General features: G+C 41.7%; 1 protein-coding gene across 5 annotated transcripts; it reads right to left on the bottom strand.

The window, feature by feature from the left end:
• Positions 1–5,372: 5,372 nt before the first annotated feature.
• Positions 5,373–211,459, bottom strand: MTUS1 (microtubule associated scaffold protein 1). 5 transcript variants are annotated; one of them, XM_073341911.2, is made up of 16 exons: positions 211,343–211,459; positions 153,109–155,446; positions 151,100–151,295; positions 134,471–134,638; positions 131,182–131,316; positions 125,120–125,224; positions 123,579–123,629; positions 75,530–75,747; positions 43,897–43,963; positions 20,211–20,425; positions 19,074–19,179; positions 17,797–17,870; positions 17,579–17,674; positions 10,924–11,040; positions 9,058–9,155; positions 5,373–7,657 (listed from the first exon to the last, which is right to left on the bottom strand). In XM_073341911.2, exons 2-16 carry the CDS (start codon positions 155,248–155,250, stop codon positions 7,441–7,443), a joined length of 4,005 nt encoding a protein of 1,334 aa, XP_073198012.1. In that variant the 5' UTR covers positions 155,251–155,446; positions 211,343–211,459; the 3' UTR covers positions 5,373–7,440. The 5 variants fall into 5 exon arrangements, with proteins under 5 accessions (XP_073198012.1, XP_073198013.1, XP_078708652.1 ...); XM_073341912.2 differs by lacking the exon at positions 134,471–134,638; XM_078852526.1 differs by lacking the exons at positions 134,471–134,638; positions 151,100–151,295; positions 153,109–155,446; positions 211,343–211,459 and adding an exon at positions 132,912–133,371.
• Between the last annotated feature and the right edge of the window lie 18,734 nt (positions 211,460–230,193).

Raw genomic sequence — 230,193 nt, 5'->3', positions numbered from 1 at the left:
GGGAAAGATAACCCCCTGCCCTGAGACCTTCTGTGCACCCCTCTCAGAAATGCAGTTGGAGTTCATGGCCAGGTGTGGAGGGGGAAAGAATCCTCTGTGTCTTGGTGCCATAGGCTAAGCTGTGTGGATGGAGGGAGAGTTGATTGCCTTTTGTGTGCAAGCCCTTCCTGTGTGTTTGAAGTGCTCAGGGCAGGCAGCAGCCATGCTACTGTGACTGTGGACCCATGCGTTCATCCCCACAGTGGATGTATAGGTTGAACGGTGTTCCAAAACTTCTGTGGGTCTGAGCCATTTTTAGCATCAGGAAATAATTTTTCCCTCAGCAAGATTAACAAGTTCCCGCCACTTTCCTTGAGGCCTACGTTTAGGTTAGTAAGGAGCTATGACAGGATTTAGCAGCTGTATCCATGTTTGCTTGTAATTTCATGGCAACTTGCTGCCTATGTCCAGCCTGGATGGACCCATAAGCTTGGAGGCGGGGAATGGGATAGATTCACTCTGCAAAGACATAAGGTATGTCTACACTACAAGCTTTGGCTGTGCTTTCCAGCTTATGTAGACATACTCGTGCCAGCTCTCAGCGGATGTAGAGTGTAAAAATGGTAGCATAGGAATGGTAGCATGGACTTGCTGCCCTAACTAGGTACCTACAGGGTCCCGGTGAGGTTGTCAGAGCAGCTAACCCATACTGCTGCTGACCATGTGACGGTGGCTATACTACTGTGTGTAGGGCGCTAGCTCAGATGAGAGCTAGTGTGTGTATGTACCAGCCTTCCCGTGTGCCCTCATTTCCCTTTGTGTGCAGAGGGTAAGAGAGGATTCAGAGGGGGGCTGAACCCTGAATATTGGTTATTTGGCATAGAGAACATTGGTTGCACTGCACCCCAATAAATCTGTTTCTTGTGGGTGTGGGGTGGGAGAAGGAGTTAAAGTTTCAGCTTCCGCTTTTAAAATCCACCCAAGTCTTCATTCTCCTCTGTTCTGATTGTTCTGATCAATGAAAAATCCTGTACCTTTCCCTCTGATGGACGCTAGGGGTGTCCACCTTTTTCAGCTCAAAGTAGTTTCAGTACCTCCAAAACTTGTCATTAGATAACTCATTTCCTTAAAATGTCTAGCAAGTGAGACAGCATCACCTATCCTAAACTGACTTTTGTTCAGTAACACATTGAATGGTGTGGGAGCACCACCTCCCTTAGGTGACAGTTCTCAAGGCAATAAGAAATAAGATGCAAATCCTCAAACACAGCAGCTGTATGGTTATCTAAGTAAGAGCTCTATAGCAGCTTCCAGAGGAAGAGCTTAAATTGCTGGGCCATAGGGGTGAATTAAGCCTGACACACCTTTTTTTGGAAGTAAATGCATTCTCCATTTTACCAGCTAGGAAAGGTGAGGCATGGAGGGCCTAATTTTTCTCTCTCATCCTGAGAGGTGTCCCACTGAGATGAATAGAATTAGAGTTGTGAAAAGGAGAAGAGAATCAATCACCTCTCCAGAATTAAATAAGTAATTTGTCCAAGAACAAACATCCCCAACTCTGCCAGCATGTTACTGCTTCCAGTCCTATGCCTCAACCACAAGACAATTTGTTCTTCCCACTCTTTATCAGACGTGCATTTGCTGCAAGTAAAGCGCAAATATGTTCTGAAAAAAGCAGAGAGGGGAAAAAAAGATAAAATGGTGTCACACTTAATAGTGCTTGGTGCTTTTCTAAGATGTGTATCCGTCCTAGAGAAGAGATTAAACAATAGTGCAGCAGCTGTCCAAGGCATTCTCTCTCTCTCTAAAAAGTTTGACTTTCTAGTGCTGTTCTGCTAGGTAGACCATTTTTATCCAGTGCAGGCCTAGATGATTTCCTGGCTTGCCATACAGCAACTGTAGTTTTAAATGCCAACATTTATCATCCACTGACACAGTGTGTCTGTCTGAATTATGTGATACTCAAGGCTGAAATGTCTGTGGTTGGCCAGAGAAACTCAGGCACCTGAAGTGTTTCTGAACACTAAAGTCTTCACTTAGCGTAGGTGATACTCTTCATGACAACAGTAAGCAATGTAAGGAAATGATTAATTTTCTTAGTTTGGGTTTTGTCACATCTACTAATGACAAATATTTTATTTTAACAGAGAAAAATTTTAGGGGTGATGTCACCCAACTATTGTCATGAAGATTACAAAACATTTGATGTTGAATATCATTGTAATTTCCTGTGTTGAGAATTTTCATTGTGGGGGTAGCAGGCAGACAACCTAAGCATAAAAGTTGCTAATGCTTTCAATTATAAAAGATTGAGAGGGTGCAATACTTGCAGTAGGCTTTTGAAATTCAGCAAGAGGCAAGCCCTGGTGCTAGATAAATACTTTTTGTTTTAAATCCATGCAATTCCATTTAGCTGAGGTACCATATTCCTGCTATTGCCAACTTTTTCCTGAGAAATGCAAGGCACTTGCCACAGATAATTGCATGAGCATGCTAAAGTTCTGGACCCACACCACTGCTGTTGCAGCCCACTCATTGGGCAATACCAGGGAGTTGCCAGAGCAGCAGCACAAGACCTAATACACGGCCTTAGCAGTCCATCACCCCTTCTGAGGGCATTATAAGAGGGCAGCAACCTGCCTCTCATACTCAGGGGTAGAGAGATCAAGAGTCCTTCTTCTACCCACTGGATTTAACACATGGTGCTAGTATTCCATCTGCCCCTACATAATGGGCTTCTGTACTATGGTGCTAAACCCTGCTGATGCATTTTTTGGTGGGTGGGAAGAGGAGGTGTTAGTTGTAACATAAAACATTAGCATCTTGAAAAAAAAAAAAGCCCTAAAAAAGGGAGATTTAATGCGATTAAAAGATTTTTGGGTGCAAAAAAACCTCAAAACTTGGACCATGAGCAGCCTAAACTCTGGCATTTCATTTGTGTGACTGTAGTATATTATGTGATCACAAACTATTTTTTACATAGTTTTTTTTACATATGCCTTATTCAGCATACAGGTTGGCTGCAGGATGAAGAATGGTTTATTTTTGTGGCATCACTACAACTGTAGTGTGAAGATACCATCCCTGTGTAAGTATTTCATATACTGCAGTGTGTGTGTTACATCCTAGGTTTCTCTCCGATTTGTTAATGTTGCAAAGAGTGGCTTTATATTGGAGACAAAGCCAATCTTATTTTTACTTCTGGAATTTTCTCAGATGTGAAGCTACAGTACTTAATAGTCTTAGTAAGTGGTAAAACGTGACTCTGATCACCTGAGGAAGACTTCACTTCAAGCATTAGATTGAGAGGATGGTTATTACAAAGTATGCTAAAGTTTTCATTGCTCTAGCTTTATTCAGAGTATATCAATAGGTGGCAATTATTTTAGATTGTAAGTTCAATAATGTAGCTGATTTTTAGAATGGAATTTTTGCAAGTTTTTTTCATTTTATTTTTATCCAATTGTTTTGACAAATTATGATGAGCAACAGTGCAGTGACCGCTCATCAGGAAACATTCAAGTTCCATGCATCTGACCAGATTGAAGTGTGGACTTATAGGCAACAGTGTACGTTTTTCCTCCCTTTTTTTCTACAGTAGTCTGATTCCTATTTAACACAGCACAGTCAAATTTTCACAACTGGCTTACTGACTGGAAAGATGAAGTTTCATTTTCAAAAGGGGGTTGGCATTGAGACCTACCGTAAAGGAGGAGGGAAGGAGCCTCTCAAAATTCAAGTACGTATATTTTCCCCTGTAAACTGTTCTCTGGAGCACATTGAACTCTAATGATGTAAGGAATGGTTTTGAAACTAAGCTTCACATAATGTTACTCGTTTGCCTCTCAACTTGCCAAGGCTAATTGTTTTCCAATAAAGCAAAAACTACTGTCAACTGAGAAGGAACACTGTCAAAGCTAGGGTTCTGTGCTACATTTACTTATGAAACAGGCTTCTAGTATTCATGCTTGTAATTTTTTGCCTTTAAAGTTACTGGACTGGAGACAGTACATTAAAGCTGGGTCATCCTCTTTGGGATCGCACCTGAGACCTCTAGATCTTAACACATGAGCCTCTACTGCCTACACTAAAAGATCTTTTCTCTCTTGGCCAAGGCTGTGGTAGGCTTATCAAGCTCCAATTGGCCTAGCCAGCAGTCAGTGTGTCACTCTGTCCCCCCCTCTGAACAGGCATAGTTTACAACAGATGCAGGAAGCGTTAAGTTCTTTTCTGGCTAACAGCCAGATAGGACTGACTCTAAAAAGAAAGGTTAGTCCTTTCTAGGATCTGCAGTTTGATTTTTAAAAGCCATACACACAAAACTTTCCCACCTCTTCATAACAGAGAGGAATAAGAACATGAAATTGTTTTTAAACCATTACATTTTTGAGACTGCCTCCTGCATTGTTGCCTAGAGTTTTAGGGTAAAAGTGGGGAGAAGTCAAAACAAAGGTGGTGGACCATTAACTGATGTCTGTATAGTTATGTATGGCAAGGTTTTTTCCCCTATGTGAGAACCATTAAGCTATTTCTTAAATTGAATGTAATCACACCAACCCACAAACTTTACAATTAGCTCAAGTCAAAGTTGGGGTTATCTTTCTAAATGTCAACTAAAATCTCCAGTCCGCTTCCCTCTCCCTGTCAAGAAATCCCTCACATGAACCATGGTGCATTCTGAAGCCACTTGCTAGAATGACCAGAAATAGCAAAGTCTTTGGAGGCTATTAATCTGTTATCCAAGGAGTTTGAGAAAAGTCATGAAATGAAACAGATTGCTAGACTTTAAATACCCCTGCTCTTGAGAAAGTAAAATAGATCAATTTCTGAATGAGTTATTAAAAGTAAATGCTTTGGTAAGGCTAGAAGGGCTCCTTAAACACACAATGGTTATTACTGGAAATCAACATTTGCCTATACACAGACTGCGAGACACACCACTTACCCTTTGAATATAACTACTTCCAGCTAAGCTAGAAAAATAGGGACCTAATGTGGTTCTTAGCCAATAATGCTTGAAAAAGAGTTAAGTTCTTCATGGATAAATTATGTACCCTGGCTATTTTTAGAGGTGTATCTTAGTGTACATATGTTCAACCTGAAACTGAATAATCAGGATTCTCCTGGATCCAATAATCATCTACAGACTACACAAGCAAAACTCAGTTTGATATCCTGAGTTCTGTAGGGCTGGGATAAAAAATTTAATAAGTTATCTGAACACTGATGAAAGCTCTTCTACACATGAAGGGACAAAACCATTGTAAAGTTTCAATATTTCAACTGTTAACAACTACTTAAGCCCTTGGACAACTTTCCTTCTTAGTTTCAGGTTTTTTAGACTTACACAAGCAGAAAGTCAAACGAGTAAAAAAAAATTTATTTTTAAACACTCATCTCAAATATACATGATCCAATTTCCTTAACCTTATCAAAGCAAAGAATGCTCTAAGAAATACTTTTAAGCCAAGTTTCAGCCCACAGCAGATTTTTACAGTTAAGTTATAAATCTGTGGAAAACAGTGTTTATAATTGCTGACACCACTTGAACTACAGTGGCATGTACAGTGCCTTAAAGGGGATAAAAAGAGGCAAATTAAGTAAAATGTTCCTGGAGTCAGATTTCACTTGTACATTGCGTAGATTAAATTTAATTACAAGCTTGAATATATTACAATTTCATAGTTACAGAATGAGCACTGCTATAACTTTGTACACCCATGCACTTTCTGAAGTGCCAGCGTTTTCATATCCTAGATGAAATGTTTGGTTTGAAATGCTTTTCAAGTTTCGTTTCCCTTCCCCTCCCATCCAATGGACTTCCTTTCCCAGTCTGCTGGAAAAATACAGTGAAGCACAAGATTTACCTTATTGCTAACACTGTTGACAGTAGAATATTCCTGGTTTAAAAACAACCCCCAATCAGAAGCAGAGACAACATTCTGTAACCATAACTAGAAGTTGAAACTGTACTTACAAAACAGGATACATGGGATTTTTAAAAGAAGTGCAGACCAAAACAGTAACAAGACCAGAGATGCACTGTGACTACCTTAATTCGAAACATAGTGTAAAATGTTACATCCATCTTCAGCAACACAGACATGTTTGTTTTAACTTAAGGGGAAACTTCCTCCAAGTGAAATTGGGAAACATTGGAGAGGTGAGCTGTGGAACCACATGTTGTTCTTCCCACCCCTCCATACAGTTATATTGGTAACACTGCTGAAAGTTAAAATAAGGGCACAACATTTAAAAAACAAAACTTCATCAAAAATCAGAGAAATGGTATCAGTTGCTTTTTGAAGCTTATTACAGTTCTCATTCCCCTTTCAAAGAATGTTTTGTCATCCTACTTATTTTTCCCTTTTTGGTTTGCAAATCCTGTCTTCAATTAGATCAGGACCCTCCTCTTCTCTACAGGTGGCCTTTGAAATTACCGGGCTTTTCTTAGGAAGTAATGGTTGCTTGTTTGGGTGTTTGTTTTCAGCAGACAAGGGGATTGGGTCTGGTTGCATGTCTGCAGTATGGGGGTTTAATGCTAAATCTAGTCATTTTAATGTTTTGACCTCTGATTATAGTAGAGTTGCAGAGATTGTCAATTTCAATGTTCCAGAATTATCACCTTACTTCCCCACTTCTATTTTAGCAAAAAGTGTTCTAAATGTGACTGTATCCTGAAAAAATGCAATGCTGCCATCTTAATAGACCGTGATACCGCTACAAGTGGGAAAGCTAAAAAGCTTTCAGACAGTATGGCTGCAGTTTCAACTCTGGTGATCAGACTGAATTTTTTAGAAAAAAAACTCAATTGCACTATAAAGGTAGGTAGAGACACTGACAAGTCAACAGATAAAACATTTCCTGCCATCCTCTTACTAAACAGAAGCAGAAAGATGAGGTGGAAACTAGCCTATAATACAAGTGGTAGTTTCTCCTCAACCGCAGTTAAGGGTAACCTTTTATAAAACATGCATATTGACAACATTATTAAGTACATGTCAATGTATATTCTTTACGTTTTGTCCTTTATTACATACACAGCAAAGGCGGCAGCATCTCTCTCTCACACACACACAGTGTGTTACATCCACACCACACATCCACAGTCTCAGAAAGGTGTCTGTGATAAGGAACACATTATAGAGGTTGTGGTCTTTATCTATAAGCCCCTGAGCTTTTTTCTTAGAGTTAGGTGAAAAAGGCAATGAACAAGATTTCCCTTGCTCTGTAAGTGCTTTGTGCAACAATGTCTATAGTCATTACTGAAGTCTTTTTTGGAGGAGAAATATAAAGTCTTACTCCCATATTAGAACAATTTTCCACACCAATAATTCCAGTTATAATTCAGTCATCACACTCAGCTAATATAGCTCTTGCTCCCGTGATTGGAGTTCGGATCAGTTCTGCAGATCACAAGTGAAATGCTTTTATGTAGTCTCCCCCTCATTTCAAAAGAGGTCATCTTGGTGCTACTGTAGGAGCAGAGAAGGAGCCAGAATTCCTTGGTGACTGAGAAGGCATTGGTGGAGAACTAGGTGACACTTTCTTAGGGCTGCACAGGTCCCCATTATGTAGCTTCCATAGAAGTTCTTCATTTTCCATTGATAGACGCTTATTTACCTTTGATTCTTTCTCTAGAGACTCCTGTAAAACTGCCTGCTCTGTGGAAAGTTGCCTGAAAAAATAATTGTAAGTAAGTGGACATGATTCAATTTGAAAGTTAGAGCATCTTACATAGTTTTAAAAGAATTAAAAAAGCTATAACAAATCCCTGTCCAAATATACACATTCCTTATGAGGATTTAGTGCATTTGTTCTCAAGAAGTAACAGCTGGGTTCTACAGGCTTGCCCTCACTGCATCGTGAGCTGGAGCTAGAACTTGAGTTTTGCTCCAATTCGACTCCCATCCACACACAATTCTCTAGCTTGAATTAAGCAGGTCTTGAAGCTGGAGTGCTGTTGAAGCTAGGGCTAGTAATGCAGTGGACATGCAATGGCTCCAGGTACCACAGCTGATTAGCTCCAAATACAATCACACTGCTATTCAAACCACTGTGCAGCTCAAATGTTTCATAGTGTGATCACTCACTAGAGCTAGGCTAGCTCTAGTGAAGTACCTCAAATGTACTAACTTGAGCTAACTGTTGCAGTGAAGACAAGCCCTAAACTGGCAGCTTGTGCAGAAGATAGAACAATGTCAGAAAAAAAAATCCTGCATAAAAGCAGCAGCCTATTCTTGCCAGCATTACTGCATGAATCAGTCATTTTACAAAATTCTGGGTAGTTTAAGGCTCTTAAAATTCAACTCTTATTAATGAAAGCAGCTGAAGAGTGTTTTCACATCTTCCCTGTCAGGAGTCATGTCATAGCTTTGTCTCCCTGCAGTGCAAGACCTGCAAAATTTGTCTGAACTTCCTATTTTCTTTATTGTATGCTCTACAGTGGTTTGCCCATTCATTTCTTGCAACATATGCAGAGTTAGAAGATTTGATTAACACAGTCAGACTCCATTTCTGGATTGGATGTAGTCTGTATATCTAGAACCAGGAGGCTTAGCAGACATTGCCCCTTTGATTAAACAAACTGTTGAAAAGAAATTGTCGAGTAATTTTAAACATTTTAATATATAAAACTATGAACAGTTCTTATAAAATCAGGAGCACTTCACTCCAGGGAAAAAGAGCATCTAGCAATTAATTGTAAGAGATGATGCTCCTGAGTAGCCTTTACTTCCCTGGTAACTATGTTAACGAGCATTCAAGACAGTAACATGAGCTGTAATTTCCAGGGGAACAGAGCTAGCCTTATTTGATAAGAACAGTCATGATTTTATACCCTGCCACCAGTTTCAAGGAGCCTCCACCCCCCACACAATACCCATTCCAACTCAGGTAGGATTTCAGATTTGCACATATCAGACAGGATGGAAAAAATGAGCATCATGCTTCCATCTTCCAGGCATAATATCTTACAGGGGTAAGGACCTTTTTAAATCTGCAAGATGCTGGTTATTCATTTACAGAATAAAATTTATGTTTTCACAAGTTAATAAAAATGCCTGGATTATTTTTTACCTTGAAAGTTGCATGTGTTTGTCCATCCGAGCTTTTAGTTCTTCATTTTCCTGCTGAAACTTCTTCATTTTATCCATTAAGACAGTGTTGTTTTCCACCTTTAACAAATGAACAAATTGTTGGGGGTTGTATGTGGATGTTTGTTTTTTATAAAAATACAGAATAATTGCATTGGCAAGTACCCATTATATGCATTACTAACCTGAAATTGAGTTTGTTACACTAAGTACAAGTTAGATTATTTTAAGATACATAGAATTATCTTGAGGAAATGTAAAAGTGACGTGAAAGTGATTTATTGCTCATCATCAGTAGGCAAGTCTACTTTTTGCTTCTTAGTTGGCATTTTGCCACTTTTGCTTGATTAGCTGCCCACTAAAAGCTGAATCCACTATTTGAATTTCTGGGCTGGTGGCCACAGTTCTCTTCACATATAGCATTACAGATGGCTGAGACACTAGATCACCATGCAATATATAGTCTAGGAAAGGTGAAAAATTCAAAAAAATGTTCTCCATATATAACTAGCTCTCCCTCAACCTTCACTACCACCCACAAAATCAATTCTGTATTAGCAGAAGTGATCTGATCCCCATCTAAAAAAGCCACACTCCTGCATGTCCCAATTAGTATCACGGGAAAAAAGCTTCTTTTAAAAACAAAAACAACTTTGAAATGGGTTAACATTCAGTGGATTTCCGAAAGTCAACATCTTTAGTCAGAAGAGACCCTGTGGGCAACAAGACTTTAGAGCCCATGATTACACTGAAGCGTCTAGAATTTCATAATGACTTGTAAATCATCACTGGTATATGGCAATAGTTGGCTCCCAGACAAAATGTAATAGCTGACTGAGACCCTGCTCCCTGTTATTTAAGCCTCTCTCCTCTGCATTAAATGGTAAGATTTCCATGAAGATGATGGCAGAAGTATTCAGCTAGTGCTCAAATGCCCCAGCCAGGATCAAGGCCTACATCATGCTAGATGCTGTACAAACATTATAGGATTTCCTGCCCCGAAGAGCTTCCACTGTAAAACAACAAAAATAGGAGGGGTTTCCAAAGAGTGGTAATTTAAAGAGGCCGTAGTAGTATCCAATACATCAGATCAACATAGGCTTTAGGTGGAAATGAAATACTTATTTACTCACTGTCAACATATTCAGATAATTTTATTTTTCTGTATCATGTTGAATGGGTTGCTTCCTTTCTTGTTTCAATAAGCTCCTTAACGTGACTGTTAACATTTTTTGCCTGATGGGCATTGTGACATAGTGCCAGCCTGGACTACGTAAGCTTCCCCACAAGGTTCTGCCATGCAATCAGAATCTCATATGTAGCAGACTTAAAGTCCTATTGGGTAAATGCTTTGAAATTTAACCTGATATTTGTCAAGAGTGGGGATTGTATATTGTGGACAGTAACTAACTAGTACAGATTATTTTTAACAACCCAAAACAAAATGGAACAGAAGTCTAGAGGTTAAAAAGTTAATCATGCCACCTGGGGATTCCCCTCTTGCCTCTCCCACTTCAGTCAAGAGAGAATACAAAATAGCATTTACAGGATTTACAAGTTAAATTGCATGGAAAGAAGAAATGCGGTTCAGAAAATTGGCTGAAATTTGATTTGTTCCTCTCTGTTCCACTGTTTGTTTCTCTTATTGTATCATTCAGGAAACATCTTTCCTCAGATTGCAGGCCAGCACAGGTAAAAATTGTACCTGTGACATTAACATGTACCTTGTGCTCCTTTGCAAAATTTTTGTTTGCTTTTCGTGTATACAATTAGCTTAGTGTTTAAGCTTGACCAGCATGAATTCACTGAAAATCTGACAACTTAGAAAACAGTCCCCACAGAATCTTACCAGTTTTTCCATCTTCATCAGCTTTATATCTTGCTGATGTAGTTTCTCATTCTTGATCTCCAACACTGCTTTCAAACTTTCCAGTTCCTGTTTCAGATACATAATCTGAGGGTTTTTCTGAAATGATTTCCACAAAAGTTTGCTTATTTCTCAGAACTTCAATTTTAAAAGGTATATAGTAAACACTTGTAAATCAGGTGTTTGTAATAACTTTATGAAATCAAGTGGGACATGGTTTTGAGTCAGAAGGAAAAAACAAAGATTTTCTTTTTCCACTCCTGAATATTTATTCTCCTCTCCCTTAATTTCATTTGTCCCTCAGTATAAAGATCTAAAGACTCCCTTTGAAAATGTAATTTAAGAAACCTCTATAAGAAGGTTAACCTCTGTTCAAAAGAAATAGGATAACTGGCCAAACATATACAAATTTGCTTTTGTATAAATGATAAAAACCCTTGTGGATCAAATTGATACATTATTGAAGGCATAGTAAAACTTATTCGTTTTACAGTAGTGCTGAGGCTCCCTAATAGTTAAGGCTGCTAAGAACCCCAGAACCCTCCTGTGTTCTCCTAGTCATAACTAAGCCCAAGAGAAGGTTAAAATATATATATGTACACATGCATGCACACAGAGTCACTCAGATATTTTGTAGCACTCAAACAACTTTTCTTGTATATGGGTAACTCAGAAGCTGAACTTTAAACCTTTGAATTTTACATGCATTTAATCCTCTTTCCAGTTTGAAAGCAGCACTTTATAATTCCCCTATGCAGCTTTCATACTACTATTAGCTGCATAACATACAGTTGCATATTATTCAACTATACTAACATTGTCTTGCTGCATGGTATGACTTGTACCTGCTAGCAAGCTTAATATTTACTGGTTAGTAAGTGATGTAGATCTGTAAAGGGTTATTTTTAGGGCTGTCAAGATTAAAAAAATTAATCATGATTAATCGCACTGTTAATAATAGAATACCATTTAAATATTTTTGGATGTTTTCTACATTTTCAAATATATTGATTTCAATTACAACACAGAATACAAAGTGTACAGTGCTCACTTTATTTTTGATTACAAGTATTCGCACTGTAAAAAAAATAGTATTTTTCAGTTCACCTAATACAAGTACTGTAGTGCAATCTCTTTATCATGAAAGGTGAAATTACAAATGTAGAATTATGTACTAAAAAACTGCATTCAAAAATAAAACAATGTAAAATTTGAGAGGCTGCAAGTCCATTCAGTCCTACTTCTTGTTCAGCCAATCGCTCAGACAAACCAGTTTGTTTATATTTGCAGGAGGTAATGCTGCCCGCTTCTTGTTTAGAATGTCACCTGAAAGTGAGAACAGGCATTTTCATGGCACTGTTGTAGCCAGCGTTGCAAGATATTTATGTGCCAGGTGTGCCAAAGATTCATATGTCCCTTCATGCTTCAACCACCATTCCAGAGGACATGCATCCATGCTGATGATGGGTTCTGCTTGATAAAAATCCAAAACAGTGAGGACTGATGCATGTTCATTTTCATTATTTGAGTCAGATACCACCAGCAGAAGGTTGATTTTCTTTTTTGGTGGTTCAGGTTCTGTATTTTCCATATTGGAGTGTTGCTCTTTTAAGACTTCTGACAGCATGCTCCAAACCTCATCCCTCTCAGATTTTGGAAGGCACTTCAGATTCTTAAACCTTGAGTCCAGTCCTGTAACTATCTTTAGAAATCTCACATTGGTACCTTCTTTATGTTTTGTCAAATCTGCAGTGAAAGTGTTCTTAAAATGAACATGTGCTGGGTCATCATCTGAGACTGCTGTAACATTAAATATATGGCAGAATGCAGATAAAACGGAGCAGGGCAATTCAAATACAATTGTCCCTCATGGAGTTCAGTTACAAATTTAATTAACGCATTATTTTTTTAACAAGTGTCATCAGCATGGAAGCATGTCCTCTAGAATGGAGGCCGGGGCATACGAACGTTTAGCATATCTGGCACATAAATACCTTGCAATGCCGGCTACAAAAGTGCCATGCGAATGCCTGTTCTCACTTTCTGGTGACATTTTAAATAAGAAGAGGGCAGCATTATCCTGTGTAAATGTAAACAAACTTGTTTCTCTTAGCGATTGACTGAACAAGAAGTAGGACTGAGTGGACTCGTAGGCTCTCAAGTTTTACATTGTTTTGTTTTTGAGAGCAGTTTTGTAACAAAAAACCCTACATTTGTAAATTGCACTTTCACGACAGAGTTTGCACTACAGTACTTGTATGAGGTGAACTGAAATATACACTTTGATTTCAATTACAACACAGAATACAATATATATGAAAATGTAGACAAACATCCAAAATATTTAATACATTTCAATTGGTATTTATTAACAGTGTGGTTAAAACTGTGATTAATCAGGATTAATTTTTTTGAGTTAATCTCTTTAGTTAACTGAGATTAATCCACAGCCCTAGTTATTTTGTAAAATTAACCTATACCAGGCCTCTTTTTCCATGGTAAAAGTGTTTATGTTTCACAACTGAAGTCACAGGCAATAAGAAGAAAAAGGCCTATTAAATCCAAGTCAGTATGTAGGTAAAAACTAGAACAAGGAGAGAAGCCAACACTGTTGAAACATGTCTATTACTTTAAAGATAAAATTAATTGTGCAACTGGGATGAAAGTTGTTTGTGTGTATTTGGAGCAAACAGTGGTGTATTGAATTGAGTAGTGTCTTCATTATCGCATCAGAGAGAAAAGGACTCTCCTCTCTCACCCCAACCCCCAGACAACATGCACATTTGTGGGATACAGCCCACACAGACAGAGGGGCAGGCTGAAACTTGATGCGACAGTCTTTTAGGCTAAAAATGGAGGGCTTTGGTAAATGCAAGGCCTTCAGGTGACAACCAGTACATATTGCAATTAAGGTGAGAGCCTAACTAGCCATCATATATTTGAGTGATTGGTGCAGCTGTGTTTAATGTCTGCTTAATTTGTGATTCTTTCTATTTGGACCCTTGGACAAAAAGTAAGCAAGAGAATTTGGATTCTGATCTCAGAGAAGGCCAAGAATGAAATAATATGTACACAAAGGACAAAAGGCATAGTCATCCTTTCCCTAAATACTGTTGTGAGGAAGCTGGGAGATAGGGAGACACAAATGACACAAAAGGTGTCAGTCTAGGTTTTACTGGTGGTTTTTTTGTTTTTTGGGGTTTTTTTTTGGGGGGGGGGGCGAGGAAACCAGAAGTCTTGGTATAAAACTTAAGTTATTCAAAATTCACATTCAGAACCACGTGTGTCAGCAAGCAAGTTTTCTCCTCTTCCCCACTCCGAAAGCAGATTTATAAAGTTAAATTAAAATAAGAGTTACAAATATGCCACTGAAGAAAACTGTTTTGGCCAATTAATCCTTCCCACTGAAAAATCTGAAGCAGGGAAGACTCAAGCCCATGGTTCACCTCAAATTACTGTCACTCTCTCCTATTCAGGCTATCAGGCTGGGAGAAGCATTTCCAGCTGCATAAAAGACACTGAGCCTTCTGCCCCTTCAACCTACTCTGTGCCTGAACATTCATGGAAAAATATGGTCCCAACCCCAGAGTCCATCCATGTTGCCCTCATCTCTCCCTCCCCAGTCACACAACTCAAGAAGTGTGCTACGATTGGTTCCTCCCACTGCACTGGTAGGAGGCAGAGCAAGAGGGAGGGAAGGAAGGAAATAAATTCTGCTGTGAGTGACACTGGTTTCCACTAGATAAAACCAGCAGTATTTCTGCACTTTGCAAGAGAAAAATTCATAGAAAATCCTCCTCCCACTTACTGGCTCAGCAGGCCTCTAAAACCTGTATGTGTCCATGATTTATGGGTCTTGCCAGGATGCTGCTGCTTGAATTCTGCTTCCCTCAAACTGATTTCAGGTCTTCTCTTACCATCCTTTTCTAGTCCTGTGGTCTCCTGAACAGTGTGTAAAGGGAGGGCAGCATCTGGCCCTTTAACCTTATTTTATAGCTTTCAAAGTAAATCTTAACAAGGACAGACAAAACTTTTCAAAAAGAAACATTGGAGATAGGAGACCACCCATCGACTAGAAGCCTCTACCCTGTGTCCATAAGTGAATTAATGGGTGCACATACATCAGTAGCTGCCACAACATAGCATATTCGCAAGCATACAATTGTGTAAAACCTTCAGAAGCAGGTTACAAATAGCAAGAAGCAGACAAACTGATAGTTTGCTACAGCTAAAATGACAACCAGGGGAACCATCCCCACAGAAAAGACTGAAGTGTCTGATGTCTACCAGCATTAGAGTAGCCTGAAAAACTTGAAATCTGACTTGGTCTTCTAAGAAATGACTATAGGCCAAGTTGAAAATATTGATAAACATGCCTATCCCACCAGAATGCAGGAAAAATCTCATTCAGAGCACACTTCTTAAAGCAGGAACACCACAGATTTTTTTGTATACATTTTTGTATTTAGAATTCAATCATAAGTGCAAGATCCCTTTAAGTATGCTTGATGTTTTCATATCCTGATATTAAAATTTAACTTGTTCCTCCAACAGTAATATTTTCTCTAGTTTAGAAACATTTCAACCTTTAACATTCAAGTTAACTGTTTGATAAAACCCGCTTCACCATGCTCTGGTTGCTGTCCTTCAGACCAAAAACTTAACTCTGTTGCTTCTAGGACATACATTGCAATACTATGGTTAACAAAAAAACGCCCCCAAAACAACTCACGCAATGAAGAAGTTACAAGAATGTTAGAACAAGTCATTGCTTTCAGTCAATCTCATGACCACTTCAGGGAATACCAGTATGACAGTGTGGCTGATGTGATTAGGCCCTATGATGGCATCCCCTGAATAGATATGTGGGCACAGTTGGCAACAGGCTTTGTTGATACTAGTCTCTCTCCTTCCTGAGAGGCATCCTGGGATGTAGCTGTGACACTACCAGGTCAGGTGATAAGATCACCAGATACAAAATATCATCTTGGACACTGCTGGTACTTTTCCTCTGTAGGGGGATGGGGATCAAACAAAGGTTTCCTGCCTTAGGTAAATCCTTTTTAAGGCTGGGGAGGGGGTTGATCTAGACTCTCCTCCATTGCCTACCCAAGAAGAAAGACTGCTGAAAGTACCTGAAGGGACAAAGGAACTAACCTGAGAGAAAGACAAGGGTGAGTCCAGACTGAGGGCTTGTCTACACTATACAGCTTTTAGCAACATGGTTGTGTTGCTACAGCCGTGCCACTAAAAGTCAGGCAGTGTAGCCACTGCTTGTTGGCTCTCCTGCCAACAATGCTCTGTTCACATTGGCACTTGTTCCGGCAAAACTTGTCTCTTTTGCAGGTGGGGGTGGGTTTAACACCTCTGAAAGACAAAAGGTTTAGGCTCTCCAGCCTCTTGCAGCACACACACACAGGTAGGGCCAAAAGTTTTGTCGTTCAAGTGCCAGTGTAGACATCAGACGGAGGTCCAGTCTGTAAGAAGAAATAACGAACTCTAAACTACAGAAACTCTGCCACTTGCCTAAAATTAGATTTAGGGTGAGAAATTACTTCTTGAAACCTGTCTCTAAGATCTTAAGCATAGTATACGTGTTTTGTTTTATTTGTTCAGTAATCTGCTTTGTTCTGTTTGCGATCTCTTATAATCGCTTAAAATCTGCCTTTTGTAGTTAAATTTGTTTTGTTTATTATTAAACCTAGTTTGTGCAATTTCTAATGGGGGGGGCAAGAAGTTGTGCATGTCTCTCTTCAGGGAGTGGTTGAATTTTTAGGAGTTTGTGCTGTGCAGATCTTTCTATACAGCGCAAGACAGTATTATTTTGTGTTTATTCCCCAAAGGGGGTGTGCATGTCAGTGCTGGGTGAATCCTCCCACACAGAGCTGACTTCAGTCTGTGTCTGCAGCTGGTGTGGCCCTACCTGTGTGTGTGTGCGCACGTGCACTGCAAGAGGCCAGAGAGCCTAATTCAGCAAAACAGGGAGAGGGAATACAGGCTGGTGGAGCAGGTGAAATCCCAGTACATCAAGTGGCATCCCAGAAGTGGGGGGTCTAACCCATCACAACCAGTTACTCAGTATTTTTGGGAATAGTCAAGCAGGTTGGACCCTAAGCTGGAAGATGCACACGGTGGTCCTACTTATACAAAACCGTTCATACTTCTGACAGTTAACTTTGCAGGAACTACCTACTGCTATAATTGCAGAATAACCTACTGCTAATTGTGTACCAATTGTTATTCAACAATTGTGTACTTTTAAATGTGTTATATTTTGATTAGTATCCATTTACCCATCTAATTTCAAGTATTTCTACTGGCATATGTACCTTTGCTACTAACTGAAGACTTGATAGTGTCCCTACCTGTAAGCAAACCCTAGGAATACCCAAAAAAAACCAAAACCAAAACAAAAAACCACCTTAAAAAAAATAGAAATCCCATATCTATTTTCATTAACTTTTGCAAACTAAACAAATTTAGTATGTCTGAAGATCCATCTGGAGAGATGGAACCATGTAACAAACAGCAACATACATTCCTTGAAAGGGTACGAAGTCAGTTACTGTATACAAGGAAAAATAGACTTGATCATGCTGTGCATTTGAGAATTAAAAAAATTAAGCTCAATACTTACCAGATTTGCTTTTTCTTTGTCTATTTGTTTTTGCTCTTCCAACTTTAACTTTTCATTTAAAGATTCATTTTCCCTTTTTAATTCATCAATTTTTTTCTAAAACAAAAACACAGTGTAAGAGTGAGGCCAGAAATTGGGTATGTCTCTCTCCAAAAACATCTCTCCCTCCTTGGTTTTGAAATTGTTGCTAAGTCTTGTGAATCACACCCTTAACAAACCTCTAATGATTCCTGTTTCTCTTTTAATGAATCTTCAAATGAATTCCTTTCCAATTCATTGGCATTCTTGAGCTCTGAAATAAATACCAGATTTGCAGATGGTTACAACACTGCATAACAAGTCAACCATATTTTAGAGAAGTCATAGTTAAAAGGTGATATATGCATTCATAGTCAATAGCAAGAATATTGACTAGAGCTAGTAATATTAATCATCATTACTCTGGCTTGAAAACAGATGAGATGTCCAAGTGATTTGCCTTCTAGGCATTCATAGACTGGTCCCTCACATCTCTGGTACACTATACATAAGTTTGCTCACTAAAATATCAGCTTTGAAAGTACTAAGTACTTAGCTATATGCAATGAAAAGCTATTGGAATTGCATACACTGAACACATTGTTAGCACTCAACTAAATATGCATGTCTGACAAACAAAAAAAGCAAAAGTTGTAATTAAAATATTTGTCTATGAGGAACTCCTAAAGGAATAGGCTCATTATCTTTGCACCATTTTATACGTCTGTGAAATACTGTAGATTCTTTTGGCTTGTTCCTGTTTCCTTTGCAGTCAATGGGAGTTTTGTCACCGATTCCAATGTATATAAAATTGAGCCATTATAAAATGGGTTATTAAGAGATGAAACACATTTATTCTCTTTTAAGGACTAAGTTAAGGCTCAAAACTGCTTGGTATTGCAGGTTATCTTAAAGAATTTCCAAATACTGACCAGACTTTCCACCCCCCGCAGAAAAACTGAATTCCAGACGTAGTTTCCGAGCTACTAGGGAAACTAATGCTCAGCCAAAGAGAGGCCTCTCCAGGTCAGAATGGGAATAACTGTGTCTTCACTGTATTTGGATTTTAAAGAAAGCCAATTTTATGGGGCTCCTTAGCACTTAGCAACAAAAACTACAGAATGATCAAGTTACTGAACTTGAGATTTTGAAAGCAGCCTAGAAAATGTAGACGCCACTTTCATTAAAGAATTAGAAAATGTGTCTAAATCTTTTATACTGCTTTCAAATCTCACCCTAATTTTTAACTCAATGAGATTTATTTTACATACAGGAATAACTAAGACTATTGAGTCCCAAAATGAGAACTTCAGCTGATTAACAGTTTCAAAGGTTATCATCAGGAACAGCGGATATTGAATGAATAGGTTGGCTCTCAAAAAATTAAAAATCATTTGACATTTCTTAACATGCAGAACTGTTAGAGAATTATCTGGTAGTGTATGTTCCACTTCATGAAGGAACACAAAGCACTTGCCTGAAAGAGATGATTCATATTCCTTTTTCAGCTTATCTATTTTTTCTGCATGGCTGTTTTCGAGTTCTAACTTGAAGTTTTCATGCGTAATGTTTAAGTTGTCCACCTGCAAGATGATGGTAAGATTTAAAAAAAAAATTTCCTATACAACTATGTAATTCTTAAGGCGGGGGGAGGGGGGGAGAAAGTCACCTAATACATTTCTGCCCCCTTTCACCAAGTAAACAAAAACGTGTCCTCCTAAGGGAACCTTCTTTAAACAAAGCCTAACTAAATCAATCTTGGAAGGTGCCATGAATGTGAAATAAACTGTCAGAGCAACAAAGTTCTGAAGCTAACAGGCCCCTCACTTAGAATATCTCCAACTTCAGTTCCCAAATCAAATCAAATCAGGTGACTGAACTAGAATGTCCCGGCTATTCTCAATTGTTGCAACAGCACATAAAATGGAGTATGTAGCACTAAGGGTATTTCTACAGTGCAAAAAAGTGTGTTCTTAATTTGGATTAAAAAATCAGGGAGGGCACAACTTTTTACTCAGGTTAGCAGCTCAAGTTAAACCTATAATAGAGCCTGGGGGTGAATTTGAGCTGCTAACCTGAGTTAAAAGCAGAGATAAATATAGTCTAAGATAGCAAGAAGTAAACCATGAGCAGTGCTTTGTAGGTGGGAAAGACTTGACATTTGATCAAAGCAGTGAGGTGTTTAACAGGCTTAATGCTTTCAAGGTGGCAAAGGTATCAAGTAGATCAGTTTTGCTGTATCTCAAAGCTTTAAATGACCATTAAGGCTCCAGAAGCCCAACACGGACTTTAAACACATTTCTAGTTATCCTATGTATTTTAAGTACTCCTTTAATATTTAAGCATTGGAAAACATTTTAGAGACACATTTTGTTAACAAGATCAAGTTGAGTTTAATCTTAGATGAAGGTAAATCATCTAAGTGGTAACATTATTAGAATAAAAACATGCTTGTTTTGAGACTTGTTTACCATAGAAAGGAATGAATTATTGGTAAAGCACATTTGCTGCCTGTTAAATTGTACAAGATGAAACTTGATGTAGCTGGGTTACTAATCTCTCAAAGAAAGCTTCAAAAGCCCCAGAGAACTCTTCTAATTCAAATACCACAGACCTGCTCTTGGAGTTGTGCTTTATATTTTTCAGCTTCTTCAATACAGATACTCTGTAATTTCTCACACTCTCCAGTGTAAAATTGTTTAAGTCTTTCCTCCAGCTCTGTCAGATCATTTTGATGTTGCTGATTTAGCTTCTGCACAAACCCTTCATAAGCAGCTTGTAATTCATTCCTGTCTCTCTCCAATTTCTCACAGGCTGCAGAAGTGGTTACTGAAGATTTAAAAATGAAGAGTCAGTAATTTGACTTGTTAAATCCAATCATAATTTCAGAGCTTGTCTACATTATAGGTACTAAAGATAGCAGTGGAAATTCCACACAGCAGGATTATGACACAAAATATTATTTACTTGTAAAAAGAGTGCCACCTCTAAGGCTGCCTAAAGAGGCAATCTGCTGTCTGTAAGAGTTCTTGAAAGTATTACAGTGACCATTCAGTGCCTCTCAGGCTGAGGGTTAAGTTTAGAGTTAGATGGCAGTGTAGATGTAACCTATGTTGGTAAAACTTACGTTGCTCAGGGGTATGCATATTCCACACCCCCTGTGCAACGTAAGTTACACTGATGTAAGTGCTCATGTGCCCAGTGCTATGTCAGTGGGAGAGCTTCTGCGACAGAACTTCTGCGGCTCAGGGGGTTGGTTTTTTATGCCAATGGGAGAGCTCTCTCCCATTGGCATAGAGCCTCCTCACCACACATGCTACAGCTCTATAAGTATAGATGGGGCCTTAAGATCAGAAAAAAAGGGGGGGAAAGCACTTCATGTACAGTTAAAAAATGACTGGTTCACAACAGAAAATTTATCAGTGACATGTTTCTCACTACAGAGACTGGAGTGCCCTAATGAAGATCTTAATTGGATTTACCACTTTACTTAATTGGATCTTATTTCACTACTGGATTCCTCAAACTAGTATGTCAGTTCAAACTTAGCTAATTACTTTTTCCAAGGTATAAACTGAAATCCTAGGTCCCTAAATATGAATACCTATTTAACATGTTAATTACACAGAGATAATAGACCAGAGAAAAGCGATTTCTCCACATCATCATCAAAATGCTAGTTGGACAAGCTTCTGTATACTCAAAAAGAAAAGGAGTACTTGTGGCACCTTAGAGACTAACCAATTTATTTGAGCATAAGCTTTCGTGAGCTACAGCTCACTTCATCGGATGCATACCGTGGAAACTGCAGCAGACTTTATATATACACAGAGAATATGAAACAATATCTCCTCCCACCCCACTGTCCTGCTGGTAATAGCTTATCTAAAGTGATCATCAGGTTGGGCCATTTCCAGCACAAATCCAGGTTTTCTCACCCTCCACTGCCCTTCCAGTGTACCCACTATTAGCCTTTCGTCCCCTCAGAAATCATTAGTAACATTCTATGAATCATTTAAGATATATTTTCCAGCAGCTAATATGCAGTTTCCCAGCGACCCATGCATTACCACGATACCAAGCCTAGCAATGGGTGTGTAAATTATGTTTTCCAAGAAGAAATGAAACAGGAGTAAATTGAATTTAGAACATACATTCTTGTGTACTTTCAAACAATGGAGTACTGCATTGCCAGTTATGCTCACTGTTACATGACTGCTTTAGCCAGTTAATCCAGGATTTTTGAAACTCATAGTATATTAGGCTACATTCTAAAGAATAGAGCAGAAATACAATAAGATTATTATGAGATAGTTGCAGGCAGCATGGAGAATGGAAAGCAATCTTTTAGAAATACAGAATGTTTCTTAATGTTTCCATTAATCCAGTTTAACAAAGAACTAAATTTCTTTTCTCCCCCTCCCCCCATTTAAAAGGTACTTTGAACATCTGCTTTCCATTCAAGTATCTATACTTATTAATTCTACCACAGCAAATCTGTATATAAATGTTCACAACTCAGAGCAAAAGGGCACATACACCCCCCCCCCACACACACGCGCACATTTTTCTATTGGTAGCATGACCAGCTGAACAAGCTCTGCCATATAAACCGTCATCTGCATACAAGTAGCATGATTATAAGGGAAAATAAAGTAGTACATTTGAGTCATGGCAGCAGAGTATAGTCTGGATAGCGAAGGCTGACCACTGAATACCATTGGATAAGGTTTCATTTCCATGCAGTCTCAAGGCTTATTAAAGAAAATTAAAGGCTTATCTAAGCTATTTAAACAGAGACCTAGCTAAAAGGATACTATAACCTTGGATTAGTTGGAGGCAAGAATTTTATCTCTTATTCTTTGGCTATCCCTCAATGCAAGGATGATGTCTGCCAAGGGGGTTCACTGGTGAGTTTTTAAGTGGCTTAGGAGCCCAATTTGTGCCCTGCAGATTTTCCCACAGAAGTGACAGGTGTAATCTTGGGGGAGACATAGTTGTTGGTGTTGACTGTTGTGCCCTTTCTGCGCACACACACACATACGAAGAGAAATGGAAGTGATAGTGTATAGAAAGTATACTTGATTTAAATACCTTCCTTCCCCAAAAATTTGTGCTCTTGGCAGAGTGTTTAACAGCAGCATGGGAGTTACAAGTTTTTATACATGCATTATATGAAATGCTTGTCAGTGTCACAGCTTTGCTTGAACCATGTGAAATAAGTTGCAGTATCTTAGTCAGGATCCCTAAAGTGTACAACTAGTCCAACTACTTCAGTATTCCAATCAGAATGCCTTGAAGTTCTGTAGCTGTCATATTGCTACATCTTTACAATTACCTTTCATTCATCAAGAGCAAGGGAGGTTGAGTTACTGAATGATTAACACTTGCACTCTGGTTTTAGGCACTGTATCCATTTGGAATTCTGCAAGCAGGGGCAGGGAGTTATATGGGCCTGTGGTGCCCATGCTGCTGGCGGGGAGAGGGCTGGGGGGGACTCTGGCCCCAGTCCTGGGGCAGCCTGCCTGCACCCCAAACTCCTCATATCCAGCCCCACCCCAACCAGAGCCCACACCCCACCCCTTTGCCTCTCCCTGAGCCGCCTCCTGCACCATGAATCTCTCATTGCTGCCCCCCCCCACAGCCCAACCCTCTGCCTTAGCCCTGAGCCCCCTCCCACATCCCAAAACACTCGTCCCCCAACACCCCAACCGTCTGCCCCAGCCCTGAGCCCCCTCTCACACTCCAAACCCCTCAGCCCCACCCCATTAATTTTGTTATGTGCACCAATATGCAGGTGTGTGTGTGGGGTGAGGGGGGTGGACTTGGACCTGTTCTGGGCACCACCAAAAATTAATACAAACCTGCCATCCCTGTCTGCAAGTGAACTATGAGTGAAGCCACTGAAGCTTTGTTATGTAACAAACAGTTGTGTAAAGTGAGTATTTACATAAATTAGCCCCATCTTCAAAAGACTTGAACAGTTTGCCAACTCCATTCATCTGCCTGGGATGGTTGCTGATCAGAATTCATTTTTAAACTGAGCTTTTCACCTTCAAACAGACATTGCCACACACTCAACTGAAGATGATCTCCGTGTAAGCTTGAAATCTTGTCTCTCACCAACAGAAGTTGGTCCACTAAAAGATACTACCTCATCCACCTTGTCTCTCTAATATCCTGGGACTGATATGGCTACAACACTGCATAATTTCCCCAAATGGACAAAAATTCCTGACTATTGCTTGTAACTGATCCTGATTTCATATGCTATTTTAGGAAGAAAGTTGTCATTTAACAGCATTAGGGTTCTTTTAAATCTGTCTTTATTCCTCCTAAGTTACAATAGCCCCTTCCTTTGGAAATGCAAGTTAAACATTTGAATTTTTATCAATACCATGTCAGCTGAAAGCCACTGAATATATTTGCCTGGCATAGTTCTGTATTTTGAGGGAAGGGTAAGTAGTGATGGTTACTATCACTAAAACAATACAAAGGAGCAGGCAGAGAGCCAGTGGATAACATCACTGGTACAGCTACATGCAGAACTCTGATCTCTGTTTATAGCATGGTGGTGAGAGAGATAGCTATGAAGCAGTCATTGCTAACATGGATTATTTAATTTGAGAGCATCATAGCAAAGTGTTTCAAATGATCCATTGTGTTGGTTCTTCCATTATTTTTAACACCTATCTCGTTTCATTATTTGAATGGTCCAGATTATTCATTTGTCTCTACTGTCTCTAGGTAAAGAAGCTGCCTTCACTTGCATATTAACAAAAGCATCCATACATTGCCTTGGGGACATAGCGTTTTAAACTGCCACCTCAAGTATTTTGGACGATACATACTGTTTAATAAAACAGAGGAAGTCAAAGAAAACCCCCAAACCTTTAGTGAATAGCCACATTAGTTCTTGTTCAGTCAATTTGTAATTTGGATTTAAGAGAGGATCGTAGTACTAGAATTCAGGATGTCTGACAAAAAGTAACCTTGAGATAATCCACAAATGTGCATTTGTGGAAGATGTTTGAATGAATGAGATGCATACCATAGAGATCCCACATAATGCAACTTCAATTTATTTCCAGTGTCCAAGGAAGAACTGTTCTAATTTGTATAATAGAGTAGGAGCGTGTAGGTTTGTGGGCAGGAAGAAGGGGCAAGATAGGCATTTATTAGTCAGTAACAAGAAACATGACAGAAGCTTACAAATCAATCTCTACCCCACACAGAGAGTTTCATGTGATTTGAGTTGAGGCACATGATGCATTTTCACTGCCACAGCTGGGATAACAGTCAGGAACCTATTTGCCAACACTGCAGTGATTTAGAAACAAAATACCTATTTGCTATATATGTACCTTTTGTGTTTGCTTTTTGCAAACCTTCATAGGAGTGAAGTTTTCTTTACATAGGTTTTGTGAAAAAAGTCTAGGATTTTGCTGGGTTCCTTACCAAAAATAAATTTAAGGCAGAAGCAGTGCAGCAGCCATCCTAAAATTGACATACCTGATAGAAGTGTTTGCTTCTGAGTGGGTAGAGATCTTAGCCCTGCAACCCCTCTGAAAGGTAGGTAACAATGAGGGATAGAGTGGGCACCTCAAAATACTGGGCTCTTCACAAGTATGAACTGGAGGCCTTGATAGAGGAAGCATTTACCAGGATGTAGAGCAGCCACCCCCAGAACAGCAGCAGGAGGTGGAGGGGAGTGGGTGCTCTTTCCTTGAAGAACTCTAGGATTTTTCCTCTGCTCAAAGCGTGGTGAGGGAGGTAACATGATCTTGGAAGAAGGGGACTCCCAGCGGCACAGCGTGTAGCGCTTAGTGAAAACACGGTCTTTGCCAACAGGAGAGCTTAACCCATCAGCGCAGGCTCTTCGCCACCCCGAAAAGCAGTAGCTATATTGATGGGAGAAGCCCTCCAGGTGACAAAGCACCATCTACACAGAGAGTTAGGTCAATTTGTCACACAGGGGCAGGGATTTTCCACATCTCTGAACTATGCGGTTATACTGACATAAGTTTGTAGAATAGACCAGGGCAGATGCTGCCTGTTTTACTTGGATGAGAAAGGTGAAGGCTAGCCTCTCTCAGGCTACAATGTTTTCAGTCACAGTAATCCCTGACTGTTGTCTTGAGAGAATCAACAAAATGCCTTCTCCATTTTAGAGGAACAGAAGTACCATATAATCAAGGTGATCAACCAAGGTAATAATGCATTGAACAGTGCACATGAAACAGTGTTTCAAGCAATCCACTGACTGAAATTTATCAAAAATTTAAAGCTAGTAAATTCTTAAAAATTTAAGTTGTTTGACAACAAGACAGGCAAGATTCAAATTGTTTGGGACTAGTTTGCACAGCCCTATTCCCTACCATGTTAAAACACGATTAAAAAGCATAGAGTTCTTCAGAATATTATCTGGCAAAAGTAATAAGGGCACACTGTGAAAAAGAGCCAATTATTTCCCCAGCCTGACCTAGAAAAAATTCTTTATTAATTCAGACACTCTAGGAGAAAAGTTTGTTCAACTCAAATGTTTTGCCTATTCAAATGGTGTTTAAAGTTAGCTTTGAAGAATACATTTTTCATTAACTGGAGGATGCTCTCTTTTGGTAGAATAAACTTCAGCATTAAAAATAAATAAATAAATGCCCATTTGAGCTTTTCCTACACTTCACAGCCTCTTACCAAGTACACTGCCTGAACAAGTGCATGCTTCACAATTGTCATCTCTCCTTCCCCCTCCCCCCAACATAAAGCACTTCCCACCACAGTTCCATACATCAACCATGCTAACATATTACATTCAATAAAAGATTCAACTATGCATGGTTACAAATCCACAGAGCACAGATGTAACCGTAGATAAATGCCACAAAACCCAGAGAAGAAAGAAAGTGCTTTCCACTTATCCATTAAGTTAGTTCAATTTCATTTGTAACATTAAGGCAATTTTTTTTAAGCCTTGGAGACATAGCAGTTACTATAGGGAACACTATATTTAGCAACTAGAAGGTAGTTTCAGATAGACAAATCTAATGTTTGCTGCCACTTAAGAGTGCCAATCACTCTCCACAATTTTCCACACCCCACCCATTATTATAAGGGTACCCATTATTATACCCATTATTATATTATTATAACCCCGATACTTCAGTTGCCTAGTATTTTCCCATTATAAAACAATCCTTGCAACTTTTTTTTTAAACGAACACTCATACCTCCGTTGTTCACAGCAAGCTTTTCTTGCCCCTTACTTTCACACCACCCAGATCCAGTACACATCTCCAGCATTGTATCCTATCCCTTTCTGAAGCATTATGTGGAGAAGGAGTTTCCCACCTCCTGGAGGTCAAAGAGACAGGCTGGGCCAGGCTCCCTTCAGCCACCATCTTAATCTAGCACTCACACAAGTAGCTCATCTGCTCCACCTCTAGGATAACTGAGGGTCTGACTCTTGAATTTTTAAATGTTTGGGACTGGCAATACTGTAAAGTAAACAAACAATTTGGCTTTATTCATAACATCTTGTTTCCAAGAAGGGAGCTGGGAAGGAAGCATGAAGCTCAAGAGCATGAGGAGCCTCGTATTCTGTTTACTTATGGATGTTTCTGCCAGATTTTGGCAAGAATTGGTTCTGCTACACTTCCTCATGGCTGTATCCCATGGGGTGTAATAAGCTTTGGGATATGGCTACTGTTTTTGAACAGTGTTTCTCAATTAGTGGGTCATGGCTCTCGGGAGTCACAAAAGGCAACCAGGCAGGTCACAAGGCATTGAAAATATAATCTAAAGAAAATATTAGACCCCCTTTTCCCCCCACCATTTAAGGGTAAGCACTCTCTGCCAACTCCTCTCTAAACACATCCAAATCATATAAGCTTATTACGGATACTTCCCCTCCCACCCCCCCACCCCTTTTATAGCAAACGTAAGGGAGATGTGAAAGTTTGCTTCATATAAGGTGTTGGCAACCTGAAAAGATTGAGAAATGCTATCTTGGAATATCAATCCCAAGGTTCCAACTAAGCATTACACACACTGAAGTGTTTTCAGGATGTTCGCTTTCCAAATGAATATTGCTTACTAGAGGTGAAAAGTGAATCGGATGATCTGCAGCAGCCATTATGGATTTTACATTAAGAAGGTGTTCTGAAAGCGAATGACTCTTCTTCCTTACACAGAGATTCAATTCATGTTTTCAGTGAAAATAATTCAAATAATAAATGCTTACAAAAGAATGTACTGAATCCCCACATTATAAAATCTAGTTTGCCCTCCATATATATCAGACCATAATAACTGAACTTATTCAGCTTTTGTGCCTAAGTCATAGATGTTTTCATGCAAGTATTTTTCAAGCCTCTCTTCTGGTCCCAGTAAGAGCCAATATAAGCACAGTTTTAAGTATATTAATTAATTATATATGAATTGATTGATTAAGGACTAAAAGCTAGCAAAGCTAGCAAAGCTTTTGACACGGTCTCCCACAGTATTCTTGTTTCAGAGGAACAGCCGTGTTAGTCTGTATTCGCAAAAAGAAAAGGAGTACTTGTGGCACCTTAGAGACTAACCAGTTTATTTGAGCATGAGCTTTCGTGAGCTACAGCTCACTTCATCAGATGTTTACCGTGGAAACTGCAGCAGACTTTATATACACACAGAAATCATGAAACAATACCTCCTCCCACCCCACTGTCCTGCTGGTAATAGCTTATCTAAAGTGATCAACAGGTGGGCCATTTCCAGCACAAATCCAGGTTTTCTCACCCTCCACCCCCCCACACAAATTCACTCTCCTGCTGGTGCTAGCCCATCCAAAGTGACAACTCTTTACATAATCAAGTCGGGCTATTTCCTGCATAGATCAAGGTTTTCTCACATCCCCCCCACCCCCATACACACACAAACTCACTCTCCTGCTGGTAATAGCTCATCTAAACTGACCATTCTCCAGGTTTAAATCCAAGTTAAACCAGAACATCTGGGGGGGGGGGGGGGTAGGAAAAAACAAGAGGAAACAGGCTACCTTGCATAATGACTTAGCCACTCCCAGTCTCTATTTAAGCCTAAATTAATAGTATCCAATTTGCAAATGAATTCCAATTCAGCAGTTTCTCGCTGGAGTCTGGATTTGAAGTTTTTTTGTTTTAAGATAGCGACCTTCATGTCTGTGATTGCGTGACCAGAGAGATTGAAGTGTTCTCCGACTGGTTTATGAATGTTATAATTCTTGACATCTGATTTGTGTCCATTTATTCTTTTACGTAGAGACTGTCCAGTTTGACCAATGTACATGGCAGAGGGGCATTGCTGGCACATGATGGCATAGATCACATTGGTGGATGTGCAGGTGAACGAGCCTCTGATAGTGTGGCTGATGTTATTAGGCCCTGTGATGGTGTCCCCTGAATAGATATGTGGGCACAATTGGCAACGGGCTTTGTTGCAAGGATAAGTTCCTGGGTTAGTGGTTCTGTTGTGTGGTATGTGGTTGTTGGTGAGTATTTGCTTCAGGTTGCGGGGCTGTCTGTAGGCAAGGACTGGCCTGTCTCCCAAGACTTGTGAGAGTGTTGGGTCATCCTTTAGGATAGGTTGTAGATCCTTAATAATGCGTTGGAGGGGTTTTAGTTGGGGGCTGAAGGTGACGGCTAGTGGCGTTCTGTTATTTTCTTTGTTAGGCCTGTCCTGTAGTAGGTAACTTCTGGGAACTCTTCTGGCTCTATCAATCTGTTTCTTTACTTCTGCAGGTGGGTATTGTAGTTGTAAGAAAGCTTGACAGAGATCTTGTAGGTGTTTGTCTCTGTCTGAGGGGTTGGAGCAAATGCGGTTGTATCGCAGAGCTTGGCTGTAGACGATGGATCGTGTGGTGTGGTCAGGGTGAAAGCTGGAGGCATGCAGGTAGGAATAGCGGTCAGTAGGTTTACGGTATAGGGTGGTGTTTATGTGGCCATTGTTTATTAGCACTGTAGTGTCCAGGAAGTGGATCTCTTGTGTGGACTGGACCAGGCTGAGGTTGGTGGTGGGATGGAAATTGTTGAAATCATGGTGGAATTCCTCAAGGGCTTCTTTTCCATGGGTCCAGATGATGAAGATGTCATCAATATAGCGCAAGTAGAGTAGGGGCTTTAGGGGACGAGAGCTGAGGAAGCGTTGTTCTAAATCAGCCATAAAAATGTTGGCATACTGTGGGGCCATGCGGGTACCCATAGCAGTGCCGCTGATCTGAAGGTATACATTGTCCCCAAATGTGAAATAGTTATGGGTAAGGACAAAGTCACAAAGTTCAGCCACCAGGTTAGCCGTGACATTATCGGGGATAGTGTTCTTGACGGCTTGTAGTCCATCTTTGTGTGGAATGTTGGTGTAGAGGGCTTCTACATCCATAGTAGCCAGGATGGTGTTATCAGGAAGATCACCGATGGATTGAAGTTTCCTCAGGAAGTCAGTGGTGTCTCGAAGGTAGCTGGGAGTGCTGGTAGCGTAGGGGCCTGAGGAGGGAGTCTACATAGCCAGACAATCCTGCTGTCAGGGTGCCAATGCCTGAGATGATGGTTGTAGATCCTTAATAATGCGTTGGAGGGGTTTTAGTTGGGGGCTGAAGGTGACGGCTAGTGGCGTTCTGTTATTTTCTTTGTTAGGCCTGTCCTGTAGTAGGTAACTTCTGGGAACTCTTCTGGCTCTATCAATCTGTTTCTTTACTTCTGCAGGTGGGTATTGTAGTTGTAAGAAAGCTTGACAGAGCTCTTGTAGGTGTTTGTCTCTGTCTGAGGGGTTGGAGCAAATGCGGTTGTATCGCAGAGCTTGGCTGTAGACGATGGATCGTGTGGTGTGGTCAGGGTGAAAGCTGGAGGCATGCAGGTAGGAATAGCGGTCAGTAGGTTTACGGGACAATGTATACCTTCAGATCAGCGGCACTGCTATGGGTACCCGCATGGCCCCACAGTATGCCAACATTTTTATGGCTGATTTAGAACAACGCTTCCTCAGCTCTCGTCCCCTAAAGCCCCTACTCTACTTGCGCTATATTGATGACATCTTCATCATCTGGACCCATGGAAAAGAAGCCCTTGAGGAATTCCACCATGATTTCAACAATTTCCATCCCACCACCAACCTCAGCCTGGTCCAGTCCACACAAGAGATCCACTTCCTGGACACTACAGTGCTAATAAACAATGGCCACATAAACACCACCCTATACCGTAAACCTACTGACCGCTATTCCTACCTGCATGCCTCCAGCTTTCACCCTGACCACACCACACGATCCATCGTCTACAGCCAAGCTCTGCGATACAACCGCATTTGCTCCAACCCCTCAGACAGAGACAAACACCTACAAGATCTCTGTCAAGCTTTCTTACAACTACAATACCCACCTGCAGAAGTAAAGAAACAGATTGATAGAGCCAGAAGAGTTCCCAGAAGTTACCTACTACAGGACAGGCCTAACAAAGAAAATAACAGAACGCCACTAGCCGTCACCTTCAGCCCCCAACTAAAACCCCTCCAACGCATTATTAAGGATCTACAACCTATCCTAAAGGATGACCCAACACTCTCACAAGTCTTGGGAGACAGGCCAGTCCTTGCCTACAGACAGCCCCGCAACCTGAAGCAAATACTCACCAACAACCACATACCACACAACAGAACCACTAACCCAGGAACTTATCCTTGCAACAAAGCCCGTTGCCAATTGTGCCCACATATCTATTCAGGGGACACCATCACAGGGCCTAATAACATCAGCCACACTATCAGAGGCTCGTTCACCTGCACATCCACCAATGTGATCTATGCCATCATGTGCCAGCAATGCCCCTCTGCCATGTACATTGGTCAAACTGGACAGTCTCTACGTAAAAGAATAAATGGACACAAATCAGATGTCAAGAATTATAACATTCATAAACCAGTCGGAGAACACTTCAATCTCTCTGGTCACGCAATCACAGACATGAAGGTCGCTATCTTAAAACAAAAAAACTTCAAATCCAGACTCCAGCGAGAAACTGCTGAATTGGAATTCATTTGCAAATTGGATACTATTAATTTAGGCTTAAATAGAGACTGGGAGTGGCTAAGTCATTATGCAAGGTAGCCTGTTTCCTCTTGTTTTTTCCTACCCCCCCCCCCCCCCCCCAGATGTTCTGGTTTAACTTGGATTTAAACCTGGAGAATGGTCAGTTTAGATGAGCTATTACCAGCAGGAGAGTGAGTTTGTGTGTGTATGGGGGTGGGGGGGATGTGAGAAAACCTTGATCTATGCAGGAAATAGCCCGACTTGATTATGTAAAGAGTTGTCACTTTGGATGGGCTAGCACCAGCAGGAGAGTGAATTTGTGTGGGGGGGTGGAGGGTGAGAAAACCTGGATTTGTGCTGGAAATGGCCCACCTGTTGATCACTTTAGATAAGCTATTACCAGCAGGACAGTGGGGTGGGAGGAGGTATTGTTTCATGATTTCTGTGTGTATATAAAGTCTGCTGCAGTTTCCACGGTAAACATCTGATGAAGTGAGCTGTAGCTCACGAAAGCTCATGCTCAAATAAACTGGTTAGTCTCTAAGGTGCCACAAGTACTCCTTTTCTTTTCACAGTATTCTTGTCAGCAAGTTAAAGAAGTATGGGCTGGATGAATGCACTATAAGGTGGGTAGAAAGTTGGCTAGATTGTCGGGCTCAACGGGTAGTGATCAATGACTCCATGTCTAGTTGGCAGCCGGTGTCAAGTGGAGTGCCCCAGGGGTTGGTCCTGTGGGCCGGTTTTGTTCAATATCTTCATAAATGATCTGGAGGATGGTGTGGATTGCACTCTCAGCAAATTTGCGGATGATACTAAACTGGGAGGAGTGGTAGATACGCTGGAGGGCAGGGATAGGATACAGAGGGACCTAGACAAATTGGAGGATTGGGCCAAAAGAAATCTGATGAGGTTCAATAAGGATAAGTGCAGGGTCCTGCAGTTAGGACGGAAGAACACACTGCACAGCTACAGACTAGGGACCGAATGGCTAGGCAGCAGTTCTGCGGAAAAGGACCTAGGGGTGACAGTGGACGAGAGAAGCTGGATATGAGTCAGCAGTGTGCCCTTGTTGCCAAGAAGGCCAATGGCATTTTGGGATGTATAAATAGGGGCATAGCAAGCAGATCGAGGGACGTGATCGTCCCCCTCTATTCGACATTGGTGAGGCCTCATCTGGAGTACTGTGTCCAGTTTTGGGCCCCACACTACAAGAAGGATGTGGATAAATTGGAGAGAGTCCAGTGAAGGGCAACAAAAATGATTAGGGGTCTGGAACACATGACTTATGAGGAGAGGCTGAGGGAACTGGGATTGTTTAGTCTGCAGAAGAGAAGAATGAGGGGGGATTTGATAGCTGCTTTCAACTACCTGAGAGGTGGTTCCAGAGAGGATGGTTCTAGACTATTCTCAGTGGTAGAAGAGGACAGGACAAGGAGTAATGGTCTCAAGTTGCAGTGGGGGAGGTTTAGGTTGGATATTAGGAAAAAGTTTTTCACTAGGAGGGTGGTGAAACACTGGAATGCGTTACCTAGGGAGGTGGTAGAATCTCCTTCCTTAGAAGTTTTTAAGGTCAGGCTTGACAAAGCCCTGGCTGGGATGATTTAATTGGGGATTGGTCCTGCTTTGAGCAGGGGGTTGGACTAGATGACCTCCTGAGGTCCCTTCCAACCCTGATATTCTATGATTCTATCAATTTTATGATTTTGAAACCAAAAATCATTTTCTTCAAGAAATTATGGTCATTTACTGGTTTACTTTACTTAATTCCTATGAGAATCCACTATTGTGCCAGATTTATAGGTACTCAGAGAACTCCTTAACAGGCAGTAACCAAAAGCAAGACACTAGCATAGTGAATTAGGTATATCTTAATAGGTTTGTTAATGGGAATGAGAGGAAATTACAACAGCAAGTACTTAATATGAAATTACATGTTTGTACATAATATTTAGTTGCTGTTTTGAAGTTTATTTTTACATTTAATGCTGAAATGTGTCTTACCTGAAGACTTCTACCTTCCTTTGACCCACACAAGTATGCTGGATCCAGATGTGCTCAATTTTTTTTCCATTGGGTAAAAAAATCCTATAGCATAATTAATACTTTCTATGAATTTTAATTTTTTGCTCAAGCTGAGTGTGATGCTGTATATAAGAAAGGTAACCATCTATATCACTGTTACACAATTTCCATAAATTTATACAAAGCGTATCATGTAAGATGTCAATGGAAAAGTTAGGCTGTCAAATATGATTATGCTGGCTAAATCAAAGTATCATCTTTGAATCTGAAATTATGAATATTGTCTATGTACTTGCATCTTACATGTGTTGTGTTCCTGGGTAACACTACTCCCTGCTCCCCGCCAGCCCCAACAGAATTTATATCAAGGCCAGATAGTTATTTTGATGGTCAATTCAGGACACTCGGCTCACAACAGGCCACTGAAGAAATTCATACTGCCCAGTAAGCCTTTCCTGTAGATGTCTCAGAAAGAGTATGAGCAATGGCTGCCTTTGAGAGTCAAAGCATGTAAGGGTACATGATATTCTTGTGTGACCCTGGACTCATCTTGGGCCAATAATTTTCCATGCATCTGGGTTCTGGGCTTTATTTGAGGCTGTAATATTCCATGCACATGGCCGAGGATATAAAAAGGCATTTGAGACATCTTCATTTCCTGCTTCATTTCTCTGGTCTGGATTTCTAACAAAGAAGCTCTAAACAAGGACTGATGACCCCCAATCTGTTTGGGTGATTCCAGAGAGACTTTTGCAAGCTAGCAATTTATTCCCACTGCTTCAAACCTGATTTAAGGACTTTGCAATCACTTGTATGTATATGATCTAGTAACCATTTATAACTCTTCTTTTCTTTTATTAAACCTATAGTTTTTTAGGATTGGCGTATGTGTGGGCATTGGTAAGATCAGAGTTATATATTGACCTGGCTAGGTGGCTGGTCCCTTGGGATTAGAAGGATGCTATAACTGATGAAATTGGTTTTCAGTAACCACTCATCAAAAATTCTAGTGTCTGGGTGGTGAGCCAAGGGTTGGAATGCCCAAAGAGACTGCATTTTTAAGTTCTTGCTAACCACTGTGATTATACAGATGTTCACTTCTGTTACTGGCTTGGTATAGTCTAATGACAGAACAATCACCAGTTTGGGATGAGTCTGTCCTATTGCTCAGCAGTCTATCCTGATTTTGGCATCCTCAGCTGTGACCAACTGAGGCACAGTGACGCAAGCTTTTTTTTTTTTTTTTTTAAAAACCCTACAGAACACCCTTTTAGTTTAATAAGCTAAAATTGTTTAAGCTACTTTTGTGGCTGCTGGTACACTGGCAGCAGAACATTAAAACCAATTACATGTTCTTGCTGCTCTTGGACCCGCTGAGATTAGTCATGTTGACCAAAATCATCTTGGCCCTCATACATGGGCAATTATGTTCAAAGAGCAGGTGTTGGAATCCCTCATGCAAATAGAGAGCCTCAAAGGAGGTCATATATTCTACTGTCTTCTACCCAAGGCATTACAATGGCAGTGGCAGTTGGTCAAGAGTGCATCAAGCGTAATATGGGATGAAAAGAGGGAAAACTCAGTGGTCAGCTCCTGGCAAATTACAGACCACAAAAATCTCTGTTAATTGAAACACCTAATAAAGATGTTTAAGATCCCCTGGTAATGTCCATGTGTTACATGTGAGTTAATATAAAAAGAGCACTGAAGTTAACACAGCCATCATCATTTCAGAAGTACCATTATGTACTTCGGTATCATATATAGGGCTTCGTGTGTCATGGAAGTCACGGACTCCGTGACTTTCCACGACCTCTGTGACTTCTGCTTTGGCTGGTATAGCTGACCCCAGGGCCACCCACAGCCAGCCACACTGGTGCTGCTGCAGCATCCCTGGGACCAGCTGCACCAGCCGCTGCTTGGGCGGCCCTGGGCAACTGGCCCCAGGGAGTGCCTGAGCAACAGCTGGTGCGCCTGGCCCGGGGGACTGCCTGAGCAGCGGTCCTGGGAGCAGCCAGAGCAGCGGTAGGTGGGCAGCCCCCCCCCACAACAGTTGGTGCCACTGGCCCACGCCCACCCCCCCAAAGCAGCACCCCTCCTTCGCCAAGATTTAGTCAGGAGTGTATAGTACAAGTCACGGTGAGGTCACTGGCTGCGAATTTTTGTTTATTGCCCGTGACCTGTCCATGACTTTTACTGAAAATACTGGTAACTAAATCATAGCCTTAATCATATACAATTAAAGTTGCTTAAAAGGATACATTGTTTAATTGAACATAGAGTTATTACATATACCTATATGCATTTTAACTTGATTTTATCAGAACACTCCTTGGTCTTAGTCCCTTCTTTTATTAAAAGGGGAAACAACTAAAGTTAGTTAGGGGAAATATTTTTTTAAGAAGGGGAGCTACTGATGGGGGGGGGGGGTCATTTTTCATGAACAGAATAGTTTTTAAAAATGCCCTCATCTGACCAAGAAAGAATCCCACAAGTTGAAGATTTTGTGAATTCTGAAAGATCTTTGTGTTTAATTATAACATTTGTATATGCTGTCACAAAACAGACTCAGATTCTCAAACTTCAGTAGCGTAGAACCCATCTTAGGAGATATTGTGAATGGAAAGGAGGTGGTTCATGTGACAGTGAATGGGAGGGTTCCACAAGGTAATCACGTATCATATATAAGACAAGTACAGCAATTAATTACATAGGAAAATATTAGGAAAATAATTAATGTTCTTTTCATACAACGTAGCAACCAGCAGCAAAGGGAGCCAGCACCATATGTCCAAGCAGTTCTCTATGGACTGTTAACAAGTGCTTGGTGAACCACCAATTGAGAAAATAAATGCTTTATTTATCTGCTACACTATTTTGCAGAACTTGATTAAAAGTTACTTTTGTATTTTAGGGCTTGTCTACACTGGCACTTTACAGCACTGCAACTTTCTCACTCAGGGGTGCGAAAGAACCCCCCCCCTCCCCCGAGTGCAGCAAATTGCAGCCCTGTAAAGCACCAGTGTAAACAGCGCGCCAGCACTGGGAACCACGCCCCCAGTGCTAGTAGCTACGCCCCCCATGGAGGTGGCTCTTTTAGAATGCTGGGAGAGCTCTCTGCCTCGACAACACAAGCCACGTTCAAGCACTGCCACCGCAGTGCTTTATCATTGCCAGGGTAGACTAGCCCTTAGGGTATGTCTACACTGCAATTAAAAGCCTGCATCTGGCCCACGCCAGCTACTTGGGCTCAAGGCTGCTGTTTAATTGCAGAAAATATGTCCAGGCTGGAGTCTGGGCTTTAAGACCCTGTGAGGAGGGAGGGTCCCAGAGCTTGGGCATAAGCCGAAGTCAGAACATCTACACTGCAATTCAACAGTCCTGCAGCCTGAACCCCATGAGCCTAAGTCAGCCGGTACAGGCTACTCACACATGTCTAATTGCAGTGTAGACATACCTTCAAAGGTTTGACTTTTCAGTTGATGGCCAAGTTGATCGAGTTACTATTTATAGCATTAACAAGTGCCTTTGCAAGGAGAATACCATTATTCTGAGTATCAAAACAGATTCACTAAATTCTTCACTAAAATAATGCCCTTTTTATCCCAACTTTAAAAGGTCCCTTGTTAAGACAAATCAGCAAATATGAATTCTAAGAGAACACAGTAAACTGCCATAGAGTAACTGTGAAGGACAAGATTTCTATTAAACACCTCTTACTGTACAGGAAGTATTCAAATAGTCCTCCACATCAGACACAAAGTATTCCTGAGTTGCAATTTTCAAAGGGCCAATGATAATGTTGAGTCAGGTTTATCCCATACTATTTTGGAGGAGTATTGCAGAGGAGGCGGTCTTACTCAGTTGCAGACAGAAGAGTAAGCGAAGATATATCTTTTGTATTTGCAGGTGAGCTGCATATTTCAAAGGCAAATTAACCCAAGTAAGATTGTTTATTTGTTATATCTTGTTCCAATATATGTTGTATTACAGGTGAAGAAAAGTTAGCTTGCACCTTTAGCTTGTGTACTGAAAAAAAGAAAAAGAAAAGTGACGTGATAACTAGTTTAACATGACTAATCTGGGTCCTTGGAATGAAGAGATCTATATTTTAAGTTTCAGTGTTTAGGCTTTCAGGCTGCGATTTTCAAAGGAGGCTGAGTTAGATACCCAAATTCCACTGAATGACTACTCCTTTGACACCTTAGAGACTAACCAATTTATCTGAGCATAAGCTTTCATGAGCTACAGCTCACTTCATCGGATGCAGCTGTAGCTCACGAAAGCTTATGCTCAAATAAATTGGTTAGTCTCTAAGGTGCCACAAGTACTCCTTTTCTTTTTGCAAATACAGACTAACATGGCTGTTACTCTGAAACCTACTCCTTTGAAAATCCTAGCCTAAATCTCCATGCCCACTTCTCCAGAAACACATTTAACTGCTAAAATTGTATAAAAGGGGGAAAAAAAGATATGTACAACAACCATCCCCTACATGAAAGCATGGAATAGTCCATCCACCAACAGTGTAGTTAGGAAACATTGCCTCTTAGTATTATGAGTATCACCACCTGAATACCTTAATTAAACTGAAATTACCCTGGAAAAGAGAAAAAGGACAATCTAGAATATAGCAGTTTGCTTAACAAGCTCAGCAGCCAGATTAATTTGGTATTGCAAGACAAGTAAACAGGCTAAAGATAAATTAAGTTTTAAAGAAGGAAATTTAAGGCTCAAAGTTTTGTTGAATGTATGCTGCAGGAGTTTTTAGTTGTTTGTGGAAGATGACAGCTGTCTAAGACAAGACAACACAAAGTTTACATACCACATTAAACTGCTATCCATCTGTTGGTTCCTCTTCTACACTGCCAAATTTAAGCTAGGCCCTCAAACCATGCAAATTTTAAAAGTGTATTAACGAAAAGTGAGCTTACGACTAGAACTTTGAACATGTGTCCATAATGATCATATCTGTCCAAAATTGAGAATCTATCGGACTATCTTTGGCTTTCTAGTTCTAAACTGTGCTTGTAGCATCCTGCATATCAGAACTTCGAATACTTATCTTAAAGCAGCCTGAGTCTTAGTGTAGTTCAGCTCTATCGACTGAACAAATCAGCTTTCCACTACTACCACTGTTAGTGTTAGTGGACCATAATATCTTACGAGTGTTGCTCATTCACCTCATCCACAAGTGCTGAGTCCTGACTTTCTCAAACAAAGCCTGTTAAAAGCCAGAAGACTTTGAATGTCACGCTAGTTTTCCCCTGTAGGTTTTAAATCCTTTCCCTTTCACATGATTTGGGCGGGGGGGGGGGGGGGGGATGTTTGTTTTCTTAGACCTGCGTTATGTACAGAGTCACTTTTTAATTCAGGAAGTTGCATTAAGGTATGCTTTGCTGAAAGTAAGATTTAGCCACTGTGATGTAGTATCCACCCTACACAGAAGTGGAAGGGGTTAAGGGAGGCCCCGGGGTCCTACCATATCTTGTCCCCAGGAAGGAACAGTGGAGGCGAGTCCTCCAAGTGGCACAGTGAGGCTCCATGGAGTGCAGCCAATTAGAGAAGGGCTACAGGGAGCAGCCAATCTGGGTCCAGCAGGCCCATATAACAGGAGCTGCAGGGCGGAGCAGGGATGGTCACTGCAGGGAGACCAAGGAGTGAGGACTGTGTTCCTAGTAGACTGCAGGAAGGTAGCACCTTGGACAGAAAAGCTGTTGGCAGGGACTGGGGGAGCAAGAGGGAGCTCCTGACTGGCTGCTGTGACTGGGTAGCTGAATGCCCTGAGGTAAGGGCGAAGAAGATGCTGGGGCTGTGGGAAAGCAGCTCAGGGAATTGTAGCAGCATTGAAAGAACGTAAAGAAGCACAACAGGAAGCTGCCATCTACAGGGTCCCTGGTCTGGGACTCAGAGAAATGGGTGGGCCCCACTCATCATTGAGGAAGTGGCTAGATTATTGTACAGTGATACCTCCGACACCTGGAACGGGGGGGAACAGAGACCTAGCCAGAGGGCTGAGACACGAAAAGGACGCGGTGGTTCCTGAGGCTAAGAGAGTGGCTGCAGATGGCAAGTCAGAGCGACGGTGTGCAAACTGCAGACGGTGGCATTGGCCTTGAGCTAATCCTCAAAGTGACCAGGAGGCGGCGCCAGCCCAGCAGTGAGTGGTGCACTCTATGACAGGCATCTTCCAAAGGTAAGTGAATCAAACAGAGCTTGCAGTTCTCTGATACTTCATGGAAGTTAACACTCTGGATGTCACATGAAGACCAGGAGGAGTAAGAGTAATGGAATGATGTCCCTAGTGTAGCACTCCCATAGTTGGTAGGGGGATGGAGTACTGAAGAAACAACATTTATGTGGGAAAGAATGTTTAACAATCCCGTACAACATTATACATCAAGATGACTCATATCTGAAGTTTTCCAATCACTACCCATCTGTCATAAATATAAAGGGAAGGCTAACCACCTTTAAATCCCTCCTGGCCAGAGGAAAAACCCTTTCACCTGTAAAGGGTTAAGAAGCTAAAGATAACCTCGCTGGCACCTGACCAAAATGACCAATGAGGAGACAAGATACTTTCAAAGCTGGGGGGGGGACGGGACAGGGGACAAAAGGTTTTCTCTGTTGGTGTGTTGCTTTTGCCGTGACCAGAGCAGGAATGCAGGTCAGAACTCCTGTAAAGAGTTAGCAAGCAATCTAGTAGATATGCATTAGATTCTGTTTTGTTTAAATGGCTGATAAAATAAGTTGTGCTGAATGGAATGTATATTCCTGTTTTTGTGTCTTTTTGTAACTTAAGAGAATCCCTCTAGGCAAAACCTATGTTTTGAATCTGATTACCCTGTAAGGTATTTACCATACTGATTTTACAGAGGTGATGCTTTTACTTTTTCTTCAATTAAAATTCTTCTTTTAAGAACCTGATTGCTTTTTCATTGCTCTTAAGATCCAAGGGTTTGGGTCTGTGTTCACCTATGCAAATTGGTGAGGATTTTTATCAAGCCTTCCCCAGGAATGGGGGTGTAGGGCTTGGGGGGATTTTGGGGGGAAAGAAGTTTCCAAGTGGGCTCTTTCCCGGTTATATTTTGTTAGACGCTTGGTGGTGGCAGCAATAAAGTCCAGTTTGTACCTCGGAGAAGTTTTAACCTAAGCTGGTAAAAATAAGCTTAGGGGGTTTTTCATGCAGGTCCCCTCATCTGTACCCTAGAATTCATAGTGGGGAAGGAACGTTGACACCATCTAAAAGGAGTACTTGAGAATGGGATCTGAAGTCTGTCTTCCCAGCTAGAGACCAACCAGACTACTAGTAGTCATAGGGAGGCAGCTAGAGCCTATGGGGAGAGTCATCTGAGAAGGAGACAACTACATAAGGATCCTTTTTTTAAAAATGGTGATTGGGGAAAAAAATAGTCTAGTTTTGTCCTCCCAATCCACTTTTCCAAACTAGTTTTTACCATCCCTAATAAAGAGCTATGATGATTAAAGAAATTCTCTTAACCAGGTCAGTAGGCAAATGAATGTGATGGGGAAAGGAGGCTGAAAAGGTATGTGAATGGAAGGACAGGGTGAGAGACTGTTTTTCTTTTCTGTAAGTTTATCTGATTGTCTGTCTTAACTTGTCTCTTGACATGACACCAGTTTTTGAGAGTTGTTTGTATGAAGCTAAAACTCCAGTATTAAGAGTTTCTCAAGAGCTGGTCTACGCGACAAAGTTAGGTCGGATTAACTACATCGCTCAGGACTGAAAAATTTCACACCCTGTGCAATGTAGTTAAACTGACCTAAGCTGCAGTGTAGACACAGATGAAGAATTCTTTTATCAACCCAGCTACCACCTCTTGGAGAGGTGGATTTACTACAGCAACAGATGAACCCCTTCTGTCGCTGTATTAAGCGGCTGTACCATAGCGGCACAGCTGCGTCACTGTAGTATTTCTAGTATAGACATAGCCTTATTTTGGGAATAGGGCTCTTTAGTGTTCATGAATCCTAGAAGGGTAGGACTGGAAGGGACCTCAAGAGGACCATCCCTGACAGGTAAACATTGTCTAACCAGTTCTTAAAGACCTCCAGTGATGGAGATTCCATAATCTCCCTAGGGTGGAAGAAATATATTTCCCTACTAAGCAGTAGGAAGGCTAAAGACACATGTTGACAATTCTACATTGTACGAACCCATTAAAGTTTGCCATTTTATATTGAATTTCATGCAAAAGATGAAAAAGGAAATTTGAAGTTAAAATTTCTGGCATTTATTGGCCAAGATTGCACAGACCTTACACTCAATTCAAAGGCATCTCTCTGTCTTTGACCACATCTGATCAATTTCAAAATTTCAGGGAAAATTCTAGGCTTCAATGGTTAGAGCCATGTTAATTTGGGAGGAAATCAGAACAAAAAGGGTGGGGAAATGGGGGACACAGAGCCCCTCCCATCTAATTAACACAGACACAGCATCAAGCTGCTTTGCAATTGTCTATAGGTCAAACTGGTTGATGCACCCATTAACATCTTTGAGCATAACAATATTCCTGCTCATCCTCTCAGACGACACCCCAGATGGCACTCCCAGATAGAAAGAATAATGAACAGTAAGGACAAAATGCAGAATAGGGGCACGCACACAGGCCTTGGGATCAGGAGAATAGGGCATCCTGATATGGAGGCCCCCAGAACCTCTAGCATGAGGGAAAGGGTGGGGAAGTTGCAGGAAGTCTCTGAAAGAGGGGGGCAGGAAGATGGCAAACAGGGAGCTGAAGGAATGCATGGAACCCCTGATGTGTGCAGTAAGCTCAGCAGACAAACTATGAAGAGAGCAACCCCTGTGTCTTCTATTGCACCTTTGACTCTGCAGTGCCTAGCTGATGAAGTTGTGTGAAGAGTATCCTAAGGGCAGGTGTACACTTAAAACACCATACCCAGGCAGCTGCACTGCTGAAGTGCTTTAGTGAAGATGCTTCAAGAGCACTCTCCTGTCGGCTTAGTTAAACCACTTACTGCCAACATAGCGCTGTCCACTGGCAGTTGGGTTTGTATAAAACTATGTCGCTCCCGGGTGGGGATTATTCATTATTAAGCCCTGATCTACACTACAGAATTACTTCAGTATAACTAAAAGTAAAGGGCAGCAAAGAAAGCATTTGCTCAATTGTGTACAACACAAAACACCAAAGACACACTGTTGCAGAAAGCTTAATTACATTTTTTAAAACTGTAAGTTAGATATAAGCAGTTGTGACAGATGGGGAAGCCATTTCCTGACAGTTAATGGTTGGGGAGAGTCAAAGGGCCAAGGAAAGCTAAGCTCTTAACTCAGTTAGATAGTAGCTGCCAGCAAATGCCTAGCCTATCAGTCACAACTGGAAAATAAGCCTTCAGTTAATGCTGTTGCTGCAAGTAAGGAGAGCTATACACACAGTTAACTTTGACAGACTATTTACAACTTTAAGTCCTATTTTCACGGTGTTGGAAAGTAATGATGATGAAGTATCTGAGACTAACACACAGGTGATTTCTGTTTTCAGAATGCTACGGTTATCACAATAAAAATGTGCTGATACTGTGTAAGTATTAGCTTCATTTGCCTCAACTGCAGTTACATTTTCATTTCACACACAAATATCTGAGCAAAATACCACTCTAAGATCAAGGCAAAACAAACGGACGTCACCATTAAACACAGTTAAATGCAGCTTCAAAGTTGGCAAAACTATCCCTTGCGCATTACAAGTTCATTTTCAATATTATAGTTGTCCACGAAGATAAGTTCTCAAGCATTTAATCTCATGAGATTTATGGCATTTCCTTCTATTAATTTTACACTCATTTGCCACAAACCAGTAAAGAGAAAATATAATAGATTTATATGGCACATTTTAGTTTTAATCAACTTTTGCCCGAAAGTGTCTGTAGAAACAATTTACAAATAATTTAGGTATCAAACAGGAATATGCATACTGTAAGACATCCTCCCCTCTTTGGAAAGTGAACTTTTTGGTCATCAGATACACGCTTCCTGAGGAGGCCCTACAGGCTTAGTCAGATCAGCGCCAGGAATTCAGTGAACCTGGGGTCATGCTGTCAAGACTCCAGAGTAATGCAGCGTTAAAGCATTTGAACAGAATTCAGCCAGGGAATTAATGACTTCTGTTACAATACCATGACATCTGTCTTTACAAAACAACTCTTGCTGCATTTCCTTCCCTCCCCCCCTAAAATTGGGAAAATAGCTTCTTACCCAGCTCTCCTCTAAGGTTGAGGAATTCTTGAGATAGCTCTTTATGCTGTTTTAGTGCTTCCTCCCTCTGTAAAAAAAAGAAGAAAAACACATTTGGTTACTAGTGTTTTGAATAGAACACCTTCCAATAATTAACTCACATTATCTGCAGGAAAACAAAAGGCAAGAGTGAGAAGCCAAGAAATGAATCATTTAGGGTAACAGCTTTGCTGTTACAAACACACAGATGTTCCTTAGTTGTTATGGAAGTTATTCTTTAAACAGCCTCCCTAGTTTTCCCAAGTTAACAATCCAATTAAATCTTAGTTTGCAGCAATTAAATGATTGTATTAGGATTTTTCCCGCCCTCATGGGTGTAACTGTATATTGACCCACAATGTTTCAACTAATGCATGCATAGGACACATGATGCATGCCTCTTTCAAACACAAACTTAAATATTTATGCTAAGATCTTGTCAGCATATGGACTTTGTGCTGAATGTAAACAAAGCTAAACTTTGCTAGAAGCTCAATCTTCTATGAAGGAAAGGTAAAGCCCACTTTTAAACTATCGCCATTTTTTCATTAATAGATTTTATAGGTTCAATGACAGCTAAAATACTCAGATTTAACTTCTAGCTTTACAAAAAACAGATTAGAATTGAAAGAAAATATATAAAAATATTGAAAGTGGTCTTGGCATTCAGGAAGACTAACTAGAGCTTTTTAAAGCAAGAATCAGCTTGTTATTCAACTTAAAAGCCACGAAAAAAACCCGACTACCTCCTTTGCCCCTTATATTCTGCCCACAACTGAAAGACCGCCTAAAAACCTGAAACTAGCTGCTGCATAGAACAGAGTTTAAGAAGCAGATTCAAGAAGGACAATTCACAGCATACATAGCATAACTACATTAAAGGTATTTCACAGCTCAGTGTTCACTTCATGAACAGAATCCTCCAGACGCAACCACTGCTGTGGAGAGCATAATGTTGCAGAGATCATAAGATTCAGGCTTTCCAGTCAGGAATTGCTTGCTGCTGGAGCCATGTCACCTTCCCTGCAGTCAGCCACTGCCTAAATTCCCTGACATTCTTCCAGAAAAGCACTATAAAACAAATAGTGATTACCCTTGTTGCAGCACATTGAGAATAGAGGCACATTTTGCTGCTAGAGCAGCCCATTTTCCAGCTTCTGTGTCTCCACTTCCACCCTGCACATCTAACAGGGTATACAGGTGGTACTGGCAACACCACACACCAAACTGGTCTGGCTAGATACAAGACACTACTAGGAAGGGCTCCATTGGACCTTGTCTCAGCCTTACTTCAAGCTTTGCAGGTTACCGTACTGCTTGTACTGCTCTCTCCCACCAGAGGCAGATATTGCAGCTTCTGCACTTGGCACAAGCAGTCAGTGATTACTTAAAGCCACAGCCCTTCATTTATGAAAAATGAGAAGCAGACCTTAGACTGATCGATTGCCACTTACTCAAATATCAGCTGGTTCAGTAAAGGAAAATCTGACCTTCTCCATGGATAATGGAGTATATTTTTAGCTTTCTGAGCTAGATATACCAGGCTTTCACTTAATTTGTACACACAAAAGTAACTGACCTGAGACCTGAACTGGACAGAAAAAACAAAATAATGCACCAGTGAGAATGCAATGTAAACATTAAGTTTAACATGATGATGAGTACCCAAACTTGCATTTCTAATGACCCCATCACTTGCAACAAGCTTCACTGTGAACATTGTCTCCTTTCATAGAATCATAGAATATCAGGGTTGGAAGGGACCCCAGAAGGTCATCTAGTCCAACCCCCTGCTCGAAGCAGGACCAATTCCCAGTTAAATCATCCCAGCCAGGGCTTTGTCAAGCCTGACCTTAAAAACCTCTAAGGAAGGAGATTCTACCACCTCCCTAGGTAACGCATTCCAGTGTTTCACCACCCTCATAGTGAAAAAGTTTTTCCTAATATCCAATCTAAACCTCCCCCACTGCAACTTGAGACCATTACTCCTCGTTCTGTCATCTGCTACCATTGAGAACAGTCTAGAGCCATCCTCTTTGGAACCCCCTTTCAGGTAGTTGAAAGCAGCTATCAAATCCCCCCTCATTCTTCTCTTCTGCAGACTAAACAATCCCAGTTCCCTCAGCCTCTCCTCATAAGTCATGTGTTCTAGACCCCTAATCATTTTTGTTGCCCTTCACTGGACTCTCTCCAATTTATCCACATCCTTCTTGTAGTGTGGGGCCCAAAACTGGACACAGTACTCCAGATGAGGCCTCACCAATGTTGAATAGAGGGGAACGATCACGTCCCTCAATCTGCTCGCTATGCCCCTACTTATACTTTGCTCTCACCTGTACTATATTAGAAACATAATACAGTTGTACAAAACCATTCAGATATTTTTTTTCGAGTTGCAACTACACAAACATCTATGGTAGTTAAATTCAAACATTAACACTGCCATACTTAAAGCCAAGGGATGGGAAGTGCTCACAGAAAACCCCACCTTTAGAATACATTTATTTCTCCCGTTTATTCCTACTGCAAATTAGTTTAGGACTCTTGATAAGAAACTCACTTATCAGATTACCTAATTAGAGGAGAATAAAGGAGGTGGCAAATATTCCTTCGAAATCTGAAGAGTGAGTGAAACTATGAAACATTGGTCTTAAAGACAATTAAAGCCCAAAGGAGTTAGACGTAGCCATTAGTTAGGTAGCCACTCATTTAGCATTAAGTGCAACATCTCAGCCATCTCCTAGTTTGATCACACAGCTGTAATGCCTAGTTTGTTCTTGAGTAAAGAGTGTTTTTTCCAAAAATTGTCAACTCATACGGTGTAACATTTGGACTTTTCAAGCAAGTCCTTCACTGGCTATGCGTCATATAAAGACCTACCTACACATTCTCTTCAGATGCATTTGCCTATATTATAACAATTTAATTACAATAAAAAAAGAGATTTAGCATATGAAGGTTAAAAGCTGCCTTAAAACACATCGTCTTTTGATGCAAATGGAAAAAAAAGTGAGGTTACTACATTGAGCCTAGAGGGAGAGGATAAAAGTATTGCTGATTAAGTCTGCTCCTCTTTAGTTTAAATCAATTGAAGGACACCTATACATGATCCTGAACTATAGGGCTGGCCCTAAATTTAGAGAGATTATGTACTGAGCAGACTGGCACAGCATATGTCTTGATATGTCCTGTCTTAAAGGCAAAAAAGGTGCAACTTTGTCATTTTAGCTCAATCAAGTTAGCTTAACTCAATTAATTGAAGACTCCTCTTAATGCTGGTTAAGACTCATGCTAACATATTCAAAGGCTTGTTAGAGGACCGTGTTGTAACCTCATATTAATAAGCATTAGGAGGGGTTTTCTAACTTGATTGAACAGAATTGAAAACCACATTTTCTCCCATCAAGACTAAACCATAGCCATAGGTTGCTCTTTAGGGTATTAGAATTTCATACTTGTTCAAGGGAATTTACCAGGATGCAGTTTTTCCTCTGGAGAAGAGTGTGAGGAAAGGATGAATCATAGCACTGTAACATCAGTGCCCACTACAGATATACAGAACTGAATGAAGCAGTGAATACTGCAGAGTTTTTATTATCTAATTAGATCTCACTGTAGTACTGTGTACATAGTTAAGTACTATTTACTATCATTTGTTGAACTCTACAAACTAAGACAGTCTATCTTGTGTTTTGTTTCCCCTTTTCTGTTTAATTGTCTTGACACAGTTTTCCATAGCCACCTTCAGGATCCTTGTTCTCTTCTGAATTAAATTTATACTTGCATATATTTGTTCTGTGATTTTTTTTTTCAATCTTTCAGTGTTTGTTTTTCCTCCTCCCTGCCTCCAATGTTACAAACTTCTCATTTGTAAAACTTCACTCCAATTCTTAGTTAACCTTCTTTAACCCTGCTTGGGTTACTACCCAATTCTTCTTTCCGGCTACTTTCTTCACCAATGTTCTTCCTTTTTACCTCCATAGGTCTCCTAGCTCTCTGGGTCCTTTTCTTGATGTTACTTCCCTTTCCGCTCCCTTTACTGGTGCTATTTGACTCATCTCCAACCTGGCAGTTTTTTTTTCCCCCCAGCTTCCCAAAGAGACTGAGGGCAGGTCTACACTTAAAACACTGCATTGGTGCATCGGCACTGATGCAGCTGTGCTGCTGTAGCACTTTAATGAAGATGCTCTAAGCTGAGGGGAGAGAGCTCTCCAATCAGCATATTAATCCATCTACCCAAGAGGTGGTAGTTATGTCGGTGGGAGAAGCTCCCACCAACATAGCGCTGTCTACTCTGGGGGTTAGTTCGGTATAACTGTGTTGCTCAGGGGTGTGGATTTTTCACACCCAGGCGACAGAGTTCTTTCTATCAATATAGGCCTATAGTGTAGACCAGACATGAGCCCAGCCAGCTCTGAATACTTCTAATCAATGCTTTGCACCCTTTGCCTTTACATAACCTAGGATTAAGTCTACACTGCAGAGCTGTGCTGGTATAGCCTCTTCGTGTAGATGCAGCATACACCAACAGGAATTTTTCCTGTTTGGTGTAGGAACACCACCTCTCTGAGGCCTGGTCTACACTTAGGGTTGCCAACTCTGACTGAAACTATTCCAGGAGATTTTTTTTTCTTTTCTTCCAACATGATTTAATATCTTTTTCAAAAATATCCTATTAAAATCTCCCAGATTGCTTTCAATAGTCACTGGGAAATTGATGCCAATTTCAGGGTTAGCAACCCTCTCTACACTAGGAAATTAGGTTGGTACAACTGTGTCACTCAGTGATGTGAAAAATCCACACCCGAGTGATGTAGTTAAACCAAACTAACCCTGCGAGTAGACAGTGCTAGGTCAACAGGAGAATTTCCCCATCAACCTAGCTACTGCCTCTCAGGGAGGTAGAGTGCCAAAGGGAGAACCCCGCCAGTTGGTGTAGGCAGTGTCTTCACTAAAGTGCTCCAGTGATGCAGCTGCACCACCATAGTGGTTTATGTGTAGACAGACCCTAAATTATGTTAACTATACCAACAAGAGCACTCTGTCAGCAAAGCTACTCTACACTCAACATTTTTACTGGCATAGCTATGCCAGTATAAATTTTAAGTACAGACAAGGCCTGGGAATCAGTATTGGTCACAGGGAGAAGCAACTCCTGGACGGTTAGAGGCAGGAAACTCTTGTGACCAGTGTGTCGTCTGAAAGGTGAGCAGAGCTGAAGTATGCTTCTGTCAGCAATGCCACAGGGCAAAGCAGCCAAGACTCTGCCTTCCCTCCAAGTTCCATGGGACTGATGGTGCTGAATGAAAGGGAGAGTGAGTGCTTCTAGGTCAGCCATGTGGGTAAGCAGCATCCTCCTCTGCTAACGGTGTTTCTGGGCAGGCTAGCCAAGGCCCGCGCTCCTCCTAGAATATCAGGTCCCCACAAAGGGTGTTCCGTGTACCCATACTGCACTTCCAGGGTCCTAATCTGCCCAGGGTATGTCTGCTCTGGTTAGATAAGTTAGATTTTCAAAAGCACCTAATTGAGCTAGGTACCTAATTCCCATTGATTTTGAGTGGAAGTTGGGCACATAATTTGCTTGGGTACAAAACCCACCCTGTACTGTCCACTTGCTAAAAGCCAGCACTGGGTTTATAATTCAAACAGTGCTTAGTATAATGGTAAATTTGGGCTTTACCAGTTACCAACACATCCAAATTCAAGTAGCCTGTTTAAAATTCAATGCTGCCAACATTCACTGAATTGTTGCATGTCAGTTACACTGAAAACAAATAATTAGATTTTCCCATAGACAGATTTATGGAAAATGAAAATTTTAAGAATACAAAGAGCAAAAAATTAAGTAGTACTACAGCCATGGTTGTTGAACTCTGCCAAAGCCTCTTCATGCATTTAACATCACTAGACCCACTGTAAAACACAATTTTTAAAAAAAAATCTGTACATAAACTGAACACAGACATATTGGCATTTAAAGACAATTTAAGTCAGATAATTGTCAGAGTTTTTCTGTTTCTTTAAAGAATTCCCTTGTTAGTTACAAAACCTTCAAGGACAACAAAGATACTAAACGTTTGTTTCCAGATATAAAAGAATCAGGGCTCCTCCTAGTTTCTTTCCAGGCTTTTGTAAAATCTGAATGCAATACTTAAAATGCAAGCTTATTAGGTAGATACATTAAACAATAACTAGACTTACCACCTCTGTCATATAGCTTGGTATTAAATGTAATAGGTAGGTGCTGAGGGAACTGTAGTCCTAAACATACATGGAGTTCTACGAAATAAAACCAACTTGCAAGACTTGAAACAGAAATATGATATAATACTAAAGAATATGAAGATGTGATGACGTTTGAGTGGTCCAATCAAAACTATCATAGACATTTCATTTCAAGTTTTATGCAGTATGACATTGTAGTACTTCAGGGTGGAGCACCAAAGTAGAAATAAATACATGCTTTGCAAGATTTTAATTTAAAATACGACTAGAAATTAATGCAGCAGCTTTAAAAGTCATCTTCAAAGAAAAATTAGGTATTAATGAAAGATCTATGTTTAAGCAAGGACCACCCCACTCAAACTTCATGGAACAATCAAGTAGTAGTCATTCTAAATTTGTGACATCAGTTATTTCAATGGCAACAAGTAGGTTGTAAGCACAATTATGACCTCATTGCTGGATCAGGTAGGCAGGCTGGATAACTAGTGTCTGCCCCTTTTTTTTTTTTCAAACTGATCTGTTTTAATGGCACAAAAATACATAGAAATTTTGTCCAAGTCAACTTTTTTCTTACAATTTTGAGGGTTGTGTGGGGATGGGAAGGGATTAGGGACAATACCAGAGTGGATCCTAGTCCCAACTATAGAATAAACAAACTTTATATAGTTTTATACCTAGTGTGTCTTGCAGCTCTTAAAACTAAAGTGTAAATCCTGTTTTACTTTGTGGAATTCCTTGATGTGTGTAGAACTGTAATTCCCTCAACAACTAGATATTACAGTTAACGACTGTATGACAGAGGTGGTAAATCTGGCTTTACTTTAGCACACCTGCCCAATAAGTTATCACTGCAAGTCTGGTAATAGTTATAAGTGCTATGTAGTGTAAACTCTAAACAAACTTGATTTCCTCCTCTGGAAACAAAATCCTTTGAAATTGTATTTAAACTGCTAAATGGAAAGTTTCCAAGAACCAACAATGGAAAAGTTACGTTTATATATTGAAATGTCTGGGGGGGGGGGGTTTAATACTCATTTTATGCACACGTGTGGTGCCGATATCCACGTGATAAACTGCATTTTACATGCACCTTTGACCACCTCACCCATACTCTGCTCACAAATTCATCTCCACTGGGACTGCCTGTAACATTCCAAACATCTGGGCAGCTTCAGACAGCTGCCATTAAAAAAACAATAAAAACAGCTACCCACACCAGGAAGAGAAGTTTTCAGTCCATGAAAAAGATGGAATTTTCCAAATTTCTCTCAAAATCACATTAGTCTGAGGCCCATGCTTATAATAGTCTCTAATGCCTGTGACCCAGGAACCTCTTGGTCCCAAATGGCAAACTGCACTAGGGTGTACAGGGTTTTATAGGGATCTCGTAGGTCAGATATATGCATCATAGTTCACCAAACGGTGACGAGTGAGGTCTCTACCAAGAGCAGTAGGCTGCTGGGTATCATGATCATTGCTAAACGTTTGTACAGATAATATTTAAGAAGTTATGCCTTGATGCAAAAAATGATGTTCTTAAGGCCTTAAAGGTAAGGTAGGTCACCAGGAGTGACATGCCTCAGACATGTTCCTTTCAGCCATGAAGTAACAGATGCTTATCTGCCAGTCTGGTCATATGGGGATTGTATGCCTCTCAATGTATGCCTATTTGCATACTGAGCCACAGGCAGAAAAAAAAAATGGAAAAATCTACGAGGGGGGAAATTTACAGGACAAAACAGCAGGGGGTGGCCTCTTTAGGACTAAGGATTGTTAGGGTATATCTAGGAGTACAAGGAAGCACAAAGGATCTCTCACCAAAGAGGCAAGCTAACAACATGTTTGTCTTAGGAAAGGAGGGTCAACGCCAGCCTGGCTATAAAACACTGCAAGGATTTTGAGTGAGTAATTCCACAATACGCGAGTATCTTGTTAATAAAGCCTAGGCTCTAGCATTCATGCTATGAAAGTGTACCCATTTGTTTTCAATACTTCTACTTGCTATTATTTGAATCTATGTGGTTGGTTAAATAAACACACTTAGTTTCACTATAAACATATCTAAGTCTTAGTTTCACTATAAACATATCTAAGTCTTTCGTGCTAAGTGGAGCAGTGATCTGAAGTGAAACAGATAAGCTGGGGGGTATTGTTTCTTTGGAAGCAGTGAAACTGTGAATACTGAGAGCATCCAGTGGAACAGGGAGATGCTTGGAGGGCTTGAGGGTTGTGCTGTTCCTGTTGCTAACCAGTAGAGAAACAGCAGGGCCTGCAAGGCTTAGAGGGGAATGCTTGTGTTGTCTGTGGCTGTTGGAGTTAGGGGGCTGATGTCTGGCAGACACAGACAAGACTTTCTCATGCTAAGGTTAGGTGGTAATGAGGTGTCTCAAAACACTGGGTACCTCAGGGAAGCGTGTCACTGTTACAGGTTTAATGTTTAATATTGCAACCCATCAGGTCTAGACATGGGAGCTTCAGATCTCTTGAAAGGGAAGATACCAGTATTCCAATGGAAACTCTTCTAGGTCTAGAAGATCCTTTTGAAGTCAAGATAATATTGGTAAAGAAAAGCTGGCTGGAGGTCATATTTAGAAGTTTCTAAAGTTATGAGTTTGCTCTTTGAAGCCTGCACAGATAGCCTCATGGTACTGAGGGATCCTGCCTTGAGAAGCAGACATGAAAAAACAGTACCAATAAATATATTAAAATTCTAAATATTTCTAATATACTTATATAAAATGTGACATGTAAATACACAAGTAGTATAAGGGTTTTATTGATACTTGTTTGGGATGATCTGTGTAAAACACACGGCTTCCCCACTTTGAAGCAACAAGGCCATCTCAAATAGGCACCAATATTTTATACTAATGTGGTCCATATTTATATTGTATGAAATGATATATACAATATACATATCATTTCAGTCTGTAGTTTCAAGATGCTGGTTGCATCTTGCTATAAACAGGCATCACAATATTTATATACAGCTGTATTTATCAAATTTAATACTCTTCCTAAAAAGGGTATTAACTGTATGATTAACAAATCAGGTCTTCAGACGCCCCTTGTCTTCTCTCAGGTGATTTCACATTTTTTTCTTCAGCACTCAATTCTCACAATATCCTGTCCATTAAATGTAAACAAAGTTAACTACAAAAACAGAAATGGCTGAAAGGGCATAAATATCAATATGTCAGGACCTTTCAACTGCTGTAGCTTTTATCTATCACTTCTTGCTGTATTGCACCTAATTTGGAATGTAAAATCCTTTGGGTATGGATCTACCAGTTTATTTTAAAGTATTGTATACACACCTACATTACTCCATAAATAGCATCGAGTATCAGTTCCAAAATTATGGTCCATGATCTCTGGTGGTCCACAGAGCACTTGCTGGTTACATGGTGCTAAAATATGATCTTCCCTTCTTTTCTGCTGCTAAATTGCACTTGAAGACATCGAAAAATACATTAAGTTATTTCCCAATATTTTTCAATGTAAGCAACGGCTGTAGCTGCCACAGGGATGTTTTACCAACGTGGATGGGATATGAAGTGGTCTCTGCAAACTGAAGGTAGGTAACTCAAGATACTATTATGATGTAGTCAGCCTATGATTAAATTTGATGAGTCTTGGCCTGTAGGATAATGGTAACTGTCATACACAGACAACATGGTCCAGTGGAGCGGATACAGGTCTACACTACAAGAGAAGTGGGTATTTATTGCTAATTTGTGTGAGCAAGTCCCTCCACCCTTCTCCGATTTAGCTTCCCTATTGGCACAAAAGGAAAAGGAGGCTGCTTACCAGTACAGTGATGGATGTTCTTTGAGATAAACAGTCCATATACATAGTCCACAGTTGCTAAGTGCACATCCAGCATACACCCATCAGAATGTTCTAGTCAGCAGTATTCCTCAGTGCAGCACATGAGCCCCTCCCTTCCTTATGGGAGGGTATAAAAGGCAGAGCCATGCTGCCACACCCAGTTCCTTCTCTACCACGAAAGCTCATGACGCCTAGACTCTTAAACACCAAGGATTGCAGGTGGAATGTGGCATATGTATATGGACTAAACATCTCAAAGAACATTCACTACTGTACAGATAGCCAACCTTTTTCTTCAAGTGCTAGTCAGTGTGCGTATTCCACAGCTGGTGACTCCCCAGCTGTGACCCTCACTTGTGGCAGGGGTATTAGTAGTCTCTGTGAAAACAGATTGTAGTACTAATCTCCCCAAACCTGCAGCATCCCTGGCTGCTTGCACCACTGTATAGTGCTTAGAAAATGCATACACTTGACAGTCAGGTTTCCAGTTGGCAAGCATCTTGGATAGTCAGTCTTGCTAGGGAGATCACAGAGTTGGACTGTATTCTAGTGGACTGGGCGCAAATCTTGTTGGATGGTTACCTGCCTGCTAGCTGATAGGATGTTCTGATGCACTGAGCAATCCAGTTTCATATTCTCTGTGCAGAGCGAACAGGAGTAGCAGACGGGAATTTTCTGCATGGGAGTTCTCCAGGTGAAAGAGGAGAGACTACATGACCTATGGGGTGAGTTTGTTGGATGCTTGCTTACATTCAGTTTATAGTGTGATCTGCTTTGGAGGCTGTGTATTGTGCCAAGTGACCTGAGTGGCTAGGCTGAAAGCTTACTGACAAGGCTCTTGCTTGCTACCATTTGATCCTTTATCCCTTTAGGATCGCTTGACGAGGGGGCGGGGCTAACTAAGGGAGAAAGAGGGTTTAAAGAGGCAGCTTTTAAGCAACCAGAGGAGCTAGCAAATGGGATTTTTTGTGAGTGGGTTGAGAGAGGCAGATACACCTAACATATACACACTAAACTTAGGTTAATCGCCCCTCAAAACCAATAAAACATCTTGCAAAATAAAAATAATGCCGGCAGAAGTCCAGCAAGAGAGCGGGGACTATCCAGTTTATTGTACTGAATGCAGCATGTATGATTGCCTGCCTTGAGGGCAGGCGGCATGTGTGTACATCGTAAAAGCAGTACATGGCCCTCAGAGACCAAGTCTCTCAGAGAGACAGAGGTATATAGAGGAGACTTTCAGGAACACGGTAGGTTCCACCCCCAGTCTGACAGCCTCTGTGTTGTTGAGGAGGATGAAGGTCCCTGGGAAAGATCAACAAACTGGAGCAGACGTAAATGATCCCAAAACTGGGACCTCCTTCCAGATGCTGTCATGGTATCCTCTCACACCAAGGGACCCCAGTTATTAGGAAGAGACAGACAATAGTAATGCAGGGATTCAATTATTAGAAATGTAGGTAGTTGGGTTTGTGATAACTGGGAGAACTGCATGATGAATTGCCTGCTGGGTGCAAAGATTGTGGACCTCTTGAGACACCTAGATAGAGATGTTTGTGCAGTGGTGGTGAGGAATCTATGATCATGGCACACAGAGATACCAATGACATAGGGAAAGGTAGGGAAAAAAAGTACTGGAGGCCATATTCAGGCTGCTAGGTAAGAAATTGAAGTCCAAGACTTCCCTGGTAGCATTCTGTGAAATGCCTCCAGTACCACTTAGACAGGCAGAACTGCGGGGTCTCAATGCATGGAGACGATGGCACTGGAATGAGGAATTAATGTTTATTAGGAACCGTGGAACCTTTTGGGAAAGAAGGAGCCTATACAGGAAGGATGGGCTCCCCTTAAACCAAAATGGAACCAGATTGCTAGCATGCAAAATTAAAAAAGTCAGAAGAGTTTTTAAAATAAGGGCTGGGGGAAAGCTGACAGGTGCAGACAAGCACACAGCTCAGACAGACATCCCTTAGGGATGGGCTTATTAAAAGGGTTTCTGTATATCCTAGTAAAGAGAAGAAGATAAAAGTAGATAAAGTACAGCTAGGAACTGAAGAGAAACAGTCAAATAAAAAAGAGTCCCATTCAATTAAAGCACTTCAAAGCAGGCAACAGCACATTGACAAATTTTATAAACGTTTGTATACAAATTCAAGGAATTTGTCATACTAATTCATACTAAGATGGGTGGATCTGAGTGCGTGGTATTAACGGAGGATACAGATAGAATAGGCATGATAATAAGACACAGTAATACCAGGTACAAAATGTATAGGAATGACAGAAGGAGGTCATGCTGGTGGGGAAGTGACACTATATGTGAAAGCAAGCATAGGGTCAAATACAGTAAAAATCTGAAATGAATCAAACTACTATAGAGCCTCTATGGATAGAGATTCCATGCTTGAATAATAAGAATATAGCAGTAGGGATAAACTACTGAGACAATGATTGTGAAATGATCAGGGAGATTAGAGAGACCACAAAACCCCGCAATAATGGGCAATTTCATCTACACCCAAATGTCACCGCAGGATGGGATGCCAAGATAAACACCATTATTGACTGTTTCTTGGAACAGCTAGTCGTGGAACCCACACGGGGAGAGGCAATTCTGATTTAGTCTTAAGAGAAGCAAAGGATCTGGTCCAAGAGGTGAATACAGCTGAACCATTCAGTATTGGCATCCATAATGTAATTAAATTTAATATCCTTCTAGGGGAGAAAATACCAAAGAAACCCACCACAGTAGCATTTAACTTCCTTTTTGTGTAGTTCCCCTTTTTGAAGAGGCTAATTAAATGGAAACTAAAAGGAACAGTCACAACAGTGAAATGCTGGCAAGCTGCATGGCAACTTTTTAAAAACACCATAATAGAGGCTCAAACTAATCAAATCAAAAAAAGAAACAATAAGAGTACCAAAAAATGCCACTAAGGTTAACTGAGTAAAAGAGGCAGTTAGAGACAAAAAGACATTCTTCAAAAATTGCAAGTCAAATACTGAGGAAAATAGAAAGGAGCATGAAACTCTGCCAAGTCAAGTGTAAAAGCTTAATTAAGCAGGCCAAAGAAGAATTTGAAGAGCAACTAAGAAAAACATGCAAAAATTAACAGCAAAAAAGTTTTTTAAAAAGTACATCAGAAGCAAGAAGCCTGCTCAACAATCAGTGGGGCCACTGGATGACTGAACTGATAAAGGAGCACTCAAGGAAGACAAGGCTGCTGCAGAGAAGCTAAATTAATTCTTTGCATCAGTCTTCACTGCAGAGGATGCAAGGGAGATTCTCACACCTGAACCATTCTTTTTAGGTGACAAATCTGAGGAACTGCCCCAGATTGAAGTGTCAATAGAGGAGGTTGTGGAACAAATTTATAAATTAACAGTAATACGTCAGCTTCTATACCAGAAGACTGGAGGAGACCTAATGTGACGCCAATTTTTTTTTAAAAGGCTTTGGAGACAATTCTGACAATTACAGGCCGGCAAGCCTACCTTCAATACGAGGCAAACTGGGTGAAACTACAGCAAAGAACAGAATTATTAGACACACAGATGAACATGGTATGTTGGGGAAGAGTCAACACGGTTTTTGTAAGGGAAATCACGCTTCACCAATCTATTAGAATGTTTTTGAGGATGTCAACAAGTACATCCAGTGGATAGTGTACTTGGGCTTTCAGAAAGTCTTAACAAGGTCCCTCACCAAAGACTCCTAAGCAAAATAAGCAGACATAGGCTAAGAAGGAAGCTCCTTTCGTGGATTAGTAACTGGTTAAAACATAGGAAACAAAGGATAGGACGAATAATGGTCAGTTTTCACACTGGAAAGAGGTAAACAGCAGGATCCCTCCAGGATTTGTACTGGGACCTGTGCTGTTCAATATGTTCATAATTTATTTGGAAAAGGGGTAACAAGTGAGGCGGAAAAGTTGCAGATGATACTAAATTACTTAAGAGTTAAGTCCAAACCAGACTCTGAAGGGTTACAAAGAGATCTCACAAAGTTGGGTGCCGGGGCAACCAAATGGCAGGTGAAATTCAGTGTTGATAAGTACAAAATAATGCACACTGGAAAACAATCCCAATGATATGTCCAAACTGATGGGGTCTAAGTTGACTATTACTTGTCAAGAAAGATCTTGGAGTCACCATGGATAGTTCTCTGAAAACATCTGCTCAATATGCAGTTGCAGGCAAAAAAGCTAACAATATTAGGAATCATCAGGAAAGGGATAGATAATACAGAAAATATAAGTTTCAGAGTAGCAGCCGTGTTAGTCTGTATCCGCAAAAAGAACAGGAGTACTTGTGGCACCTTAGAGACTAACAAATTTATTTGAGCATAAGCTTTCGTGAGCTACAGCTCACTTCATTGGATACATGCAATGGAAAATACAGGAGGGAGATTTTATATACATGGAGAACATGAAACAATGGGTGTTACCATGCACACTGTAACGAGAGTGATCAGGTAAGGTGAGCTATTACCAGTAGGAGAGGAAAAAAACCTTTTGAAATGATAATCAAAGTGGGCCATTTCCAGCAGTTGACAAGAACGTGTGAGGAACAGTAGGGGGAAAAAATAAACATGGGGAAATAGTTTTACTTTGTGTAATGACTCAACCACTCCCAGTCTTTATTCAATGTAATGGTGTCCAGCTTGCAAATTAATTCCAATTCAGCAGTCTCTCATTGGAGTCTGTTTTTGAAGTTTTTTATTGTAATATTGTGACTTTTAGGTCCGTAATTGAGTGACCAGAGCAACTGAAGTGTTCTCCGACTGGTTTTTGAATGTTATAATTCTTGACATCTGATTTGTGTCCATTTATTCTTTTACGTAGAGACTGTCCAGTTTGGCCAATGTACATGGCAGAGGGGCATTACTGGCACATGATGGCATATATCACACTGGTAGATGTGCAGGTGAACGAGCCTCTGATGGTGTGGCTGATGTGATTAGGCCCTATGATGGTGTCCCCTGAATAGGTATGTGGATACAGTTGGCAACAGGCTTTGTTGCAAGGATAGGTTCCTGGGTTAGTGTTTTTGTTGTGTGGTGTGCAGTTGCTGGTGAGTATTTGCTTCAGGTTGGGGGGCTGTCTGTCCTTGATGATGCGCTGGAGAGGTTTCAGTTAGGGGCTGAAGGTGACTGCTAGTGGTGTTCTGTTATTTCTTTGTTGGGCCTGTCCTGTAGTAGGTGACTTCTGGGTACTCTTCTGGCTCTGTCCGTCTGTTTCTTCACTTCCGCAGGTGGGTATTGTAGTTGTAAGAATGCTTGATAGAGATCTTGTAGGTATTTGTCTCTGTCTGAGGGGTTGGAGCAAATGAGATTGTATCGTAGAGCTTGACTGTAGACAATGGATCGTGTGACGTGGTCTGGATGAAAGCTGGAGGCATATAGGTAGGCATAGCGGTCAGTAGGTTTCCGGTATAGGGTGGTGTTTGTGTGACCATCGCTTATTAGCGCCATAGTGTCCAGGAAGTGGGTCTCGTGTGGACTGGTCCAGGCTGAGGTTGATGGTGGGATGGAAATTGTTGAAATCATGGTGGAATTCCTCAAGGGGTTCTTTTCCAAGGGTCCAGATGATGAAGATGTCATCAGCGTAGCACAAGTAGAGTAGGGGCATAAGGGGATGAGAGCTGAGGAGGCGTTGTTCTAAGTCAGACATAAAAATATTAGCATAGTGTGGGGCCACGCTGGTACCCACAGAAGTGCCACTGATTTGAAGGTATACATTGTCCCCAAATGTGAAATAGTTATTGGTGAAGACAAAGTCACAAAGTTCAGCCACCAGGTTTGCCGTGATGGTATTGGGGATGCTATTCCTGACGGCTTGTAGTCCATCTTTGTGTGGAATGTTGGTGTAGAGGGCTTCTACATCCATAGTGGCTAGGATGGTGTTTTCAGGAATATCACCGATGGATTGTAGTTTCCTCAGGAAGTCAGTGGTGTCTCGAAGATAGCCGGGAGTGCTGGTACCGTAGGGCCTGAGGAGGGAGTCTACATAGCCAGACAATCCTGCTGTTAGGGTGCCAATGCCTGAGATGATGGGGTGTCCAGAATTTCCAGGTTTATGGATCTTGGGTAGCAGATAGAATACCCCTGCTCAGGGTTCTAGGGGTGTGTCTGTGCGGATTTGCTCTTGTGCTTTTTCAGGGAGTTTCTTGAGCAGATGGTGTAGTTTCTTTTGGTAACCCTCAGTGGGAAAGACAATCCATCACTCTCAGATCTTGGGAGACAGGCCAGTCCTTGCTTACAGACAGCCCCCCAACCTGAAGCTAATACTCACCAGCAACCACACAACAAACACACTTACCCAGGAACCTATCCTTGCAACAAAGCCCATTGCCAACCTGAGCTTCTTGAGGTCCAGTATTGGTTGAACCCTGCCCCCATTTTCTGGGGGATACGAAAGTAATGCAAATAGCTTCCCTTTCCCCTCTGTTGATGGGAATAGCCTCAATAGCACCAAAAGTGAGAAAGCACTGCAGTGCTTATCCAAGCAGATTCTCATGGGAAGGGTCCCTGAATAGGGATGTGAAGAGGGGGGGTGGTTGAGAGAAGGGAGAGGTACTGAATGGTGTGAATTCTCTGGATCACCTCCAGCATCCAGTAGTCTTGGGGCGTTACTGGACCAGGCCTGTTGGAAGTGTGTCAGAGGGTTCCTGAAAGGAGGGAAGGATGGTACGCTGTCCTCAAATGTCACATCAAACTTGCTGCATGGTCAGCACTAGTGCAGAAATGGTGCTAGAGGGAGGTAGATCCTATGAGGCCAGATGGCTCTGGCTGTCTGAAATAGGAGTATGGCTGTTGGTGCCACTGATCAGGTTGGAACCTAAAGTGGCTCATTTTGGTGGTCAGGACATACATTCCTAATTATTGAGGGTGGCCCTATAGTCAGAGGGACTTCAACACCTCATCTATTCTCTTGTGAAAGTGAGCAGCCTTCAAATGGTAAGTCTTCATTTGCTGTTGCCATATCTGTGGCATTCAGGGCCAACTGTAGTGTGGTTCTAGCTACTCAACGCCCCTTCACACGGATCATCTGGAATTCATCTCTGAAGTCCTGTCTAGCTTGTCAATCAATTGTTGCAACGCACTCCACTTGAGGCAATCATATTTTGCTAGGACAACCTGACAATTGGAGATCCTCATCTGGAGAGGCTGCACTAGAGTATGCCTTTTTGGAGAGAGCCAGTTGAGGCATTTTGCCTCCTTGTCCTTGGTGGTTGACTTCTGGTGGCCCTAGTGAGTTCTCTCATTAGCTGCTGTCTCCACCAGGGACCCCAGCATTGGGTGGGAACAGAACTGTTCATATCCCATCACCAGGACCGGATACTGCCTATCTGCTCATTTTGACATGAGTGCCACAGATGCCAGAGTCTGCTCGAGGATCCTTGCAGGTTCCAGAAGTCCCACATTAATCAGGATCATAACATGCCTCAGCACTGATGAGCGTAAAATATCCAGGAGTTTGTGCAGCGCATCTTGTGCCTCCTCTGTGAGCAGGCAGAGCATGAGCAGTGCTAGACTTCCTGAGGTCCTGCTGGAACCTGGCCTGGAGCGTTTGCTGCTGTAGCTGGAGCCCACATTCCTGCCTGCATGCTGAACTCTGGAGGAGCAGCTCAGTTTTAAAGCGCCACAGCCTACAGTGCCCCAGAATGCCTCACTCATCACCCTTGCAGCCAGGAGACTAGACCAGCTGCCTGTGCACCCCCCAGCTGGTGTTGGGGTGTGCACAGGCAGATCGTCATCAAGTGGTGTGTTTCCAGTGAGGTCCTACAAGGACCTGTTCTTTGCCCTGTGCAATTTAATACTTTTATCAATGACCAAGAAGAAAACAGTCACTGAAAGTTTGCAGATAACAAAACGGTTGGGGGAGTGGTAAATAATGAAGAGGACATGTCACTGATACCAAGCGATCCAGATTGCTCTGTATATGTTTTAAGACAGCTAAATGTAAATGTTTACATCTTGGAACAAAGAATGTAAGCCATACTTACAGGATGGAGGACTATCCTGGGAAACAGTGACTCTGAAAAATACTTTGGGGTCACGGTGGATAATTAGCTGAACGTGACTTCCCAGGGAAATGCTGTGGCCAAAAGAGCTAATGTGATCCAGGGAATCTTGAGTAGGAGTAAAGAAGTTATTTTACCTCTATATTTGGCACTGGTGCTGCTGCTGGAACACTGTGCCCAGAATTTAAGGATGTTGATAAACTGAAGAGAGTTCAGAGAAGAGCCATGAGAATGATTAAAGGATTAGAAAACACGCTTGACAGTGGTAGACTCAAAGAGCTTAATGTATTTAGCTTAACAGAGAAAATTAAAGGGCGACAATTACAGTCTAAGTATCTACCTGAGGAACACACATAGCAGGCTCTTCAGCCTAGCAGAGAAAAGTAAGGCACGATCCAATGGCTGGAGTTGAAGCTAGACAAATTCAGATAGAAAATAAGGTGTATATTTTTAAATGGTGAGGGCAATTAACTATTGGAACAATTTACCAAGGGTTGTGATGGATTCTCCATCACTGAATTTTTAAATCAGTATTGGATTTTTCTACAAGATATGCTCTAGGAATTATTTTGGGGAAGTTCTGACCTCCTATATACCATAGACTATATGATTACAATGGTCCCTTCTGGCCTTGAATCTATGAATCTGAGCAAAAAGTTAATTATTTCAACTGAGTGCATCAAATAGAATCTCATTAGTATAACAGGTTTCAGAGTAACAGCCTTGTTAGTCTGTATTCGCAAAAAGAAAAGGAGTACTTGTGGCACCTTAGAGACTAACCAATTTATTTGAGCATGAGCTTTGCATGCATCCGATGAAGTGAGCTGTAGCTCACGAAAGCTCATGCTCAAATAAATTGGTTAGTCTCTAAGGTGCCACAAGTACTCCTTTTCTTATTAGTATAACAAGTACTTAAATGATTTTTACTGTTGCGTAAATGGTGATCTTAATTTTACCATTAAAAAGGAAAGCCTGACAAGTGAGTTATGCTGTCTAATTGTAGTCCCCTACTCCTAAAAATCAAAGGGAAAAAGGCATGTTCAACATTAGGAACAATAGGCAGGTATAATAAATTAACGTTTTGTTTACTTGAAAATAGTTCTTACAATGTAAGCATCCAAATCTGCCCAGCAAAAGGTCACTTTAGCAATTTGCCAGGTGTTATACTTAATTTGCAGAAGACTGGATTGCAACCATCCTATTTTTAACTGTAAGACGCAGCCTTTAATGGTAACAGTTCACAGCATGGAATGCACCATCTTGATCCAAGCAGAGGTTCATTTTATCAAGATGAAGCATCACATATTGGGACCTGTTTTTTCATGAGACCGCACCTCTGATTCAGAGGTAAAGTTGGCCACAGACCACACTGTAGAACCCAATGAATGACATTTTTCTATAATCTGCTCTTTGGTCACCCATTCTTGCACCATTAACTCTACCTTAGAAGATAACTATGGTGGTTTATGCATTGCTCCTCCAAAATCCATGTATCAATATTACATATACTTTGATCGCTGTGGCCCAGTTTCTGCTTCCTTATACACCCAAGTAGTACCTACACAAGTAGTCTTATTGCTTTCAATTGGACGAGAGAGAGAGGATGGCAGAATTTGACCCCTTATAAATTTAAGTCTCGATGTTTGGACAGACAAGATCAATTTGGGTCCTAAAGAATTTACAAATAAAAGCAGATGCTTTGATTTGAGGGAAAAAAAATACCAATTCTAAATGAAAGCGGTCCAAAAAGTTTGACTTGAAATATCAGTTCTCTCACCTTATTTAGGAGGCAAAGAGAGTTGGTGAAATCAGCTGATATTCTGCTTTTACAAAGTGCCATTCAGAAAAGTCACCATGCATTCCAAACATAATAATGAATAGCTATGAAGTGTTAACAAGGTGGAGTAGGAGGGCAACTTAGACTAAGAACACCATTGCAGTGTATCTCCAAAGAGCACAGAAGCATTGTTTTTTGATTTGTGCTTTACGAAAAGGAGTTAGTGACAGAGCCATCTTATCTACCCTGCTTCAAATACAAAATTGAGGCAGCAAAGTTCATTATGGGACCACTAAAATACTATTGGTGGTTTTGTTTCCATAACCTTTTTTGGATTCACCACATTCCTCAGGGCACTAGAAAGTTTTTATACTACAGCAAACAAACTTCTTACAAGATGCTCAATATTATTTGTCTCAGCAGTGCCTTTCCTCTGACACAACCTTTTAAGTGTTTTCTAAGGGTGCTAATCATGACCTTCAGTTTCTGTTACTGTGTTTTTATAGAACACTTCTACTAGGGAATCAATTTTCATTTGCCTTTGGCTTATTAGTAAACACAAATTCCAGACTTCAATTAAATCTCAGACTACAGTATTCATGTCTTCAGTACATATTCTCTGAAGTCTCTAATGGTTTAATGGCTTTATTTAATACAAGTTCTGAACCATCAGATGTTTATTCATTCCTTTGGTGACACTGAACTGAGTAGGTCTAGTCAGACAGGATTCTTAAGTGTAATTACAATTCAAATTAGGTCTGACTTAGCCCTGGTCTACACTACAAACTTATGTCAGTATAGCTTTGTTGCTCAGGGATGTGGAAAATCCAACTCCCAACTTAACTTTCGGTGCAGACAGTGCTATATCCAGGGGAGTGATTCCCCATTAACATAGCTCTTCCACCTCCCTGACAGGTGGAGTACCTATGCCAATGGGAGAAACTCTCCCATTGGGGTAGGCAGTGTCTGCACACTAAGCGCTACACTGGCACAGCTGCAATCCTGTAAGTTTAGACAAGCCCTTACTCTGTATGGGATATTTCTTTCTCCTACTCCCCAACTTCAGGTGTAACCTGAATATGCCAGTGTTAAATTTCAGATAAGAGATGTAGCAGATTAATCACAGATGTATTAAAGACCCTATTCATTACAATTTTTGCCTCTTGAAAGTGATGTAGAAAACTGTAGTTGGATGGTTTTTAATTTAATCCATTTCTTATATTGAGGTTTAGTAAGCTGTAGCTCACAAAAGCTTATGCTCAAATAAATTGGTTAGTCTCTAAGGTGCCACAAGTACTCCTTTTCTTTTTGTTGTACAGGTTTATTCTTCCTCCTCCCCCCATCTCATCATGAATCTGTATTTTGATTTAAGACACAAAGTTGACTGAAATTCATAGTTTCAGCAGAGATTTCTATACATTTCTTAGTATTTTCCCCCAAGATTTCTTTTCAACATGGAAGAAGTTTCATCTTGTTAGAGCACATGAAAGTCAGGCGATCTAGGTTCACAGTTACTGATTCATTGACTTTGAGCCAGTGATATTTGTGCCTCGGGTCTCCTGTGTAAACTGTGTTAGCCACATTTTTGAAGGTATCTGAAATTTAAGCATTGTAAAGTGTGAAGTATTATGGACAAAATGGTCCTATTTGATCAGTGAAATACAGACTTTATAGAATCATCTAGGCTGCCCTGCGGGGAGGCGGGGAAGAGGCCCCTTCCTTCACTATCTACTCCCTTTCACCCTGAGTTTATTAGCGAAGGATCTGTTCGTTTTCCTGTCCACTATTTCTGCATTTTCATGAAGACAATCCAGGAAATAATCAGAAATCATGCACGTTGAAAAGTTCTTTAAGGCATATCTAGAGATTCTGACTACTTTGAAGACCAACACATTCTGCAGTAGAAGCACCTCTTCTCAGTACCTTTCAGTGAACCCTGTACTAGAGACCTTTTATTAGGCAACCTTCTCTGCCTTGAGACCACTCTGAAATATCCCAGCGTACCCAGTACAACAAAAGGCCACCTCAGTTAAATAACTTGTTTATCAGTCATTTCACTGAAGTAGTGTTTCATTGTATTTAAATAATCTATTTCATACTGCATGTTCAGTATGATTGACTAAAATTTTTAAAGCATGCACAACCAAGGGTAAAGTTTTTTGGTCAATGAGCTGCAGCATTTGAATTATCGACAACCTTAAAGCAGTGGTCTCTAACCTTTTTAAGCACAAGATCACTTTTTGAATTTAAGTGCACCCCACGATCTACCTTAAAGAAAACGTAGAAAGAACAGTAATCACACAAACCCAAACACCCTTTGCCCTGCCCCCTCTCCAAGGCTATGCCCCGCTCATCCCTATCCCCCCCTCCCTCTGTTTGCTCTCCTCTCCCTTACTCACTTTCACTGGGCTGGGACAGGGGAGTTTGGAGTGTAGGAGGCAGCTCCGGGCTGAGCCTGGGGCAGGGAGTTTGGGTGCAGAAGAGGGCTCAGGACTGGGGGAGAGGAATGGGGTGCTGGCTCCAGGAGGGGGCTCAGGCAGCAGGTTGGGGTACAGGCTCTGGGAGGGGGCAGGGGGTTAGGGGGCAGGAGGGGTTCGGAGTATGGGCTCCAGCAGGGCATCGCTTACCTCAGGTGGTGGTGCAGTGGGGCTAAGGCAGGCTCCCTGCCTGCCCTGGCCCCATGCCACTCCTGGAAGTGGCCGGCATGTCCAGCAGTGGCTCTGGGGGGAGGGGCAAATGGTTCCGCACTCTGCCCCCATCCGCAGGCACCTCCCCCGCAGCTCCCATTGGCCACAGTTCCCCATTCCCGGCCAATGGGAGCTGCGGGGGTGAGCTTGCAGGCAAGGGCAGCATGCAGAGACCCTATCCCCTTCTCTCCACCAGGAGCCACTGCCGGACAAGCCAGCCACTTCTAGGAGCAGCGTGGGCCCTGCTGCACTGCCAAACTGTTGATCAACTAGTCCATCATAGAGCCTCTTATGATCTCAGTCTCAGTGACAAACTGAGACAAAATGTCAGAGGCTCCACAATCGACCAGCTGATCACAGTCTACCATTTGGTGACCACTGCCTTAGAGCAATTTCAACTGATCCGTTTCCAATGGCAGCTCATGGGACTTGAATTTCCTGAGTCTTTATCGGGGAAACAATGCCATATCGTTAATATAGCCATGCTCACTGAGACATCCCATTCACTGAAGACAGACATTGAAAATACAGCGATTTCTAAATCCTCTGACTTTTGAAATCTTTGGAAATTCCAATAATAGAAAATTAACTTGAGAATGTTCTAGTTGCACAGAGTTAAGCACTCAGTCAGGAAATGCCAGAACTATGGCTGCTTATAGATTGATGACCCACTTCCACATCTGTTTTAAATCACACTTCCTATAACTCATGCTTTTACATCACTTCTCATAATTGTCTCTCCTATTCTACAGGATGACGTAATGATATCTGCTTCTTAGTTATGCCCTCTAGAGTTTAGTTTCTCATCATCCTCTCAACCACATGGGTTCCAGCCAGCAAATTCTCCTGGGCTATGTCACCAGGATGCATCTCACTGTAAAACATTCCTGGATACTGTGAATCAAAATTCCAGTCCTCTTCTTGCCATTGTTTGAGGACTGTTAGCAGTGTCATAGAATCATAGAAGACTAGGGTTGGAAGAGACCTCAGGAGGTCATCTAGTCCAACCCCCTGCTCAAAGCAGGACCAATGCCAACTAGATCATCTCAGCCAGGGCTTTGTCAAGCCGGGCCTTAAAATCCTCTAAAGACGGAGATTCCACCACCTCCCTAGGTAATCCATTCCAGTGCTTCACCACCCTCCTAATGAAATAGCTTTTCCTAATATCCAACCTAGACCTCCCCCACTGCAACTTGAGACCATTGCTCCTTGTTCTGTCACCTGCCACCACTGAGAACAGCAGAGCTCCATCCTCTTTGGAAACCCCCTTCAAGTAGTTGAAGGCTGCTCTCAAACCCTCCCCTTGCTCTTCTCTTCTGCACACTAAACAAGCCCAGTTCCCTCAGCCTCTCCTCATAAGTCATGTGTCCCAGCCCCTTTATCATTTTCACTGCCCTCTGCTGGACTCTCTCCAATTTGTACACATCCTTTCTGTAGAGGGGGTCCCAAAACTGGACACAGTATTCCAGATGTGGCCTCACGAGTGCCAAATAGAGGAGAATAATCACTTCACTTGATCTGCTGGCAATACTTCTACTAATGTTGCCAAGAAGGCTAACAGCATATTGGGCTGCAAGGGCACACTGCTGACTCATATCCAGCTTCTCATCCACTGTAATCCCCAGGTCCTTTTTTGCAGAACTGCCGCTTCGCCAGTTGGTCCCCAGCCTGTAGCGGTGCATGGGATTCTTCCATCCCAAGTGCAGGAATCTGCACTTGTCCTTGTTGAACCTCAGATTTCTTTTGGCCCAATCCTCCAATTTGTCTTGGTCACTCTGAACCCTATCCCTACCCTCCAGCATATCTACCTCTCCCCCAGTTTAGTGTCATCCACAAACTTGCTGAGGGTGCAATCCATCCCATCATCCAGATCATTAATGAAGATGTTCAAAAAAAACAGCCCCAGGACCAACCCCTGCGGCACTCCACTTGATACCAGCTGCCAACTAGGCATCAAGCCGTTCATCACTACCCATTGATCCCAACGATCTAACCAGCTTTCAACTCACCTTATAGTCCATTCATCCAATTCATACTACTTTAACTTGCTGTCAAGAACACTGTGGGAGACCATATCAAAAGCTTTGCTAAAGTCAAGATATATACCATGTCTACTGCTTTCCCCATATCCACTGAGCCAGTTATCAGGTTGGTCAGGCATGACTTGCCCTTGGTGAATCTATGTTGACTGTTCCTGATCACCTTCCTCTCCTCCAAGTGCTTCAAAATGGATTCCATGAGGACCTGGTCCATGATTTTTCCAGGGACTGAAGTGAGGCTAACTGGTCTGTAGCTCTCCAGATTCTTCTTCTTCCCTTTTTAAAAGATGGGCACTATATTTGCCTTTTTCCAGTCATCCAAGACCTCCTCCAATTGCCATGAGTTTTCGGAGATAACAGCCAACAGCTCTGTAATCATGTCAGCCAATTCCCTCAGCACCCTCCGATGCATTGGATCCCGTGGACTTGTGCATGTCCAGCTTTTCTAAATAGTCCTTAACCTGTTCTTTCACCACTGAGGGCTGCTTACCTCCTCCCCATAGTGTGCTGCTCAGCGCAGCAGTCTGGGAGCTGACCTTGTCTGTGAAGACTGAGGCAAAAAAAAAAAAAAAAAAGTATGGAGTACTTCAGCTTTTTCCACATCATCTGTCACTAAGTTGCCTCCCCTATTCAGTAAGGGTCCCACACTTTCCCTGACCACCTTCTTGTTGCTAATGTAAGCGGGGGAACAGTCCCGCTATTGTGGGGAACTTTCCTGGCTTCTGCACTACCCCAGTGAAGTGGGCTAGCGAAAGGATCTGAGTCCTCACTCCCACTTCCTTAACCCAGAGGCCTCCCTGCCCTTGAGGACTTCCCTTCCACTCTCCTGTCTGGCAAAGTCCTCATAACCCCAACAAGGCTGGGCCCAGGATTCCTAGGGGGCTCAACCCCCAACCCTACTGTGGTCACCTTGGACAGGGGCTAGGGTGTCCCCACTCCGGGGTACTCTCTCTGCACTGAGCACTTCTCTGACCCACTGATCATTACATACAATTTAAAGCAAATGCAAGTTATTTAATCAACAATTAATTTAAAAAAGAATAAGAAAAATGGGAAAGGTTAAAGGAAACATCACCCTGCTCTGTGGCAGGGAACATCACAAACAGTGTCTCTGGAATGTCAGGGAAGTTCAGTCTGTTCCTTGTAAGTCCCAGGCCTCCTTCTCAGGCCCTGGCTGTGCTGCAGGGATGCTGTGGGGTGGAGTCGCTCTGCTCGTGGCCACACGCTCTCAGGCTCTAGGTGGCAGGGCCCTTCTTTCCAGCGTTGCCCCCACCCTGTCAGGGTTACCAATCCCCCTCCGAGTCTGGCCTGCAGAGCCTCCTGGCTGAGGGGTCTCCCTGTGCTGGGCCCGCTGCCCAGGGTCCCCGCTCGCTCTCCCCAGCTGCTCACAACACCTGGCCCAGGACTGTTCCAGCCCCAGCCCCACCCCCCCCCCAGCACGGCTGCTGCTCTGCTCCCAGCTTCATGGGCTGCTTCTCTGGCCCCTCTGGCTCTGGTTGCTGCAGCTCTCCTCCCAGGGCAAGTCTGCTCTCTCTGGGCTGTGCTTCTGACTTTGTCCTGGGAGCAGAGCTGCAGCCCCAGGGTCTGCTCTCTCCGGGCTGCTTTTCTGGTCACTCTGGATCTGGCACAGCTCTGCTCCCCAGCTCAGCTTGGACCCCTGCTTTCTCCTTAGCTTGGCCCCACTCTGACTCAGGCAATTCCAGCTCACATGGATGACGGACCTCCCCAGCCTCCTGAATCCCTGATTAGCCTGCCCACCCTGTCATTCAGGCTGACCTAGAGCATTGGCCTCTCCCCATTGCTCCTAGGGACTGGCAGTCTCAGGGTCCTGATTCCCCATCGATTCTTCCCCCTTTTAGTACTGGGAGCTAGCGACTAAAACACACCCACTGAATGTTAGTAAGGGAGCAACAGTTCCCTTACACTAACAAGAAACCATTCTTGTTACCCTTCACATCCCTTGCTAGCTGCAACTCCAATTGTGCTTTGGCCTTCCTGATTACACCCCTGCATGCTTGAGCAATATTTTTATATTCCTCCAAAGTCATCTGTCCAAATTTCCACTTCTTGTAAACTTCCTTTTTGTGTTTAAGGTGACCATAGACTTCTGTTAAGCCAAGCTGGTTCCCTGCCATATTTGCTATTCTTTCTGCGCATCGGGATGGTTTGTTCCTGCACCCTCAATAAGGCTTCTTTAAAATACAGCCAGCTCTCCTGGACTCCTTCCCCACTCATATTAGCCTCCCAGGGGATCCTCCCCATCAGTTCCCTGAGGGAGGCAAAATTTGCTTTTCTGAAGTCCTGGGTCCGTATTCTGCTGCTCTCCTTTCTTCCTTTTGTCAGGATCCTGAACTCTACCATCTCATGGTCACTGCTGCCCAGGTTGCCACCCACTTATACTTCCTCTACCAATTCTTCCCTGTTTGTGAGCAGCAGATCAAGAGGATCACAGCCCCTAGTTGGTTCCTCCAGCACTTGCACCTGGAAGTTGTCCCCAACGCTTTCCAAAAGCTTCCTGGATTGTCTGTGCACTGCTGTATTACTCTCCCAGCAGATGTCAGGGTGATTGAAGTCCCCCATGAGAATCAGGCCCTGTGATCTGGAAATTTCTGTTAGTTATCCAAATAAAGCCTCGTCTACCTCCTCCTCCTGGTCATGTGGTCTATAGCAAGACGTCCACCACGACACCATCCTTGTTGCTCTCGCCTCTAAACTTAACCCAAAGACTCTCAACGGGCTTCTTTCCAGTTTGATACTGGAACTCTGAGCAATCATACTGCTCTCTTACATACAATGCAACTCCTCCACCTTTTCTCCCTGGCCTTTCCTTCCTGAACAGTTTATACCCATCCATGACAGTGCTCCAGACATATCCTCCTCACCCAACATTTCTCTAAGCTGTTCTGTTCTCTATTTAAAGTTTCAGTAACTTATTTCTATAGCAGTTTAAGTATCTTATCCTTAAGTTAGTTTTGCATATAATGGGCATATAAACATTTTGTAATCCAAATAAAATTAATCTATTTTAAGTACAATTGTCCGGATTCTAAACAGGACACAAATGTACAATAATTACAATTCATGTATTACTTAAAAAAACATGATTTAGGCAAGATCTATGCTAATATCACTGCAGTGGTCATGCAACGTAATTCAAGCCACTACCACAATGCAATTCATTTTCACCTAAAAGATAAGCCTCAACAGAATAGCTTCAGAGTATGAAGTTTAAGAAAGAAGATTTACTCTAGCTAATACTGTGGAGAAGACTGACATGTCTAGAGTTACTCTATTTCTATTAGTGTGAGAAAATATATTTCTTATTGGCATTGAATTTCAACAGGTGAAGCCCAACTTATTGTTTTGAGTTCAGTGGTACTTCAGTGGTTGGCTTTGATTTTAAACATTTGGAATTTTAATTCAAAGTGGATGAAAAAACTGTTTCATAATATTTAACATTTGTCTGAACAAACAGCAATATCCAAGAATTTTACTTCTACACAAAGTATGGATCATTTTTTATTTTACAACAAAAAGTGGCCCAATTACAATCTTATAGAGCAACCAGGAGGTCACAGTATTGGCTGGGAAGGTTTAGGAGAGTAAAATGGACAGATTTTCAGCATGCTGTCTGCGACATGGAGCACCCCTCATTCTCATTGACAGTTTTACAAGAGATTATAACAGTACAATCTGGGGTTCAGATTTGTTTTAATGTAACCAACTCTGGTTCCTATTGAGTTTACTACAGACTCATTATGCCACATCTTTTAAACTAGGTTTGTGGTTTCTATTAATGTAAATAACTTCAAATTTACTGTATTCTTAGAAGATTAATATAGTGAATAAGTTGATAAAAGTAATATCAAAGAGTTAAAGTCAATAATCAACTGAAAACCGCACTGCCCCAATGTTTTTTTTAAACCTGCTACAGTTACAACCATCAACTACCAAGATTACTACAACAGAAGAACGAACTTTTAGATTTAGCCTGCATTTGATAACACTGAGTATTCTCAGTTTCATTGTTCCCCTTCTTGCTTGTCGGTTTTAAAAACAGGAAAGCATGATATAAAGCCACAAAAACTTGGCAAGGGACAACAGAACAGGGGTAATGACATTTTTACTTGACTGATTTCAATCTGATGTGTCCTTTTAACACTGCAAGCGCACACACATTTAACAATAGACAGTCAGTCCAGTTTCTGACATTTACATCAGATGCCTTGCTCATTTCCGATAAATACTCTTGCTGACAAGAAGATCACTATCTTGCATTAGTTTGTTGTAGCAACATTACAATAATTGAGAGAAAGTTACTTGAATTCCCGATAAGTAAAAACTGGGTTTTAGAATTTTAAGGTCAAGAATTCTCAAATCTTAAACTGGTTATCCACATTTCAAGCATATCATATTTATAAAGACTACCCTTAATGAATCTTAAGTCTAACTATAGAAATCTGGGCAAATTCTGATAGCTGAAGAGTTTAATGGTTGACTGATAATTTCCTAATACAGTATTGACAAATACAAGATAATGCCTCTACATGCATATATTAAAGGTAGATTTAGGGTTTAACACAACTTTGGGGCCAATACCTGTCTCAGATTAGGAAAAACAGTACAGTACCATTACTAGATCTAATTAAAGAAATATATAAATAGAGTGCCATCCTGTTACTTTACTCCAATGGGGCTGGGTGGATTTGGATGTATGCGCGTTTTGCTAAGAATTTTAGTTAACAGCAATTCCATAAAGTCCATTTTTAGTGGAGGAAAATGCTTGAAATAACGTACTGCTTGTGGAAGTTTACTAGGCACCAGGACTTCAGTTAAACTATGGCTATCAAGAGAATAGGAGAGACACCACAGATCTTACAAATAATGAATTTTGATAGTATAGCTTTTAATGGCAGGCATCTTCTGAAGTTGATAGTCCTGAAGATAATTTGGCTCAACTACAATGTAATTGGTTTGCAGACTTCAAAGGGAAATTTAAAATGGCTTCAGTTGCAGTTTATTTAACAGAGCTTGAGGTAAAAATTCAAATACAAGCAAGGATAAATTTGGAAACAAAGTTACAGGTAGAAGAAAAACATAACATGCAATCTGTAGCCTATACTTGTTAATAAATTACTTTCCTGTCTAATAAAGTATTTCTTACCCCAAGGTTAGCCTTTGCGGAGCTCAGCAAGTCCAAAGGATTGGGATTCACTTTTCGTGGGACCCCCCTTGCCCCACTGACTGACTTCTTATACTCTTTTCTTTTATACAATCACAGAATAATGTCCTTCAATTCAGGGGTCCCTATTCAGAGACTTTTAATGGGGTTCTTTTTGTCCTTGTAAACTCTGAACCCTGCATCTGGCCCCAACTGGGTAAACACAAACTGGCTCAGTTGACAGATGTCCATTGTTCTCATGTTAATTGGGTTAGCTCTCAGATTTCCTCTCTTCAGGTAACAGGTTTCACTCCCATCAGATTTGGGATATAATATCCTACAAGTTAGATCACTCAAATCGTTTCCCATAGAAACATATTGCAATAACCATGACAATTAGCTAGTTCTGAGCTTTCGACTCCCTTTAGTGAAATATTGAGAAGGTTATCAGATACAGGGTGATATACTAGTCTGGGCCTTTCTGTGTCACATCCACCCCTTCACCTTACTCTAAAAGCGATCAGGAAAGATGCTTATCCTTTACACAGAAGCTGAACAAGGTCACAGAATATTCCTGCTTCTATTAGCTGAAATAATAAAACCTAGATTCAAGTGATTCAATTTATGTACAAGAGCCAACCATGTTTAAAGGGTCCTTAAGCATCGACTGGATTGCTCTTCAAGTGTAACACCATCCTTACATACTGCGAAAACAAGTCTTTTTAAAGGAAGGGCTATGGGGCCAAGTCTCCAAATAGAAAATATTTACAATAAATTTTAGCAGAAAAAACCAGGGCTATGGCAGTGACCCAATGATCTACTATATATGCATGTTATTTGCAGAAAGTTTTCAAAGTGTTAGGAGATAGCAGTACAGTGTATATATTGGATGTAATAATTTGAACTAGTTGTACACAACTGATTGTCAAGTAAATTAAGTCACTAGAAGGTATCTGCACATTACGGTAAACAAAATAATGAACACCTGTTCAATGCAGGTGGTCAATAATGTTAGAATACAAGGGACAGTTTAATGGTATTGAAATATATTGAGTGTGATTAATTGGAGGCCTTCAATTAACACCAAAAAGGCATTGAAGGCAAAGAACCTCATCTTGGATACTGTTTTTAATTGTAGTCATATCTTAAAGGTCCTATTAGAAAAAAGGCCCACTATGAAGACTTCCCACATAGAAAGAGAGATACACAATGCTACTTCTATATAGTTTAGAGATGAAACAAAAGATAAGTGTACAAAAAATGAATGCTACAGAAAAAAAGAAAGCACTCCTACTGGAAGGTTCCTTTGGGTGCATCTACACCAGTGCTTAATTTGTAAATAAAGATGCTGGAGCTCAAACAATTTTTTTTTGTAATTTTTTTTTTTTCATTTTTGTAACTGACATGGCAAGCCCACTGATGCCAGAGCTCTGAACTACCAAGCCTAGAGGACTGGGGCTCAGCCCTGGCACATGTTAACACTGATCTACACAGCAAAAACAAAAAACAAAAAACCTGTGTAAGTGAGTCTCAGAGCCTGGGTCAGGTAACTCAGGCTCACTCTGTTGGGCTAAAAATAGCAGTGTAGACTTTTGGGCTTGGCCTGGAGCCTGGGCTCAGAGACCCTCCTCCCTTGCCAGGTCTCAGAGCCCAGAACACCCACACTATTATTTTTAGCCCGACAGCATAAGCCCGAGCCACTTCACCCAGGCTCTGAGACTCGCTGCCACAAGTTTTTTTGCTGCGTAGATTCACCAGATGAGTCAAATGAAGACTTGTTATGTGTACAAATTAAATATTCAGACGCCCTGCCAGATTTAGAAGATGGCACCAAATTCAAGCAAAGACTACTGTATTTGGATAGCCTTACCTCAGACTGTAGGTGCTGGATCACAACTGTTAATGCTTCAAACTTCTGGTTACTGCTTGCCAAGAATTTCTTCAAATGCAGGATAATTTCACTTTGGTTCTCACATTTTGCTTTGTATTGTGCCAACTCATGTTTTTTTGTTTCAGTTGAATGCACATCTGGAGAGGTTTGTGTATGTATGCATGAACTTTTAGGACTCCTCTGCTTGCCTCTCTCAACTGCAATTTTAAAAAGAAAGAAAAAAAAAAGACATTCTAATTAAAGTATTCACTTTTGAAGTTTTACTAGCTACCAAAGCTGGAAGTCAAAACACACAGGAAATAGAAACAAATATTTAAAGAACATTACTTGAGCCGCTTTGACTGGGTCAAAAGGGTTACTTTTTAGTAGCATTAGGGTCTTGAGGATAATGGACTGTACAACAACTTCAGCATTCTCTTACCACAAAAACCATATAAACTCAGATAGCTCTTAATGATTATGCATTTACATTTGTTCATTGAACGCATTTTAGCTAACTCTTTACACTGCAATTTTGATTACCATTTTCACACATCCAGTACACTTCAAGCTTCCCCTATCCCATTATGCACAGCCTGAGGATTACCTACTTTAATATTCTAATATTGCAAATTCAGACACTTAACAGCACTAGTGTGATGGGTTCTCCCCTCCCCCCACCTCAGGGTTCTGCCTGGAACTGGGATACCACTGAGCCCGCCTGACCCACCAACCTGGACTCCCTTTACAGTGTACTGCTGTGACAGGCCCACAAGCCCCCTCCAGCACACATACAGGTAGGGACACACCCAGGTGCAGCTCTACACACAGCTGCTAAGAACAGCTCTGCATGGGAAGGCTCAGTTAAGGAACTGCCAAGTACTCAAGTGCACACCCACCTTTGGAAGGTAAACCCCAAATCACACAGTCTTGTGCTGCACAGAGAACTGGAGGGGAGGGACAGCTCAGTGGTTTGAACATTGGCATGCTAACCCCAAGGTTGTGAGTTCAATCCTTGAGGGGGCCATTTAGGGATTTGGGGCAAAAATTGGCAATTGGTCCTGCTTTGAGCAGGGGGTTGGACTAGATGACCTCCTGAGGTCCCTTCCAAACCTGATATTCTATGGTTCTAAGCTCATGAAATTCACCCTTCCCTCCATGTGGAGAGGGATGTAAACTACTTTCAGTAATGATTTTCAGACAAAACAAGTTTATTAATGACATGAGGATACATTTTAAGTGATAAGGGAGAGCAAACAGATCAAAGCAGATTACCTAGCAAATAAAACAAAAATGCAATCTAAGCTTAATATACTAAAGAAACTGTATATGAGTAGCAAATTCTCACCCTAACTGTTGTTTTAGGCAGTTTGTAGAAATTCTTGAGGGCAAGCTGCACTTGCTTGCAGCTTAAAACCCCAGATATACCTTTCAGAGGCTAGAAATCCCTCTAGCCTGGGTTCAGCCCTTCTCCCACAGTTTAGTCCTGATTTCTCAGATGTTTCCAAGCATCTCCTTTGGGCGGGGAGTCAATGAAGAACCCAGGATGATGTCACTCCCCTGCCTTAAATAGCTTTTGCAATGGTGGTAACCCTTTTTCCCTCCAACTTTAGTTCCCATGCCTTTCAGTGGAAAAACACTAGTATTCTGTGATGGAGTCCAGTACCAGGTGACTTGGTTGCATGATCCCATAGTGTCATAGCAGCTATGGGTCAGAGGCTGTTTGTAGCATCCTCAGGAAGGCTCCCTGGTGGGAGATTAGCATCTTCTAAACCCTATTGTTCTCCCTAACGGCCCTTCCCAGCCAGCCATCTAAACTGAGTGTCTTCTGCCTAGTCTTCATGCTCAAATAAATTGGTTAGTCTCTAAGGTGCCACAAGTACTCCTTTTCTTTTTACTCTGAATTCTGCCTAGTGGGCATTCCCCGGGTGTAAATACATTTGCAATAGATACATAGACAATATTCCTAACTTCAGATACCAAAATAGTACTTGCATTCAAATAGAATAATGATATTCAGTAAATCAACCTTTTCAATATCTCACATGACCTATTTTGCATATTTTACATCATAGGTATGCCATAATCATATCACAATAATATCTCTGAAGAATATGGGGCATAGCGTCAAAACTGGATCATGTCACATCAGAAGAGACCAACGTTTCTATATTCAATATTTGATTCTTACAGGTGTACAAGGTTTCTCTATAGCCTTCAATTTGGAAAGTCAGCAGTGTGTAGCTGTTAAGCAGGGCCAGTGTCTCCCTTTAGTTCTCAGAGGCTGCGAACAAATCCTATAGCAACCACACAATCTGATGCAATATATAGATATCCCAAGGTAGTTTAATGAAAACATCAAGACAAATGAGCCATTAGTTTAACTATCAAGATTAATTGAATTTAAAGTTGAGAATCAAAGGAAACTAAATTTGTAACGATTTGAGAGAGGTGAGATTTGATGGGAAAAAATAGAAGTAAAAAAGGCCAATATTTCTTATGCATGATAATCAGAAGTTTATAAAGTCCTTCAAAAGCTCTGAAAACCAGTGAAACAACATTGATACATTCAGTACATCAATATCCTACTATATCACATCACTGAAAGTAGGTTGAGAACCAACATGTATCAATACTGTTAGTAACAACCTTGGGTGGCTTAGAGCAGCTACCCAAACATTTGAAAGCAGAGTCCTCATTCAGGAACATTAAACCAATCATGCCCCTTTTCCCTTGCCAGGTGTTAAGATCTCCTCAAGGTAATGTATAATTTTCCCCCAAACACTCTATCCCATACGAGTCCATGAGTGCTGCCGACCCCACCCTCAGGAAACAGTGGTATAGAAGTTCCTATTGATGCTTCTTTCTTGACTATTTCACTGCCCATCGAAGCATGTAACAACACTGACCACTGAAGTGTCATTGGCATTAGCACACATTTTAAATGAGTGGACTAGTTTGCAGCTTATAACTACAGTTTCAGTGTCTCAGAAAACTCAGAATTGCTCTGTTATTCTCTTAGTCACCTTTCAAAGGTTCCTCAAAACCATAATGAAGACAACAGAGATCTTCCCATGTCCCTCCCAGCCAGTCTTTCGCACCCTGCAGGGACATACCCCCGCCCCCCCCCACACACACACATTCAGAAAATGATAATGCACTGGTACAAATCATTCTCACCTTAAAAATTAATAGCCTGAATCTAACCCCTATCAATGACTAAGTTGATAATATTTAATGGCTTTTTGGGGGAGCTACATGATCTGCCATAAAACAAACTCACTCCTGTCTTGGCAGCAGCACAGAGTGGGGTTGGGTGTTATTGTTTTGGGAGAAAGAAATTATATCAGATACTGTTTCTTAGCGGAGTTTATTTCAGACCGGTACAAAGCAAAAGCAGACCATATGTGACACAGGATTCCAGCCATATCCATATTCCCACTATTTAGCCAGAATGAATTTATCACACAAATCCATTAAAGCATTGATCAAACCCTAGTGTTCAGGCTGCCAAATAATTTTCCTAGTCACTTGATCCAAATATCTGTCAAACCGAACGCTGGCGACTTGTGATAATGCTTTAACACACAAAATGTAGCCCATTTCAATGCAAAGACATTCCCCCAAGCACTTTTGTTACATAAGGGTCACTGTACAACAACAGCCTCAATGTTCAAGGCTTCTCCGCAAGCATGAACCGTTATCAATGGTGTAAGATGCCTCTTCAGATAAAGATCACCCAATCCCTCCTATGCCTGGTTATGACCTCTGGGCAGGTCACCTCTACTTGTTCCTCTTGTGAAGAGGAACGTTCCTAAGACCCCAAAGCGGTACAGGAAGAGCTGAACCTCAGAGAAAGCCAAATCACAGTTGTATTGAAACAAGAGTATACAAGAAAGCGTGAAAACATGAACGAACAATATTTTAGGATAGATTCCTGTTAAGGCCCTCAAAATTGAGGGAGTGACTTCGGTTACCAAAACGAAGATTAAGATAGGCCAAAGAGAGTAAGGTGAATTTGGTGAGACTAACTTGTAGAGCGAGTCACCATCCTGAACATAAAGTCTATTCCCCTTAATTATGACCCCCCAAATCCTTTCTACATTAAGCCTAATGTGAGTCTTTATAACAAGATGCCATCCAGTCCATTTTTAAATTCAGTGTCTACTGCCATTGCACTTAACTTCTGATTAAACACTGCAGACTGTTCCAGATCTCACAAGCAACATAACCAGATAGAGTCATCCTCATAATTATGTAGACCGCTGAGCTCATCTGTCAACATACAAGGAATTGGATATTTTATTAAACTGCACCCATCTGGTCAGTGCATATTGGCTAGGACTCCAAATACCTATATCTCTGGGAAAAGTGCATTGCACACACTTGGGACAGTCCTCAATTGAGAACTCTTCCTAGCCTCAGATCTACCCTGTGCCAATGACCAGGATATGGGCAGTTGTGCCCATGGTCAGAGCTCAAGTTGGTAGTCAGGAACCAGAGCCAAGGGTCAGAACCTGGTTACCTGGAGTGCACCAGGGTGGGGGAAGGGCTGGGGCACCAAGGCAAGGACAGGAGCTATTGTAGCCACACAGGCAAATACTTCAAGCAGCCACTGAACTGCAGCAGCTGGGCTTAAGAGCCTGTCTGCTGACTCTTCCAACCAAACAGGAGGTGTAGCCTAAGATGCAGCATACCACAGACCAGCTCCTTAGGTTGCCTGGAGACTGGCTCTGCTGAAAGCTCAGATTCCTGACACCCTGGGGCTCTACAATACAATTGTCTGGCTGAATGAATGCAGCTACCATTCAGCTGAAGCTGAGCAAAGCCCACTTCTTTGTGAAAGCCTTTTTTTTTTTTTTTTTTTTAATTTAGGAACTGGTTCCCCTGACTCCACTGGGAGTCTGACCAATCTGATATGAAGTTGCGCAGGAGGAGAAAATGAACTATTCTATCACTAGGGTGTATCCCATATACTTGTTACATTTAAGAGCCTAGATATAACAAGGAATGTAACCACTCCTGTAAAGTCTAACTTGAGCTACTTCAGAGTGGCTTGGTCCACATTGCTTTAACAAAAAACATTCAATCCTGACAACCATTTGAGCTTCTACCTTTGCGCACTTAGTTGCTGAATAGCAACTGAAATTCTGCCTCCATGAATAACTAAGCTTGGCCACATCCCAAAGCTTATCTAAAGTTTACCACTCTGAAACGTATCCCCTTGAGAATTTCTACTGCTTTCTTGAGTTTATAGAACTAAACCAGAACCTTTTGCATTATTCCAAGTGACTTTATTGGTATGTCTACACTGCAACAATACCCACAGCTGGCCCATGCTAGATTACTCAAGCTCACAGGGATCAGGCTACAGGGATGTAAAATTGCAGTGGAGACACTCTAGCTTGATCTAGGACCCACCCTTCCCTGCAAGATCCCAGCTCCCAAATGCTGGGACCCTAAGAGGGGTGAAAGTTCTAGAGCCCGGGCTTCAGCCAAGCCCAAATGTGTACACTGCAATTTTATAGCCCCGGAGCCCCAGAGTCAGCTGACACCGGCCTGCTGCAGATGTTTTATTGCAGTATAGACATACCCTATGAGTAAGGATATGATTTAGTCACAGAGATCACTGATTCCATAACTTTAACAGACCTCCGTGACTACAACCCCGTGGAGGTGGGACTCTGAGCTGTTGGCCTATCTTGTGGCATCAGGGATCCAGCTCCATGCCAGGGAGCTTGGGCTTCTGTTGCTTATTGCCCATGTCCTGCCTGTGACTTTTACTAAAAATACCTGTGACAAAATCTTAACCTTACATATGAGTACATGCTAATGCCCTTCTACTTTAAACTGAGGTTATTTTCCTTAGAAAAAGCTTTTTAAATATGAATGATAGAATTTCTAAAAAAAACAAGTGTTCCAAACAGGGCTAAATAAGAAAGAATTAGAGCAGAAACAACCAAACCTTTCACCTCCAAACTTTCTAATTCGAGGATCAGGTAAGAGTCTGAAGTTCTCTTACCCCAAGCCATCCTCTTTTCATGTTCCTTCACCAAACTGTTAGCTTCTAGAGTGGTTTGACGACTAACTTTCTCATCCAAGCATTCGTCGTCGTCCTTAAATCCTTGCTTCTGATCCTCTCTGTTAGCAAGATCCAGGCTGGTCAAAGCTTTCTGGCTTTTTTCCATTTTCTGGAAAACTTTAACAACATTGGTCAAATTGCTGCTAATTCCTTCAATCAGATATACCAGATCAGCCTGGGCATTTAACCGAACTTCCATTTCTTTCCTCACTGTCTGGATCTCCTCAACTACAGTTTTTAATTCCAATTCACTGGATTTAATTTCTGCTTTGAAGTCATCTTTCATCTGTTGCTGGCTCCTCTGTGCAACAAGAACTGTTCCGATTTCCTGTTGGGAAACTTCTATGCCATTTCTTAATTCCTTTTGGCCAGCTTTCACTGCCTCCTGGCTAGCTTTAATTTCTGCCATCATGGCAGCTTAACTCTTTATCTCTGCTCCAGCAGGAGCCATGGGGTCTTCTTGGATATATTACTCCACAGTGACAACAGCTGTCACAGGTTCCAGGCCATCAGGAAGGTTTGCACACCAGCAACTAGTTACCACTTATGTGGAGAAGTAAGCAGGTAACCCTCTGGTGAAGTATTCTACTTCAGGTTATAGTCAGTACACTTAACTGAAGACACTATTCAGAAGCAGAGCACACCTTACAGAGCTCTGTGGAATAGTTCAGTCCCAAATTTCAACAAGAGTATTAGTTAGTGTAACAACTGCCTGATTTTGCCACACCCAACCTATTAAATCCTTTGCTCATCCACGTATGTGGGATGTCACTTGGAAAGTCACTCCCAACAGTCACTTGTTCCAGGTGTCAATCAAAAGCACCAGTGGGAGTTGTTGCCAATATGTTTGGCTTCTTTGCAACACAATAGGCATCCACGAGAACTCAAAAACCCTCCCTCTTCAAGGGAAGGGCTTAAATGAATGCTTTTAACTGCACGTAAGTTTGAAATCCCTTATTTCTCAGTTAATGGCCTCAATACTATGCTGAACTGGGTGGCTCACCAGGACACGGCAGATGTTCCTAATTAGATGTTAATGAATAAATCCATGAGTGCCTTTTCCACAAACACCATCACTACAACTAGTACTGCCTCTGGACAGTCTCAAGAAGACTACATACTAACCAATAATGGAACATCAGTTATCCTCATCCCTGAGCTAAGTCCTCTAGTTCACAGTTGAGGCCCAGTGGCAAAGCAGCATGGGGAAGATTACCTATTCTATACTGTTCAATGTGTTTTTGACGTCTTCATTCAGTAGGCCTACCAACCCAGCAAACTTTGGAGTGTTAGCTTTTTAAAAGCAAAAGTTGTGTCTCATGTCTAACTATAGACCTCGTAATAATTCTAGGTAAGCATATTTGCAAGTAGTTCGATACCAGACCCCCCAGCTATTTGGAAATAGCATGAGACAATTTACTCACTGCACATTGATTCTGAAAACCACTAATACAAGGTGCACGTTGGAGTTGATAATGAAGTACCCCCCTTTTTCACTTTACACATGAATCTCCTTTCGAAGGCTATCAAGTATCAAAGCTTCAATTAGCACACAATATTTTGGGTGAGATTCTAGTGCAGCACAGAACTTGAAGTCTTGGGGCAGGGCAGGAGAAAGAGAGGAAACAAAGCTTTACACTTCTGTTCTCTCAGGATTCCAGGCTATTTTGGGGGCCAAAATAACCCTCAAATAATGTAGAGCGCCTGAGGGTGATCTGTCCAAAATGACAGTACCCCATCCTGTATACCTATAGGTGGGCAGCACTATGGAGAATCCCTAAAGCAACCTTCACAAGAATCCTACTCTTGACTTTAATAAAAGATCGCTTATGGAACAAAGGGACTAGTTTCCACAATTCAAAATAGTGAGCAAACATAAGTATAAGCACACTCAACACCACCCTATAAGAGCTGTCCACTTTCTGGTCAGCATATCCTCACATTTCAGTCTTCAAAACCCACAAGGCTACATTAGGAGAGTTGGAAGATGCAGTTTAGTCTTATTCTGGTGAATCTAGGTTTTCCTGGATGAATCTTCAGCATTCATATACATGTATGGTAACCATCTAATAACTAAAAGGTATACACAGTACATTGTATGGGAGCTATTTTGAATCCCAACATCAGACAAAAGGACACCTATCAAATCAAGTCATCTTGACAGTTATTGAAGATAACAATCCATATAAGTATAAGAACTCGGCAGTACACCACCCACCAACCTCCATCCACACAATTAGGTTAACTTAACCAGCAAGTAATTCAAGGAAACGGGAGATATTCCACCCCATTTGAACATTCAACATCCCATGCCCTCAGCCCTCCCTAAAAACCCTGATCAACAGTCCTAAGCATCAGCATCTTGGGAGCATGGAGAAGAGTTCCAGAGCCGAGAAACCTGGAAAAGAATGCCTTGATAGAATCCCCCAGCCTTTGACACGGCCTGCATTCAGAAAATGGTTTTCTGTTAAGTAGTAAGGCCATTTATTGATTTTATGGTTAAAAACCAAAAGTTTAACCTCACCTGGAGAGCAAGGATAGCCAATACAGATCCGCGACACTTAGGTCTTATGGTCACAACAGTATGCATTCACTTAAGAAAGCCACCACATTCTACACCAGTTCTATTTTCAAAATGGGTTTAAAAGGTGTAGTTCCACAGAGTGCAATGCAGTAATCTAATTATGGTGGGAAAAGCATAGATTTTGCATCCAAGAAATGAAGTTGCAACCATCTGGGAAGTCACAAGTACAAAGTCATCACTTCTATACTAGGATATGTGGATCAGTCTTTTATTGGCTGAGCTTGCAGAGGCCGTACACGCATATGGATAGCATTTTCATCTGTGTAACTTTTGAACACTGCATTGAAATCAATTTCAAAGAATGTTCTAGGTATCAGTGGCCAGAACCCTACTGATTTTGTGGAAATCAGAAAACAAAGGGGGAAAATGGAGGTCATATGAACCCCCATTTAGCACACCTACAACCTCAAGCACTTCTGCAATGGTCTATACGAGCTTAAGAATGGCCTTACTAGATCAGACCAATGACCCATCTAGCTCAGTATTCTGTCCTGGACAATGGCCAGATCACAAAACTGGTTGACGACACCCATTAATGCCTTCCTAACAACAACAATACCCCTCTCTCATCTGTCTATCCTCCCAATGACCTGAAGAACTGTGTAAAGCTTGAAAACTTCTGTGGGGGAGAGAGAAGTTGGTCCAATGAAAGATATTACCTTACGCACCTTAAACTTTATTGGGATGATAAAGAGACAACAAGTTGACATCCCATATGACTTATTTCCCAGACAAAAAATAATGGTGAGGGGGAAGGATGGTGCACACAGAATTCCTGCCATGGTACTAATGGGTCACATGGAGCCCCAAGCATGAAGGAAGGAGTAGGGGAAGATATGCAGTGAGTCCCTCAAATAGAAGGGCAATGGGAAGGTGACACATAGGAAGCATATGGGGTAGAATGGAAAAATGCAAGACCACCCCGATACATGCAATACAGTCTACAAAATGTAAGTATGGTTGCCAGGCGCCCGGTTTTTGACCAGAAAGTCTTATTGAAAGAGGACCTGTGCAGGATCTGGTCAGAAGTACTAACTGGACGCCAAGTCCGGTTATCGTCTTCAGGGCACCAGAACAGGTGGGGCACTGCCCACAAGTGCGCTCCAGCCTGCCCCCCGCCAGCATGGCACAGAGCGTGAGGACCAGGAGGGGCCAGGATAGGGAGTAGAGCAGTGCAGGGGGGCTGCCTGGTCATCAACACACAACAGACCCTTTCTGGGGCTCCCTCCTACCCGCATCTTGTGGACAGACAGGCTCAGTGTCCGCTCCCAACCCAGCTCTGCAGGTGGCAGGTGAGTCCTGGGGGAGAGGATCTGTAGTATCCGGTTTTAAGAAATTGGCAACCCTAAACAAAGGTTGCGACACTTCCCCCGTTCCCAGTTTAGTGTTTTGAATTTCTCAGTCAGAGTGCAGGAATACGATGTAGTTATTGATACACAAACAGCTTTCAGCAATACCACAAACTCCTGCAAATTGTTTGCTAGTTGTAGTAACTAGCAATGAGTTATCAGTATTGAAGAATTGTCTAGGCTTCAAGGCTTTTTTAGAAAAAATAAAAACAGAGGGCCGAGAGCACAGAAACTCAAAGTCTAATGGCTAGATTTCATCAACAGTCTGAGAAAACTCGGAGCTGCTGCAGCCTTTCACAAGAGCGTACTGCTACTGCAGCTAAGCAGACTTCCCTTTTCTCTGTCTGAATTAGTTAAAAACAAAATATCAAACATTGATATATTATATGGCCAGATACAGTAGGAAAAGAGAGGGAACTTAGTGGAATCTAATATGTTTAAATGACGTTAGATGTATAAATGACGTTAGCGATAAGTGATACAGCTTTGGGCAAAATATTGTCAACTTTAATTACAGGGTTTACCTCATGGGCAACCTTATTAGGAAAAGAAAAGGGCTGAATTCATGTTGATTTCCTTCATCTTAAGTAATGAAGTAGTAAGGCTAATATTTGTAATCAAGCATGCTTATGGTATTAAGTTAGTGAAATACACATCCACTGAAAGAGGCAGTAAATAAAAAGGAACTGAATAGCATGTTTATAAGGACACTTGACCAGAGTGGAATAATCAAAACATAACTGTTTGATTAATAATGCACAGACTCAGCTCAGCCATACATAAAAATCCCACCATTGTTAAAACAAGAAAAGAAATGGAAGAGTTACACAGCTGTTCCAGCCCACAGCAGCTATTGAAGTGATTTCGCATTGTACAATGGATTGTTAAAACAAGTTTCAAGAGCATCAAAGAACAGAGGGACTTTGCATAAATTATATCAACATAATATGAACTTCATAATGGATATTTCAGCAGAGGGCTGGAGAAACTGCATCTTGGGCAAGCATCACTTTGAAGTTGGCCAGGAGATGAACTGCACAGGGTCCTACAGAAAGTGACTGGTAGAGGTAAGTTGTTGTCTGGAGCAAGACAGCCAAAGTTGAAGGTATGTCCCAAGACAGTTGGACCAACAGCTGTGGCCTAACCTGTCTTATACAAGGTGGTTTGACAAGATGTGTTACACAAACAGACTGGAAAATTCCAGCCTCATTTGCAAGAACTCAAAGGTGATGCCTCATTCCCCAATTGGATGATGAAAAAGGACCCCCTATTTTGATTGGACCATTTGAATCTTCAGAACTACGGATCACCATTTGATTGGTCCACACCATCACCTCCAAGAACAGGAACTAAGTTGGACCACCCAGCAGAATTGGGATAAAGCAACCTGTCTGTCAGCACATCACTTTCTGAAAGCTGAAGACACCTGGAAGTGAGAAGCCTGAGGTTCTGAGCCACCTGCTGAGATCAAGTACCTAATTCAGATAAGTACTTTTAATGGTGTCTATTTTCCAGCAGTTTGGGTTGCTCAATAATGCACCAGAAAAAGGACTATAGTAGTGTCCGTGCTTTTCAAAGCTACTTTAGAGTTAGAATTAACAAGTTACTGTTAACTCAGATTGTAGGACACTGTCCATGTGTCTACCACAGTTAATGGTTTCATACTGCCTTTCAAGTTTAGGTAGATACAGACATAAAACTGATCAAGTGTACAAGCCTCTTGAACTGCACCCAGTCTATACAGTCCGTCACAAGTGTAGGAGTTGATCGTAGGTAGTTAGGAGTGTTAATCAGATCCTGGTGGTAACATTAAGTGGAAAGTAGGTAACAAGAGGTTGACTATTATAAATCCATTGGAAAAGAGGCCTTGATGAATTGGTATGTAAGAACTAACCAAATTTTCTTGTGATCTAGTTTGGGATTGCTTTTCCTCTTATGTTAGCAACACTGGAGTTCATAACCAAATGACACAAGACCCCCTATTCTGAGGGACTCCATCAAAAATCTAAACAGTGTCCTTCAAGATATGCTCAGTCATGAAGTGTTATTGTGGGTGTGTGATTTGGTTCAGAAAACGTGAATGGTTACATTGACCAATTTTCTACTTAGTCAAATCACAGCCCAATATTATTTTTGCCTTCTTATATCCGATTAGTTGCTGCTAAGGATGTTTAATAAAACTTTATAAAACTAAATTCAACTCAAGTTCTTTTAGTCAAGACATGAAAATAAAAAAACCCTAAGGAAGGTGGCATAGGTATTCAGTTATGAAATTGCTTAACTAAAGTTTGTTTTATACCTTTTCTTACATACTACTCATTTATTTATTTATGCTGCTATAAAATGATTCAGCTTCTATTCTAGTTTGAGACAGACAGACTCACTCACATCTCAGGATTTACTTTACTTGAGAATATTTCCTGTTTATGTAATAGCCATCCTGGACTAATAGTCACACCAAACTACCTAGTCTCAAAGGCTAATGAGGTATTAAGCTCAAACAGGAAGTCAATGTATGTAAACAAACAAATCATGTACAGAAAATTTGGCAAGGTTTTACTTGACCATAAAATGTACAGATAGTTGTTAGTCGTCAAGCATTTTGAACAAGTTTTCCAATATTTATGGTATTTGTATAGAAACCCTAAATATTCTCTTTATTTAACTAAAAGCAAAAACAGACTATCCATATTTCTATAAATACGAGAACAATAAATCTAGGAAGGAGAAGAGTCCAAGCAAGTGTCACTCTGGTACCATTTTGAAGTTGTTTAAACAAAAATAAACTGACTAGAGAACTGAAGAGTAAATCTATGTGGGCAAATCTTGAATAGCCATAGTTACTGCTATTTAGTACCTTGTTTAATGACACAGTGTATGAACCTTTAAAGTAATAAGCCTAATTAAATATCTTAAATAAATTAACAAATATGTACTTACTTGACCTTGGCGGGGGAGGGGGAGAACAGAATGGAAATTGAACAGGTGACCATTAGGGGTGGGGGGAAAGAGGGAAACAAAGATATTCAACCAGCCAATCTTTTCACTACTTCACCAATGTTTTGAGAGAAGACAAAAGGGTCTTATGATTATTATAGGCAGAAATAGCAGCTGGGGGAGATTGGGACTTGCATGGAAAATGGGAGCCAGGTTGTTCTGGGAGGTTTGGGGGATGGGAAGAAAGACTGGTTGGGCAAGGAGAGAGTTGGTGTAGGCAAAGACTAGAAGCCAGAAAGGGAGTAGAGAATGGGACTGGCTAGATCAGGAGACTGGGACAAGGAGCTTTATTTCATCTCTTTTACTCAAGCAAATATTTGCCTATCTGCAGACTTATTTTAGTTTTAACTTGACTGTTCACATATTAGCCTAAAAGAATTGGAAAATAGCCATTAAATACCTATGCTTGGAAGAGTATTGTAACAGTCTTTGGACAATTAATGTCAACTGTGTTTAAAGAATTACTACACCATGAAATAATTAAATCCTGTTAGTGCACTGAATGTGGAGATTTGGGTTTTACTAGCAATAGCAAAAACATTCTAGAACAAGGATGGCTGCCTGTTCTTCCAAAATAGTGAAACGTATGGATTTTACACTATTCTGCTGAAAGATTTTAAACGACAGTGATCTTTGTTTTTTGAAGAAAACTCTACACTGTCTGAATTTTCAGCACATAACTCTTTGTATGTACTCCATATATACATCACACAATGATTTTTGGGATCAGCATGTTACCAGTTTGCATATAATACTTTACATGACACCTTTTTGATACGGATTATGACAATGGTACGTTGGGGGTAAAGATGTGTCATGTGAGTTACAGTATGGTGTACCCTCTGCCAGTTGGCACTATGGGGCTCCCAGAGGCACAAGTTACATCATTCAGAATGGTAAATTCAAAATATTTTCCTTATCCACACTAATAAGCCAGTTAGCTTTACCATAGCTAAAAGAAGGTCTGAATGTTCACCTGAATAAACGTGACATGGTCTGCATGATTGGAGAACTAGCAATCTCCAATACTGATCACATTTCAGTTTCGATTAAATGACTTTTCTTCCCTTAACTGTCTATATTTGGCTGTAATGACACTTTTGTTTTTATAGTATACAGTAGAGATGAACAGTGGTAAGGGTAGTATTTACATGAATGTTTATGACAATAACCCAGGCAACCATATGAGTAACTGTGTTGTTGGAGGTTTTGTTAATTCCAGTGGAGCATTTGGGCACCCACGACATTTGTCTGTTGGTAATGCAGGTATTCTTCCAGCATGCCACTATTTTTAAATTCTATTTCCCTACAAAGAGAACAGAGTACTTGTTCAAAATGTAATTTGTTAAGCCTATTTGGGACCAGTTTGAGAGGGAAGATGGCCTTGCGAGAAAGGCACTTGTCTGCGTTCAATTTTGAATTCAGGAGATCTAGGTTCATCCCCAGCTGACCCTGGGCAGGTAATTTAATCTCTGCTCTCAGTTCAACAGCTGCCACATAAGGATTAGAATACCATTTTGCCAACTTAAATTGTAAATAAGGTTGGTCAGAAATTTTGTTCAATTGGAGAACACCGACTCAGAGTGAAATGTTTCGCTGAACCTAGAATGGATTTGACAAAACTTCCATTGAAACAGTCGTCCACAGGGATGCTTTGTCTCCCTGCCTCATCAGGAAGGAGAGGGATTCCCCCTTTTCAGACAGCTCTCATCATAAGCTCTTCAGGATAGGGACTGTCTCTCACTGTAAGTTCATACAGTGCCTACCCTAAGGGGACACTAGTCTCAGTTGGGGCCCTCTCGGCATTACTACAATATAAATAAATTCTGAATGTGACCCCTCTATCTGTTCAAGCTTTCCTGATGCTTATTGGTGCTATCTTTATTCAAGTAATCATAGGAGCCACATGGAAATTTATAAGCCTACCATCCCTCATGTCTTACAAACCTCCCAGTGCTCATGCTGTCTAAAGTCAGTGTCCTTTAAGCACTTTTTGGACCAGTGTTACAGATCCAAACACATGCTAACCTTTTTCTCATACTGTTACCTTTCTTGATTCTGCCCTCCTTGAGGTCAGAAGTCAGGCTGTGTCTGGGGATACTGTTTATCTCCATTAACTGTCACCAAATCTGAAGCAAAATTTAGAGGAAAAGGAAGCGCTTTTTGAAAGTTGAGCAATATATAACTCCCTCCAGAACTGAACACAATTAACTGTAGCTTGGTAGGCCTGGCCTAGATGCTGAACCAATCTGTTTGTTGAAGACAAAAAGCTTATGTAGCAGAAGGTTCTCTACTTCTGTTAACAGAAGCACATTGTCTTTCAACCTTTACCTTGAAGTTTGACATCATCCTACCAAGTGTGCAGTGTCAGTATCCACTGTAATTTGAGACCCTCCGTTTAGAGAGAATCTGGAGTTTGGTGCACTCGATTGTTACAGTCCATATTTGCACATTACATCATCCACTGGGTTAGGCATCAATACAATATTTACATTATTATTTCTAACTTTAATATATTCATTACCCCTTGTCTCCCTCTACAGAGCATGGATTTCCTCCTAATTTACATGCTGTTGGTGCAAGTGAGGTGAAAGTGGGAGGGAAGAGGGACTTGAATATTTAATGTGCTTCGAAGAACTAAGCCTGTCTAGTACACAAACCTTGCAATACACTCAGGAACATTTCAAATGCCTATGTTGCCTGCTGGTCTGGAGCAAGCCTCTTTCGAAGAAAAGTCCTTTAGGCTATGTCTACGCTATTGTGGTAAGTAGACCTATGCTATGCAACTGCTGGAGTCGACGTACTTTAGGTCAAGTTACCACAGGGTGTATGGAGAAACTATCCCGTCAACTTACCTAACTCTTCTTGTTGGGGGTATAGTACAGGGGTCTTCACTCGACCCACTAAATCGATCGCTGGTGGATCGATCTCAGAGCGTCGATCCCAGCTGTAGGGTAGACATAGCCATAGTATGTTACTGTCTTCACTGTCTCACTTTCCATTCTGATTGCCAGGTAGTATTTAGACATTAATTCCACTATTATTTGTATACCACCTACATTTCATATGGCGATTTTTCCAATTATTCACTGTTGCACTGTCAACTCTGGATATTCAAGTTTGTTAGTTCATCTCTTCCAGCAACAAAATAATCAACGTCTGGAAATCTTTGTGGGCCATTCAGAAGCTTCACAGCATAAAGCATTTACAAAGGCACCATAATATGTTGCCACACAACTTTTATCAGCCTTTCCATTTTGTTCACACAAATCAAGTCTACTGTTACTATGGGAAGCATCATTCCTTCGGTTGTGTTACTCTCAATCATTCTTTTTGCATCATAATGGAATTAAATAGGATGATGGCAAAAAGCATTCAAATGAAGACCCTATTATAGCAGTCATTTGTTGGTCACCTCTAGCAGCAATTTCCATTGTCCAAATTTCACTCAACTTTCAGGCTGAAAGGTTACATTACTTGACTAAGGATTAAAAGTGTTCAGAAAACTTAGTCCTCCTTCACCAGTTTCAATTCTGTAATGGATCCTCTTACCAGAACTACTGGAAATAACGGGCTGAAAAATCATCTAAAATAAATATTCATTGCTCTTTTCAGACTCTGTCATTAACAGCAATAACACTTGGTAGGCAGAGTCTCCTCTGCCCTAGGGTGTGATGGTCTTGGCTTCCTGGCGGATTGCGATAGGGGAACACCATAGGAATAGACCACCAGTCAAGGCTGGCTCAGTCACACAGAAAATAGGAAGCTACCTCAGGAAGCAAGGTATTGGGGCCAGCAGAATATTCAGTAAGTGTGTGAGTGAGTATAGATAATTTATTGACATTACAACTCCTAGAATGATGTCAGAGTGCAGTGTCTCCCAGCTTCTACTTCCTCACCTGCATGAGGGGACCAGACATCGTTCTAGGAGTTGGGTACCAGCACATTTTACTTCCTTAAATTAGTTGTTGAATAAGGCCTCAGCATTCCCCACTTGGGCCCCTACTCAAAATGATGTGTTAGTGAGTCTTTTCCAAAATTATGTTTTTTCCTTGTGGCTTTATGATGGTATTACTTCGATAGAAGTGGGCTTCTGAGCTGCTATAAGTAAGTCTCATCAGCACTTTCAAAAGTGTTCATTTTCTGAACTTTAACATTTCTCAAACTGTATCACTGGAACTCTTCTTCCATCACATGGTTTCCATGCCCCTTTTTCTCTGCTTTACTCATTGAATTTATTTCCATTCAAGTGTTAATTGAAAGTCAAAATCTCAGGGTTGCATGGTTATTGGTGGTTTGGCTCTCTGTTTCATGTTGTTCTTGTTCCTACCCAAGCTTTTAAACTCTTGCTGTAACACTTATGGTTTTAAAAAGTTACACTGTGCTTTACTTCCACCTTTACAGAGATAGATAGTTTAACTACATTTAAAATTGGGGTAACCTAAGGCCAATAGGATAAGTAATTTTCCAAACAGAAAAGTCAGTAACAGAACTGGGAATAAGATCTGCAGACTCCAACCCCATTACTCCAACTCCTGGACATTCCCTTCCTACACCATTTTGAAGAGGAACAGAGTTCATTAGAATCTGCACTCAGTCTTTAGATACACTAGACATTCTTCCTCAACATCCAGCTCTTCCTATAATTGGTATAGCTCTACCAGTCACCACGGAAGCTTGTTTTACTGTCACCACTACTCCTCCGACAAGCAGGATAGACTACACAATGGTAAGATGCCAGAGGCCACTGCTTTGTCTACAATAAGAGCTTCCATCAATGCTATCACTGCTGGTAGTATTAGTAGAATAGAAATCCAGGAAAACCTTAGAAATGGAGACTTTCCCTTGTCTCTTGAACAATTTGAAGGGACAGTCTTTATAAACCAGGCTTTACAAGCACCTAGAAAGAGTGTCCAGATTTGGATTTGAAAGGTGTAACTAATACAGCAGACAATTACTTGCCTATTTAGGTAATTAAGAGGTTTTAAAAAATACTAAAAGCAAAACCCAGCTTGGTACTTGTCTAGATTGCTGTACTATGCCCATGGCAAATAGTCTATGTGCCTACCTTAGAAAAGGAAAGGAGGCATGCAGGACAGGCTGATTTTATAGTGTTAATTATTGTACTACACCTACTTCAAAAATCCATTCTGGACCTGTAACAGCTAGAATTGAAATTGATTCTAGGTGTTAGAGGTCTAGAATGGATTTCTGAAATAAGTCTACAACAATAGGTGTGGACGAAATCTACAGAGATAATTGGCAACTAAATTAAAACAGTTTGAAAGATTTTCAATTTCTACAAAAGGATATATAAACATAGGAGGAAGCATTCTCGAGACATGGCATAAATTTGATTTTGAAGTTTTTAAATGAAAGCTGATGGTGTAAAATGCTGTAGTTTGTTCACAAGGATAAAAATCCAACATCTGCTCTTGAGCCGTAAAATAGTACACATCTCTGTTTAAAGTAGGGGAGAAGACAGGATCTATTTTACTGTTACAAGTCAAGTCAGCCTGGAATTAGAATCCATCAGTTATATTGACACAGATCTGCCTGTGTACACAAAGTTCTGTTTCCAATATAAGATGACATTTATTATGAGATTTAAAATGGTTATGCAGGAAAACAAAACAGAGCAAGTGTTGTAATTTTCTTCTATAGAAGCAAGTTTTAAACTGTGATGTGGGGACCACTTGTTGTCCACCAAGCTGCTTGTCCACAATGGAGGGGCAATCTGTCACTCTCCAACTGGATGAAGACAGTGTAAGGAGTTTTGAGACCACTGATTCAATAAGAAAACTGTTGTAGAGTTACATCTTCATGACCTAGAAAACACTGCAGAGTTCACACTGACAGTGTGGGATAGTATTTGCCATGTATTAGGAGAAGCAACACCTACCAATTTAATCAAAACTTCACTGGCTTACACCAAAGAGAAAAACAATTGTGCGAGTACTCTATAATAGATGTGTGCCTTAATGAACATGCTACACTCAATACTTGCAATGCCTGCCAAATGACAAAAGTCATATTCTGGATACATGCACGTATGCACTTGGAGGGTGTCAGGGAGAGACTGAATGATGGTGTGGTGTAAAGCACAGGGAGGTTGTGGGATCTCCATCATTGGAGATTTTTAAGAGCAGGTTAGACAAACACCTGTTGGGGATGGGTAAATAATGCTTGGTCTTACTGTAGGTGCAGCAGACTGGACGGGCTGGCCTCTCGAGGTCTCTTCTGATCCTGGATTCTCTGATGGTTGAACAGTTTTGTGGAAGAGCTAATCAGCAGCAGATGTTAAATCTCCACATGTAAATTAAACCTTTCCCCAAAAGAAAAAACCTTAGGTTTTATGAAATTTAAGACCACATTGCATAATGCATATTAATCTATTTCCACACTTTTTTCCTCCCCTTCCTGTGTTACAATCAAGTAGAAGTGAACTACTGACAGAACAGAAATATGAAGAAATAAGTACCCCAGGTCAAGACTGGATTCACTCCCAAATAAAGTGAAGGCTGGAAAAAGTTCAACAGGACAGTCTTAATAATTCTCCTTAGTGAGACATTTGAACAGAATTTAAGTAACTATGCCAAGCACTAATTTAATGGGAAGCAATTCTTCCAACATGACCAATGTTTAGTTAATGGATTAGCAAACAATATAACTCAGAAGATTTGTCCACTCAATTTAATCATACATCCACAAGTTCTGACATTTGCCTCAAGCTCATCTGAACTGCCCAAAGTTTTTGAAAGAGACCCTGTGTAAGGCCCAAGGGTTTGCAGAGGGCTGCACAAGGACCACTGTGGTCAAAAAGCTAAAATAATCCAACGTTATCACCAACACCATTTCTTAAACCGTACCCACAGCTACTTGGGATGATCAAAGACTTAACTGAGCCAAAGTATTACTATAACCAGACATTGCTGGTTATTTTCTTGAAGTCCTTTAAATCCATTAGTTATTTAAATCATGCTAGTGCAGTTGGGTAATGTTGAATTATTGGAATAATTGCCAGTGGACTTAAATTCGGCCCGTTGTATATAGAACACCCTGGAAGTCCTAAAGTAGTACATAGGTTGAGAATTTGAGGGGTCTCCAGACACTTGAACCATATTTTAAATCATTGTATTAGGTGGTGCCAAGATTATATCCCCAACTTCAGCTTCCTAGTTTACAAAACACAGTGCATTCAAAGACAACCTGCACTAGAGACTTATGGTTGCATGCATGCATGCAAGTCAGTTCTAGAGAGGTTGCTTCGAAAGCTAAGGAGCAATTTCCACATTTGTAAGTGAAAATGTTTGAAAGAGTACCAGAAGCATTACAATTAAACACATTAAGAAACCTCCCATTATGTAGATATTGTGCTTCATATCAGGACCAGAAGCTTCAATCCCACATACTCACCCTGATGCAGTTTGCTGCAATTTCAGGATGAAAAGTAGTTTGCTAAAAATAGTCTCCCTTTTGCTTACACTACACAGCCCTTATGTAATCTTTCAGGGACAAGCCAGAAGAAATTACTGGGGTATATAGTCTACAACAGACCTACTTAGGCTATAGATTAAAACTAACATTTTTGAACACGTAACAGTGAGGACGCAGGCATGATAAAGCTTTTGGGTGGGAAATAAGTCAGATACAGCCAATACAGTTTCTCCCATTAAGTTAGTGACAAGATTTGTTGCAGAACCTGACACAGAGCTCTTAAAATCTGAAGACTAGGTAACCCTGAATTGCTAGTATTATTTCAACGTTATTTGTAACGCAGTAACATCCAAAGGCATCAGTTGCTAATTAAAATCTGTTCTATATGGGTCAGACCAGCCAGATACTACTATCTGATGGCTGCTCAGTAGCCAATATAGAATGAGCTGGGTAGTCAGTTGAGTTCCCTGTGAGCAGATATTCATATCCACAGTGCCACCACACCGCAACCGACACCCCTGTTTGCAGTTACAGCAGAAATCAATGACTTCACATAGACCAGGAATGAACTCTCTCACATCCAGGTAACTGCTGCAGCACATTTGAAGGATAATATAAGGAAACCCCACCTGAAGCGCTCCCCTGCAGCAGGCCGTGGCACCTGCCTCAGTTTCCCTTCTTTAGACTCCCCAGCAATAGTCCAGAGGCTTTCTGTGGGTAAAGACCTTGTGCAGTTAATTACAAAAAGTCCCAAAACTACAGTCCAGATATCCCCCAGCATAGTCCAAACAGTAGATGCAACATACAACCCCGATATCCCTCACCATGCCCCAGCTCTCAACTGCAGCTCTCCACTGTTCCTGTACCAGAACAGCCACCCTATCCCTTCCAACTGGAAAGCAACACTGCACTTCCCAGCAGAAACCCCCACAGCCTTCTCTGTTGGGAGCATCCCTCACTCTCACTGGCCCTCTCATGGTTCCTCTGCATCCAGCTCTCTGGCCCTGGGATGTGTCAGCAGGTAAATTCCTCCACTGCTCCCCTGCCTTCAGCCCTCTGAGGCCCCTGACTTTGGCTCAGAGCCAGCAGGCAACTCTCTCCTTTGCTTCTCTTGGCCTTCAGCCCTAGCTATCTGGCTTGGGGATGCCAGCCAGCAGATTCCTCTTGCTGCTCTCGTACCTTCAGCCTTCTCTCAGGTCCTAAACATACAGTCTTCTAGTCAATTGTTCCCCTCTTCCCAGTGAAGACTTGTAGGAATCTTTCCAATTCTCTCTGCAGCTTTCCCCAAAGACCTCCTCCAGTTTCCTGATGGACTCCCACCTGGATTCTCACTCAATGGGTTTCCCCCTGACCTCTCAGTCTCCAGGTGCTGCCTTGCCAAATGAGAGTCCCTGCTCTGACTCAGGGGAGCTGGACCTGCTTCAGTTACAGGGGCCAGCCATTCTGTGACATAGTATACTTATCCTATACATAACTAGGGGATTTCAGTCTCTGTGGTTATTCATCTGGCAGCACTAAATGAAGATTAAGTTCCTTAAATTTCTTAATTATGGCGAGATTGTGCTCCACATGTGAAAAGCCATCTCAAGTCTGAAGCTCACTAAGTTTCAGTGTTGGAAAGACCATACTTTTGCCTTCAGTGCCCATCTTGTAACAAGTTCTATAAATGTCCAAACAGAAGGAAAGATATGCCACAGCTTTGATACCAACATAGAAAGACCCTCCATATGCAAATCTTAAATACTGTGGTGCCTTTTTTATTTGATCCCCATAAAGAGTGCTCTTAGTAGTATTTACATTAACACTATTTGTCTTTCAGAGGAATTCAGGCTACAGAGAAGTTGCCTAATATTTTAAGTTTGTGGGCTTCTTCCCCCCCACCCCTTTCTTTTAAGCGTATTCCCGCTCTTGCGTAGTTTCAGTGTCTGGAAGCATTTACACAGTGGAAGTTAAATTTCTCCCTCAGTAAAATGTTAAAACAACATGTGCTCCCATTTCACATTCTAAAGTGAATATTTAATTTGAAGTGCAGTCTTTCAGCTGGGGACTTAAATTTTAAGTAATCTCTCAAATTTCATTCTTCATTGACTGCTTAGGGATACAAGCACACAGTATCTTTCAGGCAGCGGTATCATTTGTTTGGAAAAAAACGATAATTGAACAAGCTTCCATAAATGTACTTTAAGAAGAAGTATTTTAGAGCATGCCTCCAGGTTATGCTAATTTCTGGTCAACAGAACAAGATTACATTTTTCTTCCACACACCCTATCTTAATAGCACCACTTCTATTGCTGCTGGCTAGAAAGTCAACTAAGTGAACTCAGTCAGTCTTCAACACTGGCCTAATGAGAGTATGTTGGGGAGAAGGAAAATGTCAGTATTTAATACAAGATTTACAAAAAATAGGGTCTCAAAAGCCAGGTGCCAGTTCTAAAAGGGGGGCAAAAGGGAAGTTCTCATTTTAAAAAAAATGAAGCACACAAAAATTACTATCCAATTACTTACCCCCACAATTTCGTAGCTACAGGAAAAAGAATTATTTCTGTATTTCCTGTTATGATACACCAGAAGTATTCTCCAGGTTACAAACTAACAAGCATTTTTCTCTGGGGATGTCTTCAGAACATTCCATGACCATTATTTTAAATTACTCTTTGCTGAATGTGGTCTAATAGTGACACAATAGAGCCCTCTGAAATGTCTTGCCAAGTTGACACAGCACTCTGTATATTATACAGCCATGGGAGACCCATCCTTTCTCCCTCCTACATGCACACACTACTTTCAACATTTGTCCTTAGTCCTGGGGGAATTCTGCGCCACTGTGCACGCACAGAATTCATGTCCCCAGCAAATTTTTCTCTCTATAGAAAATACATTCTGCTGGAGAAGTGCTGCAGTTATGCATTTTGCCCACCAGGAGATGCTAAGACACCACAATAGAGGCACCTGACTCACCAGATATAGCAATCAGCAGCTAATACGGAGGATGAGAGACTGTGTTCCTCATAACATCCTGCCCATGGGGCCAGGTGAGGAGGCATGAGGCTATTGGGGGTGGGGGGTACAGAGAACAGGGCACATGTGGTTGCTGGGGTCCAAGTGGACTGGGGTTCAGAAGAGCTAGTGGGTGGGACAGACTGTGGCAGGGGTGAATGGGAGTGGAGGTGCAGGGCCACATCAGGGCAGGGGTGCTGAGTGGGGATGCAGGGACAATGGGGGCAGGGACACATGGGATAGGGGAGTAGGAGTGGCTGAGTGGAAGTGCAGAGACACACTGAAATGGGTGGGGGGTGCAGGGACACATATGGAAAGGGCAGATGTGCCTGACTGAATGGGAGAAGCTAGGGGTCAGCCAGGGTCTGCATAGGGGAAGTTCTCCAACTCCCTAACAATCCCTCCCACTTTGGTGCTCCAGCCAGGGTCTTGCCATACTCTGCACAGCTCCCAGAAGCAGCAGCATGTCCCCCCCTACAGCTCCTACACATAGGGACAGCCAGGGGGCTCTGCACACTGCCCCCGCCCCAAGTGCCACGCCTGCAGCTCCCATGGGTCAGGAACCACAGCCAATGGGAGATTCAGGAGCGGCGCCTGTGGACAGGGTGGCGCACAGAGCTGCCTGGCCGCTCCTCCAGGTAGGAGCCGGAGGGGGACATGCCACTGTTTCTGTAAGCTGCTTGAGGTAAGCGCCGCCCGGAGCCTTCACCCCTGACCCCCTCCTGTGTGCCACCCCCCTGCCCCAGCCCAGATCCCCCTCCTGCCCTCCGAACCCCTCAGTCCCATCCCGGAGCACCCTCCTGAGCCCCCAACCCCTCATCCCCAGCCCCACCTCAGAGCCCACACCCCCAGCCAGAGCCCTTTCACCCTCCTGCAACCCAACCCCCAATTTCATGAGCATTCACGGCCCGCCATACAATTTCCATACGCATAGGTAGCCCTCGGAACAAGAAGTTTGCCCACCCCTGGACTAGACAGAGGTTTTTTAAATGGTTTTCTGATATTGGCACTAAATCAAATGGGGGTGGGAGGGAGAGAAAAAAAAGGAGGTGCACTTGAGATGCCTGCATGCTTAAAGACAAGGTGAAGGAAGATGGTTACCTAATAAGCATGACAATCACAACTGCTGTGTTTTTCTACTTAAAAGTTTTTATATAAAACTTAGCTAAGATTTTTCACCAGATTTAGATTAGAGACCTTTTACTACAGAATTTCACTAAACAGTATGTCAATTCAGATGCTCCAGTTTTCCTATTTCCTCCCTAACAGAAATGAGATCTTGCCATTTCCCCAGATTTTACTTTCATAAAAATTATTCAGTGTTCCCACAAGTACCATCTGAACACTTTACTTATGATGTTTATACCAGAAATAGCATGTGATAATGGACAACAACTGGCCATAGAAGACTGAAAAGGAGTTAAAAATTAAGGCGTCTGTTGTAAAGCAGGATGGAAGATTATTCATAAGCTTAGAGACTCCTGTACTACCAGTGTCAGATGTCACTTGACAAGATACTGCTACCAATGGAAGATTTATAAATAGCAATGGTAATTAAACACCTCGCACAGATACAAACTAGGGTTATTTAAGGTGAGTTCTCTTTTTGTGAATGTTCATATTGCTAATTTGAGCAGGAGGCTTAAGCTTTTTAGATTTAAAAATATCTTATACTCTTCTGTATTTCATTAGGGCCACATGCTGTCCATGCAGGGTTCCTGCATTCATGCTGTGCTGGGGCAGAAATTGTGGAGCTCAAGAAAGGATTGCAGACATTCCCACAAAGTGAAGTCTAGTGAAAGGAAGGTACATGCTGGGAGCCATGTTGCCAAGGCAACTGCACAGATCCACTGTCCATTTCCCTTCACAAAGCAAGGCTGCAGAACCAAAAAAACAAGTACAGTTGTAGGATCTTGGCAGGGAAATTCCTCCTAGGACACAGTAGCCTGGGTCAAGGAGAAGGAAGAAGGAGAATTTGGGCCTGTCTCTTCAGGGTCATCATCTGTACCACAAACCTAAAATGTAAAACTCTCTTTAAAAAGCATTTCCCCAGTATACTTGAGAATTTCATGTGAAACTGTGTCAAAAGCCTTACTAAAAAAAATAATAATCAAAATATATCACATCTACTGCTCCCCGCCACCACTATCCACTAGGCCAGTCTGACCCTAAAAGCATTCCAAGGCCAGAGGTCATGTGGCTTCCTAGTACCTAGCCATGAGTTTCAGCTGGTTTGAGAGTATCTCAATTCATTGGTGTCATGTAATATATCACTGGAAAAAAAACACTGGTTATTAATACCATTGTAAAACACATGTATTAATACTATATATGGAGTTATGGATGTTCTCTGATATTATGTTTTAAAGTCTGTATTTGAACCAATTAGAAACAGGTCTCTCCAGGTCTTGAACAGAAATAAAGTAGGGTTGACCAGTGACCATGGCACTGCAATTTACACGTGTGGTAAACAGAACCTTCAAAGCTTATAAGTTACTTGGGAAGTCAGCATGTTTAGATAACAAATGACTGTGTACATTTATCTGACAAACCTGGTCAACAGGCAGAGACAATGAAGACATGTTTACACGCAAGGTAAAGAAACCCATCAGGAGACCAAGCGGGGAAAGATTATCACAATCTTGATGGGGGATGGAAACTGTGTCCCCAAAAAGATTTCCTGACTCTTGAACCAAGGTCAATGAATGATGATATGCTTTTCAATGGTTTACTTGAATATAGCGAGTGCTGGTGAACCCCTAAGTTATCCATTATTTGGTGGACTAAAGAGGCCAGACCTCTTGCAACTACAGAAAGATTGGTCCTTCAACCAAGGGAACTGAAGTGTCTGGAAATCAATTATAGGTGAGAAACCTGCTAAGGGAAAGATAGTAATTGGCTGAAATTAGGTTTTAGTCTTATAAGTGTATTGTTAATTTTGTCTGTCTGTAAATCTTTCTAACCTTGATTCCTTTTATTTGGCATCACTTAAACTTGTTTTAATTTTTACTATAAACCAACCCGGTACTTTGATTAAAATAGAGTGTTTGTGAATTACAGTAAGGTGGTAAGCAGCTGATGTACTGCTTCTTCAAAGGGAACAGCAAACTTATTAACTTCTGTAAGTGTACCAGGAAAGGGTTTTGGAGTCACCCCTGCATCATGTAATGGATGAAAGACTACAGCAGGGCTCTCAGTGTTGTAGGTAGACGCTGAACCAGGGCTGCACAAAACAGAAGACCACACATTTGAGGCATTTAAGGCACCCAGGGATACATGGCAAGTGATAAACCCTTACTGGTCTGGATTGCACCCCAGAATGTCACAGCCAGTAGCCGTCTCAGAGGAAAATGAGGTTGGTTTGGCAAGATTTGTTCTTGACAAATTCATGCTGGCTATTCCTTATAACCCTCTTATCCTCCAGGCACTTACAAATTGGTTGCTTAATAATTTGTTCAAGTATTTTTCCATGTACCAAAGTTAGGCTGAGTGGTTCATAGTTCCTCAGATCCTTTTTGTTTCCTTGTGCAAAGATAGGTACTGTTGTTTGCCCTTCTCCCAGTCTTCTGGGACCTCACCTGTCATCCAGGAGTTCTCAAAGATACTTGCTAATGGTTTCAAGATTTCTTCAGCTAGTTCCCTAAGTCCCCTAGGATGAATTTCATCAGGCCCTGTCAATTTGAATACATCTAACTTATCATAAATAGTCTTTAACCCGTTACTTCCCTATTGTGACTTGCATTCTTGCCGCCTTATTAATATTAATCATGTTCAGTATCTGGTCACCTTTTTAGTGAAGACTGACGCAAATCTGGCATTAAACACCTCAGCTTTCTTGAGGCTCTCATTCATTATTTAGCTCTCCTTCCCCACCAGTAGAGGGCCTACACTTTCCTTAGTCTCTCTCTTACTCGTACTGTATTTAAAAAACATTTTATTTTTGCCTTTTATATCCCATGCTAGGTGCAACTCATTGTGTGCCTTAGCCTTTCTGATTTTGTTCCTACATTCTTGTGCTATTTTATATGCCTCCTTAACAACTTGTCCCTATTCAGTTGGGGAGGTGGAATATCTACACCAATGGGAGAACCCTGGCACCACTACAGCATTTTAAACGTTGACAAGCCCTAATTGATGCAGAGGTGTTCGGTACCCAGACTGAGGTAGATTGTTCAGATGGAGCACGGAGAGGCAATTACAGGAGGAGATATCCACGTCAGACTGCCATGTCCTTTTAGCCCATGAACTGGGCTTAAAGCCCTTACAGATGCTACATATGTCATTTACATGAGCCTCCCCCATGCACTGAAGACAGCTGGGGTGAGGGCTGCTGATAGCATTGCTTAACCACAAGAGTGGCAGGGCTCGAAACCTGGAGCATGCAGCATATCTCCTGTACTGGGTCCAGTAGCCAGTTTGGGTGCCAGAGCCACACCAACAAATTTTAAAACGACACTAACAAACCATACAGAAACTAAAAGGGCACTATTTACACACGAGACCACAAGACTTGCAGAAACAAGGAAAGGGAGCTCCAACAGTTGTCAGAGCTGGTAGGAAAAACCTGAGGAGAGGATTAGGGGCAGCTCCACCCTTTATGCCTGCATGCAATACGTGTTTGTGCCACTCCAATGGGTATCCCCTAAGCGGAAAAACCTCTGGCAAGCGTGCACACACACCTACAGTGGAATGGACATGTGGCATCACTCAAAGAATATACAGACTCACACCTCTGCTCACATGTTTTCCATACACACATCTTACAATGATTATGACCACCCTTGTGACATAGGCTTCAGAGACCATTCTTTTGGTGAACCCAGGGGATCCCTGCACCCCTATGTTCTCCTTTGCCCTCTGGCAGTTGGCACAGGGAGGTCCTGGGGTCACAATTTAAGTTAGCCTGATAGTACACGCTGAATTGAAAAGGCGTAGCACAGAACCCTGTATAACCACATATGAAAGACCAGTGCTCTCAGAACAGTTTAACGGTTGACCCAATGTGACTATTTCACAACAGAGAAATGAATGGAACCAATGAAATAAGATTGCTTCCATCTCAGCCATGGGTCACAAGTATTAACAAAACTTTTGTCAGCTATCAAAGGCAACTGGACTAAATCAGAATGGACATCTGACTTCTATGAACCACTAACTGGAAATCAGCCAGGTTGATTACTCCAGTCTCCAAAGCATAAGCCATATTGATTTTCTTTACCTCTTCCAAAAGCGTCCATCTTGCAAAATCTGTTGCCATGCCACAGTCTTCTTCGGTCACCTTACCCCATAATGACTGCTATACAGTGTGGTATTTGGTGAAGGTCCACATGAAGACATTTTGAGCTTTGGCACCTTGTCTACCCAGAGGCATTAAAAGGTAGACTATAAGACCAATACCCTCCCCTCCCCCCCACTTGATGTTCTTCAGTGATGAAGGGTGGGTGTTCTTTTGCAGGTTGCAATATAAACTTCTGTACCCAATGAATGACACTGGTCTACAACACCAGTGATTCTTGCACTTACCATGTGACATGGACCTGTAACCAAAGTAATGGGTCATATGGTCCCAATCCATTTAGTAACAGCTCCACAGTACTACAGGTAGAGAACACACTGTGCAGCAAGATTTTGACTGATTAAAGTTAAATCTACTTCAGCCAACAAGTAACTTGACAACTCTTTTGCTCTACAAATATTACGCGTTTCAAAGTGCAAGGGCTTGTGTGCCTATGAAGTTCAAATTGCAAACAGTACTACAAAACAATGAACCAATTCATCATGTAGCTTGATTTCAAGACAAAGTACCCAAACTACCATGGTCCAGCACTGAAGCTAAAGGGCATCGCTTTCCTCATAGAATGGTTTCTTTGTGCTGTAGAAAGTTAAAAATAAATCGAGCAGGTTGGTAATAGAAATCCTTTGTTTTCTTATTACCAAAAGTCATCTGCCCTTTGATACCAGGCTCACTTGTACGGATTTCACAACTGGCATGACAAAGGCTGGAATTTGAAAATTTTAAAAGCCTTTATTTAAAAGCCATTAAGATTGCTAAGTGGTGGTGTTACTGCTCTGTTACAAAACCCAAATGCTAGAAAGCAAGGAAACTTAAGAGTTATAGAATAAATCTTATACTGCTTAAACACATATATATTGTTTATATCTAGAAAACAAAATGCATTTTGGGGTACACAATAACCCTAATTAGAATCCACAGATTACTGGAGCTTTATGTATTTTTCTTTTCCTGATTTTAGCACCTAAGTTACTCTTTTAGGAAGTAGACTGCAAAATATCAGTTTTATTAATTTTTTACTTTGATTTCAAAGAATGATTCAGGAGCACTTCATAGATAATTAAAAATATAACCCAACTAAGAGCCACAGGAACAAACCAACCATGTGCCACATACGAAAAGGGGCCGCATATTTAAGTTAACCCATCTCTGCTCTCTCAAAACCCCAGTTCTTCCTCCCCACAAATAAAAGCCGCACAGCCTCACTTAAACCACCAACTATGCAGGGCTTGCATTTAAGGCTGACCAATGTGTGTCATTATCCTATACATAATTATATTCTTTACAAAACATTGTATTTTGAGATAATGGGTGAATATTTGTTTTGAGTCATAATTAAGGATCTTGTGATAAGAAAAATGAATTTTTGTACTTTTATTTACACAGTAAGTCATACTTGACTAAGAACTACTGCCTTGCTTTAGTAGCTATTTTCTTTTAAATATTTCATGTTTCCTTATGCAGGTAAATAAAACCTTTTTAAATTTGGCACATCACATATTGCCAAGTTAAAAGTCTGAGTGCTGCTGATAACTAATTGTGGCGCCTGTGGATCTTCATCTCTTTCAGTCCACAATGGAGATGCGCACATCACATCTGAAGTTAAGTTAGCCAGACGTCTGACAACTTTGCTTCATTCCAATATTGGTGAAGTACTAAAAATCACGACCCATTAAGTGACAGACTAGAACCCACTGTCGTTTGTTCCACAGCCAACATCCCAAACTAGACCACAGTGCCTTCCTGCTAAGCAACTGAACATCTCTCTGCTTTAGTTACCCCATCTAAAAATGCAGCTAGTAATGCACTTAGTGCTTTTTTCTATAGCCTTCTAATAATTTTACACAGACATGTATTATCCCCCACTTTACAGCTAGTGTAACTAAGTGCAGGAATTTGAGCAGATTTATGAGAGTGTCAATTGGTCTATATAACCCTTTGGCAGGTAACACTCTTCTTCCGTGATCTCATCTCCAACAGACCTGGGCACCTTTTTCCACTGCCAAAATGGGAGAGGCACTCAAAGTGGGCAGGAAAAGCAAGAAGAGTAATTTGGCAAATCCTGGAGTTTCCTTTGGGGGAGAAGGGAGAAACAAAAGTCAGCCTTAAAATGGGAAGGTGGCTGTAATCTTAAGTATTATGGAAAGGGGTCAGCTCCTCTCCATAATAAGCCACAGCTGTCAATGGAAATGGTCATGAACTTATAACTCCAACATCACAGGCCTCTACCACTTGAGGATAAATCTGTAGGTGACAGCTAATGGGATAGCTACCAGCCCTCCACAACACTATGCAAAGCTTTCAATTCAGTTTACAGTGATTAAACCTCAAGCTTAAATGGGGCATTCATGTCAGCTACTGAATTCTTAAATAGGAAAATGAAAGATCAGGTATTTTATATGAAATAACTGATTAAGTCACTCCATGTTTAGGCAGCTTGTTAGGAAATCAGGTTGGGTCACCTCTAGCAGTCAGGCAGGGATTCCTCCCCTCCCCCTGCCTTCTCATGTATTCTGTTTTTTTTTCTGAAGGATCAGAGATGGCCATAGCTGGAGCTGGGACATTGGACAGCATGGCCCAGTGCGCTGAGCACTCTCTCAGCTGCTTGGCTGGCTGGTTCTTGTTCACATACTCAGAGGCCAACTGACCACCCCATGTATGGGGGAGGTGAGGAAGAAGTTCGCCCCCAGATGAGATTGTTGGTAATCTTGAGGGGTCTTACCCCCCTTCCTCTGCAGCATGGAGCGCAGGTCATTTGCTGGGACTGTCTGATTTAGAGATACCCAATTCTCTGCCACTGCAGGGCATCACACATTGGTCCCCCCTATTCTCTGCCTGTAGCACATAAAAGTCTCCTGTGGGCTGTAATATTTTGGTCAAATTTTGATTTAATGTGCAGGTGCTGTTGGTGGCCTGAGATACACAGAAGGTCAGACTAGATGAGGGGGTGGTTTCTGATCACCTTAAACTGACTAAGCATAGATTTAAAGGTATGGACAGAAGTTAAAATAGGCATATAACAGATAATGTCAAGTTTTATTGTCCATTTAATTCAAGCATTTGGGATTGAAATTAAAGGACTGGTGGTTGTGTGTGGTTGCCAGAACAGATTATCAGAACTGGCAGTTATCTGTAGTGCTGAGAAGATTTCACCATAAAAGTTATCCTGATGCTTTTTTCTCATTACAGAATAGAATACATGATACTAGTTTTAAGAATAACTAGTATTTGTTTCCATAGGGTTTTTACCCAATACAGTGCAAATAAATATGGTTGAGTCACTGAAACAGATGTGTATGACAATAGTTTGGAATCTGCTATACTAGCTTTTAAGTTCAAATAAGCATGTCATGCTGATTACACTGAAGATTTTGCTCTATAGTTACTGCTAGAGTGGTATTCTGTTTTTCAATTTTTCCTTGTCTTGTGAAATGAATATTTATCATTATGTACAGGTTGCATCATTTCTGCTATATTAAACTATATCGGTCTCTGGTAGACTTTTGGATTTAGTTAATTTCTTGTAGCAGTTTCAAAGGCATTTTTGATAGCTCCCTGCTACTGTATCACACGACTTTGCAGTTATTTGACTATTCTGTGTTTTAGTTATTTCTAAAAAGAACAGTACTATAGGAAAGTTGATTTTAAGAAAATATTCAGATTAAGTGACAATTCCAAAGTATGAGCCTTCTGGAAATTGTGTGTTATTGTGCTTTGAAGGCACTGCTTTATTACCCTTAACAATTTGATAGATTCCCACCTCACATGGACCACTTGATGAGTGGTCTTAAAAACTAGGTTGTACAAACAAATGGTATCTGCCCGATTTAAAAGGTGCTAGGTCTGTATTGATTTGTCTGATTTTAGAGTTTGAGAGGGAAAGGTTTTTGGGGTTACAACGGTCTGAAATTCTTGTCATGATATGACTGTGCATTGGCTGTCTTGATATGAGAAGTCATGTTTCCAGGTCAAGTAGTCAGCCACATAGCTACCATTTATTTCTCTCTTTTTTTTTTTTTAAGCAAGCCAAAAGCAGGATACTAAGATTTTGTTTTGTGAGACTCAAAGTATATGAATAATACAAAGAACTATGTAGTTTCACCCACAATCCTTCAAAAATTATGGTACTGCAAACCACTGTAGTTTTGCTCTCAGTTACCATCATTAGGTCCTTTTGTCAAATGTACTGCTTTGTATAAAAAAGGAAAGAGAATATATGTATGGTCAAGACGGTCTTTCTCCAACATTCTTAAGGTGACAGCCATCCAGACATGCTGATCTAATCCGTCACACCAATCATGCATGAAGAGTATTAAGTACTTAAGATCGCTTCTATTCACTGTTTGTGTTAAACATGTTCTTAAACAGTCAGTAATAATAGAAAGTATGTTTGTCTCTTCATTAATGAAATATCAGAATGATGATTCACTTTTAACTCTTCACGTACACATGCTGATTAAGATTTTTTTTTTTTGCAATTATTCAATCTTAAATAAGCTAACTGACTTATTTTAATACGAATGTTTGAAGGAGGGAACTCAAGGATGATTTTTTTTTAATAAGGTCACTATGTAGACTTCAGATTTCATATAATCTTTAAGTTATCTACAGAATGTGTAGATACTGTAAAAAAAACAATGGGTTGCTTTGAGACTTTCACAAATGAGGATGAAAATAGAGCATTACAAATCTGTGAGTAACTTCTGATACCATTCCTCATGACAGAAGTTAAATCCTATTTTCCCAGAGGTTCTGAATCTGATCTGTGAGCTGCTGGTGGTCTGTGAAGATGTAGCATGTCAGCTGGTACTGTCTCCTTTATTTTCAATCTGCTAAATCATATTAAATAGATTACTTGATTACTACAGCTGTATAAGCAATTAGCATATCTGTCACAAGAAGGTTTCGCTCATGAAAGGGAAGGAAAGCCATCTATGCAATTACAACCGAGAGGGGGTCCATGATAATCTCTATTAAAACAGAGTCCACACTATAAAAATACAGTGTGATCACTTGGGCATGCTGCGAGACCCAGGGAGGATGCTACATTTTTTTTAATGCAATGAAATCACTGTGTTAAGAGACATGCTGGCTGATGCTGCAGCAGTATAAATAGGCTTATTCCTGATGATCTGAAACATCAGTGTTATGTATAGCATGATCATGTGCATGAATTTTATTATGTTGTCACCCTTATTTCAAGGTAAGAAGCCCACACACAAGCTTTATCTGCTCTCAAGTTACATAAAAACATAAAATTGTCAATATATTATGCTGAGTTAACAGGGGTAAAACGCCGATGAACGTATATACTACTACCCAGTATTGAACATAAGCTAGTTTAACATATATTCAGCACTGGTCACTCTCTTTGCTGGTGCAGTTATATGCTCTGCTGTTTGTTCAGAAGCACTGACGTGACAAGAGATGAGAAAAGTGAGAAGCATGGTCTAGCTGAACTTTGACTACCATTTCAAGGGCTGTGGGTCATACCTGAAAGCATGAAAAAGACAGCCAGCCAGAATCTCTTTATAGGGATGTTTGTATAACTAGGACTTATGGTCAGCAATATATTTCATGTACTGTATTCAATAGTTTTTTATGAATAGGAATATCTGGAGGCAGATTTTATTCAGATGTCCACTTAATGCTAACAATGCAAGTCTTTTTTTGTTTAAGATTGCAATATGATACTGGAAATTTAAACTGGATTAATACTATATACAGCTATAGATTCACTGGGTATATTCAAGGCCCTTTATTTTTGTTCAACGTTTCCTGGGAATTTATTGGTATTTATTAAAAAGAAGCTAGTGCAAATCAGTGCAAAAATAACTCAGTTATTTGGGTAAATACCAGGGTTAATACTGGGAGACAGGAAGACAGAAAAAAAAGCAACAAAAATGTGTATTTGAAGTCTACATTAACAGTATGTACACTTGCATTTGTACATGTATAAGAATATCTTACACTACATTGCCTTACTTTAAGGGACAGCCTTACATTTACACTTAGTCTAATTTATTAATATAAGTACATCTAATTAATATAATCTATTGGATTTTCTTGACCACAAGAAAGAATCCCAAAATTCAGGTTAAAAAAAAAAAACAGTAAAAAACAAATACCTTTTGTAAAGCCTAGGAATTTTTCAGGGGGGAGAAAGGTAAAAACCACTAACAAAGGGCCTTAGGTATATTTTACTATTTTAAAATATACAAATTCAGGTAACCAATAAAGAATAAGTCTAAGATTGACTGATTTCTTGCATTATTTCTAGACCTGTACTTCCTGAGACATGCTGTATGTGAAGACATCAGATTGTTAGTAACATTCAGATAAGTAGAATAGATATGGAGATTTATCCATAAAGAGTTTTGCAACATCAAGTTACATTAAAAGTTATCTTACAGGTTATATTACATAGAATCTCCAAGCAGACTTTCAGCTATGTTGCATTCAACCTCCTAACGCTTTTTAGCATTAAGTGGGAGATGAGAGACAGACATTAACAAAATGCCAGGAGAGATGAGAAAACAGTGACTAGTAGAGCTAAATGGCCTGTCAAGGAGACCTAGAGATTCCATGAGATGTTAGAAGAGATGAGTGGTGGCCAAGAGAGAAAGGAGATGCCTGGGAGGCAAAACGAGACACAGGCAGCTGCACAAACTTACGTTTGGAGGGGAAGAAGGAGAGAAGATCGGTCAGACAAAGTGGGAGTGGGAGAACATTTATTTTTGTTGTTTGTTTTTTTTTTACGTTCCCCTGGCTAATATAGACTTCCACTCACATTGCTATTACGGCTAACATTAAAAAGGATTTTCTTTAAGGATGAAATTTACTCTCCCTGCTTACAAACCATGAATTATTTTTTATATCTATAACAGGGATATTAAGATACATTGTAGTCAGGCAAAGTTGCATAACCCTCAAGAAAAAGCTATACAATATGATTTTGTACCCCATTTTCCCCCCTTCAAGGGGCAGAGAAGGGAAAATATCACAGTATGTATCTACCCACAATATAAAAATATTAAAGAGATGCTTAATGGTGATCAATTTCCAGATTCTATTTCTGGATCTGGAAAAACGTGTCAATTCCAATTCAGCACTCCACAAACAAATAGAATACCATGTTTTCCAGATGAGCAGGTCAAACACAAACACACACCCCCACATGAGAAATCCAAGATCAAACTGTCCACTTTTATAAACTAGGACTTGATTTCTATAAGAGCTTTAGGTTTCTGTGAAAAATGAAATGTTTCATGCCCAGAATATATTTTAATTAATAGGCAGCTACTGAGGTAAACAAGATGTCCCCAAGGCACACACTAAGTACAAGGTTTAAAAATACAAACCTGTATGAAATATAACTGTGCTTTTCCTATACCCAGAAGGAAGTCGAAGGTTTCGGAGCAGTCCCTTTGCAGTCAGTCGCACACGCATGTTGGATAAGGAAAATTTCGGAGACCATAACATGTCTTCAGAGCGATTGGAAGACAGACAAGCAAGAAACAGCCTCCATATACTGTCACATACTATATATTTTAATTCACCACTGATTGAAGCCAAGCTATACTTGGCAAGGAAAACAAGACTAGAAAACAAATATCCCTCATTCCTTCACGGTTATTCCATATTCACAGACAAAATAAGAACGTGAGAAAGATATCCACAATGCAAATGCTGCTGGCAGCCTCTCTCCCCACCAGATGTTGCAGAAACAAAGCTTGTCCTCAGAATAAAACCTTCTCTTAGTGATTCAGGAGACCAGCAGCCTCTGAATTACATCACACTGTTCATGCTTAATCTGTTAAGAGACTCAATGGGAATGAAGACCTAGCAGGAGGAGGAGGGGAAAGTGGGTGGTCTCCAATCTGAATATCACCCAGTAATGTCACAGATTATGTAATTGTTCTTCAGAGACTGTTAAGAAGAAAATTACTTTATATTGAGGGGGGAGAACTAAAATACGCCTTCAGGAATATCAATCAAGACTTGTTTCATTCATCTAATTCTGATTCCATTCTGACAATTTTCTAATTGACTTGAATTTATCCCAACAACTTACTTTAATTATGTTTAATGTTTTCTAACAGAAAGCTTCTTTTAACATATATTGAACATACCACTACATCCATATTTAAGTCCTTACAAGTCCACATAAAATAATGCTATTCTGTACAAAGTTTCATATTTAGAAGGCTCATAAGTACCATTCAGTTTTGTGGCCCTGCACATTTCAGTGTACTGGGATAAAATCAAGGAAGTACTAATCTTAATTTAGTATTATGACATTCTCTGGACTTCAACAAGAAACCAGTATGTCTAGATTCAGCTGTAATCTGATAACTGATTGATTCAAACACTACTGTAAACCACCGTTATGCAAATCCCTGCGCAACATGCTGGCTCAGTATATACTTAAATGACCCAAAAGGTTTATATTTTTCCCCACTCCTTTATGATGCAAGTTATTAAATCATTCTACCTTTAAGTAGAAAGAAATGCCGTCCTAGATTTCTAGGCCTGTAACACAGCCAAACAAACAAAAAAAGTTTTTTTTTTAAATCTGGAGTTGAAAGCTAGAAAGCAGAGAACAGAAGTCCAACAGGATTTACTAGGAAGCCAGGATAATAGAAACAAGAAAAGCATGTTTTATTTTTGTTTTTTGTCTAAAGTTTAACAGATTAGACAACTGGTCTCAGGCAATTTCTCACAATCAGTTTTCAGCATCCTCAGCCCACATGGCTGAAGGATACACCTTTCACAGATCCCAAGAGTAATGGCCTCTTTGTCCCTTAAGAGATGGATGCCAAAATAACTTTTTTGCTTGTATTTCCCCAAACTCACTGTTTTGTCCCCAGAGTCAGCATGACTCGTTGCTGTTCTCTTCCTGTTGATTTCCAATCCCCCTATTGACTCCTATGTAAATAGGGCTTCGATTGCTTAATTTATGTTAGAGACAGGGAGATAGGTGACATGGTAGCTGTCTGGGAGAAAACCGGTTTCTCTTGTTTGACCACCGACTTTAAAAGCATAATATCAGTAAGTATCGATAATTCCTCATATAGAGTGTTAATCCATACGTTTCACAATTATATTAATCAGCATGTCACCGGATTTTACAAAAAGACATGGCTCAATACACTTTTATAGTACAGTAACATTGTCGTTATTGTTATAATACAACAATGTTGTACAATCAGTTGATTCAACTGCTTATTCTTTAGGGGTTCAACACCCCTGTTCTCCTTTTGGGGTGTTTTGGACCCTGATAGTCAGTTTCCTTTTGCAACAGCACATTTTTATATGAACATGAATTCTAAAAATGCATGCTGCTGAATACTAGATTTACACTGGTCACCTCCCACTTGCAAGGAACACAGATGGGATTTTGTGACAAGAACATGCACAGTCTACATCCAAGGGTAGCCATGAGGATTACTGAGCAGCCCTCTGCTATCCAGTGAAGGATTAGGAGCAAAATATAGCAGGACACATGATGAGAAAAAAGTACAGGACAGCAGAGGGTAAAACCAAAGGGGATGAAACCAAAACACAGAAAAGAGGTGCAAAGAAAGTATGGAAGAAGAAAGAAGTCTTTAAAATGGAACAGGGCTGCTGACTTGAGGTGGACAGCGGAGATACCAGCAAGTCTTGCTTCTGTTTTTCCTGGGTAGAGTCATTGGAGACTAACAAGGCTAGGCCCTACCAACACCACCACAACTGTAGTAGAGCCAGGCAAATTTTTTCTCAACTGCGTTCCACTTTTAAAAAAACCAAAACAAAACCAAAACAAACCACACACACACACACAGGGGAAAGGAAAGAGCACAGGTTCACTAAAAAGCCATCACTTACACTTAACTTGCAAACAAGTTATTAGCGTTATGTAAACCTAGCTGGTGATATCTAGCTGATGTCAAAGCAAATAAGGCTTCTGTAAGCTGTGGTTTGTCATCAAGTCTTCTGAAACTGAATATTCAAGATAAAGTCTCAAGTGATAAATGGGTTTATCTTCCATCCATAGATTTCAATGTGCTTTATGAACAAAGTTACCTTCAACACCCTGTGAGGTAGGGAAGTATTAAAGACGTCATCAATAGTTTTCCACCTGAGTCCACATGTGCAATTCAAGAGTGGTGACCTCTCTCAACTGTGTTGACCCCCTGAAGTTAATTACTGGAGGGAAACAATACCTAAGGTTTTGGTGTCACCAAGGGCTGGTCTATGCTCTCTCTTGCCACTGCAGTTAAAACAACTGCAAACCCTTGTGTGGATATATTACATCAATTTAAAAATTAAATAAATTTCTCTGGACAAGTGAAATACTAAACCATGTTTAAATCTGCTTGAGAATCCATGCACAAAGTGGCACTGGTTTAACTATATTGATGCAACTTCCATTAAGAGCTGATATGGAAAGTTATGAATACTTAGATGTTATACAATGTTATAAAAAGGGTAGGTGACCAGATCAGTGAAGGCAAGTTACTGTATATTGGTTTATTAGAATTTCCTGTCCAACTATATTGATCTATACACCTATAATTCTGTGGGGTCTGTGCACAAAAGCGATACACAGGCTTCAGATAAAAACACACAAACACACACTTAAAAGGCAATACGAAACAGATAGCGTGAAGGAGCCTAACTCTAACCAGTTGCAAACATTTTTCCAGAGCTGGGTTACCAGATAAAAGGGATATAAACAATTCAAAAGTGGCTCAATTCCTGCAAAGATGAGTGCATTGCCAGAAGTTGTCCAGGGAGTTGCCAGTGAGCACTGACAGGGAGTCAAGTTTATAGGGAGCTAGTTGTACCAGAGTCCCCATGCAGAAGATGGTTACACCCCTGGAAAGCTACACTTTCATACAGTAGGTTTTAAAATTTGCTTTCACCAGTATTTAAAGCTTTCACCAAGAGGCTTCTGTTCTTAACGCTTGGCTTTAAAGAGGCTGTTCGGTTGCTGATTACCATGGTTATTACCCTGGAGAGAACAGAACTGCATGGTCTGGATACCAGTCAGACCTGCTGAAGTAAATTATGGCGGATACCCAGGGAACTCCAATCCTGGGTATGGTTTGAGTGCGAGAGTCATACTATTCCACCCCAATAGAAGCGAGAAGTCTGAGATTGGAGACAAGATGCACTTGGAGAGACCAGGAGTCCGAGGTGCAGTTAGCTTGGTAACTATAAGAAAAGGAGGACTTGTGGCACCTTAGAAACGAACAAAAAATTATTTATTTATTTGTAGCTCATGAAAGCTTATGCTCAAATAAATTTGTTCATCTCTTAGGTGCCACAAGTCCTCCTTTTCTTTTTGCGGATACAGACTAACACAGCTGCTACTCTGAAACTTGGTAACTATGACAGCCTTAATTCCCTAGCAATAACAGGAGCTCTGTCTTAATTCTTTTGAGATTTCTCTAGCTGAATTGTGCAAGCTTCATGTTTTAAAGCTCCTAATATTAGTGCTTCTGCCTGTTGCAGTATACACAGCTCCCTTTCTTCCAAAGAAATCCCACAGAAATTTAGAAAACAATGCAGTTTGAGGAAGAACCATATAACTGCACATGGAAAATAACAGCTCACTGCTATTCTAAGCACAAGAAAAATGAGGTTAAATTTTTCTTATCCATTTCACTGCTACCCACAATTCTAAATAGTATCAATTTTATACTATTACTTGAAAGCTAAGCTGTATCCGAGACACTGTAGCTATTTGCATGGTCAGAAATACATCACTGCATCACTTTACATTTGGAAAATTACATCCATAAGGCAGAAAATATATTTGTTTTAAAACACAAGCTTAAAATTCTGCAGAAATTCTTAGCTTTCCCTCTCTCAAACAAAGAATCTATTTACCATTGACAAGTAGGTCTTTCCCCAGTGGTGACTGATACCCAAAATAAGTGGAGGAGCTAAGCTGCAGGTAGCATTGTGTATTCTACCATACCCTTCCTCGCAGATTGAGCCTCTTTTTCAAACTGTTCACTGGTTGGGGCAAGATGGTCACACAAGTATTTTTGGTGGAGAAGTGGGAAGAAAAAGGGGTACTCTTTCAGAATAAAAAATTGGGACACTACACTCAAGGGCAGGATGGCATGACCACTTTACTATTGCTCTATGAGTCCCTTCTCCTCCTCCCTCTTACGCTACCATCTCCCTTCACATACACAGTTTAACCCACAACCTCATTCACAAATTGACTTAATTCCCTGCTGCATTCATACACACACACACACACACTTTACCTTTTTCTACTTAGAGCCAGTCCCCTCCCATCTGATGGTCCTAGGCACAAGCTCTTCCCCCTGCTAATCAGCACCCATCAATCCAGTTTTGAAGTAGTCTTTAATTGAAGCTGGGTCTGGAAAGGCAGGAGCAGAAGTATGAAGGAGAGTGCACAGACACATATTCGGACTCTGGGTTGGCTGAACTGAATAGCCTCATACAGCCTGTATTCTCTGCTCCTTTTGCCCACTGCTGTGTATGGTCTGCTGCAGGGTCAGATGACCCTTGCTGTTAATCAGATATACTGCAACCTCTAGGACTAAAGTAGCTGAAGTCTTTCCAGGAGTTCCTGGGTCACCAGGCTTTTCTGCATTTCACAACACAAGCTGTACCACACAGCAGATGCGTGTGAATAACTAGTTTTTCAGTTTGCTGACCCAAACCAAAATTATTCAATTTTCAGAATTGCCAGTGAATTGAAATAATCCATTATTTCCCCATCTCAATTCATAAGATAAGGCCAGAAGGGAAAATAGTGATCATCTGTATAACACAGGCCATAAAAGTTCCCTGAATCAGTTCCAGTTTGAACTAGAGCACATGTTTTAGAAAAACATCCAATCTTGATCTAAAAGTCCCAAGAATGGAGAATCTTCCACAGTTCTTGGTAAGTTGTTCCAATGATTATTTACCCTCACTTTGGTTTTAAAAAACAAAACAAAAAACAGTCTTATTCTGAGTCTGAATTTGTCTTATTTCAGCCACTGATCTTGTTATACCATTGTCTGCTAGACTGGAAGAGCCCCCTATTCTCAAATTTCTGTTCCCATGAGGGTACTTGTAGACCGATCAAGTCACCCCTTAACTGTCTTTTTTAGCACCTTGAATATCACTGGTTTCAGAGTAGCAGCTATGCCATATTTTCCAATCGTAATAATTTTCATTGGTCTTCTCTGTACTGTCACCAATTTATCAGCATTGTTGACACCAGAACTGGACACCATATCCCAGTAACAGTTACACTAGTGCCAAATACAAAGGTCATGTAATCTCTCCACTCCTACTCGAGATTCCCTTTTTATACACCCATGAATCACATTAACCTTTTTGACCATAGTATCACACTGGAAGCTCATGTTCAGCCATGACCCCCCCAATTTTTCCCCACAGTTGCTGCTTCCCAAGAGTCCCCCATCCTGCAAGTATGTTCTGTATTCTTTGTTCCTACATGCTTACATTTGGGTTTACTGAAACTCAGTTTTCTTATATCCAACTCACCAAACAATCCAGATTGCTTTGCCCCAGGGACCTGTCCCTGTTATTTACCACTCGCCCAATCTGCAAACTATTAGAAATTAATTATTTTCTTTTCTTGTAGGTCCGTGATAAGTATTACCCAGCACAGGGCCAAGAACCAATCCCTTTGGGATTCCACTTAAAACAACACTCAATGATTCAGGGATGCTGGAACAATTTTGATAGTGGCTGTGATGAGAGCCATTGAGCAAACTGTATACCCTCTATATAATGGAAACCACTTCAAGACAGCACCTATGTAATGAATCTCCATTTACAATTAAATTTTGAGATCTCTCAGCCACTATTATCCAATCAACATGTGCCATGCTGATTTGGTATTTATGATGCTGGCAGACCTTGTGCCAGTTCATGTCAAGGCCCCTAGGCCTCACTGAATACTGACAAATGCATAGCTAGAAACCAATCTGGCTCACCTGTACGCTAGTCTTGTTAAAATTGGTATTAGATTCATAGAGATGTGTTTAGTGTTTGGACTTTATGAAATGCATGCGAGTTGCTGCATGCATTAATCTCACTTATTAGATCTGTATCCCATGTTACAAGGTAATAGTTAACTGTTGCTCTAACTATGAAAGTGTTTACTATGGAACTAGAAATCCCCACAGTGAGGAGAGAAGTATTACGAAGTGTGAAATACTAGTTTACCACAAGAGGTGTCATCTTCTGCCCCATAAAAGGCCTACAGACACCAGACAAGCCAATGTGGAAAATCATCAGACAAAAGACTTTATTTTTCCCCCCCACACCCAGGAAGAGGGGACAAATACTCATCCCATCACAGCTTGAACTCTGGGGGAAAGGAATAAAAATCCCAGTCAAGAAGAAATTATTATGTTGCTTAGAATTATTGCCCTCTCCAAATTCCAAGCAAAAGGAAAGGATCCCCAAGATGCTTAGCCTGGGTTAACCCTAAAGGATTTATAGAGCTTGCACATCACAACAGCTTCTACTACTTTCTGGACCCTAAGACTAACTCATTTGAGAGTGTATATTTACCTCCTTTAACATTGTAAATCTCATTTCCTTTTCTTAATAAATCTTTAGTTAGTTAATTGTAGGATTGGCTACAAGCCTGGTCTTTGGTGTGTGATCAGATGTGCAAAAGACCTGTGAAAAGTGACTGGTTCTTTGGGACTGGGAGTAACCTCAATATTGTTGGGAATGGAGCCTGACTGACTCTATCCTGACTCTATGCTGGACTATATGACTGACTCTATGCCACCCACCACACAAGGGCTGAATCCCGACCCCGGGAAGGTGAGGAACTCACTGGCTGCCTGCTCCTCCAGCTTGTCTCTCTCCAGAGGCGGGGCAGGGCCCAACCACTACTGAAGGCTTCCCCTCCCCCCATCACAGCCCAGGCAGCTGTGGCCATAAGAAAAGCCCCTGGTGGCCACAGGAGGCCCCGGTGGCATTTGAGAAATGCTGGTTTAGGAAGTGGTGTGTAAATCTACATGCCAGCACTTTCTGTTCAGAATTTCAGCTTCAATCAATCGGCATAATAGCAGTCTACCTATCTGCAGAATTGCTACCGTGAACTAACATTAGGTTTTCAAGTTGTATCTAGGATTTCTAAAATGATTGCTCAAATCAGTAGCTACACCACATACACAAAAATAGCACTGGACTAGTGCCTTAACTGCACTTTCACAGGAGACAGTGTTTTGGCTTAAAATACTATACCTCCTTATACATATCCTTCACCAATCCAGCATTTCAATTGTGGTCTACCAGTCAGTGTGGACTGAGTGGACACCTCAAGGTCACTGCTGTTTTCACTCATGATCTTTAAAAGATCAGTTAATTCTACAAATAGATAGCTAAATGGAAAATTACGCCATACTGCAGAGAAGACCCCTGAACTCACATTTTAAAATAGAAGCAAGACCTTTTATGCTAATGGGTGAATAAGCATATCAAGGCAAAAGTTACACTTCAAAACATGTGCAACATCCTTAACCCACAGCTAAGCTCCAATGCAATAGGTTTTATAGTTTCTGTAAAATATCAGCGATTACCATATGAATCCAGTTAGTCATTGCCAAATCCCTCTGCCCTTCACAAAAGCCCCCACAAATTAATAGATTCATAATATTGTACCCATAAATCCCTGAGATTAAGTCCTTGCTGAGTCCAAGAAAAAAAACTGTTCTTAGCTAAAGGCCCAAAACCCAATTGTTCCAATTTTGAATAAAATGGAACTTGAATCCAAGCCAGCCGTGGATTTTGCCACTACTCATGTTCCACGTTAATGCACATTTCAGTTAGCTGCATCCTATTTCCATCTCGCGTTACATGAAGGGGGATTTTTTTTTTAAATCAAGTTCAGAATTTTAAAAGTATTTACGTTAGCAATAGAACACATTTGTATAATGTTCTTTCTTTAACTTGCTCAGCAGGTTGAAAGATTTGACAAGCTGTGTTCTTAGTAGAGACTGGTGTTAAACCTCAAGTTCTCAATTTCTTTTAATGAACGTAAATTTTATTTTCGGCGTAGCAATAAGACAGTGTTGTAAAACACTTGGCCTTCAGGAAAAATCCAGTCTGTTTGAAACTTATTGTGACTGATTTAGATTTCAGAGAAAACAAATCCTTATTTGAAAACAATTTTTTCGTTCTTATGATTGTAAAGAAGTCTTCCAAACATGAACAAAGTGTAAAACCAGTACAGTGATGTCTTCTCAAATCTGTAGAGTGCCTGAAACTCAAATATCAATACCCTACTGATGAATAAGACAATTAGTTTACATCTAAATAATGCCCCCAATTTGAGCAATTACTGCAACAGAGTGGAAGCTGGGTGAACTACATATGCAAATGGTCACAGGATAAAAATCTTATTCTAAAAGTGTCTTTTCCTCCAGTGATGTTAAATGCAACAGTAACTTTCCTAAGTACAAGTTTCATTACTACAGAAAGATCAAAATCAACCTATTAGCAGTAGGAGACTTTCTGTGGATTAGGCATATTACAGGGTCCTTATGCCTAGATCAGAGGTGGGCAAACTATGGCCTCTGGACTGGATCTGTCCCACCAGCCATTTTAATCCAGCCATCGAGCTCCTGCTGGGGAGTAGAGTTTGGGGCTTGCCCCACTCCGGTGCTCCAGCCAGGGAGCAGGGTCAGGGGCCCCTCTGCATGGCTCCTGGAAGCTGCGGCATGGCCCCCCTCTGGCTCCTACCTGTAGGGGCAGCCAGGGTGCTCCGCATGCTGCCTCTGCCCCAAGTGCTGCCCCCATTGGCTGAGAACTGCAGCCAATGGAAGCTGCGGGGGCGGTGCCTGCAGACAGGGTGGCGCGCAGCAGAGCCACCGGGCTGCGCCTCCGTGTAGGAGCTGGAGGGGCAACATGCCACTGCTTCTGAGAGCTGCCTGAGGTAAACACCGCCTGGAGCCTGCGTCCGAGCCACCAGCCGCCACCCCCTTAACCCCCCCCCACCAGCACTGATCCCCCTCCCACCCTCCGAACCCCTCAGTCCCATCCCGGAGCACCCTCCTGCACCCCAAACCCCCCATCCCCAACCCCACCCCAGAACCCACCTCCTAGCTGGAGCCCTCACCCCCTCCCACACCCCAACCCCAGTTTCATGAGCATTCGTGGCCCGCCATACAATTTCTATACCCAGATGTGGCCCTTGGGCTAAAAAGTTTGCCCACCCCTGCCATAGATACAGCATACAGACAATTAATAAAAACCTTACTTGGTCTTCACTGAATGAGAGTGACACCCCTCACAGTCAAGTCAAGGATGGAAGTCTAAAATGTTTTAGAACAAAAGCTTTACTCAGAGCCACAGGCTACTTCAAAACAAAACAAAAAAAAAAACAAAAAGCTGGGCCTCATTCTGCATGGCACGAGCTGGTACTGGGCATTCAGTTATTCTGAAGAAAAAGATCACTTGACTTTTCCTTGAAGCGTAAAAGCATTGTGCTACAGAACATCCAAAACAAAACCCCTCAGTATTGCTCACACCATTTTTTTCATTTTGATACAGCTCTATGTAATCAGATCATTAAGAATGAAAAACAAAAAAAGCAGCTTCTGAAAAAGCAAAAAAAAAAATCCATTAGAAAAGCTGGTCAGCATAAAATGGAAAAATTGTGCTACAGTGGTGAAAGGTCCATAATTCCAAAGAGCAGGAAATGAAGTGTTTCAAATTGAGGATGAACTTTCACTGGCATGTGATGAATTATGTATTTCAGTGTACAAAGTGTGGCTCACTTGTTGGCAAATGAATGGAGAGACTCATTTCCCAACGTTTTCCCCCAGAGATCTCTATTCCAGACCAGATGCACAGGTTTAATGGCGCCCATTGCCAATAAATGGTGACAAAACAGCTAAATCTTGGTGAGATTACCCTTTCTGCTTCTCTGAACTGATGGACAAATGAGCTCACAGAACTCCACTGAAACTAAAAAGTAGTACTAGCAAAACGTAAGTGACTGCAGAAACCAAAGTAAACCTCTATTCAAAGTCATTGTGCTAAACTGCTGCATCATGACAAGGGTCTGAACTTGTAATAGAAGATCTCAAAGAAAGGAAGCCAACAAGTAAAAAATAATTCTCTCTTCTCCTGCATACAAGATCAAATTCCAGACACTTGGAATCATTGTATTGCTTTAGTAAAAGCGAATGTATGATCCACAAATTAAGGCCAAAAGTGATTTGTAATCTAGTTTGATCTCCTGAACAAGAGAATTTCACACAGTAATTCCTGCATTAGACCCATAACTTCTGGTTAGCTAGAGCACATCTTTCAGAAAGACATCCAATCTTCATTTGGGAGGTAGCAGGGTCTTCCAGAGACATGTAGCACTTTTCCACCCTATGTTGCATCCAGCAAGCTTCTAGTTCTAGTGAAGGGACATATTAATGCTCCAGTGGCAAGTTCCTATCACAGACCTTTTCTCTCTTTCGACAAAGACCCCATTAATCTGTTCAAGTGAGTTGGAAAGATCTTTATGTACAAGGGAATGTCCACCCAAGATTTATTCTGCCATTTTTCAACTGGCTGGGTAAGAACTAGCTCCAGGTTTGTGGACTGGTATGAAATACAGGAGAGAGAAGAACTAGTATACAAGACAGAAGCCTCAGAACAGAATTATTTAGAATATCAGCCACATTTTTAACCTCTTCACTCTTCCCAGGGTCACAAAAGTTGATATCAACATTTCTAGTTAATTGCAACCTACCATTCAAGCACAGCATGCAGTAACATATGCTGAGGCTGCTGCTTTAAAAAAAAAAAAAGAAGATGTCAAGAATTCGTCAGCACAAGGCATTAAAAAAAAGAAAAGCTTTTGTTCAACATGAATCTTCTGTTTTTCCTAAACCACATCAAGTTTGTTTTGACAAATTACTGCCACATGACTAAACTGCAAAGTCACTATATCCAAATTTGTTACCCATATGTTCTTGTATGGCAGTTTTTTCAAAGCAACATTTTGTCTACAAAGCATAAGACGACAAATATTAATATCGACTCTACAGTTTGGCAGCTGGATGGTCTAATAGCACAGAACTAAAGCACAGAGAAAAAAGGTAAAATTGTATGTTTGAACCTTCAGTCTTCATGGTTGGTTACATCATACAAACTTCTTGTGAGGCTACTTAATTTAAGAATGAAACACTAGGATACTATACCAAAAGCCTCTTAAAGAATAGCATATAAGGATATATAATTTTGGGGACCTCCCCTTGTTATCCATTAACAACGATTTGGGTAGAAAAGAGATTTGAGAACTCACCAGAATTGAAAACTGACGACAGTCTTCGGGGTCCATTTAGTACAGGAGTACCTATAATGTTCAGAGAAGATATGGATGTAACTAAACTGTATTAAGATTTATGAATAAGTTCCGGTAGATGGGTAAAAGAGCATCTTCCCAGACTCCTTTCATGTACCCTCTTTGTTTGGTGGCATACATAATTCAGTAAGTTATTAATATTAATGCCAAAATTTGCTATGACATTAATATGTTGGTAAGATATGCGAGAATGAAACATGACAAGATTCCTGTTTTACTGTAATCAATCACTTTTAATTGATATCACTAGTTAAGAGCTTGACCTTTAACTATCCCATTTGTTAGCACTGGGTAGTGCTGTGCTTCATGTAAGCCAGATAGTACTATTTTATTCTGTCCACAGTATTGCCACTTCTGAGGCCTTTAAGAATGAAGTTGCCTGTAATAATTGTCAGCTATTTCATCTGTGGGCAAATATTTACAGATCCTTTTCAAAAAGGAGAAAAATGTTAACCAATGGTTACACACTAGAGAATGTGACCTTCCAAATTAACAGGGAAAAAAAAGCTAATTTGCCTTTTATTAGTATGACCTAAGGACCATATAATTGACAGTAACCTTTAGTGTAAAGATCAATTAAGTGGAACTATTACTGATAACTCTTGCATGGTAGAGACTTAAAAATAAAGAATTTTAGAGTAGGTTTATTGGTTTTCAAGAACACTGTTACTTGGTCCAATTTGCAAAGACAAAAATTAAGAATTAAAAGGCTCAACTCATCTCTCTGTGCATAGGAAGTATCAAAGTCTCCATGTGAGACCCTACAAGCATATGCTTCAGTAAATAGGGGGCAACACAATTTGCATTGTATCTTAACTACTGTACATTAGCCAGTGTCTGATGCAGTTCAGTTTTAACTCTAACCACATGCTAGGAACTTTGTGAGTAGTCAGTGAACACCTATGACAAGGTATCAGATTCTAGAACCTTTGATGAAGATTCAGATCCGTACTTTTAAATGTGTAGACAACCAACTACGTATGTCCTTTTAAACTCTAATTCAGCATTAAAAAGGTTTTGAGTATCTGAGGCAGGGAGGTAAAGGGGCAGAAGTGTTATCCTAGAAATAGCCAAGCTTAGGAGCAAGCTCTGACAGAGACTCTAAGTTAAACAAAAACTCCAAGAAGGTGCTAAATTTGTGCCTTATCTTGTATGTATACTCTAAGTAAGCATTATTCCAATCCTGCTTATAAAACGTTTGTTTTTATACATACAAATTTAAATATAGATAAACAAGTGATATTACAGGCCCTTTAATCTTTTTTCCAGAAAATGAAAGGTTAGTATTTCACTCTGACAAAAAAAGGAAATTAGGGATTTTTGTATTGGGAACAGATTTGTGAAATCCATCTCCACTTTCAAAGTTTCAGCTACGGCTGAAGCTCTGCTAGAACTGGCAATCTTGAGCATTTAAAAATTGAACAGCAAAGCTCTCACTGAAGAAAGGGAAGACTGCAAAGTGTAAATGAGAAAGACTTTACCCAATGGCTGGTTGCCTCTTGGCTCACTGGTTTTCCTTGCTGGAAGAAATGGTCCAGCTGATTTTGGTATACATTGGTTCGGTGAACCAGACTTGTTCTTTGTTCCTAAAAAAACGAAGACTTAGATTAGGTTTTTAAATTTAAAAAACTAGATCAGTGATAAGAACTTGTACAATTTAAGAAAATAACTTAAGGTTACTGATCATTTAAAACCCTGAATTTTTTTTTTTTAATAATTAACATGCAGTTAAAGAGGAAATTGATTCTGAACTATAGTCTCCTTTAGAAAGATTTTTAAAATGGCAGAACAATGACTTAGATGAATAAAAACTACTTTAAGTCAATTTTCTTTATTGAAAATTGAGAATAGAAAAAATAAGATACTTTTAATAGTTTTAAGTTAATAAGGAGGGTTAGTAAACGCATTTTCAGATGTATTCCAAAATTCAATTTACCTTTTATTACATCTAAAATATAGAAGTTGCAAAAAAAAAAAAAAAAAAAAGCAGCAAAGTACAACCTCAGGGCCCCTGCCTTTCATAGTTACAAGTTACTTTATAGCTTGTCATCCTGTCAAAGCGTTAAATCGCTTCTGTTATTCAGTGTTTTAAATCCAATTTTTTCTGTTGTGGTTTTCATGAAATTCTCTTCTTACTTCCCCATCCCTATCTCCAATTCCTACTTTTCACTGAAATACAAAAATGTGCAACACCACCACTCCTGACTTAGACATGTCTGAGTTCAGTCACCTCTTAGCCCAAAATGTGCCTGACAGAAACATTTTAGCAGTAAGTATTTCGGAGAAAGCTTTTCTGCCATCTCCACTTCATTTTGGCCAGTGAATGAAGCTGCTACTCCATTCAGACCATGTATGGCAGCAGTTCAGCTGCTATACTGTACAAAGGAAGATTTAAGAAAAACTGGCACCTGGACAGATGCATTCTATGGTTGTAAACAGCACTATTAAGCTTATCAGCTGATGGAGAAGTCCTACATACAGTCACTTAAGGGTATGTCTATGCTGCAGCTAGAAGGTGTGATTCCTAGATCTGGTAGACACACGCTCTAGGTCCGCTTGAGCTAGCGCACTAAAATAGAAGTGTAGCTGCAGCACCACAGGCTGTTACCCCAAATACATACTTACAATCTCTGATGGGGCTGTATTCTCGTGGCTAGCCCGCTGCGGCCACACTGCTATTTTTAGCACCCTAGCTCAAAGAGCGCTAGAATGTAGGTCTCTAAGGGAGCTGGGAATTAGATCTCCCAGCTGCAGTGCAGACACTGCATACATGGAGAGGAACCAGAATGAAACGTTTAACAAGAACTGGGAGATGGTGTTTAAAATAAACTACTCGCAGCAGCAGAGGTTATAGCACAAGTACCCAGTCTCTGCCAAAAGCAAAACTCTGATTTCTCCTTAGCCGGTAAGAGGCATTAGAAATGAGGGCAGCAGAAGGAGCTAGTGTCTGGTAGAGGAGTTTCTGGACTCCCGCTGGAAGGTGGGGCAGTAACATCTGAGGAGGGCAGGCTATGTATCTCAGACACTCGTACCCTAACTCAATGATTGCGCATTCTCTCCATGGTCCCCTCACCCTTGGAAGGGTTAGACGATGACTACCTTTCCTCAAGCTCCCTCTCCTCTGTGGGTTGAGCAGGGTGGGGTCAAACTGAAGCTGCATAATATGTGACAATAGATTTTGCACTGAAAACTCTCTTCTAATGTTATCATGTAAACAGAGTCCGAATGAGCTCTCCCCTGACATCTAGTGGTGAGCTGTGGAAAAGGACTTCAGAAGCTGATCTCGTTTGCATGGCCACACCCACCCTGCCTACATGCTCAGCATTATGGGATTGCTCGCCCAAATGGTCATTTTTGGCTGGTGGGGGATCCCCAGTCTCCTTGTTGTTGGGGCAGGAGTAATAAAGGATTGTTAGCCTTGCTGTGTGAATCAAGGACAGCAGAACTGTACTTGGCATTGCCCAGTTGAGGGACCCACCCGCAACTGAATGGAAGTTGTTAGTCAGGGGACATGGATTCCAAAGCCCAGTGAGTTGAGAGAGGGCAGGCACAGGTACTTGTACCTGGTGGTATGAGCCCTGCCTAAGAGCCCCAGACATCATTTGACTGTTCCTCACTCTACTGTTTAATAACAGAGCTAGTTTAGACTCAATTGAGAATTGTTACAGGCTGCAGAGCTGAAGTCAGATACCTAGGTCTAAGTATTAGACTTGCTTTTGGACAGAGTTTCTGATGCAAGAGACTGCCCAATGTGCACCAGCAGTGAGGATCTCCCACTAACAGTTGAAATCACTGAGAGCTGTGTTAAGGGGGAAGGCCCCGAAGACATCTTGGTGCAGGCAGCAGGCAGAGAGTGCCAGAGCAGAGCCCCACCAAGAGGAGCGGCGAGTGAGTGCCCGAGCAGTGGGACAAGTAAGGTGCCTTCTCTTCCCCTATCCCTCACCCCACATCCAGGGTGGGAGCTGAACTCTGCAAATACACCTTTGAACTCTGTGTCTGCACTGTCGAAGGACAGCAACTGTGAGTGGGGTACAGAGAAGGGACAGGCATGTTAAAGGGACTTTTGGGTTGCTGGACTTAAGAACCTGAGGGGAAAAGGACACTGCCCAGCTTACTGGGTGGTGGGTCTTTTGCTCATGGTTTGTTTATAAACCCTGTTTGCAGTTTCCCCAAATTAATGCCGCATTATTTCCCTCCTTTTGTTAAAAAGTTTTTTGCTACACTCAGACTCTGTGCTTGCGAGAGGGGAAGTATTGCCTCTTAGAGGTGCCCAGGGGGTGGTGTGCAATTGTCCCAGGTCACTGGGTGGGGGCTTAAGCTGGTTTTGTGCTGTATTGGTGAAAAGGAATCCCTAGATACCGAACCCGGCCCTTGTTACTGCCAACTCTGACTGGCAGAAGGGTTACAATCACCTAAAATTAATTTTGGGAGGAGCATTTTAAAAAAAAGCTCTAAAATGGAAAGTCAAGGTTTCCTTCCCTATTTTACATTCATACTTATTCTTCATCCTGGTCAAGTGTTAAATGCAGCATTTTTATGAGTAGGGATGGGAATGCATAGATTCCATAGCCAGAAGTGATCATTGTGATTATCTAGTCTGACCTGTATAACGTAGGCCAGAGAACTTCCCCAAAAAAATTCCTAAAGATTGGATGTTTTATAGATCTGCATTTAAAAATGGTCAGTGATGGAGAATCCACCATGACCCTTGGTAAATTGTTCCAAGGACTTATTTTCACTGTTAAACATTTACGCCTATTTCCAATCTGAATTTGTCTAGCTTGGGAAGCAGTTGGGATATACCCCTACCCTGTATCATCAAGTGTTCATGTGAACAGTGCATTGACTGGCTATGGTCTCTTGAGGCCATACTTGGAGTATGTCCACACAGCAAAGAAAATCCCACATCTGGACTGTACCCATTGACTCAGGGTTGCACTGCGGGGCTGTTTCATTGCAGTGTAGACTTCCAGGCTCAGGCACCCCACCCCCCCCCGCAGCGATATCATCCCAGAGCCTAGATGTCTGCACAACAATGCAAACAGCCCCGTGAGCCCGATCCAGACACAGGTCTCTCTTTGCTTTGTAGACATACTCTTGTTCTCTTTGCCCACTTGAGGACGGGAACTCCTTTTATACACATTTCTTGCCTTACCCCTGCTCTTTCATATTGTGCTCTGTTACCAGGTAACAAGTCGGGTGAAGACAGCCACCCAGATAGACCATCTCCTCCCTTCTATTTTGATTTACTTAACCATTGGCAAGTGCCCTTTTCCACCTCCATCTCCAACAGATACCAAACAGTAATACTTCAAACTTAGGCTTAATGCAAAAAAAAACAAAAAAAAAACCCAACCAACAACCCACACTTTAATGGCAAACTTTCAGCAACTTTAGGCAGAATAATATTGAATGTATGGGTTTTGTTACAGTCATATGTGGCAACTGTTTGGTATAATTGAGTATGAGGTCAGATCACATTTTCTGTTAGAGTCTGATGAAGGTGCTGAGAGTTACTACTTTTCAATATCTGTTGGAAATGGAAGTAGTCTTAAGGTAATTCTAGAGCACAAGCAACTACAGCAGAAGTAATATATTTTTGGCCATCTTAATGCAACGTGAACAGCCGGAAATAACACACCATCATGTCATCATGCCCCTTACTGAATGAGGGAGGCAACCTAGTGACAGAGGATGTGGAAAAAGCTAATGTACTCAATGCTTTTTTTGCCTCTGTCTTCACTAACAAGGTCAGCTCCCAGACTGCTGCGCAGGGCATCACAAAATGGGGAAGAGATGGCCAGCCCTCTGTGGAGATAGAGGTGGTTAGGGACTATTTAGAAAAGCTGGACGTGCACAAGTCCATGGGGCCGGACGAGTTGCATCTGAGAGTGCTGAAGGAATTGGCGGCTGTGATTGCAGAGCCATTGGCCATTATCTTTGAAAACTCGTGGCGAACCGAGGAAGTCCTGGATGACTGGAAAAAGGCTAATGTAGTGCCAATCTTTAAAAAAGGGAAGAAGGAGGATCCTGGGAACTACAGGCCAGTCAGCCTCACCTCAGTCCCTGGAAAAATCATGGAGCAGGTCCTCAAAGAATCAATCCTGAAGCACTTGCATGAGAGGAAAGTGATCAGGAACAGCCAGCATGGATTCACCAAGGGAAGGTCATGCCTGACTAATCTAATCGCCTTTTATGATGAGATTACTGGTTCTGTGGATGAAGGGAAAGCAGTGGATGTATTGTTTCTTGACTTTAGCAAAGCTTTTGACACGGTCTCCCACAGTATTCTTGTCAGCAAGTTAAGGAAGTATGGGCTGGATGAATGCACTATAAGGTGGGTAGAAAGCTGGCTAGATTGTCGGGCTCAACGGGTAGTGATCAATGGCTCCATGTCTAGTTGGCAGCCAGTATCAAGTGGAGTGCCCCAAGGGTCGGTCCTGGGGCCGGTTTTGTTCAATATCTTCATAAATGATCTGGAGGATGGTGTGGATTGCACTCTCAGCAAATTTGCGGATGATACTAAACCGGGAGGAGTGGTAGATACGCTGGAGGGGAGGGATAGGATACAGAGGGACCTAGACAAATTGGAGGATTGGGCCAAAAGAAATCTGATGAGGTTCAATAAGGATAAGTGCAGGGTCCTGCACTTAGGACGGAAGAACCCAATGCACAGCTACAGACTAGGGACCGAATGGCTAGGCAGCAGTTCTGCGGAAAAGGACCAAGGGGTGACAGTGGACGAGAAGCTGGATATGAGTCAGCAGTGTGCCATTGTTGCCAAGAAGGCCAATGGCATTTTGGGATGTACAAGTAGGAGCATAGCGAGCAAATGGAGGGACGTGATCGTTCCCCTCTATTCGACATTGGTGAGGCCTCATCTGGAGTACTGTGTCCAGTTTTGGGCCCCACACTACAGGAAGGATGTGGATAGATTGGAAAGAGTCCAGCGAAGGGCAACAAAAATTATTAGGGGTCTGGAACACATGACTTATGAGGAGAGGCTGAGGGAGCTGGGATTGTTTAGCCTGCAGAAGAGAAGAATGAGGGGGGATTTGATAGCTGCTTTCAACTACCTGAAAGGGGGTTCCAAAGAGGATGGCTCTAGACTGTTCTCAATGGTAGCAGATGACAGAACGAGGAGTAATGGTCTCAAGTTGCAGTGGGAGAGGTTTAGATTGGATATTAGGAAAAACTTTTTCACTAAGAGGGTGGTGAAACACTGGAATGCGTTACCTAGGGAGGTGGTAGAATCTCCTTCCTTAGAGGTTTTTAAGGTCAGGCTTGACAAAGCCCTGGCTGGGATGATTTAACTGGGAATTGGTCCTGCTTCAAGCAGGGGGTTGGACTAGATGACCTTCTGGGGTCCCTTCCAACCCTGATATTCTATGATTCTATGATCAGCCAGTTTTCCACAAAACTACCAACAAGTGTTTCTTGGACTACTACTGGCAAGTCGCTGCTTTGGGAAACAGTAATGTAAAACAATGTAAGCTAGTAAAGAATTACTTTAGCTTCATTATGTATAAAAAGATTCTGATACCTTTTGGAGTGGATTTTAAGGAGTACACTCTAGGTCTGGGCACTGGCTTCAAAGAGATGGATCCAGAAATGCCATTTTGACAGGTAGCTTTTGAAGGCCATTCTCCATTCTTGATGATGATTGTGGCACTTGTAGCTATTGCAAAAAATCATATGGAGAGAGAGAGAGAGTTGGAGAATTAGCTTATCACATTTAGCTAGATGTTTTATAAAAACTAAGTCTCACGTGTAAGTTACTGATGGTCCTATTTCCTATACCTTTAATTAGCAACATTTTATAACAATCACAAATAGCTGAGTACAAGCTTCTGTATTTCCATATTGTCTACACGGATAAATTGGCATAAAGCTTTGTCTGATATTCACCAAGACTAATCTCATTGTATGCATTTCAAAGCCCAAGTTTTGCAGCTTTGGTTTGTTCACAGAGTACAAGTCAGGCATGTACAAAAATGCATATACACTTTAGACATTTGAGCCCATTGTTCAGACTAACGAGTTATAGTAGTCTGATTACACTCCTGAGAATTTCAGAGTTATCCAAGTATTACTCAAAAATAATTTTGCTGTTATATCAAACTTCCATCAGTGAGACACCCCCAAATTGTTCTATATACAGTAATAGGAGATGTAAAATAGCCCCACCAAGTTACTGAACAGCATCGTTCAAGTCAAGCCAAAGTGAAAGCAGACTGGTTTTTATTCCTATGGCTCAAGGTGAATTGCTGAGATCAGCATCTTACTGCTGAAATTCTACATCTTCATTTCCTTTGCATGCAATTACTCCTATACGAGGAAAAAATAGCACTTGGAATTCATACTTGCAAGCCTTATGATTTACACACTTGTGTTCTCAATCTTTATTTACATCATAATACAATTTACCATGTGCACACTACACAATTGCTAAATAAAGGTCAGGGTGCTGCAATTCTCATTTTTCAATCCTCAACCACATTTAATAGTGCAAATAATTAACTCACATGCAAATTATGCTTTTCTTTTTTATTATACACAATTACGTTATGCCAAAATTTCACAAACACAGACTTTCCTTAGAAGAGAGTCATAAAACCAAAGTGCTCATTAGACTCAAAGGCAGCATGTTACTATCATAGGAAATTTAACCCATTAGGAGAAATCACAACAAAGGACTGAGCAGGCAGCAACAGGAAGGTTATATTTCATGAAGTTATTTTTACAGAAAAAAAATCAACTAATCATCTTAAATATCAAGCTAAATCATTTGTCAGTTTAATGTTAAACAGAACATTATCATCCTAGGTTTTACATTACACTATGTTTACTGAAGTATCCCATCTTGACACTCGAATGTCCCAGTAATCTGATAGTCAAGAATTTTAGATTTTACCAATTACGATTTTATTCTGATGTCATTGTCTAATGAACTATCACAAAGGACAAGAAATACTCTGTATGCCTCTAGAAAAAAAGTAAAATTGTACTGATTCTCTCTACAAGATGGTTCAAAAAGTCAGCAAAAAATTGCACTGCACAGAAAATATTAATCACATGTAATCCAGACATGATTACAATCACAAAAACATTGAAATCAAGATTTAGTTTGAAAATTTTCTGTAAAGTTATTAATTTAAATTAAGAAAAGCATTGTCCTTGGAAACTAGCAAATTAAATCATTTAATTTGATACATTTACCAACTTTAACAAAAAAACAAACATGCTTTTATTTAAAGAAGGCTAATGACCTACTTCTTTTCCCAGTAAACGTGGCTAACAAAGGAATAATAAAAAAGCTGTAAGATCCCACTACCAGCAAAGTCAATAAGGTAATATCATAGTGGCTTCCTGAATCAGTCCGTGGTGCTAGTGTAGAATTGATGAAAATATGAGGAGAAAAATCAGTTTCTGTACAACTGCGGAGTCCTCCTGGTATAGTCATTTAAAAAGAATCAAAGCAAGCTTAAAGCCAGAAAGACTGCAGCCATGTTCACCCTCTCATATTCCTCATGCTTGCTCTTAGTGAATTAGAGTGGAAAGAATTGTAAGCTTCAAGGCAGAGGACAAACACAGATTAAACCAGCTAGCAAATCACACTAAGAAAGAGTCATCGGTTTGGATGCTTAATCTGAAAGGAATACATCTCTTTGTTATGAAGCGATGAACCTTTCTTTGTTAGGAGAGAGAGCACAAAGCGTTTACAACCTCCTTCGGAATTTCAGTCATGGTACTAAAAATTGAACACCAAAAGTCAACATGGCTGTCAGGGCAACAGAACCATTCTGATTATAGAAGAAATGTGTTGCAAATTTTAATACAAAAAAAATACGTATTCCTTTCAGCTCATGGTAGGTTTTTATTTTCAGGGGAAAAGAAAAAAAGCAGGAACAATCAGGACAACTCAGTGATAAAGAAATATGTACTATGAATCATCTTCAATTCAGGTTTGTTTTTTTTTAGTAGTTTAGCATAAAAGGAACTTCCTTCCCCAAAGACAGAATAGGACAATAGAATAGTAAGATGAGATTTGAATTTAAATTTAAATTTTAAATTAACCCATAGATAGGGAAAGTGATTCTATGTTGCTTTTTGCTGGTTTTTCATTCTGTAATATTCCTGCAACCGATATACAAGAGTTTTCATTAGTTTATCCACTATTTAAGACCATAAACAATATGTAATTTAGACTGATCATTTTATCAAGAATTCATTCTTTTTACATTTAAATTGTACACCCAAAATGTACTGATTATATTTACTTTAGTAATTTGAAACTGTATATTTCAGAACTTTCAAGCAAGAAAGCAATTAAATGTTAAAGTCTCATCTATATAGTACATTTCATTAAGAACACACCAGGATAACATATGAATTATAGTTCATCAAAAAATGGGTAAAAAGGGGCTGTGTTGCACTGTTCTCAGTGTTACAACAGGCATCCAATTCACAATGCTCAAACTTTCTGAACTTATTACACCATGTACAAAAAGCCCTTTCAAGGAAAGCATCGTGCTCAGTAATGCCAGGAAGTTTTGGAATGCACCAAGAGAGCGTAGAAAGTTGTTGTGTTTTTTTTTTTTTTTTTTAAGAAGTTCATTTTTGCTAAGTCAGGCACCAAGTCTCAAGACCCTTCAACTGAGAAGACTACAGAATGAAAGACACATAAAAAGGCAAAATTCTTAAGGGCCAAAACTAGTAATCCTTAGCTAGGCAATAATCCCATTCAAATAAATTTTTGCCAGCTAAGGATTGAAGGATTTGGTCGTGGAGAACAACTGTTAACAGCAGAGAACTCTGACAAAGATACTTACAATTATTACTGCAAGTACTTTGCTCACTCTGGGTACTACTGATTGAAGAGATGCTAGGAGTTCTCCGAATGGGTACTTTTGATTTAGTTAGTGATTTGCCAGAACTGGTCCAAGATGCTAGAGATGTTTTCATGGAGGCAGGCTTCCCTCTGGAAGAAGTTTCCACTCCTGGTAATTTAAGGGAGAAAGAGATAGAACTTTAAAGGGACGCTTACTGCTGCTACAGATATAAGGATAAAGTCTGGCCCAAATAAGAAAGGCATATTTTATTATATATAAATAAAAATAATTTTATGCCACATATATCATTTAAAGAAGTGTAGTAAAAACAACACCTTAAAGGTTTAAGTCCAAGATTTGACTTACCATAAGACTGTTTTAATACAATGTCAAAAGTATCCAGTTTCATCTGTGCACTTTGGATAGAATGATCAAAATAGGATCTGCCCAGATTCCACAAATCAGTGCTTCTGTGCAAGTGCCTGACTTGGGAAAGTCAAAATGCATCTTGGAAGGACAAAACATGTTACAGTTCTCTATACTGGCAATTCTAAATACTACCTCTAGCTCAAAAGGCACTCAGATTCTTTCCTGTTTTTGAAACCATAAATGATCAGAAAATATTTCCATGCCGATGGCTGAAGCTTAACGTATGCTGATTTTCATATGAGGGACAAATAGCACCAGTATGCAATTTCTTTTGCAAAGTAAATTGAGCCATATGCGAGTAGAACAAGCACAAGCAATGAACAAGAACAGCAAGTTCTACTATATTTCAAATGATAGCTTAAAAGACTTCTGGGTCTGCAAGATTGGATAAATAGGATTCTCAGAACTTTGTTGCCATTCAGGTATACTGGCACAATGATGTTTTTGCATAATTTACCATGTCCTATCAATTGAAGCTTGTAAACAGAAGTGAGAAGTGAAAAGTATTAACTATACCTCCATTCTATCTCAAATAGGTTATTATGGTCACTTTCAGATGACATTTACTGGAGTAGTAATCAACAGGACAACTTTACTATTTAAGCCAGAGAATCTGCAATTGAATATGTTTAGCCAAATGGATTTACAGCTCCATTCCAGGAAAACTGTACTAACATGCATTAGGATTAAAATAAAGGATTATGACCGCAGGAGAAATTATGTATATCAGAATTTTCTTCTTCCCATAATTTTAATTGAAAAATGGTATATTAAACTATCACTGGATTGTCATTTGCCAGCTCTGATTAATGCCACTTTACATCTGATTTCAGGTGCTGAGCTTTCCAAATCACCTTGTAACAGGACAAGTAAGGTAAGCTTTTTATACGTAAACAAAACAAGAGTGAGAAGATTCAATACTATTTTAGAAGTGCAGAGATACAGGCCTCTGGATATTATGATCACTAAAGTTTTACCTGAATTCCTTTCCTCTGGATGTAATCTCTTCTTAGGCATGTTTTGTTTTAGACAGAACATGCAATGTTAAAATACAGCACATCAATTTCACCAAGAAAAAAAGGACTTCTCCTTTCTCCTTATCCACTTGCCATGACCACATAATTCAGATTAATACCATGTATGAGACCCACAAGATAGTTTAGTTGCCATATGATTAAACGAGGTATTTAAATTATTTCAGTTTATTCCATATTGGTTTTCATATTGGTATGTCAACAGTCCCCCTCTCACTCTTGGGCATGAGGGGTTAAGTGACATTGTAAATACGTAAGATTTGTATGATGATCATAAAAGCTTTAGGCTGTCTTATAAAGTAGGACACTACATGGAGATTTAGGAAGGAAGATGCTTCATGACTTTATATGCATCTCAGCATAAATGAATACACTTCTCAACACCAGATGGTGCTGTAACATTATGTCCATAAAGTTTCAAGCCAAGAAGAAACAATTCATGGTGTTTTAGGCAATGCTGGCCTAAAATTTAAGTGTAGGTAAAGTAATTAGTTAGTTTACTATTGAACTACACAAAAGAGCAGTTATAAATGCTCTTATATATGTTCCACTTGTATATGCAAGTTACAAATGTGTAGCAGGACCTCATTAAGTCACCCTGATCATTAAGATGCATTGCAGATTACTGAATTTTGCAAATTAGATGAGTGACACAACAAGTGTGCCAAAAAAGAAACCCTTTACTAAGTGCTGTTTTACTACTTATTTTGACATGTTAAGTGTACATTTTGTAAGAGTAACTGATCTGAGAAAAATGTCACAACATCACTCTAGTTTTAAATCTGAGACCTGGTAAAGAGCCAGGTTTGTGTGATTTTTTTCTGGTTTGCAAGTTATTGCAACAAGGTAATGAAGTACTTAAGCAAGCATAGAAACATTTAGAATCCATTCTTGAGTGTTTGGATCTTTTGTGGGAGTTTCCATGACACCAGAAACCTCTGTCTGGTACGAATTGTGATTGGTGTAAATTAAAATAAATGAAGCTAAACAGCTCCCAAACGGAGAAAATTTAAAGCCACAAAGCAACCTCTACCAACTTTTTTTTTTTTTTTTTTTTTTTTTGAAGAGGGTCAAGAATAATTTTTACTTTATAGAATGACTTGCTCTAATTGATGTAGTAAATGATTTTTTTTTTTTTAAATATACGACTCCTCTTCCACAGTCTACATTAGATTCTTGGCAAAGTAAATACTACAGAACTTCCAGAATCAGGTAGTATAGAAACAGTACAAGCTGAATTTGCATTATTTTCATGTTCATTAGAATCTGTATTTGTTCAGTTAGCCACCTGTTATACACTATGTATCAAGAATGGTGTGCCTGCCAGGCATTGAGGGGGATCTTGCTGGGTTCATCTTGGGAAGCAAAAGGAGAGGTTGATTCATTCTTTCCATGAACTTCCACCCTAGAGATCTGGAAGCTGAGTGTGAGAAAGACTTCCAGAAACCCTGCTTGAACAGCCAGAGGTGAAAATAAGCCAGTATGCCCCGGTACCGTATACCGGCAAAAGCTGGTGCGCCGTACTGGGGTGGATCGGCTTCCCCAGGCGCAATTCAAAGGACCTGTGGCTCCCAGCAGCAGTTGGAGCCCCCGGCCCTTTAAATTGCTGCCGGAGCCCCGCTGCCGGAGCCCTGGGGTAGCAGCGGCAGGGCTGGAGCAGCGATTTAAAGGGCCTGGGGCGGTAGCGGCGGTCGAGCCCTGGGCCCTTTAAACCATCCCCTGCTGGAGCCCCGCCGCTGCTTCCCCAGGGCTCCAGCATGATCTGGGGACGATTTAAACGGCCTAGGATGGTAGTGGCGGCCGGAGCCCCATCCCCAGAGCCCTGGGGAAGTGGTGGCGGGGCTCCAGGGACAATTTAAAGCGCCCAGGGCTCCGGCCACTGCTACCACCCAGGGCCCTTTAAACTGCTGCCAGAGGCCCCGGCTGCCACTGTTACCCCGGGGAGGGGGAAATGAGGCACTTGCTGGTACAGGGTGTGCCGGGGCTGGCTCTGACCTCCCCCACCCCCGCCCCTTCCGCCTGAGACCCCGCCCCCTTCTGGGGACCAGATGCAGCCCCAGCCCAGCCCCCATACCAGTAAGTCCCTAGACTTACTTTCACCCCTGTGAACAGTGCATCCTGAATTTAACATCTGAAAATATCTCCAGATCCCTTCCTTTGTTTTCAAAGCTCAAAAGTCTTGAGAATGCAGCGGATTTATAACAAAAGTCATTTTGAGAATTAACATACGAACATAGCCAGTTCAATGGTGCTGAGTTCCCAGCTCTGGAAATGTCAAGTACAGGTCCTGTTCATAGGTGACCCATGTTCTTTTTGGTTCCCTAGAGATCAGTGCTCTCTTGGAAAATATTTGTAAGAGTGACTACCGAACACCAAACTGCAGTTTTAGAAAAATTAATTTGGGGGAGGAAATCTCCAAGAGGTCGTGGTCTGAGATCACTAAGTAGCTAATTCCAAGAAGAAACCATAAAAACCAGGTATCACCTGTAAATTGGAAAGAGTTCCTTCCTCTAATTTACAAACTTAAGAGCAGAATGATAAATGCTATGAAAAAAACTGAATAATTACATCTCAAAATATTTCCTGGATTAGTTCCTACACTCTGGAATGTGGTTAATTCAGCCACTTCACCTTGTGGCTAAAAAATATTAACATACCTCTTCCAGAGGGGGAATATGGTATTTGGTTCAAAGCACAGGATGGAGTCATAAGACCTTTGTTTTATTCTCAGCTCCGCTGCAGATTTCTACTGGAAACTGAAATCACTTAATCTTAATTCAGTTTTCCAGCTGTAGAATACTTATCTAACTTCCAAGAACATTCTGAAGCTACACTGAGCTCCTAGATTGAAGGCAGTATAAAAATGCAAAGTATTGCCTCAGTATCATTATAACTAACCTTTTGTTCAGTATTTTTATTCCTCCCACTTGGAGAATCATCTCAAGTTGACATACCATCTCAAGTAGGGGGGAGGGATAGCTCAGTGGTTTGAGCATTGGCCTGCTAAACCCAGGGTCCTGAGTTCAATCTTTGAGGGGGCCATTTAAGGATCTGGGGCAAAAATTGGGGATTGGTCCTGCTTTGAGCAGGTGGTTGGACTAGATCAGTGGTTCTCAAAGCCGGTCTGCCGCTTGTTCAAGGAAAGCCCCTGGCGGGCCGGACTGGTTCGTTTACCCGCCACGTCTGCACGTTCGGCCAATTGCGGCTCGCACTGGCCGCAGTTCGCTGTTCCAGGCCAATGGGGGCTGTGGGAAGGGCAGCCAGCATGTCCCTTGGCCTGTGCCGTTTCCCGCAGCCCCCATTGGCCTGGAGCAACGAACCGCGGCCAGTGGGAGCCGCGATCGGCCAAACCTGCGGACACAGCAGGTAAACAAACCGGTCGGGCCCGCCGGGGCTTTCCCTGAACAAGCGGTGGACCACCTTTGAGAACCACTGGACTAGATGACCTCCTGAGGTCCCTTCCAACCCTGATATTCTATGTTTCTATGACATTAACTTATTTGAATTTTCATTAAAATTCTAGAGCTTCCTCGACTACATACTGCAAGTGCATTCTAAAGTGCTTATATGCCCCCTCTCCTATGCTGGTATTGGAAACACCTCCCAGCCATTTATAGTTTATCCTCAGAAGGCCCCCTTGTAAAAGAAAAGAGGTACCCCCCAAGGGAACAAATGCACTGAGAAGTTCACTTACCAAAATTCACAAAGGAAGTCTGTGACAACTACCAATTCAATCCAAATCTCCCATGCTTAAAAATATAAACATCTCAATTCCCTCATGTTACTACAGTTGTTTGTTATATTTTAACAGCACCCCATATATGTGCTGAAGCCTCCCAATACTGGTAAGACAAGATCCTTGCCCCTCGAAGTTAGACCAATTTCAGATATGACATAAGATCAGGGAACAAAAAGGAGGAGCCTCATTAAGATTATACTGTTAATTAGCAAACTCTAGTGCATAGCATGAGGGAACAGGGTTTTTTTTATATGAGAACTCTATATAGAATTAAGTAGAAGGCTTAATTAACAAGTTTCCTGTAGGCATAATGAAGTGGAGCTTCAAGAGATATTTAAAAAGGATAGTAGTGACTTCACAAACCAGACCAGAAAAAGGGCGTTCCTTAGATAGGGAACAGCACAGAAAAGAGTCCCAAGACTATTGAGAGAGAAACAGGCCGATATGGCATATTCGGTAGTATCACTGGAAGTTCAGCATGGCCAGTCAGAAGACACTAGGACAGATATAGAATAAGCAGTGTTATAAAGAATAAAAGCAGTCACCCATCCTGTCAGTGTAATAAGCCTGAATCCATTATTTATTCTAGTTACTGTAGTGTGGAGTGAGAAATACTGCATTCCTCATCCCTGGAGTAATGAGTTGGCTACTGCTTAGAACTTTAACCAAAAACAAACAAAAAACCAGTATGTAATAACTACATAGCGTCAAGTAGGTTAAAAGTACCTCTTGTACCAGAATGAAAACGTTCACATAACAATGTTCATTTATCAAGACTTGCTAAGCTCAAACTTCATGATCTAAACCAAAAAGTCAATCTCACTTGTGTCTTGAGCAGATCATCATGGGCTAAAATAACTTTAAAAGCTTCTTGCTGCTGACCTTGGAACTTCCTCTGCTACAGAAGCCTTATTGGGAAAATATGCTTGAGACAAAAAAATCAAGTAGTCAGAAGTTAGATTGTCTCTCACCGGATCTATGCCTCCATCCTCCCCACATAAAATCTCAATTTAAACATTTCCTCTGTAAAACCTATGCAATCCCAGCCCTCATCAAAAGTGACAGGAAGAAAGATACTCGGTACCAACATACTTCCACATTGATTAGAGACCTGTGTTTATAATTCTGCTTTTCATGCTTTACTGTCAACTGAACACTAGGATTAAAGGTAGATTCCAATTCTGAGGGTAAAGCATCATTTACCAAAGCCATATTTAAATATTTCAGGTTTAGGACTGATTGAAAAGCTTCCACAATTCATGGAGCTTTGTGACATGCAGGAGGAATACAAGCCTTGGGGCTTTTCCCAGCAGGAAATTTGGGTAGATTAAGTGCACAAAGGAAGATGGTTGGGAATGTTTCTCTTAGAACTGCAGAGAAAAACTCAAACATGAAAAAGAACCAGTTCTGAATCTTGACAGTTTTACACCTCTAAGATTACGGTTGGGATTCCTGGATATATTTTTTTTTTAAATGAAAGTGAAAAAAAATAGTTGTCCCTATCTGGAAGGGTTAAAACTTGTTCAGTAATTTTAAGAGGATATTTTGAATTTTAGAGACATGACAAAATGTATCTACTTTTAATCTGTAGGAGAAGGCAGTTTTGGCCATTTTAAAATGAATGCAGTCCTTAACTGTTTTCTCTAATATGAGACATTTTCAGCAGATGTCAAAAGTAAATCATGGGAAATGATACACAAAGGCATTGTTCCCAGCAGACTCATCTTTAAATATTTTTGTAATCGTGTGTAGTTGCTCTGATAAGCACTATAAAAACAAAGGCAGGATTAACAAATTTCAGACAACTAGCTGAGAATTCCAAGGATTGTTCTACTAAGTCTACTAGTAGACTGTGCTACAGTCTAGCTCAGCTAGCTTTCTGAAATTAATCCTATCTGCTTTTATAGTGCTGATCAGAGCAACTACACACAAAGAACAGACGAGCCTCTACACAAACGTTTAAGTCCCACTATCAATGAAGTGTTACCAGACATTTATTTTTCAAAATATTTCTCTTCCATTTGTGGGTCTAACAAAGTAGAGTGGCAAACTATTGAGGGAAAAGATTTAAACTATCAATTCACGAACATCTGTCAAATATACTAAACAAGGAAATAAAAATGTAGACAAGTTTTCATTATGATAGTCTGGGGTATTACTAATAACAACATTGAGAGTTCTCAGACAAGTAAGTTATGTTGTTGCTGTTCCTTTAAGTACTTCTCTTTATATAGGACTCTGGATCTTAACCCCTCACAGTACACAGAGGTCTTCCAGGGGATACATCAACTCATCTAGATATTTACCTAGGTTTACAACAGGCTACATAAAAAGCACTAGCGAAATCAGAACTAAAATTTCATACGACTTGTTTATAGTGCTCTATGTTCTATACAGTAAAATGTAAATACAATATTTATATTCCAATTTATTTTATAATATGGTAAAAATGAGAAAATAAGCAATTTTTCAGTCAGTGTGCTGTGAGACTTTTGTACTTTTAAATCCGACTTGATAAGCAAGTAGTTTTTAAATGAAGTGAAACTTGGGGTATGCAAGACAAAATCAGACTCCTAAAAGAAGTACAGTAGTCTAGAATGGTTGAGACACACTGATTGTGGGGATAACATGACTCGAGGCAAAATCCCATTCCATACATGAGATGGCCTGCTATAATATTAGTTCATTTATCCACAAGTCATTATGAAAATGTTCCTCTTTAGCACAGATTTAGGACCCAGTAGCAGCTCACGCCAAAAATATGGTGGAGCTGTAAGCAGCAGCTTGTGTGTACACAAACACCCCTCCCCCTACAAGTTAATGTTTTCAAAATAAAACTAGTGCATTGTCATGCGTGTTACACAGCAATATTTTGGTAAGCAAGAAGAAAACAGTTTCACTATTCCCTGTCCATCACCTCCCCTTCCAGAATGAACAAGTGGGACAGAGCATGGTGTGACAAAGCTCTGTCCTTGCCTCCGTGGGTCCTGTGTTTCCTGGCGGATTTCGCTAGCCTCAGAGGCTCACTGTGACCCTCCACGTAACCCTTCTCTCTCCAGAGACAAGGGTCACAGTCTACTGAGCCATTTTCATCATAAGCCAGCGAGGGAGGTGAGGAGAAGTTATCCTTCCTTGCAGTCTGTTATCTCCCAGTCTCAGTGATTAATCAGAGGGCAAAGGGGGGGCAGGGGAGCCCAGGCCCACCCCCTACTCCAGGCTCCAGCCCAGGCACCCTAATAGTATCAGCTATGGTAGCTGACCTTTTAGAAACATGGCATGTACAATTCCCTGGGCTACTTCCCCCACAGCAGCCCTCATTTCCTCAAGTTCCACTTCACCCTTACCTCAGGGCCTCCTTCCTTGTGCCTGATATGGTGTATACTAATCAGCCTTTCCAACAGCACAACTTCCTCCCAGAGCTCCTGACATGCACACCCACCTGGGTGACTGGGAGGCTTTTAACTAGTTTCAGCCAGCCCCTGATTGGCTTCAGGTGTCCCAATCAACCTAGCCTTCTCCCTGCCTTCTGGAAAGTTCTTAATTGGCCCCAGGTGTCTTAATTGACCTGCTGCCATTTCACTTATCCTGGTACCAGGGATTTGTTGAGCCTGGAGCTAATATATCTATCTCCCACTACTTTTCTATAGCCATCTGGCCTTACCCCATCACAACGAGAACAGTATTATTGTCTCTGCTACCCCCTTACTGCCCCCTCAGTTCCAACCTCACCTTTTATTTCAGAAATCTCTTACCATTTTCCTCTATGCTCCACAGCACCAATTCATTCACAACTTCAAGTGACAGTTACTCTCTGCCCAGAACCTTCCAAACCCCTTCAGTTCCCCCCACCCGAGCAGAAACATGCTGTCTGCCCCACTCCATCCAAGGTGCAGCTCCTTATTTAAGCACTTAATAGCTCAGAAATATGCCCCTTGCTCTGAACCCTCATTCACCCAACATTGATGGGCTCAGAACACTCCTTCCCACGCAACCCTCCAGATTTTCCACTTTGCCCCAAAATGCATTCAATAGGGTTGGAGCCACCCCACTGACACAGCTGTACTGGGCCCAGGCAGAGGCAGCAGAATTGTGCCAACAACCCTATGTTTTGCCATTGTGGGGCTGAACTGAAATTGTCCCACAGAGAATTGCATTCCCTACTTCTTTTGTTCCTCTTCCCTCTGCTGCCTGCAGTCTGTGCTGCAGAGCCAGCAGTCCCCTGGTATACTCCCGAGGGAGTTCCGCGTCCGCATACACACGCACACAAAAAAAATTCTTCACACAGTATTTTGAAATCCTGCAAATTTTATTTCTCAGAAAGGTAGAGGCTCCAGCATGGGCCACTGGCTGCATAGAGGTGGGAGATCATGCTGCAGCTCCTGCCTGGGATATTAACTCAGCAATGAGGCTGCACCTGACCCTGACACAGTTCAAGGGCTGTGCTGGGCCTGCCCCTCCACAACAGGTGTGGGTGGGCAGGCTCAGCTCAACAGGATCCAAGTGTGGAGGAGTTTGGGGGGGGAAGGGAAATCCAGATGTGGATTGAGAGGGTTCCATGTGGGGTAATCTGGGTGCAGGTGGCTCAGTGCAGGGATCTAGGTGCAGTAGGGGGGATCTGGGTGCAGGGCCTAGTTGGGGGGTTCCAAATGCAGGAATAGGACTCTGCCGTGGGTCTAGGTGCAGGTGAGTGGGAAGGTGAGGCTCAGCAGGACGCGTTGGGGGGGTCTAGATGCACATAGGTTAGGTGAACAGTGGAACAACTCCCCATACAGTGACCCCTCCCCCTGCAGCTGAGGAGTAATGGGAGCAGGAAGCAGGGGAGGGTGCAGAGCTTCCTGCAGCCAGGGGAGATTTCTGAGGGTGGATCTGACCTAGCCCCCGCTGCTCCATGCAGGGGAAGATGAAGTCCCATCCTCTCCAACCGCCAGGCAAGCCAGGACTAGCAGCTGAGCCCAGCATAGGGTAGGAGCCATAGGTTGGGGTGTCCCCAGCACTGTGTCCCCCCCACCCTCTCCGTTCTCTCCCCCCACATGGTTATTTATCTCTCTGCCGGCTGCTCTGGGCACCCAAAAACACTGCTGGGGAGGGCTGCATGACCACTCTTGTGGCTTTCCTTTGCTTCCCCATCAGAAAGTTATCTTTGCTTCCCTGCAGAAAAAGAATATCTGCAGGAGACATGAATTCTGCAAGGAGTACTGGTAGCAGCCAGGTGCGCTTCAGCCTCCAGGAGGCTGGCTGCAGCTCTACCAGTGGCAACATGTGTTACTGTAGCAACGCCTGCCTACTCCAGTTCTGCCAATAGGCCATCACAGGACCTTCATATTCTGGTTTTATGCTTTTCTCCCTGTCATCTCACCCAATTTAAGCTTTGGCCTCCATACCATGATCCTGCACAATCTTTGCTACAGGGATAAGAAGGCTTCTGAGTATCAGCAGTGCTACACTACAGCCTGGTGCTATTCAGGTTTTTGCAGTGCAGCTGAGCAAGTTCCCAAGCTACGAGATTTGAATAAATCAATGCTGTGACAACAAATAGAACCAGCAATCAGTCCACCGATGCACAGATGTGACAGTTAAATAAAAGTCAACATTTACCTGCAAATATCATATGATAAATAGGACAATCACACTTGATTTTTATCAAGAATAGATGAAAGCAGCCTCATGTAACACTGTTGGAAAGCACTGTTTTTTTAATGGCAAGCACTGTAGGGAGACAAAGGGATTAATGGTATACAAAGAAAGCAGGATAAAGCCAGATGTGACTAGATCCAGTTGTGCTTTTTCCTATTGTTGTCCACATCTATACCCAACATCTGTCTTAACGATTTTCACTCTTCTCTACACACCCAACACTCTTTCCAACCATCCCCTTCCCATGGAGGGGACGGGGGAGGGAGGAAAACACCTCTCCAATCAAAAGATCCTACTTCAGAGCAAATCTAATTGCCAAGCTTCTTTGTATTATGAAGACTTGATAAAGAATTTTTCTTTAAGTCAAAAGACCCATCCCAAATTCTCAAAGTTAGCCAGCTACTCACACTGCTAGTTTTTAGGAACATTTTGTTCATCAGTAGGATTGATCCCTACAGGTAGCATGTAATGTTGTGTACGTACTTTATATTACGGATACAAGTTGTCAAATTTCTGTTTCATTAGACTACATGGTAACTGACTTGGAAAAGCATTCACTGTTGCAGAATACATAGTCTCCCCCCTTACAATTAGTTCAAGAAGAGGAAAAAAGGTTAGTAGTTTGGTCTTCTCAGAGAAAATCCTCAACAAAATTCAAGGTTAATGAGTATGGTTGAGGAATGGTACAAAAATATCCCAGCAAGTCTTTACAAGTTATGATCTAGTACCAAGAAATTGCCCTGCAGGAACTGGTACACACCTTACTCCAAGAGGAAAGTTTTCTCATGGGTATAGATATATTTCAGACAATACTTATCTTTGGACTGTTAAAGCCAGTCTCTGCAAGCATTGTTACAACATGCATCCTGCTTCAGGTGCAATACATTAAAAACAAGAGTGTGCCTTGAAACTAAAAGGACTAGATATGTTGAACCCCGTAGTGCACAGTTTGTTGTGAATGCCAAAAATGAAACTGAAGAATGTTTCCCTTAGGAAGCTGGATGTCTAGGTGTATTTATTCCTTTATTCTAGGTTCTGTTGCTGAGGTTATGGATCAGGTTTATCCCAATCCCCCTGCATTAAAACCAGGCCTCCACAGTACTTGGCAAGAAGAAAGGAAGTCTAATCTACCAAATTAATACCAGGCACAGCTTCATGGAGTGACCTACTTTAGCTTTAAAACAATTTGAGACACATGACAAAGAAAGCAATTTTACCATCCATTAACTTTTACCTGTGTTTCCCCTGCTGACAGTTCACTGTCTATTCTAACTGAACCTACCATCTGCAGATCTTACATGGACTCTGGATAACAGTAGTAATCCATTAACACATGAGAGCAGAGTCTGGTTTGGATACACAATGAAAAGTCCTCTAGTTTGTCACTGTAATATACACAGCCAGTGAGATTTCTCCCTCCAGTTGCAGGCTTAATACTAATGACTGGTTGCACTCAATCACCTACATTATGCTGAGGTCAGACTGAAAGATCAGAATGTTTCTTTCTAGCCTTAAAATCTGATTTCCTGACCATTGTGTCCAAATTATGCATTGGCTGATGCAGAGGCTCAGGGCAGTACATTGTTTGAGCACTAACTGAGCTCCAGTGAGCTGCCCAGCAAAGCATTTCTATGGAGAGCGTGACAAAGTTCCTCCTCTGCCTTGGTGGGTCTTGCACTTATTGGCTGATTTGCTCGCCTTGGAGCTTCACTGCAGCCCTCAGTTTGGCCGTTTTCATGAACCCACAGTCCAGGTCGACTCCTCCTGTGTCTGACCAGGAGTTGGAAGGATCTGGGGGAACCCAGGCCCGCCCTCTACTCCGGGTTCCAGCCCAGGGCCCTGTGGAATGCAGCTGTCTAGAGTTGCTTTCTGTCAACTCCCTGGGCTACTTCCCCATGGCCTCCTCCCAACACCTTCTTTATCCTCACCATAGGACCCTCCTCCTGGTGTCTGATAATGCTTGTACACCTCAGTCCTCCAACAGTCCGCGTTCTCACTCTCAGCTCCGAGTGCCTCTTGCTCCCAGCTCCTCACACGCACACCACAAACTGAACAGAGCTCCTTTTTAAAACCGAGGTGTTCTGATTAGCCTGCCTTAATTGAGTCTAGCAGCTTCGTGATTGGCTGCAGGTGTTCTAATCAGCCTGTCTTAATAGTCTCCAGAAGGTTCCCGATTGTTCTGGAACCATCCCTGTTACCTTACCCAGGGAAAAGGGACCTACTTAGCCGGGGACTAATATATCTGCCTTCTATTACTCTCCTATAGCCATCTAGCCCGACCCCGTCACAAGGGCTGACCAGGAAATGATCATTAGTCTGTCGGAACAGGTTCGTCTGGACTGGTAAAGATGACTTACCAATGTATTGACAAGAAATAAAGCTCCAGGAGGAGTGAATGACCAGGAGGCTTTAAGTCCCTTGCAAGGGCACTCAAAAGGACAAAAATTGTCACCTGAACACTTCATACGCATTGAGGTAAAGAACCCTCCAAATACTGAGGACGATATTCTGTGCCTTGCTTTAGGGCAGAATTTAGGGAAAGAAATAACTTGATTAAATATGGGAAGAGGTAGTCATGCTGATGTGAAAACTATAACAGGTATGGAGAACTGTAAAAAGATATAGCAGAGGAAGGAGCCATGAGTTACCCCACTACCCAGAACAAAGTGACTGCTTCAAGTAACATCACACACAAGGAAAGCATACTGGAGGGCACCAAAGAGAAAAAGAGTGCAAAGTCTGCGGACAGAGCTTGCTACCCACCGAGCAAAGTCTGAGATAGGCTATAGACTTTAACAACCTAGCCAAAGTGGGATGAGCCCCCCTACACTTGGCAACACTAGTGGACTTCAAGAGTTAATGCCTGTCCCAAACAGGAACTAGCTGAAAACACTATTAATGATATCCAGGAGGAACTAGATCAGAAAGCATAGCCTTTGAGTGCCTGGCAAGTTCTACACCAATCCACAGGAACAACCCAAGCATGCATCCGATGAAGTGAGCTGTAGCTCACGAAAGCTTATGCTCAAATAAATTGGTTAGTCTCTAAGGTGCCACAAGTACTCCTTTTCTTTTTGCGGATACAGACTAACACGGCTGCTACTCTGAAACCAAGTCCTACAGTAAGGTATGTTGGTGACTATGGGAATTTGGTAGAGTACAGAGGACTCTACTGAAAACAGTTGATGAAACTCCTTCCATAAGCCCGTCCATAAAACAGAGCACCACTGGTCTGGGATGAAGATGGATCTTTAAAGAAGGAGGTTCTGCCTCTCAAAAAGAAGCAAGTGAGAGTTACAGGATCTGCCCATTGCAATGCATAATCTGGCATTGATCCTTCTGGATTGTCCACATCAGATTTGTAGCAGAGAGCATGTGCAAGCATTTGGGAGGCCGGGGGCGGGGGGGTGGTTTGCGTATATGTGAACCCTGTCTGCTAGGCTTCTGAAAACAGCCTGAAAACATGCTTTCAGATCAAAGGACCTGGGAAGTATGTTAGCTTTTTTAGTACTTAGTAAAGCCTTGCATAGTACTAAATAATGAGGCAGAACTTTAAAAAAACCAAAAAACTTAAGAGGTAATCTGTAGACATAGCTCTGTTCAGACATTGAACACAAGAGGTAAACTAAACATTGTTTGCTGCAAATGGTTTTCCTGGCTCTCGTCATTCCAGCTCTTTACTGTATGGTTCCTTGAAATAAGATTGACCTCCATGGTTAAAACGGGAAGTATATGTAAACTTTATAGGAAAGACTGGTTATCTGTCACCTTTACCAGTTGTTCGTAGGGACAATGGAAACTCAGTTGGTTTCAATTCTATTAGACAAGCCATTCTTTGTACAATAAATGGCATACATTCAGTGATCTAAGACTGCCTTGTACTGTTACAGCCTAGTTTCTGTTCTAGTTTTAACTATTGGAACTTTTCTAAATTACTCATTCATAGATAAAGAGAAGTGATAAATTAGTTAAAAGGGAAGTATTTTTTGATTATGAATGAATGACTGGGTCAATATTTCAATTGTCACTTGAAGCTTTCTTGAAATACATTTCTAATAAAGCTGTTTTTTAAAAATATTCACTGTTGTATAGGGAAAGCTATTTGAATAGATGTTAGATTTCATATTAATTTTTCTATTATACCATTAGAGTATGCTGCAGCTGATCAAAGAATCTTACTGTTCTCCTTGGGAAACTATGAAAGGCCGAAAAAAATATTTGCCATAATACTGGGCAAGGGAAGTCAGAAATAAGCTCTATTCACTTGATTCGACCGGTTTTCTCCTTCAAAAGGGCTGTGGAGAAAGATTTTAACATGCTTCACCACATGTATAATTAAGGAGAGCATTTTGTGCTTTTTTAAAATCATAAATTGGGTGGGAGAAAGTCAAGCAAAATGCAGAGCAAGTTTTTCTGGGTTGGGAGTATGTTTTTCAAATTATAGTATATTACAAGTTCAGTCCTTTATGTTCCAACTACCTTTGTAATTAGTTACGTTTTTGCAACAAGTAAGATCAACTATGTCACTTACTAGAACCTTCTGGGCTTTTACTGTACAACTGAACTAGTTGTCTACAACTACCAAGTCTGACTAGTCAACTGGAAGACTAACAGAAGGAAGCCCTGAAGAATCAGTCTGAGGCTGAATGGCCAGTAGGCCAACGAATTCGAGCCCCTCATTTCATCAATTCACTCAGTCCCTTTCCTTGCAAATGGAGGATTGTACAAGTTTGTGTTTTGTTCAGTCTAAGCAATGGGGCTCCTATGAAATCCCTTGAGATGAACATGGGGAGTTGTTGAACGGTATCACAAAGTTTTGTATGTGTGGTATCGTAAGTCGTTCTCTCTGGCTTTCACAACTTTCCAATGATTTCAGTTCTATTTTCACTTAGCAAACCTATACATATTTTATCTTAATATCTTTTCCTCACAATATTGCCACACCCTCCTTTGGGCATTCTTTACTGGATGAGATTTGAAGACATTGAATTGGAATATGGCTAAATCAGAGATTTATAGTTGGGATAGAAATCAGGTTTAACCCTAAAAATGGTGCCCCTCCAGTGTCATGAAAACTGTGCTTTGAAGCTGGTGAGAGCTAGTTGTAGATGTAGTTTGTAATCCAGTTCCTCATTCTTGTAAAGCCCTGTTAGGGACTAATGAACCTACAAACTGGCTTTTGCAAATTTAATTATATCATCATACATCCAAGTGAAAGATGCAAATACTGTACAATTCAGACTCATCCAAGTAGCCTCTTGTTTCTACATTAGATTTATGGACACTGAAGATAGAAATCTAGTAGACACGGGCTGTCATATAACCTCTGCCTCCTATTTAGAGGAAAGAGGATAGGGAAGAAGTTATTTAGGGCCAGAGACGACTCTAGACCACCTGATCAGGTCTAAATCAGGTCAACAGCAACCTAAAGTGACTGCCCTCCCACATTTTTTCCTGTAGTCCATGAAAACAGAGCAATTTCCTCAGCTTTAATGCACCAGTATCTGCACTGGCAAAAGCCACCACAAGTAACATTTCTGACGACATTTTCATAAGAGGAAACCCAGACTAAACTAAATGAAAGAGAAGCTTCCAGAGTGTTGATACACATTGAGATGCTTGGACCGTTACTGTTCTTGCTTTAACCTTTGTGTAGTTTCCAGCACTCCTGACTGGGTTCAGATCTGTCACATATCTTAGTCACAAACGTTATAAAACTAACCTATTGGAATAATGGTAAAGTTTAATGCCTTGTTTTTAAGGACTCGGTTAGCCTAACAGAAATTCTCTTACCAGAACTTGATGGCAAAACAGCTCTTTGAGGAGATGACATTTTAGTTGCGCACACATTTTTATTTTCACTTCCTCGCCTAGAGCGAAACACAGAAGGCACCACTTTCACCTTGGGGGCAGGTATACTTCTAAGACTGATAGGGCCTTCCTTGTGTATATTTTTTCCTTGTGCTGCCCCAGTTTTAGCTGAAGAAACCTGTAAAACACAATGTTATTGTAAGAACAAGTTGTTTCACTGCTAGCTTATAAAGTAGGCGGGGGGCGTTTAGCATCAATTACCAGAAAGAAAGCTAGTCACAAAGGCAAGTGATTTCAAGTAGGTGCTTGTTATCATTTGGTCCAGGAAAGGAACACACACAGATGAATGTTATCCACTGCATGTGCATGTACATAATTCATTTTTAGAGGTCACATAATGTTTGGGATATGAGGGGACACTAAAAATTTCAAATTGGTCACGGATACCTATATTAAAGTCTGTGCCAAAAGAAAAAGTGTTGCAACTTAGGTTTAATTTAAACCTAATTCTGAATGCCTGGTTTGTTTGGGTACAGGTAAGAATCAAGTAGTTTATTTCAAAATAAATTCATGGTAAAGTAGTAGTTCACATGTGGGCTAAAGAACTGAAGGAAATGCAGTTAGTGGCATCCTACAAGTCTTCATGGCTACATTAACATAAAATATTGCCAGTTTGGTCATTTAAGGAAAGTTACCAGCAATCAGAATCTCAATAAGGATACTTACCGAATGTGTTAAAAGAATTGTTTACGTAGATCGGTCACACCCAGAGGAGACTATACTTAAGGTAACTTGAGGAGTGGATGCAGGGCACATCAAAGAGGTAGCCACTGGCTCAAACTGAATGCCATATTTGTTACTGCAATTGTTTCACCACAGAACTCTCTCATTTTTAACAGGCACAAGCTCAGAAGCTCATATAGTATAGGAATAGGTATCAAAATGTAAGCACCTCGTCATGCTCCTGTGCATTTTGTGGACTTTTGTCCACACTGATTTGATCATACTAAGAGGGGAACCAAACCTACTTTGACTTGAGCCACAGTTCAGATGCATTTCCAGAAATTTGTACTAAAGACGAGATCACTTCCCCCATGAGAACTTGATTAAAGAAACTCCAGTGCAATATTCCAATTATTCCATCTAAGCAGAGGGAATTTAGTCCAAGGACTTTCAAATCTTAAAATCTTGACAGTGTGATGTATACCTCCCTCAGAAACCATGAGAAATCAAACTTTCAAATTGGTTGAACAGCTAGAATTCTTACTCATAACAGAATATTATTTTAGCCTTGAATTCATCCAAGTGTCAAATGTACTAAACTGCCAGCATATTTTACAGGTGATAAACTCTGTCTCAGTTTAACTGTCTTACTCAAGGCAATAAAGACCAAAGGAATTGAACCATAACGTGGCCATGGGTACAGTATAAGAACCTAAAGGGACAGTAGGTAAAATCCTGGCATTATTGAAGTCAATCGGAATTTTGTCATTGACTTCCATGAGGCCAGGATTTCACCCTAGACCAGAGTTCCTGGCTCCCGTCAGTTGCTTAGATTATACCTCTCCTGACCTATTCAAAGGGGTGCCTGCTGGCAAATATTACAAAGGAAGACACACACACACACACTATCAATGAGATAATGAAGTCATGACAGATACATTTTAGACTTGATATTTGTTTAGCTGAGCTAGTGTAACTAGTGACTCTCTTGCTTCTAAATAATAAAATTTGCCACCAAAAAAAAAAAAATTATGTGGATGTGTGATTTAAGTGGTTAGCAAACTGAGATGGCAGGATTCCTTTCAAGATTTTCCCTCTCCCTCAGTATTATGGAGGGAGAATTAACTCCATAGTCAAGGTTGTATTGAGATTTACAGATTTTTTTTTTTTTTAATATACATCAATTTCCATTCATGGCTGTACAATGTACATTTCCAGATTTAACACATGCAAATCAGTTAATTTGAACAGTAAATGCATAAACTTACCAAGGGAACAGGGCCAACTTCAAATGTTTCATTTGCTGGATCTTTTATTAGCTCTTCCATTTCCAAAAGAGTTCCCAAACTGCAATTTTGCCCATTTTCAGCTCCACTCCAGTAGGTGCTTGTGACACAAGGCTGTGCCAAGGACATTGTGCTTTTCATTTTGTCATTCAATTTCCCTTTTGAGTTCTGTACACATGTTACAACTGCAGCAGAAACCGAGGAGGATGTTGAATTGGAGGAGCTTGCTTTGTTAATGTCTTCTGGAGTCTGCTTTACTGAAAGTGTTTTTGGAATTTTGTGAGAAGCGTTCTTTGAATGAGTTGTAGCATGTATAACTTGGCTAGGAAACAGCTGTTTATTAAGAGGTTGCTTATGAGGCTTAGTCATTGGTATTTCTGCTTTAGTATCTCTGTCTAAATCACGTTTTTCCCTCAATGCTTTGATGGAAGAGGGCAATTGCCTTGGGGAAGAAACTGGTGAAGGTGATGAGGCAGTAGAGAGTTGAGGGGATCTCGGGGATATTTTTAATGAAGCATTATCTTTTGACTGTAACACAGCTCTGGATATAACTTTTGGCTTCACATTTTTAAAGTTTGGTTTTGGAAAGCTAACAATCTCAGCTTTTCTAGCTTTGGTTATAGTAGAAACAATAGGAGACCGGTTTTTTGGTTTCATTGCAATTTGTTCAGAACTGGTTTTAAGTGAAATCTTTCTATTGCATCCTCTCATTAATGCATCATTCTTTCCCAATTTAAAAGGCCCATCTCCAGCTTCTGCCAAAGCTGAAACAGAAAATTCAGGTTTTTTCGATCCTGTCATAGATGTAGAAAAACATGAATCAGGACTGGTTTCACCAGCTGTTGGACTGAAGACCACAAAAGTTGCCTCACATTTCAGCCCAACTGTAGCAGCCCCTTCTGGCTTTGGTATAGTACTTTCTATTGATTCAGACACTGCAAAATACCCATGTGCATCTTGGAAAGCAGTGTTTTTAGCACAGACATTTTGTTCTTTGGTTGAATGCTCACTCACTTTATCTATCACCTGTTCTTGGTCTGTACTTAGATCAAAACTCTGTATTGGCAGAGCACATAAATCATTTACAGAGTAATTAATTACCATTCTGTTTGGAGATGTGTCAGTTTCAGCATGTTCAGGTGTGCTATGCAAATACTTTTTTGAATCTTTGTCCATATTAAAATGCTCTGGTGACACTGAATTCTTAGAGTGACAATCTACCCATTCACCAACTAGTTTTAAGGACTGAATTTCCATTTCTTGAGACACTCTATTTTGTGCTACATTGACATAATTGGTGCCTTTTAAAGGTTGTTCACTAACCCCTCCAACATCTGGAGAAGGAAGAGGTGGTACTACCCAATCTGAACAATTTGATGCTTTTGGGCCCCCTGAAGCTTCCAGCACAGACGAACTAGGAGGTTTTTCAGGGCTACTTGTATCAAAACTTTTTCTCATACACATTTCATCAGAAGAGATGAATGTCAGAGGGAGAAATGCATCTTGGTTTTCACTTCCCATAGTTTCCTCCTGGTTTTTAAACATACCAAGAGATTCATTGACACTAGAGACATCTAATGCCACAGGAGCACAACCTACTTCATTTTCGATTTCAGAGTTTTTGCTCCATTCCAAAGGGATAACACGCATTGCACAGTTACAGTCAATCTGTCTATAAGGCACTGGTTGCTCAGTACTTTGATTCTGCACTCCTTTTAGGGCAAGGTTCTCTTTTAGGAGGCTGGTTGGTTCCTTTAAGTTATGGTTCAAGACATAAATACAAGCCTGTTCAGTTGCAGAAGACACAAATGCGGCATCAGTATCACGCAATGAAGCCCTCCTACAGATAAATTCAGCCCCAGTCTTTTGTAGATCAAGTACTCCAATACATTCCTGGTTTAAAGAAATAGTTGTGAAATCATTTATATCCTTAAAATCCAGGTTATCTTCATGCTCAGCCATTTTATTACATCGACTACCTGAATTTCCATTTATATTGGTGGTATGATTACTTGAGGGTAGTGTAGTTTTGTTACATGTAAACTTATTTCCATTTTCATTGCTGATAAATAAGGGAGACTGCAAGCCATTCTTTGCCTTATTCTCTGATTTTTCAACGTTCATTCTGAGTTTTAATTTTAAACTTTTGTCATCTTATTTTCACTTAAAATTCTAGAAATCGCAGGTTCTTCTGAGTGTTGGAGAATGCAAAGCTTGACAGTTCAATTTTGTTATAAGACACTCAAGATGCAGTTCCTCTTGCTTACGTGCTCTTCAAGTATATCCACAAATGTTCTACAACTTGAGCCCCTTATGTATTCTAAAATTAAAAAGACATGAAAGTTAGCTGAACCAGAATACAATACTGGACATTTCATAGGCTGCTTAGCTGTCAAAAAATCTGTAGTTTTTACAAATGGAAATCCTTTTGCCTTAAAAAGTAATCAAATTAAAATGTTGAACAGCCCTACCAGATAAACATTCCAGAGTATCTGCTAACAAAAAGGTAACTTCTTAAACAAGTAAATCTGGATTATAACCTTCATTTCCACCCCCCACACAACTCCAGTACCACTCCTGCATTTAACGGGGGAGACAAAGTGTCAAGTAGCTGTCCACAATGTGTCAATATTTTCTGAAACTGAAAAGCAGCTGAGTGGTAACTGGAAGCCAGAAAACAAAACTGAGTAACTCAGGAATCAGTAAAAAGAAAAAGGAGTACTTGTGGCATCTTAGAGACTAACAAATTTATTTGAGCGTAAGTATCGGATGCAGTGAGCTGTAGCTCACGAAAGCTTACGCTCAAATAAATTTGTTAATCTCTAAGGTGCCACAAGTCCTCCTTTCTCTTTTTGCGAATACAGACCAACACGGCTGCTACTCTGAAATCAGGAATCAGTGAAAACGTTGCCTATACGCATCCTTCATTTTTATTATTCTGCATTTAAAATGATCAGCTGTGTGCCTCCTCTGCTGAAAATTCATACAGCTGATGAATATTTTGGTAGAGTCATCAACAGTTAGTATTTCTCAGCAAGTAGCTGGAGATTTCTGAACCACCATGAGTCTCACTCTTAAGTGAGACCTGCATCCTAGTTTTTTTATAGGATGTCCCAAACTCTTTACAATGCTCTAAGCATCCTGTTTTTCCCATATCAAGAAAATATTCTGGCTTTTTGTAATTGCGTGTTTGAGATATACGTCTGTGCCCACAAAGTATTTTATACCTCCCTGTTTCACTCTCACATAGTGAGAGCACATTTCATATCAATCACTGTTCAGGTCAAAACTTGTCAACCAGTACTGCAATGAGCTGTAAGTGTCTCCCAACCTAATCAGTGTAAAATGCCTGCTCTGAGGGAAAGGGAGGAGACTAGTATATAGAAGTCCTTGTGACCTTCCTTTCTCACCTTTTTATAGTCACCATAAGCACAGAGGAGCAAAGCAATGAACAGAGTGGCACTGAGAAGAGGCTCTATTCATAAGGCCCTACTAGTAGGGCCCTATTCATAACGCTTTTAAGAATTGCTGTATGCAAGTGCAAGTTTCTATAGGATACTGAAGGTCACCTGAGTTAGCATGAGTTGCAGCTATATACCTTCCCCCCCACGGACAATCAAAGTGTTTACATATAAACAAACTTGGCCAGCTACATTGCTGTGTTTTGTACGAACAGAAAAAGTGTTGAACAGACCCTCCTTTTTGACAGACATGAGTTGGGGGCAGTCCTGATGTGCATCAAGTATTGCACAGCCATTGAGAGCATAAACAGTATTAACGTAAAATGAGCAGATCGCTGCGGTGCTTATATAATCCATTAAAAAAGCTGTGTCAAGAATGTTAAGGTTACATACCTGTCACAGTCACTTGAGTCAAATGATTAAATTAACGTTGCATACATAAACCTAAGTTTTCTCAGTGTGTAAATTGTACTACAGCCCTGTGCTGTGACTACACTGTAATCTAGATTACAGACTTACATGACCATGCTGACGTAAATTCTTAGCATCTACTATCGTGTAGTATGAGTAGCAGTCTATAAGAGACCTCGCATAAAATAGCTACAGTGAATTAGGCAAGGGCTACCCCTCCCCGCATAATTTGACAAGCTATAAAAACAGTTTCTATTCAAAATATAGCATGCGATCATGTAATTTAAGATAATACAGCAAAAGAACAAAGTTATTTCCTGATTTGAATACTTACCTGTGCATGCAATCTTAATTTTAGATCTAGTTATGGATTTTTTTTTGTAGCAATTTGACTAGAAACCAAAGGGGTCCACACTTTGGAAACCGAAGAAGTGATCACTGCACAGTCAGTTAATCATGCATGCTAGTCCCCTCTGCCTTCCTGAGTAAGGTTGGTCAATTGTTGATGAATAGCCCTTTTACTGTTTACAGTAGTAACATTTATGTCCATGCACAAAGGATGCTTTTCAAATATTCATTCATCATATCAAAACTGGTTTTCCCACAATACCTCAGAAGACAATTTCATGGATACGTATTTACCCCTTCCAGCAAATTCTGATTAGAACTATTAAGAAGATTTACATTATTTTCCTATAAAAGTGTTCTTTCCACTCTCACTAGAGGCTGAGCTGTTTTTGCTGCAATGTTTAGTGAGAGTTGACACTCAGCTACAAGACTTGAAAGTTTTCAGACCAACAGCAGAGTTTGAATTGACTGAAAAGGTCATATCACACAGACATGGATAACCTTAATGACAGCATTAACTAGTGCTTGCTATAAATATCTGCACAAAATTAGACAAGATATACTTGTAAAAAATGCATTTGGTGAAGCATGTATGCATTTTATTTTACTGTCTTACTTTACAAGTGCACTAACTGATTATTTTGCATTCTAACTTTAATAAACAGAAAATCTGCTAAACAATATAGCCAACGTATGACCCTATCCAATTCAATCAGTTTAATGCTGAAGTCATAGGAAACAAGATTAAACTGACTTAAGTAAAACAGCACACAAATCATTTCTGTATATTTGTGCAGAAAATAATTCTTTGAGATCCAATGCACCATTGAATGAAAAACGGTTTATTGAAAGGCAGACTATGATGAGTAGAGAAATTTAAAAATGGAACAGAAACAAACAAACCAACCCACCAATCCTTGCATTCCTCATCAGAATGAGCCGGAGACCTTTTGAAGTTTTTCAGTTAAAAGCCAGAAACACCCACCACAAATGGCCAACAGCCTCATGATTAGTATATTCACTAGGAATCTGGGACACGCACCTTCAAGTCCCTACTACAATAATATTTAATTATTTCCTGGTAAAAATGTTTAGTTGAAACTAGTACGTTCCCACAAAAAGTTTGTTTTCACAAATTTACATTTTTCATTTAAAAAAGTACACGGAGTTTCCAACATTCAACTTTGATGAGTTTGGCTCACTTGTAACAGTTATTTAAGACCATGTTCCAGGCCTTCAATAGCAGCTCCATTCATGTAGCAGTTGGGGTTACAAAATGGCAACTGATCAAATTTTCAAAGTAATAAATGTACAAGTAGCACACATAACTGCACATATGTGGCCTACTGTAGATTTGTAAATTCTAGGGCCAGAAGGGACCAGTGTGATCATCTAGTCTGACTTCCCATGTAACAAACTGTAGAACTTGCCCAAATAATTCTTAGAACACATGTTTTAGAAACACATCCAATCTTGATTTAAAAAGTTGCCAGTGATGGAGAATCCACCAAAACCCTTCATAAATTGTTCCCAGCCAATGGGAGCTGCGAAGCCAGTGCTCTGGGCGGAGACAGTGCGCAGAGCTGCCTGGCCACACTTCCACCTAGCAGCTGAGCAAGGGGGAATGTCACCGCTTCCGGGGAGTCCCCCAGGTAAGCGGCACCCAAAGCCCACCTCACCTCGCCCTGTGCCCCAACCCCTCCCATATCCAAACTCTGCTGCTGGCGGGGAGCTGCACGGGGGCCCCACACTGCCCCAGCACCAGCCGCTGCAGAAGTCATGGAGATCACAGAAAGTCATGGAATCCGTGACAAACTCGCAGCCTTAAATATACAATTTCTCTACTCCTACTCGTGATTCCCAGTTTATCCATCCCCAGACCACTTTAGTCCTTCAGCCACACTGTTGCATCGGGTCTCATGTTCAGCTGATTATTCACCTTGACCCCAGGTCGGTCTTTTTTTTTTTTTTTTAAAAAGGTCACTGCTTCCCAGGATAGAGTCCCCCATCCTGTAAGCACAGCCTGATTTGTTTGTTCTCAAGTGTATGACTTCGTATTTTGGCCATATTATAATGCATATTGTTTCCTTGTGCCCAGCTTACAGAGCAATCTAGATTGCTTGGTATCAGTGACGTGTTCTTTTCATTATTTACCTCTTCACCAATCTTTGTTACCAATAAACTAACATCAGTAATAATTTTATGCTTTCTTCCAGGTCACTAATAAAAGTGGTAAATAGTATGGCACCAATGATCAGTCCCTGCAGGACCTGTTATGAAATTTACTCTAATAGTGAGCTCAATTGTAAAAAGTATGCAGAAGTTCATAAGATATCGCAACATATGTTGATGGGAAAAATATGAAAAAGGAGAGAGACTAAATTAGTCTAAACAAAAAGACCCATGACTCAAGTACTGTGTTAAGATCATGCTTGGTAAATAAGACAGTGTGGGTCTTTAAAGAAAGACTTTGGGGGGAGGGGGGAAGACTGAAGCTACCGGAGTGAGCTTCATCATCATGGCTGTAACCTCCACCATTTCCTGGGACCCTGGACCTATGTCATCTTGATAATGAAAGATGTCCTGAGCAGACTGGGCCAGAGAAGGATCCACATGACATCACCAACCCTACTAGGTCCAGCTGAAATCCCAACCATCACCTGAGATTCAATGGAATTGGACTTTAACAGCTCCAGCTCATCTCAACTAACTTCCCTCACCCCAGCCCCCGAAAGGACAGTTGCCACCATCTTTGATACTATCTAAGACTTTCTAAAAAGTTTCTAGAGGGAAAAGGGAGCAAGAAAGGGTAAAATGAAATACTTCAATATCTAACTTTTTAAATCCTTTGTTTTTCCTTCTTTTCTGTACTTTAATGAAAGGTTAAAAGGATTTTTAGTGCGTTTGTGCCATGGCATTAAGCAGGCTAAGATCTCTGTATATCAAACCCCAAACCTTGTTTAACACTGTTTAATGTTGGATAGAACTCCGCCAGTGCCAGTCCCAAGCCCAGATCAAAAAGGAGAAGGGTTGATCAATGTGGCGGCTTCCCATCACCATTAAAAATAAAAAATAAATTAAAAAAAGTGCTAAACTACTTACATAACCCACATAAACCAAAAATCATGGCCTGAGGATGGAAAGCATTCAGATGCGCATATGACAGTGGATGACCAAATCCATTGGGAAGTCAACCACTTGATAGTACAAATTCTGACAGCCAAAAAGAATACATCCATAGCCACCTGGAATGTATGACTGCTACATAGTGCAGGAAAATTAGCACAGCTAATCAAAGAAATTGATAGATATAAAATTGACATATTAGGACTTTGTGAAGTTAGATGGAAAGATCAAGGTATGATACTATCTGGAGAAAAAACAAAGTTATACCACAATGGTTTACCTCCTGGTTATGTGAGATTTTAATACCCAGATCAGAAATGAAAGAAGAGGTTGGGAAACAGTCATCGGCCCACAGACAACAGCACGAGACTTCTTGAATTTTGTGCCGAAAAACATTCTTCCAATACACAAAAAGACATGGATTTCACCGGATGGACTATGTTTTCCACCTCTGACTAACATCAGTGTTGGACACGAGTATTCAGAGGAGCAGATATAGGGCGCAACACTATTTGCTGAAAACAAACATCAAATTGAAGTTTAAAGCGCTCAAAAAGAACAGACTCAGATTAGTCAATACACAGAAACTACAAGATTGCAGGATACATAAAAGCTAATGGCTGGCTTTTTTTGTAAGTGTTGGGAGGCACAGGCAAAGATCAGGCACAAGCACTTTGTTTTCCTCTATTTTCAAAGAAATATTCTACACCCATCTCTTTCAACCAGTGGTTCATTAATGGAGAAAGGTGGCTAACAAGTTTTGGTTCTCATGAGACAGCTGTCTTTTTACTCACATAGGAGCTGATAGCTTCTTTGTCTCTGTTTTTCCACTCTCCACTTTTTGGAATGTCTACTATCTTAAAAACGTTGTGTTTAAACTCGGAAAAAATTACTGTGTCATTTTTGCCTTGAAGGACATTTCTAATTTGGTCTTTTCAGTTTCTTTAATGCAACTCTTTCCCTCTTGATTTTTCCCTTGAATAGTGTCAAGTTTGTCGGAATACTTGATCTATCCTAACTCCTTCTCAACTATCTCTTCCTGCCCCAATCACCTGGTTCTTTCAACTCCTCAGTCTTCTACTTATCACAAAATTCCTCCAAACACTCCTCATTTACTTCTCATCCTATCCAAGGTCAGTCAGTACTACTTGTTTTTCCTTTTGGATGAGGAGAGAGCCTATAGATAGCCTCCGTCAGGAGAAGGGGTCCCTATGTCTTCAACAAAAGCCAGACCGGAGGCATTGTTTAAGGACTCCTCTTCTATGGAGAGTCAGGCGAAGGAGAGCAGCAACAAGGATCTCTTCTCTGGCTGAGGCCCTACAAAGTATGAAGGATGTCTGAATAAATGCTCAACTCCCACTCACATGGCAGAGCTCCTCAGTGAAGAGGAAGTGACTGCAGGGACACTTCTTGCACTCGTTTGATGACATATGCTCCTCAACAAGTGGGAGCTCCTGCCTGCTACAAGTCATAAACCAGCTGATTGCCAGAGGCAGGAGGCAGGGAGAGCAGGAGGAAGACGCTGATCTGCGGGCGGGGTGTAGGGAAGTTGATAGGGAGCTGCCAGCCTGTGTAATACCTGTATTCATTTACTTGTTTAAAATGTATATAATGCCTTTTGTCTGGCAAAAAAATTCCCTGGAACCTAACCCCTCTATTTACATTAATTCTTATGGGGAAATTAGATTTGCTTAACATTGTCATAAATATAAAGAGAAGGGTAACCTCCTTTCTGTACACAGTGCTATAAAATACCTCCTGGCCAGAGGCAACATCCTGTTACCTGTGAAGGGTTAAGAAGCTCAGATAACCTGGCTGGCACCTGACCCAAAGGACCAATAAGGGGACAAGATACTTTCAAATCTTGGGGAAGGCTGGCTTTTGTTTTGTGCTCTTTGTTTTACGTGTTTGATCTCTCTTGGGACTGAGAGAGGCCAGACAGAAATCCACCTTCTCCAATCCATCCTAATCCAAGTCTCCAATATTGCAACCAGTATAGGTAAGCAAAGCAAAGCGGATTAGTTTATCTTTTGTTTTATGTGAATTTTCCCTGTGTTAAGAAGGAGGTTTATTCCTGTTTTCTGTAACTTTAAGAATTCGCCCAGAGGGGGATCCTCTGTGTTTTGAATCTGAATACCCTGAAAGTATTTTCCATCCTGATTTTACAGAGATGATTTTTTACCTTTTTTTCTTTAAATAAAATCCTACTTTTAAGAACCTGACTGATTTTTCCATTGTTCCAAGATCCAGGGGTTTGGGTCTTTTATGATTTTGTAACAAATTGGTTAGGATATTATTCTCAACCCTCCCCAGGAAATGGGGTGTGTAGGGCTTAGGGGGATATTTTGGAACAAGATGTCTTCAAGTGGTCTCTTTCCCTGTTCTTTGTTTAAAATGCTTGGTGGTGGGAGCATACTGTTCAAGGACAAGGCAAAGTTTGTACCTTGGGGAAGTTTTTAACCTAAGCTGGTAAGGATAAGCTTATGGGGTCTCATGTGGCTCCCCACATCTGTACCCTAGAGTTCAGAGTGGGGAAGGAAACATGACAAACATTTCACTTAAAGTCATATTTTTCAGGAACATAAAGCTTCAAAAACAGACTCCAACGAGAAACTGCTGAGCTTGAATTAATATGCAAACTAGATAACATTAACTTGGGTTTGAATAGAGACTGGGAGTGGCTGGGTCATTACACATATTGACTCTATTTCCCTATGTTAAGTATCCTCACACCTTCTTGTCAACTGTTTAAATGGGCCATCTTGATAATCACTACAGAAGTTTTTCTCCTGCTGATAATAGCTCATTTTAATTAATTAGCCTCTTACAGTTTGTATGGCAACTTCCACCTTCTCTGTATATATCCATATCCATCTTCTTACTATATGTTCCATTCTAGGCATCCGATGAAGTGGGTTGTAGCCCACGAAAGCTTATGCTCTAATACATTTGTTAGTGTCTAAGGTGCCACAAGTACTCCTGTTCTTTTTGCGGATACAGACTAACACGACTGCTAGTCTGAAACCTGTTAAATGAGGAGTTACTGTACTAAGAAGATACAAGTTGCTTTCTGAGAGCAAGAAAATAAGCACTCTTCTTACCATAATTCATACACACTGGAAGAAGCAACAGTCCAGCATGACTAACCCCAACTAAATTGCCAATATGATTAACAGGTGACAGCTTTCTGACATCTCTTTGGTTTGCCTTTCCCAGGCTATAAGAAACGGAGCCTCAGTTAGCTTTCATCCCCACTCCCAAGTCAAGCAGATGGTAAGTAATTCACCCATGTGCAGCAACTGGATTCAGTGAAATCCTTGTAACTTTATGCCATTTGCTTGCTGATGGCAATGCGGTCCACATTTTACTAATCCTTGGAAGACCTTATGAGGTGTATATTAGTTTAAAACATGCCTTTCTACGACATGATTGCACCAGCTAGACTTCCAAGGCTTATGAATAAAATGCCAAGTTATAAGCAGCAGTAGTATAGTGATTGTTTGGATGACATGGATATCCTTAAAAAGGAAAGGAGTACTTGTGGCACCTTAGAGACTAACCAATTTATTTGAGCATGAGCTTTCGTGAGCTACAGCTCACTTCATCGTTAAGTAACCCTTTGTTTACCTACCAACTTTTAAAGTGACCGATGACTAGGGTGACCAGATGTCCAGATATTATTGGGACCATCCCGATATTAGGGGCTGTATTATATACATATGAAGTTATTCCTCTCCCCTCCCCTCCCCCGCAAGGGGCACATTTTTTCCAACACTTGCTATCTGGTCACCCTACTGATGACAAAAAGTGTCCCAGGCCAGATCAACCCGGCCAGACATGCCATTGCCCAAAAAACTAAGAAAAGTGAGTTTATTAGGAAGTGGTTGAGTGAAGTCAGAAAGAGATGAAAGATTCTCCTATTCCTACTACTAGAAGAAATTCAATTCTATATTAATAGCAACAAGGTGTTAATACTCCACATTTCACCATTGCTGCATCCTTCACAGACCTGAGACAGGAGGAAGTTAAGTAGAATTAAAATTTGACATTTCTATCCGAAGGTATATAGGATTTAGTTTCTTTCATACACACCATATTGTCCAAGCTATTTCTGTGAGTCATTTGAAGGCTTCCTGTATCTGAGCTACTCACTGCTTGGAACAGCATTCATACAGGCGAAAGATTGCTCAGGTTTCAGGCAGCAAGACTCAAATGTTGAATGTCTGGATAAGAGTACTCTGATAAATGAGATCCAAAAGCCTAGAGGAAATGACAATCTGGGCCAGAGCACTACTGTTGCTTGGTCCTGAATTATCTTCCTAGCCACGTTGGACATGAGAGAAAAAGGGGAACATATCAGTAGAAAGCCTGGCCAGAGAACTGACAGTGTTCAACTTTCCATGCAAACAATGGGAGGAAAGCTTTGCTAACTTCCTGATGGATCAGGTAAGCAAAGGGGCCTGCCTAAGGGAGGAACTGCTTGTTAGCCAAGCGAGGATCTTCTGATCTTATTCCCATTCCTCTGCTTACAGGGCATGTCAGCTTAGCCAGTTGACCTGAATTTTTGCCCTGGATATAGACAGCCTTGACTGCAATGTATCACTTTCTACAACCTACTACCATAGGGCACACAAGTCACAGCTCCAAACAATTAGACCCTGAGTTGCTGATGCAATTTTGCTGCCTCCTAGCCTCCACTCAGTTTGTGGTTCCAGGAGTCCCAGGAAAATGAGGGTTCCGGTTTCTTTGGCAGCTTCTAGGGCTCTACTGTCTGTCCTGCTATATTGGAAGCGCTGGGGGGTAGGCAGAGGAGTGGGGACATAGCGCGCTGGGGAGGGGAGCTTGGCTGCCAGTGGGTGCAGAGCACCCGCTAATTTTTCCCTGTGGGTGCTCCAGCCCTGGAGCACCCATGGAGTCGGTGCTTACTGCTTCTCCTGATATCTTCAATAATAAGCCGTACTCACCTACATTTGCCAAGGGTATTTCTTGCTGCTTTTTGCAGCACTGAAGGTGGTCTTGGCTGTCAGAATCAGGCTCCCTGCCCATCTCACTCCCACACTGCTGCAGTAACCATGGACCAGCAGTTATGCACCTCTGCTGGGGATGCTGGCAGAGACTCTGCAAGTGGGGAGGCTACAGCCCAGGAGTACTGACTCCTCTGCTAGACAGCACTACTTCCTGACTCTGGCTTCCCTTCCACCCTGTCAGCTGCAAATTCCTGACAGCAGGGGCTCACTCACTTGTACAGTGCGTGGCCCTGGGGAGGTCTCTCTCAGTTGGGTGCTACTGTAATACAACTTTATTAAATGATTGCAAAACAATGTTGCTATGTATCCAGTTTATCACATGGATATGGCCTCCACATCCCTGGGGTATGCCACTGCATACATACAGAGAAGCTAAGAGTTGGAGAACATCAGTGAAACACGAGCACAGAGGAAGGCTGGACTTTCCCTTCTCAGTCTGGGCAGAGAGTGTCCAGAGCCAAATACAAGGACTACGCTCATGGTGCTTGTGATCAACAAAGGCACTAAGGCATCAGTTAAGAAACAAGAGCAAAACCAACAAATGAGAAATCCATTGTGTAATAATGTGCAGAGATTCTGTGGCACAATCAAGCAGGTGTCTGGACAGATAGAGCCTTCCATGTTTGCCAAATTTTCCTAGTTTCTGTCCAGACTCCTGGTGTCCAGGAGGTTTTCCTCCCAGTAGCTCCAGAGTCTCCACATGGGAGCAGCCAGTGCCCAGCCTCTGTGCTACTCACATGTCTGTGTTGTTCGTGCTCAGTGCTTCTCTCCAAGACGGGGAAGGACACAATGCCCGACGCTGGTTCACTGCAACAGATCCGCGTGGTACTGCATGTGCCGAGTATGGGATAGACAAGCAAAGCCCTCCAAGAGCCTAGCACCAGGCAGCAGAAGCCCCACTGCCGGGCCAGGCTATACAAGGCTCCTGCCACCTCCACCAGGACACCATGCTGCCCTGATTAATCCAGCCCCACCCACTGCCCTGCTGGCTTCCTCCCGTGACCGCCCCTGAGTGTGCGGAGCTCCTTGCATGCCTCAGAGCAGCTGGGACTCTGGCACCCTGCTGCAAGCAAGCTTGGTGCCAGCTCCAACTGGGCTCACATGGGTTCGGAGGGGATGTCAGCTAGGGAACTAGAGGGGAGAGAGACACTTGACCCTTCAGTGCAGCTCCAGTGCATGCAGCCCCATCCATTTGCTCTACCAGACACAGCCTGGGCAAGCAAAGCAGATTGGGCCCATGCTCAAGTGCTAGAGTCATCAGGAGGCCCTGGCCAGCAGCCGCCAGTGTGCATGAGTGAATCTTTCCACTGCCTTCTTGACCCTGACCCTTGAGTGCAGCCCTGTCTGCTTTCCCTACGCACCACTGAAGGGCCAGGATCAGCAGGGGAGCGGAAAGATCTACCTGTGTGTGTACTGGCCCCCTGCTGTTGAAATACAGGATAAAAGACACCTCTTACTGATTTAGTACACGACAAGCAATTTTCTATTTAGGGCGGCATCCCTTGTAATAGGGGACTTGGCAACCCTATGTAACAGTAGGGTGATCCTCAATATTTACACACCTGCTGGGGGAGGTGGGGGATGTACCTGCTTCAGTGAGCTTGGCCTATTGCATTCTGCCACATTGCTGGGGAGGTATTGAGAAAACACCCGAGCAGCGTCTTGGAGTGAACATTCTATTGGGATACAGAGGACAGTTATTAGAGACTGTTTATAGACTGCAGCGAACATCATTACACTGGTTACACTCTGGTCACTATTCAAAAACAAAAAAACAACTGTTCTTCACAAGTATGAGAACCTTAGAATCTGACTTATGACTCCAGGAGCTGGGGCCTTATATGCAGGCATATAGTGTGTATTCCTTAATCCAACCTATCCTCTACATTGCTAGCTCATGTAACAAGTGACAGTCAAACATCCTCATTTAGAAGGGGATTATAGATCCTTGCAACATTTTCCAGTTTTTTCTCAGCACCTCCTCAGTCTTATCAAGACTGAGAATCAGTCAGTGAGCTGTAAGGATTCTCTAGTCTTCCCAAAACCTGGGCCAGACACAGATCACTAGCAAATAATGTTTTGAGCATAAAAATGTGATTCTGTTGCATATTCAGGTGGGAGTATTGTACATTCAAACTCCCTCACATCACATCTGAAGTGTTCATTTCAGTTGGGGCGGTCTTTTGTTAAGTAAAAAGAAAAGGAGTACTTGTGGCACCTTAGAGACTAACCAATTTATTTGAGCATGAGCTTTCATGAGCTACAGCTCACTTCATCGGATGCATACCGTGGAAACTGCAGCAGACTTTATATACACACAGAGAACATGAAACAATACCTCCTCCCACCCCACTGTCCTGCTGGTAATAGCTTATCTAAAGTGATCATCAAGTTGGGCCATTTCCAGCACAAATCCAGGTTTTTCTCACCCTCCACCCCCCCACACACACAAACTCACTCTCCTGCTGGTAATAGCTCATCCAAAGTGACCACTCTCCCTACAATGTGCATGATAATCAAGGTGGGCCATGTCCAGCACAAATCCAGGCTCTCTCACCCCCCCACCCCTTTTTCCCCGGGGGGACACACACACAAACTCACTCTCCTGCTGGCAATAGCTCATCCAAACTGACTACTCTCCAAGTTTAAATCCAAGTTTAACCAGAACGTCGGCGGGGGGGGGGGGGTAGGAAAAAACAAGGGGAAATAGCCACTCCCAGTCTCTATTTAAGCCTAAATTAATAGTATCCAATTTGCAAATGAATTCCAATTCAGCAGTTTCTCACTGGAGTCTGGATTTGAAGTTTTTTTGTTTTAAGATAGTGACCTTCATGTCTGTGATTGCGTGACCAGAGAGATTGAAGTGTTCTCCGACTGGTTTATGAATGTTATAATTCTTGACATCTGATTTGTGTCCATTTATTCTTTTACATAGAGACTGTCCAGTTTGACCAATGTACATGGCAGAGGGGCATTGCTGGCACATGATGGCATATATCACATTGGTGGATGTGCAGGTGAACGAGCCTCTGATAGTGTGGCTGATGTTATTTGGCCCTGTGATGGTGTCCCCTGAATAGATGTGTGGGCACAGTTGGCAACGAGCCTTGTTGCAAGGGTAAGTTCCTGGGTTAGTGGTTCTGTTGTGCGGTATGTGGTTGTTGGTGAGTATTTGCTTCAGGTTGCGGGGCTGTCTGTAGGCAAGGACTGGCCTGTCTCCCAAGATTTGTGAGAGTGTTGGGTCATCCTTCAGGATAGGTTGTAGATCCTTAATAATGCGTTGGAGGGGTTTTAGTTGGGGGCTGAAGGTGACGGCTAGTGGCGTTCTGTTATTTTCTTTGTTAGGCCTGTCCTGTAGTAGGTGACTTCTGGGAACTCTTCTGGCTCTATCAATCTGTTTCTTCACTTCCGCAGGTGGGTATTGTAGTTGTAAGAAAGCTTGACAGAGCTCTTGTAGGTGTTTGTCTCTGTCTGAGGGGTTGGAGCAAATGCGGTTGTATCGCAGAGCTTGGCTGTAGACGATGGATCGTGTGGTGTGGTCAGGGTGAAAGCTGGAGGCATGTAGGTAGGAATAGCGGTCAGTAGGTTTCCGGTATAGGGTGGTGTTTATGTGACCATCGTTTATTAGCACTGTAGCGTCCAGGAAGCGGATCTCTTGTGTGGACTGGACCAGGCTGAGGTTGATGGTGGGATGGAAGTTGTTGAAATCATGGTGGAATTCCTCAAGGGCTTCTTTTGCCATGAGTCCAGATGATGAAGATGTCATCAATATAGTGCAAGTAGAGTAGGGGCGTTAGGGGACGAGAGCTGAGGAGGCGTTGTTCTAAATCAGCCATAAAAATGTTGGCATACTGTCATGCCATGGGCCATGCGGTTACCCATAGCAGTGCCACTGATCTGAAGGTATACATTGTCCCCAAATGTAAAATAAATAGTTATTATAATAGTTAAGGGAGGGGGGTGAGAAAGCCTGGATTTGTGCAGGAAATGGCCCAACTTGATCATCATGCACATTGTGTAGAGAGTTGTCACTTTGGATGGGCTATTACCAGCAGGAGAGTGAATTTGTGTGTGTGGGGGGGGGGGGTGGAGGGTGAGAAAACCTGGATTTGTGCTGGAAATGGCCCAACTTGATGATCACTTTAGATAAGCTATTACCAGCAGGACAGTGGGGTGGGAGGAGGTATTGTTTCATGTTCTCTGTGTGTATATAAAGTCTGCTGCAGTTTCCACGGTATGCATCCGATGAAGTGAGCTGTAGCTCACGAAAGCTCATGCTCAAATAAATTGGTTAGTCTCTAAGGTGCCACAAGTCCTCCTTTTCTTTTTGCGAATACAGACTAACACGGCTGTTACTCTGAAACCTTTTGTTAAGTATTTATACATTGCCTAGCACAATAGGGTGCTGGTCTATGACAGACTCCTAGGCACTACTGCAATACAAATACTATTAATACTGTATTAAGTAAAGTACACGCTTACCAAGTTTCTCTTTGGACATGTTCGGTATTCTGATTAAAAGTTGATCAGAGATCACACTTTTTACACTCATAGGGTTATTAAAGTGGCTTTAAAGATTGCTTGAAATTTTCTGGAGCATGAAGAAAATACGACTGACCAGTTTTAACCAGATTTCTCTCACACTCCATTTAAAAAGCAGTAGTTCAATAGTTCTCCCATACCTTAAAAAAGGGGAGCATACCACACTAGCTTTTGCCAGCACATCAGCCAGCTTCACAGGATACAATGCACCAGCCAACATACGGTAAATCAGTTCCAATTTCCTTAGTTGTTTTCCTAGTGGGACATGTTTTTATTAACAAAAGCCACTAATACTTCGTTTTAACTGTTTGCTTCATTTCATAATGTTTTCCAGGGTCTTAAATGCACTGTAGCATTAAGTGACAGTCAGACACAGAAGTTTGTAAGTTTCCTCTCTTGAGAAAACTACAATAATCAATACGGTGCCTGAAATATTAACCTTGTTTTGTATTCAAGCACATAATTCAAGAAATGGAAGTATAGTCTCTGCTAACCACAGAAGACAAACAGCAAGAGATGTACACCTCACTTCACATTTATAGCACAATCAGCTTTAAGAGCTACGTTTTTAGGCTTGGGAAACTGCTCATGCTTTTCAGAACACATCATAATTCCTCCCACATGAAAGAGACAAAACCCCATAAGTTACTTGCCAGAGTTATCAGAACACTGGGTTTTTAAAGGAGAAGTTGTCATCAGAGTCGGGTATTTGCCAAAAGGTCTGCTCAGTAGCACGCAAGCTGCTAGTAGAGTAGGAAAAATCCAAATGTCAGACTGCATAGGAAGTCCTCTCATGAGTTTTCTGTTTTCAAAGATCAACTCAGCCATGCAGCAATAAAAGAGCTCAGCTTAGTGACTTTTTCAAACTAAAGAATGTTCCTTGAACTCTCAACACTGCATCATAGACTAGGTTGCCAAGCATCTCATGACTTTAAGATACTTGTACACAGACATTCATCTGTAGCACTTCAAGTTCCATAGCTTATTTACAGTGAAAGACAAGGAGTTCAATACGACAAAGTGAGCAACTGGTTAGCCTATCAGTATCCAATAGGAGAATGGGAGGGACTTAGACTAAATTAGCTTTCCCTCATAGTGATTTCTTGAGAACTTGATCAGTCAGAATGTAAGACAACAAGGAAACTCAATGATGGGGGTGGGGAAAAGAGATATTCTTTAGTTTGGATATTAGTTTCTCAAAACTTTAGAATTTCCAGAATTTAATGTGAAATCTTAAAGGAAGAGGCATTTAAATTTTGACAGACTTTCTAAATAGTTGAGATAGTAAATTGAAAACTAGTGTTTTTACACAGTTGTAGGCTTATGTGTGTCAGACAACAAAGCACAGGGGAGTTCAGAAATTTGTTATCTGAGTTAGCAACTTTACCCTTAACTTTTCTGAACACTGAAATCTGTCATGATAGCGAATTCTTTTTCCATGGTTGTCAACTGAAGAACTTTACCACTCCATTATTTGATTTATCCCCTAAAAAGCTGTTTTTTCAGCATATAAAAAAACATCTTTCACTAGAAACAAAGCTGGAAAATGAATGGTTTTATAACAACTTGTGCCAACACACCTTTACACGCCAGCATCATTGCTCTCAGCACAGCTTTGGAAGTGGTTACTGCTGCCACAGACTCAAAGGGAACATAAAACACTGTTTTGGGGCCCAGAAAAGAAGCATGTGTGCACTCTCCAAGTCTCTGTAATAGAAGAAGTTTAATCTCTTATATTGCACCCAACTTGCAGGGTAGCTGTACGAGTCTTGTAAATTTCACAGCAATCAGCAGCAGCTCAGCATGGAGCAGTTTAATTCTAGTCCACCTCCAGATGGAAGGATGGATTCGTAATATGGTATAAAAAAAAAAAAAAAAAACCACTGGTGACTGAAGCCTGGAAATGAGAATTCCTTAGCTCCAGCAGAACAGAAATGCCTACATAGCCAGCTGGGCAAAATTTTGACTGCAACTTTTTTGAAACAAAACACAGATCCGGTGATACCATTTTGCTGAATTGCTTCAGTGGAAAAGAAAAACCTAAAAATTCAAGTGTTTTGATTCAAAATGATTTTTCATTTCAAACTTTTCTTTAATTGTTTAAATAAGTCTAAAAAACCCAGTATTTTGTTTCAGGTCAAATTAAATGTTTTTATGTATAAAAAAAATGTACAGTACTATAAGCAGCAAGTCTGTCTTTGCCTCACAAAGAAACCCAGAGGAAGAAGCTTTCATAAAACTTGACTGGAGGCTTACCTCCGTTAGATTCTTTAACCATATTGTAAAGAGCTCTAGAAAAACTGATTATATACATATAGATTAATAACATATATTCTTACTAACCAAAGCGCTTTACAGCTCTTTTTAGAAATTTTGTCAGGTTATCAATAGGGATCAGTCTGCTCAACTCATGAATCCCATGGTTTCACCTTTGTCTTCTGGAAGTTTGTTTAGTCTCACTCCTAGTATGTAATAAATACCTGGAAATCCTTACATTCCTGACAAAAGTAGACCGCTTCTGTAATACAAAAATACATTCACCTACTTCCCTCCCTCAAGCATGCAATCTCAGCTCCTTAGTTAGTCCGACCCAGAAATAGTATTGATGTGGAGTATTGATCTCCGCGAATAAACCTTTTGGTATCAAGAAACCTCAAGGTATTAGCAGCTATACTCTATTGCACATTATTAGAAAAATGTGATCCCTCCTCAGAGAATTGTGCTCTAGTAAGATATGGACTTTTCTTGTACAGGAAAAGCTTTCACACTAAGTACATATACAAGAGAAGCACCAAGGATAGGTATTTAGAAGCTGATCACCCTTTTAGCATACTCAGAGGATGACAACTCTTTAGCCAGCAAGCCAGAATCTTTAACCAGCTTCTTTGAATATTAACTGACCCTGAACAAGTAGTTTACAAATATAGTACATTAACTTTTTATTACAACTTTGTCTTTAAAAGGCTTTAAGAGAAGCCTTAGAGTCCAGTCTGCTGATACAAAAGCTCAGGCCTCCACTTTTTTGTGCTTGATTGGAAAGGAACAGGAATAAACACTGGATAGCAGTGTGCTAAGCAAAGCCAAGCCAACACATGGAGTGTTAAAACTCCAATATGTCACCAGATGAAGAAAATGGTGGAAGGGAAGCTGATGCTTTGGCAGATGTTTTCCAAGCATATGACATACAGCCCAAGTAGTTACAGCATTCAAAGCACAATACCTATGAATAATAGGAATCATCTGCTGCCTGTTGTCACATTGTGCTCCTTCACTGAGGCCAAAAGACAAGGAGAGATAGAAGGGAGCCAAATAATAAGGCAAGTCCATCTGCAGCAGGGAATAAGATTATTCATTTTGTCCAATGGGTTGATAGTGGCGGGTTTATCCTCACAGCCATAGATTCACATAATATGTTAGCAAGTACCATTGCCGCCTCCAAGACTGACCCAGTGTGTGTTCAACAGAGTCAATAGTTTGACCACCCCCATGAGTAGGTGTACTCTTCCCATGCTTGCAGCTCTTGGAGTACTCCTTAACTTCAGTATTAGAACCTGGGGATGATCCCAGCAGTATTTGACTCTTCTGCATCCTCACAGGAAGGATCTGTTAGGTCAGGACAGGACTCTCCAACTGTCTTCCGTATGTATTAATGAAGCTATTTCTCAAAGCAACCACTTGCCCCATATCATGGTACAGTGAGTTGGAAGGCTCCTTTGTTAGTATACACCCCACTATGATTAAGCATCATGTGGTTTTGTCTCCAGGAAATACACACCGAGCGTATACGAGCCAATACTGAAACCATTGCCTCTGTGCAAAGTGTAGTCTTTTTACGGATATCATGTCCTTCCATCACATCATCCCCTTCCTTATTTGTTTCATCCACCTTTTGTATCTTGTCAAGAGACTGAATTGTGTACTTTTGGGCAAGTTCTGCATTACTTATTCACCTAGCACAATAGAACCTTGAACAAGGTCAGGGCTACTTTTATTTGATATTCCCCATAGTGTTTGGAACCAGCGACACATTGCAGCAGTGTACTGGGTTTTCTGTACCCAGTAAAACTTATGAGAACCCAAAAGACTAAAAACTAAGTGCAACTGACTAGCATATTTTCATTGTCCAAATTAAGACTAAACTGATCTCTCACTTTTCGTTAATTCCTTAAGTGTAAATTAATTTTAGCCTAAAATAGAATTCCTTAAATAGAATTTTTAACCTGACCCTATCCCTTAAAAATTCAAGTCTTATAAATGAAATCTGTCAATTGAGGCATTTGGTTGCCCTGTGGCACACAGAGTAATCCTCCTACTGCTAGCTAGTAAGGCACCCAACATCAGGCTTAGAGTTTTCTGTATAGTTTAGTTGCTTGATATGGATTTTAACCCACCCCCAACATTACAACTGGAAAACACAGGCCCAACTTATACAGGATCACTTTCACCTTGTTTGAATATAGGTCCTGAACATAAGCCAGCTAAAGAACATGTCTATTTTTAAATATAGTTCAGCTACAGGAATAGTCTGATACCTCATGTTCCCAATGTTTGCTGACAAGGGGTTTGAGGGTTAAAGTACAGAAAGACACACACCACCAACTTGATATTTTGACTTTTAGCGTAAAATATATCAGACCTTTCCACTCAGCCTCCAAGTCATTACCAGTCCAAATTCTAAGGGTAGTTTTTGGAATATCTTGGTGTCAAGTACACTGCTGTAGAAGTCTCAGCCATTAAGTGATTCAACAATTTGAATTACTCTAGAAGACATCTGGACCTGATCTATGGAAGCTGGAGTTTAAAAGTCCCACTGACATCCTAGTTTTCACACAGGTCAGATTTATATTGGCATTGGATGGGCACACCTCTTTCCAATTAGCACCAACAGCTGCACTCGAACACTAATTAACAACTTTTGATTCTGTGCATTTTGCAATTGCTTTTAGCATTTAGATGACAAGATAATGGTTTTAAAATACAGTATCTGTTGAAAAAACATTGGGCACTAACAGCTGACTAGCTCAGAACACCTAGATATAACAGCATGCATTGACCATGTACCATGTTCATATACCTACAAAATGTAGGTTCTTCCCTTTGCCTGCACTATCTGAGTTTTTTATTGCAAGTGCTGACACAGGAGCAAACAAAAAACCTCCACATATAAATTGCCCCTGTATCAGCATCTCATACACAGTATGGAACCTTCAGGCCACTAGAATAACCACTACCTGTGGGTGGAATCTCTCTAGTCGGTTTATGACCAGAAAGATTAAGCTCACCAGTACAGTTTTCTTTAGGCATATGTAGATTGAAAGTGTTCTAAAAATATTTTAAACTTGCTTTAGTGAAGTCAGTTAATGCTGGGACTAAATAATTGCACAGAATTGTTCATAGGAAAATATTTCTAGTAAAACAGAAATGAAGTGTTTGCATTAGTGTTTTGAAAGTACACTTCAGTTGGGGTGATATTTAAGTTTTTACTTGTCTTAGGCTTTTGAGCTGGTGCCCATCACCACTTTACCCTGAACGAAATGTCAGATTCTCAAAAAAAAAAAAAAAAAAAAAAAAAAGAAACTACTACTATGATTTAGAGTTTGACTTCATTTATATTAGAAGCCCCAGAAATAACTAAACCAGAGCAAAATCTACATTTTCCCTACCTTTATATTTTTGATTGGAGCAGAGGGCAAAGAAATAAGTACCAGGTCGTTTATATTCCTTTAAAAGTAATTGTAACAGTCACAGACTTCAGAGTGTTAGTCTGTATCAGCAAAAAGAACCAGGAGTACTTGTGGCACCTTAGAGACTAACCAATTTATTTGGGCATAAGCTTCCGTGGGCTAAAACCGCTTCTTACCGTATTTTCCACTGCATGCATTCGATGAAGTGGGTTTTAGCCCACGGAAGCTTATGCCCAAATAAATTGGTTAGTCTCTAAGGTGCCACGAGTACTCCTCGTTCTAGTCACAGACTAATATTCACAAGATAGTATTTTTTTTTTGGCACAGTTTACATTTTCATACCAGTGTCTTAGACACCACTCTCTAGGGCCTATAAATAGGTGATACAGTAAATGATGTGTTAATTCAGTGCTGGCCATGTGCAATATTCTCATTCTTTGGCTGAACTAGGCATGAGTTCAAGAGATTAATTTTGTTTAACAGCAGTCCAGAAGCATATCTAGTTGCTGAACATTAAATACAGAAACCATACAGTTTAATTAATGTTAATTGACAAGAGTTCACACTCTGGAATGTTTAAGTACATGATTATTGAAGAGATTTTAGTTATAGAATTTAGACATTACTTGGCTGTATTTTAGGGTTCTTTTTAAAAAGTCTCAGGATTAACTTCCATATTCACAAAAGGGCTCAGGAAACCTTGCCAGACACAAAGCAGGATGAGGAAAAAAGAATTGTGTCCCTTTTCTGGGCAGCGATAGGCATGCAGTGCTGATCTTTACATGGGTAGGTGGAGCACCAAGTCCTTTTGAGGTAATAATGAAAAGGCTGATTGGATGTCCAGTCCCATTGTTAAAGCTTCCATCCTGTTCCCAGTGACAGGAACTAGTAGACACAGTGTCTAATTGGCAGGAAAACACTAATCCTGGGAGAGTTCATGTTCATGGAAAGGATTGTTTAAAATTTCTGAAATCCTTACTATACTCCATGCTCACACTTATAGCACTTATTTGCATTGTCACTTGCTGAACATAGCAAGTTTATTTACAGATTTACATGAGTGGCACCCTTATGTTACCTTGCTGCACAAGTCCATGGAGATGATGTATTACATGTTCACACTAAGTTACTAACCTTAAAGGAAATAGTTGCTTGAAAAAAAACTGAACAGGAGTCCAGACCAACATACTTTCTTCCTGCAATCCTAACGCAATAACCGTGACCAAAAGCTTGAATACACTAGTTTGACAAGTTCTCTGTACAGAATGGTGTGCAGTCTGAAACACCTTTTAGTATTTTCCTAATAATGAATAAAGCAGACAAGGTCTATGTAATTGGCTCATTTCCTGACTTAATATTTCATTTATGAAAAGAAATCTACATACTCTCAACTACTGAAAGTGAAATAAAGTTGTGCAGGGCAAGTTACTTTTCCCCTGTAACATTTTTAACCCACATGATTACCCACTTAGCCTAGGTTGCTTTAAAATAGCAGCTGAGGATTTAGTCTTTAGTTTTCTTTAAAGCAGTTGGCTATACTTTAATTTGGCAAAGTTAGAACCAGTTTTACATTTGGTCACTTGCTGCCAAAGTAAAACAATACTAAAACCAACACTGCAACTGATTTTTTATTCCTGCCCTCTTTTTCTGAAGAGCAAAGATGCATGCTGCTTCACTACAGGAAGTTGGCATTCACTTGTTCTGCTTATCTATAAAATGAATAATACGTAGTGGTAGCTTTACTCTGAAGTGAATCTATCAGGAACAAGCCCTAAATATAACTTGGGCTAGTACTATGGAATGACCTCCACAGAAACAGACTTCTTAACAATGATACACATGCTATGAGAGTTTATGGTACAAAAAAGCCTGATTCTGATTCCACTGCAGTCAATGGCAGAACTATGATTCACTAGACCACCTTAAGCCATTAGTAACATATGAAGGCTTGCGTCCCTACCTACTTTGAGTTGAAAATATCCCATTTTAAAAAAAGAACGTTGCTATGTTGGGGGGGGGTTTAAAAAAAACAACCCAATGATCTGTATCAGTTTGGGGTCTGTCCACTTGACCAGTCTCAGATGATGAGGCAAGCTTTTGTGTTAGTATTTCTTATTAGTGTTACTAATCAAAAGAACTCAGCTCAGTTCATTGAATTAAATTCTCAGACAAGTAGCTGGGGAACACATGAATTAATATGTGCCCATTTACAATCCATAAGTTTGCATGGACAGACGCACAAATGTATAAATCCAATCTCCCCTAATGCATGTTGGTATACATTAGGTTCATGCGAGGATGGTACTGCACAAGTAATATTCCATTTAACTGCTCTATTAGGAAACAATTAATTGAGGCATACAGCATAGTATGAACTATGGAATCTACTGAAATTATAAGAATCATGAGTAACCTTGAAACTAGAACGTATAGAAAAGGGATTAATGCATTCTAATTATACAGCCATTATGGATAATACTTGATTCCATAAGAACACCAAGGAAACCCAAACCCACATGCATATTTCAAAAGGAAAAGAGGTCAACGAAGTTGTGGCCCACTCTGCCCATGTCTACTGTTCAATCCTATTATGTGAAGCCCATAATCTTATAATGAAGGTGTAAGCCAGTAATAAAAAAGTATGTCTGTTTTTATATTCTACACTGCCAATCCAAATATTGGATGCACATTCCCCCCCCAACCCCACCCCCTGAGTCCTGCCCCAGTGATTAGAGCAGTTTTGCCCTTCCCACAGAGCTACACCTTGTTTTAGTTCTGTTCCAGTGTCTTCAGTCAGCAGTTTCTCCATTATATTGTCAGTCACTGAATTAGGATGTTTTTCTTAACTGACCACAGTGCTTAACATTGCAAGTCATGTATTCTGAAGACAAAGATTTCTTGGACTGAGTGACCCAAATGCTAAGTTACTTTAAAATAAGCAGGAACTGTACAAATCAGTTCAGGATTTATATTAAAGATTAAAACAAATGCTAGTGATAGTAAGATTAAGGGGGTTTAAGTGCTGTTGAAAGTCAAACTATATGACAAGGGAAAAATTGGTGTATATATTATTCTTCTCAAGTTGCACTGAAATCCCTGTTGTCAGTGACCGATAATGTTACTATACATTTGTCTGGACAGATTTAAAAAGAAAAGTAACTTAACTTCAATTTATTAATTTTACTCTCCCCAATGTGACATCAATGGAAAGGTCACAAATAGCACAATGCTTCAAGACCCTTAACAAGCAACTTGTCTTAAATTTAAAGATTCATATCCCTGGAACACAAGCAACGGATTTTGTCTGCTGACACAGTAGTTTCCCAAAAGGAATTAACAGCACCATTTTCCCCAAATCTTACTTTAAAGGTGAAGCTCCTAAACAAATATTCATAAATTTTCCATAAGCTATCGTTGCTTTGCCTATAAGAAGTGGCTTAATAAAAGATTATTGAAAAAAGCTACTGATAACGGATATTGAAGCTAGTTTGATGTTTGGACTGTTCATAGTTGGTTACCCAACTATTTTGTACCGTAGAAAAAAATAGATGATTCAATTAATCACAATGGTCAACAGTTACAATTTAATTTCAACCAAATGTGGAAATATCAAAACTGCTATAGTATTTTGCTAAAACAGAAGTCTACAGAAACTTAGATGCCTAAATACATACCAGCCTTATAACTGCATATTGTAATTCTATAATTCTTTTAACAAAGTACACCCTTCTACTAGTCTGAGTCACATCCAATTTTATATTTAAATGGTAACTAAAGAATGCTCCCTTCTGTGCATTCAGTTAAAATTAACCTGGGTTAATAAAACTCCAAAGCCTGCAGCTACAATTGCTACAAAGAGGGCCTTCAACTTATGATAGTGTGCTGTCTCCTCATCCCAGCACTCCAAATGACTTATCCTTATAATTATCCATATATATACCTATAAAGAAAAAGGAGTACTTGTGGCACCTTAGAGACTAACCAATTTATTTGAGCATAAGCTTTCGTGAGCTACAGCTCACTTCATCGGATGCATACTGTGGAAAGTGTAGAAGATCTTGTTATACACCTAAAGCATGAAAAAATACCTCCTCCCACCCCACTCTCCTGCTGATAATAGCTTATCTAAAGTGATCACTCTCCTTACAATGTGTATGATAATCAAGGTGGGCCATTTCCAGCACAAATCCAGGGTTTAACAAGAAAGTCGGGGGGGGGGGTAGGAAAAAACAAGGGGAAATAGCCACTCCCAGTCTCTATTCAAGCCTAAGTCATTATGCAAGGTAACCTAAGTTAATTGTATCCAATTTGCAACTGAATTCCAATTCAACAGTTTCTCGCTGGAGTCTGGATTTGAAGTTTTTTTGTTGTAAGATAGCGACCTTCGTGTCTGTAATTGCATGACCAGAGAGACTGAAGTGTTCTCCGACTGGTTTATGAATGTTATAATTCTTGACATCTGATTTGTGTCCATTTATTCTTTTACGTAGAGACTGTCCAGTTTGACCAATGTACATGGCAGAGGGGCATTGCTGGCACATGATGGCATATATCACATTGGTGGATGTGCAGATGAACGAGCCTCTGATAGTGTGGCTGATGTTATTAGGCCCTGTGATGGTGTCCCCTGAATAGATATGTGGGCATAGCTGGCAACGGGCTTTGTTGCAAGGATAGGTTCCTGGGTTAGTGGTTCTGTTGTGTGGTATGTGGTTGCTGGTGAGTATTTGTTTCAGGTTGGGGGGCTGTCTGTAGTCAAGGACTGGCCTGTCTCCCAAGATTTGTGAGAGTGTTGGGTCACCCGTCAGGATAGGTTCTAGATCCTTAATAATACGTTGGAGGGGTTTTAGTTGGGGGCTGAAGGTGACGGCTAGTGGCGTTCTGTTATTTTCTTTGTTAGGTCTGTCCTGTAGTAGGTGACTTCTGGGAACTGTTCGGGCTCTATCAATCCGTTTCTTCACTTCCGCAGGTGGGTATTGTAGTTGTAAGAATGCTTGATAGAGCTCTTGTAGGTGTTTGTCTCTGTCTGAGGGGTTGGAGCAAATGCGGTTGTATCGCAGAGCTTGGCTGTAGACGATGGATCGTGTGGTGTGGTCAGGGTGAAAGCTGGAGGCATGTAGGTAGGAATAGCGGTCAGTAGGTTTCCGGTATAGGGTGGTGTTTATGTGACCATCGTTTATTAGCACTGTAGCGTCCAGGAAGCGGATCTCTTGTGTGGACTGGACCAGGCTGAGGTTGATGGTGGGATGGAAATTGTTGAAATCATGGTGGAATTCCTCAAGGGCTTCTTTTCCATGGGTCCAGATGATGAAGATGTCATCAATATAGCGCAAGTAGAGTAGGGGCGTTAGGGGACGAGAGCTGAGGAGGCGTTGTTCTAAGTCAGCCATAAAAATGTTGGCATACTGTGGGGCCATGAGGGTACCCATAGCAGTGCCGCTGATCTGAAGGTATACATTGTCCCCAAATGTAAAATAGTTATGGGTAAGGACAAAGTCACAAAGTTCAGTCACCAGGTTAGCCGTGACATTATCGGGGATAGTGTTCTTGACGGCCTGTAGTCCATCTTTGTGTGGAATGTTGGTGTAGAGGGCTTCTACATCCATAGTGGCCAGGATGGTGTCATCAGGAAGATCACCGATGGATTGTAGTTTCCTCAGGAAGTCAGTGGTGTCTCGAAGGTAGCTGGGAGTGTAGGGCCTGAGGAGGGAGTCTACATAATCAGACAATCCTCCTGTCAGGGTGCCAATGCCTGAGATGATGGGGCGCCCAAGATTTCCAGGTTTATGTATCTTGGATAGTAGATAGAATATCCCAGGTCGGGGTTCCAGGGGTGTGTCTGTGCGGATTTGATCTTGTGCTTTTTCAAGGAGTTTCTTGAGCAAATGCTGTAGTTTCTTTTGGTAACTCTCAGTGAGATCAAGGGTAATAACCTGTAGAAAGTGGTGTTGGAGAGCTGCCGAGCACCCTCTTGTTCATATTCCGACCTATTCATGATGACAACAGCACCTCCTTTGTCAGCCTTTTTGATTATGATGTCTGTTGAAGTATAACATTGTATAAGTATAACGTTGTATAAGGGGACATGCTGGATACATTGTATATGAGAGGGCATGCCAAAAACATGTTACAAAGTATCTGAGGGAGCACATTTAGGGACAGTTAGATTTTGAATGGAGAAGCAATTAAGATAGAGCCAGCACGTCTAACAAGCAGACATCAGAATGGAAGGTGTGAAGGGCAATTAGTTAAGTTAACTGGAAGCGGTTAAAGGAGATTGTTAAGGGTGGCAGGTAATTGAAGATACGTGACTGGTCTCAGGGATCTTGAAGGGTGGTGACTAAAATCTTTTTCTTCTTTTGTCTGTAACTTGTTCTCCAAAAAACTGTATAAATTAAAAGACAAGCCCCACTCGGGGGGCTCACTTCTAAATGTATTAACAGAGCAGCTTTGCTAATAAAACAGAGTGGTCTGATAAATTGTGAGTCTGAGTCAAACTTTGACAATTTGGAGGTTCCACCGAGATGGCAAGCGGCTTCACTGAGGCTGTGTGATCCCTGACTGCCTTGCAGGATGATCGTGGCAGCCGGCGCCTGGATGCTTAGTCCAAGCGATCCTCCACAAGACAGAAAGGTACACAGCAGCAGCGCAGTCTACGCCATTGAACTTTTTGGTTCCCACTCTGTTCGGGTAGGGGTCTTTGGATCCAGCTTCTGGAATCAGACGTCTCAGGTAATTATTACTTTTGTGCTTTAACCGGTTTGAGGACTGTCTTGTCTGTGTGTCTATCCGTCTTCCCCGTGGTGTGTGTGAGAATCTGGGAGCCATCTCTGTCCAGAGACTGGCTGACCAAGGGGTCCCCGTCCCCACGGTCTGAATAAGTGGAATCTGCACAGCTGCAGCCGCACCACGCCTTGGGTATAACCCCTGGTGTGAAAGCAAGGGCAGTTGAGGCAGTAGCCTGTGGGCTCCTTTCTGTGTGTTGCACCAGGTGCCGCTCTGCTGAGCCCGAATTTCCTTCTTGTGAGTGTGCTGTGTGAAGTCCTCCTGGATGGGTAATCAGAAGTCTAAGGTAGGACAGTTCCCTAAGGGAACTCCAGCTTATTTTATGTATTTTAGAAGGGGTCCGGACTCTTGTAGGTTTCTTGAAAAATGGTCCAAATTAGCTCTAGAGAACCCCAAATTACAGTGGCCACTGTTAGGTTCTTGGGACAAGGATCGAGTGGATGCTTTAAAAAGCAAACTCGTCCTCCCAAAAACCAAATTGGAGAGAGGAGAAGTAGACTGCTTCATGCAGTGGTGGGAAGAGGCAAATCGTAGATGGACTGAGTCAAAACTCACCTCTTAAAAATTTTATCAAAAAACTAAAAGTTCAATTGGATGCAGTCTCTCCCACCACTAGTCCGAGCGCTCCCCTTTGCCCAGTCCTGTGCAATGATCCGGATCAAACCCGACCCCCACCATACTCCTGCGCAAATAAGAAATCAGAAAAGGAAAAATCTTCAGTGACTACAGATAATGAAAGTGAAGAAGATACCCTCATTGGCCTCGCAGCTCTGCAAAATATTATGAAGAAGAAATCCAAAGCAGACTGCAAAGATTCTCTTGACATCTCTTCTTGGAAAAGAGAACCTGATGGGAGGTTAATGAGAGACTCTGATCAAACTGTTGTGGCACCCTTATGAGTCCTTAAGATGGGAGAAAGTGAGTCCATATGGGATTATAAACCCTGGACTCGTACGGAACTTTTATCTATAGTTAAAAGTTTTCCTGTGGTTTGGGAAAACTCTGTCAAATTTGCTGAGGAGTTTCTGTTAATCTGTGAAACCTATGAACCCTCTGAGACAGATCTCCTCCAACTGTGTAAATTGTTAGCTCCTGCCAGTTATTATGAAAAATGGTTGGCTGCCGCAGACTGGCCAGCTGAGGCATGCCACTCAACCATAAAAAGTACTGGCCCAAATTCGGCATACAGAGACCGGTGTATGGCTCTTTGGAAGCGCCTGCATCAAGCCATTCCCAAAGTGTGGTCTCCTAAAACAAACTGGACAGCAATACGTTGCTGTAAGCAAGGGCAAGGAGAAAGCCCAGGTGACTATAGGTCCTGGCTAACTGATATTTTCCTACAACGTTCAGGAATACAAGAGCCCGATGTAAATGGGCAGGGGGCCTTGGCACATGCATTTGTTGATGGTCTTCTCCATGCCACAGGCAGCATGTTAAAACGAATAAGTGTGGGATGGGAAACTGAAACCATGGACAAATTGCTGGCAGTAGCAGAGCATTGCCACCACACTTTAAAAGGAAAGGAGGAACAGTCCTCCCAAAAGTTAATGGCTCTGCAGATACAGCATTATTCAGGACTAAGCAGACCACACCAGGGACAGGGACGGGGTTGCGGAAAGGGGTGGGGGGCTGGATTAACTGGGGTTTGTAACTACTGTAAACAGCCTGGACACTGGAAAAAAAGAGTGTCCAAGACGACCTAATAATTGTATGGGACATAATAATTGTATGGGAAATCAAGTGAACCCCCCGCTGGTTCCTCCAGCGGATCCCCAACCCTATTTTTCACCCCAACAATGACGGGATGCTGGGGAACCTCACAAAGTTTTAGCTCCCTTATTACCTCTGTCCCCTACTGGAGAATGTGTCCTGACTGTAAATGATCTCTCTCCCCCTTTCCTTGTTGATACTGGAGCTTCTCTTTCTACAATCCCCACCACTGACTTGCTTGATGTTCCCCGATCTGGAAAATCTGTGTCTGTTGTTGGCATTACAGGGATCCCTACCTCTTTTCCCCTCTCAAAACCTTTGTCTGTTCAGGTCGGTCCCCTCTCTGAGAAGCATGCATTCCTCCTCTCTGATTCCACCCCTGCGAACCTTCTGGGATGGGACTTGCTATGCAAACTTGGCTGTTCTATTTACTGCTCCCCAGATGGTGTCTATCTGCAAATCCCTCAGTCTTCCTAATGTGATTCTGTAGCCTCCCTGCTGTCTGAAACTTCCCTCTCCACTCCGGTCCCTTGCTGTCCCTTAACTTAAGGATAATCTAGGCATGGCCCAATATCTAAACAAATACTTTGCCTCAGTCTTTAATAAGACTAAAGAGGATCTTAGGGATAATGGTAGCATGATAAATGGGAATGAGGATATGGAGGTAGACATCACCATATCTGAGGTAGAAGCGAAACTTAAACAGCTTAATGGGACTAAATCAGGGGGCCCAGATAATCTTCATCCAAGAATATTAAAAGAATTGGCACAAGAAATTGCAAGCCCATTAGCAAGAATTTTTAATGAATCTGTAAACTCAGGGGTTGTACCGTACGATTGGAGAATTGCTAACATAGTTCCTATTTTTAAGAAAGGGAAAAAAAGTGATCCAAGTAATTATAGGCCTGTTAGTTTGACATCTGTAGTATGCAAGGTCTTGGAAAAAATTTTGAAGGAGAAGGTAGTTAAGGACTTTGAAGTCAATGGTAAATGGGACAAAATACAACATGGTTTTACAAAAGGTAGATCGTGCCAAACCAACCTGATCTCCTTCTTTGAGAGAGTAACAGATTTTTTAGATAAAGGAAACGCAGTGGATCTAATTTACTTAGATTTTAGTAAGGCATTTGATACTGTGCCATATGGGGAATTATTAGTTAAATTGGATAAGATGGGGATTAATAGGAAAATTGAAAGGTGGATAGGGAATTGGTTAAAGGGGAGACTACAACGGGTCCTACTGAAAGGTGAACTGTCAAGTTGGAGGGAGGTTACCAGTGGAGTTCCTCAAGGATCAGTTTTGGGACCAATCTTATTTAATCTTTTTATTACTGACCTGGGCACAAAAAGTGGGAGTGTGCTAATAAAGTTTGCAGATGATACAAAGCTGGGAGGTATTGCTAATTTAGAGAAGGACAGGGATACCCTACAGGAGGATCTGGATGACCTTGTAAACTGGAGTAATAGGAATAGGATGAAATTTAATAGTGAGAAGTGTAAGGTCATGCATTTAGGGATTAATAACAAGAATTTTAGTTATAAGCTAGGGACGCATCAACTAGAAGTAACGGAGGAGGAAAAGGACCTTGGAGTATTGGTTGATCATAGGATGACTATGAGCTGCCAATGTGATATGGCTGTGAAAAAAGCTAATGTCGTCTTGGGATGCATCAGGAGAGGTATTTCCAGTAGGGATAAGGAGGTTTTAGTACCGTTATATAAGGCACTGGTGAGACCTCACCTGGAATACTGTGTGCAGTTCTGGTCTCCCATGTTTAAGAAGGATGAATTCAAACTGGAACAGGTACAGAGAAGGGCTACTAGGATGATCCAAGGAATGGAAAACTTGTCTTATGAAAGGAGACTCAGGGAGCTTGGCTTGTTTAGCCTAACTAAAAGAAGGTTGAGGGGAGATATGATTGCTCTCTATAAATATATCAGAGGGATAAATACCAGAGAGGGAGAGGAATTATTTAAACTCAGTACCAATGTGGACACAAGAACAAATGGATATAAACTGGCCACTAGGAAATTTAGATTAGAAATTAGACGAAGGTTTCTAACCATCAGAGGAGTGAAGTTTTGGAATAGCCTTCCGAGGAAAGTAGTGGGGGCAAAAGATCTATCTTGCTTTAAGATTAAACTCGATAAGTTTATGGAGGAGATGGTATGATGGGATAACATGGTTTTGGTAATTAAATATTCATGGTAAATAGGCCTAATGGCCTGTGATGGGTTTTTAGATGGGGTAAGATCCAAGTTACCCAGGAAAGAATTTTCTGTAGTATCTGGCTGATGAATCTTGCCCATATGCTCAGGGTTTAGCTGATCGCCATATTTGGGGTCAGGAAGGAATTTTCCTCCAGGGCAGATTGGAAGGCCCTGGAGGTTTTTCGCCTTCCTCTGTAGCATGGGGCACGGGTCACTTGCTGGAGGATTCTCTGCTCCTTGAGGTCTTCAAACTACAATTTGAGGACTTCAATAGCACAGATATAGGTGTGAGGTCTTTTTTAGGAGTGGTGGGTGAAATTCTGTGGCCTGCATTGTGCAGGAGGTCAGACTAGATGATCATAATGGTCCCTTCTGACCTAAATATCTATGAATCTATGAAACTCCGTCCCTAGAGCACCTAATCTCTCAGGTTCCTTCCTCCCTATGGCCATCGCACCCATCTGAAGTGGGCCGATTAAATATTGACCCAGTTCGGATTACTGTAGACAATTCCAAACCTCTGCCTCGCCTGTCTCAGTATCCTTTGAATCCTGAGGCAGAGGCTGGGATTGCTCCAGTTATATCTGCATTAAAAGAACAAGGAATTATTGTCCCTTGTTCCAGCCCCTGTAACACCCCTATCCCTCCCAGTTCAAAAGGCTGATGGCAAATCGTGGAGATTTGTTCAAGACCTTCGAGCTATTAACCGTATTGTCATACCTTCTTTTCCAGTGGTTCCTAACCCTGCTACAATACTAGCGTCTATTCCTCCAAATACAACCCACTTTACTGTTGTAGATTTGTGCTCCGCTTTCTTCTCTGTCCCATTTCACTCTGAATCCCAGTATCTCTTTGCCTTCTCCTACAAAGGTCAGCAATATACATGGACTACCCTTCCCCAGGGGTATACAGAGAGTCCATCCTATTTTTCTCAAGCCCTAGCCAGGGATCTCGCTGATCTGGTTTTCCCATCAGGATCCACACTGATCCAATATGTGGACGACTTACTCCTGTGCTCCCCCTCTGTGTCTGCCTCAGAAACTGATTCACTAACACTTCTCACAGCTTTAGCAAACAAGGGTCATAAGGCTTCTCGCACAAAATTGCAGCTCTGCCAAACCTCTGTCACATACCTAGGCTTCCTTCTCTCCCAGGGCTCCCGTACACGCTCTCCAGCCCGGGTACAAGCCATCCTTAGCTTTCCCCAGCCTTGCTCTCCACGCCAGGTCAGAAAATTCTTAGGCATGACAGGGTTCTGTAGGCAATGGAGTCCCCAATATGCTTCTCTGGCTAAACCACTCCAAGAACTCACTCGATCCTCTGAACCTAACTCCATGCCATGGCCACTTGAAGCAAATGCTGCTTTCATCTCCCTTAAGCAGAATTTAGCCTCTGCCCCTGCCTTAGGGTTACCTAACTATGACAAGCCTTTTACCCTTTTCTGTCACGAACAATCTGCTTGTGCCCTCGGGGTTCTTACTCAGGAGCACGGTGACAGAAATCGCCCGGTGGCTTATTTTTCTGCAACCTTGGACCCTGTAGCCTAGGGTTTACCCCCTTGCCTACGCGCTGTAGCTGCTGCAGCACTCCTGGTCAAGATGTCTGAGTCCCTTGTCCTCTGCTCTCCTCTCACTCATGGTTCCCCATTCTGTGGAAACTCTCCTTCTGCAACGCAACACTGCTCACCTCTCCTCTGCTCGCCTCACTAGGTATGAGCTTTTGCTACTTTCAGCCTCACATATCATTATTAAGCGCTGCTCCCGGTTAAACCCTGCTACCCTCCTTCCTTTACCTAGTGATGGTGAACCCCATGACTGCCTTGCAACGGTCTCCGCTATCACTGTCCCGCACCCCGACCTTTCAGATGTACCTCTCCCTAACTCTGACCTGGCATTATTCACTGATGGGTCCTGTTATAGAAATGACCAAGGCCACCTTCTTGCAGGGTATGCTGTGGTGTGTCTCTCTCTGAGACCATAGAAGCTGCGCCCTTACCCTCTGTAACCTCTGCCCAGGTGGCTGAACTGATTGCTCTAACCCGTGCCTGCTTTCTAGCCGAGGGGCTCTCTGCCACTATTTTTACTGATTCTCTGTATGCCTTTGGGGTTGTGCATGACTTTGGCACCCTCTGGCAGGCTCGAGGTTTTCTTACCTCTGCTGGTACCCCTATCAAGAATGGCCCCTACATTGCCGCCCTCCTATATGCAGTTTTACTACCGTCTGCCTTGGCAATTGTTAAGTGTACTGGCCACTCAGCGGCAGACACCGAGGTGGCAAAAGGTAATGCACTTGCTGATGCTGCCGCAAAACATGACGCCACTATAAAACCCTCACCAGAAGCGTTTCTTGGTCCCCTCTCTGTCTCTGTAATACCACCATCCCTGTCTCATCTTGCTCAGCTCCAGGATTCTGCCCCAGAAACAGAGAAAGACTCCTGGAGTGCTTTGGGTTGCTTTTTGCATTCTGATTCCCTTTGGCGATCGCCCACCGGTACCTTTGTAGCCCCCCTCACTCTACACGTCTCTAGCCGCCCTGCTACATAGTGTTTCACATGTTGGCAAGGAGGGGATGGACTCTGCTATGAGTAAGGCGGGGTGGTGGGCTCCCCATTTCAGCTCCTTTGCAACCCACCACTGTACTGCTTGTGTTACTTGTCAAAGCCACAATGTAGGCAAATCTGTAAAAGTAACACAAGGGTTCCGGGGTTTGCCTCAAGCACCTTTCCTACACTGGCAACTTGATTTTGTACAAATGCCAAAGTGTCAGAAATATGAATTCATTTTAGTTATAATATGTCTGTTTTCGGGTTGGATTGAAGCCTTTCCCTGTTGCAAAGCTGATTCATTGTCCGTTGCAAAATGTCTGTTAAACCACATTATCCCTACCAAGGGAATTCCTGCCACTTTGTCTAGTGACTGGGGAACACATTTTACTGGAAAAATTGTTCAACATCTAAACCAGGTGTCATAAATATAAAGGGAAGGGTAAACCCCTTTGAAATCCCTCCTGGCCAGGGGAAAGCTCCTCTCACCTGTAAAGGGTTAAGAAGCTAAAGGTAACCTCGCTGGCACCTGACCAAAATGACCAATGAGGAGACAAGATACTTTCAAAAGCTGGGAGGAGGGAGAGAAACAAAGGGTCTGTGTCTGTCTGTAGTCGTCTTGGCCGGGGATAGACCAGGAATGGAGTCTTAGAACTTTTAGTAAGTAATCTAGCTAGGTATGTGTTAGATGATGATTTCTTTAAATGGCTGAGAAAAGAATTGTGCTGAATAGATTAACTATTTCTGTCTGTGTATCTTTTTTGTAACTTAAGGTTTTGCCTAGAGGGGTTCTCTATGTTTCTGAATCTAATTACCCTGTAAGATATCTACCATCCTGATTTTACAGGGGGGATTTCTTTATTTCTATTTTTTATTAAAAGTCTTCTTGTAAAACACTCAATGCTTTTTTGTTGTTCTCAGATCCAAGGGTTTGGGTCTGTGGTCACCTATGCAAATTGGTGAGGCTTTTTATCCAACATTTCCCAGGAAAGGGGGGGTGCGAGAGTTGGGAAGATTGTTCATTGTTCTTAAGATCCAAGGGTCTGGGTCTGTAGTCACCTAGGCAAATTGGTGAGGCTTTTTACCAAACCTTGTCCAGGAAGTGGGGTGCAAGGTTTTGGGAAGTATTTTGGGGGGGAAGGACGCGTCCAAACAGCTCTTCCCCAGTAACCAGTATTAGTTTGGTGGTGGTAGCGGCCAGTCCAAGGATAACGGGTGTAATATTTTGTACCTTGGGGAAGTTTTGACCTAAGCTGGTAAAGATAAGCTTAGGAGGTTTTTCATGCAGGTCCCCACATCTGTACCCTAGAGTTCAGAGTGGGGGAGGAACCTTGACACCAGGTATTACATGTTGCACTGCCCTTACCATCCACAGAGTGCAGGGGCAGTTGAAAGGCGAAATGGTGTGCTTAAAAATAAGCTGGCAAAAATCTGTAGTTCCACAGGGTTAAACTGGCCAGCTACTTTACCACTGGCCCTTATGGAAATTCGGTCATCCCCATCCCAGAGACACAAATTGAGTCCATTTGAAATCATCATGGGACGCCCTATGCGAACAATGGCTACTATTACCCCAGCCCCAGACCTAAACCTAACTCACAGCACGCTCCTCCAGTACTGCAAAGGAGGAATGCAAGCTGTGAGCTCCTTCCATTCGCAGGTGCGAGCAGCTTGGCCGACGGAACCCACCTCTGCTGCCTGTCACACTCTTGAGCCTGGTGATTGGGTCTACCTGCGGCACCACCTTCGGAAGCACGCCTTGGAATCCCAGTGGAAGGGTCCATACCAGGTACCGTTCACCACCCAGACAGCAGTGAAATTATCCGGCATCGCTGCATGGATCCACGCCTCACAGTGTAAGCCAGCGCCACCTCAAGGGGACCAAGCACCTCTGCAAGACCACGCAGAACCAGCTTCAACCCCAGAAGACAAAGAGGAACAGCCTGCAATACCTTACAATCTGCGCTCTCGTAAGGGTTGCCAGAAGCAGAGGTTAAGCAGACAGCAGGACCCAACAAACAAGAAGCAGTAGTGAGCTTAGCGCCTGCTGCCTGGTGGACGTAAAACCATGACTGTGGTTCCCTCGAAAGGGGTTGTCGGAACCAGAAAGGGTCCTGCTTCCAACATGTGTCCTTTGAGAAGCTTAATGCTCAGCTACTGTGTCCTGAGGGTCTGGGGAATCCAGAGTGACAGTGACAATTCTTTCATCCAACAACAGGTGCAGATAGCCCAGATCCTAAATATTTCTAATTGCTGGGTCTGCAGCCTCATCCCAGCTCACTCACAAGCTAGTATCCCCACCATGGCAATCCCTTTGAATTCCTCAGAGCTTGCTGGAGGACCCTATCCACCTAAAAGGACATGGAAGGAAAATGACACTTGGAGGCTGGGAAAAACATATGTTCCTAAACTTATAAGTGTGGTGAAAGGAAAGGGCCACTGGTGCTGGGTGTGTAATGGGACAGGGCTGAATCTAGGGAGGAGCAGCTGTCTCCAGTACATCGTGTCCCATGGTGTATGGGACTATTCAAACAAAGTTGGAGAATGGCGAACTGGGTGTGGAAAGAAACTTCCTCTCAACCTGGGATCAAACCAAAGATTCAATCTCTTGCTCCCCCTACAGCCTCCCTGAGAAAAACAGCACCATCTACAAATGTCATGTGAATGCTACCTCTTCTCCCAGTGAAAATCATCCTGTGCCCTTTGGGGGATACTATTCCTCCTTCGTAAATTCTTACATGTCAAAGGGTTGCAGTCAACCCTTCCCAGCTTTAATGGGACATCATTGGGTTTGTGGGGAAAATGCTTACACTGTGTTACCAGCAAATTGGTCAGGTATCTGTTATCCTGCTCAGCTTTTCCCACAATTCCAGGTGCTTCAATCCCTCCCACGAAATTGCCTCCGTAATTTCAGGCGAAAAAGGAGGGACTTGCCAGATGCTAAATGGTATGTGGATAACATAAGCCCCCTAACTTGGGAAGAAGCTGTTGGCATTTCTTTAGTCCCAGTATGGGGGGTAATCCACCACACAAAAAGGTTTTTAAGGTTACAAGCGGTGGTTGAGATCATGGCCAATGAAACAGGAGAGAGCTTAAAAGCTCTAGCCAAAGAAGCAGGAGCGGTCTGATAAGTGGCCCTCCAAAACCGTCGGGCATTAGATATAATACTGGCAGCCAAAGGAGGGACCTGTGCTCTAATTGGAACAGAATGCTGTGTATACATACCTGATAATACTAATGAGGTAATAAATCGTGCTAGCCATCTGGAGCAAATTGCATACCTTCCCCACGAAGAACCAAGCTCCTTGTGGAAATGGATAAGTAACTTATTCAATTTCTCCAGTCTGGGAAACTGGTTGTTTCAAGGAATCCTGACTATCCTACTTGGAATTCTAATAATCTTTGTGTGTTTTCAATTGATTTCTTGTTGTATCCAAAACTGCACAAGACACACCATCCATCAGGTTACCCCTAACCAGAGTGCTAATCTAATGTTGTTCAATGTCACCAGTGAAAGTAATGAAAAAGAACGATTGATGTATGGAATCCAGTAAGTCATTGGTCATGGGCGTAGCCTTGACCAAAAGGGGGGATTGTGAAAGTATAACATTGTATAAGGGGACATGCTGGATACATTGTATATGAGAGGGCATGCCAAAAACATGTTACAAAGTATCTGAGGGAGCACATGTAGGGACAGTTAGATTTTGAATGGAGAAGCAATTAAGATAGAGCCAGCACGTCTAACAAGCAGACATCAGAATGGAAGGTGTGAAGGGCAATTAGTTAAGTTAACTGGAAGCGGTTAAAGGAGATTGTTAAGGGTGGCAGGTAATTGAAGATACGTGACTGGTCTCAGGGATCTTGAAGGGTGGTGACTAAAATCTTTTTCTTCTTTTGTCTGTAACTTGTTCTCCAAAAAACTGTATAAATTAAAAGACAAGCCCCACTCAGGGGGCTCACTTCTAAATGTATTAACAGAGCAGCTTTGCTAATAAAACAGAGTGGTCTGATAAATTGTGAGTCTGAGTCAAACTTTGACATGTCAGAGTTGTTTCTGAGGCTGTGGATGGCATTGTGTTCTGCACGGCTGAGGTTATGGGGCAAGTGATGCTGCTTTTCCACAATTTCAGCCCGTGCACGTCGGCGGAAGCACTCTATGTAGAAGTCCAGTCTGCTGTTTCAACCTTCAGGAGGAGTCCACCTAGAATCCTTCTTTTTGTAGTGTTGGTAGGGACGTCTCTGTGGATTAGTATGTTGTTCAGAGGTATATTGGAAATATTCCTTGAGTGGGAGATGTCGAAAATAGGATTCTAGGTCACCACAGAACTGTATCATGTTTGTGGGGGTGGAAGGGCAGAAGGAGAGGCCCCGAGATAGGGCAGCTGTTTCTGCTGGGCTGAGAGTATAGTTGGATAGGTTAACAATATTGCTGGGTGGGTTGAGGGAACCATTGCTGTGGCCCCTTGTGGCATGTAGTAGTTTAGAAAGTTTAGTGTCCTTTTTCTTTTGTAGAGAAGTGTGTGTTGTAAATGGCTTGTCTAGTTTTAGTAAAGTCCAGCCACGAGGAAGTTTGTGTGGAAGGTTGTTTTTTTATGAGAGTATCCATTTTTGAGAGCTCATTCTTGATCTTTCCCTGTTTGCTGTAGAGGATGTTGATCAGGTGATTCCGCAGTTTCTTTGAGAGCGTGTGGCACAAGCTGTCAGCACAGTTTGTGTGGTATGTAGAGGCATTGACACCCTGACAACAGGATTGTCTGGCTATGTAGACTCCCTCCTCAGGCCCTACACTCCCAGCTACCTTCGAGACACCACTGACTTCCTGAGGAAACTACAATCCATCGGTGATCTTCCTGATAACACCATCCTGGCCACTATGGATGTAGAAGCCCTCTACACCAACATTCCACACAAAGATGGACTACAGGCCATCAAGAACACTATCCCCGATAATGTCACGGCTAACCTGGGGGCTGAACTTTGTGACTTTGTCCTAACCCATAACTATTTTACATTTGGGGACAATGTATACCTTCAGATCAGCGGCACTGCTATGGGTACCCTCATGGCCCCACAGTATGCCAACATTTTTATGGCTGACTTAGAACAACGCCTCCTCAGCTCTCGTCCCCTAACGCCCCTACTCTACTTGCGCTATATTGATGACATCTTCATCATCTGGACCCATGGAAAAGAAGCCCTTGAGGAATTCCACCATGATTTCAACAATTTCCATCCCACCATCAACCTCAGCCTGGTCCAGTCCACACAAGAGATCCGCTTCCTGGACGCTACAGTGCTAATAAACGATGGTCACATAAACACCACCCTATACCGGAAACCTACTGACCGCTATTCCTACCTACGTGCCTCCAGCTTTCACCCTGACCACACCACACGATCCATCGTCTACAGCCAAGCTCTGCGATACAACCGCATTTGCTCCAACCCCTCAGACAGAGACAAACACCTACAAGAGCTCTATCAAGCATTCTTACAACTACAATACCCACCTGCAGAAGTGAAGAAATGGATTGATAGAGTCAGAAGAGTTCCCAGAAGTCACCTACTACAGGACAGGCCTAACAAAGAAAATAACAGAACGCCACTAGCCGTCACCTTCAGCCCCCAACTAAAACCCCTCCAACGCATTATTAAGGATCTACAACCTATCCTGAAGGATGACCCAACACTCTCACAAATCTTGGGAGACAGGCCAGTCCTTGACTAGACAGCCCCCCAACCTGAAGCAAATACTCACCAGCAACCACATACCACACAACAGAACCACTAACCCAGGAACCTATCCTTGCAACAAAGCCCGTTGCCAGCTATGCCCACATATCTATTCAGGGGACACCATCACAGGGCCTAATAACATCAGCCACACTATCAGAGGCTCGTTCACCTGCACATCCACCAATGTGATATATGCCATCATGTGCCAGCAATGCCCCTCTGCTATTTACATTGGTCAAACTGGACAGTCTCTACGTAAAAGAATAAATGGACACAAATCAGATGTCAAGAATTATAACATTCATAAACCACTCAGAGAACACTTCAATCTCTCTGGTCACGCGATTACAGACATGAAAGTTGCTATCTTACAACAAAAAAACTCCAAATCCAGACTCCAGCAAGAAACTGTTGAATTGGAATTCAGTTGCAAATTGGATACAATTAACTTAGGCTTGAATAGAGACTGGGAGTGGCTAAGTCATTATGCAAGGTAACCTATTTCCCCTGTTTTTTCCTACCCCCGCCCCCAGACGTTCTTCTTAAACCCTGGATTTGTGCTGGAAATGGCCCACCTTGATCATCATACACATTGTAAGGAGAGTGGTCACTTTAGATAAGCTTTACCAGCAGGAGAGTGGGGTGGGAGGAGGTATTTTTTCATGCTTTATGTGTACAACAAGATCTTCTACACTTTCCACAGCATGCATCCGATGAAGTGAGCTGTAGCTCACGAAAGCTTATGCTCAAATAAATTGCTTAGTCTCTAAGGTGCCACAAGTACTCCTTTTCTTTTTGCGAATACAGACTAACATGGCTGTTACTCTGAAACATGCCTATAAAGGTCCACTTCAATTTCTGTCTGCCTCACCAACCAGACACCCACCTAGTTCTACTCTTTAAGTCACCTTTCCCACTCCTTTTTTCCTTGGGAAGTTTGGCATCCACCCCCCTCCCCCAACTACGAACAACTCTTTTAAGGAAGTTTGATTTAATGTCTTCCATATTAAGATGGGAAGGTCAGAAAGGGATGCAGCTGTGTTATGCAAACAGGAGACTGGTGTCATGCACTCTGCACATGACACAGTGGGCATCTTCACTCCAAATCTTCAACTTCCTTGTTGTTTCAAGGCATAGCCCCTGTGATAAATGGGGGTGGGGGATAGCTCCATTTTATGGACACAGCCAGCCAGCCATAAAATCCCAGTTAGTAGCTGTTCTCTTCTTGCTTTACCTGTAAAGGGTTAAAAAAGTCCATAGGTAAAGGGAGGGAGTGGGCACCTGACCAAAAGAGCCAATGGGAAGGCTAGAACTTTTTAAAATTAGCGAAAAAAACTTTCCCTTTGGGTCTGTTGTTCTCCAGGGTAAAAGGGAACAAGGCAGCAGTTATGCTGTGAGAAGTTGAAGGCCAGGCATAAAAATCATCAGAATCATACCTAGAATTGCTTATTTGGAACCCAGATATGTAAGTAGATCAGAAAGGGTGTAGGAAGATGTGATTAGATTTATTTTGTTTATTTCTTATGTCTTGTGGACTCCTCTGTGCTAACCCCCAATGTTTTTGTTTTGCTTGTAACCTTTAAGCTGGACCTCAAGAAAGTTATTCTTGATGTTTAATTTTTGTAAGTGGGATTTTCAAATCTAGTAAAAGCCTAAGATCCAGATGTATTTTCTTTCTTTTAGTTTTTAATAAAATGTAACTTTTTTAAGAACAGGATTTGGATTTTTGTGTCTAAGTTTTGTGCACATGTTTTTAGTTAGCTGGTGGCAACAGCCAATTTCTTGGTTTTCTTTTCTTAGCTCTTCCCCGGAGGCGGGAGTGAAAGGGCTTGAGGGTATCCCAAAAGAAGGAATTCCCAAGTGCGCCTTTCTGGGTTCCAAGGGGTTTTGCATTTGCGTGGTGGCAGCATCTACCCATCCAAGGTCAGAGAGCAACTGTAACCTTGGGAGTTTAATACAAGCCTGGAGTGGCCAATCTTAATTTTTAAAATCCTTGTGGGCCCCACCTTCTGCACTCAAAATGCAAGAGTGGGGAAATCAGCCTTGACAGCCCCCGTGCAGAACACATTACAGTTTACTCTTGAGATAGAGGTATGACCAACTGTAACAAGGCCCACACCTGGAGCAGACGCTGTACTGGCTTCACCAGGACATATGGAAAAACCACTCTTGGCTACAGCTGTACCAGAATGTACACCCTCAGATTAGGTAACAAACCAATGTACTCCCCATAATCAGGGGTGTGGATGTTTTTGGAAATCTTCAGGTTGCTTCCCCAATCTGTGTGTGACTCTTCAACCTTGATAGCTTCCGATCAGCTCCTTACGTTTATTCAAACATTGGTAGGCTGACACCTGCTCAGTCTATGTGTTACCTGAATTGGCTGGAGCAGTGTAATGAATTAGCCAAAGACATTACCAGCCCATTTCCAGTCACTGGCCATCCCAGTACCCTCACATACAAGCAGAGCAGGAGACAAGACAAGACAAGACAAGACAAGAGGGAAGCTTGCAGTACTTCTCCATGAGGTGTTCTCAGTATCAGAGCAAACACTAAAAGCTATTCCTTGCAACCTCACAAAAGAGCAGTGCCATTCAAAAAGATTACCCTCTTTTGCATCCAATGAAGTGAGCTGTAGCTGACTAAAGCTTATGCTCAAATAAATTGGTTAGTCTCTAAGGTGCCACAAGTACTCCTTTTCTTTTTGCGAATACAGACTAACACGGCTGCTACTCTGAAATCTCTTCAACTAGACAACATAAATTTGCCAGTCTGTGGTACTGAAAGCAGCTGGCAAACCCAAAAGGTTCAATATAGATTTTGTTGAGGGATCACTGAACATCAGTTATTTCATACATCCTCCCAACAGCTTCTTGACTTCACTTCAAGTAGTCTCCTGCTTCCTTCTTTTTACAGCCTCTTTGTTAGCTCAAGAATTGCATCTGAAAGGCTGCATCCCCCCTTCTTTGTTGGTGAAATATTAAGGTCAGATCAAGTATGGCAGGGGGATCTGGCTCTTGTGGGGGAAGGGGAGGAGAATGAGTCTTAAGTAAAACAAAGGGCTCTTCCATCATGATTAGTATTGGAAGCCAGGCTGAGTCACGTCGTTCTGTTGTTGGGAGTCTCAACTACTAGTCTCAAGAGAAAAAAGAAAAAGGAGGACTTGTGGTACCTTAGAGACTAACCAATTTATTTGAGCATAAGCCTTCATGAGCTACAGCTCACTTCATCGGATGCATACTGTCACCCAGAGGGCCTCAAAGCATCTCGCTCAATCACATCTGAAATATAATGGTTTCAACAACAGTAGCTACTACACCATTGTAAATACAGAACAAAAAAGGAATGATAATGTAACAGCATCTACAATGTAGGCTTCCCTAATTATATGGGCATCCTTTAATGAGCTCACTCATTCATAATTATACAGTTCAGATAGTAATACCTTAATCTGAGGTTTTTTGATTTGGGTTGCTTTATATTACAACCTTCATAAACAGTACAATAGGAGTATCAAGTCTACATGATTTTCTTTCCTTGTAAAACCATTTAGAGCCATACTGGACTACAGCTGTGCATGCTGATATACTTCCAAGCCTAAGAGGACATTATACAGCTAGTGTTTTTAGAACAGGGGTTCTCAAACTGGTGGTTTCAAAACTGGTGGTCTAAAACTCCTCAGAGGGTCACGAGGTTATTAAGTGTGGGGGGGTCCATGAGCTGTCAGCTTCCACCCCTAAATCCCGCTTCACCTCCAGCATATTTATAATACTGTTAAATATACAACAGTATATTTATAATACTGTTAAATATATTAAAAAAGTGTTTTTAATTTATAAAGGGGGGAGTCACACTCAGGGGCTTGCTGTGTGTAAGTGGTCACCAATACAAAAGTGTGAGAACCACCGTTTTAGAATGAGCTATTTGAGTCTATATGAAGTGAGACAGTGCAAAAGCCAATATTTGCAATTTGTTGATGGCAGTTGGTACCATAGTCCAAAGATTGCAGTAACTTGAAAATGAGTTAATGTTTAAAAAAAATCAAGCATCAATAAGTCAATGAACTCTCTCAGAACTAGAAAAAATATATTAGACTAGAATGGCAAGAACGGAGACACTGGAGTATCAATGTAGTCAAATTTCTTAATGATGTTGGGAAAGCAGTCAATGCTACACTGATAGAGCTTGCGTTTCCTAGCATTTGAAATTGCCAGGATATGATCTGGATCAGGTTTTAGTCCAGCCTGTGAAATTGTATGCCCCAGAAAGGAGAGTTCAGTTTGTCTAAATTTGCATTTGGACCTATTGAGCTGGAGGCCTGCTGTGCTGATGCACTTTAGTACCGACTGCAGGTTATTGTCATGCTCCTCAGAAGTATTTCCAAACACAATATCATCATCCAGATAGCAATGAACTCCATGTTGAGTCTCCAGAATCAATGACATTTTTTGAAAGGCACTGGGGCAGATGCGAGACCTTATGGAACATGTTTAAAACGAAATGTCCCTCATGTGTAATAAATGCTCCAAGGTCTCTGCTATCTTCATGCAACATGACCTGGTCGTATGTGCTCTGCAAATCAAGCGTAGAAAACATCTTTGCTCCATGGGAGTTATGCAAATACTTCTTCTATGTGAGGAAGAGGATGGCTGTCAATCACAATAGCTTTTTTTAGCTCCCTTAAGTCCACACAAAGGTGAATGTCTCCACCCTTCTTCTGCGTCACTACTATAGGTGAAACCCATTCCGAGGAGTCTATCTCTTCAAAAATGTCCTTTTGAACAAGTTTTCTAAGTTCCTCTGAAACAGCTTCCCTGACTGAAAATGTTAAGCGCTGTAACTTGTCATACAGGCACCACATTATTCCGCATTTTAACTTTATGCAGAAACCCATAAGCACAGCCGAGTTTCTCCTCAACCTGGTGTTGGGTCCCAGCTGAAACTGGTGTGTGTACTGCAAGAGTGCTTTGCTGAGGAAGATCAATTCGTCCATTCACTACCCTGAGATTTAAAGCAGCCAATAAATCTCTGCCAAGGATAGGAGTGCCTTTGTGGACAACGTAGAACTCTGCAGTTACACAGCAATCACCAAAAGTAACTCTTACTGGCAGGCAGCCATGTACTGGAATATGGTTTTTCAAGTAGCACACCAAGTGAAGTTTGGGTTCAGTAAGAGGCACATCTTTAAAGTAATGCAGATAGATGGAATCGGGTAGTATAGATACCGCTGAGCCAGTGTCCAACATTAGCTGAATAGAGTGTGGTTTGCCTGAGGGTATGGCAGAAACGTTTACAGTGCACTTTATCTGTTCTGGAATATGTGCAGTAGTAATTTTGTCCACACTCAGCACAGTAACATCTGGTATTGTAACTGCATGCACTGGTTGATTGAACTGGCTGCTGTGACATACTTTAGCAGAATGTCCAATCTTTTTGCAACGATTGCACTGAGCTACTTTTGCTGGACTTCCTGTGTAGCTTGCAAGATGTTGTGAGGATCCACAGACAAAACATTATTTTACTGTATTTGAATTTGCTGATTCAGTGGTTTTTCTATAAGTTTTCCTCTTGCAGTTGTGTGTCTGCAGTAGTAGTGAACTTTTCTGCAAAGGAGTCACAGCCTGGACTGTGCCTCCTGTATCCATGCTCATTATTTTGGCTTCAGCTGTAGCTGACTCAATCTGAGTAGCAATGGTTACTGCTTTTTCTAGTGTAAGTAGTGATTCTAGAAGCAAGTGTTCTCTTACATGAAGCATGGTTGTTTTCTCAATGAGCTGGTCTCTAATCATCTCATCTGCCATATTCCCAAAGTCACAAATTACAATCAGACTCCTCAGAGAAGCAATATACTGCATTATAGTTTCCCCTGGTTTCTGCTCACATTGGCGAAATCTGTAGCGATTAGCTACTACATTCACTTCTGGCACAAAAAAAAAATCTTTAATGCAGTGAGTGCAGTCTCATATTTATCATCTGCAAGGGAAAAAGTATAAAATATATGTTGCCCTTCTGCTCCAAGGCAGTGGATAAGCAGAGCATGCTTTCTTACTTCAGAAATCTCTATAGCACTGATTGCAAGCAGGTAAGTCTCAAACATATGGATCCAGGTAGTAAAAACAATTGGAGGCTCACCTGGGCTCTGCAGAAAGGGTGCAGGTGGGTTCAGAGGCAGAAGATCCATCCTCATTGCCAAAGTGTTGTAGCAACCAGGCAAGGTACTTACAAGCTTCAACAGGACTTTATTTTCAAAGTGGAAACCTCTTTACCAAGCTGCTGCTGCACCCTCTGTAGCTTTCTCCCAGCCTCTCAACTCCCCCCGCCCCCTTTCCTGTTTCCTGTCCTTTCAGACTCCCAACAGCCAGTGCTCCCAGTTCTAATAATCACAAGCAACATCTAAACACCTTAAGTGCACTTAAGGAACCATAGCTGAAATAAAGATGGTCACTCAACATCAACTATTATCTCTCTAGCTAAAGGAGAAATTACAGTGACTCTACTCATCTCAGAGCAAGGAGAATAAAATAGTGAAAGAATGTGCCAAAGCAATGGGGTTTTTTTTACGGTTGGATGGAAGAGAAGGTTCCTTTAGCAATAGAAAGTACACCAGTATTTAAACCTTTGGGCAACTTTTTGGAACTAGGAAAACCATGGAAAAGATGGACACTAACCTGACTGCTAAAATCATAATTAGTGCCATTGATCAATATTGCTGTTACCTAATTCGATTTTGTTTTGCTTGTTAAAGCCAAATGGTAAAAACAGTTTTTGGGAAAAAATACCTGTGTGTTTATGTACAAAAGCATACATTTGCCTAAACAGTGCCTCCACATAAGTTACCAGAAAGTGTCTGAAGTGGAGAAACTAAATTGAACACCTACAACCAAACTGAACCATGAGTCCAGTTTCATGAATATGTTTAAATGTATTTTCTTCATTCCCCAGTTCAAGTAAACTAAGGGCCCTTCAGAAGAGACGTCATTGTATCATTTCCACGCTTAAGACAAATCTTGCTAGAATAATCCAGTTAAACTAAAAATTGATTGATTCTTGTCAGCTGGACACTCATTTCCATGAGAAGTTTTGAGTAATGGAAAAATTAAGATGATCCTAGACTTACCGTCATTTAGGTAACTTACTGAACCAATTATTAAATAATGTCCTCCACAATCTCTGAAAATGCTTGTGCCCTAACCAATAACTTTCAACATATCTACTCAAAGTGACACACCAGGCTATCCTTGGTACTTATTCCTATGACAACCTCATATTTTCCTGAACAGTGAAGGAGTTATTTCAAATAAGCTTTGAGAGCTTTGCATCAAATCTTACAAAGTTCTGAAGACTCTGTAGTACAGAAGTTTTATTTAGCTAGCATCGACTTTCAGCATCTAGCAAACTTAGCTATTAGAAGTTCTGTCAATGGTCTTCAATTGGCAACTTTCTTGCTGTTTAATTTACCTTTTTGTTTGCGTCAAGCAATACTAAACAGTGAGAAACAAAGGTCTTAAGGCTATGAAGTGGTAAAAACAGTTTTCCTGTTCTGTAGGTCAGGCATTAGAATTATGAAGTTTTGAATTTTATAGATTTAAAGAGGTTGAACAATTGCCATAACAGTTTATACTATACATAAATTATTTCAAACTAACATAACTGAGTTGCAAAGCTACTTCTAGAGTTGCAGCATAGCCATTCTAATGTGCACTTGGTATGTAATTTTGCCCAATAAAGATGCAATTAAGTTAAGGAAATCTTCATTGGTACTCCATATTAAGTTTGCTACAGAAAAATTTTGAACAGTCAAGTTACTTCGGTACCACAATTTCAGAAGAACTAGATGAATTTCTCTGTTGTGAGGCATGTGGCAGACAACTTCTCTAGACAGTTTTGTTTAATTACCTCTGACTTTTTGCATTATACTATATTAGTTAAAGTAATGTTGAGACACTTACCTCAACATATGGTGAAAGGTAAACTCCATTTATAGTGTTCCATATACAGTAATGCTTTGTGCAATATTCTATTGGTTCTTCTACTACTTTAAACTTGATTATGAACTTACAGCTTGAAATTTTCAAAGGTAGAATCATAGAATCATAGAATATCAGGGTTGGAAGGGACCCCTGAAGGTCATCTAGTCCAACCCCCTGCTCGAAGCAGGACCAATTCCCAGTTAAATCATCCCAGCCAGGGCTTTGTCAAGCCTGACCTTAAAAACCTCTAAGGAAGGAGATTCTACCACCTCCCTAGGTAACGCATTCCAGTGTTTCACCACCCTCTTAGTGAAAAAGTTTTTCCTAATATCCAATCTAAACCTCCCCCACTGCAACTTGAGACCATTACTCCTCGTTCTGTCATCTGCTACCATTGAGAACAGTCTAGAGCCATCCTCTTTGGAACCCCCTTTCAGGTAGTTGAAAGCAGCTATCAAATCCCCCCTCATTCTTCTCTTCTGCAGGCTAAACAATCCCAGCTCCCTCAGCCTCTCCTCATAACTCATGTGTTCCAGACCCCTAATCATTTTTGTTGCCCTTCGCTGGACTCTCTCCAATTTATCCACATCCTTCTTGAAGTGTGGGGCCCAAAACTGCACACAGTACTCCAGATGAGGCCTCACCAATGTCGAATAGAGGGGAACGATCACGTCCCTCGATCTGCTCGCTATGCCCCTACTTATACATCCCAAAATGCCATTGGCCTTCTTGGCAACAAGGGCACACTGCTGACTCATATCCAGCTTTTCGTCCACTGTAACCCCTAGGTCCTTTTCTGCAGAACTGCTGCCTAGCCATTCGGTCCCTAGTCTGTAGCTGTGCATTGGGTTCTTCCGTCCTAAGTGCAGGACTTTAAGACTGTATCATTGCAACTCCAGTGAACACATTTAGCTGTATTTGTTGCTAGATCAAAAAAAGTTCCTCTTGGTGCCATAAACCTGGCAATTCCAGTAACTTTTCAAGTGATTTTTTTTAGACCTGTACAGTTAAGTTGAACTTGCAAAGTTCTTGGCCTTACAGTTACCATAGTGACCATGATTAAGGCCCTGCTTAATTTGTGATATTGCGGATCCCACAATACTAGGCTTCCACAGCAATTTTGAGTTTAGTTAGCTTACTTTGCCCTGTCCACAATTTTTCATATATTTTGAGGTTTGCAACACACTTTCCGCCCCCTTTAGTACACAGTACAACCCCATTTACCTGAGCCGAGAGTGGCTCAGGCTCCCCCTGTCTGGGTATGATAGGGCTTCCACTGTGAGCCCTGGGCATTAATGACTGTAATAGAGTTGCAGCAAAATATCTGGTTACAAACTACTAGCAGGCATAACATAATACTGAGTGTTTATATTGTTCCAGCAAATTTTTCTTAAACAAACAGGTCTTCTCTGGCTTTCCCAAATTATCACAATTAATAAAGGCCCATTACTACTTTTCTGGGATTTTCTAGGTCTTCTCCGCAACTCAGCCATAATTATTTGACAATCATTCCACAATTCAAGCAAGGCCTTAACCATGATATATTATAGAAGGAAGTGAACATCATTAGGGACTTATGAGACCTCCTACTTAATCACATGGCATTTGGAGTCTGTGCTCATACTATGAAACTTGCATCCGCATCACCTACCCGAAAGAGGAACGTGCTATGCCGTCAGCTTTATAGTTGCCGTTATCCAATATTTACTGGATGGCTAGGTTAGATTCCATAACCTTCATTTCTAATTTTTACAGTAAGTATTTTCATAATGCTTAGATCAAACAGCTACTATCCATTCAACTAGACAGATCTAGTTTGCCAACCCTGGTTATTTTATCATGTGTCTCACAGTACTTTGTTACTGAAGGCCCCAGCCCTTGGAGTCATGTGACTACATGAGAATCTCTGCTTTCATAAAAATGTTTCTAGCCCTCATGGTTGCAGAGAAGTTTGAAACCATGTACCCTAAAGCTAAAAAGGCAATTAAAAGCCTAGGATTTTTTCTTCACTCATGAATTTGGGGGCCCTGACTTACATAACACTTTGGGTTGGAAATACTACAGGTCTATGCTTACGGCTGAAATTGGTACCTCAAAAGCAGGGAGGTAGATTTGTTCTTCTGACCTGTAATCTAAGTGGAATAAAAGGGGGAAAAAGTAAAGCTGGGCATCCAAGAACAATGTGAGCCATTTATTTGTGCGGCAAGAACGTTTCTTTCTACTGTTCCACCATACACTCAATCTGAGCTCCCAAAAAATGAAGAGTAATACTCTGCCGTTATTTAACAATGATGCCCAGCAGCCACTATTTTGTATGCCATTTTTAGTTGGAGTTCAAATTTGTTCACTGGGTATTTATGAACTGTAGACTCTTCATATGCTGGATAGCATGTAACTGGTGAAAGCACTGCACTGAATTGTAGCTGCAGGTTTATCTGCTTCATCTTATTTTCAAACAAAACCAAGAGTTTTAAAGCAACCCTATCTACAAGTTACTTGAAAGTTGTGTAATACTCTTTAAAATGAGTGAGCATAATCTTATATGCAATATAAACCTAAATTTAAGTCCAATGTTCATAATGCGACCCCCTCCAACTCCGAAAGCTGGCAGGCTTTGTCTGGTCAAGGAGAGGGTCATAGCTCTTTTAAGCGTTCCTCCTCTTTTGGGTTGGAAAGTGACAACACTTGAGCTAGGCATTGATCAGAAGGGCGCAGGTAAGCCACTGGCCCCCTGTGGGCCTGAGAGAGGGTATCTTTATATCCTGCCATTCCTAATAGAGCATGAGTGTGCATCTGCTGGCCTCACTCCAGACTGTGGCGGGTAGGTTGAGAGCATCACTAGCAGAACTAAAAACAGACAGAGAGGCTCTTCTCTAAGGTCACTTACTTAAGAATTGAGTTAAATAGCCAAGTTGGGATCTCTGGATACTCCAGAAATAAGTTCACAGAACTTTTAGGATTGATCAGGAGGGTAAGGGCAGTCAATAAGGTTGTACTACATGAAGTGCAGACTATTATTGGTCATCCTAATTTTGCATATAAAGTCGTGGCCCCAAGATGAGCACTTTCTGCTTGGCTGTCAGCTGCTACTGCTAGGGTACTGAGGCCCAATTATTTTCATAAGAGTGAGTAAACAATTGGAAGATTTATGGATATGGGAACAGTTCCTAAATCACTTTAATGGAGTTGCCTTTCAGAGAGAGGAATGGATGCTATGCTAGAGGCAGACCTAAAAATTGGCTCTGATGCATCAGGGTAATTTTTTTTTAAACTAAGGCAGGTGGTGTGCTCAGAAATGGCTTACTGACTAAATGCAAAAGGAGATAGTAAATTCCTGGAATTCTTTCCAATTTTAGTTGCAGTGACTATTTGGGAGAAGGAGTTTACAAACCAAAGTGTTTCTGGAGTGACAACGCAGAAGCGACACATGTTATTGATCAACAGTCCTCCAGATCACTCAGCGTGATGAGATTTGCAAGGGCACTTGTCCTGCAGCATTCAATAAATAACTTCTGGTTTACTCGTAATAATGGAATAGTCAATGTTGTTTCTCAATTTCAGATGGACAGGACAGACGGAGACTTGACTCCAGGAGCCAACAAGGAACACAAAACAGATGCCACTGGCCCTTTGGAAACTTGGAGTATGACTGCTATTAGATGAGAGAGAAGGTGGTTGAGGTAATATCTTTTATTGGACCAACTTCTGTTGGCGAGAGAGACAAGCTTTCGAGCTAAAACAGTTCTTCTGGTGCCAGCCATATCTGGACACTTACCAGGCATCATCTGTAGCTGGATAAAAGGTTACTCTATCCTTGCAGCAGGTTTAGTTAGGATGTTAGAGGAGTGGTCTTGAGATAGAGGGCCAAGAGAAAATCCCCAACAATTCATTATTCAGATTCTTAGATATCTGGCACAGGTTTTCCACCAGATATGCCAGTGCAACCAAGAGGCAGCCTTGTTCAAGGCCACATTCCTGATGCCATTTTTTTGAGCATTTAGAGCCAGTGAACTAGTGCCTGGGTCAGCAAGGGATACTTCAGGTAGGCTTTTGGAGTTTAGGGACTCTCAGGATGGTGAGCCATCATCTTGACTTTGTAGACGTAAAAAATAAATGAGAGGACAAGATGAGTCCATAGTGCTACAAGGGGGTGGTGAGGCAGGGATTTGCTAGTCAGGGCATTAAGGGCTTAAGGAGTTACCTCACAAAAATACTATTGTGTGGCAATCAAGGAGGCTTAATAATGTGACCAATCCTGGCTAATGAATTTAGGTCCCCTTTGTTCAGGTTTGGTGTTGCACGAGGGATGCAGACAATTGGGCATTGGAATTCAGATGGAGTACAGAACATATGTGAGGCTTCCAGTGGGTAATCCAAGTTCAACGGCATGAATGGCTAATTTTAATATCTATTCAATTTTCAAGCGTAAAGGAGTGGGTCACATGAACTGATGCATGTATCTGCAGATATGATTTGTGCACTGGGTCCACTGGTGGGCTGCTAGTTCACCTGTAAGTTCACAGGCAAGGAGATTTTGAGTTGGCATGAAAAAAGGAGCTGCTCTGGGACCAGCTGATGCCTCTTGCACTCAGACATCCAGGAAGTAGCCATTGGACAGGATTCTAGTGCACCTGGGTGAAGACAATTTAGAATTTTATGACAATCAGGGCCTTCTCCCAGGGGCAACTATAAACTCTGAAAGGCTGCACCAGAGCAGGGTGGGGAGCTGCTGACCCTAACCCATTCGAGAATCAATTCAGAAGGGCATGGCAAATCAGAGCTGGGTACACGCATGATTAGGTCAGTTTATAAGAGACTATTTCTGACCTCAGACCATTCTTCATGCCACACTGATGTAACAGAGAAATCTGGGCAGGGCAAGCAGGCTCACAACGGGTGCCTCGATGACAAGAGCAAAAAGGTAGTACTGAGCAAGGAAGGAATGAGGATCTGAATGGACAAGTTATTGCCAGATATTTCCCAGACAAGTAAATGAAGTTTTGGCTTAATTAAACCACATCCTTCACATTTTGTTTATTCTTCCTATATGTTTGGTACAATGAAGATTGTAAAGCAAGACTAAGATTAATGTTCAACTTTTTACTCTAAGAGATCACAGTTGGCGTTAAACAGCTTTTATTAGAACTCAACAGAATCTGTGGTGAGCCAGCCCCTACAATTTATCACTTGCAATATAGAAAAAGGACATTTAGGACATACTATATTTCACAATCAAGAAAAGGCAGTAAATAAAGTCAGCTCATATTTGTAATCCAGACTCATTAACTGCATCCATATGTGTCATTAACTGATTTTAAATTCTTGAGGATTTAGTCAGCACTCTCAAAGGCTTCCTGCTCACATAAATGCTAGTCCATTAACAGCATGACGAGTTTTTCCCATAAGGAATTTGGAAGCAACTACTGTATATCAATAACTCAGCTCACCAAAATCATCATGCTATACAATATAGCCTAAGTGTTCACCAAATTTTAAACTCAGGGCTTTTTCTTCCTTCAATAATATTACTATCCTAAAACAAAATAAGTGTCAGACTAGCATAGCCAAACCCTTGATACATTGGAGAGGAAAGTACCATCATTACTTAAGGCAGGTAAAAACTTGAATTTTGTCATTAAACACCTGTGACAGCCTAACCCGATCTTGAAAAACCTTTATGAATGAACCCTAGAAATATTTTACCCAGTGGTACTTTATGAGCCTGTACTGTGAAGCAAGTTATGAAGGAATTTCATCATCTTTGTCCCAATAGCACACTTTATCATGCACACTTATTAAATTAAAGCAGCTTTCCTTAACAAGTATTTTCAGAGCACCTTTGGTTCTTCAGTTTGATGGTGAACTTGATTTTTTTTTTAAACCCACAATCCCTGCTTGGCCTTAGAACAATGGTGTCAAATTTGAGCTCAATGCCCTTTTCAAACTTTAGCGCTCTTCTCTTTGTCAACTCTGTGTTGTATAAATAGAAACAAAAGGAGGTGTAAACATTCAAAATATTTTCAAAAAATTTGACAAGAATGCTATAGCTCTTATTACTACACTAAATTGGTCAAGGTGGGTGCTAGCAATTACTAGTCGTTTAAAATGTCACCATTATTTTAACATTTTTAACTTCCACTTTAATTGGAGATGCTCACCGTAGTGTACTACTTTAACTACATGTTCCAAATGTCAACACTGATTTTAGTCCTCCAAAGAGGACTTTAGTACACAACTCTACCAGACCCTGGGGGGGAAGTGGGAGGGTGGGGGTAGATGGGAAATGCATCAATCTGCTCTGTAAAGAGGGTACTGGTTTTAAAATACAGTAAAATTCTTACTATTTGTTTGGAAGATGTTTGTTTTATGTGGCGGGTCACAAAAATGTACAAGGGAGGTATTTATTCTCAATATAGTATTTTTAATTATATGGGGAGTAGGTAGTAGACAAAGGTTACTAGACAAAGCACTTGACAATTTCTGAAAGCATAGTTGACGTTCAACTTGAGGTCTTCAATTAAGATTTTGATGGTATTAGCTCAGTCACATGAAAGCCACAACTTTTAAAGTCTCCAAGTAGACAGAGTCTTGAACTGCTAGACTCGTTACAGTGAGAAAGTAGATGGGCCCTCCAGGATCAAGGCTAAGGTCATTTATACAGTAATATAGGGACACAAAATGGAAGTAAATCCCTGGAGCAAGGAGCAGATGACTTCTGGTTCATCACTGCTAACTCCCTTATTCTGTCAGCACAAAGCTATACAAAACTAAATGAAAGGACATCAACGGGACAACAACAAAAAAGAAAATCACTTGTCTGAGTATTTTATTTCCTTTTACAATTAACACCCAAGATTTGTTTAAGATGAGAAAAACATATTTCCCCCACATGTTAATGTATGTGACAGTATTTTGTATATATACACAGCTTCATATTTCACTATATAAAATTTTGTCTGGGGTTCTTTTCCCACAAAGAAAAAATATTTCAAAAACAGAAAAAAAAATGTGGATTTAAGATAATAAGAATCAGCGAAGGGATTCGTAAGCAAGAGTAATATGTAGATTACTTTGAACTCATTTTGAAACTGCCTAGATTTCAAGACAAAAGTGTCCCATTAAAGTTATTTTATCCAGTTCAACCAGAACAGCAGCTCAGTTTGTAGATCCCTTAAACTCTAACACCTGCCAAAAAATGGGTTACTTTTTTTTACATACCTTTATATGCGTTAATGACAAGCATAACCACCATTGTGTTGCTTCATGCAATATAATCTGCATCAAAAGCAGGTTGCCTTGGGAACTACAGTCAAACCAATATCCCCATACATTTACCTCTCACAGTAATATAGAACCATAAAAATATAGGGCTGGAAAGGAGCTCAGGAGGTCATCCTGTCCATCTTCTCCCTCCTCCCCCACACAAGAGGCAGGATGTAGTATACGAAGACCACACACACTGTATTAAATGGCAAGGACTAAAAGCAGGAGACTGCAGCTAGGAGTGCAGGAGAGGAGACTGTCGCCTGACCCAGGGCGAGAGAGCACGTCTAGCTATTGCTATCCGCAGTGGCTGTCACAAAAATAGTCACCTGACCAAGCCCCTAAGCGCAGGAATGGGAGATGCACGGATGCCACCGGGCACTGCCTCCCTTCCAGAGACAGCCCGACTTTAGCCGCAGCGCCGTGGTAACGAAGACTAGTTATTCAAGTTCATGGCGAAGTCAACAAGTAGCTCAGCAAAGCGACAGCCCGCCAGGTGCTTGTCAGCGACTGCTCCTATTACCTTCCCGCTACAGCCTCGGCTACGCAGTCTGGGGGAACTGAGCCGATCGGCTAGGACAGGCTGCAGCCCCGGGCGCAGCCAGCCCTTTGCTCCCTCTCCCCCTGCCGCGCCAGGAAATCTGGCCAATTTTTCGCTAAGTCCTTGGCAGTGACTAGGAGGGGAAAAAGAAAAGGAGGACTTGTGGCACCTTAGAGACTAACCAATTTATTTGAGCATGATCAAAAAAAATCACTACCTGCTGGGAGAATCACCTACCGCAAGCCCAGCTGCCCGAGCTCTGAGTCAGCCTCCGGGGCTGCAGGTCCGGCGCGGCCAAGAGCGAAACAAAAGCCGAAGAAGTCGCTGCAGCCGCCCCTTGGAGGCCACGGAGCCGCGTCGCAGGCAGCCCAAGGCATTTAACGGGGAGGGAGAGCACAGCTTGGAGGGGCCCGGAGAGAAACCCAGCTCCACGCTCCCATTACCTCCTTCGCTGCTGCTGCCATTCTACTACCCTCCGAAAATGGGGGCGGGGGGCTCACCAGAACAGGAGCATCCCCCAACCCTCACAAAGCCCCCGCTCCTCGCCAGCCCAGCCCCCTCCCTTCCCCGTTGGCTAAGAACTTCGGCGCTCTACAACTGTAATTGCTGGAGGCACAGCCAACTGCATTGCACCCGGGGTGGGGGGGGGAAGGCGAGGGAACGGCGGCTGTCAGCCCAGCCCCAAAGGCCCGTGGAACACCCCGCACAAGTTGCACCAGCCCCCATCTTCCCACTGGGAAGTTTCCAGCCCCGGTCCTCGGCAATTCCCAGAGGCACAGAGAGCCGCGGGGCGGGGCGGGAGAAGAGAGCGGCCCTCTCAGAGCACCCCCACCCCTGAACCACAGCCCCACTCACCTCCCCCTGCAGTTGCGCTTTGCCCCGCTTTGCGCGGCACTCGGGCGCTCCTCTCGCTGGCTCTGTGCGCGCCTTCGCTCTCCCCGGGACTCGCGGGCGGGCAGGCGGGCGCGCGTGCTCAATACCAGCCAGGCCCGCCCGCGCCTTCCCTCCCTCTTTTGCCTCGGGCTCTGGCGGCACCTGTTCTGCTTTGTGACGTCAGCACACCTCAGCGCCTTCCCCCAACAGGAGCGCACCTGGCCGGCAAGGAGCCCCCTCCCTTCAGTCTCCCTCTCCCGCAGGAGCGCTCCTGGCTGCCCCTGCAAACCGCTCTCACCTGTCTGTGCAATAGACAAAACAAGGATCCTAGTAATGGACAGCTTGCCTGCATCTACCACTGCGGGAGAAGTCTGGGGTAGTGATTAGCGGAAGCTGATGGGCGCTAGGAGGGCTGGGTTTAGTCCCGATGCTAGGAGACAGAGCTTAGATCAGGAAATTGGGGGTTGGGAGGGAGGATAGGACAGGGAGGTGCTGTGCTTGGTTGTGCCAGGCTCGCTGGGTGACCTTGGGCTTGTCACTTGAACTCTCTGTGCCTCGGTTGCCCCCACTGTTAAATGGGGCGCTAGTAACGTGTTTCCACCTTTGCAAAGTGCTTTGGGAGCCTCTGCCTGAAGGAGCTATAGAGGTACAAATTTGTTTTCTTTTCACTTGATTTAAATAAATAAAATCAGATGCAAATCTTGAGGAAAAGAGAGGAAGCTGTTAGAATGGCTTAATCGGTCAATAACTAGGAGTAACAAGATGCAACTAAGAAAAAGGAATATCAGGAAGATCATCCTAACCCTAGAGGTCTCTTAGGGTCCAATCCTGTAGTGCAGCATGACAGGCATAGGGGTCTGCCCATATTGGGTTCATTGTAGGATCTGCCTTTTACAGATGTAAACAGGTGTCTTCCACTGTTTGAGGTATGGAGTTTTTATATTCTTGTTATTGGAGAATCATCCATTTCAAGCTTGTAACCTGGAGAGGTTTTTAAGGCTAGGCATAAGAGTACCTTACAGACCTTACATTACTATCACAGGTCTTCAGCTGTTTTGAATCATGTTCCAAGTTAGGTGACTAATTAGCAATGCTCTGAGTTGCATTTTGGGTACCTCTCACATTCAAGCTTAGCTTTGCATCTTTGTTACCTCTATGATCTTAATGGACTTGCCCCACCTTTTATATAGCTGCTGGGTGTATTAGTTAGAATTATAACTAATAACTATAAATCCTGTTTTATTTCACCTTATTTTTAGCATATGTGTAGCTTAAAGCATAGCACATGGAGCTGAGCATCATGAGATTTGAGTCAGTCATTTGCTGCATGACCTTGGGCAAGTAACCTAGACACAGAGCCACAAAGGTATTTAGGCACCTAAACCCCAGACATAAGCACCTAAGTCCCAGGTTTGGCTCAAATGTGACCCACCAAGCTCCCTCCAAATGCTGTAGGTGCCTAAACCTGCTCAGTGCCTAAGTTTTCAAGGTAAATGTTCCCTAGGCATCTATATTTCAGGCTCTGGGCATGCATGCTGCTGCCCCATTTTAGGCATTCCTGTCTCCCACCTAAGCCCCAGAGAAATTCACAAACTAGGACTGCTTAAGTCGCATATGGGGGCCCTATACAGTGAGTATGCGCAGAGGCCACTTACAGGATAACTCCCATTTAAAATGTGGCTGGTGGAGGGGCCACCTCCATAACTTTTAGCCCAGTAGTTAAAGCACTTGCATGGGATGTGGGAAACCCAGGTTCAATTCCCCCCTCTCTGCAAGAGAGGGAGAAAAGATTTGAACAGGAGATCTGCCTACCTCTCAGGAGGATGCACTAACCACTGAGTTATGGGAGAGTCTGATGTACTTCCTCAGTCTCTCCTATTGAAGCTGTTCCCTTGTGGATAAATAATGAAAGAGTGATTGAACCATGGGGACTGGCTTCTGGGTCTCCCTCCTCCCAGGTGGGTGCCCTAATCACTGGACTACAGAGTCATTTCCATTTTCTCTCACACCGAATGACTGTTTATCCACAATGGAACAGTCATTGGGCCAGAATAGCCCATAATGGGTAGAACCCCTCTTTGAGCGGTAAGACACCTCTGTCTGAAGTCCACTCTCCCATCTGGCATAGAGAGGGTAACAGAACTTGGATCTCCCACATTGCAGGTGAGTGATATGGGCTAAAAGACAGAAGGTGGGCAGCGACTCCTCTGCCATTTTGTGTGTTGTGTGAGGCAGATGCCTAAATCATTCCCATGAGAAGTGGCTTAGGCAGCATGTTCCAGGTTGTGGATCATTAAGCAGAGATAAATGTCCATCCCTGTCATAGCTAATAGGAAATGCCAAGCTTAGGTGGCTCTCTGCCTAGTATCCTAGCTTTGGTGGATCACATTCTGATGCCACCAATCTCTCTCCATTCATTGTATAGGAGCCTAACTCAGGCTTTGTGGATGGCAGTGTTGTTCCTTTGAATTTCTAGGCACCCATATGATGCTCATTGTTGAAATGCTTAAATTCCTTTAAAAAGAAAAGGAGTACTTGTGGCACCTTAGAGACTAGCAAATTTATTTGAGCATAAGCTTTTGTGAGCTACAGCTCACTTCATCGAAAGTGTAGCTCACAAAAGTCTCTAAGGTGCCACAAGTACTCCTTTTCTTTTTGCGGATACAGACTAACATGGCTGCTACTCTGAAACCTTAAATTCCTTTGTGGATCCTACCCTTAGTCTGATCACATGAGGTGCAGAGTACTTCCTTTAATGGTAGTTGAGGATATTCAGCATGCCACAGGAAGTGCTCTGCACCTCCTAATATTGGGTCTTGATCTCTTTGCCTTTGTTTTGTTTTGTTTTTTTTCCCCAAAGGAGGAAGGTCATCCTGCTATTTCTGTAAAGTGCTTTGAGACTTATGGATGGGGAAAAGTGTGATATAAGTGCAAATTAGCATTGCTTTAAATCTGCTTAATATTAGTACATATGTGAAATAAATAAGGATATAATTGCAAAGTACTGTACTAATGCAATGTTAAGGTTGCATAACTCAAACAATCTTCTCAAGAAACCATGAGCAAAGATTTCAATGGCAATGCTAACACATCTGTATTGCACATCTTGTATGATCTGTGATATTCATGTTATGACAAAATGTATAGTTTATCAGAAAAACGGGAATATAAAATACTATGTATGTGCAACGTGGTCAAATTCATGTTGCTATTGGAACTTGACTACTGGGTATTTTAACTCTGTGCTCTCAATATTGAGTTAATGCAGGTTTTTTCATTTAACTTCCTAGGGTTTTTGTGTGTATCTGAAAGCTGGGGGCGGGTGAGGCGGGAGATTTCTTATGCTAAAATAAGAATTTAAATCTCTTTTAGCCCCAAGAATAGCATAAGTGATTAAGCTGTTTTAACTGCCTCAAAAGTAGTAGATAGAATAATCTTGTAAATTTCTCTAGATATTTATCATAACGTAAGTGTTTAAACCACCTGAAATTCTTTGATTGACGTAACATTGATAAGAAATCCTTGAATTAAAGGGCCATAGAAATGGACAGTATTATAACCTTTCAAAACATATCCCTCTCATATGCCACTAGTGAATCTTATGCTGATCTAAATATGTATAAGTGTAGTTAAATGCATATTCAAAGATGTGTAATTACCATCATCTTGTTTGTTGCTAGGAATTGAATGTAGGACTAGTAGTTAATGGTTGATTATGCCCTGAAACATGTGGGTTATAGCCCTTGTATTTTTTTATACTATTGCAGTTTTTGTTTTTTGGGGTTTTTTTTGAGAATCTATAGAATTGTCTACTCCTTTCATCCATCTAATTTCTTGGCCTATAAAATATTTTGTGGCAGAGAGTTCCACAGATTAATGCACCATGTAAAAAATTACTTAGTTGTTTGCTGGGGTTTCATGTAAATTAGACCTGGGGGAAGAGTTTGGTGAATAAATCCAAATCTGATTAAAGGAGTTCCTACTTTTTGATTAGAAATAACCCCATTTCTGTGGCTCACATTTGGATTTGATCACCAAATCCTTCACTCAACCTTAACGTACACCTTCTTATTGTCACCTGGCTCCATGGAACCAGTCACCCTCTGCCCATGAAAAATGTGCAGGAGAGGTGTCTGGAGGATGAAAACTCAGATATTCCCCTAGTAGAATTTTCCCAAATCATTCAGTAGGGGAGGGAGAGCAGAGCAGCATTTTCCCCTTCCTCACTTGCCCGCAAACCCATGTGAAATGAACGGAGTTATGCCCCTTAATGTACAGATCCCATGGGGCCTGAAGGAGGCAAGGGGAATCTATGTCTAGGCCCTGTGCTTTTGCCCTGGCTTTAGAGCTACCTGATCCCCTTGACTACGAAGTAGTGAATCCCGTGACCACTGTCCTAGCCTGCCCTCATGGCTGCCCTCCAACTTGGCCTACATCGGCTGACGTGGAGACTCCCAGGCTCCCAACAGAGTTGTACTGATAAGATTTCTTTCCCCTACAACCTGCCCCCTGGAGTATGGGGTCAACAGTGTCAAGGCCAACTGATATTTCATTAACTTTTCACTGGGTTCCCTGATGGGGCTTGGTGTGGAAAATATGCTGTCCTCTAGTGTGTCCGCTCCCATCCTGTGAACCCCAAAACTCCACAAAGGACCTCTTCCCCTTCTCGAACAAAAGTTGACCTCTCATTATTTGTTTTTATGTAGGTGAATAAGAATAAGGAAACAGAGCTATTGAAGGGTATCTTATCACTCCGACAGTATAAAAATAGTGCTCTGTAGCCATGCAGCTCATTGGGTGAAACTGGTCCTTCATAATTTTCAGTAGATCATTTTTGTCTGTTTTCTACTACATCCATTGACTTCCCTTATGAGATGATTGCTAAAGATTCAGATTGCCAGTAAGGTTGGCAGAATTCTTCTCCCTCTGCACCCCTGGCATACAGTGGCTCGAGAACCTACAGGATATCTATCATATATAGATAACCTACAGGATATCTATACCTGTTCAGGTTTCAGAGTAGCAGCTGTGTTAGTCTGTATTCGCAAAAAGAAAAGCAGGACTTGTGGGACCTTAGAGACTAACAAATTTATTTGAGCATAAGCTTTCGTGAGCTACAGCTTATGCATGCATCCAATGAAGTGAGCTGTAGCTCAAATATATTTGTTAGTCTCTAAGGTGCCTCAAGTCCTCCTTTTCTTTATACCTATTGAGTATAAATTGATAGACTGTAGGAAAAGTTCTCTTTTGTGATTGAGCCAATTTTTTCCTAGCTACTGTTCACAGTTGCCGGCTATATATATACATTGAATACGATTCAGGGGTATTGTATGTTTCAGACTAACAAAAAATGAGTGGAATGCAGCTCCATTGTTTTGCTTTGTCACCACATGAAAGAAAACTGTTTGTTTGTTTTTTGGTGGTCAGCTTAGTAGTAAAGGCAAACAAAATAGTTTACTTCCACCCATGACAAGCCAATTGTGTGTATCCTTACACAGTGATTATAGGACTGATCCACAGCCCTTTGAAGAAATCAAAGGTACTACTAATGTGCTTGATATTGAACGGATGCATAACTGCTTTGCTGGATCAGTGACAGAGTGCTGAGTGAGCACCTTGTAGGATTGAGTCCTCAGTCTCTGACAGGCCATCGGGGGAGCAAGTTCCAAATGTCAGGGTTTACAACTAAGAACCCCTCCATTTCCAGCATTGGAAAACAGAGTCTCATATTATGAGACATCCCAACAGGACTCGACCGCCATATAGGACATAACAGAACATATAGGTTTTGTGATGTTACTAAGTTACTATTTACATAGATCCAGGTGACAAATAGCAGTCAGAGCCAGCCTTTGGATCTCACAAAGCCCACAGGCATAGCGCTCAAGCCCTAATTTAGTAAAACTATAAATATCAAGGCTAATCTCATCTTCCATTTTTTTAAAAAAAGGTTCTATCTTTGTCATTGCAAAGAGAGCCTTGAAAATACCAACTGATTGCTAGGGTTAGCTTGTCACATTGATTTTTCCTAAAGATTATAGTTTATTCAGTCTCCCCTAGAGCCATTCCATCTGACAGCCCCATGTGAAATATTCATTTTTACTCTTTCCCCTATTGTTTTGGTGGGTCTTTCACACAACAAGATGGAAAGAAAAGCAATTGTTTAAAAAAAAATCATACTGTGTTTTTACAACAGAAATTTGTTGGGGAATTCAGGGAAAGGTCCCCAGGTGCTACTCTTAGCTCATCTTTTATTTTTAAATTGATCAGATTTCAAGTTGACCGTGTCCCTTTAAATCATAGTGTACAAAAAGCAGTCTGTCAAATTACTTGATTAGCTGAACAGACTATAAACCCTCATTTTAAATAGAAAGGCAGGGCTGTCCTTACCCATAAGCAAAGTACGAGCTGCGTAGGGCACCAGGAAATTTGCCCCAAATTTTCTGGTGCCCTGCGCAGCTGCATGCTGCTCTCGCCCCTGCCCCTTCTCTTCCCCACGCCCCGGCCTCTGCTCCACCCCAGCCCCGCCTCTTCCCACCCCTTCTCTGCCCCAGCCCCGCCCCACTCCCCTGAGGACTGAAGCAGGGCAGGGCCTGCACTCACTGGTGGTGGGAAATGCAGCGACCCAGCCCCAGCCGCGTCGCTAGTGAGTGCTGGGGGGTGGTTCCCCCCGGCACCTCAAGCCAGCCCTACGCACCCAGAGGCTGCGTAGGGCCCCAGAATGGCTATGGACGGCCCTGTAGAAAGGTCACTAAACATTACCTCAAATAAACAACTGAAGTTTCTCAGTGGAGCTGGGGAGGTCATTTTACTGTATTTCCCTGGTAGATGTGTGGACCCTATTCTTGTCAATCTGGGGGTAAGGAGAAGGCAAACTGGTGCTGCATAGTGTCATATAGGCATTTTTGAAAATAATTAAAAATAAAGGGGACTCAAAGAGTAGGCAGAAGTGATTGGCGCCAATTTGCCAGCAGTCTTTACAGATGGAAAAAGACTGCTCTGTAGACTATAAAAATGACGGTAGACCAGTAGCTACTATCCCAGCAAAGCCTTCAGATTCCAGATAGTGAAAGATAAGGACAATTTTTCATTTCTTTCCTAGCATTGTGTCTTTGAAATTTTACGCTTATGGATACTTACATTGAATTAATATTTCTAGCTACATCATTTGGATATTGTGGTTAAATAAGTGTCATTATCTTGGTAATTACCTACTTCTTATTATTAACTTTGGACATATTCTGCCTGTGCTTGGGGAAACGTGAACTTGAAGGTTTATTCATATTCTTGTGGCTTGGCCTAGTTCTCTGTATTGTAGACCAGTCAGGAACACTGATTTCCTCTCACAATGTTTGCCAGTGTGCTATGGTGTCAATATATGCTGCATATAAATTTTTTTTTTTTAAGGAGCTGGAGAAAGAATGTCAAAAATTGCATTTAATCACATTGCCTTTAATGTTTTCCAAATCACATTGCCCCCTTTTGTTTGCTTGTGCAGAATAAACTTATACAATGGCAAATAAAAAACCAAACGTTTCTAGGAGGGCAGCCTCAATCTCCTTTTTAATAAAAGTTTTTAACATTACATTTCAGAGCTATCACATTTTCCGAGGCATAGTTAATTAGTAACTTTTATTATCCTTTATTTCTCTAGTATTTCATTACAGTACACTTCAAGTAGTGGCGTATGTACATGTGATTTCTTTGTCTACTTATAGACCTGTTTCTGTCTTAAATATAACTACATACTTCCAGCTTTGCCAACATATGGACAATTCTAATGTGTCCAAAGAAAACTGATAAGACCAACTCTGCCGAAAGCATAGGGCGATGTCAATATGGTTCTGATCTGTGCTCTTGTAAGGGTTGGAGGAATTGATCCTATGTAGGAATCCTTTCTTAATGGTGATGAGCACTCTGCAGAAAAGGCATCCCGACAAAGAATAAAGATATACCCACAAAGGTAAAATATTGATGAACAGGTCTTTGGACCAAATTCATCCCTGCTGTAACTCCATTGACTTCAATTAGCTTTCACCAAGGTTGGTTATGGTCCTTTATATTAAAACGAAATAAGAGCATTGTTGTAGAACAGCTATAAAGTAAACTGGTTTAAAGCTTTAACCATTAGACTAATTGTCATTCACTTGATTCCTTAATGTAACAAAACCCTTTTTCTTTCCTAGGCCACTATCTGTTACATACAGTCTATGGGTTTGTGTATCATTAAATATTTATTTCTTCCATTTTTTTTAAATGCATATAAAAGAAGCCGCTTGTTCTCTTATATTGTGTCTAGTGCAATTTTTAAGAACAGTTTTGTTCAATAGTTTTTCAAAGGGGTTTTCTTCCAGGGAACCACATAATGAACCTATGGTATTAATTACTTCCTATTAAATTAATATATTTGTTACCTGTCTTATTCAAGTTAATGTGCTGTAAATTCTATCTCTGTAGTATTTTCTTATATAATCACCATCACTGTAGTATCTGGGATTCAGTGGATACCTTCTACTTTTTAAACTATTTTTTTCCCCTATGGAAAGCATAAGAGACTCAACAATATTGAAAAAAACAACACAAAAACAGCATTATTTTGCCTGATTCTTTGCTCACTTATATCAGTGTCACTTCATTGATTTTTCCACTATACACTTTGTATAGCCATAAACACCAGTGCTGAGTGGGTGTAATATGCTATTAAATCAGAATTCCAACACTGTACACGCATTTTTCACTTCTTTTGCCTGTGTGTATATGACTATACACAAGTACCTGGTCAACAGGGAAACATGTTCATGGTGCAAGGCACTAGAGAATCAGACCCACTGACTTTGGTGGAATTACCCCTGATTTTTCTCAGATGGTGAGAGGAGAATCAGACCCATAGTTTCATAGAAAAGCAAATCTTTCCTGGATTTATCAAGGTTGGCAGTTTGCCTACTTGTGGGGATTTTGCACCGACTAACAAGCGTACGACTTTCATAGAAAACTCTCATCCATTGTGTTTTGAGTAATTGCTTTAAGTAAAAAACAGTATACATGTCCTTACCCTCAGCCTATCTCTTCTCATGCAGAACTTCAATAATTTCTTCTAATGAGGTGAATCATTCCTCCAAATTTGGGGCCCCTCCCTTTCCAGTGCCTCCCACCTGCCAGCAGCCCCGCCGATCAACTCCTCCACCTTCCTCCTAGTGCCTCCCACCTACCATGGATCAGCTGTTCCATGGCATGCAGGAGGTGTTGCAGGGAGGGAGAATAGCAGGGATGGGGTGTGCTGAGGGGAGGGGGCGGACTGGGAGGCAAAAGGCAGGGTGGAGGAATGGCTGGGGCCTTGGGGAGAAGTAGTGGAGTGGGGGTGGGAAGAGGTGGGGTGGGGGTTGGGGCCTTGGGGGAAGGGGTGGAGTGGGCACGGGGCCTGGGGCTGAGCGTGGGTTGAGTACCCCTAAGGAAAGGAGGAAGCCGGTTCTTGTGAATCCCATTAACTTCAATGGGTATTAGTTCAAGCCCCTAAATCTCTTTAACAGACAAAGCATGTATTAGGAAATGAATCCAATTGCTATAGAATCATAGAAATGTAGGACTGGAAGGGACCTCAAAAGATAGTCCCTTACACTGAGGCAGGACTAAGTATTAACTACACCATCCGTGACAGGAGTTTGTCTAACCTGTTCTTAAATATCGCCAGTGACAGAGACTCCACAACCTCCCTAGGTAATTTGTTCCAGTGCTTAACTACCCTTGCAGTCAGGGCTATAACTGGATCATGAGGGATTTCTCCTTTTAAAAAAAATCATATTTCTTTATTACACACACATAGTCACTATCTAGGTGGCATGTGTGATCTGTTACATTTCTTGTTTTTATTGACTCAGGCATATTCAGTGGGACTGTGGCTACAAACTGTATTAACTCCATTTTTTCCATGCAGAAGCTGCTCTTCCAGTCCTCAGAAGGGAATTGTTTTAACCAAAATTGTATGATGCTCCAGCAAGCCATGCCATTCAGAGTAACCAGCCTGTCTTCCCTCCAGAATTTTTGTTCTGTATAATCAAGATAAATGGAAAATGGTCAGACTGAGGGGTAATTAACACACATTAGCTATCCCACTATAAAAACATAGCCAAGACAAGGCACTTTCATTTATTAACATTACCCCCTTATTAAGTTTATTTAGGACAAAGAATTAACTGACACAGATGATGCTACAGTTCTTAAAGGACACAGTTTTTAATTAGTTTTAACTCAGAGATTAATTAACAGATTTATTTTAAATTCACTGAAAGCAACTGGATTTCCCCAGCTGGGCATTCTCTGGTGTCAGGAGATCTCTATTGCACTCCAGCTATTTTGATCAGGTAGATAGGCCATTGCCAGCCTACACAGTATACAGCAGCTCTACACAAGACTGGCCTACAGCTGCCACAGAATGAGGAAGCTCTAACCAGCTTGGGTTCAGTCATGGCAAACTGTTGCAGCCAGCGGATACCAGGTCAAGCTGAGAATCTAGGCCAATCTGTTGTATGATCATTATGTATACACAGGGAGAGATTCAGCCAGATGCAGCAAGAAATAAGTAAGTGCAATTCCCAAAGGAGTCTCTGGGCCAAATTCTACACAGACTTTAATAATGGTGATGTAAATATTATCAGTCAGATTCTGCTCCCATTTACACTGGTACAAATCCATGTAATTCAGTGCAACTACTCCAGATTTAAACTGGGGTAACGAAGCAGAATCTGGTTGAGAAAATGGATGCAAGTAGCAAAGTAACTCTGCGCTGCACTGAGCTGACATTAAATGAGTGTGTAAAATGAATGTAAATTACATAACGAGAGCCAGAAGGTAACACATCCATAAATGGTGTGAATTAAAGCATCTGCTCTTTAATTGATAATTAGGGCCCTACCACATTCACAGTCCATTTTGGTCAATTTCACGGTCATGGGATTTAAAAAATCATAAATTTCATGATTTCAGCTATTTAAATCTGACATTTCATAGTGTTGTAATTGTAAGGGTCCTGACCCGAAAAGGAGTGGGGGGGGGGGCACAAGGTTATTGTAGGGAGGGCTGTGGTACTGCTACCCTTACTTCTGTGCTGCTGCTGACGGCGGCACTCCCTTCAGAGCTGAGCAGCTGGAGAGTGGCAGCTGCTGGCTGGGAGCCCAGCTCTGAAGGCAGCACCCCACCAGCAGCAGCGCAGAAGTAAGGGTGGCAATACCATACCATGCCATTCTTATTTCTGCACTGCTGCCTTCAGAGCTGGGTGGCTAGAGAGTGGTGGCCCAGCTCTGCAGGCTTGGTATAAATGGCATTGTGTTGTTCTTTTGACTCAAATGGGAGTGGTGACATCTACTTGTATGACGGGTCTAATTTCAGAATGTGAAATCAGGGTAAGTTTTTGAGCATTTACTTTGTACCATCTCGGATTGCCAGCTTGATGCAGGTTATCCTACTTACACATGACATGTAACTTTTAGACCACCATTTATATTACCATTGAATTTGATCCACCTACGTTTTTTGGGCCCAGTCTTGCATTTTTTGTTCTCCTAGAAATCCCACAGTGTGGGAGTTCAGAACGTGCAAGGGATGAGGGTCAGGCTCAATACAGAAATATTGCATCTTAGTATCAGACTCCCTGAAAAATACCTCTCAGCTGCCTATACATGAATTTAAATAAACCTGCCAATGTTTTGGACAAAAACGTCTCTCTCTCTCTCTCTCTCTATATATATATATATGTATAAATACATTTTAAAGAGAAAATGGATATCTATTTTGAGTCACATAAGCTTACTAGTGCTGTCATTGCCATTTCACTGTGGACTTCTTGATTTTCAGGAACGAAAATATGTTGCTGATGCACGACTGTTTCCTTGCTCATATGTATACGGGCAGTTGCTTATACAAATAAAATTAAAAATTGATATTAACATACATGTAGATTTCCTGTCCCTGTTAATATGCCTAATATTAAACCAATCAGATTAATCTAATTTTTGCGTAAGTCTCTTCATTGCTCTGTTGTCGCATCTTCTTAATATGAGTTTGGGTCATAGGAGAGACTTGATTCACCAGAATGCTCTTCCCTCACACCTGATCCACAACCTGTTGAAGTCAAGGAGAGTCTTTTGAAAGACTTCAGTTGTTTTTCGGACCAGGACCTACATGAATATGAATTACATGTAAAATTCATAAATTTTATGTAAAATTTGAATATAAATTTCATGTAAAATTTGATACATTCCAAGTAGTGCTAAACAACTTGGATACTGACTAGAGTAGTTGGTCTTCTTGAGACACAGGAATATTTAATGGAGAGTAGAATCTTTAGAGAAACAAAGCTGTGGACAAATATGCTGAATGTAATGGTTTCAGAATATACAACTTTCTGGGTGACTTCAGCTCTACCAAGAACAAAAGCTGAAAGGAAGGTTGAAACAACTCAGTAAATGCCTGCAGACATATAATGTCAGATTCTTGGGCTTGCTGGAAGGGATGGGACTAAAGGATGCTGTGGCAACATTGATATTATGCCAAGGTCTGACAGAGTTTAACTCCTGTTGATCAAAAAGGAGCATAAATACCTCTCAGAAAGAAAGGTCAGACTAAATGAGCATGAACACCTCCCTTTCCCCCATTTGCCTTGACAGTTGAATTCCAACACTAAAGAACGGGGAACATATGCATTTGATTTGGCTCTTAAAACTGAACACAGTATTAGGTATGTATTGAATGTTACTAAGTAAACAATAAAAGAATAGAAAATGAGTAACAAAAACTGCACAATAGTCAGTTAGTATGCAATTTAGAAGAGATTGTATATGCAGCTCCAGGGAGCAAGTAAGAAGTAATATTAGGGTCTTTTCTTTTCTGGATAGCAACTCAAGCCCAAGGGAGGAAAATTAGAAAGTTTAAATACAGTTTACAGTGCAAGATAACACTGTACTAAAGAATCCGATTGTCCTCTCACTTATACTTAGTGCATCTGTATCATTTCCCACAGCCCTGAAAAAACTGTTATTGCTGGCATAGTTTCAACTGCCATATGGACAGGGTCTAAATAAAAGTGTTAAGTCTTGCTCAGAGCTTGCTTTTAAGTCATTAGGCTTTACGCACGTGAACAAAACATAATGCTGTTTGAAGTTGGAATACCTGAATTCAAAAGGCGTTGCTTTCTTGTTAAAGAACTGAAGGGTAAATGAGGATGAGCATTAAATTAAGATAATGTATTGTACAAACACAGAATCCTCAGACTGGGGATATGATAAGATTTGTCTGTGAAATGGCACATTGTTGATATTACATGTGCATAAATAAGTTGAGGCACTAGAGTTCCTCAACAAAACTGTCGTAAGAATTTTTTTAACCTTGGCAAACCAACATATTATTCACAGAAACAGCTGGATCGTTTCAACTGAAACTAACCCAAAAATTTGAATCTGAGGCAAAAACATAACTTAGCATGGAAAAATTCTGTTCAAATAGTTGAAGTTTGTCAAATTATATGCAACTGAAAACTGTTTTACAATAGAAATTATGAGGCAACCTTAACTACATGTATCACTACTTGTGCTGCCTATAATGTTCAAGTTTGGGTATGTTTTTTATTTCTTCAGTGTTTGTTACTGTTTCTTTTGTTGCACTTCATAAACAAATCTTTGACACAGATTATCAATCAGGATACAGCTTCAGAACATTTTGGAAGGGGAAGGCAGATTATTTGTGCAAGCTCTTTTTAAAACTTGCATGTTTTCTATTGCCATGAGTCTGAGTTAGAAGGTGGAGGAGGAAAGTTCCTCCCTGCTCTCCTACATGGTGTCCTGATTAACCACAATCTCTTGCTCAGACTCTTGTTAGTGGGTATCTGTCAGTTTTTATGGTTATCCACATTCCAAAATGCAAGTTGTAACAACAAATGACATTTTCTAAAGTCCTGCGTGTGCTGACGGAATTCCCTGAAGGATCCTTTTACATCTGGTTCTTTTCCCAGTTTACATGAATGCTTCAGAATCTGTGTTATATCCTACAACTAGGCACCTTGGCTTGTACTTTTAGCTTTCATCTGCCAATTTTTATGAACAATTTACAAGGTGTTTTTTAGATTGCTCCAGCAGGCAGTGCTCCTATTAACAGGGATATTGCTGGCTCTCCACTACATCTCAGTTGCACATGGACATAGTGGTCAGTGGTGGCCAACAGGAGCTGGTTGTTGCTCCCCGATACCCAGCCACTTGGCCCCAGTGGAAGTTAAAGCAGAAGGAATTCTATTTCTACTACTAGCATAAGAGTTTAGGAGAGCAGGGAACCGGGAATAACTATGCTTGACTCCACCAAGCCCCCTTCTGCCTCCAACATGCCATCAAGCAGGCCCTGGACTTGGACCCTTTTCCTGCTTATTCTGGGATTGTAAACGTGAGCTGGCACAGAAAGTGGAAGAGGGAATTCTCTAGGAGGAATCTCCAGCAAATTAAAAACGAGTTCCATGGAAAATTGACACTCTGAAAAAGATTTTGTTCTGATCTGGAAGTTTAGAAACTTTGAAATTTCCCACAGAAATTTAAATTCACTCTTCACTACTTATACAGTGGATCTAGTCCAGAAGGTTAAATTCACCTCTAGTATAAATAGGCAAAATGTTTCAATGACTTGGACCATTGATTTTGTTGAAAACAAACTCTAATGCCTTATAATCTGGATAAAATTATAAATTGAACATTTATGTAGCACTTTTCCTTCATAGATTTCCAAGTATTTTTACCAAGATGATAAACATTATTATCTTTGTTTCATATATTGGGAAACTGCAGCACAAAGAGTTTAGCTGACTTACCCAATATTACACAGCAAGCCTGTGACAGAGCAGGCAACAGAACCCATATCCCCTGATTCCCAGCCCTTCGTCTAACTATTGAACCAGATTGCCTGGCAAAATTGGTGTTTGTAGTATTCATTTTCTTTAAATTATATTTAACAAAGGAGATCCACAGAATTGAACATTTACACATATTTTTGTAATCAAGCTACAGAACGTAGATTCTAAGTGAAAGAGTTTTTTCCAACCTTTCACATTGTGCCGTTAGAGAAAGGATTTTAAGTGTTGATTCTTCATTATTTTTTCCAAAAAATTCTTCCTCAAATTTAAATGCATAAGCAAAATATAGTGTAAAGCTAGAAGTAGCCAAAATTAACTTATAACAATAGTTCTATCTGCAGGCAAAGGCACTAGTCCTTGGTAGGCCAGGAGCATGAAACCGACAAATGCAAATTTATGCTAAAATAATCAGGCACTAAAATAAACAGTTCTGAAGTATTTTGTTCTCTCAGACCATAATAGTGTGGTTTATATAAAACATATTTATTTTTAGCAATCCATCTAGTGAGGCATTGTAGTTTAGAATTTATCTGTCACAACATTTTTGGAGATACAATATAAACTAAAACCTCTTTGCTTTAATGATTAAATATAATCCTAGCTTGATGAAGTCTCCCTTTTGAATCAAGTATACAATATGCTTGCATTTAAATTAGTTGGCCAGCAAGAAAGGACAGTGGAATCTTCATAAGCAGCTAACTTCTCTTGACTCTCATTTTACATTTCTGGTTCCATTACCATTCAAGTGAAAGGAGATACTGTAGGTAAAATAAAAGGGGTGAGTAACAGAGACATGAGGGCTGCCAAACATCAGCTACTAGTGAGAGCTCCAAAAATACCTAAACACTCACTGGTATTACAAAAAGCTATAACATGAGACATCATTCCCTTGGGGTATAGGTCGCACCTTTAGGCATGGCACTACAGCATTGTCTTTAATATGAGCTTTTCCTGAGCAAAGGCTGTAGGATCAATCCCAATGTTTCTCAACCTTGGTTGGACAAAGAGAGGCTACTCAGAACAGAAATCAGTATCCATTGTGACAAAGTTCCTGCTCTACCTTGGTGGGTCTTGTGCTTATTGGCAGATTTGCTCACCTTGGAGCTTCACGGCAGCTCAGCTTGACCGTTTTTCTGAACCCACAGTCCAGGTCAACTCCTCCTGTGTCTGACTAGGAGTTGGGAGGATTTGGGGGGGGAACCCAGGCCCGCCCTCTACTCCGGGTTCCAGCCCAGGGCCCTGTGGAATGCAGCTGTCTAGAGTGCCTCCTGGAACAGCTGCGTGACAGCTACAACTCCCTGGGCTACTTCCCCATGGCCTCCTCCCAACACCTTCTTTATCCTCACCATAGGACCTTCCTCCTGGTGCCTGATAATGCTTGTACACCTCAGTCCTCCAACAGTCCACGTTCTCACTCTCAGCTCCTAGTGCCTCTTGCTCCAAGTTCCTCACATGCACACCACAAACTGAACTGAGCTCCTTTTTTTAAAACCCAGGTGCCCTGATTAGCCTTCCTTAATTGATTCTAGCAGCTTCTTGATTGGCTGCAGGTGTTCTAATCAGCCTGTCTTAATTGTCTCCAGAAGGTTCCTGATTGTTCTGGAATCGTCCCTGTTGGAAAACGGAACGTCCTTTGCTTGCTCCTCAGCTATCTGCTTTCTATTCTTTCCTAAAGCCCCTGGCCTGGATTTTTCTTACTTTTTGAACCTGCCTTAGTCCCCCCCCCCCCCCCCCCGCATCCCCCCAACCGGGCCAGACGCTTTTTTTTGCTTTGTTTTGATTTTTTGTTATTTTTTTCTTTTTGCCGTTTACGTGCTGGTTGGCCTTCAGCTTGCTGCCAGCACCCGCCCCCCCCCCCCACGCCTGCTTTCGGGTGCAGCTATTTGCCTCAGCTGAGCCCCCCGGAGGAGGGGGGGGAAGATTGCCAATTTTGCTATCCGGAGGGGGGAGTGGAAACCCCCAGACCCAGCCGTTTTGCTGGCAGCTCGGATTTTACTTCTTATTTTTAATATCATTCTCAGCATGCCGGAAGCCTTGGAACACAGCCAACACAGCTGGAGAAGAAGATTTCAGAAGACAGGAGAAATAACCCAGGGAAGCTGCAAATCATCGTGAAGGGGACCGTAAGACTGAGTAATTTTCTGAATTATACTCTCATGGGGGGGGGGGAGTTTGACTGTGGTTTACTTGTGTTTGTGGTGGCACAGGGGGTGTGGCGCGGAGCCCCCCCCCGATCCATCGGTGCCCCTAACCCCCCCACCATTACTACAACTGTTACGGCCCCCCCCGCCGTCCGTCCCTGCTGGCAACCTGCCATCTACCTTCGGATCCAGCTGTTCGCTTTGAACTTTGCCTTTTGGACCGGACATAACAGCCGACCAACCGAGACTCTTTGGACAAACGTGCGTGGGTCTGCACCCCCCCGCCTCGGATTGCTTATCCCATAGCTTGCCCCTATTACCGGACCGCGATTTGTTTCCCCCCCCAGTCCAACCCCTTCGGCATTCCCCTCCCCCCGCCTGCGGCCCAGCAGGGAGGAGCGGTTACTCTGCTTCCCCCTCCCTCCTCCTCCTTCCGGTGTCTCCCCGTCTCTCTCTGCTCACAATGGCGGGGAATGAGAAGGGCGAGGGCCCTCTAACAAAATCAGCTGTCCCTCCCCCACCTCCCCCCCTGCTCGACCCCCAAGGTCGTCCCCCCCCACTATTGTTAAGATACTTGCCACCCCCCGCCGCTGGGGCACCGGCAGCAGGAGGCACCGGGGTGATTACTGCTGCTGCTGCGCCCACCGCCCCCCCAGATTCGAGGAAAACCCCCCCAGCTGGCCGGAAGGGCCAGGGCGGGAAGAAAGGAAAGGGCCCCGCTAAAACCACTAAGCTCTCCATGGCAGGGGCTGCCCCCACCTCTGTGGCCTCGTCATCGACCGTGGCGCCCCTCCCTGCGTTTCCCTCCACCAGTTCTGCGATTGTCCCTCCCCCGTCCCCCAAGACGTATGCCCGGGCGGTGATGGGCTCCCCCCTGCCTGCCGCCTCGTCATCTCGCCCCCCCCCGCCTCTGCTACCGTCACCAGTGGCCGGGGCCCTTTCCCCGCCTTGACCAGGAGGCACGGTGTCCGTTGCCTCCTGGTGCCCGCCTCGCCCCACGTGGAGACATACGTGCAGGCATTGGCGAAGGTGGTAGGACCCACGGCTATTGTGGTGGACTCCAAGATGTATGGGAAGGTCGTTTTTTTCTTAGCTTCGGAGGCTGCCGCCCAGGAGGCAGTGGAGAGGGCCCTGGCGGTGGGGGGGCTGTTTGTCCCCCTAGAGCCGCTAGAAGACCTGGGCGTTTGCCTCGTCCTCACCTCCGTTTCTCCCTTCTTACCCAATGTTGCCCTGTTACCCGCTCTCTCCACTCTGGGGAAACTTGTCTGTCATCAGCCCTCTCCCGTTAGGCTGCAAGGGCCCCACCCTCCGTCACGTCCTTTCGTTCCACCAGCAAGTGCAGCTTTTACCACCGGCGGGGGCGCGTGACAGAGAGGCGCTCGAGGGGTCTTTCCTAGTCCCCTACCAGGGAGCCCGCTATCAGGTCTTTTACTCCACCGGAGAGGCCCGGTGCTACCTCTGCCGCTCAGCGGGGCATGTCTGCAGAGACTGCTCTTTGGCCCGGGCACCCGAGACCCCTGAGACCCGGCAGGACATCGGCCGCGTCGCTGCCGACGCCCCTGGCTGCCCGGCACCTGAAACCAACCCTCCTCCTACTCGACCCATCGCTGCTCCCATCCGGGCCCAAGAGATACCTTCCCTACAATGCCCGGGCGAGCAAGGGAGTTCCACCCTTGCTATTACCAATCCAGTAGAGCCTATGGAGGAGGGTGTGGCAAGGATATTACTGGGTACAGGAGAGGGCCCGCCCCAAGGAGACCTCCCGCCCCTATGCTGCCTCACCGCTACCCCCCGAACCCCTGAACCATCGC

This window comes from Lepidochelys kempii, chromosome 4, assembly GCF_965140285.1.
Source record: "Lepidochelys kempii isolate rLepKem1 chromosome 4, rLepKem1.hap1, whole genome shotgun sequence".
NCBI lineage: Eukaryota > Metazoa > Chordata > Testudines > Cheloniidae > Lepidochelys > Lepidochelys kempii.
Note: the sequence above shows the minus strand (reverse complement) of the source record. Positions and strands in the feature narration are given on the sequence as shown.

Bases quoted from the DNA above. Each gene is read 5' to 3' on its own strand.
- MTUS1 (XM_073341911.2), bottom strand. From the start codon at position 155,250: ATGAACGTTGAAAAATCAGAGAATAAGGCAAAGAATGGCTTGCAGTCT. The intron at 131,317-134,470 runs GTAAGTATCTTT...TTTTTGCAATAG, and splicing joins AAGTACTTGCAGTAATAATT to CTACAAGTGCCACAATCATC. The intron at 11,041-17,578 runs GTAAGTATTGAG...AAATCATTTCAG, and splicing joins ACAAAGAAAAAGCAAATCTG to AAAAACCCTCAGATTATGTA.